General features: G+C 49.1%; 3 protein-coding genes, 2 long non-coding RNA genes and 1 other non-coding gene across 8 annotated transcripts in view; 3 read left to right on the top strand and 3 right to left on the bottom strand.

The window, feature by feature from the left end:
- UTP6 (UTP6 small subunit processome component) overlaps positions 1 to 61 on the top strand; it is a 30,022-nt gene extending 29,961 nt beyond the window's left edge. For both annotated transcript variants that reach the window (XM_047833082.1, XM_047833083.1), the window contains exon 19: positions 1 to 61. This exon is cut by the window's left edge and continues 1,726 nt beyond it. The gene's annotated coding sequence lies outside the window, so the exon portion shown is untranslated.
- Positions 62 to 2,082: 2,021 nt separating this feature from the next.
- COPRS (coordinator of PRMT5 and differentiation stimulator) lies at positions 2,083 to 7,685 on the top strand. Its single transcript, XM_047833084.1, has 4 exons — positions 2,083 to 2,260; positions 4,640 to 4,706; positions 6,352 to 6,573; positions 7,254 to 7,685. Exons 1-4 carry the CDS (start codon positions 2,162 to 2,164, stop codon positions 7,421 to 7,423), a joined length of 558 nt encoding a protein of 185 aa, XP_047689040.1. The 5' UTR covers positions 2,083 to 2,161; the 3' UTR covers positions 7,424 to 7,685.
- A 52,797-nt stretch (positions 7,686 to 60,482) lies between these two features.
- On the top strand, positions 60,483 to 216,997 carry LOC125152073 (uncharacterized). Its single transcript, XR_007147039.1, has 4 exons — positions 60,483 to 60,524; positions 125,459 to 125,562; positions 216,568 to 216,638; positions 216,905 to 216,997. It is a non-coding gene; the product is annotated as an uncharacterized LOC125152073 (long non-coding RNA).
- A 2,089-nt stretch (positions 216,998 to 219,086) lies between these two features.
- On the bottom strand, positions 219,087 to 226,229 carry LOC125152072 (uncharacterized). The gene is made up of 2 exons (XR_007147038.1): positions 222,875 to 226,229; positions 219,087 to 220,419 (listed from the first exon to the last, which is right to left on the bottom strand). It is a non-coding gene; the product is annotated as an uncharacterized LOC125152072 (long non-coding RNA).
- Positions 226,230 to 247,201: 20,972 nt separating this feature from the next.
- Positions 247,202 to 247,273, bottom strand: TRNAT-CGU (transfer RNA threonine (anticodon CGU)). The gene has a single exon. It is a non-coding gene; the product is annotated as a tRNA-Thr (tRNA).
- Positions 247,274 to 263,740: 16,467 nt separating this feature from the next.
- Positions 263,741 to 285,739, bottom strand: part of RAB11FIP4 (RAB11 family interacting protein 4) — a 118,035-nt gene continuing 96,036 nt past the window's right edge. For both annotated transcript variants that reach the window (XM_047833502.1, XM_047833503.1), the window contains 12 exons: positions 275,206 to 275,435; positions 272,952 to 273,146; positions 272,270 to 272,404; positions 271,884 to 271,919; positions 270,594 to 270,693; positions 270,223 to 270,326; positions 268,923 to 269,063; positions 267,427 to 267,508; positions 266,808 to 266,945; positions 266,566 to 266,724; positions 265,384 to 265,527; positions 263,741 to 264,205 (listed from right to left, as the gene is read on the bottom strand). In XM_047833502.1, the coding sequence (XP_047689458.1) occupies positions 264,089 to 264,205; positions 265,384 to 265,527; positions 266,566 to 266,724; positions 266,808 to 266,945; positions 267,427 to 267,508; positions 268,923 to 269,063; positions 270,223 to 270,326; positions 270,594 to 270,693; positions 271,884 to 271,919; positions 272,270 to 272,404; positions 272,952 to 273,146; positions 275,206 to 275,435 (1,581 nt within the window). In that variant the 3' untranslated portion in view covers positions 263,741 to 264,088. The remainder of the gene's footprint in view (positions 264,206 to 265,383; positions 265,528 to 266,565; positions 266,725 to 266,807; positions 266,946 to 267,426; positions 267,509 to 268,922; positions 269,064 to 270,222; positions 270,327 to 270,593; positions 270,694 to 271,883; positions 271,920 to 272,269; positions 272,405 to 272,951; positions 273,147 to 275,205; positions 275,436 to 285,739) is intronic.

Raw genomic sequence — 285,739 nt, 5'->3', positions numbered from 1 at the left:
CTATTTTTTGAACTTTTTTCTTACTAATTTAAAAGAATTTTTAAAATATTAAGAATATTAATTTTTAGTTCGTGTCTCCTTTGTTGCAAGTAATTTGCCCCTAGCTTTTTTTTTTTGTGTGTGTGTGTGTGTGGTGTTTTTTGATGCCCAGAAATGTGTGTGTATGATACCTATTCCTCTTGCCTTAGACAACTCATTTTCTTCCCCCCAACCAGTTAACTAAATTTTCTACAACACCATTTGTGGCTTTATCCTTTATCTCTACTGATTGTGGTACTACTTTTATTATATGTTGAGTTCCTAATGATATGAGAGTCTATTTTAGGGCATTTTTACTTTGAGATTTTGTACTCTAAATGTTGTTTGCTTGTCATTTGTTGTAAAATAAGAACAGTTTCCTCTTTGACCTTTTCATGGAGTCCTGGGAAGTTTAACATTCCCAATCCCGACATGGCATTTTTGTTTCAGGAGGGAGATACATGCTTGTAAGAGATGAGAGTGAGGAGGGTGGTGGTTGGCTCCTTAACGCAAGGCGATGAAGGTGGGTCACCTGGGATCATCCCAACACCTAGGTTTGGGGCTCATTATGCAGGTTGCGAAGGTGCATCTGGCTAGTTCACCTAGACCTGCCATGTGTGGCAATTTACATCTAATGAAATTATTTTCTCATTTACGCTGGCCACATTTCGAGTTCTTGATAGCCACACGTTTACCATAGTGGACAGCACAGATGATAGAGCTTTTATTTCTGCCATTGAAAGTTCTGTGGGAGAGTGGTGACCTGGATCCAATTAGATTTGGGGAAAATGACTCATGGATCAGAACAGCTCACACATTAGTTGGCCACATTCTTTTCCCTGCAGGAAGGTCTACATAGAGGAGAGAAAAAATACTGTGTATCAGCGGTTACCCTAATTTTTTTGTAGTAAAAACTTTTATTTAAATTTTTAAACTTGAGTGTGGTTGAGACAATGTCAACATTAGTTTCATGTGTACAACAAGGATTCGACAACTCCTGCTGTGTGGCTGTGCTCACCACAGCATGGCCACCATCTGTCACCATACAGGTCCACTACAATACCATTGACTGTATTTCCTGTACTGTATCTTTTATGCCCATGACTTACTCATTCCACTACTGGAAGCCTGTATCTGCCACTTCCCTTTGCCCACTTTGCCTCTCCCCCCACCCCCATAATGCTAGTTTTGTTCAAATGTCTTTTATGGTTTATAAACCCATCCTTACAGGGAGATGAAGGAATAAGCTCCCTAATGTCCCGAAAGGTTGTCATAAAGTGGCCTAGTGAGCAGGGAATCCCAGCTTCTAGCTTTTCTATTTCATTCTTAAAATGAGTATCACACCTTGAGCACCGGTATGTTATTAAGAGTTTAGGCAGCGTGGGGAAAGGCAGGGAAGGGTTCCTCCCCAGCTCAGGCCCTGCCGATCTGCTACTGCCCTCAGCTTGTAGAGGGCCAGACTTTGAGCATTAAAAAATTGGAGCCCAGCCAGACTACAGTGACAGCACCAAATGTTTAGGGTTACTGTGACCGTCATACCGTGTCTGGACATCGTTTTCATCATCTGTCCTGGTTTCTAAGAACTGTCATTAACTTAACGTGGAGAATCACTGGGCTGCTGAGCTGTCTCATCCATTTGTGGGTGGGTTATAGCCCAGTTCCAGCCTGAGTTCTACGGAAACCTGTGACAAATGTGGTTGGGTCTAAATTGCATTCAAACTTTTGAGAGCTGAGCTTTGTAGACTAACAGGTAGACTCGGGTAATTGATTAGTCTAACCAGGGATTCGAGATTTGGGGGCTGAGGCACATCATCAGCGTGGTGGGGTAGGGATAACAGCTGGCATTTCAGACCCTGCTAGTCGCCAGCCCTGGGATGTGCACCGGCAGGAGCAGGAGCAGGAGCACGAGGAGCGAGAAGAATCAGAACCCGGGACCCTAGGAAGGGGGCTTGGCTGTCGGGCGCGCCCCGCCCCTCCCGCGCCGCCCCGCCCCTGGCTTCCTCGTGACCCGTGTCCCGCCCCGCTCGGCCGGGAGCACCCCCGGCTGATTGGCCCCTCCGCGGCGTATCCTCCGGCTGGCAGCCAGGCGGGCGCGTCACGTGGCCGAGCAGCGTCCAGGGCGCGGAGGCGCGGGCCGCCAGGCATGGACCATCAGGCCGCCGGAGCCCGGGCGCTGGGGGCCGCCGAGCCGCCTCGGGGGCCGCCGCTGCCGAGCGCACGGGAGGCGCCCCCCAGCCCGGGGGTGAGCGCGGCCGCCGCCTGCGGCGAGGGGCGGGAAGTTTCGGGGCTCGCGGGCCGGGCAGGGCCGGGCGAGGCGGGGCCGGGCGGGGGCCGCGGGGCCGGGCGGGGGGCGCCGTTTGGGCGCGCGTTCGCGCTGGAAACGGCCGGGCCGCGGCGGCGCGCGGCCGCGGGGCGGGGCCGCCGAGGGCGTGAGTGGGCGAGCGGGAGCGGAGGGGAGGCTGGCTGTCCCGGGGGCGCCTCCGCCTACTTGCTAAATGGGAAGCGCTGCCGATGACCGAGAGCTGGGGGCCATTGCCCGGGGCCTGGAGCGAGGCCAGGTGAGGGCGGCGAGGAGCCCGCCGTCCCCGCAGGACCTGTGTCCATGGGTGGGGATGCACAGCTCACCCTGAGCACCACATGATGTCTCATGCGCTCTCCTTTTCTGTTTACTGAAACCAAAGGCCCGGCTTGACGCAGGGTTTCCAGAAACTTGTTTTCATTTGCGCGCCAGACAGCTCCTGGTTTTCCAAAGACCGTTATTACGGGCATCACCTGCCCTTGTTTACAGTCAGTAAGTTCTGCTAGATGGCGAGCTCCGTGAGGGTAGGAATCCCCTGGTTACTGCTGTTAACCCGGCGCCTAGCTTAGGGCCCGCCACGATAGACAGCTATTCATCGGAGGAAGGAATGGAATGCTTGTTTAAGCATCAAAGATGGTACTAAACCAGAGTAAGATATGAAAGATGTAGCGCTAGTGAAAACAACAAAAAACAAAAAACTTCCGCGTGCAGATAGGATGGACTGATTTTGTCAGGACGTAGCAGGAAGGGATGTATGCTTTTTCTCCAAGGTGACAGGGTCGGGGTGGGGGTGCCTGCAGAGGTGTGGAGGTGAGGCAGTACCCGACAAATGGCTGGGAGCTGGGGACGCAGAGCCTCAGGGCCAGGGGAGAGAACGGTGCTCAACAGGTCGACGGGCTGTGATGGGGAGGTGGGAATGCCATGGTCAATTTTATACTCCTGCATGGAGGGCTGTTGAAGATTTTTGAGCAGAGTGGCGATTGATGCTGTCAGCTGGGCAGGGGGCTGTGACAGTGGTCCACCCGAGGGGTCCGACCAGCTGACCTGCAGTAGTGACCCTGGGTTGTCATTGACTACAGAAGAGGGAGTTTATTCCTTAAATCTGGGGATGACGACATCATGAGCTAATTGGGGCAGGTGCCAAGTACAGTTTCGATGTAGGGGCAAAGAAGGTGGATTTAAATTCAACAAATGTTACATTCCTGCTCTGTGCTAGGTGTTTTCATAAGTGTTATCCCCTCATAAGCCCCTTGCAAGGTCAGGACAGTCATCTCTGCTTTCCCCAGAAGGAAACCCAGGTATGGTGGTTGAAGTGACGTATCCAAGGTCACACCCTGAATGAATGGCAAGAGCTGGGATTAAAACCAGGTCTTCGGATGCAGGCTGCGAACATTTCTTGTTCCATTTAAAGTGGTCTTGGAAGGGACAGGATTTCAGGAACTTCTGAGTGATGGGAGCAGAGAAGCATATGGTTGGCTGTGGGGGAAGAAGTATTTCCCTTCAGTGACACTTAGGAACTAAAGCTCTGTTGCCCCCATGTATCAGGAGACAGAAGTTGAAAGAATGTTGAGTTACTGAAAAGGTATAAATGAACATGGAGGTAGCAACTGTGGGGAAACAGCTACCACCCCTAGGGCTGAGGGAACAAAGGAATGAGGTTGGAATGATTACAGTTTACAGGCTCAGGGGCACCTGGGTGGCTCAGTTAACTTAGCATCCGACTCTTGGTTTTGGCTCAGGTCATGCATGATCTCACTGTTCGTGAGTTCTAGCCCCGCGTCAGACTCTGTGCTGACAGTGCATAGCCTGCTTGGGATTCTCTCTGCCCCTCCCCTGCTCGCTCTCTCTGTCTCTCTCAAAATAAATAAGTAAACTTAAAAAAAAAAAAAATTACAGGCCCAGAAGAGAGCCTTAGCAGAGCTGAAATTCCAGTCTCGGAGGAGGAAGCACAGCCCCCAAGTACTGCTGGGGTCTCTGAGCTTGGACGAGGAGGGGTCCTGAGGGCCTGGGAGAGAGAGCCCAGTGATGAGGTTGCCTCTGCAAGTGTTGGCAAAGTGTAGACGGGATTGAGCGGAAGGCGCTGCTGCCGCAAGGGCGGAGTGTCGCTGGGGTGGTGTCTGCAGAAGGAGGAAAGGGCGAAGCCCTTGGCTCCCCAGCCTTGCCACATCTATAGGGCAAAGCAGAGGTGTGGGTCACAGCGTCCCAGCCCCACCCTCACAAAGGTGAGGACGGAGGGGTGGGTTTGGGGCTGCAAGGCAATAGCTTAATACTGGGGACACCCCAGATATCCGAGTCCTGGGTAATTGTTTCTTCTTCCTGCAGGCTGGCTTTGTCCCAGCTGACCACTCCGGTCAGGAGAGAGACACTGAGAAGGCCGTGGATCGGCTAGGCAAGTAGACGGTGGAGACTGGGCTGGATGTGGGGGGAGACCAAGGAATTGAGGAGAGGGACAGTCCCTGTGTCTTCTTTACCTTCTCTTCCTGGCCAGTTCTCTTTGCTGCCTTTTCTGCCTAGTGTTTCCGTGGCATCCTCCTTTGGAAGCCCCGCTGGAGCTTCCTGAAGGGAAGGCCTCACCTTGTGACCAAACCCTTCCCTTCTGTTGAGAAAGACACCACAATCCTGTCTTCATATTCCAAATGAGGAAACCGAGGCTCAGAGTAAAAACGAAAAAAAGATTGTGGTAAAACACAAATATAAAATTTACCACTTAATAATTTTAAAGCGTACAAGCCAGTGGCGTTTCGTACCTTCACAGTTCTGTGCAACCACCACGCTTATTTAGCTCCAGAACATTTTCAGTACTCCAAAAGGTCACCCTGTGACCGATAAGTAGTCCCACCCCATACCCCCTTCCTTGAGTGATTCCGCCCCCCCCCCCCCTCCCTGCGCCAGACCATTAATCTTTCTGTGGATTTACCTGTACTGGACAGGCGAATGTGAGTTGCGTGCAAATGGAAGGGTACGCTACGTAGCCTTTTGTGTCTGGCTTCTTTCACTCAGCATGATATTTTCAAGACTCATGTAGCATGAATCAGTACATTCCTTTTTATGGCTGAACAGTTCCATCATCTGGATATACTACATCTTGGCTGCTTATTCATCAGTTGATAGGCATTTATGAGTTGTTTATACCCTTCGGTGATTGTGAATGATGCTCTTATGAACACTTTTGTACAAGTCTTGCCTAAATACCTGCTTTCGATTCTTTTGGGTATCCGTTCAGGAGTGGAATTGCTGTGCTGTGTGGTGATTTTGTGTTTAAGTTACTGACGAGTCGGTTGAGTACACTTCAGCTCAATCACACAATTCAGAATTGACAGAACTGGGGTTTGGAGCAGGGTAGTTTGGCTCCAGAACCCATGCCCTGACCTATGACTTTTGTGCTTATAGCTGGTATTATTATACACTGTTAATAGCATGGCTGTTTTTAGGCTGATTCTTTTCCCAGCTCTGACCTGGCACCACCATGTACTTGGGGTCCATTATCCTTCCCCAGACTTTTATTCTATTATCTTAATACCTTTTGAAAATATACCTTCCAGCTCTCCCCAATATCAGGAGGAGGAGACGTGGTGGCTGCCTCTGTGGCTGATGGGTTCTGCTCTTCTGCCTGCTTTCCTCCCACTGCCCCTTGTCCTGTGCTCTTTGATGATGAAGAGAGAAATACACGAGTAAAAATTCAAGTTTGTGTTATGAAAGCTTATCATCTGCCAGATGTGCTTTGCCTCAGTTACCTGTAAACTACTTAAATATATAAACTGTGCTTGATTTGCTTGATTCCCTGTGTGCATGATAAGACCTGACAATTAATGTCCTCGTTGAAGGCAAAAGATTTTATTGAAAAGAAATGATCAATCCTACTTCGAAAAATGTAAACAGAACATTTTTTTTTAAGGGCTCAGGTGGCTAAAGAACTCTGTATGCTTGTTTTACTCTTGCCCTCTTAGTATGTCTGCCAAACATTTTCCAAGCACGTGAGTAGTCCCTGTGTAGTTGCTAGTGGTTTTAAAACCTTCCTTCTGTTGATTTCTTAGCCAGTGGAGCACAGAGCATCCCTAATGGTAGTCCTGCCCATGGTGAGGGCACCCACTCGGAAGAGGAAGACTTTGCCGTGGAGGATGAGGATTCTGATGGGGACCTGAATACCTGGGAGCTGTCAGAAGGAGTGTCCGACTGCCCGCCCAAGGAACAGGCTGCTGATCTTTTTAACGAGGACTGGGACTTGGAGTTGAAAGCAGATCAAGGGAATCCGTATGGTAGGTGTGGTGTTTCTAGGGTCCCAGACCAGGTTACCTACCAGGCTACCCCAAAGGCTGACAGTTTGGATGAAGGACCCACATCTGTGAGCTCAGCCTGATAACCTTTTACAGAGCTGAAATTTCTGTGACAGCTTCTCTTTCATGTTGGGGGAAAATTGCAAATTTCACAGTTGACTTTATAATGCATCAGTTTTAACATGAAAGCAATGTTACTCTCTTAGAAATGTCTGTGTGAATCTAGCTGCTGCAGACAGCAGTGCTCTTCTGCGGTTGCTTCCTCTGCACTAAGAACCGTCCTCTGAGAAGCACAGCTTGGGCATGCAATCCTTGAAGGAGGGCTCTGCCTGTGTACTGAAAAAAAATTTTTAATGTTTATTTGTATTAGCGCGAGCGCGTGAGCAGGGAAGGGGCAGAGAGAGACGGAGACAGAATCTGAAGCAGGCTTCAGGCTCCGAGCTATCAGCACAGAGCCCGACATTGGGCTTGAATCAAGCACGAGCCGTAAGATCATGACCTGAGCCGAAGTCAGACGCTTTGGCTGAGCCACCCAGGCACCCCGCATGTGTATTTTTAAACAAAGACATGGCTAGTGTCTGTCCCCTAGACATTTTTTGGCTATGTGTCTCACCTCCCCTTCTCCTTTTAATCTGTTTTTTTTTTTTTTTAATTGCTTGCAGATGCTGATGACATCCAGGGTTGCATTTCTCAGGAGGTCAAACCTTGGGTGTGCTGTGCCCCGCAAGGAGATATGATCTATGACCCCAGTTGGCACCACCCACCTCCGCTGATACCCCACTATTCCAAGATGGTCTTTGAAACAGGACAGTTCGATGATGCTGAAGATTGAGTGTGCAGCTTTTTTGCCTGGGGGGTGGGTGCACCCTCCAGATGAAGGCCTGTCTTCCTTTGAGGTGAGATGTCATATTTGAGGACACATTCCCAGTGATCCCTGAGTCGGGCACACAGACTGGTGTTAAATAAGGTCCCGATGTCCTCCAGTTCTGCTATTGTTGTTGTTGTTTTTATCGAGCTCCTCCTTGGAACGTGTGAGTGTTCGTGTCTGTGTCAGGAGGAGCTGTGTTCTTTATAAATAAAGGTAGAAAAAATTTGATTTGCTTTTGTCTCCCCCCCCCCCCCCCCCTTAATTAGATACTTATAGATAAAGCCTTACTCCTTCAGTTAAAGTTACCTGGCTTACATTTTTAAGGCTTGAGGTACTTGGACCCTTAAAAGTACTCTGTAAAAGAAAATAATGTTTTGGCCAGGGATTGGAATCCAAGAGATGTTGGTGACTTTGTGACTGATTTCTCTTCCTGTTGATGAAAAATTGACCGTTTACTCAGTTAACAAGGGCTTTCTGCAAGTTGGAACACTAAATGGCAAATAAATTAAGCCAGCAATTATATAGCCCTCAATTGGTATGAAAGGATTTTGAACTCTGCTTTCCATTTAATCTTTTACTCTTTATAATTACTTATATGAAGTCACTGTTTTTTTATTTTTTATTTTATTAAAGTTATTTTTATTTTTGAGAGAGAGCGAGTGAGTGAGCGCTAGTGGGGGAGGGACAGACAGAGAGGGAGACACAGAATCTGAAGCAGGCTCCAGGCTCCGAGCTGTCAGTACAGAGCCCAGTTCGGGGCTTGAACTTGTGAACCATGGGATCATGACCTGAGCTGAAGTCGGTTGCTTACCTGACTGAGCCATCCAGGTGCCCCTGAAGTCACTATTTTTTTAATTGCCTAATTTTGTTTTATTTTATTTTTTAAAAAGTTTTATTTATTTAAGTAATCTCTATACCTAACATGGGGCTTGAACTCACGATCCTGAGATGAAGAGTCATGTGCTCTCTGAGTAAGCCAGCCAGGTGCCCCTAAGTTGCTTTATTTTAGACATGAGAAAAAAAAAGACAAAATGTTTGGACTTCTCCAAGATCTCACAGCCAGGAAATGGCAGAACCGTGCCCTAAACCCATACGTGACTTTGGAGTCTGCTTTCCTTGGCTGTTCACCCCTGTGTGAGAACACGCCTAGAGGCGGGATCTGGGAACCATGCGTTGGCAGGTCTGCGATGCACCAGACTAAGTCACCTTTGCCTCTCTGGCAAGCTCAGGGATTGCTTCTTAACCTCCCTGCCTCCCTGCTGAAGCTGATTCAAGAACAAGTTTCAAATCTGAAATCTGAGTCAGCTCCATAGCGGTTAAATGAGCATTTAACCATTTAAATGCTTTTTACCATTTAAATGATTTTTCAGAGGCCCCACAAAGTGTGTGAGCAAGGCAGAACCTGATGAGGGAAAGCAGTGGCTTTCACTGTGAGGGGCCTCATGACCAAAACTGTCCTAGGGAGAAAAAATGTCTCCTCCACTATCCTTGCTGATGGGACAGTCATAGACCCTGTCACTATACTGCTCTGCCTTGTCTCCTCTTCCCAGTGTCAGAGCTGATTAGACCGGCATGAGAACAAGCATTTCTTTATTCTTTTTAAAAAAAATTTTAAAGTTTATTTATTCTGAGAGAGAGAGCACAAGCAGGGGAGGGACAGAGAGAAGGAGAGACAATCCCAAGCAGGCTCTGCGGTGCACGACCTGATGTGGGGCTTGAACTCACGGACTGTGAGATCATGACCTGAGCTGAAACTGAGTTGGACACTTAACCGACTGAGCCACCCAGGTGCCCTGCAATGATTTCTAATCAGTGTCCTAAAATGAATTGTGCTTTTAGGTACTCAAAATGAAAAAAAACAAACCCAACAACAAATATCTATTTTTTTAAATCTCTGCTGAACTGAGAAGTATCAATCTCATAGGGAGAGACTATTAATATTGCTTAGTTTGGCCTTGTACCATGTGCAAGAATCCTTTCTTCTAGTTACTGCCTCAGAAGGGGCCCATCCACTGTTGGCTAGTGGTCTTTGTAAGAAAATTCTCTGTTGTTTTGAGTTGAAATCTACCCCCACATGGTCCTGGTCTGCTCTGTGGTCCTGACTTCCTTTCAAATATAGGAAATTAGCAATCTTTTTTTTTTTTTTTTAAAGTTTATTTTAAGAGAAAGAGAATCCCAAGCAGGCTCTGCACTGTCAGCACAGAGCCTGATGTGGGGCTCGAACCCATGAACCCTGGGATCATGACCTGAGCCAAAATCAAGACTCAGACATTCAACCAACTGAGCCACCCAGGCACCCAGAAATTAGCAATCTTATCCTCTCTCTGGCTTTTTGTTTTCTAGCTAAACTGTCAATAGGCAATTGCATATATGTGTCTGGCATCAGAAGGGACAAGGAGGAGGGCAGAAGGAGAGGGCATGTTGTGGGGATTTTTGAGGTTTTGGAAGGTGTTGCAGCATTGACAGGTTGAGATTGTTCTGTGAGGGTGTGTAGTGAGGAGAGGGCTGAGGACAGAAGCTTGCAGTGCATTTGCAGCGAAAGGCTAGATGGAAGGTCGGACCCAGGGCCAGGCTGTGACAGTGGAGGAAAAAGAGAACCAGGTGAGCATAGGTGTCAGTCAAGCCAAATCTAAGAAGAGAGTTTTGTTTTTTTTAATTTTTATTTAAAAATTTGTTTTTCTTTAACATTTATTTTCAAGAGACAGAGACAGAGTGTGAGTGGGGGAGGGGCAGAGAGAGAGGGAGACACAGAATCTGAAGCAGGGTCCAGGCTCTGAGCTGTGAGCACAGAGCCCAACGCGGGACTTGAACTCATGAACTGTGAGGTCATGACCTGAGCTGAAGTCGGATGCTTAACTGACTGAGCCACCCAGCACCCCTAAGAAGAGAGTTTTAAGGAGGGAATGACCATCTTTTACAGAGAGCAAGTAAGATGAAGGCTAAAAAGGGCATTTTGGGATGTAGGAATTAGAAAGTGTTCATATAATGAGGCGCCTGGGTGGCTCAGTCCATTAAGCATCCAGCTCTTGACTTCGGCTCAGGTCATGATCTCACGGTTCATGAGATGAAGCCACGTGAGCATCGGGCTCCAGGCTAAGAGTGTAGAGCCTGCTTGAGATTCTTGCCCTCCCTCTCTCTCTCTCTCTGCCCCGCCCCTGCTTGCACCCTCTCTCAAAAATAAATAAACATTAAAAAAAAGAAAGTGTTCATATAATGTACTGGCTTGGGGCAGGTGCAGGGGTGGGGGCATGGACATTTCAGGCTAAAATGTTTTGGGGCATGCACGTGGCCACTTGAGCTGTGCCTTTGGCACTGTTGTGTCTCTTGACTGGGGGCAATGGTGACTTCCAGCCAGCTTCTCTCGGGGTGTGTGAGCCAGCCTGGGAAGAGGCAGCGATGGGAGAGACAAGAAGGGAACGGAGAGAAAGAAGCAGAAGGAAGCCAGTGGAGAAATGTAGGTGCCTGAGGGACTGTTCGGAGGAACAAGAGAGAAAACTTGATTCTGACCTTTCTTTCAAACAATGTCATTTACCAAGCAAGGAATCACAACTGACCACAGCAAAAATCTTGAGTGAGGGAAAGGAGAGTAAATACATGTTTATCAAGTGACCAGATGACATTTGTGATATGCCTTTGTTTCTCTCACGCCCTCTCTCCATGTAAGCATGCTGTTCGTTGCCTTAGTGGAGGCATGTGACACGGTCAAAGACAGCCAAGACATTTTTCTGTCTTCTGTTTTACAAAAAGGGGCTTATTTTCTTTCTAAATGTTTCTTTTTCTTTTCTTTTCTCCTCCCTCCCTCCCTCCCTCCCTCCCTCCCTCCCTCCCTCCCTTCCTTCCTTCCTCTCTCCCTCTCTCTTTCTTTCTATTCTTGTAAAGAGGCAACAGGTTTTGGACCAACAGACTATGTGTCTTGAAGAAAGACAGTCCTCAGTCCCTCTCCCCCAAGCCCCCTGGGTTGTGAGAAGAAAAATGCAGAAGACAGATCTGGGAAGGCTAAGAGCAGGTGGCACATGAGCCCTGCTTCCTGGCGTGTCCTGGGAAGTTAGGTCCTCAGAGCTTGACAGCTGTTGGTTCTCGTAGGCAGTCAGGACCATCTTGCAGGAAGGTGCTCAGGCCTCAAGCGTGCAGAGAACCTGATGGACCCAGAGGGGCCGTGGGACAGGGAGAACCTTTGAAGACGGACATGAGCTGACCTTGTGCCCACTGCCCCCACTTGGTACTGCATGAGGATGTAAGGAGAACCGCAGAGGCCCCGGTGGAAGCTCAGGGTTGGAAAGTAAGATGGTCAGAGAGAACGTCAGTTTTGCTTCTCGAACGCTGCAAATGCAAGAGAAGCAATATTAACAGAAACTTACCAGATGAGAACAAGTTATTGCTTGGGCCGGGGGATGTAGGTCATCAGCTCGGCAGAGATGGTGTATGGAAAGTATCATCATGGAGCGGGGGCACCTGGGTGGTTCAGTTGGTTAAACGTCTGACTCTTGATCTCAGCTCAGGTCTTGATCTCAGGGTCATGAGTTCAGGCCCGTCGCTGGGTTCCCTGCTGGGCGTGGAGCCTACTTAAAAGAAAAATTCAAGTATCATGGGTTGATTAATACCAGAGTGCTGGTAATTTTTTGTTTTTATGTTCGGTCTGGATGGAAATCTTTCAATTTTGGCACTGAAGCAGAAGAAACAGAACCATGCCATTCATAATTTCTGTAGGTAATTTTGTGGGGGTTTTTGATGGCTCCAGTGTGTTTCTGTCTGTTATGACTTTCTTCCCTTTGGGAAATTCTGAGGGAAGGCACCCTTTCACTCTAGCCCTAAATTAGTTTGGTGCTGTGCTTAACGTGGGGACAGTTTGGTCATCATGAGACCCCAGGAAGGTATAGCGGGTGAGTGAGTCTTCCCTCACTTTGTTCTCAAATACCTGAGTGGCTGGGTGGGTTGACCGTAAAGGCTGCAGCGACCACTCCTACATATAGAAGTGACTGGCTGGACTGAGCAAAGTTCCACTGCACTGAGGAAATTTGAGACTGCCTTCCAGGAAGACGGAAGCACATTCATTGGCTAAGTAAATACCTTGGTGCTGCACTGCCCTTGGTTTTCCAGAGTTTACCTTCTTGAAACCAATCTTCCATAAGATGGTTGGAATATGGAGAAGGAGAAAACCCCAGACCCTGGCTGTAGCCTGTCTGGATTCTGCCTCCCAGTTCTCCCAGGCAGACTCCCCACGCAAATAACAGAATGCTGGATCCAGAGGACTGTGTCTGTGTGTGTGTGTACACGTGTGTGTGAGCGTGGCAGGCCAGGGAGAAGAAGTTGGAGGGCGTGACAGGAAGGCAAGCAGCGGGGCTGGCTCCAACTTTGTTGACTTAGTGAGTCTGGCCGCAAAGCGAAGGTCTTTGGAAAGAACGGCCTCTCCGCTTCTGGCAGTTTCTACTGAGCTGGTTCCAGGACTGAGCTAGATCCTGCAGGTGTTTATGGGCAGGAGGACAGTTCAGTTGGGTTCCAGGGCACCAAGATTTTCAGAATGCCGCGAGGGTCTGTACTTGACAATGGCCCGTGGAGTAAACATAGTCATGGTTTCTGAAGAAGATCCTTCCCTCCACCTTACAGGGTTTTTTGGTCCTCCCCTTGGAGTCCAGAGAGAGAACGTTCCTCAGGAGGCACGTTTCCAATTCTGACCATTGCAAGGTGCAGTTGCTTTGCCTTAAAAAAAAAAATTTTTTTTTTCTGGTGAGATAATTTTGATTTCAGCAGCAATTTCCTCTGACCACTTCTGAGCTGTTGAATAAACGTGGCAGATAGAGAAGTTAGGGCCGTGTGTTTGGCAACCGCCGGCAGGTACCTGAATTTCTCCTGGCTGCTGCCTGTGGCCTTATTCCGATTCTCCAGCTGGTGGCAGTAGAGACCCATCGGCGCACTGCCTTCTGAGAGATCCACTGGGCGAGGGTCGCTGGAGCTGAAGCTGAGCTGGCTCAGGGCTACTTTCCTGCGAACGGGCTGCCCGAGGGTTAGCAATCCACTTGTGAATCCAGAGGCAGGATTTACTCCTGATTTTAGACGTGACATCTGTCAGGAAAGATTACTGTGAAATCTAAGGGAAGGGTCATCCTCGTTACGTGGCCCCCAACACCTACCCCAGAGTCTGGCGCATGGTGGGTGCTTAGCATATGCTTGCTGACTTCAAGCAAAGTGTGCACATATGCAAAGGAAAGGAAAACACGCTGTGCTGCCTCCCTGTGCCAGATGATATGTTAGCTGGTTTTCCTTATGAAGGAAGGCTTATTAATTCTCATTTTACATGGGGAGGAGTCGAGGCTCAGGGAGGTGAAATAATTGGCCCTTTGGCCTCACAGAGGTAGGATTTGACCCGTTATCTGGGCTTCTATGCTTGCTCTGCCAAGATGGGAAACACTGAGATTTAAGATTTTTAAAAAATGTTTATTTATTTTTGAGAGAGAGAGTGAGAGAGAGAGAGAGAGAGAGAGAGAGAGAGAGAGCGCACGAGTGGGGTAGGGACACAGAGAGAGGGAGACACAGAATCTGAAGCAGGCTCCAGGCTCTGAGCTGCGAGCACAGAGCCCAACGTGGGACTTGAACTCACGAACTGTGAGATCATGACCTGAGCTACAGTGGGATGCTTAGCAGACTGAACCACCTAGGCGCCCCAAGGAAAACATTGAGATATAGCAAAAGTCTAGGACAAATTTTGTTTCAGAAAAAGCAAGGGAATGCAATGCGGGTTTGATCTTTACTCATTGGTTTCTTTTTTTTTTTTCCAGTTTTTTTTTAATGTTTGTTTATTTTTGAGGGAGAGAGACAGAGTACAAGCAGGGGAGGGGCAGAGAGAGAGAGACACAGAATCCCAAGCAGGCTTCGCACTGTCAGCACAGAGCCCGACATGGGACTCGAACCCACAAACTGTGAGATCATGCCCTGAGTTGAAGTTAGATGCTGAGCCGACGGAGCCACCCAGGTTCCCCAATCCGTTTCTTTCAGAGCACCTGCTGTATGCCGTGTGCTGAGGACGGAGGGGTGGGGGACCTGGTTTCTGCTCTTGGGGGGCTCAGAGCCATAGGGCAGGGTGGCAGCATAGGAGGACTGCCCAAGCCCAGCGTGCGGTGGGAACCCAGAAGGGGAGGGCGCTCCAGGTGACCACTCCAAGAAGAGGGCCCCGGGGCTGAGCCCTTGAGGACTTGGCCAGGCAAGTAGTGGGGGGGATTGTCCAGGCAGATGCACTGCGTGTGCTTCGAGAGGACTCGTGTATTTGGAGAGCTGGTGAGGGATGTGGTGATGGTGATGGCAGGTGATGAGAAAAGGGGCCTGAAACCTATGCCAAGGGGCTTGAGAGGTGTGCAGCAGGAATGAGCCACGGGCAGACCCTCATTTTCAGAAGATCCTTCTAGTTCCCGGTGGAGCATGGTGGTGGGGGCCAAGATGGAAGGCAGGGAGCATCTGGGAGCTGCAACCTAGTGAGAGAGGGTGGTGACCTCAAGCAGAGTGATATCTATGGAGACAGAGGGACACTGACAGATCGGAACTGGTTATGGAAGGTAGAGCTGGCAGGAGTGGGGACGGACCGAGGGTGGGAGGAGGGATAGGAAGGAGTCTGGGAGGACCCTGGGGTCCTGGCTTAGGCAACTGGGTGGATGCCGTGGGCTCCTCCGTGTGCGTGATCTTTGCAGCCCCTGGACACTTGCACACCCAATGTTTGTAGAGGAAGGTTCTCTGTGCTCCACGTGTTCAACTTTGTTCTCAGGGTTTGGAGGATACCTCTGGGCGGTGCAGCCCTGTACCTCCAACGTGTGAAGGTCATGCCTCGGAGTACCCTTTGTATTTCCTATGCTTTTCTCTCTCCCAGAGAGAGTCCGTCAGATGCTCAGGAGATGGCACTCTGTCTTTACAGGGTGACTGGGGTGGACGTTCTGGTTACCTTTCCTACATCCATCCCTCCTCCTCTTGAAGACCACCCCTTTCTCCTGCAGCCTGTGGACCTTGGGAAAAGCTACCCCCACCCCTGGACATAGGGGCAGGGCATGGAGTTCAGGCCTAAGTTAACCCTCATCATGGAATCTCTAGTTCCCTGTATTAGTCTCCTAGGCTGCCTAACAGATTGCCATGAATGTGGTGGCTTAAGACAAAAGAAATTTATTTTTTCATGGTTCTAGAGTCCAGAAGTTCAAAGTCAAGTTGTCAGCAGGGCTGTGCTTCCTCCAGAGGCCCTAGGGGAGATTATGTTCTCTGACTCTTTCAGCTTTTGGTGGCTGCCAGAATTCCTTGGCTTGCAGCCACTCACTACAGTCACTGCCTCCTCTTCTTGTGGCCTTCCTCTCCGGGTCTGTCTTCTCTTCTGTCTCTTATAAGGGTGTATGTGTCATTGGATTTAGGGCCCACCCTCTAGTCCCGGGTGATCTCATGGTAAGATCCTTAACTTAATTGCATCTACAAAGACCCTTTTTGCACATAAGGGTCAGAGGTTCACATTCAGAGGTTCCAGGGCTTAGGAGGGAGGCATATCTTTTTCTGGTGGGAGGGGGCTGTCATACAACTCAGTGCAGCCCCTGCGGATGGCAAGACAGAATGAAACTGGGACCATGATGACATCATTGAGCCCCTGTCAACCAGCCCAGAAGCCTGCTTACTTTAGGACTTCCAGTTATGTTATTCAGTAAATCCTCCTTAATGCTTCAAGCCCATCTTTTTTTTTTTTTTTTAAAGTTTATTTATTTTTGAGAGAGAGTACAAACAGGGGAGGGGTAGAGAGAGAAGGAGACAGAGAATCCCAAGCAGGCTCTGTGCTGTCAGCACAGAGCCCGATGTGGGTCTTGAACCCACAAACTGTGAGATCATGACCTGGGCTGAAATCAGGAGTCACATGCTCAATCAACTGAGCCACCCAGGCGCCCCGCTTTAAGCCAGCCTGATAGAACCTTCCCCCATCACTTGCAGCTGAATGTGCCCTGACTCCTTTATGTGCCCATCTGTAGGCCGTTGGGTGTGAGGTCACGGCAGTTGGAAGTCTCCTCTGCTGGGTTCTATTGTTGTCACTCTGTGTGACTTGGGCGAGTCACGGCCCTGCTGACCATCGGTGTGAATATATAAATGGGGCTCATGTCCCTGTAAAAGGCTCTTCAAAATGGAAGCCACTGTGGTTTCTGTTGTTACGGCCTCTGCATTCCAAGAAAGTTGTAATAGAACTGGAAAGGGGCCAGACAGTAGAGTGATGAATGGCTTTTACCACGAGGGCAAGCTCCCCAGTTAGGATTCTTCAGCCTGGAAGAATGAGGGCTGAGGAGGACGTGTAATACCAGTCCTTTATATGATCAGGCATATCGACAAGGTGGAACAGCCTTGTTCATTAAATCCCAGGATGCTTAGAAACCTAGGGTGCCACTCCTAAGAGTTTGAGAAGCTATTTCAGGGTGGACAATAGAAGATGCTGCTTTGCGTGGTAGGGAGGTGAACTTGAGGCTCTCGGGCAGCCGGGTGTGGTGCACCTGCAGTCAGGCCGACCAGGTTTCCACTTCTGGCTCCAGCTATGTGAGCGTGGGCAGTCTGCTCTTCTCCCCGACTGTCAGACTGCTCACTGGTGAACTGGGGGCAATAACCACTGCTCCCCAGCTCTGACACTCATGTGATCAGTTTCCCGCTTGTTCCTGCGGGTGGACTGACTGCAGACCCCCCACTCCCGCACGAGACCTCGGGTCCTCCGCCTCGCTCAGGGTCCACTTGAAGCAATTCTCTCCTACCTTTCCCTCGTTGTCTGCTTCCCCCTTCCTTCTTAGATTATTCTTGTGTGCACAAAAACCATGACTGTCTCAGGGGCGCCTGGGTGGCTCAGTCGGTTGAGTGTGTGACTTCGGCTCAGGTCTTGATCTCACAGTCATGGGTTCGAGCCCTGAGTCGGGTTCTGTGCTGACGGCTCAGAGCCTGGGGCCTGCTTCGGATTCTGTGTCTCCCTCTCTCTCTGCCCCTCCCCTCCTCGTGCTCTGTTTTTCTCTCTCTCTCAAAAATAAACAAACATTAAAAAAAAACAAAACAAACCCACTATGATTGTCTCTCCGATCTGAAAACAACCCTCCCTCCATCCTACTTCCTCTATAGCTCCTGCCCACTTTCTCGGCCCCACTTTGCAGCAAAACTCCTTGAAAGAATTGTCTTTACTTGTCTCTTTGGCTCAATGATTCTTTGCAAGATGGACACACTCATGTCACTACCATACAGGTTTAAAAAAAGGTATATTACCAGCACCCCCGGCATCCTATGCTTCCTCCCACACAGCCCTCTCTATACTCCAAGGTAACCACTATCCTGATTATAACACGACACATTAGTTTTATCTTTTTTTAGTTGATTGTGGTAAAATACATATAACATTTACCATTTTAACCACTTTTTTTGGTGTTTATTTTTGAGAGAGAGAGAGAGAGCACAAGTGGAGGAGGGGCAGACAGAGAGGGGGACAGAGGACTGGAAGTGGGCTCTGTGCCGACAGCAGTGAGCAGCCCAATGTGGGGCTTGAACTCCTGAACCTTGAGATCATGACGTGGGCTGAAGTCAGACGCTCAACTGACTGAGCCACCAAGGTGCCCCAGCTATTTTTTTAAAAGTAATCTCTATGCCTAGTGTGGGGCTTGAACTCACGACCCGAGATCAAGAGTCACATGCTCTTCTGACCGAGCCAGCCAAGTGCCCCCCATTTTAACCACATTAAAGCATGCAATTCAGTGGCATTTAGCACACTCATAATGTTGTGCAGCCATCACCATTACCTAGGTCACTTCAGAAAGGAAACCCCATGACCATTAGCAGTCACGCCCCATCCCCCATTCTCAGCCCCTGGCAACCACTCATCTGCCTTTTGTTTCTATGGACCTGCCTGTTCTGGATATTTCATTATAAATGAAACCACACAATATATGGCCTGTGTACCTGGCTTATTTTACTTAGCGTAATGTTGTCAACGTTATCCATGTTGTAGCAGGTACTGAAATTTAATTCTTTATTATGGCTAAATAGTACTCTATCATATCACTATATACCACATGTCTTCATCCACTCATCTGTTGATGGCCATTTGGGTCGTTTCCACCTCTTGGCTGTCACGAGTGGTGCCGCTGTGGACATTCATGGGCAAGTTTTTGTTTGAATACCTGTTTCATCTGCTTTTGAATAAATTGGCTACCGGCTTTTTATTCTCTCTCTGTCTGACTTTATACTCTGCAAAGATTATATTCTGTGACTGGAGATTCATCCACGTGATTGCATAGCAGTAGCCTGCTTATGTGCATTGCCGGATAATACATCATTATGTGAATATGTCACCATTGAATCCACTGTGGATGGATTTTGTCCAGTTTAGGGTTATTCTGAGGAATGCCGGCTGGCTTTGAGTGTTCTCCTTCACATCTTTAATTGCTATCAGGCACGCACCTAGGGATGGAGTGGCTGGGTCACAGATGACACACACATTTAGCTTTAGCAGGTAACTGACAAAGGGTTCTCCAAGGCGGTTCTGACTTTCACTCCCCTAGGAGTGTTCGAAGGTTCCAGTGGCTCTGCCTTTTCACCAACACTTGACGTCTCCCCTTGAACGTTTAACAGACATCGCAGCCAGCAAGCCCAAACTTAACTTCCTGTTGTCACCTATAAACCTGCCCCCTATTCAGTCAATGGCAGTTTTGTCCTTCCAGTTGCTCAGGCCAGAAAGCTCGGAGTCATTGTGATCTTTCCTTCGTTTGATACGTTACACACAATGTCAGGAACCTATTTGGCTTCCAGGCACATTCGCAATATGACCTCATCTCCTCTCCTGCTATATCATCCTTACTGGAGCCAGCATCATTTTTCATCTAGATTAGTGGGAATACCTTTCAATTTGGTCTTCAAGCTTTCATTCCACATATTCTGAGCACAGGAGCCAGGGTGATCATTTTTTTTTTTTAATTTTTTTTTTCAACGTTTATTTATTTTTGGGACAGAGAGAGACAGAGCATGAACGGGGGAGGGGCAGAGAGAAAGGGAGACACAGAATCCGAAACAGGCTCCAGGCTCTGAGCCATCAGCCCAGAGCCTGACGCGGGGCTCGAACTCACAGACCGCAAGATCGTGACCTGGCTGAAGTCGGACGCTTAACCGACTGCGCCACCCAGGCGCCCCATTTTTTTTTTTTTTTAATGTTTATTTCTGAGACAGAGAGAGACAGAGCATGAGTGGGGGAGGGGCAGAGAGAGAGGGAGACACAGAATCCGAAGCAGGCTCCAGGCTCTGAGGTGTCTGCACAGAGCCCGACGCGGGGCTTGAACTCACAAACTGTGAGATCATGACCTGAGCCGAAGTCGGTTGCTCTACCGACTGAGCCACCCAGGCGCCCCCAAGGTGATCATTTTTTTAAAAAATTGTGGGGGGCGCCTGGGTGGCGCAGTTGGTTAAGCGTCCGACTTCAGCCAGGTCACGATCTCGCGGTCCGTGAGTTCGAGCCCCGCGTCGGGCTCTGGGCTGATGGCTCAGAGCCTGGAGCCTGTTTCCGATTCTGTGTCTCCCTCTCTCTCTGCCCCTCCCCCGTTCATGCTCTGTCTCTCTCTGTCCCAAAAATAAATAAACGTTGAAAAAAAAAATAAATAAATAAAAAATTGTGGTAAAATACACAGAATATAAAATTTACCATTTTAATGCATATGGTGCAGTGGCATTAAATACATTCATATTCTTGTGCAGCCATCACCACAGGGCAATCCTCTTATTTTTTAAGTTTGTTTATCTATCTATCTATCTATCTATCTATCATCTATCTATCTATCTGGAGTACACGAGACTGAGCTGGGGAGGAACAGAGTGGGAGAGAGAGAGAATCCCAAGCGGGCTCTACAACGTCAGCTCAGAGCCCCACGCGGGGCTCAAACTCACCGACCCATGAGTTCATGACCTGAGCCAAAATTAAGTGTTGGATGTTTAACCTACTGAGCCACCCAGGCACCCCAGGGCAATCCATTTTTTTAAAGTTTATTTATTTGTTTATTTTTGAGAGAGAGAACACAAGCAGGGGAGGGGCAGAGAGAGAGGGAGGGAGACAGAATCTGAAGCAGGCTCCAGTTCTGCATTCATTGTCAGCACAGAGCCCGATGCAGGGTTTGAACTCACGAACTGCTAGATCATGACCTAAGCTGAAGTCAGACACTCAACGGACTGAGCCACCCAGGCGCCCCAGGGCAATCCTTCTTAAAAAAAAAATTTTTTTTTGTAACGTTTATTTACTATTGAGAAACAGAGAGAGAGCATGAGTGGGGGAAGGGCAGAAAGAAGGGAAGACACACAATCCAACGCAGGATCCAGGCCCCGAGCTGTCAGCACAGAGCCCGATGTGGGGGCTGAGCCAAAGCCAGCCCCTGACCTGAGCCAAGTCAGATGCTTAACCGACTGAGCCACCCAGGCGCCCCCCCCCAGGGCAATCCTTTTAATGTGTAAGTTAGATCACCTCACTTCTTCGCTCAGACTCTTCCAGAGGCTTGGCATTTCAGAGAGTCCACGGTTTTACAGCGGCACACCAGGCCTTGTCCAACCTGGTCTCCTGTTACTTCTGTGACGTCATCTTCTTCTCCTTCCCCTTGGCTGTCTCCATTCCAGGCCCTGAGGCCTGTTCTTGTTCCTGGAACAAGCCAGGCATGGCCCTGCCTTAGGACCTTTGAATTGGCAATTGCCTCTCCCTGCCTGGAATGCTCTGCCCCTAGACAGTCATATGACTAACTCTCCTGCCCCCTTAAAGCCTTGCTCAGTTGGCTTGAGGAGTTTTGCCCACCGTATGAATTTAAACATGAGAGCTGGCTTGTGGTTAAAGAATTCTTAGGGTAAAATTTTTTTTTTCTTTCCACCCACTTGCAATGTTTACTTAACATGGGCAGTTTTCCTTGCTCCTCTGTGAAGAGTTTTATTTCATGAACTTATTTCTAGCCCACTCCTGTCCTGGAGATAGGGCCCAGCTTCGCAGAAAGTTCTCTGTCAGATTCCCCACCTTGCCGGCGCAAGGCTTTGTCTCCCCTTTCATGTGCCCAACAGGCCTTGAAAACCGAAGCCCAAGGTTGCTTGGCTTTGGCGTGTTTCCTCGGGGAGAAAGCCAGTGTCCACATCCTGTCCGGGTTCCTGCTTTCCCTTCTTTTTTGGCCTCTGACCCTTTTCGCCAGCTCACTTGGTGCCTTTAAAGGAGTGAAACATTTTACCCAGCAGTTTTAACGTTTCAGCAGGAAGTAGTTCAGAGTGTCTAGTCGGCTCTATTGCCAGAAACAGAAGTGCATTAAATGTCAGATGCAGGAAGGCAGCACATTATGGGAGAAAAGCCTGGGGTTCAGGAATCCTGGGTCCTGATCTCAGCCCCGCCTTCAACTAGCTGTGATCTTAGACGAGTCACATGGACCCGGTGGGCCTCAGCTCCTTACTTAGAAAGGCTTGGAAAGGCCCTTTGCAAGGGCTGAGAGGTGGGTGGCCTCATAGATTCTGTGACTCCGTGTTACTGGGAGACTCTCTGTTTTGATGGAGCTCATGAGGGGGCCAGGGGGCAGAAGCTCCCAGTTCGGGTGGCCTTTCTGTGGTCTCTCAGTGGTCTGCCAGGCCCTGGGTCTGGTTTTGAAGAAGAGGTGTCAAATGTAGAATGTCGGTGGTAAGAAATATGAAATGAAGAGCAATTAATCCATTCTTCCTCAAAGATTGGGGAGGAAGATTTAGGAGGGCAGGGGAGAGACCAACTTATAGTCAGGGCCATTGTTTCTGGGTAGGTGGGCAGGACGAGAACGACAAGAACACGGACGTGGTTGGTCTGTGGTTGAGGATCTGCCATTGTGCTGGTAACTTGCCCCCCTGCTGCCCCCACACCCCAGGAATGTCCTGAAAACTGAGGCTTAGGGCCTGGCCCACATCCCCTCCCTGTCTCCCCCCCTTCTGTTTTGACACCTTACATTCAATGTCAGGAAACTTCTTTCTCTCAATCCCTTAGTCCCTTTTATCCTTCCTTTACTATATGTGTGTATATATTAAAAAAAATTTTTTTTTCAATGTTTATTTATTTTTGGGACAGAGAGAGACAGAGCATGAACGGGGGAGGGGCAGAGAGAGAGGGAGACACAGAATCGGAAACAGGCTCCAGGCTCTGAGCCATCAGCCCAGAGCCCGACGCGGGGCTCGAACTCATGGACCGCGAGATCGTGACCTGGCTGAAGTCGGACGCTTAACCGACTGCGCCACCCAGGCGCCCCATTGTGTGTATATATTTTTAAAAAATTTGTGATTTTATATATAATTATATGGATTTACATAGATACACTTATTTATATGTAATTTTAGTTTTTAGAGTTTATTTTTAGATTTTTTTTTTTATTTTCTTTTTTTTTTTTTTTTTTTTTTTTTTTTTTTTTTTTTAAATTTTTTTTTCAACGTTTATTTATTTTTGGGACAGAGAGAGACAGAGCATGAACGGGGGAGGGGCAGAGAGAGAGGGAGACACAGAATCGGAAACAGGCTCCAGGCTCTGAGCCGTCAGCCCAGAGCCTGACGCGGGGCTCGAACTCACGGACCGCGAGATCGTGACCTGGCTGAAGTCGGACGCTTAACCGACTGCGCCACCCAGGCGCCCCATTGTGTGTATATATTTTTAAAAAATTTGTGATTTTATATATAATTATATGGATTTACATAGATACACTTATTTATATGTAATTTTAGTTTTTAGAGTTTATTTTTAGATTTTTTTTTTTAAATTTCTTTTTTTTTTTTAATGTTTATTTTATTTTTGAGAGAGACAGAGAGAGAGTGCAAGCAGGAGAGGGCCAGAGAGAGAAGGAGACACAGAATCTGACACAGGCTCCAGGCTCTGACCTGTCAGCACAGAGCCCGACATGGGGCTCGGATCCACAAACTGTGAGATCATGACCTGAGCTGAAGTCAGACACTTAAACGACTGAGCCACCCAGGCACCCCTATTTTTCGGTTTTCAGAAAAATTGAGAAAATAATTCAGAGTTCCCATCTACCCCACACTTAGTTTCCTTCTTTACTAACGTATTACATTAATATGATACCTTCGTTATAATGAACGAAGCAGTGTTAACACATTATGATTAACTGAAGTCTACGGTTTATGTAGATTTTCTGCAGTTTTGCCCAATGTCTTTTTCTGTTCCAGGATCCCATCCAGGAAACCACATTACATTTACTTGTCAGGTCTTTTTAGGCTCTGCTTGGCTGCTGTTGTGGTGGTGTCTCATTTTTTATTCCGTTTATTTATTTATTTATTTATTTATTTATTTATTTTTTAAATTGCACAAAGGACGCCTGGGTGGCTCAGTCAGGCGTCTGGCTCTTGGTTTCGGCTCAGGTCATGATCTCACGGTTCGTGGTTTGAGCCCTGCATCAGGCTCTGCGCTGACAGTGTGGAGCCTGCTCGTGATTCTCCGTCTCCCTCTCTCTCTCTGCCCTTCTCCGACATGTGCTGTCTCTGTCTCTCTCAAAATAAATAAATAAACTTAAAAACATAAAATAAAATCGCAGCGAGACACAAAACATAAAATACAACCATATTTCAGTGTATGGTTCAGCAGCATTATGTCCATTCACATTGTCATACAGCCTTCACCACTTTGCCATCATCCCAGAAAAACTCCGTACCCGTTAAACAACAACACCCTGTTTTCCCCTCCTCCCAGCCCTTGGTAACCTCAATACTAACTTTCTTTCTTCCTTCCTTCCTTCCTTCCTTCCTTCCTTCCTTCCTTCCTTTTTTATTTATTTATCTTTTAAAGTAATCTCTACACCCGACGTGGGGCTTGAACTCAGGACCCAGAGATCAAGAGTCCCAGGCTTTCCTGACTGAGCCAGCTGGGTGCCCCTGTACTATTTTCTCTATGAATCTGACTATTCTCAGCACCTCGTAGGAGCAGAATCATGCAGCATTTGTCCTTTTGTGCCTTCCTGTTTTTGTTGACCTTGACGTGACAGTTTCACGGGGAACTGGTCAGGTGTTTTTCTCATGATGAGTCTGGGTATTTGAAGTACGTTTATTACTCTGTGCCAAACAAGATGCTGTTGTGTTAAAGATTCAGGGATAAAAGACTAGGGTCTTTCTTAGCTTACGCCTCCTATGGCAAGTGACACTTAATTTCAGAGAAGTTTATTCTTTTTATCTTAGTTTATAATAATAATAATAATAATTATACTTAGGGTTAATTTTGAGAGAGAGAGAGGCAGAGTGCGAGCAGGGGAGGGGCAGAGATAGAGGGAGACACAGAATCTGATGCAGGTTCCAGGCTCTGAGCCGTCAGTACAGAGCCCGACGCGGGGCTCAAACTCACAGACCACGAGATCATGACCTGAGCCGAAGTTGGACACTTAGCTGACTGAGCCGCCCAGGTGCCCCAATCTCAGAGAAGTTTAGTTACTTGCCCAGAGTCCTGCAGTCAACTGGTAGCAAAGATGGCATTTGAACCCAGCCTTCTAACTTCAGACGTGCCCTTTGTCCTCTGCACTCCCTTTCCCTAGGCCAGCCTGCGCCCATACCCTCCCTCCTCTGGGCGTTCACAGTCAGCGGGGCTGGTCAGAGCGGGGCCGGCTGGCCAGTGTGGGGCCACCTCCATTTAACAAGCAACAGCTCACTAATGTGATTTTTCTAGGTTTCCTTTTTATTTATTTATTAAAAAAAATTTTTTTTTCAACGTTTATTTATTTTTGGGACAGAGAGAGACAGAGCATGAACGGGGGAGGGGCAGAGAGAGAGGGAGACACAGAATCGGAAACAGGCTCCAGGCTCTGAGCCATCAGCCCAGAGCCCGACGCGGGGCTCGAACTCATGGACCGCGAGATCGTGACCTGGCTGAAGTCGGACGCTTAACCGACTGTGCCACCCAGGCGCCCCTTGAGGTTTCCTTTTTAAATCTGAAGTATTTTATGTATACACGTGAGCGTATATGTAATGCATGGGGTCAGCTCAAAGAAAAAGAATGAAGATAAATACCCAGTGCCCAGCACTTAACTCAGCAAAGACACTATTCCCAGTACTTTCAAAACGCCCTGTGTGTCCCACATTCCACCCTGTCTACTCAGTACCCTTGCAGGTGACCACCATGAATTTTGTGCTCGTCATTCTCTCACTTGTCTGATTTTACAACTTGAGCCTGCGTCCCTAATCAAGATGTTGTTCAACGGTCTGGAGAGTTTTTTGGACTTCTTCTAAATGAAATCACACCGAATATATTATATGGCGATTTGCTTTATTTTACAATGTGTTTGCAGTGTGCTTATGGGATTCACTTGTTTTCGTGGCTATATAGTATTTCAGTATATGCATAGACTGTATATTTTTAAGTTTATTTATTTATTGGGCGGAGGGAGAGAGAGACAGAGAGAAAACATGAGCCCGGGAGGGGCAGAGAGAGAGGATCCCTAGCAGGCTGTACGCTGCCTGAGCAGAGCCCAATGTGCGACCCGAACTCACAAACCACGAGATCATGACCTGAACCAAAATCAAGAGTCAGACACCTAATCAACTGAGCCCACTCAGGTGCCCCATATATATGTGGGGCCCCAGTGTGGGACTTGAACTCGCGGCTCTGAGATCAAGAGCTGAGCTGAGATCAAGAGTTGGATGTTTGACTAACGGAGCCACCCAGGCTCCCCTAGAGTGTACATATTTTTGGTACATTCTCATGTCCATGGATGTTTGGGTCTTCTGTGGCTTTTGTTTTTATGAGGAGCACTGCTACCAACTTTCTGGGGCCCATGTGGTGGAAGGGCTTCTCTGAGTATGTTATGATGGGCAGAGTCACTGTGCCACAGGATGTGTCCCAGGTAACACCAAGCTGTCTTTCAAAGGCCTGGGTCCAGGGTCACTTGTACCAGCAGTGTTTGAGGGTCCCCAATATTCTATATCCTCAGAGCTCTCTTTGGGGCCGGTCTGTCCACTCAGCTCTGCCCGCAACTCAGATGCCCTCTGACCATTCTCAGGCCTCCCTTGGCTTCTGGCCTGAGTCCCTCTGGTTTGGCCACCCCAAGGCTGACCTGGGCTTCCTGTTCCCTGCGAGAGTTTGAGTCCTATAACGTATTGTTTGCTCAGCCTCTGGGTCCAGGCACAGAGCTCCAGCCTCGTCCTGGATTTCAGGTCCCAGCAGGGCCCTATGGCTCCTGGGGGTCAAGGAGGCGCGAGACCTCACTGTCTTTCGCCAAGCCAGGTGGCGCTGGAATTTTCCACCAGCGTTGTCTCTCCACACACCCGAGAACCAGGAATCCTTAAAGAGAGCTTTATCGGCTTTTCTTCAGGCTTTTTTGGCAGGTTAGCATGAGCACTATCAGTGCTGGCAGGAGGGTGTGACATCTGTGCTGGCCCTAGGCCAGGCCACATGGATGTCTCTGCACAGCCCCGCTCATCCAGCCTGGGGCCTCAGGTGTGTGGGTGTGCACAGAACCGGCCCCCCCTGGCCGGGACAGCCCGGGAACCCACCTCCTACTGCGTTCACCTTCCTGCCAGATGCTTCCTTTTCTTGACAGTGGCTGTGCCGGGGATGGTGCCCCATGTTCCCAGGCTCAGAGTGTCTGCGTTTTCCTTGTCGTGGGAAGGCACAAGAGCATCATGGTTACCAACATAGGCCAACTTGGGTTAGAATCCTTGTTCTGCCACTTACCAACTGTGTGGTATGTTGGTCCCTTAAGCTCCCTTAGCTGCTGTTTCCTCATTAAAAAATTTTTTTTTCAACGTTTATTTATTTTTGGGACAGAGAGAGACAGAGCATGAACAGGGGAGGGGCAGAGAGAGAGGGAGACACAGAATCGGAAACAGGCTCCAGGCTCTGAGCCATCAGCCCAGAGCCCGACGCGGGGCTCGAACTCCCGGACCGCGAGATCGTGACCTGGCTGAAGTCGGACGCTTAACCGACTGCGCCACCCAGGTGCCCCTGTTTCCTCATTTATAAAATGAGAACGCCATCTAGATCTATAGGGTTAATAAATGAAAAAAAAAGTATATAAAGCATTAGCACTCTTGTGGCACACCCTGGACCCCAAGAACTGTTTTGGGTAGTTATTGTGACATGGTGGGAAGCACTGGGTTTTAGGCAAGAAGGACCTGGGTTTGCTCCTGATGCTGTCACCTCTTCGTTGTATCGTTTAGCCTGCGTCTCAGTTGTCCCCATCTGCAAAATGGTAATAAGAATCTCTACTTCACTGGATTAATCGAACTAAAATATGTGATCACCACTTGGCAGAAGGTGGTTGCGTAATAAATATCAGTGACTGTTATTATTACATGAGGTGAAGGGCCTTTGTTTTCACTAATGGGACATAGAGACTCAGTGACAGAAAGAGTAATCATTTCCTGTGGAACAGCCCAGACTTCAAATTTTTAAGTATTTATAAGTATATCATTTTAACAAAGGATACATTATAAGCATTTTGGAAAAGAGAAAAGGAGAAAAATCCCCAGAACTTCCCCAAGATCCTACCACCTAAATGCAAGTATTGTGACCATGTTGATGTACTTCCTTCTGGGGCTTTTTTCATGGGCATTTTATGAAGTGGTTGTAATGATCTGATCTACGCATCTCCATATATGCATGTCTGTATTCTTTTTCTTTCACATGCAAACACTGTAGCATAAACATTTTCCCCTGTTGCCACATGCTCTTCATAATTGTACTTTTTAAATTTTTTTTTTCAACGTTTTTTATTTAGTTTTGGGACAGAGAGAGACAGAGCATGAACGGGGGAGGGGCAGAGAGAGAGAGAGGGAGACACAGAATTGGAAACAGGCTCCAGGCTCTGAGCCATCAGCCCAGAGCCTGACGCGGGGCTCGAACTCACGGACCGCGAGATCGTGACCTGGCTGAAGTCGGAGGCTTAACCGACTGCGCCACCCAGGCGCCCCTAATTGTACTTTTTTAATGGTTGCATTCCAGTCTTTTTTTTTTAAGTTTATTTATTTAAAATTGTTTTTTTAAATGTTCATTTATTTTTGAAGGAGAGAGAGACAGAGTGTGAGTGGGTAGGGGCAGAGAGAGACACACACAGAATCTGAAGCAGGCTCCAGGCTCTGAGCTGTCAGCACAGAGTCCGATGCGGGGCTCAAACTCACAAACCGTGAGATCATGACCTGAGCCAAAGTTGGACGCTCAACCGACAGAGCCACCCAGGTGCCCCTATTTATTTATTATTGAGAGAGAGAGAGAGAGAGAGAGAGAGAGAGAGAGAAGCGCCCTCAGGGAAGGGGCAGAGACAGAGAGGGGGAGAGAGAGAATCCCAAGCAGGCTCCGCACCACCAGTGTGGAGCCCAACACGGGGCTCAAACTCACAAACTGTGAGATCATGACCTGAGCCGAAGTTGGACACTGAACTGATTGGGCCACTCAGGCGCTCCTGCATACCATTCTTAAGTAAGATCTTTTCGCATAAACTATGCTAGTATTTCAGGTTTCTTCCCTAGGATTCCAGAAGTCAAATTACTGGGCCACCTTTTATAGTTGCAAGTTTATATAGCCAAATTGCTTTCCAAAAAGGTGGTATCAGTTTGCAATGCAGTAATGTCTGATAAAGCTCATTCAGCTGCATAGTCATTATATTGGGTATTATAAATACAGTTTCCTTTTGGCTGATTGATGAACTATGTCTTGTCTTTGTCGGCAGCACTTGCCAAGCTGGAGAAAGTAAAAAGGAGAAAAAAATCACAACTTCATTAATGCAGAATCATGGAGTCGACAGGAGTTTGAGTGGTACATTAACTTCTTGTCTCTCTGATTTTACCTTCTGCATTTGGACTGCAAAGATGGGTGGATACTGTATTTTAATTTGACGTAGCTTTTTAAAGTTTATTTTTTCCACTGTAAAGTGAAATGTGATTATTAAAGACATTTTGGAAACTACAGAAAAAGTTAAAAGATAAGTCAGGTTTAGTCCCAACATTAACATTTTGGTACGTTTCCTCATTTTCGTCCAGTCTTTTTTCTCCAAACATTTTTCCTCCTTTTACATAACTGTGAATATACCATATACACAACCTTTAACTTACCTTTCTCACTTAACAGAATGATATAGGTATTTATCTACGTAACTGTAAACATACATAGACATCCTTTTTAGAGCCCATGTATTTTATTTTTGTCTTTTAAAATTATTTTTTATTTTATTATTATTTTTCTAATGTTTATGTTTGAGAGAGAGAGAGAGAGGGAGAGAGAGATAGAGACAGAGCATGAGCTGGGGAGGGGCAGAGAGAGAGAGACACACACACAGAATCTGAAGCAAGCTCCAGGTTCTGAGCTGTCAGCACAGAGCCTGACGCAGGGCTCGAATTCACGAACTGTGAGATCATGACCTGAGCCGAAGTTGGATGCTTAACCGACTGAGCCATCCAGGCACCCCAATTTTTATCTTTTTTTCTTTTAAAGGAAATACACACTCATGATTTTAAAAAATTCACATATTACCCAGTGTACAATGAAAAGTCTCTTTGCCACCCTTAACCTCAGTCATCCTCCCCAGAGGAAATATTGTAATCGCTTGCTTGTGTATCTTGTGAAAGTCTGTGCATATTCAAACAGAAATGAGCTTTTTTCCTAGGCAAATAGTGGAAGACCAGACATACTGTTTTGCATTCTTCATTTTTTTTTTCCTTTCTTGATTTTTTTCACTGACTATATCTTGGCAATCATCCCACAAAAGCACATATGGTTTTGACATGGTCTTTCTTTTTCACAGCTAATAGTATATATATTGCATGGATGTACCATAATGTATTATCCAGTCTCCTACTGAGGATTAGTCCTTTCTTTTGTTCTTATAGACAGTGTTTCAAGCAACGGACTTACTCTTTGTGCACATGTGTCAGTAATATCTGTAGGATAAGTTCCTGGCAGTGAAATTTTGCCAAGTCGGCAGATTTGTTTTAAAATGTACACTTTAAGTTTTGATAGATACTATCCGATTGCCAGTTAAATAACATGTAAAAGTACATGTTTCCCATACCATCACCAACACAGATTGTTAATAATGTCTTTGAGCTCTGACAAACTGAAAATCAGAAATAGTATTTTGATTTTTAAAAAATGTTTGCTTACTTATTTTGAGAGAGGGACAGTGCACGCATGCATATGCATGCACAAGTGGGGGAGGGGCAGAGAGCAGGAGAGAGAGAATCCCAAGCAGGCTTCGGGATGTCAGTGCAGAGCCCCACATGGGGCTCGATTCCGTGAACCAGAGATCATGACCTGAGCTGAAATCAAGAGTCACATGCTTCACTCACTGAGCCACCCAGGCACCCCTAGATGTTATTTTTAATTGCTGAAAAATATCCCGTGGAGAGGATTCACCATAAAGACATCTAAGCATTCCTTCATGTTGCTCCTAAATTTTCACTGTCATAAATAATACCACAGTGAACAACTTTTTTTGTTTGCTTAGAGTGAATTCCTGGAAATGAAATTTGTGGGTCAAAGGGTATTGGCATTTAAAGACATCGCTCCTGGAAAGGCTAGTTTGCCTGCCCCCTAACAATGTATACGTGTGCCAATTCACTTTCCCGTCGCCAGCCTTGGCTTACCATAGTTAAAGGACCTCTCAGGACACAGCTTCTGAAGATGTATTTTGTGCTCTAATCCAGTGTTAGCCTAACTTTAAAGCCGGGACACATTTTTCCCCTTTGTATCATGAAGCAGATCCTTCCTTGTCAAATTGGGGCCCAGCTTTGTTCTGGAAGAACTCAGAGTTCTGCATCCGAGATGTCAGTATCTGTTTTCCCTTCTTTGTAAAACCCCACAGCCAGGCTTGTATGAATCATTGTGGAAGAAAAACATTTCCATTGTTCCAAGAAATGCACAAATGCTTCTGTATTGGATTACCAGTTGGAATAGATTACCTATGGCCCAGAGGGTGCGGGGGAGTACAGGGTGTTGGGCTCTGTCTAGGGAGGTGCTGTTTGATTCACTTTTGCGGGATGCAGCCAAGTCAGTGACCGTGACCCTGGGCAGGCTGTCCTGTGTGCTGGGCTGGTATTGCCTGGAAGACCAGACATTTGCTTTTATCTTTTTAAAAATGTTTACTTATTTATTTATTTTGACAGAGAAAGAGAGTGGGGAAGGGGCAGAGAGAGAGAGAGAGAAAGAATCCCAAGCAGGCTCTGTGCTGACAGCGCAGACTTGGGGCTCGATCTCACAAAGCGTGAGATCATGACCTGAGTTGAAATCAAGAGTCAGACACTTAACCGACTGAGCCACCCAGGTGCCCTGACATTTGCTTTTATCTGCTCAACATCTTTTTCTCTTTTAGGGGCTTCTCTTGTTCTTGCAAACTACAGTATTGTGACCTAGCTCTGGCCTGTTAGAATCTACCTCTTGCACTTGACCCAAGAAGGACCAGTCACAGTCCCTCTCGGATTTTGACACGTGGATGCTAAGAGAAGGAAACTTTGTTTTCCCATGAAGTGTTGTAAGCTAGGATGCTTTAGGCTTAAGGCTGCCGACGGTCCTCTTTCCCTCCATGGGGAAAATGCTGTCTGCGGTACAAGCCTGGGCATATGGAGCTAAGGAAAGACAGGCAAAGATGAGGTGGAGAGGCTGGTGTCTTCACTCCAGCCATTTGAGTGCCTGTCTGCACTGGATATCTTTCCACACCCACGATGAAAAAACTGTAGTTCACCTGGAGAGGCCAGAGAACTTGCACCTGAGAGGTGAGCGCTGAGCGTTCTAGGAAGAGGGAGCTGAGCGTTGGTGCTAGAGGAAAATATCAGTTGTCAGATTCAAATGCCTCAGAAGTTTGAGATGATAGTCAGGGTGGAGCTAGGTAAGAGTTTGTGGATGGGAGTATGAGAAGCAAGTCCGGAAGTGCAAAGCCAGAAAGATGAAAGAATCGATTGCATTCATATGGGCACAAGGTGGCCTTGAGCCACGCTTGCAGTGGGAATGGCGAGGAAGGAAGCCATGATCGTAAGGAGAATTGCAAAGGAGGAATCGGCAGGGCTTGGTGTCTGATTAGCAGACTGGATGAATCCACTCAGGTTGCCATAACAAAATCCTACAGACTGGGCTGCTTAAACCACAAATCCAGCAACAGACGTCCAAGATCAAGGTGCCAGTAGTCTTGGTTCCTGGTAAAGCCTCTCTCCTCCGCTTGAAGATGGTGCCTTCTTGCTATGTGCTCACTTGGCCTTTTCTTTGGGCACGTGTGGAGGCAGAGAGAGAGCCCTGGTGTCTCTTCCTCTTCTTAGAAGGACACCAGTCCTACCAGATCAGGGCCAAACCCTCATTTAACTTTAGTTACCCCTTAAAGGTCCTGTCTCCAGATACAATTACACTGGATGTTAGGGCTTCCACATATGAATTTTGACGGGTGGGGACACAATTCAGTCCAAAACACTAACCAAGTAGAAAGAAGTTTTTGGAGTAGGATAACTAATTTGTCTGGTTTATTCCTTCTTGTGTTTTATTTTATCATTATTATTTTTTAAAGAGTAATCAACCTTAATGTTTGTTTATTTTTGAGAGAGGGAGACAGAGTGCATGCAGGGGAGGGGCAGAGAGAGAGACAAACACACACAGAATCCGAAGCAGGCTCCAGGCTCTGAGCTGTCAGCACAGAACTCGATGTGGGGCTCAAACTCAGGAACCATGAGATCATGACCTGAGCTGAAGTTGGACACTTAACTGACTGAGTCACTCAGGCTCCCCTGTTTCTTGTGCTTTATTTATTTATTTATTTTTGTAAAAATTTTAATGTTTTATTTATTTTTGAGACAGAGACAGAGCATGAGCAGGGCAGGGACAGAAAGAGAGGGAGACACAGAATCCGAAGCAGGCTCCAGGCTCCGAGCGGTCAGCACGGAGCCCGACGCGGGGCTCGAACTCACGAACTGCAAGATCATGACCTGAGCCGAAGTCGGATGCTTAACCAACCAAGCCACTCAGGCGCCCCTCTTTCTTGCGCTTTAAAAAGATATCTGTAATCACAGGCATATGTGATTTAAAAAATTCTGTTCTTTTCACTTACCATAATATCATAACATTTCCCCATATTGCTATGTACTGCTCATAACCATTAAGAAAATGTTTTTTAACACTTATTCATTTTTGAGAGACACAGAGTGACAGAGGGGGTGTGATTGGGGGGAGGGACAGAGAGAGAGAGAGAGAGGGAGACACAGAATCCGAAGCAGGCTCCGGGCTCCGAGCTGTCAGCACAGAGCTCGACGTGAGGCTCGAACCCACAGACTGCGAGATCATGACCTGAGCTGAAGTCAGACACTTACACTTAACCGACTGAGCCACCCAGGCACCCCTGTTCATAACCATTTTTAAAGGCTATCCTGCATTCCTGGTGGTGCGCCATTATTTTTCCTAGTCTTCATCTTAACTAGTTCCCCTTGGCTAGCCAACCAAGGGCAAGCCCTATCTATCTAGACTTTCTTTACTGAGCTCATTGTCTCCATTCCTTTTTCCCTGACGGCCAAGGCCCTGCCTTAAGGCCAAATGACTGCATGCCCGGGGCTTCCTCACTGGTCCGCTGGTTATCCTGCCATTAGTTGTGCCCACTCCACCCACTGAACTCAGAGGACAGAAATGAATCTTAATGCTATGTTTTTAATGTCACTCCTCTACCTTAACATTAACTGGATGATAAAGTCCAAACCCTTTCGCTAGGCGTTAGAAGTCTTGCACAATCTAACATTAACCTAGCTTGGTTACGGCTCACCCACTCTGTTTCTGTGTGATCCCTTTCTAGAGTCTGATAGGCTGTCACTGCCAATCCAACATCTCTTCTCATTCCCAGCTCATTTGCTTTGTTTTGTCTAGATGTCCGTCTTGTTGATCTAGCTTTATTCAGGTTGGTTTATCAAAACATATCTACGTGCACGTTTGACTCTCCCACTAGACCATGACGTCCTCGCAGGTAAGGGTGAGTCTGACCGACTCACTTCTATAATTTCGGTGCTGGCACTCAGCACAGGGTGTAGACCCAGAGACACCCAAGCTGATCCAGACTCAAATCCTGGCTCTGTCGTGTACAAACTGGATGACCCTGGACAAATCACTTCATATCAAGCTTCAGTTTCATCATCTGTAAAACTGGGAAAATAACAGCTCCTAATTCACATGGCTATTGTGTATAATGTGTATTTTAGATGGTTGTATATAAAAGTCACCTCACAGGGACTTTTATCAATGCTCAGTAAATCTTACTGGTGTTCATGCCGATGCTGATTAGCACTTTGGAAGTGTTTGTTGAGTGAATGTCAGATTTTGCTCAAGCATGGGCAGAAAGGAACAATTGTTTCTCTTTCTCGTGATCCCCAGACTTCTCTCTAGAACTTCCTGGCAAACATGACCATCGTCCAGACCTGACTCAACAGAGTAAGGAGCCTCAAATACTTAGGTTCCTCACTTAGCAGCATGAATTGGTTTGCCCACAGGGCCTCCCCCTACACCCAGCCCCCCCACCTCCCCAACCCCTGCCAGCTTCTTCTCAGGAACCATCTTCATGGGGCGTGACTGACCTTTCCAAGTAGGACTCATCTGGACTGGTGCCCTCCACGAAAGTCCGCAGGAGCCAGAGATGGGTTCCCTGACCACAGCCAGGACCTCTGCGTTGCCCCTCATCAGGCCTGCCCCCTAACGTCCGCGGGGCCCATGTCGAGAACACAGGAGGCCCACAGATGACAATATGTCCAAATATTTAGAAGTTATGCATCAAATTAACAAAACGTTAAATGTGTTTTATCCTCCTACCTTGACACATGTACCCTCATGATGACAAGATTAAAAAATATGTGTACAGCTATGTAATTCCTATTACTGAAACTGGTAAAACAGCTACTGTGACCGAATTTAACCGTAATTGTTTTTGTCTGGGTGCTCCGTAGATAGGCTAGCGATATTTGAATGAATATAATAAAATCCTTAAAAATCAAAATTGTTTTGGGGCGCCTGGGTGGCTCAGTCAGTTACGTGTCTGAATCTGGATTTCGGCTCAGGTCATGATCTCACAGTTCGTGGGCTCGAGTCTTAAGTCAGGCTGCATGCTGACAGCATGGAGCCTGCTTGGGATTCTCTCTCCCTCTCTCTCTGCCCCTCCCCCACTTGTACACAGTCACATGCTCACACACTACTCACTCTTTCTCTCAAAATAAACTTAAAAAAATTAAAATTGTTTTTATGTGTGTTTTCAAAGAGTTAATTTTGAACATTTAGCAGAAACATATATTAAAATGAAAAGGTATCCATGAAACCCCCCCGTTTTTTAGATCTTCTATAATGTGTTTTAAAAGGGTTTATGATTTTCTCTATAAAGCACTTACATAGCTTTTATTAGATTTATTCATTGCAGTTAATATTTTTGGCATGGTTATCTTTTTAAAAATTACTTTTTTATTTGTTGCTGATTGTAGAAATTCATTGATTTTTGTATATTGATTTTTTTGTTGTTGTTCAGCAGCCTTGCTAAACTCTCTAACTACAGCTAGTAATTTCTCTATAGATTTTTGTGTTTTCCATGTAGTGGTTAATATATATGAATAATGAGTGTTTCATTTCTTCTTTTCAGTCTTCTGCTTTTTCTTCTCTTCCTCCAGTACAATGTTGAATGAAAATATAAGCAGTTACTCTTTTTTTGGTCTCAAAGGGAAAAATGTTCGACGTTTCACCATTACATGGGATTTTTGCTGTAAGTTTTCTGTAGATATACTGTAAGAGGTTAAGGAAATTCTGCTTCTAGCTTTGTAAGGATTTATTTTTGACCCTTTGACCAGGACCGTTATTTGGTCATGAATGGATATTTAAAAAATCTTTTTAATGTTTATTTATTTTTGAGAGGGAGAGAGAGAGAGATAGAGACAGAGTGCAGGCGAGGGAGGGGCAGACAGAGAGGGAGACACAGGCTCTGAAGCAGGCTCCAGGCTCTGAGCTGTCAGTACAGAGCCCAACGTGGGTCTCGAATTCATGAACATGAGATCGTGACCTGAGCTGAAGTAAGAGGCTTAACTACTGAGACACCCAGGCGTCCCATGAATGGATATTTAAATTTATCAAAAATGTTTTAATTTACTGAGATGATCATTTTTTCTCCTTTAATCTGTGTGAATTATGGGTTTGATTTTCTCACATTAAAACTGCCTTGTATTCCTGCAACAAGCACAACTTGGCCATGACTGTTTTATACTTTGCCAGAATTAGTTTGCTACTTTTTATTTTTATCATTTAATTAATTAATTATTTCTTCCACGTCTTTTTTAAATTTAAAATTTTTCCTTTTTCTTTTTCTTTTCTTTTTTTTTTTTAGAGAGAGAGAGTGTGACATGGGGAGGGGGCAGAGGGAGAGAGAGAATCTAAAACAGGCTCCATGCTCAGCGTAGGGTGCCCTCCTTAATCTCCATCAGCTGTTTAACCCATCCGGTCCCCACCTCCCCTCCAGCATCTCTCAGTTTTCTCTCTAGAGTTAAGAGTCTGTTTTATGGTTTACCTCTCTCTTCCCCACCCCCCCGTCCCCACCCATGTTCCACTGTTTTGTTTCTTAAATTCCCTATATGAGTAAAATCATATGGGATTTGTCTTTCTCTGAATGACTTATTTTGCTTAGCATAATACATTCAAGCTCCATCCACGTCGTTGCAAATGGCAAGATTTCATTCTTTTTGATGGTTGAGTGATATTCCATTATATATATACACACACACACACACACACACACACACACACCACATCTTCTTTATCTATTTTTCAGTTGATGGACATTTGAGCTGATTCCATAATTTGGCTATTGTTGATAATGTTGCAATATTATAGCAATAAACATGGGGGTGCATGTATCCCTTTGAATCAGCATTTTTTAAATGTTTATTTATTTTGAGAGAGAAAGAGTGAGAGACAGCACGAACAGGGGAGGGGAAGAGAGAGAGAGAGAGAGAGAGAGAGAGAGAGAGAGAGAGAGAAAGAGAGGATCCCAAGCAGGCTCCGCACTGTCATCAAAGAGGCCAACTCGGGCTTGAACTCACAAACTGTGAGATCATGACCTGAGCTGAAATCAGGAGTTGGACGCTTAACCAACTGAGCCACCCAGGCAGCCCTGAATCAGTATTTTTGTATCCTTTGAGTAAATACCTAGTAGTACAATTGCTCAATGGTAAGGTAATTCTATTTTTAACTTTCTGAGGAACCTCCATACTATTTTCCATTGTAGCTGCACCAGTTTGCATTCCCACCAACAATGTTAGAGGGTTCCCCTTTCTCTGCATCCTCGCCAACACTGTTGTTTCCTGTGTCATTAATTTTAGCCATTCTGACAGGTGTGAGGTGCTCTCATTGTGGGTTTTTTTTTAAATTTTTTTAACATTTATTTATTTTTGAGAGAGAGACAGAGTGTGAATGGGGTCGGGGCAGAGAGAGAGGGGGAGACACAGAATCTGAAGCAGGCTCCAGGCTCTGAGCTGTCAGCACAGAGCCCGACATGGGGCTCGAACTCACAAACTGAGATCATGACCTGAACTGAAGCCAGTTGCTTAACCGACTGAACTACCCAGGTGCCCCTCATTGTGGTTTTGATTTGTATTTCCCTGATGATGAGTGATGTTGAGTATTTTTTCATGTGTCTGTTAGCCATCTGATGTCTTCTTTGGAAAAGTATCTATTTGTGTCTCCTACCCATTACTGGATTATTTGTTTTTTGGGTGTTGAGATTTATAAGTTCTTTATATATTTTGGATACTAATTTTTTGTCATGTATGTCATTTGCAAACATCCCAAGCAGGCTCCATATCAAAGGTCGCCTTTTAATTTTGTTGATTGTTTCCTTCACTGTGCAGAAGCTTTTTATCTTAATGAAGTCCCAGTAGTTTATTATTGCTTTTGTTTCCCTTGCCTTAGGAGATGTATCTAGTAAGAATTTGCTACAGCTGATGTCAAAGATGCCTGTGTTCTCTTCTAGGATTTTGATGATTTCCTGTCTCACATTTAGGTCTTTCATTCATTTTGAATTTATTTTTGTGTATGGTGTAGGAAAATGGTCGAGTTTTCTTCTTTTGCGTGTTGCTGTCCAGTTTTCCCAACACCAGTTGTTGAAGAGACTTTTTTTTTTGTCCATTGGATATTCTTTCCTGCTTTGTCGAAGATTAGTTGACCATAGAGTTGTGGGTCCTGCTAACTCTTAAAAAAGCGTTTTGCAACTATATCCATCAGTGAAATTGTCTCATAATTTTTCTTTTGTGCACTGTCCTTGTCAGTTAGGCATTAATTTTATGCTAACCTGAATTATATGCTAACATGAATGGGGGGGTGTTTCTTCCTTTATTATAATTTGAAAGGGTTTGTATGATAGTGGAGTTAATTGTTCTTGAATGATTGGTAGAAGTTACTAGTAAACTGGTGTTTTCCTTGTGGCAAAAATTTTAACTGCTGAGTCCATTTTCTTAATGGTTATAGGACTATTCAGGCTTTTAATTTCTTCTTGAGTCTGCTTATTTTTCTGGGAATTTGTCCATGGTTTCTAAGTTTTCAAATTTATTAACATAAAATGGTTTATAATATTCTCTATTTTTCCAACCTATACTATGCCTTCTGTTATTCTTTTTCTAGGTCAATGTTGCCAAAGGTTTGTTAGTATTATCAATCTGTTAAAAGAACCAAATATTGGTTTTGTGTATATGCCTTTATTTTCTATTTCATTATTCTGTGCTCTTATTTAAAAAAATTTTTTTAATGTTTATTTATATTTGGGAGAGAAAGAGACAGAGCATAAGTAGGGAAGGGGCAGAGAGATGGAGACAGGCTCCAGGCTCTAAGGTGCGAGCTGTCAGCACAGAGCCTGACGCGGGGCTCGAAGTCACAAACTGTGAGATTGTGACCTGAGCCGAAGTTGAACGCTTAACTGACTGAGCCACCCAGGCGCCCCACCGTGCTCTTATTTTTATTACTTTCTTTTAAAAATTATTTTCTGGGGCGCCTGGGTGGCTCAGTCGGTTAAGCGTCCGACTTTGGCTCAGGTCATGATCTCGCGATCCCTAAGTTTAAGCCCCGTGTCGGGCTCTGTGCTGACAGCTCAGAGCCTGGAGCCTGTTTCAGATTCTGTGTCTCTCTCTCTCTCTGACCCTCCCCCGTTCATGCTCTGTCTCTCTCTGTCTCAAAAATAAATAAACATTAAAAAAAATTAAAAATAAATAAATAAATAAATAAAAATTATTTTCTCCTTTACAACTTTCTTTGGGTTTGTTCTGCTAGTTTTTTATGTGTGTGTGTGTGTGTGTGTGTGTGTGTGTTACTTAATACGTAATAAAAATATATAAAAGTATATATTTCCAATTAGCACTGTAATGCTTTAGGTAAACTCTCGTATTTTGACATATAGTACTGTTATTGTTTAAAAATAGAATATTTAAAAATTTCCACGGATTTATTATTTAACCTATGACTTTAAAAAATGTGGTTAATTTGTGCACACATTTTTCCTATTTTTCTGCTTGTAATTGACTTCAAATTTAATTATATTGTGACCAGAGAAAGTGGTCTATAGGATACCAATCTTCTGATATTGTTGAGACCTAATGTAATCAAATTTCTTAAATGTCCCATGTATTTCTGGAGAGAAAAAGCATATTCTAAAATAATTGGGGTCGGTGATATGTAACTTTAAAAATGTAAATATCTTCAGGGCACCTGGGTGCTCAGTTGGTTGAGCATGTGACTTCAGCTCGGGTCATGACCTCACAGTTCACGTGGTTGAGCCTGGCATCTGGCTCGCTGCTGTCAGTACAGAACCCACTTCAGATCCCCTGTGCCCCTCTGTCTCTGCCCCTCTCCCACTCACACGTGCTCACTCTCTATCTCAAAAATGAAGAAACATTAAAGAAAAAAAACCGTAAGCATCTTATATTTAAGAAGATTTCCAAACTATTTTCCAAAGTGGTTGTACCATTTTTCATTGTCATCGTCATCGTCTGTGAGTTTCAGTTGCTCCCACTTCCTCGTCAACACTTGGGACACTTGCATTTTAGCCATTCCAGTGATGTGCCCTTGTACCTAATTGTGGTTTTGATTTGAACTTCCCTAATGGCCAATGATGTTTAGTATCTTTTCATGTGCTTACTTGCCGTCTGTATATTTTCTTTGGTGAAGTGTCTTTTCAAGTCTTTTGACCGTTTTCCAACTGAGTTGTTGGTGTTCTTGTTATTGAGTTATAAGAGTTCTTTATATATTCTGTGTATAAATTCAAGATATATATCCTGCATAGAATACATTCCTATTATATATATTATTTATATATTCTCAACACAAGAACTTTGTCAAATATATATGTATTTAAATATAAAAAAATTTTTTTAAAGATTTTATTTTTAAGTAATCTCTACACCCAACATGGGGCCCAAACCCATACCCCTGAAATCAAGATTCACATGCTCTGCCAGCTGAGTCAGCCAGGTGCCCCTCAAATATATATTTTTTGCAAATATTTTCTCCCAGTCTTGCTACCACTGTGGCCATGTGGCTAGTTCTCATCAATGACATGTGGGTGGAAGTGATGTGCACTACTCATGGGTCAACTTTTTATTTAATGTTTATTCATTTTGAAGGTGGGAGAGGCAGAGAAAGAGAATCCCAAGCAGGCTCTGCAAGACCCAAACTCATGAACTGTGAGATCAAGAATTGGATGCTTAACCAACTAAGCCACCCAGGTGTCCCTCGTGGGTCAACTTTTAAGAAGCAGTGGAGCTTCTCTGCTTTTTTTTGTTATCTTTCCATTGGCTTTAAAGAAGTCCCAGGGGAATGTAGAGCCACAGGACAGAAGAAGCTTGGGTCTCAGAGTCACCGACACGGAGAAAAGCTGCCTGTCCACTAGAACACTGAAATTAACTAGTGAGAAATAAATTTCTATCCTGTTTTGCCACTGACATTCTTTTTTTTTTAAATTTTTTTTAATGTTTAATTTTTGAGAGAGAGAGAGAGAGAGAGACAGAGCACGAGTGGGGGAGGGGCAGAGAGAGAGGGAGACACAGAATCACAAGCAGGCTCCAGGCTCTGAGCTGTCAGCACAGAGCCCGACACAGGGTTCGAACCCACGAACCGCGAGATCATGACCTCAGCCGAAGTCTGGCACTTAACCAACTGAGTCACCCAGGTGCCCCTGACATTCTTTTTAAAAAATGTTTGTTTGTTTATTTGTTTGTTTATTTTTATTTCTGAGAGAGAGAGAGTACAAGCAGAGAGGTGCAGAGAGAGAGAGAGAGAGAGAGAGAGAGACAGAAGATCTGAAGCAGGCTCTGCACTGATAGCAGAGAGCCTGATGTGGGGTTCGAACTCACAAACCTTGAGATCATGACCTGAGCTGAAGTCAGACACCCTCAACCCACTGAGCCACCCAGGTGCCCAGCCACTGAAGTTCTCAAGTTCATATGTTATAGTAACTAGTGTTCTCCTAAGTCATATAATACACTGGCCTTCTTTGATATGGATGGTTGGAGACTGAAAATGCATTAAAAATTTTTTTTTAATGTTTATTTATTTTTGAGACAGAGACAGAGCGTGAACAGGGGAGGGGCAGAGAGAGAGGGAGACAACAGAATCTGAAACAGGCTCCAGGCTCTGAGCTGTCAGCACAGACAACATGGGGCTTGAACCCACGAACTGTGAGATCATGACCTGAGGGAAATCAGACACTTAACCGACTGAGCCACTCAGGCGCCCCTGAAAATACATTTCTAATGAGAATGACATAGGAGACTCCTCTTCAACAAATTAAAAAAAATTTTTTTAAATGTTTATTTATTTTTGAGACAATGCGAGAGACAGAGTGCAAGCAGCAGAGGGGCAGAGGGAGACAGAATCTGAAGCAGGCTCTAGGCTCTGAGCTGTCAGCACAGAGTCCGATGCGGGGCTTGAACTCACGAACCGTGAGATCATGACCTGAGCCGAAATCAGACACTTAACTGACTGAGCCACTCAGGCGCCCTCTTCAACAAATTTTTGTGTAAAGAGGCCATCTGAAGCTATTTCTAAAATCTGTTCTTTTTTTTTTTTTTGAGAGAGAGGAGAAGGCAAAGGGGAGAGAGAGAGAGAGAAAGAGAGGGGGGAGAGAGAGAGAGAGAGAGAGAGAGAGAGAGAGAGAGAGAATCTTAAGTAGGCTCCATGCTTGGTGCAGAGCCTGAGGTAGGGCTCGATCTTATAACCCTGGGATCATGACCTGAGCCAAAATCAAGAGTCCGATGCTCAACCAACTGAGCCACACAAGCACCCCAGAATCTGTTCTTTTAACTAGGTCAGTTTATTGTTAAGGAATGACTGATAATCTGGCGTGGGAAATATGTAAACCTTTTAAGTCTTTCTTTTTTTTTTTTCCTTAATTGTTTTTAACATTTATTTCTTTTTTGAGAGACAGAGACAGAGCATGAGCTGGGAGGGGACAGAGAGAGATGGGGGAGTCACAGATTCTGAAGCAGGCTCTAGGCTCTGAGCTGTCAGCACAGAGCCCGATGCGGGGCTCGAACCCACGAACTGTGAGATCGTGACCTGAGCGGAAGTCAGCCGCCTAACCGACTGAGCCACTCAGACGCCCCTTATTAAGTCTTTCAAGTGTTTCTTCATACTGTTAAGATAAGTTGGTGTGTTATTTGCTAGAGTTCACGACCAGATCCACCAGTGGAAAAGTTTTTAGTATTTGTTGGTCAGATCAATGGAGTTGCTTCTGGGGCATTAGGAGGGCTGGGTGTGATATAGCCTGCTTGTAGTGAGATAACCCCTTTACATGGATTCTTTCTCAGTCCTCAGAGCACCATCAGGAGGTAGGGAATATCATTCCCATTTTAGAGCTAAGGCAATTGAAGCTTGCAGGAAGGAAATCACTTGCTTAAGGTTGCATAAAGCCTCAACTCTGGGCGTGACCAGCCCCAGACTTGTACTCTGCTGTCCTGGTGGGAATCAAACTCATTTTCCCCAAGCACTTAGTCCTGGGTTCCCCGCAGTGGTCTCAGCCATCAGCCAGGTTGTTATGTCCACAGCCTGGGGCTGCCTCAACAACCAGTTCCTTTTTCTTTTTCAGACTTTGACCCAAAACAGAGATGTAAGTGACAGAACTCAGCACGGGGAGGACATGTGTGCATGTGCGTGTATGCCCCTGTGTGCCAATGACCTCGCACTGGCATAAAGGAAACATTGGCAGCCATGAGCTTCTTTCTTCCTGCTCTCCTTCTCCTCTACCAACCATCCCGTGGCCCTACCTTCCCATACACCAAAGGTATGGGTGCTTCCCACCCTGGAGGAAGCCAGGCTGAGTGACCCAAGAGAAATCACAGTCTCCTTCTTGAGCCTGTGTATCGCCAAGGAAGTTTTCTTGGGACCTGTCTTCAGAGCCCATAGTGTCCACACGCTATGGCTACAATTAACTTTTCAAAAAATCCTGCCAAAAAAAAAAAAAAAAAAAAAAAAAAGAAATGGAGTTATGTGGGGTTTTTCCTCCAAAATTTTCTGTAGTGTGGTTTCCTTATTTTTATAGTTAAAAGTAATAAAAAAAATGCAATGAATTGCACAAGCTGTATGTTCCTTCTCTGTGTGAGAAATAACCTACCAGTAGTTCAGCTTTGCTTCCTGCAAAGCAGTAATGCTGTTGTGCCAAGGAGGCTTTTAAACATTTAAATTTTTCATTGTGGTAAAATATACAAAACATAAAATTTACCATTTTAGCATTAAAAAAATTTTTTTTAATGTTTATTTTTGAGAGACAGAGTGTGAGGGGGAGAGGGGCAAAGAGGGAAACACAGAATTTGAAGCAGGCTCCAGGCTCCGAGCTGTCAGCACAGAGCCAGATGCGGGGCTCGAACCCAGGAACAGTGAGATCATGACCTGGGCCGAAGTCAGACACTTAACCGACTGAGCCACCAAGGTGCCCCCATTTTAACATTTTTATTTTTTGTTAAAAAAATTGTTTTTAACGTTTATTTATTATTGAGAGACAGAGAGAGACCAAGCATGAGCATGGGAGGGGCAGAGAGAGGAGGAGACACAGAATCAGAAGCAGACTCCAGGCTCTGAGCTGTCAGCACAGAGCCCGACGCCGGGCTCGAACTCATAAACTGCGTGATCATGAGCGGGGCTGAAGTCGGACGCTTAACCAACTGAGCCACCCAGGCGCCCCTAACATTTTTAAGTATACATTTCAATGGCACTAAGTGCATTCACACTGATGTGCAATTATCACCAGCATCCTTCTTCGGAAACTTATCATCCCAAACTGAAGCCCTGGACCCATTCAACACTAAGTCTCCCCTCCTTCCTCCCCCAGCCCTTGGTAACCTCTGTTCTGTGTTCTGTCTCTATGGATTTGACTACTCTAGGTACTTTAGGTAAGTGGAATCATACAGTATGTCCCCTTTTGTGTCTGGTTCATTTCACTTAGCGTAACGTCCTCAAGGTTCTTAACAGTGTAAGTGTGTCGCCATTTCCTTCCTTTTTATTGCTGAATAATATTCCATCTACATATGTACCACATTTTGTTTACCCATTCATCTGTTGATGGGGATATGGGCTGCTTCCACTTTTGGCGGCTATGAACACGGCTGTGCTGTGCATGGGTGTGCAGATAACGGTTTCAGTCTCTGCTTTCGCAATCAAGGAGGTTTTCAGGGCTCATTTTTGGGACTTTCCTAGGACCTAATTTTTAATTTCTTCAACTATAGCCAAACTTCGTCCTTTGAATGTGGATGTTTAGAAACTTCTGGCAGTTTTGGGGAGGCATCAAAATCGATCGGTTTCTTATCCTCTGTAGGCATGGTGTGCGAGGGCTTACGTATACTACATCATCTAATAAAACAATGCTGAGAAATAAGGACATGTGTCTTCCTTTCTGGATCAGGGAACTGGAGCAGAGGGGGTGGGGGAAGGGTCTGCCCAGTGTACAGAGTAGAAGTCACAGGGCCAGGGGTCAAGCTCAGATCTGTCTGAGCTCAAAGCCTGTGCTTGGTCTCTTACCGTGTTCTCTTACTTTGAAGCTGTCGTTGGGCTACCAAATTGGGGAATACCATTTTGGATCAAAAGGTGTGATTATGGATATTGATTTAAAAATATTCACTATAGGGGCGCCTGGGTGGTTCTGCTGGTTGAGTGTCCGACTTTGCCTCAGGTCATGATCACACAGTTCTGTTCTCTCCTCTGTCTCTCCTCTGTTCATACTCTCTGTTTCTCTCTGAAAATACATACATAAAACAGTAAAAACTATTCATTATAAAGGTTTTCCAATCAAAAGTAAAATGGCACTAATAGTTGGAATATAGAGAAACACAGAAAGAAAAAGTTTACCCATGGTTCTACCATTGATTGTCAATCAATTGTGTCTCCCTATAGAATGTTTTACTGTGGGACGCCTGGGTGGCTCAGTTGGTTAAGCGTCTGACTTTGGCTCAGGTCAGGATCTCACGGTTCATGAGTTCGAGCCCCGCATCTGGCTCTGTGCTGACGGCTCAGAGCCGGGACCCTGCTTTGGGTTCTGTGTCTCCCTCTCTCTGCCCCTCCCTTGCTTGTGCTCTCTTTCTCTCTCAATAATAAATAAACATTAAACAAGTTTAATTGCATTTTCCCTACAGTTCAGCTGGGCAGGGTGTTCACTTGATCACCCGAGGCCAAAAAGAGACAAGTGGTTAGTAACCTTAAGGAATATATCTTTTCATTTAGAAAGGGGTGCCTGGCTGGCTCAGTCTGTGAAGCGTGAGACTTGATCTCAGGGTTGTGAGTTTGAGCCCCACACTGGGTGTAGAGATTACTGAAAAATAAAATCTTAAAAATAAAAAAAAGAAGAAAGGTTTGCATCCTCAGGATCTGGGAGGGGGCATGGCAGCCACGGAGGAGCTTTGCTTGAATCCCGCTTTAAGAAAGGATAAGATTAGCAGTAGCCTCCAGCAGCAGCATTGAGCCAGCTTCCTGCTCTTCCCAGGCAGCTCCCAGGCCAACGATAGCAGGATGGGGACACCAGCACCCGCTATTTCCTGATAAGAGATTCCTCCAATGGGCAACATGGCTTCAGTAGCCACCAGATTGCCAAGACTTTGCATGATGTGCACAGTGGCCTGAGATCCTCCTTGCCGTATTTCTCTCCCTCCTCTCTTTCCTTTCACAGGATCGGGTCTGCGTGACGCTCTGAAGGCTTTTCCTGCCCAGTCCCACCTCCTCTCCGTTTATCTTTCTTAGTTACTGCTCTCCCACAGCCTATCACTCCTAACTCCTGCATCTACTTCCCAGAGGACCCAGATCAATGCAGGTGGTGACCGTTGAGAAGCTCTGTGCATGCCTCTCAGCTTTTATTTAGTCCTTGAAAAGCTAAGCTTAAGACTTCTCTGTCGAGTAGTGTTCAACATACCACCAATCTTGGACTTAATACAGAACATAAAAGTATTTATAAGAATTGTGTTTTCTGAGTATTTTCCTGAATCAAATAACCTATCTTGATATATGTATATTTCAAGTAGGCTCCACACCCAGCCTGGATCCAGACACAGGGCTTGAACTCATGACCCTGAGCTGAGATCAACAGTCGGGTGCTTAATGGACTGAGCCACCCAGCCGCCCCTGTCTTAATATTTTACAAAGTGTAAAATAGTAGAATAGCACGTAAGAACTGTGAGAAGCCACAGAAGAAAAACGAATGTAAGCCTGGAGACAAGAGAGAATTCAATATGGAAACCCAACTCCACGATCAGAAAGACGGACAGATGACACTGAAAACAGAGGGGAATTATTGGAAACGAGACGGCTGCTCTCTAGAAGTACCGGTTGTGAGTGATCAGCAGAATCTGATTAACGTGGAAGAACATAACATAGTCAAGATGTGTTACGGCGGCGTGTCTCGAAAGGCAAGCTAGAGTGAATTAAGCGCTAAACACATAAAACAAATATATGAAACCAGCTGTACCTGCTGTAACTCACACCACTGCAGGAGAAGTTAAGAGCTGCTAATAAAATAATAACGCATTTTATTTATCTGCCTTCGTGTTTGGAAATGCAACAGAATGTTTCCAGGAGGCCATGCATCTCGCCTCCCACGGTCAGGAAAGCCAGTCCATAGCTGTAGTGTACCTTCCTTTCCTCGTAGCCCCGAGGGCAGCTCTTGCCATAAAGGCGGTGTCTCAGGCTGATGGAAGGATTTCCATCCTGACTGCATGTTTGAGGTCCCGCCTGTGGTGTCTGCAGCTGCCTGTGGGGAAGCAGGGGCTCTGTCCTGGTCCTGTCATGAGTGCCCAGGTCTTGCATCTAGAGCCATAGAGAGCGCAGCCCTGGGCAATCTCCTCGTTGGTCATTTACTTCCCTGTGGCAAAATTGCCCACTCATGCTCCGCCCTCCACCTCCCCCCGAGCTGGCCCTAGAACTTCATCTTTGCCTAGCTTGGGGGTTCTCAGCCTGGCTCCCCGTTGTCCACCTGACCACTTCCCGCAGAACCTCTAGGGGCGGGACCAGGTGGCAGTTTTTCCAAAATTTCCCAGGTGATAACAATGGGCAGCCAAGGGGTGCCTGGGCAGCTCAGTTAGTTAAGCATTTGACTCTTGATTTTGGCTCACGTCATCATCTCAAGGCCGTGAGATTGAGCCCCACGTCAGGCGCCGCACTGAGCAGGGAGCCTGCTTGGGATTCTCTCCCTCCCTCTCTCTGACCTTCCCCTGGTCGCACTCACTCAGTCTCTCTCTCTCACTCTCTCTCAAAAGAAATAAATAAACTTCAAACAAAGGGAACAGCCAAGGCTGAGAATCACTGGCTAAGCTAAACCGATTTCCCTGATGGAAGGATAAAGGAAAGGTGTTCTTGTCACAAACTTTACACCAGGTCTATTTCACTGGCCCCATCGCTGCCCTAGAGGACAGAGCTGGCTCCCTCTTTCTCACTGTGGCCCATTCTTCAGTGCCCACCATAGTCCTTTACACGGAGTAGATGCAGTCTTCTCCTCAGTGAAATAAAACTGAATTTTTTACGTAGGGCCCTTAGATTTAGTCCTCCCCACACTCCCATCTAGCACTCAAATGAGCCAGATGCATGGAATTTGGGGGTAAAAACTCCAGGATCAAGATCTGTTTTGATAGCAAAGGGACATATAACCCCGGCCATGTTCCTTAACGCCTATGACGCCATTTTCCATCTGAAAATGGGAATAGTACTTTTTGTTCATTGATCCTCCTTGGTTGGGAGACCAGTGCCGAGCAGAGACTTGGCATGTATCATTTCCAGTCCTCTCAACAGCTCTGTTTGGTAGCTCTTTTTGTTACCTTTTTATTGGTGGGGAAATAGACTCAGGGAACTCAGCTCACTTGTTAGGGTCCCACAGGGAGTTACTGTCTGAACAGGGTTGTGCGTCTGCTCTTGGTGATAAAGGGGCTAGGCTTTGACAACAAACTGGGTTCAAATCCCCGGGCCACCTCTTGCTAGCCGGGTCATTTGCGGCATAGAATCTATCCTCGTCAATTTTCAATTTGAATTATAACCCTAAGAATTCTCTGTTCCACTCCCTAACCCTGTTTTGGGCAGAGTCCGGCCAGGCAGAAGTAGGGGCCGAGAGAATAGCGTAGACAGCCGTCTGTGACGGCTGCCTGATCCCAAAGTAGGGGAGAACTTCTACCATTTTTCAGCTGAGGGCTTCTTGCAGGCAGAGGCCAGGGAGGAGAACATGTGAAACCATTTGGATGAACGGCACACACTTGACTAGTCACACAGTCAGCGGCCGAAACAGCAGGTACGGGCCGACCCCACCCATTCCCTTGAGTGATCAGGTTCAAGTTAATCCTTTATTAATCAGGTGATGTCTCCTACCACCTTGGCTTATATCTCAACTCCTCCCCAGAAGACTCCCTAAGGCGGGGCCAGCTGGACTCTATGTGGCTCCATCGGGAACAACTCTTTACTTGATTAGCACGTGATTTTCCTCATCATAAATGTGTCATACCATACAGTGGGAGGGACCTGTTGCCAAGGATCCTGGATGTGGGGTATATGCCGTTTTAGTCTTCGCTCGCCCGACCCTATTTGGTTACATTTCCCCTGTGTTCCAGACTCTTCCAGGCTGCCCACGTTCATGGTCACAAATGCATAAACACACAGACATTTCTCTCTTCTTATTTCCTCTGTTTCTCTACAGCTTCTCTGGATCTTTACCCTGAATTTGTTGACTTCACTTCCTATCTCTGTTGACTTATCCCGATATCCTCCTCTCCACTACAATAAATGACTCCCGCTGAGCAATACAGTCACCAACTCCCGCCTCCTGGGTTATTATGAGGAGTAATTGAGATAAGGTGTGTAAGCACCAGGCACACTGTAGACACTTAACACAAATTAGTTATAATCACGTAAACAACAGTCCTCCTGTGTAGCGTGAGCTGTGGTAGCAGGAAGTACAAAGTACACTCAAAATGCCCAGGAAAATGCGAAGTGTTCAACAGTGACCGGTTACCACCCCCGTGGGTCCGGGAGTCCAGCACCCCCACCTAATTCCTTTATTTACTTCCTCACCAAACATTTATGACGTTGGCGGTGGCCATTTGTCACATTCACAGCTGCCTGATGTCTTTAGTAAGGTTTTGTAAAAAAAATTCTCAACTTTTCTTGGGGTAAATGAAAAGTTTTTTTAAATTGGGGTAAAATGCACATCACATCAACTTTACCATCTTAACCATTTGTAACTGCACAGCTCAGTGGCGTTAATTATGCTTCACGTTGTTGTATGGCCGTCACCACCATCCATCCACAACTGTTTTCATCTTGCAATGTGCAGTGTCTTTTATTTATTTGTTTATTTTAATGTTTATTTATATTTGAGAGAGAGAGAGAGAGTGAGCAGGAGAGGGGCAGAGAGAGAGACACAGAATCCGAAGCAGGCTCTAGGCTCTGAGCTGTCAGCACAGAGCCCGACCCGGGGCTCGAACTCACAGACCGCGAGATCATGACCTGAGCCGAAGTCAGAAGCTCAACCGTCTGAGCCACCCAGGCGCCCCTGCACAGTGTCCTTTTGAATTGCCTTTCTGTATCTGGGGAGGGGCCTCTTCTGTCTTCCCAGTGAGGAAGTCGGAACTCACGTTCCTGCCTGCCTTGGGACTGGGACAGGCCTATGACCAGGCTCCACCGACCAGAATGCACCCGTGCAGACCTTGATTCAGTCAGGAGCCACAGGAAGAAAGAGGCTGTGGGTGAAGCCGCCATGTTTGCTGAGCTGCATGGCAACAGAGGGGTCTAGCTTTTTGTGGGGGTGGTTCTGATGGCGGTGGTGGTTTCCAGAGGTCGCAAGGTCAAGTTCCTGAGGGAGAAGTGAAAACAGCACTGGCTGTAGCCGTGATTGCAGTCGGGCGGCACTGGCGACGGTTTCCTCATTGGGCCACGAGTTTGGATGTTACTTCTGGACTCTTCATCTCAAGTCTACTTTTGAATGAATTTTTTTTTTCTTTTTCTTTTGTTTAACCAGCCGGGCACTAGAACTGAGCGTAGAGCATGGTGGGACCAAGGTTGCCTGAATTCTTTTTGCTTTTGGATGCTGCTGGCAAAGCCACCTTGCTCTTGGGCTCCGTTCTGGCGAGCTGGTCGGCCCCCAGCTCCTTCCTTGTCCCTCCCTGACTTCAGGCCAGGCAGGGAGGGCTCTGGGTTGCAATAGCTCTTCCTTATGCTTAGGGTCCCAGGGAGAGAAATCATTTCAGCAACTAGTCACTGCCAGGAAAGGAAGGCCCTGGTGGTTCGGCTGTGTCCTGAGGTTTGCTCTTGATTAGTTTTCTTCTTCATCGCAAAATGTTTGCCTGGACCCAAGCTCACCATGGACCGTTCCCCTTTCTTTTCTGCTAATTTTTTCTGCTGGCTTTTCAACACTATTTCTCTGGGAGGCAAATTCTGTCGGAGGCATCGTGGAGGGTGGGGGGCGGGCCACCTCTTTCTGTCAGGAAGTCCGGAGATAACCACCACCCAAGAAGCCCTAGGACTCCTGTCTGACCTGTGACGGACGACCTGGCACCCTGGTGCCTCTCTGAAGGATGGCACTTGCCTTCCGCTGTCCTGCATTGCATGATTATTGAGGCCCTTCTCCGTGCCGGGGTCATTCTGAGGGAACACGCATGAGTAAGAGGTTCGGCCTTCAGGAACTTGCAGCCCAGTGGGAGTGAGCAAACACGTCCAAGCCTCAGCCGGTAGCTACTGAACTAGATTGTCATTTACCATCCGTATTATGGTCACTTAAGCTTTGTGTTCCCTGTCTCCTCCTCTCTATTTTTTGGGACTCTCCGTGTGTGGGGGTGCCTCTGGGCTCAACTGTTCTGTCCTGCTTGTCACTTGCCACCCCAGCCATCCTAGACAGGACATGGGTCGGTGGACATGTCACAGAGCCTGGCAATCTTCTGCTCAGTTGGTCTATCCTCTACTCCTGTGGATTTATGGGGATGAATTTCTTTCCCTTTTAGGCGAATGCCTGCAGCCCTATCTTTATCTTGTGGAATGACCTCTTCCCAGCATGACTGACGGTGGGGATGTCTACTCCTTTTAGGAGAAGAGCGTTTCTGCATTGAGAGCACAACATGACTGTACCTCACAACCCAGTCAGTCAGCCTCAGTCTTAAGTGTCATCATGAGCGGAATATTAACAGTCCTGCCCAGGTCCTTTTTTTTTTTTTTAAGTTTATTATTTATTTTGAGGGAGAAAGAGAGAGAGAGAGAAGAAGCAGAGAAGGGGCAGAGAGAGAGAGAGAGAGAGAGAGAGAGAGAGAGAAAGAGAGAATCCTGAGCAGGCTCCACACTGTCAGCGCAGAGCCCGACTTGGGGCTCGAACCCACGAACTTCGAGATCATGACCCGAGTCAACGTCAAGAGTCAGATGCTTAACCGACTGAGCCACCCAGGCACCTGCAGCCTGGGTCCTTTTTTATCATCTCTTCTCCAGCTCTAGGGGGAGATCAGGCCTGCCTCAGTTTCTCACCCCCTGTGAGTGTCACCTGTATAAGGCTGTACATCTTCCCAAGCATAAGAAATGTTTTTCTGGCACAGGGCAGTCCAGATCCATGCCCAGGGGAAGAAGCATTTCCCTGACGGACATGCAGCGTGCAGGGTACTCCTCTGCTTTTCCAGCATCTCACAGACTCATTTGGCTCCTGGGAGCCACGAGCCATGGCTGTCCCAACTCTCTCCGTATCTACAGGAGAATTTGCTTTACGTCCTCATAACCACGAGACACACGGAGTGGATTTGTCCTAAAATAAAAGGCTATATTGTCCAGACAAACTTTTTGGAAGCTTTGAAAGTGTAGGCTCCCTCCTACTCTGCCAGCGTCTGCCTTTCCCAACAAGGTCTCAAGCATCTTGGGATTTGGGGGTCGGCATTTAATCTCAGAGTGTCCTCTGTTTCCTCTCTGTTATGGGTTGAATTGTGTCACCCCAGATTCCTATGTTGAAGCCCCAACTCCCAGTACCTCACAACGTGACTGTGTTTTGGAGATAGGTAGGGTCTTTAAAGAGGTGATTAAGTTAAAATGAAGTAAGTAAGGTGTGCCTAATCCCATATGACTGGGGTCCTTATAAAAAGAGGAGATTGGTTGGGGCGCCTGGGTGGCGCAGTCGGTTAAGCGTCTGACTTCAGCCAGGTCACCATCTCGCGGTCCGTGAGTTCGAGCCCCGCGTCAGGCTCAGGGCTGATGGCTCAGAGCCTGGAGCCTGTTTTGGATTCTGTGTCTCCCTCTCTCTCTGCCCCTCCCCCGTTCATGCTCTGTCTCTCTCTGTCCCAAAAATAAATAAACGTTGAAAAAAAAAATTAAAAAAAAAAAAAAAAAGAGGAGATTGGGACACAGACATGCACAGAGAGGAGGCTACAGGGAGAATGATAGGTACAGGGAGAGGACAGCCACCCACCAGCCAAGGAGAGAAGCCACAGAAGCAACCAGTCCTGCCATCGCCTTATCTTGGGCTTCTAGCCTCCAGAAAAGCGAGAAAACAAATTTCTGTTGTTTAGGCCGCCCAGTCTGTGGTGCTGCGTTATCACAGCCAGAGCTGACTAATACATCCCCTTTGGCAGTCTTTGCAGGAAGCCTTTCCTTTTTAAAAAATGTTTTATTATTACTTTTGAAAGTTTTTTTAAATGTTTATTTTAGAGCGCTAGTGGGGGAGGGGGAGAGAGAGAAGGAGACAGAATCCAAAGCAGGCTCCAGGCTCTGAGCTGTCAGCACAGAGCCTGATACGGGCCTCGAACTCACGAACTGCAAGATCATGACCTGAGCCGAAGTCGGACACTTAACCGACGGAGCCTCCCAGGCGCCCCGGTCTTTCCTTTCCTCCTACCGTGCAAGTCTGAGGGCCTGCCGCATACTCCCCCGCAGATGGGGCCTGAGGACTGGTTTGGGGGTCTGGAGGGGAGCATGCCATATCTGTACCCATTCTCTGCCTGGGAGGGTATCTTTTCAAGTGTGTATCTTCAGGAGGGACATGGAGGGGCCCTGAAGACAGAAGGGGACGCCATTCCAGCTGCCCTGAAAATTACTTCCACTCTGGCTGTGGATGAGACGAGGACACATCTCCTTCCCATCTGCAAATCAGATACCCGAAGCTGCCCTGTCCAGTATATGGCCCACGTGCCTGTTGAGCCCTTGAAATGTGGCTTCTCTGAATTGAGATGTGCCTTATGTACACACTTAAAGACTTAGTTGAACAAAAAAAGCAAAAATTTCCTACTAACTTTGATATAGGTTGCATACTGAGATACCGTGTTTTGGATAGATTGGGGTATATATAGCTATAAAATCAATCTCGCTTCTTTTCACTTTTTAACGGGGCTGCTAGAAAATTTAAGATCACAGAGGAGGCTTGCATCGTGTCTCTGGTGGATGGCCCTGATCTAAAGAGGGCACGGGCCCCGCCACCCGGTCACTAGGCAGCTGTCCCGTGTTTTCACAAGCGGTAACGACATACGTAGGGTGTAGAGTGAGGATTAGACTCGGCCCCTGCCCTTGAGGGGAATCTCAGTCTCTAGCCCCTGATGCAGGAATGTGCTGGTGGATGCCCGGCTTGGGTCTTATCCTCACTTAACGATGACCCCAACCTCTGTCCTTTACACCTTTGTCCTTTCACGCTGCTGTGATCTTTAGCTACTCTCCGACCTCTGACCCCCGCTCCAGGGCTGGTCACTGCCCTTGCCCCTTTCTCCCTTGGCTTAGGGAGTCTAAGAACAGACTTCTGGTTCCTTCTCCCCAGGCTCCCCTGGGCCCAGAGTCACCCACCATACTCCACCTCTGCTAGAGTTCACCGAGGCCACCCAGGTCACCCGGTGCTCACTGAGTGTTCAGGATACAACCCTTGGGAGAGAGGCCCAGGAAAAGAAGCCTGTGATCTATTTTGAGCTCCTGCCATGAACACACCAATGCAGGGTCCAGCCTCCCCAACGAGCCTCTATTTAGGCACCTCCTGACTTTGCCTACAAAACTCTGCCAAGCTGCTGTTGAACACAGACAACTCAGCTTTCATGTGATGCATTTCTGAGGCCCAGGGGAAATGTTGCAAGTAGTGGCAATGTGTGAATTGAGGAAATTGAATTCATGAAGAAGTATAAATCTAGAAAATGTAGAAACAACAGATAAAGGGAAGTTAGCCTCTTCTGGCGGCCACTCTGGGGAACCATGAAGATGAGGGAGGCCTGAGGTCTCTCCAGACTCCTGTCCATGGCTCTCCAACACCCGTCACTCGGCTCTTAGGCTCTGGGTCATGCTCTCTTTCACCTCTAGACCTTCCTAAACGGGGCTTCCTGTTGCTGCTTCCATACCTTTGCTCACACTGTTCCCTCTTCCCGGGATGCTTTGCTGTCCTATGTCTGCTCATTCAAATATACAAGTCCTCCCTTTCAGCCTGAGCTCAAATACTGTTTCTCCTTGAAGGAATCCCTGATAATAACCAGAAATGATGTGTCCCTTTTGGGGACACCTTGTCTCTGCTTACCTCTATAGTAGGTAATGCAGGTAACATATCATGGTGGTTACTCTCCACCTCTCCTCTTAGACTGGGGGGCTCTTGGGATAGGGTTGCATTTTATTCCTTTCTGTGTCTCCTTTTAGGGCTAAGCACAGTGTTTGGTCCTGATACCCACATTTTCATTGTAAATATTTACCTCTATCAGAGCACCTCTTGCCCTGTATATCTGTACATGATTTTGTGCCCAGATAAACTATAACCCCCATTGCATGCCTACCAGGTACAAGCTTCTGGGGGTCGCAGAGATAAACCAGCCACAGACCTAGTCCTCCAGCAGAGCTCAGACAGTTGGTGCTGACAATAATTGCTAGCATTATTGTAAATGGGCCAGTAGATGTGTGTTCCGGGGATGGTGGGGAGGGAACAAAGGGCAGAGGTCAGCAGGTCAGCAGGATTCACTCAGAGCAGGTCTTTTTTTTTTTTTTTTTAAGTGCATTTATTTTGAGAGAGATAGAGAGTGAGTAGGGGAAGAGCAGACAGACAGGGGGAACAGAGGATCTGAAGCGGGCTCCACACTGACAGCAGCAAGCCCGATGCGGGGCTCGAACTCCCAAGCAAGATGACCTGAACTGAAGTCAGATGCTCAACTGACAGAGCCATCCGGGCGCTTGCCTGCCTTTTTAAAGTTTATTTATTTATTCTGAGAGAGAGACATAGGGCGAGCTGGGGAGAGGGAGACAGAGAATCCCAAGCAGGTTTCACAGTGTCAGTCCAGAGTGTGATTCAGGGCTTGAACCCAGGAACCACAAAATCATGACGTGAGCTGAAATCCAGAGTCCGATGACTAACTGACTAAGCCACCCAGGCGTCCCAACTCAGAGCAGGTCTTGAAGGATAAAGAGAGTAGTGGGAGGCTTGGGGTCTTGGGGGAGAAACTGGAGATGGTCTTCTGGGTGAGAAGGATCTGCCCCCGTAGATGGAAAAACGGTGGAGGCTTATATCTCGATCTTAGCAATCTTTGTTGTAGAGCAGATGTGTAGAAAAGGTTTATTGGCTGACTGACTGAACTCAGATCCCTTTGACAGTGGGAAACCATAACGACTCATTTATCTCTTCTTTAATTTTAGGTGGCTTCTCAGGGTTTAGTTTTTCCATATACGCCTGATCCCAGAATCAGCTGGCTTGCTTGTTATACACGATTCTTGGGTTCCTCTCCTAGCGATTCACGTTCATTGCATCTAGAATGGGATCTGGAATCCGTTTCACGTGTCCTAGGAAATCCTTGTGATCCAGCAAGTTTAAAGCCTGCAACCAGCAGGGCGTTATTTGTTAAAAATAGGTGCTTGTTAAAAGGGCGTCATCCTGGAGCCAGCCCAGACCAGTTGTGGACTCCTTGGGGCAGGATCTGGTATGTTTCACAAACCCCCCCCCCCATCACCCCCTGCCCCGCCCCCATGCATCTCACTCTTGCACAAGTTGGAGGAAGCCTCGCTTTCACCCAGTGGGTCTCAGTCCTGGCTGCTCCTTAGAATCACCTGGGAGCGTTAAAATGCTCTGGGACGGGACCCCACTCTTTGTTTTCCTTAAAGGCACCCCAGATGGTTCTGGTAATTACTTTGGGCTGAGAACTGCTGTGAGGACCTCCAACTATGGCCCTTCTGCCACCTGGCAGGTATGCTAGCCCAGTGCGGGGAAGGTGGTGGGGGTGGGGTGGGTGGGGTTCAGAGCCCTTCCGGTCACATCATCAGTTTCTCATCAGTTTCCGGTACATCAGCGTTTCTCACTTCTAGCTGTGCATTGGAGTCGCCCAGCGGGGTGGCGGTGGGGCTTTTAAACTCCCCGTGACCAGGCCCCCACCCAAGATCAGTGAAGTCGGAACCCATACAGGGTAAGGGGGTGGAGAGGCTGGGCCTGGATACTTAAAGCTTCATAGTTGTTTCTAGTGGGTGGCCGGGGGTGAGGCCCCTGCAACGTGACCGCCCGCGGGCAGGGGAGTGAGCAGTGCCAAAGCAGGCACACACCTCCAGTGACACGTGGAAGGACAGCCTTTCTCACAGCCTCAGCTCTGAGAGTCAGGATTTCCTCTACCTGCCAGATCCAGTAAACCTGTGCTTCTACTTTTACAAACGGCTGCAGGAGCCCTCCTTGCCAGAGGCTCTCTCCAGGCCATCATTTTATTATTTATTCGGGATTTTTCGTAACTGGTCCATCAGCTCAACAGAAAACTTTAATGATCGTGCATCTCTTTGGCTTTGTTGCCATCATTTCTGGGGGAGCAATTACCTCGCGTCTTGTTCTTCTTCTGAGTGCCACCTCCTTCCAGTTGGTTTAGGGGGACAATTATTCTGTCGCTTCCTGCATGCTAATGCTGTCTCTGCCTGGGATTTTCCCTTTTTTCTTTTTTGTTGAGAGCGCGTGAGAGAGAGCACGCGTGTGCAAAAGCACTCGGTGTGCACGCGCACACACACACAAATCGGGAGGGGCAGAGAGAGAGAGAGAGAGAGAGAGAGAGAGAGAGAATCTCAAGCAGGCTCCATACTGAACACAGAGCCCTACATGGGCTCATGATCCTGGGATCATGACCTGAGCCAAAATCAAGAGTCATTCACTCAACCAACTAAGCCACCTGGGCGGCCCTGCCTGGGATTTTTCTATCTCGGAGAGAATGTCCAATTTAGAAATTCACTCCTCCATGAATTTGTTAATTCAGTGAATTTCTGTTGAGCACTTTCTACGTGCTGGGCCCTGTGAGCTGACATTTGCCCTGGGTTTTGAAGAATAAATAGAAGCCATGCTGAAAAGGGAACATAACCCTTAGGGTAGTCATCAGCCTTGCCAGCTGATAGAATCACTTGAGGGAGCCCAGGCTATATTCCAGACCATCAAATTAGAACATCTGGGGGTAACGCGTCGGGCTCTGGGCTGATGGCTCAGAGCCTGGAGCCTGTTTCCGATTCTGTGTCTCCCTCTCTCTCTGCCCCTCCCCCGTTCGTGCTCTGTCTCTCTCTGTCCCCAAAATAAATAAAAACATTGAAAAAAAAAAAAAAAGAAAAGAACATCTGGGGGTAAGACCCAGGCATTGGTATTTTTTAGAACTCCCCAGAAGATTCCAGAGTATAGCCAAGGTTAGAAACCATGTTTTATGGGAATGAAGGAGGAGGCCGCCTTAAAATTCTTCTTAAAGAAAGTTGAAAAAAAAAAAAAAGTTAACATAGACTGAAGGTAACCTTCCAAAGGCTGTCAGTCCATTAACTTCTCTCGAGTCCTTCTCAAGTGTTCCAGAGAAATGGAAGAATGGGGGCGCCTGGGTGGCTCATTTGGTTAGGCATCTGACTCTTTAAACGCTTATTATTATTATTTTTAGTGTTTACTTATTCTTGAGAGAGAGACAGAGTGTGAGTGGGGGAGGGTCAGAGAGCGGGAGACACAGAATCCGAAGAGGTTCCAGGCTCTGAGCTGTCAGCACAGAGCCCGACGCAGGGCTCGAACTCACAAACTGTGAGATCACGATCTGAGCTGAAGTCGGACGCCTAACCGACTGAGCCACCCAGGCACCTCTAGGCATCTGAATCTTGATCCCCACTTGGGTCATGATCTCAGAGTTTGCTTGGGATTCTCTCTCTCTGTCTCTTTGCTCCTCCCTCATGCAGGCATGTTCTCTCTCTCTCTCTCTCTCTCTCAAAATAAATAAATAAAAACTTAAAAAAATGAAAGAATGGGGGCTTTGGAGGGAGACAGATCATGTGCTGACTGCTGTAAGATAGCTGTGTGACTGTTGTCCATTTATCAAGGTGGTTGATAATTGGAGAAGGATTTATTGAGCGCCTACTACGTGCTAGGTGCTGGGAGCCCAGCAGGGAATAAAGTCAAGTCTTTCTCTCAGGAAACTCCCTGGGGAAGATGGACAGACACACATTAAAAAAAAAAAATAATTTGTCACATTAGCTATCATATAGTATATACAGTGTAGTCATGACTTCAGGAGCAGATTCCTGTGATTCATTACTTACATACAACACCCAGTGCTCATCCCAACAAATGCCCTCCTCCATGCCCGTCTCCCATTTTTCTCACCCCCACGACATGACACTCTACATGGAAAACCCAAAAGACTCCACCGAAAAACTGCTAGAACTGGTACGTGAATTCAGCAAAGTCGCAGGATATAGAATCAACGTACAGAAATCAGTTGCATTTCTATACACCGATAATGAAGCAACAGAAAAAGATGCCAAGGAATTGATCCCATTTACAATTGCACCCCAAACCATAAAATACCTAGGAATAAATCTAACCAAAGAGGTGAAAAATCTATACATTGAAAACTATAGAAAGCTTATGAAAGAAATTGAAGAAGACACAAAAAAATGGAAAATGATTCCATGCTCCTGGATAGGAAGAACAAATATTGTTAAAATGTCGATACTACCCAAAGCGATCTACATATTCAACGCAGTCCCAATCAAAATAGCACCAGCATTCTTCTCAGAACTAGAAGAAACAATCCTAAAATTTGTATGGAGCCACCAAAGACCCCCAATAGCCAAAGTAATGTTGCAAAAGAAAACCAGGGGTGCCTGGGTGGCTCAGTCGGTTGGGCGTCCAACTTCGGCTCATGGCATGATCTCGCGGTTTGTGCGTTCGAGCCCCATGTCGGGCTCTGTGCTGACAGCTCAGAGCCTGGAGCCTGCTTCGGATTCTGTGTCTCCCTCTCTTTCTGCCCCTCACTGCTCACGATCTGTGTCTTTCTGTCTCTCGATAATAAATAAATGTTAAAAAAAATTAAAAAAAAAAAAAGGAAAAGAAAACCAAAGCTGGAGGCATCACCATCCTGGACTTTATAGCCTGTACTACAAAGCTGTAATCATCAAGACAGTCTGGTACTGGCACAAAAACAGACACATAGACCAATGGAATAGCATAGAGACCCCAGAAAGGGACCCACAAACGTATGGCGAACTCATCTTCGGCAAAGCAAGAAAGAGTATCCGATGGAAAAAAGACAGTCTCTTCAGACACACATTTTTAATGCATTGGCAGGAACTAGGGGAGCCCCCAGGAGGGGTAGTCTTGTGGGGCCAGGGGAAGTTTCCCAGAGGAAGTAGCCGTAAGGAGATAGCCAGAAGAATTAGTCAGACAAAGGGGAGGAGGGGTGGAAATGTAAGTAGAGGAAACCGGGTGTGCCAAGGCCAGGGGCAAGAGTGAGTACATTCAGGGGACTGGCTGGAGGGTGAAGTGTGGTGTGGGAGGCGGATAAGGGAGAAGAGGAAAGGACGGGCAGGAGCCACATCCCAAGAAGCTTCATTGGGTGAAGTATGGAGGAGCTGTGCGCCCTGATGGCCGTGAGCGGCTACCGAAGGGTTTGCCTATCAGTTGTGTTCGCACAGTGTGATGAGTTTGCAGGAAGGAGCGTTGCAGGAATCTTCACGAGAATGGTCTGAGCTCATGTAGGGCCAACGAGGATGAGAGGGGCAGGTGGAGTCAAGAGATATTTGACATCTTTGGAGGTTTTTCCTTGTACAGCTCTCTCTGGCACTCTGTCCTGTGAAGTCTAGCTACTGTGGTCTCTTCAACTCAGGGAGGCTGCCTGGCCCTGCCCAGTCCCCCTCTGGCCCTCTGGCCTGGACACGGCTCCTCGGGGAACATTGTCCTTTGTTACTGACGTCCAGTATCTTGGAACGCTCGTGTTTTGGTTGTTTTAGGGGGAAAGTAAATCCTGTCTCTGTTTCGCTCTCTTGACTGGAGGTAAAATTCCTGTTTCATTTTTTATCCGAGAATTATTTAAAAAAAAAAAAAAAGTTGAAAGATTTCTGGATGAAATTTTGTTTTCTGTTGTTAATGTCAATTTTAATTGCTATTATTCTTATTACTGTGACAGAAAATGTTTTCTGTTCTATTGCTACTTTTTCAGATTTAAAAAGATGTAATTTCAGGCTTACTATGTGGTCAATTTTCTGATTTGAATTAAAAAAAAATTTTTTTTAACGTTTATTTATTTTTGAGACAGAGAGAGACAGAGCATGAACAGGGGAGGGTCAGAGAGAGGGAGACACAGAATCTGAAACAGGCTCCAGGCTCTGAGCTGTCAGCACAGAGCCCGACGCAGGGCTCAAACTCACGGACCGCGAGATCCTGACCTGAGCCGAAGTCGGCCGCTCAACCGACTGAGCCACCCAGGCGCCCCGAATGACACAGGTTTGAACGGCATGAGTCCGCTTGTATGCAGATTCTTTCCGATACAGTACAGTACTGTAAATGTATTATCTCCTCCTTATGATTTTTCTTAAACATTTAATTAAAAAAAATGAGTATACTTGACATAGAATGTTACATTAGTTTCAGGTGTACAACACACTGATTCAACAAATCTATACATTATACTCGGTTCACCACAAGTGTATCATTGCAATATCATTGACTATATTCCTTACGCTGTGCCTTTTACTCCCACGGCTTATTCCATACCTGGAAGCCTGTATTTCCCACTCCCCTCCCCCCCATTTCGCCCCTCGGCCTCCCTCCCTCTGGCAACCCTCAGTTTGTTCAATAATGACCTTTTAAAAAAGATGTTTATTTATTTTTGAGAGAGAGAGAGAGCAGGGGAGCGGCAGAGAGAGAGGGAGACCCAGAATCTGGAGCAGGCTCCGGGTTCTGAGTTGTCAGCACAGAGTGTGGGGCTCGAACCTGTGAACTGCAAGATTGTGACTTGAGCTGAAGTCGTATGCTTAACCGACTGAGCCACCCAGGCGCCCCTAGATGCTCATGTTTCTAATTGTCTTATAATTTTAATGATTTTTTTAAAAGAAAAAATTTGCTTTAAAACATTGAAAGGATTCCTTTTTCTGTCTCCAAACTGTCACACCCATCTAGAGACTAGTTCAAGTTTAGCTTACAGAACATTGAGGCGTTCCAAATGTGCTTCAGGTCACTCGATTTGGAAGTTTCTCTGGTGATGGTGCAGGAAACCAGTTGTGCTGGTTGGTCCCGTCTTGTGCCAAAGAGTTCAAATGTGTCTGGTGAACTGGTGGAAGGTCTCTGGGGAGAGAATTCATCTGAAGGAAGCATCAGGAACCAGCCCTGACAGCTTAATGTGGTCATGATACTCCTTGGGGGGGGAGGGGGGGCACAGCAATTTTGAGTGCTGTGTGGCTACTGTCCCTCAGATTTGGCTCCTGGCTCACTCTTGATTTGAATGAAAACTGGGATGGCAGATTCCTTTCCAAATTCTTAAAAAAAATTTTTTTTTTAAATATTTTATTTATTTTTGAGACAGAGAGAGACAGTGTGTGCATGGGGGAGGGACAGACAGAGAGGGAGACAGAATCCAAAGCAGGCTCCAGGCTCTGAGCTGTCGGCGCGATGCAGGGCTCGAACCCACGAACCGTGAGATCACGACCTGAGCCAAAGTCTGACGCTTAACTGATGGAGCCACCCAGCGCCCCGTCCCCCCAGATTCTGTAAGACGTTTGGGGACTCATCAGAGTTGGTACCCCTGTAGCAGAGTGTGACGCTGAGTGGGGTGGGGAGAGCTGGGCACTCTCTGCCAGCCCCTTGGCTAGAACTGGGTGAGCAGGGCAGGGGAGGGGGCTGGGTTCGGTAAGTGCAGTGTTATCCCAGGGGACCCTCCAACTGGGGGAGGGGAGAAGCCCTCACACACCAACCAGACCCTCATCCCACTTGTAACTGAGCCCATCTGGGACGGCCCCCTGGGACTTAAGCTCCTTGATGGGGGCAGAGAAGCTCAGAACCTAACTTGCTTTATTCTCGAGGAGACCCTCAGAGAAAGTTATCATCCCACCTTCCATGGGAGAGAACAGAGGTCCAATAGAAGGAAGAGTCAGCAAGAGTTTCTCTCCATGCAAAGCCATGGTCCTCTCACTCCCACACTGCCTCCCACACAAAAGGGAATTCGGGGGGAAGGCTGACGGCTAATTCTGAGTCAGGGACCTGCCAGGGACTGCACAGGTGTTGCTCATCTTAACCTCTGCAGACACCTATGAAGGAACTGTCGTGGGCTGAATGTTTGTGTCCCCCCCACCCACCGCCGTTCATAGGTGGAAATCCTAACCCCATTGTGATGGGCTTAGGAGGTGGGGCCCTTGAGAGGTGATATTAAGTCATGAGGGTAGAGCCCTCATGAAAAGGATTAGTGTCCTTATTAAAAAGACCCTAGGGGGGTGCCTGGGTGGCTCAGTCCGTTAAGCATCCGACTTCAGCTCAGGTCACAATCTCGAGGTCCGTGAGTTCGAGCCCTGCATTGGGCTCTGGGCTGATGGCTCAGAGCCTGGAGCCTGCTTCCGATTCTGTCTCCCTCTCTCTCTGCCCCTCCCTGTTCATGCTTTGTCTCTCTCTGTCTCAAAAATAAATAAAGGTTAAAAAAAAATTAAAAAAAAAAAAGACCCTAGGGAGCTCCCTCACCCCTCGCACCCCTTCCACCCTTTGAGGACACAGTAGGAAGTTGCCAGGAAGATCTGCACCTTGATCTTGAACTTCCCAGCTTGCAGAACTGTGAGAGAGAAATTTTGGTTTTTCAAGCCACTTACTTAGTTTACGGCATTTTTGTTATAGCAGCCTGAAGGGACTAAGGGAAGTAACCTGTAACCTTATTCTACAGATAGGGAAACAGGCTCAGTTTTTGCTGACCCCAAAGCCTGCAGTGTGGGTCACAGTTTTTCATCGAGGGGCCCTTGGGTGGCTCAGTCAGTTAAGCCTCCGGCTCAGGCTCAGGTCATGATCCCACAGTTCATGAGTTCAAGCCCCACATCAGGCTCACTGCTGTAAGCGCAGAGCCTGCTTCGGATCCTCTGTCCCCCTCCCTCTCTGCCCCTCCCCTGCTCACACGTGCATGTGCTCTCTCTCTCTCTCTCTCTCTCTCAAAAATAAAATACAGAGTAAAAAAAAATTTTTTTTCACTGCAAAAAACTTGGATGTGATTCATGGTTCAGGAGAAGAAGTGTCTTTGGATTTTCCTTTCAGGGTCAGAGAATCGGTTTGGTTCTTTCTCATTTAGGGTTCAGAATTTCGTTTGAATCCTTGGCCCTGGGAACCTCTGGTCCTTCATAAGTCTTAAGTTCAAAGGCAAAAAGGGGGTGTGGGGCACTTGGGCCTCTGGAGGCAGTAAGCTTTTGGTCTGGCCGTGGCTCTGGGAGGGTGATGGCTGGCGTCCACTGAGCTGGCTGATGGCTGTGGGGTGTGAAAGCTGAGCTAATGACTAAAAGTGGATGTGGGAAAATAAAAATGAATTTTGCTTGGACTCATTTTTATCAGGCAGCTTCTCGTTCAGGGTGATGTTTCGCAGACACAGGCAGGCGGGGCCCCAGCTAGTGCGGGGCAGTGGCAGACAGCTGTGCCTTCTCTGCTTTTTCCAGTCGAGGGCGAGGGCTGTGCCAGGAGGCGCTTCTCAGCCAGGCCCCCTTCGGCACCTCCACGGGTCTGACTCAGAAGGTGGGGCGAGATGCCAGAGGCCTGGCACCTTTTGCACAGGCCTGGGCAAAACATGTGAGGCCAAGTGTTTATAGCAGTGTGAACCTGGAAATGACCCAAATGCCTAGTAGTCAGAGGGGTGAGGGAAGACAAAAGTATTCTAGCACCTACTATGTGGTCTTACCGTGCGTGACTGTGCTGATCTCTACTTCGTGGATGAAAACCATGGTTGGGCTGGGGGCTGGGGGAGCATCGCCAAAAAGAGATCGAGAACTCTAGTCTAGGGCAGCTAAGAAGGCATCCCCGTGCGCCAGTCTCTTGTGCTGAGAAATTTACAAAGGGCATTCCATTTAACTTTCAACAACCTCTGGAGAAGTAGATATTAGCACCTACATTTTAGTAGAAACGGGGGCTCAAAGATAAATGATTTTCGGGGCGCCTGGGTGGCTCCGTCGGTCAAGCGCCGGACTTCGGCTCAGGTCATGATCTCACGGTTCGTGAGTTCTAGCCCCGCGTCGGGCTCTGTGCTGACGGATTCTGTGTCTCCGTCTCTCTCTGTTCCTCCCCCCACTCTGTGTGTGTGTCTCTCTCTCTCAAAAATAAACATTAAAAAAAAAAAGATTAAGTGATTATTTACTTATTTATTTTTACCATGCTTCAATAGTCAATACGTTCACAGTAACATAGCAGGAAACCGTTTACGATGGGTGATTTTCTTAAGGCCACAATGTATGTGAACCGGCAGAGCCAGGATTCGAACCTAAATTTTGTAAAGCTCCTCAGCCTGGACTCCGTGCAAGACCGCACGGGTTCATATCCCGGCCTTTCTACTTACTGGCTCTGCGTACCAGGGAAATCACTAAGTCTCTTTCATCCTTAATAAAATGGGGGAGTGGGTGACAATTCCTGCCTCTCTGGGCTGTGGGGAGAACAAAAGGAGTTAAAACAAGTAAACCACCCTGGGATTGACGCACTCAATAAATGTTGGTTCCTGTTATTGTTGTCATTACTGCTTACGTCTCTCAGACACTTTCGTGGCCCTAGGGATCATCTTTACATTGATGGAAACAGACCAGTACCGAAGGTTTCCTTGACTTGAAATCCTGGAGCCAATTTGATAAAAATAGCTTTTGCATATCCCAAACCTGGAGAAATAGCTAGACTATGCCCCCTTCCCCAGGCCAGTGGAGATTCTGTGTATCCAGGCCAGTGGGGCAGTGAGACGAGGGTGCTTGATGATAAGGGGATTGGGTCAGAGGCCTCACGCTGTCTCTGGAAGAAATGAAAGGGAAGTTGAGTTTGAAGGGACCTGGTGGGTCCTGAGAGGGAGCTCTGCTGTGGTTGAAAATCGTGTCAAATTTTCGTTTATCCTTTGGCTTATGCTCTTTAGGGTTGGTTTGACGAGGTTCTCCTTAGAGGCAGGGAATGGATGGAACGTTCGAGCCTGATGGACTTTCTCCTCCATTTCCCTAGTGCTTTGAAATATTAACCCATTTCATGCTATAGTGGGTTCCGAAGGCGGGTCACCGACTCCGGTATTGTGGAGGGGAGGGGCCCACTCGTGTGTCCACAGCCTGACCCTCGTCGAAGGCTGTGACCCTGAGTGTAAAACCCCGAATCTTCCAACCCAGTCAAGGAGTCCCCGCCTCCTCCAACTCCTCTAAAATTTCCCCGGTGACAGAAAATTAGGATCTGTGTAGACACTATCCGTGTGCACCAACGTCCAATTTTCCTCCCCTCTGGGTGCCCAGAGGGTTGTATTTCAGTTGGGTGGGGCTCTGGCCAGCGGGCTGTGAGAGGAAAGCATGTGTGTAACTTGTGGGCTGAAGTACTGGGGAGCAGGCAAACCACCCTTCAGCTCCTTTCCTGGGAGAGACAACTGAGGAGACTGTGTGTTACCCAGGGGGCAGCTCTAGGATGGAGAGGCCTCCTCCCACCCCATCCCCGAGTGCCTGAGCTGGGCAGAGCGCCGCCGTGCCCCCAGCTCTCCCAGGACGGGCGCACGAGCCACAAAGGAATTTGGGTGAAGCCACCGAGACTTGGGGGCATCCACAGCTTAATCTAGCTAACCTCACACTTTCTGGGGTCTCTCCCTAAGAGCACAGCCTGAAGTGTGTCCACTGAGCCCTGCCCACACATACCTCTCCAAGGGGTGGCAAAAGCCGGGGCACATGTGCGTTTGGCTGGGCTCAATGCATCTGGGTTTCTGCTCTGTGCTTCTGCCACATGTCAAATCTGGTGTGTGCCCTTGCCTTTTGCTCACTAGGGAAGCAATGATGTTACCTTTCTTTGTTTCCTTAAAAAGTTTTTTTAGGGGCGCCTCGGTGGCTCAGTCGGTTAAGCTGCCAACTTCGGCTCAGGTCACGATCTTGCGGTCCGTGAGTTTGAGCCCCGCGTCGGGCTCTGTGCCGACCGCTCAGAGCCTGGAGCCTGTTTCGGATTCTGTGTCTCCCTCTCTCTCTGACCCTTCCCCATTCATGCTCTGTCTCTCTCTGTCTCAAAAATAAATAAACGTTAAAAAAAAATTAAAAAAAAAGTTTTTTAAAAAACATTTTTATTTATTTTTGAGAGACAGAGGGAGGCAGAGCATGGGCGGGGGAGGGGCAGAGAGAGAGAGAGACACAGAATCCGAAGCAGGCTCCAGGCTCTGAGCCATCAGCGCAGAGCCCGACGCGGGGCTCGAACTTATCAACTGTGAGATCATGACCTGAGCCGAATTTGGATGGTCAACCGACTGAGCCACCCAGGCGCCCCATCTTTGTTTTCCTTTTTAAAATTAATTTTTATCGGGGCAAAACGAGTACCTGATTGAAAAATTAAAATAAGACAGTATTACACCCTTTACCTCTGAAGCCACCTTCCTAGAGTCAAACTGTTTAAGCTCTTCAAACCTTCCTTTTGTGTTTTCTATCATATTTCTAAATAACCTGTTCATAATGCTATTTCTTGATTAACATTTTTTTTTATGTTATCTACTGACCCCCTGCTAAAAAGAATGTCACTTTTTCCCCAGCCCTGGAAACTCCCCATGCATTCACTTCTGCTCTCTTCAGGCTACTAATGTAGTTATATTATGACTTTTGATTGAACCAACATCCAGTGTTTGCCTATATATGACTATGTAAATATTGTCCATGGCAGGATCACAGGAGGTAAAATGATGATTTTTTTTTTTAATTTTCTTTCCTTCGGGTTTTTATTTAAATTCCAGTTAGTTAACATACAGTGCAATATTAGTTTCAGGTGTAGAATTTAGCGATTCAACTCTTGCATCAACACTTGAACGAGACAGAGACAACGTGAGTGGGGAGGAGCAGAGAGAGAGGGAGAGAGAGAGAATCTCAAGCAGACTCTGCATTGTTGGTACACAGTCCGATGCAGGGCTTGATCTCAGGAACTGTGAGATCATGACCTGAGCCAAAACCAAGAGTCGGACGCTTAACCGACTCAGCCACTCAGGCACCCCAGTTTGCCTCTCTTTTTTCCCCCCATGTTCATTTGTTTTGTTTCTTAAATACCACACATGAGTGAAATCTTAGCTCTAGCTCCCAGCCATGTCATTGTAAATGGCAAGACTTCATTCTTTTTGATGGCTGAGTAATATTCCATCACACACACACACACACACACACACACACACACACACACCCCCCACATCTTCTTTATTCATCAGTCAATGAACATTTGGGCTGTTTTCATAATTTAGCTACTGTTGATAATGCTGCTAGAAACATTGGAGTGCATGTATCCCTTTGAATCAGTATTTTTGTACCCTTTGGTGAATACCTAGTAGTGCAATTGCTGGATGGTAGAGTAGTTCTGCTTTTAACTTTTTGAGGAACCTCCACACTGGTTTTCCAGAGTGACCGCACCAGTTGGCATTCCCAAGAGTGTAAGAAGGTTCCCCTTTCTTTGCATCCTCACCACACCTGTTGTCTCCTGTGTTGCTAATTTTAGCCATTCTGACCGGTGTGAGGTGATCTCTCACTGTGGTTTTGATTTGTATTTCCCTGATGATGAGTGATACCGATCATCTTTCCATGTGTCTGTTAGCCCTCTGGTGTCTTCTTTGGAAAAGCGTCTATTCATGTCTTCTGCCCATTTTTTAACTGGATTATTTGCAATGATTACATTTTACTTCTTACACAACATGGTAGAAACAACGTTGTGTTCACCCTACTGTTTTCCATTCTGGGGAACAAAGGAGTTTACGTTTCCCAGCCTCCTTTGCAGTTCAACTGAGACCATGTGACCACATTCTGGCCAACAAAAATGCAAGAGGACAGGATATGGCCCTTTCAGGCCGACGCAGCCCAAAGCCTTCTGCACACTGTGGCTCTCCCCCTCCAGGAGGCTTGGGGGGGGGGAGGGGAAGGACTCCAAGGGTGGACTTGCAAGATGGAAGCAGCCTGGGCTCCGGAGTCACCTCTTGGAGGGGAGCCAACAACCAGCGTCAGCCACTGGGATTTCAAGACCTGTCTGTTGTGGCAGCTACCATGAATACCTAATACTTTCAGCCTTTAAGAAGTATTCTCTAGTTTGCTTATTATACTTCTTATTTATTTATTTATTAAAAAAAATTTTTTTTTCAACGTTTTATTTTATTTTTGGGACAGAGAGAGACAGAGCATGAACGGGGGAGGGGCAGAGAGAGAGGGACACACAGAATCGGAAACAGGCTCCAGGCTCCGAGCCATCAGCCCAGAGCCCGACGCGGGGCTCGAACTCACAGACCTCACAGACCGCGAGATCGTGACCTGGCTGAAGTCGGACGCTTAACTGACTGCGCCACCCAGGCGCCCCGCTTATTATACTTCTAATCATCCTAATTCATCCCCATACTCTCCCACAGAATTATAGACCTCCTCTCAGTAAGGCCAAACACCCAGCTTCTTCAGTTGTGCCCCCAGCCCTATGCCCCTGACTAATCCTCATGCCTGCTGACGGGACCTCAGGTTTTTCTCAGCCTGATGGGGATGTGGAAGGATGGTTGGAGAGGAAATAGCGGTCTTACTTAATGGTTAAGAGGTCAAGCTCTTCAGGTTTAGTGGCCCTGTGACTTTGGGCAATTTCCCTAACCTCTCTAAGACTTATCACCTTCATCTGAAAAATGGAGAGTAACCTCAACTTCATAGGACTTTTGCAAGGGCTAAATGAGATGATACTTGTAAAGGGCTCTCAGCACAATTTCTGGCAGAGAAGGTATGCTGATAAAAGCCAGTGACGATTATTATTAAGATGAAAAAAGATGCTCTGAGGAATGACTGGCCTTCCCAAGCGCCAGTAATTCAACCTGCAAGTGAGTTCTTCATGGTCCCACCTATAGGCAACTGCTCCCCAATTCTAGAGAGCAACCAGGGAGGGACAAAGAGGGAGAGGTCTGTCCCAGGGTGTGACAGCAGGAGCCTCCCCAGGGACTGGGGCCACATGCTGGCCATCTTCCTTGATCTTCTCAGCATGAGCTGAGCTGAGACTCCCTGAAGGTCCTTGGGTACCCCCACTTCCCTACTCTCTCCCACCCCCTTGGGTTAGGAAATGTGCTGCTTGGTCTCCTTCCTTCCCTCAGGGTGGAGATGGCTGCTAAATAATTCACTGCAAATGTTTATTGAGTGCCTACTGCATGCCAGGCATTGGGCTGGGCAATGGATTATAAGAGTGAACAAACAGACTGCCATTAAAGAGTTTCTAATTAAGTGGGAGAGACAGATGGTGAATAAATGTACAAATATACACTGGAGGCAGGGCTAGAAAGGAATACCATGGAGTCCTGGGAGGGAATATTTAGGGTGAGCCACTTCACATAGGGTAGTCAGGGAGGTCGCTGGGAGGTGACGGACACCAGGAGGTGACAAATACCTAGAATGACCAGGCAACTGGGGAAGAGCATGTACCAAGGTATCGAGGAGGGAGAGCCCTTGGCTTGTTGATACCCCTTGTTGGCAGAGGCCCAAGGGACAGTAAAATTCTATGATCAGCAGGGAGGCTCATAGAGAGCCTAGTAGACCACAATAAGGGGTTAGGGTTTTAGTCAAGTGGCAAACAGAGAAGCCCTGACTGGTTTAGCGCAGGGGACCGACATGATCAGATTTGTGTTTTATCAACGTTTATTTATTTTTTGGACAGAGAGAGACAGAGCATGAACGGGGGAAGGGCAGAGAGAGAGGGAGACACAGAATCGGAAACAGGCTCCAGGCTCTGAGCCATCAGCCCAGAGCCCGACGCGGGGCTCGAACTCACGGACCGCAAGATCGTGACCTGAGCTGAAGTCGGACGCTTAACCGACTGCGCCACCCAGGCGCCCCAGATTTGTGTTTTAAAAAGGTCGCTTTACTTTGGCTACCAAACACTTCCTCTGTGCCTCAATTATCATGGGAGCCCAAGGTCGGAGAAGCAGAGAGGGGAAGGGAAGGAAGGACCACGAGGCCTTAGCAACTTGACTGTGGCCAATTGATTTTAGTTGCCACATCTTTTGTTCTCATCCTTGGGTGTCACCATGGCAACATAACTGGACAAACGTTTCAGGCTTTAAAAAAAAAAAAGTCTGTCTGTCTATGTGTCCAAGCGAAGGCAAATATAGAGGTCTTCCCCGTGAAACCTCTTCTCCCCACACACCTGGAGACCTTCCTGGATTTGAAGCTTAGCCGGTTTCTATTTACAGGGGGAACTGTGTTGTATGACAGCAAGTAATAATTAGCCTTGAAACTCCTTTCTCACTTAACGCCCTGGAGAATGTCTGTGTCAGACTGAGCCAAACTGCACATGGCACTTGGATAAACACGGCCAGAAGTACAAAATCAAAGGCCTCTTTTGTGGCTCACCTGGGCCTACTTGTCTTGCATTAGAGTAGCACTCAAAGATCGTCAGGAAGAAACCTTCAGAGTCCACTGCTCAGCCCGCGCAGGGTTAATGTTCCCTCCTCGACACTCATTGGACATACCTCCGTGATGACATTTATATGCTTTATTCATTTGCTGGGTCATTCCCCAGCCATTAAACACCCTGCCCTTCGCATATTGGCCTGGGCACGGGGACAGAGTGTTCAACAAGTCAAGGCCCTGAGCACATGGGCTTATATCATAATAAGGGAAGACGGACAATAGTCCAGTAAACAGAAGGCTGAGAAAGATCACTGCAGTCACAGGTTCTCGAAGTAGAGATTAGACAGTAGTGGTACCTCGGAGGTGGGAGGGGTGTTCTTCTCTAGTCCGGTTAACAGCGAAGGCCTCTTGCTATTTCTTGGATATGCCACCTTCATTCTCTCGTTGGGGCCTTTTGACTCACTGTTGCCCTTGTCTGGAAAGTTCTCCCTGCCTTTCCCATGGCTGCCTCCTTTGGATCATTTAGGAGTCAGCTCAAAAGTCACCTTTTCAGAGAGGGCCCCTTTGACCACCTTAACCAAAGTAACTTTTATTTATTCCTTTGATTGTCTATGTTCTGCCTCGGTCCACTGGAAATACAGGCTCTTTGGAGGACAGGAGCTTTGATTTGTGGGCTGTTGGTTTCAGCTATGGCTTACTCAGGAAAACAGGGGCCGTGCTCTAGATTCCACATGTGAAGGGTTTTAATTCATGGGATTAGAGGCTCACACCACTGTAGGGAGGCCCATAGGGTGTCAAGACCATGGAGGCATTGGTGGTCTCAGCTTGCCACAGGAAAGTGGGTGGTTCTCAAGAGCTCACCTAGAGCCCACCGTGAATTTCGAGAAATGTTGGAATTGGTTGTCAAGTATCTCAATCTGTTGTGACAAGGAAAGTAATCAAAAACAATTTTTTTAAATATTTATTTTTGAGAGAGGGGGTGGGGTAGGGGCAGAGATGGGGCTGGGACAGAGGATCCGAAGCGGGCTCTCTGTTCTCAACGTGGAGCTTGAACTCATGAACTGTGAGATCGTGACCTGAGCCGAAGTCGGATGCTCAACCGACTGAGCGACCCAGGCACCCCGGAAAATTAAGAGCCTGCCCAGAAGCTGCTGTGAATCTTAAAGAACTTTCCAGAAAGCAGCTGCTGGCTAGCTCACCTACCTACAAGTAATTTGCAGGCATTTATCCGGAAGTTGCTGTAAACGTGATGTCCCCCATCTGCCTGCAAGCACTCCAGAGGCAAATGTCTTCTCTTTTGACTTCCAAATCTCCTCTGCATACCTCTCATTGATAGTATCTAAGCCAGAAACATAGAGGGGAGGAGATGCTGGGAGATAAGGTCCTGGCTTTCCCTCTGTAGAGGAGACTATAAGGGGGTGGCCATGATACCAGATTGAAAAGACACAACATGATGTGCTCCTTTATCACCTGCGTCTAGAACAACGCTTGACACATAGCAGGGGCTCAGGTCATAGTTGAATGATCGAAAGACTATGTGCCTGGTCCTTGGTGGGGCAAGATTGAAACTCTCAGCTCTCTGACTCCAAAGCCCATGCAATCCTGTTCAAACACCAGCTGACTAAGTAAGCTACGACTTTGACCCAGGGATTGCTGGGTCAACTGGGATTGCTGACCATTGAGTCCCAGACAGGGTGTGCGCCACAAATATGCTAACAGAGCTATGCGTCTTAGGGAGCAGGAGCAGTGAGGGAGGCTGGAGAGCCCAGGGAGTTTTTGATCTATAGAGAGCAGGCTGACTCCACCACCAGTTCTGTGTGATCAATCCTCGAAAACTTCCTGGAGGTGATGACATTGTAGATTGCATTGGATGGAGAGACAGAAATACTGATGTTAAAAAAAAAAACTTTCCTACTGTACTATTTAAATGCATGTGAAATTTGCACGCTCTCCTGTAAGAGAGAGGGTTGCTTTAATACCAGAACAAGGCCTTTCTGCCCCATTTTGGAGTAACACTGATGCTCCGGGCGACGTGCAGGTTTGGAGTGAGAGCTGCAAGTATATCAGAACCCAGGAGTGGCTACTGTGGGGCCCAGGGCAAAATGAAAATGTGCTCAAAAATCGGAATTTTAAGATAGTCCCCGCGGACCGTTCAACCAACGGTGGGGCCCTTCTGAGCACAGGCCCTGTGTGACCCGTAACAAATTACCACAAACCATGTGGCTTACAATGATTCAACTTTGTTTTCTCATAGTTCTTGAGGCTAGAACCCTGAAACTGCGTCTCTCTCTCTCTCTCTCTCTTTCTGGGCTGGAATCAAGTTCTGGGCAGGACCGCACTCCCTCCTGGGGCTGGAGGGGAGAATCGTTTCTTGCCCCTTCCAGTTTGTGGAGCACCCCCCCCCCCCCCCCCCCCCCCCCCCGTGCGCCTTGGCTCGGGCCCCTTCCTCCATCATCTCACTTCCTGTTTCTGTTGTCACACCTCCTACTGCCTCTGTCGTCAAATCTGCTGCCACTGTGGTATAGGAAGATTGCATTTAGGACCCACCCCGGATAATCCGGGACATTCTCTAAATTCTTAATCATATCTGCCAACTCCCTTTCTCCCTAGAAGGTAATATTCACAGGTTCTGGGATTAGGACCTGAATGTCTTTCTGCTGACCATACATGCCCTTGCAGCCGGCCCTGTCAGGCTCATAGCTGGACCCTCTGGTTTGAAAGAGGCAGGTCGTGAGGCTCACAGCAGAAGGTGAGTGGCCTGCAGGTAGTGTCCCACAGAAGTGTGAGGAAGTTGGGGGAAATGCTGTCCCTTCGGGAAACACCAAGCCTGGAGCCTCCATACTGGTCCCGGGAGGAGGGGGCTGTGTCCGGTGGCCACGGGGGTCCAGAGATTCATGGTACTTGGGTTGCCCCAGATTAGGCTGCCAGCAAATAAAAGTATAAGACACCCAGATATTTTATCTGGCTGCCCCTGTCCCTGATTCTTGCTGCCACACCGTGCTGCCTTCCTCCAAGGGCTCTGCTCAGACTTAGCCTTCTGGGCCTTGCTGAGATCCTCGTCAGGATCTCAGGCCAGGTTAACACAAGCTGGTACGGAGGGTTCAAAGGCAGTCGGACACAGAGCTCCAAGGTGGCTCAGGAAGAGGCCTGGGGTTGCTGATCTTAAGTGAGAGAGCACTTCCTTACAGGGAGGGCAGAGCATTTCCCAGGTGATTGCTAACTGTCCTTTACCTTCACGTAGATGGGCTGTCCCCCGGCCCTGCGTCCTCGTGTGGTCCTTCGAGGGACACAGGCGACTCGTAAGTGCAGGATGCAGGGCTCATGGAGTAAACACCATGTGTCACTTCCTCTGCAAACATCGCACATCTGAGAAACTAATTTCCTTCTGCAGACACATCTTTCCCAGCTGTGCAGGCCCTCTGTGGGCTGGGGTCGGACTTAATAAAATAGAAGTGGTCAGGGCAGCTGGCTTTCAGTGGACTGAATGCCCCCAATATCGCACTTCACAGTCAGAACGTCCCTGTGCTTCCGGAGGATATGGATTTGAGGGCATGTCCAAGTTTACTTCCCTGAGAAGGAACGCAGAGAAACAGACCTAGAATAGTGATTGTAAGAAGCATCGCTATTTTTTTTTTAAAGTGTTTATTTAGTTTGAGAGAGCAAGAGTGTGGCGGGGGGAGGGGCAGCAAGAGAGACAGAGAATCCTGAGCAGGCTCCGCTCTGTCAGCACAAAGCCGGAAGCAGGGCTTGAACTTACAAAATGTGAGATCATGACCTGAGCCAAGATCAAGAGTTGGAGGCTTAACCGACTGAGCTACGCAGACACCTCAAGAAGCATCACCATTTTGGGGCACCTGGGTGGCTCAGTCGGTTAAGCATCCGACTTTGGCTCAGATCATGATCTCTCTCACGGTTCGTGGGTTCAAGCCCCGTCTCGGGCTCTGTGCTGACAGCTCAGAGCCTGGAGCCTGCTTGGGATTCTGCGTCTCCCTCTCTCTCTCTACCCCTCCCCTGCTCGTTCTCTGTCTCTCAAAAGTAAATAACTTGTTAAAAATATATTTAAAAAAAAAAGAAGCATTGCTATTTTATGTACCGACAGAAAAGATAAAATGCTGCCAGCTGTATTATACTAGTATTTGTAAGGTGCACAGTTTCAGGATGGTTAAACTGCGAAAAGTCGGGAATCTTAGAATCAGTGAGATAAGGTATTAGGTTTCTCGTCTGCTCCATACTGGTGAAATGGAGCCATGGAATAGATAATCATCATAACAATCACAGTGATGTATTTATTAATTCTTTATAATGTAACAGTAACTTGACTTGAGCCATGTAGCATCACCCTTCTCCTTAACATTTAAGAAAAACTGGTCCCAAGTCAAGTGCATGGACCATCGGAGATCTAGTGAGGCTCTACTCCCACGTCTGGGGATTGCTCGGGCTCCAGTTTCCTACTTCTTCTGAATTCTCCTCCTGTCCCCACCATGCAGATAATTTTTACTTCTTTTTTTTTTTAAGTTTTTTTTTTTTTTAAACTAATCTCTGCACCCAATGTGGGGCTTGAGCTTACAACTCTGAGCTCAAGAGTCTCATGCCCCACCAATTGCACTAGACAGGTGCCCCATTTTTACTTCTTTATTTTATTTATTTATTTATTTATTTATTTATTTATTTATTTAAAGTGTTTTATTTTCATTTTTTAACATTTATTTATTTTTGAGAGACAGAGCAGGAGCAGGGGAGGGGCAGAGAGAGGAGGGGACACAGAATCTGAAGGAGGCTCCAGGCTCTGAGCTGTCAGCACAGAGCCCGATGTGGGGCTCAGACTCGTGAACCATGAGACCATGATCTGAGCCAAAGTCGGACGTTCAACCAACTGAGCCACCCAGGTGCCCCCATTTTTACTTCTTTAAAAAAAATGTGGTAAAATACACAGAAAGTTTACCATTCTAACCATTTTATTTTTTTAAGTAGGCTCCACGCCACACTTGAACTCACGACCCTGAGATCAAGAGTCACATGCTCTGCAGATTGAGCCATCCAGATGCCCCCCCCCATTTTATTATTTTATTTTTAAAAAAATATATTTATTTATTTATTTTGAGAGGGAGAGAGAGAGCATGAGTGGGCAGGGGCAGAGAAAAGGAGCGGGAGGGAGAGAGAATACCAAGCAGGCTCCACACTGTCAATGTAGAGCCCGATATGGGGTTTGATCTCACAAACCATGAGATCAGGACCTGAGCTGAAATCAAGAGTCAGACACTTAACAGACTGACCCACCCAGATGCCCCCATTTATAATTATCTATTATTATTATTTTTAATTCTTCCAAGTTTTTTTTTTTGAAGTTTATTTATTTTGAGAGAAAGAGAGAGAGCACGTGGGCTCATGAGGAGGGTTGGGGCAGAGAGAGAGGGAGAAAGGGAGAGAACATCTCAAGCGGGGCTTGAACTCATAAACTGGGACATCGTGACCTGAGCAGAAACCAACTAATTCTTCCAAGTTTTAATTTAAATTCAAGTTAGTTAAGATATAGTGAAGATTGGTTTCAGGTGTAGGATTTAGTGATTTATCACTTATATACAACACCCAGTGCTCATCATAACAAGTGCCCTCCTTAATGCCCATCCTCTATTTAGCCCATCCCCTCCCCCAGCAACCCTCAGTTTGTTCTCTGTCATGAAGAGTCTCTTCTAGTTTGCCTCCCTCTCTGTTGTTATCTTATTTTAGTTTTCCTTCCCTTCCCCTATGTTCATCTGTTTTGTTTCTTAAATTCCACGTACGAATGAAATCATATGGTATGTGTCTTTCTCTGACCGACTTATTTCACTTAGCATAATAAACTCTAGCTCCATCCACGTCGTTGCCCTCTAACCATTTTAAATTCGATGGTGTCCAGTATATTTCCACTGAATTCTTGCTTCCCCTGCATCTTTCCTCCTGTGCATGATTTCTTTTCTCTGCCCTGTGTGGAGTCTACAGAAGAACCCAGGCACATTCCCCTTGATTCTCCAACCAGCTGCAAACACAGGCTGTTGAGTGTAGCCGATGTTTGCTGAACTTCTGAAGGAGTCAGAGGGGTATAGCCCGCCCAGCATCACCTCTAATGCCCTGTCTTCTTCCAGCCTCTGGGAGACACTGGCTGTCTAGCCTCGAGTCTGCTCCTGAGGGGTTCCAGAACTTTCTCTTCTCTTCTTCTCAGGTCTTCCTGCCAGCTCCTCGTTGGGTGGCCACACTCTCAACTTTATCATACAGAGCTATTTTCCTCTCTCTTCTCCACTAGTTCACTCCTACTATCCTGGACTTTTCACCATTAGCAGGTATTTTCTCCACAAAGACCACCTTGCCCCAAGAGTGATTATCGTGCCATTTCCTCCATCAGAGAGAAGCCTGCCCTTCTGTCAGAGATTTGTCATCTGGCTGCTGTAGACTTGGCTAGTCTGTCGTCTCTAGTCTCAGAGCTCACGTTATGCAGCCAGTGTCAGATGTGTGGAAAGCCAAGTGGCAAGCAGTAACTGCCATGCTCCAATCAGGGGGAGCTCCGAACCTTCCAGAGCAGAGAGGAGGAGTCCTAACTCATTCAAGGCCTCATGCTGCAGGTTGATGTGGCCGAGTTCCCGTTCTTCCATCTGGTGCTTTCTCCCTAATTTCCCTCTGGGAATCACACCTCTCCTGCTTCACCCCGTTTTGTTTGGTTTGTGCTGACCCCATCCCCAGGCTTCAAGAATTTCTGGGTTCAGGGACAGGCATGGGACCCAATCCAGGCCACTGAAAAACCCTGGGCCTTGTCTGGAGCTATTGGCTCAGAGATGCTCTTACTTGCTGGGGCTGCTCACTGATAGGATGTGAGCCTGGAGACGCCGGGGGTAGTCTGGTCACCCCAAGAAGCCATCCTACTGGGGAACAAGGGAAAGTTGGAGGAAACCAGCACCAAAAGTAGGAGACTGATGACCAGATACCAGGCCTAAAGCAGCTTGAGTTAGGCTTCTGTGGATTACCACTCTAAGAGCCCTGCCTAACAGGGAGTTATGGAAGGCCGCAAAGAGGAGGTGACAACTGACTAGGGTCTTGAAGGTTAAGCAGAAGTTTGCAGGCAGAGAAGCTGAGAAGCACGTTCTGGGCAGAAAGGGCAGCACATGTGCAGGTGAGAAGGTGAACGTGGTGGGAAGAAACGAGGCAGGAGACTGGCGATGTGGGTGGCAGCTGGATGACGGAAGGCTGCCGTACTGGGATTTTTCTCCTGCGAGTTATGATTCCCCATACTGCAGATGAAGGAACGGGGCACTAGTGAGGTGTTGGGCCGAAGGTTTACATTTTAGTGTCCCCGCCAAGAGTGCCACACAGGCCGTGAGGCTGAGCCCCTCCGGGGATGCAGAGGAAAGGTTTGCCTAGGCAGCCACGGGGCCAATAGGTATGGCAATGAAGGGACAAGGAGCCAACTTTGGCTGGGAACATACTCAGCCCCTGGTCCCCTCCTGCGTCCTTCCAGCCTAGTTTTTTGAGAGCATGGAGGGTGAGAAATTCAGGTGAGTGGGGTTAGCTTGGGTGGGGGAGGTTCTCTACTGGGCTGCACCTTGCAATCACCTGGGATACTTCCAAAGCTCTAGCTATCCAGGCCAGCACAGACCAATTCAATTAGCATTTTGAGGGAAGGGCCCTGTCCTGGTTCAAAGCCTCTGCAGGTGATTTTAATGGACACCAGTATTAAGAGCCATCGGCTTAGGGCAGTGGTTCCCAATCCCCGGGTGAGCTTGTTAAACTACAGTTTGCTGGGCCTCATCCCGCACTTTTGGACCAATTAGAGTCTGGGGGAGGAGTCTGAGAATTTGCATTCCAAGAAGAGGCCAGGTGCTGGTACTGCTCCCGAACACACCCTGGGAATCACTGGCTTAGTCCAAGTCTCCTTAGAAGCCACTTTGAGTGAGTGCAGGTTCCAGGTCCCTTTCAGACTTGGATTCGGGACGCGTGGCTCTGGCCTCTGGTTCTGGCTCTGCCACTCTCTGACCCTGGATTGGTCACATCCTTCTCCGAGCATTGGACAAACATATCGCTCAAGCGCCTCTTAAGCTCTAAGAACCTTTGTTGAGCCTGTGGTCCTCAGACACTTCAGTCTGGGTAAGATGCGGGGACCTGGAGTGGTTTGGGGATTGGTGGGGGGTGGGGGGGTGCTGGCAGCCTGGGTCTCTTCTGAGGTGGGTCAGGTTGGGCCGGAGACCAGTGGGCACTGAGGGACGAACAAGGCAAGCCCTGTAACCCTCTGAGTGCTTTGCTGGAGGAGGAAAAGAGGAGGGATGGATGTTCCCAGAGATCCATGGCTGAGTGGTGCCAGTTTTCCATCAGAGGAAAGAAAGTTGAGAGAGTAGGGGAGAGAACGAATACTTGAGCTTTGTTTGTGGGCTGGGCCCTGTGCCTGCGTAATCCTCCAGCTGCTTTGTGGTGTATCCTCCCCGCTTTGCACGCTGGGGCTTGGAGAGGCTCAGCCAACTACCGAGCCACATGGCTAGTTTGCAGAGGATCTAGATTTTGAACCCGGGGCTCTGTGAGTCTGCAAACACCTGCTCCTCCGACTGGCCTGGCATCCTGGGTGGCGGCCTATTCCATTTGGGCAGGCCTCACCGTGGCGGAAGCCACTCCATAAGTGAGGGTCCCCGTCCTTGTGCCCTTACCTGGAAGTGCTAAGGAACCTGGGCCAAGTCCCTCCTTCTCTCTGGGCCACTGTAATGGGGTTCTCCGGAGAAATAGAACCAATGTGTGTGTGTGTGTGTGTGTGTGTGTGTGTGCATGCATGTGTGTGCGGACAGGGAATGAGATTTATTGTGAAGAATTGGCTCCTGTGACTATGGAGGCTGGCAGGTCCCAGGACCTGTGGGGTGAGTTGGCAAGCTAGAGACCAGAAGAGTTGATGCTATGGTTCCAGGCTGAGCCCGAAGGCTGGGTAACCAGGAGAGCCCATGCTGTCGTTTCATTCAGAAAGCCAGCAGGCTCGAGACCCAGGGGAGTGCCGACGTTTCAGTTTGACTCCGAAGGCAGGAAAAAGCCAATGTCCCGGTTCGATGGCAGAATTCCCTCTTCTTCCTGGGGGGTCAGCCTTTTGGTTCTATTCCGACCTTCAAGTGACTGGGTGAGACCCACTCACACTGGGGAGGATAATCTGTTTTACTCAGTCTAAAATGCAGCTCTCCTTCAAAACCACCCTCACAGAAGCACCCAGAATGTTTGACCAAGATGTGGGCATCCCATGGTCCAATCAAGTCGACACCTGAAAGTAACCATCACAGCCACTTAGCAATAAGCAGAGGGGGTCATTCAGCCAGTGGCCGGTCGGTGTCCAGGCTGAGGGGTGTGTATGAATCTCCTAACCTCTTGAGGTCTGCATACAAAGGTCCTGGGAGACTCACAGGAAGCTGTTTTTCCACCGCTGTAAGCTGGTCCCTTTCAGGCATTGTCTGGAAGGTGACCTCGGCTGTCCAGTGTCTTGTGTGTGTGTGTGTGTGGGGTGGGGATTAATGACCCTTCCGTCTACTTCTGTGTAAGGTGTCCCAACTTGCCCACCCCTCCCAGCCGTCCCGCACCCTTAGGTTCTGACATCATCTTGCTTCCACCATCTTTCAGTGGCTTTTCCGCTGATCCGTAAGCAACACCTTGACATTCAAGCTTTGTTAAGGAAAAAAAAACCCTTTTGTCAAAGCAGACTTGTGTGTCTTTTATGGTCGTTCCCACACTGTCTCTCACTGGGTTTGATATAATTTGGTGTTTTCAGAGTTGAGTCGGTGAGGAGGATGGGTGGAAGGTGCTGAGAAAGCCCCATGGGAGATGAGTTTTGAAAGGCCGGGGGCTGCCTGGGAGAGGTCGGTTAAGTGTCTGACCTCGTCTCAGGTCATGATCTTGTGGTTCGTGGGTTCAAGCCCCGCGTTGGGCTCTGGGCTGACAGCTCAGAGACTGGAACCTGCTTCGGATTCTGTGTCTCTCTCTCTGCCCCTCCCCCACTCATGCTCTGTCTTTCTCTCTCTCAAAAATAAATAAACATTAAAAAAAATTAAAAGCAAGGAAAGGGGTGCCTGGGTGGGTCAGTGGGTTGAGCTCCCGACTCTTGATTTTGGCCTAGTGGGTTCGATCGAGCCCCCTGTCGGGCTCTGTGCTGGAGGCATGGAGCCTGCTTGAGATTCTCTTTCTCTGTCCCTCCCTGGCTCGTGTTGCACACACATGCTCTCTCTCAAAATAAATAAACTTAAAAACCATTAAAAGCAGGAAAAATGTAGGAAGTAACAATATATGAAGATATTATTGTGCAGAGTTATTGGCATACCTGGTGTTTGAAGAAGTGAGGCACTGGGGGCACTCCACAGAGGCATCAGTGTGCCTGGCTGAGGAGGTGGGGCATGTGTAGGGCCGTGGGCACAAATGGCAGCTGGTGTGGTTGGGAGACTGGTTATGTTGGGCAAATAAGTTGAGTCTAATGGGAACCCAGTTTCTTCCTGTTAGAGATGTGATTTGTGAACATGGGAAGGGAAGGCTAGAAAGATCCCTGAGTGCTAGACAGGTATGACCTCCTTGACCTACGTGTACTTACACACATTAAAACCATGATTTTAATGTATATATGCAGACATATGTAAATATATAGTGATAGGGTTTGTATGTCTATTTACAGAGGGCCTAGAAGCGATGACATTCTAGCAGCGATGAACGCACCAAGGTACCGGGTCTTGGCTTCCAAAGACTGTTCTCCACTAAAGTGAGTCAGGTCTTCTTGGAGAAAGTGCTACTTCTAGAAATGCAGCAGAGAAAGGACGAGTCTGAAACATCTTGTGCCAGGAAATCTGGTAGAGTTCAGTCAGAAAGTATGGTAGGGATCAAAGAATGAGGAGGACATACGAGAGGGATCAGCAGGAAGGGGCTCTTATCCATCAGATCTGTGGGTAATTTGTGCATCAATATTAATAATGAGAGTATGGAATAAAACTCGTTGCATAAAGCAGGAATGTGTGAGTCCACGTTGATATACAAATAATAAAGAAGGGAAAGCTATTTCTTGCAAGAGATCACCAATTAATATGTGTAGACATTTTGGAAACGAGGTAAGTCAAAAGGACGCAACGTTCTAGTCGTGGTTGACTCAGGCTGGAGTTGTCAATGATGCTATGATTGGCAGGTGGATGAGGAACAGGCTATCAGTGTCCCCAGAAAATATTTATCAGTTACAAAGGCCAAAATGGTGACTGTCTGGGAGAAAAACTGGACAGACACCAACTCGATCAGGTGATCAAAATGAGCCCTACCAGGGGTGCCTGGGTTAAGCGTCTGACTTCGGCCAGGTCATGATCTCGCGGTTCGTGTGTTCCAGCCCCGAGTCGGGCTCTGTGCCGACAGCTCAGAGCCTGGCGCCTGCTTCCGATTCTGTGTCTCCCTCTCTGCCCCTCCCCGGCTCGTGCTCTGTCTCTCTTGCTCTCAAAAATAAATAATAAAAAAGAAATTAAAAAACAATTAACCCTACCAGCACCGGATAAGTGGTCATTGTGGGTCCAAGAATGCCTGGCCTGAGGAAACAGTAGGCCTCGGGGTGAGGGTTGCCCTAGAAAACGAAAGGCTTGGGGGCACCTGGGTGGCTCAGTCGGTTGAGCGTCCGACTTCAGCTCAGGTCACGATCTCGCGGTCCGTGAGTTCAAGCCCCGCGTCGGGCTCTGGTCTGATGGCTCAGAGCCTGGAGCCTGCTTCTGATTCTGTGTCTCCCTCTCTCTCTGCCCCTCCCCCGTTCATGCTGTGTCTCTCTCTGTCTCAAAAATAAATAAACGTTAAAAAAAAATTAATAAAAAAAAAAAGAAAACGAAAGGCTTGTACTCTTTTTTTTTTTTTTTTTTGCGTAGCTGTTGAGGAAAGACTTGACATGGGAGAAAATGTTGCAGTGTGAAGGAGCCTGGAGAGCCATGACTAAATGCCACGTGTGTCCCTAGATTGGACCAGAAGGGACAAGGACATTGTTGGTGGGGACACTTGGTGAAACTTGAACGGGGCGTGCGCTGATGGTGATGTGCGTCAGTGTTGACTTCCTGATTCGCACGGTTATGTGGTGGTTCTGTTAGACTGTCCTCGTTTTCAGGAAAGACCCCCTGGAGGACTGAGGGGTCCTGGGATATCTTATCTGCAGCTTGCTCTCCAACGGTTCAGAAGAAGACCAATGATTGTACATGATGTGTGTGGAGAGGGTGAGTGTGCGATGTGACGAAACCGAGGTGGCAGAATGTTAACGGTGGGGAACTCGGGTAAGAGGAGGATGTTCTGCGTATTTTTCTTGTAACTTCCCTGTCAATCCTTTCAAAATGATTCTTTAAAAGATTAAAGAACCCCACTCCTAGCGTGGCCAACTCACAGGGAACTGTAAAACATTTTAGAGCATTTCTCTCCAGCTTTTTTAATGTGAATTTTTATGTAGTTAAAATCGTGTTCTATATACAATTTTATATCCTACTGTATCACTTAAAATGGTAACATAAACATTTCCCTGTGTGTTATTATAAACGCTCCATAAACATTGTTTTTAATGGCCGCATTATACCCCCACTGAGAGGTTGTATCAAAACTAACCGTTCTAACTATGGTCGAGCAGTATTCAGGTTATTTCCTTAAAAAAAAAAAAAAATTACAGGGGCGCCTGGATGACTCCGTTGGTTAAACGTCCAACTTTGGCTCAGGTCACGATCTCGCGGTTTGTGAGTTCAAGCCCCACATTGGGCTCTGTGCTGACAGCTCGGAGCCTGGAGCCTGCTTCCGATTCTGTGTCTCCCTCTCTCTCTGTCCCTCCCCTGCTTGCGATCTGTCTCTGTCTCTCAAAAATAAACATTAAAAATTCTTCACTCTGTTGTTAGGTGAGGAGTGATGATTTATTGTCTTATTGTGTATTCCCTTCATTTCTAGAGATGTCGAAAATTTTACTAGTAGTTTGTTAAACCAAGTTGTGGTTCTTCCTTGATGTCACCATGCTTTTCTTTGGCTCATTGAGGCTGGAAGCGTCTCCAAGGACTGGGGCCAAGCGACCTTTGTGTCTCAAGTCCTCCGCTTATGACCGGCAGCCCCTGGTGTTCATGTCTGGCTTTTCTGGAACAATCTGACCTCAAAGTTGCTCATGTGCTGGTTGATTTTTCTTCTCACCGGGGACTCTTTGGGGAGCCACAGTTATCTGGCTTAGCCTGGGCCACTTTCCCATTAAGTCCTTCTGGTTGGTTCTAACTCCCTGGCTTGTGAGCCACTGTGACCCACTTTGATCGGGTTAGATGTTTTCCCTCTTTTGTCATTTTTGAAAAACAGGATTTTTGATTTTTCCCCCTCTGATTATTAAAGGCAATATATAATGCATAATCACTATAAAAGATGTAAAAAAGACCATGTCCTCCGTAGTCCTATAATCCAGATTTATCTGGTGTTAATATGGGGAATATTTTCTTCCAGATATTTTCCATGTACATGGGTATAGATTAATTCTTACAACAAATGGGCTCATCTAATGCTTGATTAAAAACATCTTCTTAAAGTTTGTTTTTAAAAGTTAGCAGTACATCTTAAGATTTATATACACACTTTGTATTCAGCCCTCTTTTGGGTTAACACAAATGTTAACTTGTCCAAACATCAACCTCCTTTCACTCCTATGTTAAAAACAAATTTCTGCTTGTGATGCACCACTTTTCAGAACCACAGTGAAGACATGTACGTGCGCATGTGTGATTAAGAAAATATCGCTTAACAAATAATACCCTGGGCCCCAAAAGACACATTCTGAAAAGGTAAGAAGTTGGGGGGAACCCTAGTTCATATCTGCTCCTTAAGACCTTTAAGAATCAGCCACAATCCCCACTAGGCCTTATTGGTTACCAATTCACTTCACTAAGCACTGCATATGGCTTGAGCAATCCTTTTCATTTGTAAACATTTTCTTTTTTTTGCTCAGATCGTAAGTTTTAATTAATTTTAACATGGCAACATTCACAACCTACCACTGACATCATGGACTTTCCAATGTGTTCGAGATTACAGATTGGAAGTGGAATGAAACCGTGTTTCCAGCTGACAAGTGGCTCCACAGGGCATGGGGTGTTTCACAGTAAGCTTGCAATCCCCAAACCAGGGAACTGTAGTGGACAGAGACAACCAGGGAATATTTATCTGCGTACAGGCTGAAATCTGTACTTAAGTAGATGATGATCTGAAGGAGTACACATTGTAACTGGCAAGAATGTTTTCTCGGACTCACAGTAGTATTCTAGTCACCGTCTGATGAAAAAGGAAAGTACGGAGTGGCCTCATTCATATAGGAAAGTAGCCTTTTTCTTAAATTTTAAAATTATTTTTTTTTTATTTTAGAGAGGGAGTGTGTGAGCTGGGGAGAGGGGCAGAGAGAGACAGGTGGGGAGGGAGAGAGAGAGAGAATGAATGAGAATGAATGTTAAGCAGGCCCCATCCTTAGCATGGAGCTCAATGCGGGGCTCAATCCCATGACCCTGGAGATCATGACCTGAGCCAAAATGAAGAGTCGGACGCTCAACTGATTGAACCACCCAGGCGCCCCAATATAGGAAGTCATCCTAACGGCCAGTACCAAGGTAGCAAACTGAGCCCGAGAAATTAGGATTCCTATCAATAACCTGTAACGGTGACATTAAGAATAAAAGTTCCATGTGTGAAGGCTTTGGAGAACTGGATCTCCAAAACCTAAGAACTGAAATCCAAATTACTATAAACAGATACAATAATTTTGACACATGGAAGCTTTGGGGTTTTAGAGAAATTCGGGTAATAATTTAAACAAGCTCTTATGGAAACCGGAGAAAGAAAAAAAAAAACCCGTAAAGACAATAACTTGAGAAAATAAACCTGCAGTCGTGATGAAATCGAACACCTAAATATTCCAAGATCCCTGAAATAGGATATAAGGGATATGTTTATCAAAAGGTAAACAGTGAAGAATGCTAGGGAAATACATAAAGAGTCCATACCATAGCTTTATGTTTTTGGATTTAGTCTGATAGTCGTTCCCCCTTGTTCCGTGTGTGAAGATATTTCGTCTTTTCCCCAAGTCTCCTCCAGCAGGCAGACGGCTACCCTCTGGGGTCTGGTTTGTTTGTGGTAACTGGTCCAGCAGAGAGCAGTTCCGCGAAGGATGAGCGGGCATGTTTTACACTTAAATTTCAGCTCCAGTACATCTGCTACAGCCCTGCTTCATCTGATTTTCTGTCACCTGCCTTCTCCAGTGTTTCCTCCTTGGCTGATTGTTGTCCTTCTGCCTTATTTGGTTTTCCAGCTTCCAATGCTCTACCTTCTGATTCCTCGTGTTTCACCAAAACGCCGTGGAAATGAGCTCTGGGTCTTTTGCACAACAGTGGGCTGACCCTGGGCTGTGTCTTACCTTCAGGGCTTTCCTCCACATACTTCCTCGGTGTGGCCGCCTCCAGATCGAAGGGGTCAGTCGGACGGCCACTGCCCAAGGTCACCCCGGGGACTTCCGCTTAGCTTGTGCTCAGCCATCCTGGCCGGGCCAGCGGGACCGCTGGGCTCATTTTGTAGCTTGGGTGTTCGTGTGGGTTTTGACTCAGAAAAACGTCTTGTTCCATCCCCTGGCAGTGAAGGTGGTGGAAGCCAATGTTTGTGGAGTGCCACGCATTCTGCCAAGTGGCCCGGATGCCAGGTTTCAAGCACTCTTACGCAGTAGGTGCTATGCCTCTCCCCTTCCAGACTGAGAAACTGAGTCACAGAGGAGTTGATTTCTCCAGTGTAATACCTTAATAAGTGACGGAGCTGGGGCTTGAGCCCAGATCTGACTGCACTCATAACCACTCAGATGTGGCCTTTCTTCCTGCCTATGGCCAATAGCAGCATTTTGGTGTGTGCCTTTTCGGGCTGCCTGTGCACAATCTCGCACACATGCTCACGCATTCTCTCTCTCACACACACGCTCTCTGTCTCTCACACACACCCCCTCTCTGTATCTCTCCCCATCTGTCTCCATCTCTGTCACTCACACAGAGGCATGTGCATTTTTATCCTACTGGAATATTATATATGTTGTCTCATCGCCTTTTCCCCACTAACTCACTTTAAGAAGGGGCCTTTAAGAAGGCCTTATATCTCAAGCCCATCTGGGCAGGGTCCCCCAGGCCTCTCTCCACCACCCCCCGCCCCCTCCAGTGCAGCTTAGAGCATGAGCCACAACGGAAAGGTCTAGACAACACCTGCATGGTGACCCTGCAGGCCACAGGCTGGGTGTTCTGTGTGTCCCCAGATCTTGGTTTTGGGAGCCTCGGAGTGGCTCTGGGGACCCATACACTGATTAAGGCTCAAATGGTGGCAAGAGATGGGCAATTTCTGGTGGCCGAGGGGCCCGCTCTCCTATGCCACTTCTCTCCAGCTTCTTCAACTCCACAGGAAGGCTTCTGACCTTGGCTTCGTGACTTTTTGTTTTTCCTTTCCATAGAATTTGTTCTTACAGTATTTTCTTGGAAGAAAATAAAAATCATTGTAGAAATGAGAAAAGCAAAGAAGAAGAAATCCCAGAAGCACCCATGCCCCCCCAACAGCTGCCAACAAGTGATTTCTGACGGCAACTTCCCAGTCCAGAGAGAGGTTGTCCTGTAATTTGCTTGAAATACCAACAATGGGGAAATGGCTATTAGTTCTATCATTATATATAATGCTCTCTGTGCACAGGGATTTTAATGGCTATTCAGATTGTTACATATATTCTTAGAAGTGGAATTCTTAGAAGAGGTTTCTTCTCAGAAGTAGAAGTACTGGGTCAAGGTTTTTGAAACGTTTGACCAAACGGAAGAAGACTTGTACCAATGTGTGCTCCCACCAGAGGTAAAAGGAACAATCGCGACTCCCTGATGAGTCAGGTGACACTGGGCCCTGTGGAGTTAGTAGGTTTCTTTGTGTGTGTGTGTGTGTTTCTGTTGGATTTTTTTTTAAGTTTACATCAAATAAGTTAGCATATAGTGCAGCAATGATTTCAGGAGTAGATTCCTTAATGCCCCTTACCCATTTAGCCCACCCCCCCTCCCACAACCCCCTCCAGTAACCCTCAGTTTGTTCTCCATATTTGAGTCTCTTCTGTTTTGTCCCCCTCCCTGTTTTTACATTATTTTTGCTTCCCTTCCCTTATGTTCACCTGTTTTGTCTCTTAAATTCCTCATGAGTGAAGTCGTATTATATATGTCTTTCTCTGACTAATTTCGTTTATCATAATACCCTCTAGTTCCATCCACGCAGTTGCAAATGGCAAGATTTCATTCTTTTCAATTGCCAAGTGATACTCTTTTGTATATATATACCACATCTTCTTTATCCATTTATCCATCGATGGACATTTGGGCTCTTTTCGTACTTTGGCTATTGTTGATAGTGCTGCTATAAACATGGGGGTGCATGTGTCCCTTTGAAACAGTATACCTGTATCCCTTGGATAAATACCTAGTAGTGCAATTGCTGGGTTGTAAGGTAGTTCTATTTTTAATTTTTTGAAGAACCTCCTTACTGTTTTCCAGAGAGGCTGCACCAGTTTGCATTCCCACCAGCGGTGCAAAAGAGATCCTCTTTCTCCGCATCCTCGCCAACTGTTGTTTTCCGAGTTGTTAATGTTAGCCATTCTGACAGATGTGAGGTGGTATCTCATTGTGGTTTTGATTTGGATTTCCCTGATGATGAGTGATGTTGAGCATGCTTTCATGCGTCAGTTGGCCACCTGGATGCCTTCTTTGGAGAAGTGTCTATTCATGTCTTTTGTCCATTTCTTCACTGGATTATTTGTTTTTTGGGTGTTGAGTTTGATAAGTTCTTTATAGATTTTGGATACTAACCCTCTATCTGATATGTCATTTGCAAATATCTTCTCCCATTCTGTCGGTTGCCTTTTAGTTTCCCTGATTGTTTCCTTCGCTGTGCAGAAGCTTTTTATTTTGATGAGGTCCCAGTAGTTCATTTTTGCTTTTGTTTCCCTTGCCTCCAGAGACGTGTTGAGTAAGAAGTTGCTGCGGCCAAGATCAAGGTTTTTGCCTGCTTTCTCCTCTAGGATTTTGATGGCTTCCTGTGTTATATTAACGTCTGTCTTCCATTTTGAGTTTCTTTTTGTGTATTGGTGTAAGAAAGTGGTCTAGGTTCATTCTTCTGCATGTCGCTGTCCAGTTTTCCCCACACCACTTGCTGAAGAGACTGTCTTTATTCCATTGGATATTCTTTCCTGCTTTGTCAAAGATTAGTTGGCCATACGTTTGTGGGTCCATTTCTGGGTTATCTATTCTGTTCCATTGATCTGAGGGTCTGTTTTTGTGCCATGGAATTCGTAAGTTTCTTGTCACCGAAACCATTCAAGCAGAGGTTATTAGACTGATTCTCAGTGGGGGCATTGTCATCCCTTTATGGGTCATTTTGGAAGTGTGGGAGGATTAATTTTGGTTGTCCTAATGATTTGGGGATAAAGCATTTCCATTTATAGGGCAAACCCTACAGTGTGTGGGACAGATCCATGCAATAAGAACCTTTCTTGCCTCTTCCCAAATTTTGAATATCCTGTAAGGAATTCATGTAGGTGAAAACAAAACAAAAACTCGAGTCTGGAATCTAAAGCTGTTTTACATACAAATGTGATATTTTGTTTTGTTTTGTTTTACATTTTTAAAATACAAACTTGGCGCCTGGCTGGCTCAGTCGGTTAAATGTCTGACTTCAGCTCAGGTCACGATCTCATGGTCCGTGAGTTCGAGCCCTGCATCGGGTTCTGTGCTGACAGCTCAGAGCCTGGAGCCTGCCTCTGATTCTGTGTCTCTCTCTCTCTCTCTACTTCTACCCACCCCTCCCCACACACGCTCTGTTTCTCTCTCTCTCAAAAAAAAAAACAAAAAACCCACTAAAATTAAAAAAAAAAATACAAACTTAATTTTTTAGTACCCAGAATATATAAAGAACTTATAAACCTCAACACCCAGGAGCGCTTGGCCACCTCAGTCAGTGGGGTAAGTTTGAGCCCCACATTGGGTGTAGAGATCACTTAAACATCTTAACAACTAAATAAAACCCCACACCCCAAACACAAATAATCCAGTTAAACATAGGCAGAAGGCATGGATGGACATTTCTCCAAAGAAGACCTTCAGATGGCCAACAGACACATGAAAAGGTATTCATCATTGCTCACCATCAGGGAACTGCAAATCAAAAAACTACCATGAGGGCGCCTGGGTGGCGCAGTCGGTTAAGCGTCCGACTTCAGCCAGGTCACGATCTCGCGGTCCGTGAGTTCGAGCCCCGCGTCAGGCTCTGGGCTGATGGCTCGGAGCCTGGAGCCTGTTTCCAATTCTGTGTCTCCCTCTCTCTCTCTGCCCCTCCCCCGTTCATGCTCTGTCTCTCTCTGTCCCAAAAATAAATAAATGTTGAAAAAAAAAATTAAAAAAAAAAAAAACTACCATGAGCTATCACCTCATACCTGTCAGCATGGCTAAAATGAACAACAGGCGTTGGCGAGGACGTGCAGAAAAAGGAGCCCTCCTGCACTGTTGGTGGGAGTGCAACTGGTACAGCCACTGTGGAAAACAGTATAGACGTTCTTCGAACAGATAAAAATAGAACTATCCCATGATCCAACAATCCCACTGCTGGGTACTTACCCAGAGAATGCCAAAACACTCGTTCAAAGGGATGCGTGCACCCCTGGGTTTATTGCAGCATTATTTACAATAGCCAAGGTATAGAAGCAGCCCAAGTGCCCACTGATAGATGAATGGATAAGGATGCCAGTATATTGATCTGTACACGCACACAATGGAGTCTTATTCAGCCATAAAAAGAATGAAATCTTGGCATTTGCAACGACATGGATGGAACTAGGGAGTATTACGCTAAGTGAAATAAGCCAGAGAGAGACAAGAACCATATGATTTCACTCGTACGTGGTATCTAAGAAACAAAACAAGGGGAGAAAAGACACAAATCAAGACACAGCCTCTTAATTATAGAGAACGAACGGATGGTTACCCGAGCGGGGGTGGGGATGGGCTGGGTTACATAGCGATGGAGATTAAGGAGGGTACTTGTGGTGGTGAGCACCAGGTGATGTATGGAATTGTCGAATCACTATATCGTACACCTGAAACGATCACCGCACTGTATGTGACCTGGAATTAAAAACTTAAAAAAATACAGACTTAATTTTTCAGAAGTGTAAGTGGTGGGCAAAACAAGAAAGATGATACCTGGTGTTGTTTGCAGTTTGAACAGGAGTGGACCATCATTTTTGAAACTCACAGACATGGTGGCGATGATGCTTCTAATTTTGGGGTTGCCGACACCCCAAAAGTGTAACTGCCCGTATTGGTAGCTGTTGACTCCTGGTGCAATACACGATACACACATAATAGGTACATTTACTTGTATTCTGAATGTCAAGTGCTAAGTTGAATCCCATGCAATTTTCATAGATGAGAAACAGTTCTATAGCTGCAATTTCATATGGTTCAACTTAGTATATTTTTAATTAAAAAGAATTTTTTTGTGCCTATTTATTTTTGAGAGACAGACTGTGAGCGGGAGAGGGGCAGAGAGAGAGGGAGACACAGAATCGGAAGCAGGCTCCAGGCTCTGAGCTGTCAGCACAGAACCGGAGGTGGGGTTCGAACTCAAGAACTGTGAGATCATGACCTGAGCTGAAGTCAGACGTTTAACCGACTGAGCCACCCAGGCGCCCCTCATCTTAGTAGTGAAGAGTGTCTAATTTCCAACCTTACTCCCTCCTTAGTTTATGTAAGCCTCTCTCTATCGCGTGCCCAAGCCTTCACATGTTGAAATGTTATTTTATTACTGTCCTTTTATTTTTTGTTTCAGTGGCAAACACAGCATTCGGTTCTCTTGAGTTGCGTGTAAATGGATCGCTTTGTCACAAGGTTTCATTTTAGCAAGGTAAAGGAGGTATTAAAAATGTGTATAAAAAGGGAGTGTGGGGTCCGATAAAGCTGAGAAATACCAGGTTAGACATTTGCCTTCTAAATTTTTTTTAATGTTTATTTTTGAAAGAGTGAGAGACAGAACATGAGCAGGGGGAGGGGCACAGAGAGAGTGAGACACAGAATCCGAAGCAGGCTCCGGGCTCTGAGCCGTCAGCACAGAGCCCGACGTGGGGCTCAAACTCACGAACCATGAGATCATGATCTGAGTTGAAGTTGGACGTTTAACTGACAGAGCCACCCAGGCACCCCTAGGCATTTGCCTTCTGAAGGCAGGACCCGTAACCTCCTACTCCATATACGTGCCCTGCTGGAGAACTTCAACACTGCAGCTAACCATGTTCTTTTACGGTGGGCCGGTCTGCGCCCCATGGAGTTCTTTACATAGGTCTGAGTGCGGAGTTGGGGGGGGACCCACAAGCATCTCCTGGGGCCCTTACGCGAGACCCCTCCTTTCTTCCCCCTCATAGCAACTTTGTGAGGAAGGGGGGACTAGCCAGACCTTGCAGACTGAGGAAACCAAGGCTCAGAGTGATTCAGATGCTTGCTCAAGATGAGAGAGTAAATAGCAGAGCAGGGATCTGCACTAACTTCTATGGAAGTTAGCGTAGTAGCATGCCCAGGTGAAATACAAGATGCTCAGCAGAGTTCAAATTTCAGATCAACAATGAATCTTACTATGACAGTGTAAGTATGCCCCCAAATTATTGCCTGGGACATACTTTTTTTTTTTTTGCCTGGGACATACTTACACTAAAGGATGATTTCTTCTTGATGTAAGTTGCAGAATTAACACAATTTAGTTGTCCACAATTATTGTTAAATCTGGTAATCTCACTATGCTCTGTGCTCTTTATGTTCTATGCCCTGCCATTTTCCTTCCTTTTCTGTCTCAGAATGTTGATCCCTAGATTTTTATTCTGAAAATGTCTCTCGAGCTTCAATGTGACCCCAGGGGAGGCAGCCGGACGTTAGAGCCCTTTACTGGGGTTTGTGGGGGCCTGGCCCTGATTGTGGAAGAGATACATCTTTCTCATCTCTGAACTGGAGAGTTGAAATACACCATCTCAAGGGTCACAGAATATTTCCTGGGCCCTTGGTCTGCATCGATGAACAAAGCTGACCAAGTTCCCTTTACTTGGGGAGCTAACATTGTGACGGGGGAGAGACCAACAATAAATGACACATAGTAAACACTATACTTGTTCTGCACCTCGTGTGGGTCAGGCCCGGAGCTGGGGACTTTACAAGCATAGGTTCCTCCGGTGAACTTTTGCACCTGTCCTACCTGACATCCAGGGTTTGGCGTGGTGCTGGCTCACTGTGGTTAGTAGGGGCAGGTCCAGGTTTTGTGGGGCTGGGGGCCCTCTTTAAGAAAAGTCTATAATAGATCCTTCCCGGGATCTCAGAAGGAGCCTGTGCCAGAGAGAGGCTGTGAAACTTTATCTCTGACAGCTTCACTGTAAATATGGCTCATTAATGATTATCGAATCAACAAACAGCCTTGTAAGGCAGTTTCCCCATGTACAACTGTGGATATTGAGGTTGAAAGAGGGGAAGGGACCTACCCAAATTTAGGCAATGTTGATGTGGTTCAGTAGGAAGAGAATGTGAGCAGCCCCTATGTTTTCATCGAGTCGCCCTTGTGTTGATTTCCTGGGTAACTTTGGCCAAACGTCTTAACCAATCTGTAGCTTTTTATTCTTTTTAAGTTTATTTATTTATTTTGAGAGAGAGAGAGAGAGAGAGAGAGAGAGAGAGAGAGAAAGCACGAGCCAAGGAGAGGCAGAGAGAGAGAATCCCAAACAGTCTCTGAGCTGTCAGCACAGAGCCCGACACGGGGCTCAAACCCATGAAACGTGAGATCATGACCTGAGCCGAAGTTGGACACTTAACCGACTGAGCCACCCAGACACCCCCACTTCCCTGAACATTTGTATTCTCCTCAGTAAAATGGAGAAAAGAATACTGCTTGGGGTGGCTGGAGATGAGCACTTAATGCTCATTTGGCATAAGGCACTCTCCCTACGCCTCCCAAGGGAAAGCCTCACATGGTCCTCAAGCGCCCAGGGCTTTGGCACCCACTCTAAGGACTGATGGGGTGGGATTGGCACAGGCAGGCAAGAAACCGCATGCGTTTGGAATGACTGTTTCACTGCCTTTTTTGCAGGATGTGGCCGTGGGCTTCCTTTTCTCCCCCCCCCGCCCCCCGCCGGCCCCGCCAAGCCCCGCTTGGTATGGGGGAGGGGGAAGGGCAGCAAAACTGTTTCTGCCAATGTGGGCTGTGTGTATCCCGCCTATATATAGAAAAACCTGGGAAAAATACCATGAACAGTGTTTGGGAGTCACACACAGGAGGAAACTGGAAGGGGAAAGAAAAGGGAACCACCTGCCATGTGTGAGCCCCTGCCACTCGCCAGGGTTTTGTGTACGTCGCATAACATTTTACACACACACACACACACACACACACACACACACACACACTTTGTGGTGTCCTGGGTACCACCATGGTCAGCCTGTTCTCCATATCAACTCTTTTAATCCTTACAGCCACCCAATGAGGTCCTAACTCCCCATTTCATAGATGAGAAAAACCGAGGCCCAGAGAAGTTAACTTATTCAAGCTCACACATCCAATAAATGACGGGGAAACAGGATTTGAGCCCAGGTAGTCCGGCTCCAGAGTCCGCCTGGGGTGACCCCTGTGGAGCGGCTCCCACCGTATGCCCCTTTGACAGACGAAGAAACTGAGGCTTGGTGGAGGCCAAGCCGAGATCACGCAGTGAGCAGCGAAGCCCGAATTCAAACCCGGGGCCATCTGACCCCAAAGCCCACGTGTTTCCTGTTGCAGCAGGCTGCCTCCCAACCCGGTGTCATATTTGAACCCGTGTCCCTCTGCTCTTGTGGGATATCTGGGAAGCAGTTCCTGAGATGCTCAGAGTTGAAATTCTGGTCTCACCTTGACCCTGGTCCTCACTACCTTCATCCCAGCTTGCTGTGGTTTCCATCTGCATAGACATCCGACCCGGCAGTGTCAGAGGCAGAATGGCCCTCAGGCCATGTCCATGGGGACATTCTGAGGGCGGGGGGGGGGGGGGGGAGGGAGGGGAGGGGGGTGTTAGCTGTAAGAGGTCCCACCACCTCCTGCCGTCCTGTCTCTTAGAGCCATGTCCCCTTTGCTGCCATCTCCTCTGTCTAGCCTGGTGGAGGTGCTTGGTGACACTGTGCATGAGTGGTGGGCACTGGGTCTTTCGGAGGTGTCCTATCTGTGAGAGTGTTTGAATGGCCATTGCCCTGGAGGCTGCAGACCTGGATGTGAGTCCCTGTCTGCCGCGGTCTGGTCTGGTGACCCAGGACAAGGTACTTTCTGAACCTCAGTTTGATAGCAACAGTTCCTACTTTATACCCTTCTCCTCCTCCCAGGGCCTGAGGGACATTCTGGCCTCCTCCTCCTCCTCCTCCTCCTTTTTAAAAATTGTGGCAATTTTTGCAGAACACGAGGCACACCATTTTAACCACGGAAAAAAATACAGTTCAGTGGCGTTAAGTACATTCATGTGATTACGCACCCATCGCCACTATCCGTTTCCAGAACTTTTTCATCCTCTCACACGGACACTGTATCCGTTTCACAATGCCTCTCCACTCCCCCAGCCCTTGGTCACCCCTGTTCTATTGTCTGTCCTGATGAATTTGCCTAGTTTAGGCACCAGATGTTGGTGGAATTTCACAATATTTATCGTGTGGTATATGGCTTCTTTCACTTAGCATGTCTTTCAAGTTCATCCCCGTCATGACATGGATCAGAATCGCCTTCCTTTTAAAGGCTGAATGATAGTCCATGGTACGTCTATACCATTTTATTCATCCATTGGTCTGTTGAACCCCTGAAGGGCGGCAGCGAGGTCTTCCCTTTGGGCTTGGCTCGCTTCTGCTTTTTGGTCATTGTGGACAATGCTGCCATCAACATGGGCGTGCAGTACGCGTTCTAGACCCTGTGTTCAATTCTTCTGGATACGTATGCACAAGTGGGATTGCTGGGTCATATGGTAACTCTGTGTTTAATTTTCTGACACTTACCCCCTCACATGCGCATGTGCATACACACACACACACGCACACGCACATGCACACACACACACCCCTACCCAGCTCTTGCCATTTGACCTTCCTGCTAGGAAGTCCTCTAGGCGTGTTATTTCTTATTGACCTGGTTCGGCTTTGGTAAGTGGCAATCTAGGAAGTTTGGAGACCTGCCTTCCTCCCCCCAGGCCACAGCTTGGGCCAAAGCGGGTCAGCGATTCCCTGACCTGGAGCCCGTCTCGTTGGGACTGCTAAGCCAGTGGCTGTCAGTGTAGCCACATGGGTCCCAGGGAGGCTTCTCTTGGAGGGTGGGGAAGCAGGACTTGGTCTGACTGAGCGAGCTGGCTGCCTGGGACTCGGGGCGATCTGTGGACAGCAGGACATCTCCCAGCAGACCCTGCTTCAGCCTGGCAGGGTCACTCAGCGGGCATCACCTCCGCCCACCAGTTAGACTCCAAGGTGATTCTTCCATGGCACAGCTTGCTGTCTGGGAAGAAACGTGGCCTTGGGAGTCAGATACCCCACGTTGAATCCCTACTCTGCCACGTCCGTGTGCCACCCCTCCACAAGCTACTCAACCTCCCTGCACCTCAGCGTCCACATCTATCAAGTGGGAATAGCGGTCGTCCTTACCTCAATGGGGCGTTGTGCACCTTTAGGGCGATGATGCATGTGGAGCACTGGGCCCCCCTGAAGGGCCGCAAGTATCCTCCTTGGTGATAGCTCAGGAAGCTGGCAGGGACTGATGCAGGCCAAAGACCGCGGCCAAGTTCTATTCGCGGTTCTCAGCCCCTCTCATCCTGGGCCTGATCTTTCGAGCTCTGGCATGGCTCCTTAGGGTATTTTTGCAAGAAATTTTCTGGGAGACTGACAGGTGCGTCGCCCTCAGAACACTCTGCATGGCTTAACCCAGGTCTGACGGCTGCCGTGGTGGCTGGGCGGGCCTCTCTGGGCCTCCGGAAGGCCCCGCTGCTCCCCGTCGGGTGTTTTCCAGCCTTCAAGGCTTGCTCAAACCTGGCTCACCTCGCTGTTTTGCAGCCTGATTCGGGTTTCTGCAGCAACCCCCTCCAGGCCTGCTCCCGGCCCTCAGCTGTGCTTCCAAACTCAGTGACTTTCTGAGAAAGAAGGGTTTGTCTGTAATGATAATAAGACCAACATTTGCTCACAACAGGCAGCTAGGAAATAGCTGAAAAGCGCATGGGGGCAAGTGAAACATTATCCAGAATCCCTGTAGCCCAGGGAGGACTGGTAAGGCGGCTTTGGTTGATTTTGTTCAGCCCTCTTTTCGTCTTGTGTATCCACATATTGAAACCCTTCACTGAAATAGCAAATACGGGCACTCGTTGGCCTGCTTTCCCATTTTATTACTGGTTCTTTGAAAACCTGTGACAACGACTGTTCGGTAGATACTAATAATGGCTAACGTGTTTGAGTATTTAAGATGCGAGGCCTTGGGGTAAATGCTTGCTTCTTGGCTCCATCCTTTGTTTAGCTGGCCTTCTGTACAAATAGTGCTGCGCTGAACATTTTGGCACACAATTTCTGCCTTTCTGATCATTTCTTTAGCTCAGGAGTTGGCAGACTTTTTGTAAAGGGCTAGATACTATTTTATGTTTAGTGGGCCATATGGTCTCTGTCACAACGACTCAACTCTGCACTGTAGCACAGAAGAAGCCACGAACTCTGTAAACCCACGAGCGTGGATGTGGTCAATAAAACTTTATTTACAAAAGCAGGTGGCCGGTTGGATTTGGTCCATGGGCCATAGTTTGCCCACCCTGCTTTAGCCCAGAATCAGGCAAGGATTGGCAAGTTTTTCAATCAAAGGCAGATAGAAAATATATTTAGTTGTGCCTGATGTGGTCTCTGTCTCTGCTATTCCTTTTCCCCTTCTCTCCATCTCCCCCTTCTCCCCCTCTCCCCTCTCCTCTCCCCCTTCTTTCCCTCTCCTTCTCTCCCCCCTCCATCTCTCCTTCTGCTTCCTTCCCCCTCCCCCTCTCTCCCCCTCCCCTCTTTTCTCTCTTCTCCCCCCCATCTCCCCTCCCCTTCTCTTCCTTCCTTCCTCCTCCTTTTTCTTCCTTCTTATTCTCTTTCCAACCTTTTAAGAATGTAAAAATTATTCTTAGCTTGTAGACCATACAAAAACAAACTTTTGTTGACCCCTGGATTAGATAAATAGAAGTTAAATTCCTGATTCAGACAGTATGAGCACTTAAAAATCTCTTGATGAATGTGGCCTGATTGCTTTCCAGGATCATGATGGTGCCAATTTACAGCCCCAGTGGCAATGCAGGGAAGTGTCCAACCTCCCCTCCCCTCCCTGCATCAGGAAGTTTCTTTTACTCAATCTTTGCTAACTCAATAGATGAGAATATCACATTTGAATTCACATTGTTTTGACTCCTAGTAGGTTGAGCATTATTCCTTTTAATTAACCATTTGTATTTCCCTTTGTGAGTTCCATGTCCCCTTTGAAACTTCCCCTTTTGGTTTTGTGAAGAGCAGTTCTTCTGCTTTGCTCCCAGCCACCTGATACCCCATCCAGAGGTGAGGGTTGCTATGGAAAAATGTGAGTATAAATGCTTTCAGCTAAAACTCACAGAAAATCTGATCACCAGTAGTTTAAGCCAGTGGTTCTTGAATTTTAAGCACATAGCAGCATCACCTAGGGGGCTTGGTAAAAGTCACTTGGTGGGGCGCCTGGGTGGCTCAGTCGGTTGGGCGTCCGACTTTAGCTCCGGTCATGATCACACCGCTTGTGAGTTCCAGCCCCGCGTTGGGTTCTATGCTGACAGCTTGGAGCTGGGAGCCTGCTTTGGATTCTGTGTCTCCCTCTCTCTCTGCCCCTCCCCTGCTTGTGCTCTGTCTCTCAAAAATAAAGAAACATTAAAAAAATTAAAAAAAAAGCTAACTTGGTAAAACTATAGGCCCCCCCATAGCATTTCGGGTTCTATAGATGTGAGGTGGGGCCTGAGAATGTGCATTTCTAACACATTCCCGATGGTACTGATGCTGCTGGCCTGGGGGACGTACTTTGAGAACCACCACCTTGAACAACTGAGACGTTAAATTACCTCATGGAACAAAAATTCCAGAAGACGGTGGTCGGTTTGGTTTAACAACTCAATGATATCAGGGTCTAGCCCACGTCTTTCCCGTCTGTTGGCCTTTTTCTTCCGGATTGCTACATGGCTGCCAGGTAATTCTTTCTTACGCCAGGATTCCAAGCAGGAAGAAAGGGGAAGGAGAAAGGGGCAGGAAGAAAGGGGAAGTGTTGGGCACATTGCTGCTTTGACCAAAGTTTGTGAGCAAACATCTAATGAGAAGAGAGGGTAGATTTGGCGTAGGAGATGGCCTCTGTCTTGAGAGCTTTCCTGCATGGGGTGGAACAGTGAATGGTGTCAGGCCCTCGGACCCTCAGCTGCGGGCCCTGTGACCCGTGCTCTGTCAGGATGTCTTAAGGACCCAGAGTCAGGTTAGCTTGGCCTCTAGGCTGGATCTGATTTTGGCTTCACTGAAGTAATTGGATTTCTGCCTTGTGTCTGATAAAAAAGGCTGGACTAGTCCCCAGTTCTGGTATTTGGATGCTTTCTTGCCCGAATTCCTTGCTGACTAACTGGCCTGGATCTAAGTTGGGGACCTGCTTGCTTCTGCCAGTCTCCTCAGGAGTCCTATCCCCCCAGTTCCAGACTCACTACCCGTGGACAATTATCTCAAGTACCACTTGCCTGGATTCCCAGAGACCTCCCTCAGCCGGGCGGCCGCACCCTTCCAAAAAAGTGGACCCAAGCTTGGATCAGCCGGCTGCTACATTTTTGCCTGTTGACTCAGCTTTCTCTTATCGTTGATAGCTGGTGTTTGAATTACTTCCAGCCTTCCTTGGAGGGCCAGGGCTGGCTCAACCTGCACCATCTAGAGTGGGGACTGGGAGCAGGAAGTTTCCACCTCAGACAATAGACAATACCAAAGACCCAGAGGAGCGCGCTCAGGCAGTGTGTGTAAGAAAAATGCCAAGGTCCCAGTGCAGGGGACGATGAGGTAACTCCAGAGGGGTCCTAAGTGGCTTACCTGTTAGAACCCAAACTGGTCTAAACAAAAAAGCTAACTGGGAAGTCCAGGGGTAAGGCTGGCTTCAAGCGTGGCTCATTGCATGGGTTCACATGGTGTTTCTAGAATCCAGCTGTTCCCATCTTTATAGTTTGGTTTCCTCTGGGTTTACTTCTTCAGCTGGCGCAGCCTTCATGGTGACAGGATGGCTGCCAGCAGCTCTGGGGGCTATCTCCTTTCCACTTTCTTCCTAGAGGAGAAAGAGAAAAATCCACGTTCTTTTTTTTTTTTTTAATTTTTTTTTTACGTTTATTTATTTTTGAGACAGAGAGAGACAGAGCATGAACGGGGGAGGGGCAGAGAGAGAGGGAGACACAGAATCGGAAGCAGGCTCCAGGCTCCGAGCCATCAGCCCAGAGCCCGACGTGGGGCTTGAACTCACAGACCGCGAGATCATGACCCGGGCTGAAGTCGGACGCTCAACCGACTGAGCCACCCAGGCGCCCCGAAAAATCCACGTTCTTGATAGCACCAACAAAAGTCCCAGAACTGAGCTTTGTTAGCCTTGATTGACCTGATTTGGGTCATTGTCCTTCCCTGAAAGCAGCCGTTGAGGTCAGGGATATGTGATGTACTGATTGGTTAATGTTGGGTCAACAGTATTCAACCCTAGAATTGGGGGTACAATCGATCCCATCCAAACTGTGTGGCTGAAATAGAGCAAGAGTGCTCTCTGAGGGTATTCAGGGGCGCTGCTGGGGGGGAGAAGAAGGGGTGGGGAAGTCATTCACAGATGTTTATGTAACTGGGGGTTGAACTTGGTGTTCACTGCTAGAGGCTTAAGTGATGCCAGGGTCTTAAAACTAGGAGAAAGCATGCAGGGATCAAGGGACGGAGAGGAAGGGGTGCTCGGCCTCCAGGGGTGTGATGTGTGACTGGGTCAGGCTGGCTGAAAGGGCCGGGAACAGGCGGGTGTGCTGGCTGTGGGGTTCTCTCCTCCCGCGGCTGTTCCAGCCGTTGGCAGATCCAGTTCTGGGTCAGCCAGTTCCCTATCTGGGCACCTCCCAGCCTGCCCACCTCGCCGTGGTTAAGTCTTCCAGGCCCTGGGTGAGATTGACACCTTCCCATTCTGAAGAACACGCGAGTCAGTCAAGCAGTGTGCTTTTCCTTTTGGCATAAAACAAACAAAACAAACAAACAAAAAACCAAAAAAACAAAAACAAAAACCACCCCTCAAAACCCCAAAACCGAAAAACCACAAAAACACAAAAACAAACAAACAAACAAAAAACTGTTTACGACCTCTGTTGCCAGTCGGGACAATGCCTCCTTCAAAAAGTCCTTTGGGCTTACTTCTCTTGTTATTCTCTGTAACTCAAATGTAATTTGTCCGCCCCATGTGATATATTTCAGCTTGAGTTTAGTCCCAGAAAAAAGTTTGTGGCCATAGATGCGTTCGAATGCTTCGTATCATCAGAAGACAAAACTGATATAAAACCAGTGTGTTTTTCCCTATGAGGCCAAAGAGAGTGTCCACGTTATAAATTGGTGTTCCTCAGGTGCCTGCTGGTATCTCCTTTCTTTGTGCCCTTTATGGTTTTCGTTCCTTTTTGTCCCTAATTATCACGGTCCCCATTGTGTTTAGTCTTGGGAGCCTCCTAAGCCCTTTTGGAACCAATCAGAGAAAATTCAAGGGACGTAAATAACATGTGATTTGTTTTCCCTTATGTATTGGTTTTCTCAGCATGGAAGAGAAAAATTCAGACATAAACTTTGTCTGATTAAGATCAAATGAGGTTCTCGTATTTGTTCTTTTTTCTCTTTGCTCCCCCTCCTGTCTTCTTCCCTCACTCCTTCCCTCTCTCTCCTCCTTCCATTGTGAAAGAGTGTTTGATCCTTTTTCTGAAGGGGTAGGAGAAATGTTGGAGCTCAGAAGTGGCTGGTGGAACATGCTTGCTTCTCAACTTCCTCTGGGGTGGAAATTCATTTAAAACTTGCAGTTTCCAAAGTGGCTGCCAAAGCCACAGCACTGGGGGGGGGGGGGGGGGGGGAGGGGCACTCAGAATCTCAGAGGACAGGCTGGAGCCAGGAAGTGGGGGTGGGGAGTGGGCATGCCTTGCAAAGCCCATCCCTTGAAAATATCCTCAAGGCACAAAAGGGAGTGTTAATCTGAATTGATGAGAGTTCAGATCCCCGACTGCAGCCTTGAGTGGGTCTTAACACTCTCTTCTGTCACTTCTCTGTTACACCCATGGAAGCTTCCTATTTCCTTCTTCATTAAACTCAACCTCCTCTTTCTGACTTGCAGAACTCCCTGTAATGCAGGGTGAACCCTGCTGAGAATACCTTCATCACGACCCTACCCAGCTCTTACCTTTGGTGGTTCTCTTACCTACCCCCCAACCCCGCACTCCCTCTCTCTCTCTCTCTCTGTTTCATTAGATCTGAATTTGAAGTCCCCATTGCTTGATATATCTATGGATACATGTAGCCATTCTGACCCTCAGGTTATCTTTAGGCAATGGAACCGGGGGATATTTACTGAATTCTGGGGGCCCTGCCTGCATCCGTTGCCATCCATATTATCTCTTTGTTGGGCATATCCTAATTTTTCTCTGGGGAAACTTTTTGGCCCACGGACCTCTGGATGGAGTTGGTTCTGGTCTCGGCTTCAAGAGTAGAACCCGTGATCCAGTCTGAAGCTAAACGATGCATTACAAGCCTCTCTGCCCCCTGATTGCTTCAGGGATGGGCAGGTGGCCTAAGCTGGTCCGACCAGAACGGATCTCAGGACTTCAGGACTTCTGCTGGGAATGCTGGGACACAGATGGTTACTCTTTTCCACTGAATGTGAATCTGGAAGGATGTGGTTGCAGTTGCCTGAGCTCGAGGGTCAGGCCTGAAAGTGAACCACCCTGAGGGGGTAGAGCTGAGCTGGGAAGAAGGAAAATTGTTTAGTGTTGGTGTGGAGGACCTTTTCCCCTGCCTGGAATGACCACCTTCCTTCTCTCTGCTGTCTGTCCAAATCCTTCCTGACCTGTCCTCCCTCCCTCCTTCCCCCTCCTCCCCCACTCTTTTGATTAAAAAAAAAATAATTGTGATAAAATACACATAACATAATTGCCACCTTAACCAAATTAAATGTACGGTTCAGCAATTATACTACTAGGTATTTACCCAAAAAATAGAAAAACACTAATTCAAATGGATACATGCAACCCTGATGTTTATAGCAGCATTATCTACAATAGTCTAATTGTGGAAACAGCCCAAGTATCCATCAACTGATGAATGAATAAAGATGTGTGATGTGTGCGTGCACACACACACACACACACACACACACACACACACACTGGAATATTACTCGGCCATAAAAAAGAATGAAATCTTGCCATTTTCAATGACATGGTTGGAGCTAGAGAGTATTATGCTAGGCAAAATAAGTCAGAGAAAGACAAATACCATATGATTTCACTCATATGTGTAATCTAAGAAACAAGACAAAGGAGCAAAGGAAAAAAAAAGAGACAAACCAAGGAACAGACTCTTAACTATAGAGAACAAGCTGATGGTTACCAGAGGGGAGGTGGGTGGGGGGATGGGTGAAATAGATGATGGGGATTAAGGAGCACGCTTATCGTGATGAGCACCGGGTGATGTGTGGAAGTGTTGAATCACTATGTTGTATACCAGAAACTAATATTACATGGTGTGTTAACTAATGGGAATTTAAATAAAAATTTAAGCCTCTTTGGGGACCCTGATCACTGACACCAGGGATGCCACACAACTCAGATCCTGGTTATATGTGGGCTTCTGTGATTTCGAGTAGACTTGTTAGGTCTCTTCATGTCTGAATAGAGAGTTTCCTTGAGGTTATGCCTCCACGAACCCCTGGTGAAACTGGCATGGGGCTAAGCACCCCAGACGGGCAAGATCACTTCCTGTTTGGTGTCTTTATGACTATTCTTTGCAGAGGTTTTGTTTCTTTTCTTTTTTTGAGAGAGAGAGACAGAGACAGGGGTGGGGACGAGCAGAGAGAGACAGGGAGAGAGAATCCTAGGCAGGCTATGCACTGTCAGCACAGAGCCCCAGATGGGGCTAGGACTCATGAATTGTGAGATCATGACCCAAGCCAAAACCAGGAGTCGGACACTTAACCAACTGAGCCACGCAGGCAGCCCAAGAGGTTTTGTTTCTGAAGCATTGTCTAGCACACAGGAGGCAGGCAGGGCCATGAAAATAACGTGGGCTTTGGATTTCGATCCTGTGCTGTCCTGTATAGCTGTGTGACCTTGGATAAGCCACCCAAGTTCTCTCACCTTCTGTTTTGTCGCCTCCGATAAGAGGCTATGCTACTTCCCATACAGGCTTCTATTTATTAAATAACTGGTGCACAGGTGCTAGGGATATGGGAGTTCCCTGCCCTGCCTTCCCAATGCTGGTGGAGGCAGGGGTCGTGCAAGTGAGATACAGAGATAATTGAGAGACTGACACATTGAGTTTGGGGAGATTTGGAGATAATTGGCATTCCTAGACAATCCCCAAGCTTGTTTCAGTCAATAGTACCAACCCAGGGCCCTCCCTACCAAACAGGACCCAAGCCGCTAGCAAATGACTAAATAATTCAGCCAAATTTTATTTTGACATGACAGCTGACATGTCACAATCCACTTCACAACCCACCTGGAATATCACCTCCTTCAGGAAGCCTTCCTTTATCTCACAGCACTTGGACACATCTTCAGGTTAGTTTGATTGGTTTATTTCCTTGATAGCCAGCACACTATAGACTTTTAAATGTTTGTTGAATGAATGAATGAATGAATGAATGAATGAATGAATCTTAATCTAATCTGGGAGGCTAAAGAAACAGCCTGCAAGACTACAGTAGGAGAGAGACCCACAAGGGAGCCCAGAGAGTCCACAGCAGTCTCCCTGGTTCCATGAAGGGTAACCTGATCTCTCCATTTACGCTCCAGCTCCCAAGGTGGCATAGCATGACCAGTGAGCACTTGGGCTTGAATGTGGATCCGAGTTCAGTTTCTGAATCTGCCCCCTACCTGCCGAATGCCTTTAAGCAAATTACTCGCCCTCACCGAGCCACCACCACCAGCATGCGGCCCAGTTGGCTTTCCCTTATGGCTTTGTTCGGATGATCTCCTCAGAGCCCCCACCTGCCCTGCAGGCCCCTCTGGGGCCGGCCTCCTCTTTCCGGGCTGCCTGCCATTTACACATCTGAGAAATATGCAACCAGTGGAAACACACATCCTCCAGATCGGCCTGCTCCTCACGCAGGGGATTAAAATCTGTCTCATCTTCCCAGTTTGGAATGCTGAGTGTTTGGTCAAGGATTCAGCTCCCCCTTTTTATGAGGCTTGCAGAGAACCCAAATTAAACCCTGATTTGTTTTGAAAGATCAGAATTCTTAATCTTTCAGCATTTGGCTCGTTTCCTTACAGGCTTAGAAAGCAACATTAACCAGATTCTATTTCTCTGATACTCTGCTTTTTCTCTAGCTGGTGTTGGAGGGGGCAACAGATCTCCAGAGAGTGCCACTCATCTTGTACTGCTTTAGTTTACCAGGTGACATTGGCCAAACCTCCCTATTTCTCTGGCCTCCGTGCTGTCATCTGTAGAATGAGGGGGCTGAGCATCAAGGCTTTTAAAATGCCTGTATTTCAGACCGAGGCTCAGAGAGGGCAAGGGACTTACCGAAGGACACACGGCTATTGAAGGGGCTGAACCAGCTCAGTGATTCTGGTTCCTGGGAGAATGCTTTACCTTCCTAGAAGCCTCATTTTCTCCAAGAAGGAAATATGGGGCCACCAATATTATAGTGTATTGTATACAGGATTTCTGTATAATTTTCAAGCCTTCCTCCATCACGGGTAGAGTTCAGTGGACTTGAAGATGAGGTCTGTGTCTTCTGGGTCATTAAAAAAGAGAAAGGAAATACAGAAATAGGGAAACCAGGGTGTGTTGACATAATTCTGTGCTTCACCGTTGCATGAACCAAAAAGAAAAATGTTCAATCCAAACCCAAATGGTGTGAAAACCAGCAGCTCTCATGACATTTCTCCCAGCCTCCAGAATGACCAAGTGTTCCAGTTTGCCCCAGGCTGGAGGGTTTCTGAGATAGGAGATGTTCAGTGCTAAATCCTGGAAAGTCCCAGGGAAACCAGGATGAATGGGTTACTCTGAGGGCTAGCTCGTAAGCAAAGGGAGCTCTGGCTGGTCTGAGAATGGGCTCTGCCACTTACATGCCAGCTTACATGCAGCTTTGAAAAGGCTCAGGCCTCCACGCCTCAGTGTTCCTGCCAGGCAACTGGGTTTAAGTGAGATAATTCGTTCAAAATGCCTTCTTCAGGGGCGCCTGGCTGGCTCAGTCGGTTGAGCGTCCAACTTCGGCTCAGGTCATGATCTCGAGGTCTGTGAGTTCGAGCCCTGCGTCGGGCTCTGTGCTGACAGCTCAGAGCCTGGAGCCTGCTTCGGATTCTGTGTCTTCCTCTTTCTCTGCCCCTCCCCTGCTCATGCTCTGTCTCTCTCTCTCTCTCTCTCTCTCTGTCAAAAATAAATAAACATTAAAGAATTTTTTTTAAATGCCTTCTTCAATAACTGGTGCAGAGTAATCGTCCAATGAATGCCACCTCTCTTCCTTCTGGGGGAGAAAGAAAACACAGGTTTTTCTTTCCTTTTTTCCTTCTTCTTGGTAATCATTGTGTGTGTGTTTTTTAAGCGTTATTGAGGTGTAGTTAACAAATAAGTTGTAAGATATTTAAAGTGTACATTGTGGCGATTTAATTACTATACATTGTGAAAGACTCTCGTCATTTATTAACACATCCATTACTTCACTTGTTATTTTTTTTTATGAGAAAGTTTTTTTCTCTTTTAAATTCTCAGCATGTGGAAGAAGAGGTACAGGCGATGTGTTTGAGGAAGGATTTTATAAAATCATGCAGTATTTCCCTTGGGATTGAGCATGTTTGCGTAAATTACCGCGTCTTATTGGGCAAAGCAACCATATTGTCTCTTCTTTCTCTGTTAAGACTTTTAGGGAGGTCCCATGGACCAGTTTTGGGGTGTGGGAGACAGCAGTGGGGCCGAACCCCAAGCAGTCTGGCTGGTATCATGAAAGGAGGAGGGTCGTTTTGGCCTGAGACCTAGTGTAAAATCCTAGGTCTGCTGCAGTCTGGCTCCACTCCTCTCCTCACTTGTGATGGGTGAATGACTGTCCATTCTTGGCCAGGTTTTCATGTGGTCTATGTAGGAGTCGATGCTTGGTATCTCCAGGGAACTCAATGAATATTTTAGTCCTGCCTATTTGGGTTCCTGTCTCAGAGCCCTCCGAGGATCTCAAGGTCTTTTCAATGACATTCAAGTCTGGGTTAAAACATGTTTTGGAGAGTGTGCGTTGGCTGGGATGGGAAGCCAGCTCTCTTGATAAGGAACAGATGATTTCCCCTTGGACACCTGGAAATGAATTAACATCATACCCCCTGAAACAGGCCCCAAGTAACCCTTCAGGGGTTCCCCTTCAGGGAAGAGAGAGGCTGTGCTCAGTATACTGATGAGATTTTCTGACCAATTTAAAGCAAATTTGAAAACCTTTTGAAGGAAGCCTTCCCAAAACATATCCCACCCTTTCCTGCCTTAGCAAACAGAGCATAGGAGACCCTTTGCCACACACCAGGATCAGTGTTAAGGTTCATCCATTATTGCCCTCTGGTGCTGCCGTTGCTGTGCCTTGATATAAAAGCTGCATCCAAATCCAGGGCCGGTGGCTGGGAAGCAAACCAAATCTCCCCACCTCCCTACATAGACCAGAGAGGGACAGTCTGGCTACCAGCAGTGTCTTTAGTCATTGTGGTTATTATAGGTTTACTTTAGGAAATTCAGTTACTCTACCTGGTTCTCTTCCAGATCTGCCTCTGTCACTGTTTATAATGTCCAGTTTTGGGCCAGTTTTTTCAAGTTTGGCTTTTACCCCTTTGAACCTAGTGGGCACAGATGTTTTATGGTGCTGTCTGATAATGCCAGCATCCAGATTTGATGTGTATCTCTTGTCTGTTTTTTTTTTCCTGCTGGTTTTTCCTCATGGTGTCTCGTCCCTTGTGTACTTGGTTATCTTTGAGTGTAGGATACTGTGTCTGAAGGATGATTAGTAAGAATAGTTTGAGGCCTTGTCTAATGCTATCTTCCTCTAAAGAGGATTTAAAAATTTTCTAGCAGGTGCCTGGGGCCTCTGAACCTAAGAAAACTCTGATCTAAGTTTGGGACTGGGATTCCTGGGCTCCTCAAAGGTCTTGAAGCAGGTGGTGGTTCTTGCAAGAGCTGCTTTACCGCTGGTCCACCCTTAATCAGGGGCTGTAGCTCTGTGGACTTTGTGATTTTTTTTCTTCCTACATCCCCCACCCCTGCCCCTGTACTTCCTAAAATTTCTATATAATGATCGTAGAATATTTATTTATTTATTTATTTATTTATTTATATATTGCGTTGACATGTAATATTACATTAGTTTCTGATGTACAGCATAATGGTTGGATAATTCTATGCCCACCGCAAATGTAGCTACCATCTGTCACCATACATCGCTATTACGACACCACTGACTATATTCCCTATGCTGTAGACTTTATCCCTGTGACTTACTCACTCTGTAACTGGAAGCCCGGACCTCCCACTCTCTGTCACCCGTTTTGTTTTGTTTTTGTTTTTTCCCCTTCCCACCACCCTCTCCCTTCTGACAACCAACAGTTTATTCTGTGTATTTATGGGTCTGCTTCTGCTGTTTGTTTGTTCGTTCATTTTACTTTTTAAATTTCACATAGAAGTGAAATCATGTAGTGCTTGTCTTTCTCTGACCTACTTCATTTAGTATCATACCCTCTCGGTTCATCCGGTGTTGTCTCCAATGGCAGGAGCTCATTTCTTTTTTTCTGGCTGAGTAATATTCCATTGTACATGTGTACCACATCTTCTTTATCCATTCACCTATCGACGGACACTTGGGTTGCTTTCATACCTTGGCCATTGTAAATTACACGGCAATGAACATAGGGATGCATATATCTTTTTAAATTAGTGCTTTCATTTTCTTTGGGTAAATACATAGAATATCATCTTTTTTTTTTTTTTCTTCAACGTTTATTTATTTCTGGGACAGAGAGAGACAGAGCATGAACGGGGGAGGGGCAGAGAGAGAGGGAGACACAGAATCGGAAACAGGCTCCAGGCTCTGAGCCATCAGCCCAGAGCCCGACGCGGGGCTCGAACTCACGGACCGCAAGATCGTGACCTGGCTGAAGTCGGACGCTTAACCGACTGCGCCACCCAGGCGCCCCAGAATATCATCTTTAAATTAGAACAAATAATCATGCAAACAAAACAATACAAATGAGAGATCATTCAGTCTCTGGATTTCTCCATGTCACAAGTGTCCAATGACAAGGTTGTCCCAGTTAGCCGAGTGTCAGCAGATAACGTGGTAGATTAGCTTGCCAGAAGAATGCAAAGATGCTAAGGGAAGCCCAAATGTGCTTGAACCCGGAACAGGAAGCACAGAGGCCACAGCTCCTCCTCCCGCTTGGTGACCTCAAGGCCTCCGCCAAATTACCTCTCCAAGGGGCATAAGTCTGTGCCCCTCTGCTCCCCACCAATCCCACCGGTTTTGATCTCCTTATATTAATGAGAACTGGATAATATGCAGTACTTTGCACTCTAATTTACTCGATCATTCTCCTGTTAGGCTTGTTCACCTTTTCCCATCATCACAAAATAGAAGGAACATCTTTGCGCCTGCCTCCTTGCCAACATTTTGATTTATTTCCCTGGGGGTAGATTCCTACCAACGGATCAAAAGATACAGACGTTGGTCAGGTTTTTGAATTTTTTAAAAAATGTTTATTTTGAGAGAGAGAGAGTGTGAGCAGGGGAGGGGAAGAGAGAGGGGAGGACACAGGATCTGAAGTAGGCTCTGTGCCGTGCGGGGCTCGAATCCACAAACCGGGAGATCAATCCACAAACCTGAGCCAAAGTCGGACACTTAACCGACTGAGCCACCCAGGTGCCCTATTTGTCAGGGTTTTGATATCTATTGCCAAATTACTTTCTAGAAAGTATATTCTAATTAATATGCCCACCAGAAGCATACAAGAGAGGCTTCTCTATTCTTTGCCACCACCAGGCATATACTTAAAATGAAAGGTTTTGGCTAAGTTGGGAAGTGAAAAATGGCACCCCCTTGTTCTTTAATCTGCATTTTGTGCTCGTCTTAAAATGCAGATCCCCTCTTGGTAAAACTGCTTCTAATACCGTTAGCACCTCTTTGATAGAAGCAGCCTTTAAGATGGGGGCAGTTAGGGGCACCCGGGTGGCTCAGTCGGTTAAGCTTCCGACTTCTGCTCAGGTCATGAATTCGTGGTTTGTGAGTTTGAGCCCCGTGTCCGGGCTTTGTGCTGACCCCTCGGAGCCTGGAGCCTGCTTCGGATTCTGTGTCTCCCTCTCTCTCTCTGCCCCTTCCCTGCTCATGCTCTGTCTCTCTCTGTCTCTCAATAATAAATAAACTTTAATTTTTTTTTTAAATGGGGGCAATCACTCCAGTGTCTGAGAGCTTTCTCTTTTTAGCATTTATTGAAAACTACGTACGTTGCATAATGCACTACATCAGGGTACTCTCTACTGAGTCGTTCCCAGTGTCTCGCTTTGGTACCGGCTCTTTTTCCTCTAGGAGCAAGGCAAGGCGAGTGCACTTGAAGCCGCTAGGGTGATATATATATATTAGGTGGGAAAAGGCAGAATACAGAGCTGTATAAAGTGATTCCATTATGTTTTTTAAAAGTCATATATATGTTTTATTTTATTTTTAAAGGATTTATTTACTTATTTATTTTTATTAAATTTTTTTTTTAACATTTATTCATTTTTGAGAGAGAGAGATGGAGCTCAAGCAGGGGTGGGCAGAGAGAGAAGGAGACAGAATCCAAAGCAGGCTCCAGGTTCTAAGCTGTCAGCACAGAGCCTGACATGGGGCTGGAACCCATGAACCGTGAGATCATGACCTGAGCCAAAGTCGGATGCTTAACCTACTGAGCCACCTGGGTGCCCCCAAAGTCATATATACATTTTAAAAGGCATCTGGGAGGACATGGCCCAACCCATGACAGTGGTTTTCTCCGTAGATTAGTGTTCTCTGGGAATTTGACACTTTTACCGTATAGACTTTGTAAGTTTTTAAAAAATGAACAAGTGTTACTTCTGTAATCAGATAAAATAATACAATATTTCTATATTGAAGGTCACTTTTTTGGAAAAAAATGAGCCTGCTTTAGCAACTGGTTATGGATGAAAAAAAAATGCCATCCTATCTCTCCTGTGTTTTCCTTCTCCCTCTCCCTTGATAAATAAATACATATTGCTTATAGAACATTTGCTTTTATATTTTAAAATGTAATATTTTGGGGGCACCTGGGTGGCTCAGTCAGTTAAGTGTCTGACTCTTGATTTCAGCTCAGGTCATGATCTCATGGGTTTGAGCCCCATGTCGGGCTCTGAGCCCCGACGGCACCCAGAGCCTGCTTGGGATGCTCTGTCTCCCTCTTTCCCTGCCCCTCCCAGGCTCGTGCTTTCTCTGTGTCTCTCAGAATAATTTGTAAAAAGTAATACTTTGTTATATTTATATATTTTAATATATTAATTGTATATTTTAATGTTAATGTTAATAAATTATTAAGATACATACTGAATATATCTATATAGTTTTTAAAAAATGTAAGTCTCTCTAGAAAAAGACCCCTTGGCGCATTGATGCTTCTGCTCTGTGTCCCTCCAGGGGGATGACAATGGCAGCTGTCAAGACAAGTTCCCCAAGGGCAGATCAGAGCTATGGCATATGTCCAATTTGTGTCTGGTCCTGAAAATAGTTGTAAATGAGATTGGACGAGAGAGCCACTGTAAACGGAAGGTCAGTAACCTCTCATGACAACTTTGTGAGGCCCGTGTTCCTGACCCGGTATTTTGAGAAGCTGAGTCTCCATAGGACGGATTAATGAGGTCAGCAGGGCACAGAAGCAAGCTGTGGGATTTAGGATCCGGATCCAGGCATGCCTGGCTCCAAAGGCTTCCAGCTGGACGACTCCACACGGTGACTCTGAAGTGAGAGGTTCTAGACCCTTCTCCCTGCAACCACCACTCATGAAGAGGTGAAGCCTGGTCCTAGCAGGGATCCTTTGGGTGATGAAACCTGGACACGCATTCTGGTCATTTCATGTACTGGAGGGGGCGCTGTGGGATACACATGCAGGGGCCTGTGAGGTCCCCACACCTAGGTCTCAGAGAGAGCAGCGCTACAGGGGTTTCCTAATCAAGGTGGCTCTAGGAATTCAGCTGTAGGATTTCCTGGGACCAATGCCACCAGCTATTCGTCGTGAGCCTGCTCATCCATATGCTGCTATTAGGGGCCTCTTGCCCCTATTTCAATGGGTCTAAAAGCATGGTCACTGAGTCACGTGCATCAGACTCCCTTGGGGTGCTAGTTTAAACCAGATTCCTGGCCGTTCCTCTGAATCAGATTTTCTAGGGCGGTGTGATGGTTAATGTTGTCAACCTGACTAGGCCACTAGATGCCCACGTATCTGGTTAAATTTTATTTCTGGGTGTGTCTGTGAGGGTGTTTCTGGAAGAGATTGGCATTTGAATTGGTAAACTGAGTAAAGCAGATGGCTGTCCCCAGTGTGAGTGGGCCTTACCCAATCTGTTCAGGGTCTAAATAGAACAGAAAAGTGGAAGATGGTTGAACTTGCTCTCTGGGTGACTCACTGAGCTGAAATATCCATCTTTTCCTGCCCTCAGTGCTCCTAGTTTCCAGACCTTAAGATTCAGCCTGGAATCTACACCATGGGTCTCCAGCCTTTGAAATATTCCAATGACTTTCCGGGTCTGCGGCTTGGGAATTCCCAGCCTCCCATAGTCATGAGACAATACCTTGTCATAAATCACACACACACACACACACACACACACACACACACACACACACTATTGGTTCTGTTTCTCTGAAGAACCCTGACTAATACTAATACAGATTTTGGGACTGGTTCTCAAAGAACAGAATTTTGAGGATGAATTTTCTGAATTGGTTCTGGGGATTCCAGAAGTGGGTCTCTGATCTGCTTAGATTTAAGGACGCTAATGACTCTATTTCAAGTAGTAAAGAGAGCACTGATAATCCATGGAATGACCTGGCAATAGAGCTATGCAAAATATCCACACTAGATAGTCCCAATCAACCTCTAATAAGTAGCAAGGAGCTGGGTAAATGTGATACTTTGGAACTTTTTTGGAAAATGAATGAATGAAATAATGTTGGTTTGTTGCTCCTAATGTTGCTGGACAAAGTGAAAACAGAACAAGCTCAGGAATTCAAAGTTCTAGCTCAAACTCAGTATACATGACCTGACGGCTTCTATCTGTGCCCTGATGAGAGCTTATCTCCAGTAGTGACAGGGCTGAGAGTGCTGAAAATCAGATGAAGAATCTCATCCTCTGACTGGCTCAATTACAATGCTAACTAAGCTCCCAGCCTCACAAGGGTCTGTTAAAGTGGGGGCATTGATTGGGAAAGAATGGGTTCTTGCAAATTAAGATGGGGATATATGGGAAGACTCCAATGAAGCTGGGGACATTGAACGCCCAAAATCTTCTATGGCAGTCAGAGAGGTCTCCCCATCCCCAGTGGTAGCAGCCACCCGTCCACCCCTTTTGAGGAGATTAACCCTGCATTGCCAGAGGAAACTGTAATGGCCTCTTCTGAGGCAGTTGCCATGAAAGACAATGCTGGTTCTCCTCAGGACCCACCCTGACCAGCCCCCTTTGCTTCTAGACCTATAACTAGACTCAAGTTCCAACAGGTGCCTAAAGGTGAGGTACAAAGTATAACCTATGAGGGAGTGTGCTACATTCCAAAAGATACTTGCGTTTTCTGTGCCATTGGACCATGGCAAATGAAGGTAATACTTGTTAAAAAGTGGCAAGGAACTTGGCTGAATTGTGCACACGGTCTACCATTGTGCGGAAGGTAGAACCTGTGAGCGATGAGATTGGGTGCTGCGCTGAGGAGATGTCTGAGCAAAGTGTTCAAGGAGAAGCCCAGTTCCTCCTCACTGCTTATAGTAAAATGCAAGAGAGAAATGAGTTGAAGATGGAATTGTTTAGGCAAAAAGGAACGAGAGCTTAAAGATCTGGAAAATTCCCAGCCTGTCTATGTTACAAAAAATGATAAAGTATGTTTGGAAGAGAGCACTAAGGGCGGGGTAGAACAACCACTTGATAAAGAGATTAGTGTGAGTGTGAACCACGGATTTAATCAGCCATCTCAGCAGAACCAGGAATAGAGATGGGATTACACCAGCAGAAACACTCCCAGTCGGGACCAAAGAAAACATAACACAGGAGGGGATAAAGGAAGGCTTTCAATGTGTTCTATCCTCTATAAATAGGGAAGAAGGACCCTGAGGTGATTGTGAGATCATCGGGGGGCCTCCAGCTAGGTTTCAAAGGGGCAGATGACCTCCGACAGGAGCTGTTGAGGGCAGAGCCACCGTGCGGAGCCCTGGGGATTCTTCACCTCAGTCTTTCTGGAGATTTTTGTTCAGATTTCAGAGAGGGAGTCTGATCGGCCCAGCTCACATCTCAGCCCCAGGCCACGTAGCTTGCCAGTCTGTGGACGCACTGACCTGAGTCACGTGCCACTCTCTTGACCAATTAGCTGCAGGTTGGGGCAGGGTGTGGTCACATGGCATAAAACTTGCTGCCTATTGGGGCAGGCACTGTGATTGACATCTGGATGTCAGCCTATAGACTTTATGTGTATAAGAAACATAACTTTATTTTTCACCTGCGTGACATAATGGTGCTGGTATAGTACAGTAGGGGGGCGGCGGATTCCAGATTCCAAATGTGGGGTGGGGAACTGAGGAAGGGGGAAGCTGAGAGGGAAATCAGAGGCTTGACTGTTCTGGGTGCAGGTCGGTTGGGCCATGTCTCCCTTAGTCCAGCCCTGCCCAGCCAACTCCCTCAGCTGATTCCACTTCCCCAAGTGGGTAGAAGTTCTTGAGGGCAGTTTTAAGGCAAGTCAAATGGTGCTTTGTCCTGGCCCCAGAATTTCCCTTGAATAAATTTTCACCCTCTCAGCGCCCTGCCTGAAGAGCTGTGGCGCGGGCCAGCCTGTCCTGGGCTGCCCTCGTGCCTACAGCCTACTCTCCTGACAGGTGCTCTCTGGCAGCTGTTCTGGAAAAGAACAAAGAAGTTCCGGAAAGCCCCTGAGAGTCCAGGCTGGGATCGGCACCCCCAGGCTTCAGAGCCCCAGCTCCCACCTCTTGCTCTGGAGTCGGGCTGCTTCGAATTGATTGCTGGCTGACCGGGAGAGCCAGAGGCAGCCTGGGAAAGTGAGAAAGACTCTGGTTTGGCGTTAGAAACTATAGGTTAGAGGCCTGGCTCTCTAGCTGTGCTAGAGATTAATTCCTAGCCGTGCTGGGTAGCGGGAGGTGACTTTGGATGCCTTGCATTAGTTTGGGCTTCATTCTTCACCCTTTGCCTAGGTCAGGGCACCCTTAATAAGCCCCCAGCCACCCCCAGAGGGCCCATGCTTCACCTCCTGCCAGCAGCAGCAGCAGCAGCGGCAGCAGGAAGTCCAGAAGTCCAGTCCATCCCTGTGAAGTCTTCTGTCCCTGTCCTGTTACATGCCCAGGAGGCTGCTGGTGTTGAGGGATCTCTAAGGGACAGCCATGCTGGCACGCATGCAGCGTGGATAGAATGCTGCTATCTTGTGAGAGAGGAGCTCAGACTCTAAGGATGAGAGATAGGAATATAAACTGAGTCTAGATCCTTGGTGAAAGCTGAACACAGCTGACACTATTTATCTCTGGACATTTTATGTGAGAAAAATGGCCCTGTATGTGTTGAAGCCCCACGTTAACGAGCTATGTGCTGAGCCAATTGGATGGGTACGGGTACTTCCCTCCCTAGTAATGGGGGCAGGTTGGGTCAGGACCCTTCTGATACTTGTTTTCCCGTAGACCTAGAACCTTGGCCTCCACCTCGTCCCAGGAGACCATACTACTCAGGGGTGGGGAAGCTTTTTATAAGCCTCTTGCTGCCTTGGATCATGATGGAAGGGAATAGGCAAAGGCCAACTGGGAAAGTGGGAAAGGTACTGGTTGTAGTCAGAAGGTCTGGGATTCACCCTTGGCTCTGCTAATTCCTGCCTCTGGTCAACCCTGGCTCTGCGCTTAGGGCAGGGTAGACTCAGCAGGTGAGCTCAAGGGCCCCAGCTGTGTGGAGGGCGGCCAGGGGCATGGAAAGGTCAGAGACCAATTGGGGCAGAATTTGAAAGGGCTGTTGTTTGTCATAACCTTTGTATCAAAGAAGGCTTCCAGGAGGAGTGGGCCTTGGTCAAGGCCTTGAAGGATACATCTAATTTGCTTGGGGAGGAGAGCACAGCTGCACAGAGGACAAGTCTTTCGGTGGAATATCTTGCTTTGGCTTCTGTGAGTTCTGGCTCGTAACTACTTCCTCTGCATTGGCCTATCTCCCGGCCAGGCCAGATAGCCTGTGAGCTCCAGGAAGGAAAAGATGCCGCCGTTGTCTCTGCAGCCTAGTGCCAACGGGCATTTGCCCCATCCTTGCTGGGGAAGAGGAAGAGGGGTGGGAGTGGGTGTCTCCAGGCCAGGGGGAGGCAGTGAGCTGATGGGTCTGAGGATGCAGCCCATGCAGAGGTGTCTGGGAGGACAGGTTGGACAGGGTGGTCTTCAAACCTTGTTTCCTGATGACATTTCAGGGCAATTCCAGGGTAATGTCTTTTCCCTGAGAAGTCTCAAGTATTTTCTTTTCCTTTTGGTATTGGCATCGACACGCGGGAGCAGGCCTCCCACTGACCACAAGCACCCTACCCTTGGCCTTGACCTTGAGAAATTTGGACTGAATGAGCTGAGCTCATAATGCTTCCCATTTCCCAGGAGCCCATGTCCTCTCCCTGGCTTACAGAAACGCGTTAAGCTTGCTCCTTGACCGCTGGGACTCTGAGGGGGCACACGTGCTGGAGCTAGATGCAGGAGGCCTGGGTTCCTGTCCTGACTCTGCCAACTGACCGAGTGGCTTCGGGCTGGTCCCTGCCTTTTTTGGGGCCCAGTTTCCCTACTGGGGCTGGATGATGTTCCAGCTCTAACATTCTGACTATTATGCCCTGGTGATTCCTGCTGAACATAGGCTTAAGTGCCATATAAACCCTATGTGGAAGGGGCTATCATTGTCCTATTTTACCGATGACGAAAGAGAAACAAACATGGTTAGTCAGCTCCCGGCTGTCTATGCGCAAAAGGGCCCACCATATTTGTAAACTGAATTAAATATCCCCCGATGGTTTGCTAGGGTGGATGGCTTTATGCAGGGATAAAGGAATAAAGGTCTGACTTCTCTAAGAAGCAAGGTGGTGGAAGGAGGAGGAGTTCAAAGGAGGGAGGGGCCCTGAGATGGCAGCCAGGAGGGGGATGCAGACAGTGAGGGGAGTTCTGAAATTGCTGGGCCACTGGTGTCAGGGCCTTCCTCCCACCCCGGGCCCCTGGCGAGCACCAGCTCAGGTTTGAGTTATCCTCCGGGCTCGCTTCAGTTGCCCCAGGCTCTGCTGGGCAAACCGCTAGAGTCTGAAATCAGACGTGAAGACTGATTTTGGGTCTAGCTTGTGGGTGAACTGTAATTATGTCCATTACCTGTCTTGAATGATTCACAGATGGCAAGAGCTTACGTAGGAGCAATGTTCCTCTTAATTTTTTTTTGTTTTAATTTACATTTTCCGGTGACTCATTGGAGTTGAGAGTACAGTCTCATTGACTGGAAAATAAAATATAGGGAAAGAAAAAAAAAAAAAAAAGAAGGAAAATGTCATCAGGTCTCTTGGAGACAAATAGAATTGTCCACATCATGTCCAGGTGATTCTGGGCTCGGGTCCTATGGGCTCAAGCCTACCACCTGTTCTTTGAATAGTGAATAGACTCTCCTCCTTCCTGGAAGTGGGAGACAGCCCTGTGGCCCCAGGAAGACAGTGGAGATACAACCGGTGCTGGAGAGTTTGTGCTTTGGGCTAGAAGGGTCTGGGTTCAAATCCCTGGTCTGACAGTAATGCCCGCTGGGTGACCCTGAGCAATTTCTTGAACCTCTCCAACATCAGTTTTCTCATCTGAAAATTGGGGGGAACAAAAAGATGCCAGCCTCACAAGTTGCTAGGATTTCACGAGGTTGTGTGTATGAAGCCCTTGGCGCAAGGTAAGAATAACAACAAGTATTTGCCAGGGGTTATAATGCACTGAGTCCTTTACACTTGGTACCTTAGTCCTTACAACGGTCTGATGGATGAGTGGTCATCCTCAGTTTACGGGTAAGGAAACGGAGCTCAGAGAGCTTAAATGACCTCCGAGGCCACTCAGCTAGTCAGTGGCAGATCTTGGGGAACTGGGGTACAGGTTGAGCTGACTTCAAAGCCCCTGTAGGGGTCAACCCCCTAACCCTCTTGCTCCCATAGGAGATAGGCTTGTCCTTCCTGTTCCTTAAAGCAAACTTCCTTGACTTTGAGCCCCCTGTCTTCTCTGCTCCTGGTACTAGCCCCACCAGCCTTTTGGGCACTGCCATCTCCGGGTCATCTGTGGCCCTTTTTTTGCCTGGACGACAGTCTCTCATGTCACACGTGGTGGCATCATCCAAGCAGTGGCCAGGACCCAGGTCTATATTTGTTCGCTGTAGACCTTTTCTTTCTCATCTCCCCCTGGTTTCACACCGAGTTCTTGCTACATACCCCCTCCCTACATGTAGCCAATTTCACCCACAGATAAGTGGTCTCTTCCCTGCCTATTCCAGGCATGTCATTCCCTATGGAACCTTCCATGGCTCCCCACGCCTGTCATGCTTGGCACCGACTCCCGAGCCCGGCACAGACTCCCTGTATCAGGCTAGGCCAGTCCTTCCCTCTCTCTGGCCCCAGTTTCCCCAGTTGTGGAATGGGACTGCCAGGGTGACCTCCCTTTCATGTTCATCAAAGCTGAGCTCCCACAGGGGAGGAGAGGCCCAGGTCTTGGCTGTGCTGCCTTCCTCCTCTGTCCTGGTGCTCCCTGGGGCACAGTGCAGGCAGGTTGGGTGACGTTTGAGGCCCTTCTGGGGGCTGCATGCTTGGGCCCTGAAGCCTCCCCTGGGTGTCCTGAGACGTGAGTGGCTGCTGGGTCTCTGGTCCCTGCTGACTGGGGTGTCTGAGGAGCTGGTGGCTCGGGACCTCCCTCCCCTCCCCTGTCCCCCTTGGCGGAGTGTCAGCGGGCAAGCCAACAGCCTGTGCGAGCCCCAGCCTCTCGGTCATCCTATCAAGATCAGGGCTGTTCGCTCTCAGAGACTGCCACCCGTTCTTCCCTCCTCCTGCCTGGACTTCGCCTGCACTGACGGGAGGGACAGGTCTCTCCACCGGCTCATCCAGCTCCTGTTGGCCACTTTCTGGTGACCTCTGGCTGGTGGGCTTTCGGGGGGCGACTCCCTCCCTTCTGCTTACCTAGAGGAGATCTAGAATATCTGCTCCAGAGTTGAGCCAGGCTCCGTGGGCCCTAGACCTCATGCCAGAAGAGGAGGGCGGGGCGAGACCCAAGTGAAGCCAGAAGCTCCAGGACTTGAGTCCTTCCAAAAGCAAGTTTTGCTCTGAAGGCCATAGTGGGGGGGGGGGGGGGCATGGGATGCGGGAGGACCCCGGGGGGGTTGATGCCAGGTCGGCAATGTGGCTGCTTTTTGATTCTGTCCAACAGACAAGAAGTACAATGGGATGAACAGCCCAGGTGACCCCTATACTGAGGACAGGGGAGCCTGGGGGGTTGAGTCTGTCCACCAAGCAGTTACCGTGTCTGAGCACTGCAGGTGCTGAGGACAAAGGAGGTGGCATCTCTCCTTGGCAAGGACTTCACAGTCCTATTGTGGAAACAGATAACGGTAATCCCATGATTTGTGGTTTATTGGGGAATGTCCATTCATGGGTGTCTAAACAGGAAACGTTTTTATTTTTTCACGTTGTTTTCCATTATGCTAGGTTGACCCCCACCCCCACCCCCTTTCCTGTCCCTTGACATTTGGGTGGATTTCATAGCTTCCTGGTCCTTTTTGGGCGGGGGGAGGTGGTAGTTTATGACAGCTGGGCAGACCCGGGCCTCCTCTTCTGGGTGCAGAGATGCTCTAGGTTCTTAGTGCCTTTAGTGCGAAACTGTGGGCCTTAGCTCAGTTTTGGGACCCGACCTGTGATAAGGTGAAGCGAAGAGGAGAGACACCCCCAGCTTGGCCAAAGAGGTCAGGAAAGGCTTCCGGGCAACGCTTTCTGCCAAGAAGGGCTGGACTCAGATTCCCTCAGGGGACAGTGCTTGATTTCCATGATGATCTCCCTCGCTACAAGTTTCTGAAGAGTTCTGAGGACGTGTTTCAGAGTCATTGTGAATTTGAGGGCAGGACACCTCTGTGTCCCCAGTACCCGCCAGGCGATGGGTAAATGAATGAATGAATGAGTTGATGCCCGCTGAGGAATTTTGTCCTCTTGTGTCTTGATTGATGGGCTATCTTGGGACCTTAGAAAAGTTTGAATGCTTTGGAAGCATCGCTAGAAGGCTAGCCGGCTCAGGTCAGTCCGGGGACTGGCAGACTGTGATCTGGGCTCTGCTCAGCCACGCAGGAGGCTTGTCTCTGGCCAGTCTCCATCATGCTCTTCCTCTTGGCTCAGCTGAAACCCTCTTCTCCAGTGCCTGCTTCCTCTTCAATGACAGCCCCCCAAAGTTCTCCCTCTGCACCCCCCTTAGAAGCCAGCTCTCAATTCACGCAGCGCCTTTGACTCCCTCCAAGGTTATGCCTACTGGACCGTGCCTTTTCCGATGATATTCTGATCACTGGTCTATTTATAACAATGACTCACCCACCACCTAAACTCCTGCAGGAAGAGTTGGGCTTAGAAGCCAACTCCCCTGGAATGCAAAACAACTTGCGCTTGTAAATGATCACCATCTCATTTCCCTGAGATTATGCATCCTTGGCCTCCTCTTGACCCTGTGGCCAGATCACTTAGCCACCCCCCCACCCCCATGCCGCCCGGTGCCACCATCCCCTCTTGTTTATCGAGAATCCCGTCGACCCCACGACCTGCACGGCCGGGCAAGTTCCTCTTCCTCATTAACCTTGAGACCGAGACTTCCTCGCTGTGCAGATGGGAAGGTTCTGCTGGATGATTTCCCTTTGTTTTCATGTTGTTTGCTTGTGAATGAGCTCAAGTCGGATGGGGGCAGGGAGTGGGTGCATCTGGAAGAGAGCCCTGAGCACCCCCACTGTTGGCCTGCGGCTGCCGTCTCCAGCTTCTCTCTTAGGACCCGGCGTCACCAGTGCGGTACCCACAGAAGTCCCGTGTGCACTGCTGTCCTCCGTGCACTGGGCACTGACTCTAGAGCGACAGCGGGGGCGGGGGGGCAGGTACTGCAACGAATCCCACCTCTTCTCTCGCAGCCTCTCACCATCTCCCTGCAGGTGTCTGTGGCAGGTGGGTCTGCTCCCTCCTGTGGGAGTCGGGCTTGAATGACTCATGTAGACAGGCATTTGCAGTCAGGCTGGGGAGATGGGATGGCCCCCTACCCTGGTTTGTCAGCAGACCCCCCTGTTCCCTTCTCCATAAAGAAAATACAGTTGGGGCCCTCAGTAGGGGCCCTTGGCTTCCTGTCCATTCCCTCCCTGTAAGCTTCCCACGTCCCCAGGTCTCCTGGCCTGACCTCCGGTCCCCCCATGCCATGGCCCCTGCTCTGGAATACCCCCGCCCCCCATCACGGTTCCACAACTGTCACTCAGTCCAGAACTCAGCCTCTGCTGTCCCTGTCTCACCTGCCTCTCCACAGGCTCTAGCCTTTTCCGTCCCAGACTCCACACTTCACTGGACCCCCAGCGTCCCCTCCAGCTGGCCCTTCTCTCCACTGGCTGCCTCCACTTTCCCCGCCCCTCGCCCTCCCCATCCCCCCTGCCCGCGTTCCCTCTGGGTCACGGCCACGGCCACGCCTGTCCTCACACATCTCATTCCACAGGGACAGTCCTCCTCTCCTGCCTGAGGTGTCCCCGCCCATCTTCTAAGTCCCAGGCTTCTTCGTAGCTTCTGACATCCTAGAGTTCCATCCTCCCTGGCTTCTGACATGCCACCCCGTCCTCAGACAGCCCTGGCCTCGTTCCCTTCTCTTCATGCATTCAGGCTGCTGTCACCTCCCCCTTATGTCACTGCCACAGCCACCAGCTGGTTGCTGCCTGCAGGGGGCGGGGAGGGGGGCTTCAGTCCATTGGTGATGCCCCTCTCCTCCCCTCCCCACATCCCCACTTGGCTCGGCATACAAGGCCCCAAGACCCATGCTTACCTTCCCTTGGCTTTATCTCCTGCCACATTTTCTTTCTTTTTTTTTTTTTTTTTTAAATTTTTAAAGTTTCTGTATTTTGAGAGAGAGAGAGAGAGAGAGAGAATCCCAAACAGGCCCTGTGCTGACAGCAGGGCTCGATCCCACAAACCATGAGATCAGAAATCAAGAGTGGGATGCTCAGCTGACTGAGCCACCCAGGTGCCCGCACATTATCATACCGCCACCCCAAGCCCTGTTTTCCAGCCATCCGGAGCTGGTCAGCCCTCCCAGATTCACTTCCTCACATCTCTGCCTCGCACACGATGTTCCTATGGCACGGGAGTATCTCACCGCCTTCTGCCTTTGGCTAAATCCTAGCCCCCATCGGAATTCCACCAGCCTGTCCCCTCTGGCGGGGAAGGCTTCTGGGACCAGCCCTTCCCCTCCCAGCTGGGTTAGTGTCTTCCTTGGGGTTCACCCCCCACACTGACCCGTGGCTGTCTGCGCGTCTGCCTCCCTGGCCCCCACTTCCACTCCAACGACCAACCTGACACTGCGGTCTGGGTCAAATCCCTTTATCTCACACTCCCTTGGAGTGATTCCCCACTTCGCTTAGTGGTTCTGTATCCACCAAGGAAGGCATCATCCCAGGCATCAACTGGTAGAATCTGATTAGTTCCTGTTTCCTCCGCTGACTGGAAGCTATGCAGGAAGAGAGATATCCTTATTGTTAAGTAGGGATATTGTCTATCTTCTTAAAGAGGATGACTATTAAATATTCTGAGAGACTAATGAACACCTGTGTACCCAATCCCCAATTTGTCCAATCTCACCACCTGCCATATTTGCTGAGGTTTTTTTTTTTTTTACTTATTTTTTAAGTGTTTATTTTTTTCATTTTTTCATTTTTTTTTACACTTCATTTATCTTCGAGAGAGAGAGAGAGAGACAGAGCACAAGTGGAGGAAGGGCAGAGAGAGACACACACACACAGAATCTGAAGCAGGCTCCAAGCTCTGAGCTGTCCGCGCAGAGCCCGATGCGGGGCTCAAACTCACAAAGTGTGAGATCATGACCTGAGCCAAAGTCAGACGCTTAACCGACTGAGCCACCCAGGAGTCCCAATGTTTGTTTATTTTTTGAGAGAGAGGCAGAGTGTGAGCAGGACAGGGGAAGAGAGACAGAGGGAGACACAGAATGTGAAGCAGGCTCTGAGCTGTCAGCACGGAGCCCCACGCGGGGCTCAAACCCACAAACTGTGAGATCATGCCCTGAGCCACCCAGGTGCCCCTTTTTAGTTTAATTATTTTTTGACACAGAAAGAGAGAGAGAGAGAGAGAGAGAGAGAGAGAGAGAGAGAATCCCAAGCAGGCTCCCCGTTGTCAGTGCAGAGCCCGACATGGGGCTCGAACTCACAAACCCTGAAATCATGACCCGAGCCAAAATTAAGAGTTGGATGCTTAACCAACTCAGCCACCCAGGCACCCCAGGTGCTTTTATAAAGATAAGACGATAAACATGCCTGAAGGCCTCTAAGTTTTGATGCTTGATATAAAAACTTGCTTTTACTAAATATTTAAATATCAAGTGGATGCAAATATTTATAAACTATAGGTCATGTCTAAGGACTAATGAAACAGTGAACACCTGTGTACCCACCACCCAATTTAGGAAAAAATATAACTGTTATTTTAAAGTCTCTCAGAAGCCCTCCTCATCCATTCGCTTTCCTCCCTCAGTGGTAGCACGTTACCCTGAATTGTGTGCATGTGTGATTTTCTCACTCTTCTTTGTATACATACCAAATGTATTTGTTTCCCTAAACATGAAGTTGTTTGGTTTTGCTGTTTTTAAAAACTTCATTATTTTTTTTTAATGTCTATTTTTGAGAGAGAAAGTGAGAGTGGGGGAGGGGCAGAGAGAGAGGGAGACACAGAATCCGAAGCAGGCTCAGGGCTCCGAGCCGTCAGCACAGAGCCCGACGTGGGGCTTGAACCCATGAATCGTGAGCTCGTGACCTGAGTTGAAGTCGGATGCTCAATGGACTGAGCCACCCAGGCGCCCCTAAAAACTTTATATAAATGAAAAAAGGTAGTTTGTGTTCCTCTGTGATGTTTTTTTTTTGCTTAGTTATTATTACCGTTTATTATTTTTGCTTAGTTATTATTACCGTATATTACCGTTTCATTCCGACATTGTATGCGGCCTGAAATTCATTCATTTTCACTAATAGCTGTTATTCTGTTGGGTGGACGCATTATACTCTATCTGTTCTCCTGTTGATAGATATGACCGACATTTAGTTTGCTTTGCTCACCTGCCTGCCTCTCTTTCTCCTTTTTATCCCCATTACAAACAGTGTTGAAGTGAGGATTCCCTTCCATCCACACATGAGGAATGCAAACACTCCCCTAAGCTGAAGACCACCAGGAGCACACCTGCACAGGATCCATGGGTCACAAGGTATGTGCATCTGCCCTTTTCCCAGATGTTGCTGATCTGCGTCCCACAGAAGGGCTTCTACATGTTAGGGATTCCACAGTGTCACCAGTGCTGAGGATCCTCAGACTTTGAAAACTCTGCCTCCAGTAGGTATGACTATCTAGTCATTTTCCTGACCACTGATGGAGTTGAGCCTATTTTCAAATGTTTTCTCTTCTGTGAATTGCCTGTTCATACCTTTTGCCTCGTCTATTTGGTGGTTTTTCGCCAAGAATTGATTTGCAGTGTTTTTTTGTTTTTTGTTTTGCTTTGTTTTAATAGATTTGAACATGAATCTCTTGGCAGGCTGTAGTTTGTCTTTTTTTGGGGGGGGAATGGGGCTTGGGAATTTTTTTTTTTAAATACAGTGAAATATACAAATCTTAATTGCTACAGTTTGATTTTTGCTTTTTTTCTTATTTTTAAAACTTTTAATTCCAGTATAATTAACATGCAGTGGTTTTGGGTGCACAATATAGTGTCTCAACGATTCTATACATTACTTGATGCTTATCCAGATAAGTGCACTCTTAATCCTCTTTACCTGTTTCACCCATCCCTGTATCCATCTCCCGTCAGGTAGCCATCAGTTCTCTATTTTTAAGAGTCTTTTTTGGTCTCTTCTTTCCTTTGTTTGTTTGCTTTCTTTTTTAATTTCCATGTAGGAGCAATTTCATATGGTATTTGTCCTTCTCTGACTGACTTATTTTGCTTAGCGTTATACTCTCTAGATCCATCCGTGTTGTTGCAAATAACAAGATTTCACTCTTTTTATGGCTGAGTAATATTCCATTGTATAGATACCACATCCTCCTTATCCATTCATCTATCAGTGGGCACTTGGGCTACTTCCATAATTTGGTTATTGTAAATAATACTGCAATAAACATAAGGATGCATATATCCCCTTGTATTAGTGTTTCTGTAGTCTTTCGGTAAATACACAGTGGTACAATTACTAGATCATATGGTAATTTTCTTTTTAACTTTTTGAGGAAACCTCCTATTGTTTTCCACACTGGCTATCCCAGTTTGCACCCCTCACCAGCAATGTACTTTTTCACCACATCTTTATCAACACTTGTTGTTTCTTGTGTTTTTGATTCTGACAGGTGTGAGCTGAGCTCTCATTGTGGTTTTGATTTGCATATCCTGATGATGAGTGACTTGATCACCTTTTCATGTGTCTGTTGGCCATCTGTATGTCTTCTTTGGAGAAAAGTCTGTTCAGGCCTTCTGCCCATCCTTAAATTGGATTATTTGGTTTTGGGCTGTTGAGTTGTATAAGTGTTTTATATCTTTTAGATACTAAGCCTTTATCCATTATGTCATTTGCAAATATCTTCTCCCATTCAGTACGTTGCCTTTTGGTTTTGTTGATAGTTTTATTTGTCGTTCAGAAGCTTTTTATTTTGATGTGGTCCCAATAGTTTGTTTTTGCTTCTATTTCCCTTGCCTAAGGAGACATAGCTAGAAAAATGTTGCTATGGCCGATGTTAGAGAAATTACCGTCTATGCTCTCTCCTAGGATTTTTAGGTTTCAGGTCTCACATTTAGAACTTTAATCCATTTGGAGTTTATTTTTATGTATGGTGTAAGAAAGTGGTTCAATTACATTCTCTGGAATATTGTTATTCAGTTTTCCCAGCCACATTTATTGAAGAGACTTTTTTGCATATTCTTGCCTCCTTTGTCCAAGATTAATTGACCATGTAATTGTGGGTTTATTTCTGAGCTCTCTATTTTGTTCTGAGCTGTGTGTCTATTTTTGTGCCAATACCACGCTGTTTTGATTACTACAGGCTTGTAGTATATCACAAAATCTGGGATTGTGATACCTCCAGCTTTGTTCTTCTTTTTCTTCTTTTTCTTCTCTTCCTTTTTTTGAGGGGAGGGGTTTGATTCTTTTAGTAACTGGAATCGTGCTATATGTATTGTCCTTTGATGTGTTTGTGGGAGAAATTCCCAGCCCAGCACACTCCTTTTATTCATTGCATAGTCCACAGAATTAGTATTGTCATTTGGTTGCTTCATTCTGCTGTTATAATTATGCCCACTTTGTGTACAAATTTGAGTACAGGGGCTGAAATTGGAGGGGGAGAGTCTCAGTTTGAGCCCCTGTTGATCTGGGGTGAAAGTGTATTGACTTGGCATTGAGCAGATAATGCACACTGACCTGGGCACGAGGGAGGCTGGGCTGTGGATTGGTTTCAATTAGCAACAATCGTGCCTTGGATAAACCTCATTGGCTGTGATACTGCCACTGAACAAAGCTTAAGCTGTGGATTTGGAACCAACAGGCCAATGACACCATGTGTTATGGGGAAGTGGCTGGTTTTGCTCCTGATTTAGTGGTCACGAATTCCTTTAATTTTTGTTTGGGAAACTCTCTATCTCTCCTATTCTGAATGATAGCTTTGCTGGATAGAGAAGTCTTGGTTGCAGATTTTTTTCTTTTCAGGACTTTGAATATATCATGCCACTCCCTTCTGGCCTGCAAAGTTTCTACTGAAATGTTAGCTGATAGCCTTATGGGGTTTCCTTTGTATGTAACTGCTTTCTTTTCTCTTGCTGCTTTTAAACTTCTCTCTTTATCACTACTTTTGCCATTTTAATTACTATGTGTCTTGGTGTCCTTGAGTTGATTTTGTTGGGGGATCTCCATGCCTCCTGGATATGGATTTTTGTTTCCTTTCCCAGATATGGGACATTTTCAACTATTATTTCTTCAAATAATTTTTCTGCCTCTGTTTCTCTCTCTTCTCCTTCGGGGAGCCCTATAATGTGAATGTTATTATGCTTGATGGAGTTGCTGAGTTCCCTAAGTCTAGTCTCATTTTGCATATGTTTTTTCCTCTCTCACTGGTTCAGCTTGATTACTTTCCATTACTCTGAACTCCAGGTTGCTGATCCATTCTTCTGTTTCCTCTTGTCTGCTATTTATTGCCTCTAGTGTATTTTTATTTTCTTTAATTTTTTTTTTCTTTTAGAGAAAGAGCATGCAAGCTAGGGAGATGGGCAGAGGGAGAAAGAAAGAGAATCTTAAACAGGCTCCACACTGAGCATGGAGTCTGATGCAGAGCTCAATCCCACAACACTGGGATGATGACCTGAGCCAAAAACAAGAGTTGGACCCTCAAATGACTGAGCCACCCAGGCACGCCTCCTCTAGTGTATTTTAAATTTACTGTGGTGTTCATCTCTGATGGGTTCTTTTTTATCTCTTTGTTAAGGGTCTCACTGAGGTCCTCCACTCTTTTCTCAAGTCCAGGGAGTATTTTTATGATTATTACTTTAAGTTCTCTATCAGGCATAATACTCCTCTCCATTTTGCTTAGGTCTCTTGCTGTGATTTTGTTGTGTTCTTTCATTTGGGACATATTCCCTTGTCTCCTCATTTTGTTTAACTCTGTGTCTGTTTCTGTGTGTTAGGAAAATCAGCTGTCTCCTGCTCTTGAAAGTAGTGGACTTACGAAGAAGGGGTCCCATAGAGCCCTGCAGTGCAATGTCTCCTTTTCCCCAGAAAATGGTGCTTCAGGGATGTCTCCTATTTGTGTTGCATGCACCCTAGTGTTGTGGCTCAGTTGTGTTTGCCTTTAGTCCAACTGTCTGCAGCAGCTTTCTTTGCCTGTTGTGGGCAGGGTCTGACCCCTGGGTGGCTGGTGGGCCAGTCTGTGGTCGCTTTGGGCTTGAGTTGAGTCAGGCCAGGCATTTGCCACAGATGAAAGAGCACCAAACTGCAGGGCACTTTCCCTATGTTGCCCCTGAGAAGCTTTTGGTGGTGGGCAGGTCCTTCAGTCAGACGAGCTGTCTGCCTCCAGCCCACTGTCGGGGCCACAGTTGGACTGGTGTGTGTGGTTATCTTCCCCTTTCCCTGGGGGAAGGAATCACTTTCGAGTGGTCCTGGCCCCTGTCTGGACTGCTCGCACCCTGCCAGGCCTGTGATACTGCTTTGGATGGGCTCTGGCCAAGAGCATATTTGCGGGAGTGGATCCACGATGTGCACGGGGGCTGGAAGGGCAGGGTTAGCGAAGTTTGTGCACTGTTGGTCCCCTGCAAGAGGGACCCTGCAACTCAGGGACTGAGATGGGCCAATTCAGAGGGGTGGGGTGGAAACACAGCTGAAGGGGGTGACAGGGGTGGGGTGGGGGGTTAGGGAGCAGTGAAAGGACATTAGATAGCTGCATCGGTTCCCACAGGTGGCCATATGTCTAGGCTGGGGGGCAGGGGAGAGAAATGGAGCTTGCCAACTGTTTTGTTCCTGGAGGAGCCCCCCGTGACTCTCTGTCCCTTCAGGATACACTCTGAGATGAGTTAACAACTTTTCCACCCTGTGCCCCAGGCTTTTTTTCAAACCACTGGTTCTCTGCGTATCTCCACCAGCTATTTGTCATGCTGTCTCTTCAAGGGCGGGGACTCAGCTTCCTTTTGCCCACCTGGTCTCCGCAAACCAACCCACTGATTTTTAAAATTCCAGGTTTTAAGGGCCGTTGGTTGTAAGAACTCACACAATTTGGCCCCTCTGTTTTCAAAGCCTAATGTTATGGGGATTCATCTTCCCCATATGGGCTTCCTGATGTGAGGGTCTGTTTCTCTCCCCTCTTGGCCCATACCACTCCCTTTCTCCCCCGATGCCCCACAAGTCCATTTAGCCCTTCTTCCCCTCTCCCACGTGGCCTCTTCTGTATGTTTAGCTGTGGAGAGTCTGTTCTGCCAGCCTTTGGGTCATTTTCTGGGTTATTTATGCTGATGTGGGTGTTATGTCGGTGTATCCATGGGATGAGGTGAACACAAGGTCTTCCTACTCCACCATCTTTCCAGCAGTCCGTTCTTTTTCAGAGTTGCTTTGGCCACTCCGGGTCTTCTGTGGTTCTGTACAAATGTTAGGATCGTTTGTTCTAGTTCTGTGAAAAGTGCTGTTGGTTATTGTGGTAGGGATTACATTAAATCTGTAGATCATTTTGGGTAGTATGTAGTATTATTCTCCATTATTATTCATTATTGATTATTGATTATTGATTATTATTCATTATCATCTCCATTATTCAACATTGTTCTCCCAATCCATGAGCATGCAATACCTTTCCATTTGTTTGTGTCTTCTTCAACTTCTTTCATCGGTGTGTTGAAGTTTTCAGAGTACAGGTCCTTCACCTCCTTGGTTAAGTTTATGCCTCGGTATTTTTGGTGCAGTTGTAAATGGGACAGTTGGATAGATTTTAACAAATGCGTATAGCCATGTAACCCACTCCTCTATCATGTTATAGGGCATTTCTTTCTCCCCGGTAAGATCCTCTGTGCTCCTTCTGAGGCAACCGCTGTTTGGACTCATTTTACCATATATTGATTTTGCCTGATTTAGAGCTTAATATAAATGAAATCGTATAGCGTGCCTGGCTTCTTAGCATTATGTGCGTAAGATTCATCCATGTTGCATAGGTTTCTTTTTTTTTTAATCGCTGAATAGATTTCCAGTGTATGAATGTACCAGCATCCCGTTGATGGACACTGAGTGGTTTCTATTTTGGGCTACTACAAATAAAATGGCTATCAACATTCTTGTACCTTTTGGTGCACACACGTGTTCGTTTCTCTTGGGTAAATACCTCAGAGTGGAATTGCTGGAGCCGCAAGGAAGGTGTGTGCTTGGCTTTATAAGAAATACTGTGTTTCATCTTTTAACTCTGTTAAGGGCATTATCTGTCTTCAGATTTAATAATCTCTTTCTTTATGGTTTATGCTTGCTTTAAGAAATCTTTTTCTGAGGTCATGCAGATTTCCTTCATTTCCCTTCTGAAAGTTTTAAACTTGGCATTTCACATTAGGATGTGTAATTCACTTGGAATGGATTTTGATCTACTGGGTGAGATAGGATCTATTCCCCACCCCTCCCCGTTTCCCATTTGGGTAACTGATATTGCCAATACCGCTATTGACTAGACCATCATCTTCTTGCCCCATTGTAATGCTTTGTCATATATCAGGTTTCTACATGGACCTAGACTTGTTTCAGGGCTCCATTCTGTGTCATTGGTTTATTTTATTTTATTTGTTAATTTAAATTTTCTTTAGTTAACGTAGAGTACAATATTGGTTTCAGGAGTGGATTCAGTGATTCATCGCTTACCTATAACACCTGGTTTGTTTTTCTATCCCTACACCAATACCGTACTGTACTAATTACGATAATTCATAAGATGTCTTTCTGTCTGGTAGGACAAGTCGTCCTACTTTGTTCTCCAAAGTCCACTTGTTTATTTATGGCTCTTGTTCTTCTGCATAAACTTGAGGATCAGTTTGTCAGGTTGTACATATTTTTTACTTTTCATTTTGATTTTGTCTTTGATGCATTTGTTAGCTAGAACTATCTTTTTGCATTTCCCAAACATACTGGACTTGGAAGGCTATATTGTGTCCCTGATTTTGAATTTAACTGAGTTGTGATAAGAGAATGTAGTCTGTATACTAGATTCTTGATTTGATTTGTAGTATAGTATGTGATCAATGTTGAAAATCTTCACAGAAGCTTTAATAATGTGTATTCTCTAGGTGTTGGTTATAGAATTCTACTTATGTCGTTAAACTCATTGCGTTGTTAAAATCTTCTAAAACCTAGTAGTTTTTTCTCTTTGATATTTCAATTTCCGAGAGATGAGTTAAACTCTATGATTATAGACTTAACATTTTTTTTAAGTGTTTGTTTGTTTTTGCCAGAGAGAGGGACAGCATGAGCAGGGAAGGGGCAGAGAGAGAGGGAGACACAGAATCTGAAGCAGGCTCCAGGCTCCAAGCTGTCAGCACAGAGCCCAACGTGAGGCTTGAACTCCTGAACCTGGAGATCATGACCTGAGCTGAAGTCAGATGCTTAACTGACTGAGCCAGGCGCCCCTATGATTATAGGCTTTAAATTTCTTCTTATAAGTCTGTCAAATTTTGCCGTATAGATTCTGAGACTATATTACCTAGATGCATAGTCATTCAGAAATCTACCTTTCTTTTTTTTTTAAAGGTTCATAACTTTCTGTTTTTATTTTTTTTTAAGTTTTAAAAAATATTTATTTATTTTTGGGAAACAGAGGGACAGAGTGTAAGCAGGGAGGGACAGAGAAAGAGGGGGACACAGAATCTGAAGCAGGATCCAGGCTCTGAGCTGTCAGCACAGAGCCTGACACACAGGGCTTGAACCCATGAAGTGCAGGATCATGACCTGGGCTGAAGTCTGACACTTAACCAGCTGAGCCACCCAGACACCCCTGTTTTTATTTAAGTTTATTCATTTATTTTGAGAGAGAGTGGAAGGGGCAGAGAGAGAGGGAGAGAGAGAATCCCAAGCACTGTCAGTGCAGAGCCCATTGGGGGACTCAAACTCATGAACTGTGAGATCATGATCTGAGCCAAAACCACTTAAGCTAGACACTTAACTGACCGAGCCACCCAGGTGCCCCAGTCTTCTACCTTTCTGATGAAAGTTTTCTTTAATTGTTATAGAGTGACTGTCTTTTTTTTCTAATACAGTAAAACCTTGGTTTGTGAGCATAATTTGTTCTGGAACCATGCTTGTAATCCAAAGCACTTGTATATCAAAGTGAATTTCAAGAACCATTGGCTCAGTTGTGACCGTGTGATGTTCATTGTCACATACTACTTGTATTGCAAGATATCTCTTGTTCATCAAGTTAAAATGTATTAGAAATGTTGGGGCACCTGTTGTTTGAGCATCCGACTTGGGCTCAGGTCATGATCTTGTGGCTTGTGAGTTCGAGTCCTGTGTCGGGCTCTGTGCTGACAGCTTAGAGCCTGGAGCCTGCTTCAGATTCTGTGTCCCTCTCTGGCTCTGTCCCTCCCTCACTCATGCTCTGTCTCTCTCCAGAATAAACAAATTACAAAAAAAATTTATTAGGAATGTTTGCTCATCTTGCGGAACACTCACAGAACAAGTTACTCACAGTCCAAGGTTTCATTGTAATGCTTTGACCTTAAAGTATAGCTTATCAGCTGTTGGTTGACTACACCAGTTTTCTTTTGATTAACATCTGCCTAGTTCATTGCTTATCATTTAAAAAAAATTTCCAACTTTTCTGAGTCCTTGTGTTTTACGTGTCTGTTGTAAACAGCACATTTCCAGCTTCTGTTCTCATTCTAATCAGAGAATCTCTATCTCCCGAGTGAATAATCTAGTATTTTATTATTAATTAATTAACTCATTCATTCATTCACTTATTCATTTATGAGAGAGAGGGTGCAGGCAGGGGAGGGGCAGAGGGAGAGAATCTTAAGCAGGCTCCACGCTCAGTGCAGAGCCTAATGTAGGGCTGGATCCCATGAACCCGGGATCATGACCTGAGCTGAAATCAAGAGTTGGCCACTCAACTGACGGAGCCACCCAGGCACCCCAATAATCTAGTATTTGAAAACGTACTGTGATTACTGATATTTTTGTATTGATTTTCTTACTTTGGTTAACGTGTATGATAGATAGGCTTATTTGTATCATTTTATTTTGTCCCCTCTAGGTTCTCGGCTTTTCCTTTTGTTTTTTTCTACCTCCTGTCTCAGTTGGATCCCTAGTTTTTGTTTTTTGTTTTTTCATATTTTTCTTTACTAGTTTGGAAGTTATGCATTCTGTTTTTTTGGAGGTTATACTCAAAGTTTTACCTGACCTAACAGGGTAACATTCAATATCTCTGTATTCTTCCCAAACAGTGTTAAGTACCATTTGACTCTTTAACTGTGATCATCACTTCTGTCCCAGCTTATTTACTATTTTCTAGTTTTTTGGTGATACCTTATTTTATTATCCTTACGTTTTTCATTACCATAATTAATGTTGTTTGCCACAGTTTATTTGGATTTATCTGCAACTTTACTGATCCGTTTGCTCACCACTGTTTATTGCCTTCTTGCTACCATGGGTATATTAGGTAAGCTCTCTTAGTCTTACTTTGAGCCAAAGTAGTTTTTCCCCCACCCCCTCTAACATCTAGCTGGGTATAGAATTCCAGGTTGACCTTTATTTTCTCTGAGTAATTTGAAGATATTTCCCATTGTCTCCTGGTGTCTATTGTTGCCGGTGGAAAGTCTGTTGCCAGTTAATTGTGTTTTCTTTTTAAGCAAAATGGTTGAGTTTCTCCAGGATGAGGATATGTTTTGGTTTGCCCTCACCAGTCCTGGTTAATACCTGTTACCCGCGCATAATTATTAATAGTGCCACCAAAGGTATCCTTGTTAGAATGATAAATGATGTGGTCCCCTAATTATAATGAATATAGGTATGTTTTCACTTTCACTTACCTTTCTAAGGATTCATGGTGCTTCCTGTATCTGAAGATTCATCAATTCTAAGAATGTTTCACCATTTTCTGTTTTTAAAATTTTTTTTGTGATGTTTGTTTGTTTTTGGGAGAGAGAGAGAGAGAGAGAGAGAGAGAGAGAGAGAGAAAGAGAGACAGAGTGTGAGTGGGGAGGGGCAGAGAGAGCAAGGGAGACATGGAATCCGAAGCAGGCTCCAGGCTCTGAGCTGTCAGCACAGAGCCTGATGCGGGGCCCCAACTCATGAACCACGAGATCATGACCTGAGCTGAAATCAGACGCTTAACAAACTGGGCCACCAGGTGCCCCTACCATTTTCTCTTTTCAAAAAGCACATGAAAAACCTTTAAATTAAAATTATATCTTAAGAGATAAGTTAATAAATACACTGTTAAGTTAATATGTCCTTTTTCTTCTCAAATTGTTTGATCTGTCAGAACCCTTTAAAGCTATCATAGCTGTTAATATAACATACCAGATACTATGTGTAATGGACCATTTTTGTGGCCTCAGTTCTGTTACTTCAACTCTCTGTGTGTTTGCTTTTATTGTGCAATCATACATAAAATAGTATACAAAACACTTATTAAAGAATGCTGTATCCAGCACTCAGGATGACACTTAGAACATTAATACCTAATATGCTCCCTCTGTGCCTCTCCTCACGTGCATTCTGCCCTGCTCCCCACATAATCACTATTCTGAATTTTATGTTGCTTGTTCCTTTGCTCGTCTGTATAGTTTTCCCCCATGTATGTGTATTTTAAAGAATTTATTATTTCGGGGCACCTGGGTGGTTCAGTCGGTTAAGCGTCTGACTTGGGCTCAGGTCATGATCTCACGTGGGTTTGAGCCCCCCGTTGGGCTCTGTGCTGACAGCTTAGAGCCTGGAGCCTGCTTTGGATTCTGTGTCTCCCTCTCTCTCTGCTTCTCCCCCACTCACCCTCTGTGTCCCTCCCTCCCTCTGTCTCAAAAATCAACAACAAAAAACTCAAAGGGTATACAAATGGAATCATACTGTACATAGCCTTCTGTGATTTGTTTTTTTCCCTTCAAGTGTGTTTTTGAAGTTAATTCACATTGCTAAGCAGCACTGGAGTTCACCCACTTCCCTAGAGTATAGTCAAACAGTGGACTCATTGTTTGAATATATCCCAATATATAAACCTAATCTCATTATGGACACTTGTGATGTTTTCAGTGGTTGGTGATTATATACCTATCATTGAGTCTTTGGGACTTCTGGGTCCTAGGGTTCATAGGGCATGTTCAATTTACTATTACCCAACAATTAGTGGTGGTACCAACACTTACATTCCTACTTTCAATATATAAGTTCTGTTTGCTTCACATAATCACAAATAGTTGGTATTGTCAGTGCTTTAACTTCTGCCTAACGGGTGAGTGTGGAATGGTGTGGCATTTCGCGTGCGTGTGTGTGTGTGTGTGTGCGTGTGTGTGCGTGCGTTTAAACTTTTAATGTTGGCAGTCTGATTTTATTTTTTTTAACATTTATTTATTTTGAGAGAGAGTGTGAGCGGGGGAAGGGCAGAGAGAGAGGGAGAGAAAGACTCCCAAGTAGGCTCCATGCAGCACAGAACCCGAGGTAGAGCTGCATCTCACAAATGAGAGATCATGACCTGACCCCATATCAAGAGTCAGATGCTTAACCGACTGAGTCACCCAGGCTCCACAATTTCATCTTATTTTATTTTTTAAGTAGGTTTCATACCCAGTGCAGAGTCCACTGTGGGGCTTGAACTCACGACCCCGAGATCAAGGGTTGGGTGCTTAACCGACAGAGCCACCCAGGCGCCCCGGCATTCTGATTTTAATTTGCATTTCCTTTACTCTCAATTATGTTGGGCATGTTCTCAAATTTATTATGCATTTGTCTTTTCAGTAGAATTCCTGTTTTTGCCTTTCATCTATTTGCTTTGGGGTTATTTTTTTTCCTTATTAATTTATAAACATTCTTTACATGTTCTGGAAGTGACTCTTGTGTAACATGTATTACAGTTGTCCTCTCCAAGTTTGTGGCTTGTTTTTTCTCATTCTTCACGAAGTCTCTGGAAAGCCATAGGTTCTTAATTTATCTGCTTTGGTGGTGGTTGTTGCTTAAGGTGGTTGTACCTTAAGAAGTCCCCCTCTGCTCTGAGGACCTAGAATGATTAGCCTATATTGTGTCTTACTTTTTATTATAGTGTTATCTTTCACATTTGTGTTTAAATCTACCTTGGATTGATCTTTACTTAGGACAAGGAGGAGGAGTTAACTTTAATTTTGTTTCCATATGGGGAACCAATTGTGGTAGTCTTACTTGTTCTGTTCCATCCTTTGTGTTTTGTTTTGTTTACTAATCTATAATGTCTGTTTTGCCATAAATCCGGCTTCCATATATAAGGGTCTCTGTACGCTGTTCTATTTGTCGATTCCTGTACCAATACCAGACGATTTTGATTAGTCTAGCTTTACCTTGATATCTGGTGGACAAATCCTCCCTTCTTGTTCCTCAAGCATGATAGCTTTCCATAGGTCTGATAGTCTTCTGGACAGATTTGAGAATCACTTTGTCAGTTTCCATGAAATATCCTCTTTATGGTGACCTTGGTTCAATGTCATCAACGTCCCATCAAATGGCCTGGTTTGTCCCTCTGGAAAATAGTGCTGTATTCAGGGCTTAGTGTTAGTCTTTGCGGTTGGAGACTGGACACTTAGCGGGGGCTTAGCCAGATTGGCTTTGGTGAGTAGGGGTGCCTGTTACCCGTGCACAGGCTCCAACTCATCCACCATGGCTGTTTGGTCGATGAGAACCTTGAGCAAGGACAGACGTGGCTGGAGGGAAGGCTGACATCCACAGAATGGATGGTCTTCCCCACTGGTTGTTGGAACCCTCCTCTGCTGAGCAACCCCACACCAACATGCTCATTTGGAAAGCTCTACCCTTACACCTTTGACATCTTTCTCACCAGCTTTCCAATCTCATTTTTCCCAAGTCCTTGCCCATCCAGCCAAACTATTAGCCTCTGCCTATGAATCTGTGTAATAGAATAGCTATACCTCCGGTCTGGTGTGGGTAGGACAGGTGGGAGAGGCTAGAAGAAGCCACAGATGGTGGGACAATATGAGAAACCTCCATGTCTTACCACTATGACCATCAAGTGAGTTTGTGGAAAGCCCGTGAACCGCTACATCTGCACAGCCTCAAAGCGGTAGCTTATGGAGAAATTCTGAAGCCGTATCTGACTGCCACGGCCTTCTGGAAAAACATTGCTATTATTTCACCTTCTCTTCCATCTTCCAAGCTTGTTCACGTTTCTCTCACTGGCAAGCTCTAACCTGGGGCCATACAGGGAAAAGTAATTCTCCGACATAAAAGAAGTGATGGTGTCTGTAGACTGACAGTTGGCCATCCAGCCCAAAGGTGTACGTTTACGTCGTTTTCAGTCATTACCATGTATGGATAGGTAGGTAGGGTATTGTTAGCCATCCTGGGTTTGGAATGACTTCCAGGAATACCATTACTGTCAACTGTTTGGTTCGCCTGGGATTGAGACCTAATGTGCAGAGGGAATATGATGATAACAAGACTTACGATGGTCAGCCTTGGAAGTATATAATATGGATATTGAAGAAGAAATAAGGTTTGAAATGTATGATGCCAGAAGCTGGTCTATTCAAAAGTAAGAGACACGTCTGACAGTTAATATTAAAAAGGTCATCTCACCGATGTTTAAAATAATCAATTTCTCAGGACGCCTGAGTGGCTCGGTTGGTTGAGCGTCCAACTTTGGCTCAGGTCATGATCTCGTGGTTCCATGAGTTTGAGCCTCACATTGGGCTCTGTGCTGACAGCTCAGAGTCTGGAGCCTGCTTCGGATTCTGTGTCTCCCTCTCTCTCTCTCTGCCCCTCCCCCACTCACGCTCTGTCTCTCTCTCTCAAAAACAAATAAAAACATTAAAAAAATTTTTAACAGGGCGCCTGGGTGGCTCAGTCGGTTAAGCGTCCGACTGCAGCTCAGGTCACGATCTCGCAGTCTGTGAGTTCAAACCCCGCGTCGGGCTCTGGGCTGATGGCTCAGAGCCTGGAGCCTGCTTCCGATTCTGTGTCTCCCTCTCTCTTTGCCCCTCCCCCATTCATGCTCTGTCTCTCTCTGTCTCAAAAATAAATAAAAACATTTAAAAAAATTAAAAAAATTTTTAACAATAAAAAATATGAAAAAATAAAAAGAATTAAAAAATCATTTTATTTTTGTTTCTCCTTTGATCAGTCTCAAAATGACACTACAACTTACAACAACACTATACTTTATAAAGCACAAATATTGCATAAGAAGCAATAACGTAAATTATTAACAAAGCTGTCTGCACACCGGTCTTCCTTCAGCTGCGTTTAATCTGCTGTTTAAACATCCATTGGGTTTAAACAAATTTTTTTTATGTTTATTTATTTTTAAGAGTGAGAGAGACAGAGCGTGAGCAGGGGAGGGGCAGAGAGAGAAGGAGACACAGAATTTGAGGCAGGCTCCAAGCTCCCAGCTGTCAGTACAAAGCCCAATGCAGGGCTCAAACTCACGAACCGTGAGATCGTGACCTGAGCCGAAGCTGGACGCGCAACTGAATGAGCCACCCAGGCGTCCCTCCATTGGGTTTTTAATTACAGCGACTCTCTAAATTTTTCTAATAGTTCAAGTTGGGTATTTTCCGAATACACTTGTTTTAGAAAACATCGTTTTCTTCTTTAAAATGCCTTTTATGTTGTTAATTATTTAAGACGTACACATTTTGGTGTTCGCTTCAGCAGTCTATGTACTAAAATTGGAACACAAAAATGACATACAAATTCATGAAGTGTTCCAATTTAAAGAAGATATGTTTATTTTGGAGTTGATATGCTATTTGTTCTAATGGTCGGGTGGAATAAACCCTATTGCTTATTTTGTCAGATTCTTGCTCTTATAACTTCGGATGATGGGCTCAGTCTGTGGAAATCACGGGAAGCCGTGGCTGACGGGGAGCTCTCTAGAATCCTAGGAGTATCACTGTCCTGAAAATGTTACTATCTTATTGGTTACTTTACCAGTTTGGGAGTTTCTGGGGTGCAGGTAGAGGGCTCCCCTGCTTACAGCTAGAGCATTAACTCAAAAGCTTTTTCCTTTGCTACTTAGTCCCGGCTCAACTTCTGGCTGTTGAGGACCTCCTTACCTACTTGAGAACCTAGTTCTGCTTTTAGAAAGATGTCTCTTGGGGGGCGCGTGGGTGGCTCAGTCGGTTAAGCATCTGACTTCAGCTCAGGTCATGATCTTGCGGTTCGGTTCGTGAGTTTGAGCCCCGCATTGGGCTCTGTGCTGACAGCTCGGAGCCTGGAGCCTGCTTCGGACTCTGTGTCTCCCTCTCTCTGCTCCTCCCCTGCTCCTGTGCACTCTCTCTCTTTCTCTCTCTCTCAAACATTAAAAAAAATTAAAAAGATGCCTCTTATATTTTATCCAGAATTTCCTGGTATTTATTAGTGAGGGGGTGGTGTTTCAGACTGTCTAGTAAGTCATCTATCTAAAACCATAAGCCTTACTATGTATTTTTATTAACCGCCCTGTCCCTTTTGCTACTCCTAATGCCTGGGGGAAAAGATGTTACATAAATGTTTTCTTCTTTCGTTCTGTCTTTGATCCTTGTGGCCTGCCCTCGGTGCCCAGCACAGAGCCTGGCCCACAGCAGACCCTCAGGAAATGTGTGTGAAATTAATTGGAAGCATAGGTTTTACGGATGACGACTTGGAGATCGGAGAGGTGAAGCGACTTACACGTCTCTGCAAATCGTGCGCTGGTGAAGGTGATTTCTAGCTGGTATCATTCGTTCATGCATTTACGTTTTCCACAAAATAACCCATCCCTGCAGCTCTAAGAAGACATAACAAGTCCCCCTGGTCCTGTCCTCTGGATCTTATTTTATTGGTGGGTGTGGTCCTGCCCTCCCATTCGTTTCTCCAGGATTCAGGACCTCAATATCTCAGCCTAAGAGCTACAAGTCTGGGGATCCCAGAAGGGTTCTTGCTGGTGGCGGAGATTGTGAGGGAGGAAGAAGGGGGGCTGGAGAGACAGGGCAGCCAGCAAGGAAAAGGGAAAAGCCTCGTGTGTTTCTGAGTCACCTCGCCTGGGGATATATGCCATTGTTGATTTCTATTCTCTCTCTCTTTTCCCCTTCCTGGTTAAATTTGAACTCGTGGTAAGAGGCCAGATGCTTTAGCTAAAAATGCCTTGCTTGATTTTTTCTTAATATCAAGTGAATACAAACCTTGCCCTAAGGTAGGGGTGTTGTAGAGAGAGCCCTCAGCTGGGAGTCAGGGGCCCTCTGTTCCCAGGTGACCACCACCCCTGTGTGACCTTGGGCAACTCACTTGCCCTCTTTGAACTCAGTTTTAGCATCTGAAACTTGGGAGGTTGACCTTTAAGGGTCTCTGGTTGTGACGAGAGGTTATAAAATCAAGCAAGGACATAGGACTAGAAACCCTGGTCTGTGCCTTAGTGGCATTCTCTGCTCAGGCCCCATAATGCAAATATGGGGGTAGGGGAGGCTTGACATTATTGGCAAGAGTTTAGGGTCAAGGACCCTATACTCTAGTATGCAGGTGACATCTTGTGGAGACCTCGAACAGAACCGAGGTTGTGTAGTAAGGAAGAAGTAGAGGTGTGGATTCCTAGCGATGCCCCAAATAAGAGAAATAGCGAAACAGGTGCCTTTTACAGACTACTATGCGATCATTACAAATGACATTTTCATAGACTTTCTAATGACACGGCAAACTGCGGATGCCATGATGGTAAGCGAGCCTGCGGAACACATATTTGTAGTCTAGAATAAATGAAGCTAGGTAAAAATTAAGCACAGCAGAGAAGGCTGGAGGCGGAACGGGGGGAGGGGGTGATGTTTCTCCCTGGGGAGGCAGTTTTCGCCGCGCTCACTGCAGTCTTTTGCATTTCCTGTAGTGAGCTTATATCACTCTTACAATGGCAAACGAACGGTCTTAAGAGAATAGTTTATTTTTTTAATGTGTATTTATTGTTGAGAGAGAGACAGAGAACAAGTGGGAGAGGGGCAGAGAGAGAAGGAGAAACAGAATCTGAAGCAGGCTCCGGGCTCTGAGCCGTCAGCACAGAGCCCGACGCGGGGCTCGAACCCACGAACCGTGCGGGGCTGGAACGCAGGGACTGTGAGATCGTGACCTGAGCTGAAGTTGGACCCTTACCCGACAGAGCCACCCAGGCACCCCTTCAAAGAATGTTTTAAAGAGTATTCCTTTCTGTGCTGCAGGGAGAAGGGAGACCTGGTTGACCCCATGTCCACATCTGGGCCCCCCAGGGACATGGACGGGCTGGAAGGCATCCAGCGGGGGATGTGGGGGGTGATGTGGGAGCTGCACAGCTGACTGGGAGCCGCCGCCACAGAGGCCCCGCAGCTCAGAAAAATAAGGGCGGGGTCACGGTCATGCCCTGCAAGGGTCCCAGAGAAAAGAGAGTAGGGGAACTGCGGCCGTGCTGCTGGGGGGGAGCCACGTGCCTGCAGGGACCCAGCTTGCGGCTGGATGGAGGGAAGAATAGGCAGCCTGGTGAACTGTCCAAGCTTAGAAGCGATAGCCTGGGGGGCGGTGAGCCCTTCATCATCGGGAGGGTTTGACCGGGACTCCGCGGTGAGCTTCCCCGCGGCACTGCAGGGCTGGAGGAGAGGAGCTCAGCGTTCCCCTCCTGCCTGTGAAGGGAGAAGGAAAAAGTGGGAAGTAGCCCATGGGCAGACGGGATCCACGATTTATCAGCGATCCATCGCGGGTAAGTTGGGAAACCTCTTTGTGCCTCAGTCTTCTCATCTGCCAAATGGACGCGAGAGCAGGGTAGCCGTGATGAGTAAAGGCGACAGCACGGGAGGAACTTGGTGCAAGAGCTCCAGCAAGGAGATCGGTGGCAATGGGTGATTCGTCGAGGCACCAGAGAGGCGGGCTTCCCGCCGCGCTTCCTCGCGCATCAGCCGCGTCTCCCCTGGGATCAGCAGCTGTTGGTCAAAAGTCACATTCTGTATGCGGCAGAACGCGGTTGATCCCCGATTGTTTTGGACAGAGTCAACATTCCTCCCCCTCCCCCTCCCGCCTCTGAGCCCTGTCCCAGGTCCACATTCTCCAGGCAGGCTGCTCCCTTAGCTCGGTCTCCGTGGCCTCCCTGCCGGAGTCGGTGCCCAGAATGTAACGCCGAAGCCCGTCTCCAGCCAGGAGCTGGGTGCCCAGGAATTCCGGCCCCGCAGGCCAGGTCCCTCTGCCAGCACATCTGTTTCGAATCAGCGCGGTGTGGCGCATTCTTTCTGCCCAGCGTGCAGGCCCGGAGCCTGGGGACAGTGCTAATTGATGGCTAAATGGATCTTGTCATTTCCAAAAGAGGCGTCCAGACCTGCCCTTTGCTCTGCCTCTGCTCCCCAAGGGCCAAAGAGCTTCAGATTTAACTCGTCCGCTGCCTTTGGAGCAAGGAGACCACGGTTTTGAACCTCAACTGTGGGGATTCACCAGGAGTCTTAGAGTCACGGGCACCAGGGCAGGGAAGATGGCATTCATGGTCAGGGCCAACGGTGGATGCCCCGACGGCAGAGAGCAAACAGCCCTCTTTCCCTGGCCGTAAGCCCCTCTAGTCCCAGCGTCCCTGCTTCAAGGGCCCGGGGTCCCCCAGCACTTCCCAGAGAATGAGTCACCATCCGTGTCCTTGCCTGGCTCCCCAGGTCGAAGGCAGGGATTGTGATCTTTCTGTCTGTAAGTCTCTGCCTGGAACAGGACCTGCTCATAGTAGGTGGTCAGTACGTGAACAGAGCAGGAATGACTCAGCCCGGACTTTCCCTCTGATCTCATTCTTCTTGGTCTCTTGGCAGAGTTGATCAGCGAGAACGAGATTAAAACGCGCTCCCAGCAGAGCACTTTAGCACTCTGATACTTTGGCCCCCAACAGAATCCCCGAGCTTCAGTTCGCATATCTGGCAAATGGGGATGGTTCCCTGTGTGTCCACCCCGGGCTGGTTCCAGTGGATTCTGGACTCCATTCTCTTCCAGAAGCTTCTTTACTGGCCCACATGGCCAAAAGGGCTTACAACAGAATTGGGGTACAGAGAAGTTCTTTCAGCCTATAAAACTATGTGTGAGCACTCAAAGGAAGTCTTGGTTTAGACCAAATGACCCATATGGGCAGAAACCAGAAGAAAGGGATGTATTGAGCTCAGTGTGACCTGGATCCCCGGTTCCCACCACCTCAGCCACCTCTCCTCTGCCCTTCTCCCCTGCATCCTTTAAGATTTGGGCTAAGAAATCAAAGAGGGGCACCTGGGTGGCTCAGCTGGTTGAGCGTCTGACTTTGGCTCAGGTCATTTGAATTTGAGCCCCACACCAGGCTCTCTGTTGTCAGTGCAGAGCCTGCTTCAGATCCTCTGTTCCCCTCTCTCTCTATCCCTCTCCCACTCTTGCTCTCACTCTCAGAAATAAATTAAAAAAAAAATTTTTTTTAATTAAAGAAAAAAATGAAATCAAAGAAAACTACATTCAACTCCTAGCTGTGTGACTTTGGGGAAGGACTACATCCTTCCTAGCTGTGTGACTTTGGGGGAAATTATTTAACCTCTCTGATCTTCCCATGTCTAAGATGGGTACATTAACACATCTTATAGGATTGTTGAGAAGAATTATTGAAATAATGAAGAAAAATATGCAGCTGCTCCGGTAAACGTTAGCTACTCCGGTGGGGCCGGAAGAAGCGTCCCCATCAACGGCTCAGACCTCTGCCATCTGATCCCCTACAGACTGCTTTCACGATGGCCTCCTGGCTTCCTGACCGCACCGTGTTTCTTTCTCAGTCTGGAATCAACAGAGTTTACAGGCACAGGAAAGCAGGATCCCTGCCCGTAAGAGCTTCTTGTCTGACAATACTCTCTAACTGCCCCTGAGGACTGATAGGGACTTCATGCCGTGCTTAGAGCTTCTGCTGCTGCTGCTTCTTCTTCTTCTTCTTCTTCTTCTTCTTCTTCTTTTAGTGTTTATTTATTTTTGAGACAGAAAGAGACAGAGCATGAGCAGGGAAGAGGCAGAGAGAGAGAAAGGGAGACACGGAATCCGAAGCAGGCTCCAGGCTCCGAGCTCCGAGCCATCAGCACAGAGCCATCAGCACAGAGCCCGATGCAGGACTCAAACCCATGAACCGAGAGATCATGACCTGAGCCGAAGTCAGAGGCTTAACCGACTGAGCCACCCAGGCGCCCCTGTGCTTTAGTGCTTCTATGTGTTATCCTGTTTGGCACTTGCAGAAGGTGCTGGATGGGCCAGGGCTCAGATCCCAGCCCTACCACATCAGACGCTGGAGGTTGGCAACAAGTGTTCCCTGGGTCCTTTCAACGGTGAGGAAGGAGCCTAAAGGTAGGACCAGGAAAGGCTGTCTTTGCCAGGCCTGCGGATGGGGTGGGGGTGGGCCTGCCCATCAGCTGTAGAGCCCCAGGCTCCGGGGCAGACACAGAGAGAAACAGTTGGGGATTCCAAGTTGCAACATTAGCATCCAATCTGCTTTGCCACTTACTTGCTGGTGACCCTGGCAAATGACTTTACCTCTCGGAGTCACAAGTTTCAGTGAGGCCCAGTATGTAAGAGCGCTTAGTAAATAGGATGCTTGGCAAAATTAAAGCACCGTTAGGGACATTATCCAGTTGGATCCTGGCAGAGAAGTGACTTGCTGAGTTTCAGCTGAGCCAGAAATCCCACTGGATCTTCTGACATCAGTGGGGGCACCACTCACTTAGTCCCTCCAGGTTGAAGGTGCACCTGCTCCTGCCCGGATTTTCCTGTTTGCTATTGAAGTTGCTTTCTGCAGTGATCCTGGCGATAGTATGACCATGTCCATTTTATGAATGAGAAAATCAAGACGTGGAGAGGTTAAGCGACGCGCTCAGGAACACATAGGCAGTAGCGGAAACCGGGTTCTGTCCCAGAGCTGTGTTCCTCCCACCAGAGGACACTGCCGCTTGGTCCCCACATTCACCTGCCACGAGCTGATCTGTGGTTTGGATTCCTGACCGTACCTGCCTCCCAGGAGCTGTATTAACTGTCTCAGGCCAGGTATTCGTCACCCATCTTACACAATCAATATCCGTAAACAAATTAGTGTTTTGTGACAACCTATTTCCCAGAACGTGGTTGTCCCCAGGGGGAAAGTAAATGAGAGACATTTTAGAACGAGAGAGACTGACTTGTGGGATATCCTTGGAACTTTCCAGGGTCCTCAGTGCCCTGCCTGTAAAAATCACATCAGGCATGATTTATTGGGCATCTCACCCCCTGTGCTAAGTGACTTTGAATGAATTGTCTCATTTAATGCTGACATCGGCCCCATGTGGCAGATGCTATTTTTACCCTCAAGTTATATAAAGAAACTGAGGCCCAAGGGTGCATAGCTCCTAAGCAGGATTTGAACCCAGGCAGTTTGGTTCCACAGCCTGAGCATTTAAGTCCGTATCACAGGGTGGGAGGCTCAGAGGATCTCAGAGGCGCCTTACGACTCTGTGATTGGCTGGGCCGCCTCTCCCTTTCTCTGACTCCAGCTGGCCTTCTTCTCTAGTTCTGGAACCTTCCTTCCCTCTCTGCTTGGTGACCCTGCTGGAGTTGCTGGCAGAGCCCAGGTGGCCACATCTATGCCTGGTCTGTGCCCAAGTCCCCCTCAGTGCCCCGTGCCTCCTCCCTGGCAGTCGAAGGCGGAGTTGGCTGGGAGTTTATGTTAACATTTCAAAGATTTATTCTGCTCTCCGAGACTTCTCTTCCTTTGCCTTGCACTGTTTATTGAACTAGTTCATAGGATACTGTTAAAGACTAAAACAAAAGTCAATAGAAAAATATTTATGGGAGCTGTTGGGACCACTGCCATGTAATGATGTTTGAAAATGGTTCTCTGAGATTCAGTGTGTTTCAGAATGCTGGGGGAGCAGGGACTCACTTCTTGGCTAACTTCTGCAGTTTTACACCCTGCTTCCTAAGGATTCAATCTGCTTATTCTTCCCTCTTCTGGAGAGCTGTTGGTTTTGTGAGGCTGGGCCTCCCCTGGGCGAGGTGGCTTGGGGGCGGTCCCAAAGTCCTTCTGTAACTTGTTCCTACATGCTCCGTATTTAGCATAAAGTCCCTGTCATTTTTGGCATGTGGGTGATTCTCGCCAGCTTCCAACGTAGATGTGATAAGATTTTCCTTTACTAGGCACTTCTGTCATAAGCTGTGGAAAGGGATTGAAAGCCTGTCCCTCAACAGCTCTCTTCCCCAGACTCTGACCGGCTCCTATTCTTTTCCTCTAAGAGGCCCATGGGGTCTGGGAAGGTGCAGAGGACGAGCTGGCGGGCCAGGGCCAGAACTGGGGGTTCCAAGCGGGCAAGGGCTGAAGCTGGCGCTGGGGCGTGTGGGGTGGGGCCCAGGGCAGGCGTGGGCCACAGGCGGGAGCACAGCATCCGGCCTGAGTTGGGCATGGAGGTGAGAGAGGGGAAAGGGAGGACCGCACAGCTGGGATCACGGCCGTGGGTGGTGTTATGAAGTCCACAGCCAGGGGCAGGAGTGACATCCCAATGCCAGGCAGGTGTGCGAGCCCTGTGCTTGGACTTTGGGCAGCCTTTCCTGGCCGAGGAGAGATGGTTGCTTCATACGCTCCTCCCCCAAAGGGGGCAAAGGCCTTGTCGTGCTGGTCGACTAGAAACCCGGGTGGAAGGAAGCGTGTGGTATAGAGGCAGAAAGAAGTCCGTACAGTCTCAGGATGGGTTAACAGACAAGGAGCTGCTAGGTCAAAGGAGGGGACAGAACCACTCTACCCTGATTTGTCACAGTATTGCATTTAGTTCTGAACAACACATTGTTTAAAATGTTTATTTTTGAGAGAGAGAGAGAGAGAGAGACAGAGAGAGAGAGAGAATCGGAAGCAGGCTCCAGGTTCTGAGGTGTCAGCACAGAACCCAACACAGGGCTCGAACTCTCGAACTGCGAGATCATGACCTGAGCTGAAGTCAGACGCTTAACCGACTGAGCCACCCAGGCACCACCCCCCGCCCCTGAACAATATATTTTTAATATTAAATTAAAATTAAATCGTAATTTTAGGGTAAGAATTACATACCCATGGTTTATGTACAAGAATAAAAAATATAAAGAGATAGTTTCCCCATGCCAAACTCGCATTCCCCTCTATGACTGTTGTTTGTTTCCTGAATATTATTCTCTGGATTTATTTTATTTTATTTTTTTAATTTTTTTTCAACGTTTATTTTTTTGGGGGGGGGACAGAGAGAGACAGAGCATGAATGGGGGAGGGGCAGAGAGAGAGGGAGACACAGAATCGGAAACAGGCTCCAGGCTCCGAGCCATCAGCCCAGAGCCCGACGCGGGGCTCGAACTCCCGGACCGCGAGATGGTGACCTGGCTGAAGTCGGACGCTTAACCGACTGCGCCACCCAGGCGCCCCACTCTGGATTTATTTTAAGCGTACATAAGTGTCTCTAAATGTATCTTTAAAATTTTTCCTCCCTGTATACACCAAAGGTGAAATTCTGTCTGCACTGTCCTGCAACTTGCTTTTTTCTCCTTTTTACCACTGGGCCGTGTATCTTAATATCGTCATCCCCAATGTCAGCTAACATGTTGCATCTGTGACCAGAAGTGTGATGAGTCCCCTCCTTGCAGTGTCTTAATCCCCATTGAATCCTTTCAGCAATCTTACATGGGAGGTACTGTTTTTATCCCTATTTTATGGCTAAGCAAGCTAAAATGGAAAGTTAAAGCATTTACCTGAGGTTTCTTAGCAGGTGGATAGCAGAACCAGGGTTTGAACCTGGGAAGCTGGACTCCAAAGCACGCCTCGTTACCCACTACCCCCGAGCCCTGACAAACGTGTGACTGACCCTATCCTGAGGGCCAGGTCTGTCCTTAACATCTTAAGGGCCCAGAGCAAAAGCGCAAGTAGACATTAATTGTGTCATACATCAAAATAGTTAAAGATTATTATGCAATAGTGGGGTATTTATAAATTACTTATGTAATATGAATAGCTAATTCAAGTATAAATCAAGTTAACTGTCATATAAAATATCCTCCTATCACTCAAGTGTACCCTCATAACAATAAGTGCAAAACGTAATTGACAAAAATCAATAGAAGGCAGGCAATTTTTGATGATTCAGTATCAATGCTCTGTTGATGGGCCAGCGATATTTAGATGAGTGATAAAATAAAACCATGCATCACTCACTAGTTATGTATCTATTTCATACCATTTGTTTCTTGTCTTTTTGGCAAAATTTAGCTGGTGATGAGTGTTTTTCAAAAAAATTTGTGTTCTATTGATAGCGGTGATGTTATTTAAAAAAATGTAGCTGTATTGGGGCGCCTGGATGGCTAGTCATTTGAGTGCCTTGCTATTGATTTCTGCTCAGGTCATGATCTCAGGGTTGTGGGATCAAACCTCGCGTCGGGCTCCATGCTAAGCATCGAACCTGCTTAAGATTCTCTCTCTCTCCCCTGGTTGCTCTCCCTCTCTTCAAAAAAAAAAGTAGTTGTATTAAAAACGTATGATGTTGAAATGTATTTTCATAGAATGAGTTTATTAAGGGAAGTGTAAACATTTTTTTAATGAAAAACATTTTATTTTTAAAAAGTTTTTTTCTTCTAAATCAGGGGTCAACAAACTAAGACTCCTGGCTGGATTGCCTATTTTAAAAAATTTCTTTTTAACATTTATTTATTTATGAGAGACAGAGAGAGACAAAGCACGAGCAGAGGAGGGACAGAAAGTGGGAGACACAGAATCCGAAGCAGGCTCCAGGCCCTGAACTGTCAGCACAGAGCCCAACACGGGACTCAAACCCATGAACCGTGAGATCGTGACCCGAGCTGAAGTCAGACGCTTAACCGATGGAACCACCCAGGCACCCCTGGATTGTCTATTTTTGAAACGCAATTAATCTACGTATTGTCTGATGCTGCTTTTTGCTCTGACACCATAGTTGAGTAGTTATAACGGAAACCAAATAGCCCAAGAAGTCAAAAATTTTTACTCTCTGGCCCTTTGAGACAATGCTTGCCCACCTGTGTTCTGAATCATGCAAAATTATTAAAAACAAAGTCGCAGCAACAATATTACAATATAGAAATGTATCAAAGTAGCACAGTGCATATCTTAGATTTACATAACCCGTTAGGTGTCAGATTCATCCAATAAAAAAATTAAAGGTGAAGTGCAAATTAAAACCTCAAAATATTCAATGCAATTATTTACATAAAGCTGAAACTTTGTATTTTTTTAATTAAAATTGTTAAATATTTATATTAAAAACTTTTTGCAGGGATGCCTGGGTGGCTCAGTCAGTTACGTGTCCGACTTGATTTCTGCTCAGGTCATGATGTCACAGCTTGTGAGGTCAAGCCCTGCGTAGCAGGCAGAGGCAGGGCTCTGTGCTGACAGTGAGGAAACTGCTGGGGATTCTTTTCTCTCTCTCTCTCTCTCTCTCTCTCTCTCTCTCTCAAAATAACTAAATAAACTTAAAAAAATAGTTAAAAAAATAAAACCTTTTTGCAATTCTGAAGTTCAATGTCTATGTAACTGACAATATGAGAAATTGGCATCATGTTTCATGTATAATATATCTGGACCTGAAATATACAAATTTAAGATTAATACAAATCGTTCATTGCAAAGTTTCTCAGGCACTTGTGGACAACTCTTGGAAATACCATAGTCATTCACAAATAGCTCTTTAGCCACTAATAGGAACACAGGAGCAAGAAAACCACTCCGTCCTCCTGGAAAATGATGCCTGGAGCTCAAGGATGCATTCCTGCCATCTGAGAGGAAAGATTCCATGAGTTACTTGATTTGTCTTCTACCCAAGTAGCTCTGTTCCTCAATTCCTCTCTGTGCAGTGTGCAACCTTGGCAGTGCCCAGGGCGGGGTGGGCATTACATGGAGAGGACTCTTGACTTGATGCAAGTCAGGGGGTCTGCCTGACACTAGATTGGGCAGCTGGCAGAGGAGGTGGGCAGGGATGCCCCTGGAGGTGCCCGGTCACGGGTTCACGGTGCTAGAGGATTCCTGCATCGGCTGGGGGAGCTGAGCTGGAGCAAGTTTCTTTAATTCTGATCCTCCCAAGGAATCCTCATTTGGATCTCTAGAATATCAGCCCTCCCGGCACATCCCAAGAGTTTGATCGTCCTGATAGTAGTCTGTGTGCAATAATCTCTCTGTGGTTTCAATTTGCATTTTCCTATTACTAATGAAATTGAGCAACTTTCATATGTTATTAGCCATTTGGATTTCTTCTTTTACGAAACGCCTAGAAAGCTTGTTGCCAATTTTCTACTGGGCTGTTATTTATATAGCTTTTTATGGGAATCTTTTTTTATTGTGTTATAAAATGCACATTATAAAATGTACCCTCTTAACCATTTTGAAGCGTGCAGTTCAATGGTATTGAATATATCACATTGCTGTGCAGCCAGCACTATCCGCCCCTGTAACTCTTTTCATCTTGTAAATCTGAATCTCTATACCTGTTAAACAATAACTTCCCGGTCTCTGCTCTCCCCAGCCCCTGGCAACCACTGTTATTAATATAGTTTTGACATCGGCTCTTTGGTTCTATGAATTTGCAATTTCTTCTCTTGCTCTGTGAATTGTCTTTCTTCTCGAAGACACAAGTTCTTAATTTTAAAGTAGTTGAGATTATTAACGTTGCCTTTTGGAATTTGTGCTTTTTGTGAGTGTTTAAGATTTTTTTCCCTATGCTGACATCTGGAAGATATTGTCCTATATTATTTCCTAACGGTTGTTGTCTCTGACCTTGAGGTTTCTACTCCATCTGGAATTGACTTTTTTTGTATGGTGTGAGATAGGGGTCCGGTTTTCACCCTCCCACCCTCACAGAAGAATGCCCAGCTGTCCCAGCCATTTATTGCAAAGTCTGCCCCTTTTCTCCTACTCAGCAGCCTATCTCAAGTGTCCCTATAAGCACGAGCCCATTTCTGAGCTCTCTCTTCTGTTCCATTGATGTATCCCTAAGCCAGTACTGCACTGTTTTAGTTCCTATAGATTTACAATAATGTTTATATTTTCTCAACCAAATTCTCTCACGTTGTGGGGAAAGTGTTAGGAGTGTCTTGATCATTCTTGGTCTTTTGCATTTCCAAGTAAAGTTTAGCATTAGCTCATCAAATTCCACAAAGGGAAAAAAGGGACTGGGGTGTTTTTTTTTTGGGGGGGGGGGGCGAGGATTGCACTGAATCTATAAATCCAGTTGGGGAGACTGTTGAGTTTCCAGCCCACTGACATGATATGTTTCTGCTTTTACTGAAGTCCTTTAACCTACAGCTTTACTGAAGTATGATCGACATGTAATCTGTACATATTTCAAGCGTGCAGTTAGCTAAGTTTTGACATCTGTATATACCCATGAAATCAACACTACAAACAAGATAATGAACAAATCCAACCACCCAGAAGAGTTCTTCCTTCCCGCTGGTACTCCTTGCTTTCCAGTCCTTCCCACCCTCCCCTCCACAATGTTGAGCTGCTTTTCATGAGCTTATTTTCCGTTTGTATATTTTCTTTGGTGAAATGTCTGTTCCTATCTTTTGCTCATTTTAACTGGGTTGTTTTCTTGTTATTGAGTTTTAAGAATTCTTCATATTCTGGGTACAACTCCTTTATCAGATTTTTGCTCTATAAATTTCTTTTCCTGCAGTCCACGGTTTGGCTTTCTATTCTCTTATGAGTATCTCTTGAAGAGCAGAAGTTTCTATTTTGACGAAGTCCCATGTGTCAGTTTGTCCCTTTATGGATTGTGCTTTTGTGGTCATCGCTAGGAAAGCTTTGACCCAAGTTTGCAAAGACTTTCTCCTATGTTTTGGTCTTGTAGTTTTAGGATTTACACTTAGGTCTGTGATCTGTTTTGAATTAACTTTTGTTCATGATGCAAGGTATGGATCAAACATGATATATTTCTGCTTTTATTGAAGCCTTGTAAAAAATATCTCTCAATATAGATTTATAATTATAGCACAAAGAGACTGCATACCTTTTGTTGTTTTATTCTCAGTAATTTACTATTTCTTTGATGCTCTTGTAAATAGCGTTTTAAAAAAACATTCGTCTGCGGGGCGCCTGGGTGGCTCAGCTGATTAAAGCATCTGACTTCAGCTCAGGTCATCATCTCGCCGTTTGTGAGTTCAAGCCCCACGTCAGGCTCTGTGCTGACAGGTCGGAGCCTGGAGCCTGCTTGGGAGTCTGTGTCTCCCTCTCTCTCTCTGCCCCTCCCCCGCTCACGCTCTGTTGAAAACTAAATAAACATTAAAAAAAATTTTTTTTTTAATCTTCTTTTTGTCTTTGGGGTCCTGAGGTGACACCCAATGTGTCTGAGTGTGGATTCCTTCTTAACTTCCGTGCTTGGGATGAACTGGGATCACCAGATCTGAGCATTGACGATTTACAACAGGTTGGGAACTTTCCCCGTCTGCATTTCTTAGGATATGACCTCTGCCCCTGCATTACTGTCCTGAGGCTGCCATAACCAATCACCACCAAGTTGGTGGCTTAAAACAACAGACATTTTTCTCTCTCCGTTTTGGAGGCCAGATGTCAAGGTGTCAGCAGGCCCTGCTCCCTCTGGGGACTTGTAGGTGGCGTGTTTTCTTGGTGTGTGTGGGGGGGTGTAGGGGTGTTTCCTCCATGCTGCTCTTTTTCCTGAGAATTTATCTGTGGTGATTCTCTGAGGCCTGGATTAAGGGTCTTTCCAGAGGCAATGTGCCCTCCAGAAAGGAGGGGCTGCCAAACGGGGACACTTTCAGCAAAAGTCTCTGCTTGAGGTTGCATTTTTGTGGGTTTTGATCTCACGGGTACATGAATCCAGACCTGTGTGTGGGCCCCGCTCATGGTTATGAGTCTTCAGGGGACTTCCCGCTCTTACCTCTGCTCAGTGCCAAGGTGTCCAACAGCACAGCATTTGTCTCGTTCACCCTTTCCGCTGGCTCTCAGCTTTATGTGGGGTGACCTAGGAGATCTCCCACCTGGGTGGCCCTGGGCTTTGCCTCCTGTCCCCCATGCCCATGCAGTTGGCAGAGTGCAAGTCGCGGTCACCACCGCTCAGCAGAGACCCTCAGCTAACTTTGATGCTTTCTTTTCTATTGGGATTCCTGCTGATGTTCTCGCTGGGGTCTGTGGGTTCCTTGCTGTCATGTTTTAAGTGACGGCCCCCCAACTTAGCATGTCACGACTAGAAACCAGAAGTCGCAGGGAGAGAATTTTCCACATCTGTCTTGAGTGCCCCCACCTCAGACCCAGTTCCTTGATCACGTAGGGGGTCTAGGCTTGAGCCCCCACCCCCAACCCCACCTGTCCGCCCGTGGAGGCTGGGCTCCGGCCTCTGCTGCCTGTCCCCAGTCCCCAGCACTCAAGCACCTTGCAGTTTCTGTCCCTGCTCGCTGCCGCGGGGTTTCCACTCTTGAACTGGAGAGATGACTGCAAGTGACTGTCTCTCCTGAGAGCTCTGTCCCTCTGCACCCTTTGCAAGGCTGCAAGGTAGAACAGCCACTTTGGTTCTCCATTCTCTGCTCCCGCGGTCCCCTCCCTCCTTCTGCTAGCAGGTGGGGGACAAGCTGGCTCCAGCAGAGAGTGCATCAGGCACCCTCTACGTCCTGTAGTGTAGGAGTTCACAGCACGAGGGGACTCAAGGCAGCCCAGTTTGCCCTCACGGACGCCATTCTCCCCGGGTGTGGGAGAAGAGGTCAACAGCCCTCTGGGTACCGGAATCGCACGCGGCCAAGGTGAGTATGCTAACGGAAGGGAACGTGCTCACCTTCCGTGTTCACCACGGGCGATGCACCTGCCGCTTGACCAGCGAGCAGGCGAGGCTGAAGCTGCTTGGAGAGGGCTTAGGAAGCTGAGCTCAGCCCTAGAACCCGGGACAGAATGAAGTCAGTCCTTCAACACCCACCCATGGGAAAGTCAACCCCATCTCTTCCTTGGCGCGGAATACATCTTAGCCAGCTTTCTCTTCTAAACGTGTGTTTCGTTGTACGTCCTTTATGTAATTACTTAATACCTGAAGACAAATCCAAATACTACAAATAAATATCCCCTTAACCACTCCTCCAACTGTACTTCCCTCTCCAGAGATAACAGGGGTTCTATGATCAGTTGGATGTATATCTACCCAAATCCTTTTCGTAAAAAATTTTTTAACGTTTTATTTATTTTTGAGAGAGAGAGACAGAGCATGAGCAGGGGAGGGGCAGAGAAAGAGGGAGACACAGAATCCCAAGCAGGCTCCAGGCTCTGAGCTGTCAGCACAGAGCCTGATGTGGGGCTTGAACCAACAAACCGTGAGATCATGATCGAAACCAAAGTCGGATGCTTAACCGACTGAGCCACCCAGGCGCCCCCTTTTTCTATGACTTTATATACATGAATATGTACATATAATTGCCTTGTCTAATTGGTTAAGTATAAATGATCTACTGTACATATTGTTTTGCAGTCTGCCTTGAAAAAAAAATCAGGGGCGCCTGGGTGGCTCAGTTAAGCGTCTGACTTTGGCTCAGGTCATGATCTCACAGTTCATGAGTTGGAGGCCCATGTTGGGCTCTGTGCTGAAAGCCTGGAACCTGCTTCAGCTTCTGTTATCTCCCCCTCCCCCCCCCCGCCCCTACCTCGCTTTCACTCCGTCTCTCTCTTTCTCTCAAAAATAAGTAAACATTAAAAATGTTTTTTTTAAATCAGTGTGATTATCCTCATTCTTCCTTTAAATTGAGGTCAAGTTGACATATATCATTACATTAGTTTACAACATAATTTGATATTTGCACCTATTGTGAAATGATTACCCCGGTACGTCTAGTTAACATCTGTCAGCACACACAGTTACAAAACTCTTCTGTGTGTGATGAGAACTTTTAAGATCTACTCTCTTAGCAACTTTCAAATATGCAATACGGTGTTATTAACTCTAGTCACCACGCCCTACATTACATCCCCAAGACTTATTCCTTGTAGAGCTGGAAACTGATACCTTTTGACCCCCTTCGGCCGTTTCGTCCACCCCCACCCCCACCCCCATGCCTTTGGCAACCACCAATCGGTTCTCTGTATCTAGGAGTGAGCTTGTTTGTTTGTTTGTTTTTAGATTCTCCATACAAATGAGATCATATGGTATTTGTCTTCCTCTTTTATTCACTTAGCATAATGTCCTCAAGTCCCATCGTGTTGTCACAAATGACAAGATTTCCTTTTTTGTGGCCAAATAATATTCCATTGTGTATAAGCTACTACGTTTTCTTCATCCATCCATCCATTTTGCTGAGCAGTTAGGTTGTTTCCCATGTCTTGGCTGTTGTAAATAATGCTGAAATGAACATGGGGGTGAGTATATCTGTTCGGGTTAAAGTTTTTGTTTCCTTCTGATAAATACCCAGACGTGAAATTCCTGGATCACATGGTAGCTCTCTTTTCTTGAAGTTTTTGAGGATCATACTGTCCTCACTTAAAAAGTTTTTTGGGGGCGCCTGGGTGGCTCAGTCGGTTAAGCAGCTGACTTCAGTTCAGGTCATGATCTCATAGTCCGTGAGTTCGAGCCCCGCGTCGGGCTCTGTGCTGACAGCTCAGAGCCTGGAGCCTGTTTCACATTCTGTGTCTCCCTCTCTCTGACCCTCCCCCGTTCATCCTCTGTCTCTCTCTGTCTCAAAAATAAATACACGTTAAAAAAAAAAGTTTTTTTTATGTCTATTTTTGAGACAGGGGGGAGAGAGAGAGAGAGGGAGAGAGAGAATGAGTGGGGGTGGGGCAGAGAGCGAGGGAGACAGAGGATCCAAAGCAGGCTCTGTACTGACAGCAGAGAGCCTGACGCGGGGCTTGAACTCACGAACCACGAGATCATGGCCTGAGCCAAAGTCAGATGCTTAACCGACTGAGCCACCCAGGCGCCCCCGTCCTCGTTCCTTTTTAATGCTGCAACAAATTTTATGGAATAGGTGAAGCCATTCGAGTCCATTTAATGGTTCCGCTGCTGACGGGCAGGTAGGCTGTTTCCAGCGCTGCCCGATGACCAAGAATGCTACAGCGAGCATCACTGGGTGCAGCTTTTCGAGTTGGTGAAACTGCCTTCTACCCCCGACTTGCTCCCCTTCCTTTACTGGCGGTGAGGCTGGTCACAAATGCTTTGGTGCTTCCTTTGTAGATTGCAGTTCTGGTCGATTCTGGGCTTCGAAATCTCCCAGTTTATAAAAAGTCAATTAAGTAAAGCTTGGGAGCCCTCTGTCAGGGGACAGGCTCCAGAGCCTTGCTCCTGACCCCCCTCTCTGGCTGGATTCCTGAGGACGTCAGGCCTTTTGTGGGGTCCGGTGGAGGGACCACGGTAGCAGAGCTGAGCTCTGTGACTTAGGCCAGCCTATGACTGGGACTCCCTCCTGGGTGTAGCTCGCATGATCATACTCCTAGCAGATACCTGCTTTTCTGCGTGGTCTGATAAATTTCCGTTTCTCACATTCAAGTAAGCTGGAATTGTCCCTTGTGTTTTTAGCAGTGGGGTGGGGGTGGGGGGATTGGCTCAGGGTGTCGGGGGTGAGGGAAAGGGGAGGGTCAGTCAGACGTGATCCCTCAGCAGCTGAGCGGGGACTGACAGGGAGACTCCTATTCTTTTGGAAAGAACTGTCTACACATCAAGTAATTTGGACCGTCAGGAAGTCCCTGAAGGGTGGCAGTGCCTTCCAGGTGCTGTCAGCTAGGGTGGGTTGCCCCCATGCATTCTCTGCAAGGGGACGCCCCCTCTGACACGTCTGGTGTCCCAGGGTCTGCTTCGGTGGAAAAAGCATTGAACTTAGAGTCTGGAGGTGTGGGCCCGAGTCTGTGGGACCCTGAGTAACTTCCTCCACCCCTCCAAGCCTCAGTTTCCACATCTGTAAAATGGGTAGAGTTCTGCCCTTCTTCCAGAGGGTTGCTGGGAGGGTCCAATGAGATCACTTGTGTTGAAAAAAATTTTTCTTTAAACTAGGAGAGTGTCAGTGTGTCATGTAACGGAAGCAGAGTCGAATTCATTTGTAACTCAGCCAACGTGAGGTAATGCTGGATGGATGGGATGGGAGTGCCAGGGACTGGTGAGAAATACAGAAGAAGGAGCAGCTGCGAGGGAGGGAAGGGCCCGGGGTCCACAGCTTGGGTGAAAGCCCTGGGTTTGTCCTGCTCTCCCTTTGTTCTAATTCAAAGCTGGCCATGCAGCCTCTGGTTGCTACTTTGTTTTCCTACTGACCTTGGTCCGGGCCAGGGGACAGGAGCTGCCTCCTCCTGTGTTGTTCCTTGTTCATCTTAACTCTTCGCGGGGGTGGGGAAGGGATGGGGGGGGGGGGTGCGTGTCTCACTGACCTCTTCGCCCATGAGAAAACAGAGGCTCCGAGATGCTAGGGGGCTTGCTCAGGGTCGCTGTCTGCTGGGAAGCGGGGAATCCAGGGTCTGTGCGACCCCTGCGTGCAGCACACCCCACTTTCAGCAGCACGCCCTGGGCCCCCCGCACGAGTGTCCTTGACCCTGGAAAGGCACGCCAGCATCATAGGCTCCTGAGTGGGCAGTGGGGTCTTCACTCCGGGGACTTGGGCCTCCCTCCCCTCCTTCCGACCTGAGCCCCACCCCCCTCCATCCTCCTAGTGGCTTGAGGAAAACCAAGCTCTCGAACCACCCAGACCTGGAACTGGTGTGACCCAGCAGCCCCAAAGGAGAGGGCCCCTCGGTTCCATCTGTCACCCACAGACATTGCTTCGCATGGCTGGGCTTTCTTAACAGCTATGAATCCTGCCAGCTGATGGGGCTGGGAGGCCTGCCAACTTGGCTGGGGCTGGAGGGTGAGCAGCAGCCAAGCCCCCTGCGGGGGTTTGTGTCGTCGCCCTACACGTCGGGTAGCCCACTGTCCCCATCTTCCCAGGAAAATCCGGACGGTCCCACTTGCGAGCCCAAAGCACAGTCTTGGCATTCATGGATTCATGGAGATGGTGGACAGGCCGAGGGGTGGCCCCGTGGGCCCATCCTCTGACCTGGACACTTGGCAGGAATGGGCACCTGTCACTCAGCTTGCGCCAAGGACCCATTCCTGGGCTCAGAACATGCAGCCATCAGGGGATTGGGGCCCGGTTCGCACCCGTGTAGCGGGGGCCGCGGGGCTTACTGTTTTAGGGAAAAGTAGGGCTGGGTTCTTTAGCTGTTTTTCCGCTTCTCAGTGACTATTCACCGTACCTCGTTGGCCAGTGCTCTGACCACTTCTGTCTGGCCCTCCGGCCAGTTTTCTCCTTTGCTGCCAAGAGGTCACCTCTGGCTCTGGCTCACAAGAGAAGGGTGCCTCATGGCGAGCGTGCGCCCTGGGCTTGAGGAACCAGCATGGTCTTGGCCCTGCCCCCTCAGCCTCTGACAGTCGGGAGGTCAATTCATGGGGTAGTGAGGGTCACAGCAAGAAACCGCCAGTGGAAGAAGTCACTCCTACTGGCCTCTGCTGGTGGTCCAGAGCCCGGACCTTGAAGGGACGATGATGAGAGATTTGGTCTCTGGAGATGCACAGCCTGGGTCTGACTCAGGAGGTTCTGATGAAATACCCAGACAGCTGTTAAGGCGGGAAGAATAATGGCCCCCAAAGATGTCTGCATCTTGTTCCCCAGAATCTGTGAATATGTAACTTTACTTGGTAAAAGGTTGATACAGTTAAGGATTTGGACATGGGGAGATTATCCTGGATTATCTGGGCGGGCTCAGTGTAACCACAAGGGTCCTTGCAAGGATGCAGAAGGTCAGAAAGAGGAGAAGCCCGTGGGACGATAGAAGCAAACACTGGAGCGGTGCAGCCACAGCCGAGGCGTGCCAGAAGCTTCTAGAAGCTGGGAGAGTTACAGAACAGATTCTCCCCTGGAGCCTCCCAGAAGGAACCAGCCCCGCCAACATCTTGAGTTCCCTAAAAGTCCTTTCAAATTCTGATCTCCAGAAGCATAAGAGAATACATCTGTGTTGTTTTCAGCCACTAAGTTTGGGGCCATTTGTTATCGCAGCAAAAGGAAGCTCATACAGGGTGCTCCGAGCGGCTGGGTCACTGCCGATCAAGGTCTGAGAAGGCCTCCCTTTGCCCAGGGACACGGGGTGTGGGGGCGCAGTATCTGGCATGCACACAGCACACTCCGGGCCTCATTCCCATCCCACTGCAGAGGGAACAGGTTGGTGCCCTAAAAGAGAGCCTCTCTGACTTTTGTTCTATATCCTTGCTGCTCAGAGTTGGCTCACAGACCAGCAGCACCAACACCACCTGGGAGGTGGAACTGAAGATTCTCTGGCTCCAGTCCAGACACAGATGAGTCAGAAGCCACATTTTCACAAGATCTCCAAGTGATGTGCACACACACGAAAGCTGAAGAAAAACACCAGCTCTCAGACCTTGCTGGATTCTCGGCACCTTGCGAGGAGGCAGGTTACGGCCACGGCCACCGTCAGGCAGAGGAAACAGAGGGGCTGAGGTGCCCATGGCTAGCGAGTGGCAGGCCCAGGCCTCAAACACTGTCACGTCTGACTCCAGAACTGGTGTCCTTGCCAACATCCAGGAAGGTGTGAGGTCGAAATGGTCTAGGGGCTTCGTCCCTGACCACCCCCCCCCCCCCCCCCCCGCTTCCTGCCCCTTCCTGATCATGCCTATCTCCTGCCACTGCTTTCTCTACTCACCTTTCTTCCCTCCCTCCTTCCACACTCACTCAGCACCCCTCTGAGCCGGGCTCTGGTCTATAGGGGAACCCCGCCCCCGCCCTCCCGCTCTTGAAGTTCACACCCTAGCGAACCTCACACCTGACTGAGCATCACAAGCAGCTGGGGCATCTACTTAAATTGCTGGCACCTGGCTCCATCCCAGACTCCCTGAGTCAAACTCTCAGGCGGTGGGAGGCGGGCCCGAATATTCTGAGATCATTCCTGAGGTGATGCGGATACAGCAGATCCACAGATGAGGGCTGAGAGCCACACCTGTCTTGGAGGAAGTATTAGGCAGTATTAAGAAGTATTAGGCACATTGGTGTACAAGGAATTGCGCCCTGGTGAACGGAGCAGGGATGGTCTGTTGCTAAGAAACAGGACTTCACAGAGGAGATGACTGGAATGGGTTTTGAGGGATGTGTAGGAGTTTTCCAGGAGGACAGCGTTTGGACGGGACTAGGAAAGGTGTTTGAGGTAAAGGAAATGGTTTTTGCAAAGGTGTTGAGGCAAAACATGGTGACATATTCAGGAGACTAAATGATTTAGTGTGGCCGAAGGGGCAAGCAGAGGTAGGGCTGGGGAAGTTTACCAGAGCCAGGCCACCATGCCTGGAGCACGGTCTGGTTTTGATCCTGCAGAGGTGAGGTGTCCAGACTGAGAGATTCTCTCCAGGGAGCACCTCCTTTTCCTCTGGGCCGGTAGGGCTTCCCTGCTGTACGAGCTCTGCCGCTTTTCTATGCCTAGTATCGGGCTTTCTTTCCCTCTGGTCCCCGCCCTCTGCTGACAGCACTAGCCTCTCCACCTGGGGTAGCCCTGACCTGTCCATTCCTCTTATCGGCCCAACGTCACATGGTTGTAAAAGTCTGTCCTCGCTGCCACTCTCCATTCTCACAGTCATGGAGCTGGTGTACCCACTTGACAGATGGGAAAACTGAGGCCCAGAAAGGGAAAGTGACTAAACCGGCTCCCTGAGAAGGCCCGCTTAGGGTTGGCGAACAGTGACCTTATGTGCTTGACGTTGTAACACCGGCCTCCTGTGTCTGTGCCAAAGGAATGAAGGGGGACGCATCCTGAGGCATTCGAGGGGTGGGACGGGTGGGGGCTTTCACCTCCCCACATCCCACAGGTTGCATGCGACTTCTTGGTCCGCGGGTGGGGGGCACCCGCTCCCAGCTGGGACCACCCGGAGGGCTGAGCCCACCTCATTCAGGGGTCATGCCACTTTGAACATGAAATAGTAGCTGTGTGAGGCGTGCGGGAGGCCTGGAGCGTCTGGGGACGGTCTGCCAAGGGGCAGCTAACTGGGTCCTCGGAAGCCTGAGAGCCAACAGTGCCGACCTTCGCCAGGGAAGTCTGACCTCAGCCGTGGTCTCTCAGTGCCCCCTCTCCTGGCAGCTCGATGACCCCATTCCTCTTTACCTTTCCTCAGAGGACCTTTTTGGCCCCGTGACCACTTTCAGTTGCTCTGTGCCCTTTCCCCACGCTTTTACAAATGTCACGACCCCAAAGGGACCTCGTGCTCGGCCAGCATCCAAGACCAGAGCGGGCGGAGCCAGGGAAGGTGATCCAATCCCGAGCCCACCGAATAGCAAGATGTTTCCCGAGGGGGTGGGCTCACCGACCCCATGATGGTTAATACACAGAACCTACAAGGCTCAGGTTCGAATCCCAGCCCTGCCTCTAAGCTGTGGTACCTGGGATTGACCACAGACCTCTCTGAACCTCCATTTAAATAAAAAAAAATTTTTTTCTGATGTTTATTTATTTTTGACACACAGAGAGAGACAGAACATGAGTGGGGAGGGGCAGAGAGAGGGAGACACAGAATCTGAAGCAGGCTCCAGGCTCTGAGCTGTCAGCACAGAGCCCGACGCGGGGTCGAACTCGTGGACTGTGAGATCATGACCTGAGCCGAAGTCACACACTTAACCAACTGAGCCACCAGGTGCACCTGAACCTTCATTTTTGACTCTCTTTCAAATGGGGCCAACCCCACCACCCGCTCCCCTGGAGGAGGCTGTGTTCTCCCTATGTTCATCTGCCTATAAATAAGCATGGGCTCCTTCCCTCCCTGTCTTCTACAGAATGACACTCACCTAAGGCCAACTGCTTTCTTCTACAGTGGGAGAACTCCTAAGATTCTGGTTTTTGGGGTGCCTGGGGGCGCTCAGTAGGTTCAGTGTCCAACTTCAGCTCAGGTCATGATCTTGCAGTCCATGAGTTCGAGCCCCACGTTGGGCTCTGTGCTGACAGCTCAGAGCCTTGAATCCTGGAGCTTCGGATTCTGTGTCTCCCTCTCTCTCTGCCCCTCCCCTGCTCATGCTCTGTCTCTCTCCCAAAAATAAAGAAGCATTAAAAAAAAATGTAAGACTCCAGTTTTTGGTGACATAATGCCCAGTATTGTTACTTAGATAAATTCACATAACCATGGTCGGCCCCTTCTTCTCTGAGCTTCTGTTTGCTCATCTGTAACCTGGATGTTTGCTCCTAAGTCAAACCTATGTTTGCTCGTAGTCACCCTGGAAATGGCTGAGGTTTTGTAAGATCAGGGCACGATGTAGCTGACTGACAGCCGTCATAGCTTATGTGACCCCGCTTCCAGGCCATGATGGTTCACCCTGGCCAGTTGCAGCCCTTCCCTGGAAACTATTGAGCTGTGTCTAGGCAGGAGTCCTGCCTTATTATGTGGGCAAAACTGTCAAAGTGAGAGTCTGGAAGCCACTAGGGGCCATTTTCCTCTACCGTGTGGGAAATGGGTCTGTGGTACGAACCAGATCCACAGGCTGAGAAGCAGAGAGAGATCCTGAATGCACTGGAGTCCTGGTTCCAGTCATATGTGAGGCAAGGTCTCCCTGCTTTCTTACCCTTTGCAGTTTTTCTGAAACTTTCCAGAATGATTTCACCCTTTTGCCTAATCTAGTTCACATTGTGGTTTTTGTCTCTGACTTAATCAGGTTTGTGTTATCTTGCCTATTTTCGAGGGAGGAAACTAAGGCCCCAAGAAACTCAGAGAAACTGAGGCTTGCCCCAAGTCCCTCAGGGAGTGAATGAGGAGCTGGAATTGGGACTGAGGACCACTGTAGCCCAAAGCCCGGGGCCTCCCCTCTGTCCCACACTGTCTCTTGTAAGCCAGGCTCCCTGGAGAAGCACCTTTGTTTCTCTCCGTATCAGCAGAAGCCTGTCAGGAAAACAGAAATCACACAGGATTTCAACAGAGGAAATTTAATATAAGGATTGGGTTACGCAGAGCGGGGAAAGAAGCAAGAGAATACTGAGGAAAACCCAGAGAAAATAACTAGAAAAGAGCTCTCACCTGGAAGGCGGGGGGACACCAGGGGAAAAAGATGGAGTGTTAGACTCTAGATGGCCAGAGGGGTCTCTGGGGCTCAGACGCTGAAGAGGGGTGTCTCCCAGCCTGCAGGTGCTGCCCAGCGGGCACTATAGGGCTGGTTCTGGGGCGTTGGGCCCCGAGTCCAGATTTTATGGCTCTACCTAGGTAGGCCGCATGAATGGAAGGAAGGGACAGGCTTCCCACCGTGTAGGAAGCCGGTTCAGGGGGTGCTGGAGGGACACCCTTGCCCTGCCCCAGCTCCCTCCCTGCGAATTCTGACCTGCTTTGTCCAGGTCTTCTTTAGAGGCGCCCGGACAGCTGGCAAGGTGATGTCCATGGAGGATTAGCCACTTCCTAACTGCAGGACGCTGGCAAGCCACTTGCACTTCTCCTAAAATATGAACACCGTGCAACCTTATGGGTCCGTTAACCAGGACTTCTCCATTCTTTGGGACGTAGAATTGCATCATATCTATGACTACTGACCCCACCATTTACAATTATAATTGTATATTTTTATTCTTTGTATATTTTTATTTATTTATTGTGTACTTATTTTTTTATTTGAGAGAGAGAGAGAGAGAGAGAGAGAGAGAGAGAGAGAGCATGTGCAGGGTAGAGGGGCAGAGGAAGAGAGAATCCCAAGCAGGCTCCACACTCGGCGTGGAGCCTAATGTGGGGCTTGATCCCATGACCCTGGGATCATGACCTGAGCCGAGATCGAGAATCAGATGTTCAATCAATTGAGCCACCCAAGTGCCCCTATCATTGTTGCTTTAAACGGTCACACGCACTTTTAAAAAGGGGGGAGGGGCACCTGGGTGGCTCAGTCGGTTAAGCGTCCGACTTTGGCTCAGATCATGATCTGTGGTTTGTGCGTTCGAGCCCCGCGATGGGTTCTGTGCTGACCGCTCAGAGCCTGGAGCCTGCTTCCGATTCTGTCTGTCTGTCTCTCTCTCTCTCTCTGTCTCTGCGCCTCCCCCACTCACACTCTGTCTCTGTCTCTCTGTCTCTCTCAAAAATAAACATTTTAAAAAATGGAGGGGGGAACAGTCTTTTCTATTTATACATAATTTGCCATTTCTCACATTCTTTCTTCCTTCCTAATAATCTGGGTTTCCCTTTGGTGTCCTGTCCCTTCTACCTGAAGAAGTAAGTGCCTTTAGAACTTCTGTTGGGGGGCGCCTGGGTGGCGCAGTTGGTTAAGCATCCGACTTCAGCCAGGTCACGATCTCGCGGTCCGTGAGTTCGAGCCCCACGTCAGGCTCTGGGCTGATGGCTCGGAGCCTGGAGCCTGTTTCCAATTCTGTGTCTCCCTCTCTCTCTGCCCCTCCCCCGTTCATGCTCTGTCTCTCTCTGTCCCAAAAATAAATAAACGTTGGAAAAAAAAAAAAAAAAGAACTTCTGTTGGGCAGGTCTACTGGTGAAGAATTTTCTTGGTTTTCATTTACTGGGAAATGTCTTTGTCTTTCAATTTTGAAAGATAATTTTCATGGACATAAAATTCTGAGTTTACAGGTTATTTTCCCCCCAGTACTTATTTTTTAAATAATTTTTTTAATGTTTGTTTATTTTTGAGAGAGACAGAGTGCAAGTGGGGGAGGGGCAGAGAGAGAGGGAGACACAGAACCCAAAGGAGGCTCCAGGCTCTGAGCCGTCAGCACAGAGCCCGACGTGGGGCTCAAACTCAAACCGTGAGATCATGACCGGAGCCGAAGTTGGGTGCGTAACTGACTGAGCCACCCAGGGAACCCTCCCCCAGTACCTTAAAGTCCTGGTGTCTTCTGATCTCCATTCTTTCTGATGAGAAGTCTGTGATATTTATATCGGACTTCCTCTGTGTGAAATTAATTATTTTTGCTCTGTTTGTGGTCAAAATGTTCTCTTTGTGTTTGGCTTTTCATAGTTTGATTATATGTCTAGGTGTGTATTGTGTACTTACTCTGCTTGGGGTTCACAAAGATTTTTGGATAAGTAAGTTTATGTCTTTCACCAAAACTTGGAGAAATTTCACCCACAATTTCCTCAAATGTTTGTTTGTTTATTTATTTATTTATTTATTTATTTATTTATTTATTTATTTATTTATGTTTCATTCTCTCTCTCTCTCTCTTTTCCTTCTTGGACTAAAATTATACAAATGTTAGACCTTTTGCTATCCTCCCTACAAGTCCCTAAGGCTCTATTCTCCTTTCCTTGGTCTATTTCGTTCCTCATGTTGGATACTTTCTATTGATCTGTTTCTGGGTTCACTGATTTGCTTCTGTCCTCTCCAGTATGCTGGTAAGCAGACTCCTGGTGTTTGCCTATATCTGGTTACTGTCCAGTGTTTTGTTTTGCAACTTTGTGTCCAGGGTTCATAGTTGTTATTTGTGGTCTAGTGGGAACTTCTCTGCCATTACTGGAAATAGAATCCTGGGAGTTACTCCTGAGTGACACTTTTCCTCATCTAGAAAGTTACAGTGATGGGGCGCCTGGGTGGCGCAGTTGGTTAAGTGTCCGACTTCAGCCAGGTCACGATCTTGCGGTCCGTGAGTTCGAGCCCCGCGTCAGGCTCTGGGCTGATGGCTCGGAGCCTGGAGCCTGTTTCCGATTCTGTGTCTCCCTCTCTCTCTGCCCCTCCCCCGTTCATGCTCTGTCTCTCTCTGTCCCAAAAAAAAAAAAACAAAAAACGTTGAAAAAAAATTAAAAAAAAAAAAAAGTTATGAAACTGACCTCATGGCTTATATCTGCAAAATATCTTGTCTTGGATTCAGTACACAGTAGGTTCATTACCCACCCCACGTCTCTTCCTCGTCAGCTGAGCCTTGATTCTATTCCCACCCTTCCTCAGCCACCATAGAAAGCAAGGGCACGTCCTCTGGGGGATGAGACTTGGCCCACCCGAGGCTCTTCAAACCAAGGCAAGGAAGGAGTGTCTAAGGCTTGGGATCAAGTTCCAGGATGTGTTGTGACTCCTTTATCATCAAACCCTGGAAATACACTCTGGGTGGTTTCTGGAAGGTCTAGTCCAGGAACCAAGGCTTTTTCAAGACTGAGTCCGGGATAAAGTCTCCTGTGGCATCGGAAAATGGGCCAGAGATGCTAGACTGTGCCGATGGCCATGGGGTGGTCTTAGGTGAGGAAGGTGACCTCTGGGACTCAATGCCTTATGTAAAAAGAAGAACCTCTTCCTGTGATTAAAAAAAAAAAAAAAAAAAGATGGTCATAAAAGTGCTTTGCAGACAGTAAAACACCCAGAGTTTGGGATGTATTACTCGTGTTTTCCCTGGGTGACTGTCACTTTGTGAGTAGTAAATAACATTTTTCTCGAGGGGCTTTCGGTACCAATGTCATTCAAAGGTTTTGATGATGTTTACTTACATCCTTGTTTCTGCCTGGGAGTCGAGCGGGACTCAGTCACCCCTCCCCTCTGACCCCTGAGGTCTGGTGCCTGAGCAGACTTGGGTCGGTCTGCCTCTTTTTTCCGTTTTGATGAATTCCCTCTTTGGGCAGAGACCTGGGCAGCTCTGTCCCACCAACTATCAGATATGTCCAGGCAGGCCTGCACTGCAGCAGGGGCACAGCCCAGGCTGAAGCTGGGGCCACACCTGTCCCCTCCCCTAGAATGAGAAGGAGGAGTGACAGCCTCTTGGCCTGACCCAGCCCTTGAGCCCAGCACTCACTCGTGAGCCTGGTCCGTATGAAAGCCATGACCTTGAAGATCTAGGTGAACCTAGAGATCTAGGTGAACCATTATAAATAACACTGCCATGAGCAACTTTTGTGTTCACAAATTTTTCTGGATTTCATTTTTTTTTTTTCTTAACAAGAGATCCTGAAGTGCAGGATTAGCGAGTTGAAAACTAGGAACATTTTTTAGGCTCTTTGTAGACATCACAGTTGCTTTGCCCCAATTGTGCAATTTACGCCCCTGCCTGCAATGCTTGGGTGCCCGGTCCCCCACCTCATGACGGGTGGTGAGCACTATAACTTTTTCAAGGTGTCACTTTGATAGGAAATGGTATCTCATTGTCATTTATATAGCGATCCTAGCAAATCCTCATCTCCCCTGATTGGATTGTATGCCCCTCACCCTTTTTGGCATGTGACTGTCAGTTGAGATGATCCTCCCGATGGCCAGGGAGATGCTCCCGGGGGAGGCCTGTGTCTGGCCAAGTGGGCAGGTTGGAGGTCCCCACAGTTTCTCCCCTGGCTTCCATCGTGGTGTTGAAGAAGGGAAGGGCATTGCACAGTTCCCATAATTTTATTCTTTTATGTTTCTTTTTCCCTTCTCTCATTTCTAGCTTAAATTTTCTTAAAAAAATTTTTTTAATGTTTATTTATTTTTGGAGAGAGAGAGACATAGACTGTGAGCAGGGAGGGGCAGAAAGAGAGGGAGACACAGAACCCAAAGCAAGCTCCAGGCTCCGAGCTGTCAGCACAGAGCCCAACACAGGGCTTGAACTCACGAACTGTGAGATCACGACCTGAGCCAAAGTCGGACGCTTCGCTGATTGAGCCCCCCAGGCGCCTCTCCAGCTTAAAGTTTCTACCTGCATTATGGGTACAAGTCAGTAAAGAGAAGAGCTATCTGACTTGGTAAGGCTTAGCTTAAACTTTGGAAAGACATTTCAGGCAATCTGAGTAAAAGTCCTAAAGTTCTAAAATAGTACAGGAATGCTCTTGGTGAATAATCGGTCCCTTAAGTGATTTTAAGAGAAAAGATTCTGTCAAGCATTCAATCCCAGTGTCTCACCTGTTCCTTTAGAATGCCTTAAATTGACACATACGTTTTTTGTTACTGTAAACAGGACAGATCTCTACTTTGTAGCGTGTTTTTCAACTTAGCATTATTACCGTATAAGAACCTGATAACAGCAATAATAGAACAGCATCCAAAAGTCATTCTCACATACAACATCTCAGGGCCACCCTGGGCAGAGGGTGGTTCAGACGTCATTACCCTGAATATACTGATAGGGAAACTGAGAACAGAGAGCCTTAGAGACTTGGCCAGAGACCCCCAGGTAGGAAGAGTTAGTTAGAGTCGAAACTTGGGCCCTGGTTTTCTCCTTCTGAGTTCGGTGGTTTTTTGGAACCTACTAAACCAAGACGCGTTCACCTCGTCTGGTTAGGCATTGATCTGTCAATCTGTAAGAAGATGTGGAAACACAGTCCCCTCTGGAGGCAGAGGAGGGCCTAGGTGACCTTTAAGAGATGGGGTCAAGTTAGATCCCTGGAGGAGTCTTGAGTCTTCAGACCTGAAGATCTCTCCCCTTGGTTGGCCCACTCGAAGCAGGCAGAGGGTCCTAATCTCCGTGTCTCCCTCTGCTTCTGTCTGGCCCTTCTTCCTACAGTCGCATCTTTAGCATCACTACTTAGCTTCATTAGTCGAGAAACATTTGAGCGCTAAGTGCCAGGCCTTCTTCAAGACACTGGGGATATGAAAAAGAATAAGGCAGAAGCCTTAAGTCTAGGATCTCAGATTGGAGGAGGCAGACTAAGTCAGGGTTTTCTTTGCATCGTGAGTAACCAAAAGCTCACGTCACACTGGATTGAAACAAGGGGAAATTGCAAGGGTCGGGCCAGCTGGAGGTATAGAGTGACCCAGGGCTCAAGTTCTCTGTCTACCTTAACTCTCATACTCTGTAAGGGATCCATTTATAGGCAGTAGGCGGAGGAGGGAGGGAAGGGCATTCCAGATTGGAGAACTGCAAGGCAAGGAGGCCAGTGTGGCTGGAGTGCAGAGCACAGTGTGGTGAGAAGCAAGAGAGGTGGAAAGATCACATGGGGCGTGTGCCCTCTCTGGTGGGAGAGTGCCATCAGCTTTGCATGTTTAAAAGATCAATGGCTGGGACACCTGGGTGGCTTGGTCGGTTGAGTGTCCGGCTCTTGATTTCAGCTCAGGTCATGATCCCGGGGTTGTGAGATTGAGCCCCCCATCAAGCTCTGTGCTCAGTGTGGAGCCTGCTTAAGATTCTGTCTCTCTCTCTCTCTCTCTCTCTCTCTCCCTCTCCCTCCCTCCGCTCCTCTTCCCCTGCTCATGTGCTCTCTCTAAAATAAAAAATACAAATAATAAAAATAGATCAATGGCTCTAGAGGGCATATAGAGTGGAGAGATCCCAGTGGATGTGGGGAGGCCATTGCAGAGCCCAAGGCAAGTGATGATGGTGTCGTGACTCGGTGATTGCCAGGGGAGAGGGAGAGAAGCAGGACTTGAGAGATACTAAAGAAGTAAAAACAAGGCGCGATGATTGGCTGGATGTTGTAGGTGAAGGGAAGGTGACGGCAGTGACTCCAACATTTCTTGTTTGCTTAATTGGTGCCTTTCACTGAGCTAGGGACGTTGGGAGGAGAACCAGACTGTTGGAGGAAGAGTTTGGTTCTTCACATAATGGTTATGCGGCACCCGTGAAACATCCAACTGGAGATGTTGAATTTTTCCCTTGCCTCCCACCTTCCCTCCCTCCCTCCCCCGCCCCTCCCCTCTCTCCCCCGCCCCTCTCCTCTCTCCCTCCCCTCCCCTCTGCTCAACGTGGCCCAACATGGCCACTCTAGCCCTTTCCAGCTCCAGTACCCAGCAATGAATGACTGACTCTCTAAATCCAAATTTTCGAGAGATTGAATCTATTGGTCGTTGGCCAGCCCATAGATCGGCTCCCCTTGGGTCAGGTGACTGGCTCTCATCCAAACAGAGATGGCTGGGCAGGAGTGGTGAATCACGTGGTACAAACATGGCTGCCTAGGGCTGCCTGCCACGTCAGCAGATGCTAAGGAACGGGTGTTAACAGACAGAGAGGCACTCCCAGATATACTGACCACATCTTTTTAAATTTTTATTTATTTATTTAAAATCGTGTTATTTATTTTGAGAGAGAGAGCAAGCGAGAGAGAGCGGAGGGAGGTGCAGAGAGAGAGGAGGAGAGAGAGTCCCAAGCCAGCGCAGAGCCCGACGTGGGGCTCGAACTCACAAACTGCGAGATCATGACCTGAGCTGAAAAGTTGGACGCTTAACCGACTGAACCGCCCAGGCGCCCCTGACCACGTCTTTAAAATGAGTTGTCAACTAGGTGGTCAGTACGGTACCTTTACCTCTGAAAGGTTTGTGTGCCTACTTCTGTTGGTGAACAAAAAGGAGTGAGGGTCAGAAAGGACCGAGCTCCATCTGGGTGCCAGGCGCTGAGAAATGTTTCCATCCTCGCTTCCCCATGAGCCTGGCACAGGGCAGGTCATCTGGCTTTCGCAGGGGAGTGACCCCAGTTGTCAGCTCCTAAGGGGACCCACTGGCTTCCACCCTTGGGAGGACAACAAAGGGAAAGCCCATTCCTGGGCAGCAAAGCTAACCTGTGGTTTTCCCCAGTGACGGAGCCTAGGGATAATGCCACCCCGGGCCTGTGCCGCGCACCGCTGGGCTTTGTCATTTCTGGATCCCTCCTCACTCATCGCTCCGAACTTGGAGAGACTTGGAGTCATGGGCTGCCAGGCTCCTCTGTGCTTGCCACCTGCAGAATGAGTCCAGTGAGGGGGCTTTCCAGGGCCCATCCTTGTGGCTCGAGAATCTCAGTACCGGGACAGCCTGACTGCCAGGCCTCTGTGTCACAGCGTCTGTCATCCTGGGACGGAGCCCCTGGGCACTCCAGTCATCAGGCCTGGACAGCCGTCCTTGCCTCATTCTTACCCAGACCGCTGCTCCTCCGAGGTGAGACCTGCTTACCTGGGTGCTCTCCTTTACTGACTTCTGAGTAAGGACAGCCGCCCAACCTCCATGCTAACATTTGCTGTGTTTCTGCCTTTTCCTCCTGTGATACCGCGATTTGTAACATATATTTGGTCTTTGTCTTCATTTCCGGGCACCGTGCTCCTAGGACACTTGGAATTTCCTAAGGGATGGCAGGGGTGGTAAAGGTGTCTTTTGTTATGTTAAATGAGGTGCCTTTAGGAGCTAATCTAAGCATGGGGGCCAGTGGCCGGGAGAACCCATCCGTGTGATCAGAGGTTTGGAACTTTCAGTCCCACCTCCCTGACCTCCAGAGGTGGGAGAGGGGCTGGAGGTTGGATCAGTCTCCAATGGCCAGTGATTTCGTCAGTCATGCCTGTGTAATGAAACTTCCGTGGAAACCCCCAAGGACAGGGTTCGGAGAGCTTCTGGGTGGGTGAGTACATGGGGATTTGGGGGAGAGTAGTGTGCTCAGAGAGGGCACGGAAGCTCCAAGACCTTCCCCAGACCTTGCCCTGTGCATCTCTCCCCCCTGGCTGTTCCTGAGTTATAGCCTTTCCTAATAAAAAAGTAGCAAAGAGGGTTGTTAGAACCTCCAATCTACAGTCGGCGGGGGCGGGGGTGCTGAGCTCTTTACCTGGGGAATCTGACTCTATCTCCAAGTAGATAGTATCAGAATTGAGTTGAATTGGAGGATGTTTAGCTGGTGTTGGAGCATTGCTTGATGGGGTGGGGAAACACCCCTCCCTCGCCACCTCCCCATCCCCCCCACCCCCCATACTGGAATTTGTACTAGAATTGTCTCGGCTTCCTCTACTGTCTGCCTACCTGCCAATCAGCTAGATTCATAGGGTCCTCATCTGGAAGATGCGCATCATGATGATGATGATCCCTCCCACGCAGAGACAGTGGGACCCAAAAAACCACTAAGCCAACAGTCCTCAAAGTGTGGTGCCCAGACCGGCAGCATCCGTATCACCTGGGTTAGAAATGCACATCCTTGGCTCCACCCGAGTCAGAAAGTGGCAGTTGGTGTTTCGACCAGCCTTCCAGATGATTCTGATGCACGTTCAAGCTTAAGAAGCACTAGGCTAAACTACCTGCACCGGCTCCCCTCCCCCACCCACACGCCCCACCAAATCAGGGCTTGCTTCCTTTGGACTGTGTAGACTTCTCAGTTTCATCACCCCAAAGGTCCCATGAACCCTTATCCTTTCTCCGTTTCCAGAAGACCATGGGTTGTCTCTGTCCTCCTTAGCAGCTCAGAAAACCCCAGCTCCTGCAGGCTGACTGGGACAATGACTTGGGACGGTCGGTTTCCAAAGCTGGGGGGGGAGACCTCCAGGACAACCAGCCTGTCCCAAGCAAAGCTTCTCAGTGGAAGGCAATGGCAACTTAGAAAAAATTCTTTCCACCTCCCCAGTTTACAGAAGTTAGGTCTCAGAGAGCCAAGAGTGTCTTGCTGAAACCACACAGCAGAGTGCAAAGCTGGCCCCACGACCAGGTCTGCTGGCTGCTACGCATGGCGTCCTTTTCACGACATGAGGGCTTCTGGAATTTTGACAGGCATGCAGATCCCTGCGGAGCTTGCTAGAATGCAGATTCTGATTCTGGGGCTTCGGAGGTGGGGCCCGAGACCGTATTCTAACAGGCTCCCAGGTGACGTGATGCCACCCCTTCAAGACCATACTTTGAGTGGTGACGTTCGACCCGACTCTGTTCACCACACGTCCATCCTCCCAGATTGATGTGTCAGAAACTCCCAGCCTAGGGGAGTCAGCTCTTGCAGAATAGAAACAATCCCTTATTCGTGGCGGAGTAACAGAGAACAAAAGTCATGAACAGAAAGCAGTCGAGTCGGTGAGGTTCGATGAACTGCAAAATCTCATTGTCTGTTTCCCCAAGTTCCACTTGTAGCCAGCGCTGCTAGAAAAATCTGTTGGTGCTGGGCCTCTTCCTGAGTCAGAGTCGGCTGCCACCCCTCCCTACCCCCGCTCCCCACAGCCCCCCACCCCGAGACGGGTCTCCAGGGTGCAGCACCACGGGAAGCTCTCACCATGGCAACAGACAGTCCCTGTGCCAAACACATTCATTAAAAGAGCTGGAAAGAACAGCCAAACTCTTCCTGACCTGACCTTTTCTGGGGGAACTCAGCCCACTGGGAAAGTCTCCCCATCCCGAAGCCCCAAGCAAAGAGCTCTGTGCCTCTCATGGAATCTTAGCGAGAGACAGAATTTCGAGGCCGAACTTGAGCTGCTCGTTTTCCAGATAATGCCAGAGAGGGCACAGAACTCACCCAAGGCCACATGGCCCATTTCAGGAGTGAGGACCTGGCCTCTGGGCCGCCAACACAGGCTCTGTCCCACTGAGGGAAGTTCTCTGGAGGGCAGTGCCATGGACTGAATTGTGGCCCCTTCATATGTTGAAGTGTTGACCCCCAAGAGGACTGTTTTTGGAGATGGGGTCTTTAGGAGGTAATTAAGGCTAAATAACGTCCTAAGGTTGGGGCTCTTATCTGATAGGACTGCGGCCCTATAAGAAGAGGATTGAAAGATCTCACTTTCAATTTTTTTTAAATGTTTATTTTTGAGAGACAGGGCATAAGTGGAGGAGGGGCAGAGAGGGAGACACAGGGTCTGAAGCAGGCTCCAGGCTCTGAGCTGTCAGCATGGAGCCCAACATGGGGCTCGAACCCATGAACCGTGAGATCATGACCTGAGCCAGAGTCGGACCCTTAACTGATTGAGCCACCCAGATGCCTTAAGAGATCTCTATTTATTTCTTTTCTTATGTGAGGCCACAGTCAGAAGGCCACCGGGTACAAGCCAGGAAGAGAGCCCTCACCAGAATTCAACCATGGTCTTGGGCTCCTAGCCTCCAGACTCTGAGTAAATATATTTCTGTTGCTCTGGCCACCCAGTCTGTGGTATTTGGCCATGGCCGCCTGGCCCGAGACCACCCGCGAGTCTGTCACATTCTCATTCCGTGTTGCTAGCGGAAACTAGATGTCCCCACGTGGTGCTTGGAGAACTCTTATAAACAATACCTTTTCCCTGGACTGCTGGGAAGTGACTTGGCTTTCTCGACCCTCACGAATGCATCTGTTTGGTTGACTGTGTGTGTTAGGCTGGCCTGGGCAGTAAAAGCAGGTTGTGCTGGGTGTGGATGAGAGCACGGCTCTGGGCTCTGAGGGGGCAACAGGGAGAGGATGAGAGCCTCAGGCCTGCCTCTCCTCCAGCACCTGTGGCCAGTCCTCCTAACTGGTCCACTTCCACCTTCCCCTCCCACAGGCCCCGTGCTCCAGCCTGGCTGAAAACCCCATGGTGTCCCCAGTGTGCCATGCTGTTCCTTCCCCCCCATGCCTTCACACGCGCTGTCTACACCACCCGGAACACTCCTTCCTCTTTTGTTCCCCTGGCAAGCCCTCGAGATCCCACCCGGTGATCTCCTCTTCCACGAAGCCTCCTGCACCAACCCCCCATGACTCCCATTCACTCATAAACACACACACACAACAACTATATACATGTAGACATGTGCACACACACACACACATACTAGGTTCTAGGCTGCAAACAATGGAAACCAACGCTAGTCAATTTCAACAGAAAAGGACTTTAGTGAAAGGATATTGGGTCACCTCCAGACGACCCAGAATTGGGAAACCAGGCTCCAGGCTATGCGGCCACCAACAGTGCCCTGCGGTACCCTCAGCACCAGGTGTGGGACGCCACGGGCACAGGGGCGATGGCATCACCAACTGGGCCAGCACCGGCCCCTGGACGATGTCCCGGCACTGCTGTTGTCTCCACCAGCAGGGATGCTTCAGGTTGTGTCTCAGAAACCTCCCTTCCCTGTGGCACCACTAGCTCGGATTCAGACCCCTGGCCACTGGATCCGGTTGGCAGAGCCTGGGTCACGTGTCATACCCTGGCCCCGGGGTGGGAGGGGGGCTCCTTGCTTCACCAAGAGCCGTGAGGAGGGATTCCCCAGATTACAGAAGGGGATTTAGATGCTGGGCCAAAATCAGAGCAGGCATCTCCTAGATGGAGAATACGTATTTGGGGAGTTTTTGAAATTCTCGCTATTCAGGGTAGTTATGTTCTGTAGAGTGTCGATAAACACTGGATTCGCGAATACCGAGCCATTGTTCTTTTTTTTTTTTTTTCAACGTTTATTTATTTTTGGGACAGAGAGAGACAGAGCATGAACGGGGGAGGGGCAGAGAGAGAGGGAGACACAGTATCGGAAACAGGCTCCAGGCTCTGAGCCATCAGCCCAGAGCCCGACGCGGGGCTCGAACTCACCGACCGCGAGATCGTGACCTGGCTGAAGTCGGACGCTTAACCGACTGCGCCACCCAGGCACCCCCCCCCCCCACCCCGAGCCATTGTTCTTATGGGGAATGCAGGCTTAAGTTCCTGGAAGCCTCCGATCACGTTTTTGTTAAAAGATCAATACATACGTGTGTGGCAGTCACCTTATTAAATACATATTGTTAATTCACTGACATGGAACTCACAGCCAACAGCACCACTGACTGATGCCTGAAGCTTCTCTCACGCATGTGTTTTCTCTGCAACGCACATCCAGCCTCCTCGTACTTGGGAACACTGCGTGCACTTCGGCACCATACTTGGGGGCTGCTTTAAATAGTGAAATTGTCGCAAAAAGCACGAAAATACAGAAAGCACGTCCCTGAATAGAGACGAAAAAGATACTTGTTCCCAGTGTAAGAGCTGAGACAAGAGGGCAGAAGCATCACCTTGTTTAATTCAGCCGGGAGTGTGTGCACGGTATCGCTCGAACTTTTTGCCTTTCTCGGCATGTCCATCCGTGAGTGACTGATAGCGAGCATCGATTGGGGGGCTCTGAACAAATTTTAGCTAATGGGCAAATTTGAAAATACGGAATCTGTGAATAATGATGAGATATACATATATATATCTTTTTTGCGTGTGTGGCATAACTAAGGAAAAAAAAAAGCCTCTGGTTGAAGGAAGTGAGATTATTGAACACATGTGCTATTCCAAACTCCCCAAGAGTGACTGGAAGCCAGTGAGCTGTCTCCCCCCAGGGACTGACCAGGAATGGATTGGAAGGCGTTGCTCACCTCCTGGACCATCATGTTAGGGTTCCGGGCCAGAGGGGTGCGGTGAGCGTAGAGCGGAGGGTGTGCTGGCTCGGGAGTTTGTGAAAGTATTTCCAGCTATATATATAAAAAATATTAAAAAAAATTTTTTTTAGATCTTTATTTATTTTTGAGAGAGAGAGAGCGTGAGCAGGGGAGGGGCAGAGAGAGAGGGAGACGCGGAATCCGAAGCAGGCTCCAGGCTCCGAGCTGTTAGCACAGAGCCTGACACGGGGCTCGAACCCACAAACCGCGAGATCATGACCTGAGCTGAAGTCGGACGCCCAATCGACTGAACCACCCAGGCACCCCCCAAAACATTTTTATATATAAATTCATATATATGTATGTATATATATATATATGAGTTCATATATATATATGAATTTTTTAATACATAAAATTTTTCCATATGTATTTCCACACCTATACATCTTGTTGCGGTGAGGTTTCTCACCTGTTGAGGATGTCCCCGTTTCAGGGGACAGTAGATATCTGCTGCAACAACAGTCACTGTGCAACCTCGTCCGGTTAGATTTTTACCTGAACCTATAACAAGGTAATAAGCTTAAGAGAAGGCGTGGTAGAGAGCAAGTTTTTCTCAATTTTTCTGGCATAGGAAGCATCTAGCATGGAGGACCCGTGATTGCTTTCTCTGGGGGCAGGTAGACTCGGGGCCTCACTGTTCTGGGGCAGAGGGCAGACAGAATGCAGATAATATTAGCTGTTCTGGTTCCAAGGGATTTTGTTAAACAAAAGGATAAGAATGCACAGGAAGAGGGGCACCTAGGTGGCTCAGTTGGCTGAGCGCTGACTTTGGCTCGGGTCACGATCTCACAGTCCGTGGGTTCGAGCCCCACATCGGGCTCTGCGCTGACAGCTCAGAGCCTGGAGCCTGCTTCGGATTCTGTGTCTCATTCTCTCTCTGCCCCTCCCCTGCTTGTGCTCTGTTTCGGTCTCTCAAAAATGGATAAACATTAAAAAAATTAAAAAAAAAAAAAAAAAAAAGAATGCACAAGTAGGTATGGGGACCCTGAGAACCCCCAGCTAGTGGCCATGTGGCCACCATTTAAGTGGGATGCAGTATCTTTGGTAAGTCTGAGCTGGTCTGGATCCCTAGAGAGCTCATAAGACATGCACATCAGTTGCAAAGAAAGAAGTGAAATTTCCTTCATAAACCTGAGGGTAGTGTGAATATGTGTTCGGTCCTGTTACACATCAATCCCACAAACATTTAAATATTTGAGCACCTACTATGCGCCCAGCCCTGTGCTAGATGCTGTAGATGCATCAGGAATGTGGCAAGTGGTGGAGGTGAGATTTGAGTCTTGTTCTTAAAGGAACCTTCCGCCGCCGGCACAGCCAGAAGGTGGTGGCCAAGTTGAGGAGAAGGGAGACGAAGCCTGACTTTTTGGCCATTCACTCTGGGGGCAGCTCTGTACTGGCATTGTGGGTCTATGACAAAGAGCACAACTGTCTGTCTCGTAGAAGTTCATGGTTCTAGGAGGGCAGCATGGATGAGCAAAGGGCCCAGGTAAATATTTGAAAGCGTAGGAAGTCTGCAGACCACAGAGCGTGGGATCCTGGGATTTTAGGGGACAAAATGCCCACCGGCAACTGGGGATCAGGCAGGGTGTGGGTCAGACAGACTTCCTGGAAGAAGAGATCTCGGGATGGCCTATGGGGCTCAACTCCTGGGAAGTAGTGAGTGGTCAGGACAGCACGGTAGGGTGAAGCCACATCAATCAAAGCTGTCCGAGTTTTGGGTGCAGCCTTTAAGAGGGCAGGAGGCAGAGATACTTCTGGTTTTAAATCCCCTTTGGAGGGAGTGGCTTTTATCTGGGGAGTCCCCACCCATGGCCTCTGGGCAAGAAGGAACTCAAAGATTGGCAGGACCTTTGGGCCACCAGTTCAGCGGGGCTGGACTATGTTTTCCAAGGTGTGTTAGCCAACTGGCTTAGGGATGTGTTTCTAATTAAGTGAATTGGAGGGAAAAAAAAATCCTCTTTCCTGGTTGCAGATGTATGGACCCTCCCTTACAAATGCCGTTTGCTCCTATCAGCCTCGGGGTCTCCAGCTCTGCTTGCCAGGGGCCTGCACTTGTGGACCAAAGCAATCTGTTTGCACAGCACTTTGGCCTGCTTGCCAGCCTTGATGGGCATGAGGAGGGGGTGGCGGGAAGGTGATGGCGTCCAGAGGACAGATCCTTGCTTTGCCAAGGGGTCTCCTGTCCTCAGGGACGGAAAACACACACACAGAAGGAGAGAAATGACAAAGTGAGGGGGGAGAAAAAGCCCCGAATTTTTGTATAACTAAGAAAAAAAAAAGCCTCTGGTTGAAGGAAGTGAGATTATTGAACACATGTGCAATTCCAAACTCCCCGAGAGTGACTGGAAGCCAGTGAGCTGTCTCCCCCCAGGGACTGACCAGGAATGGATTGGAAGGCGTTGCTCACCTCCTGGACCATCATGTTAGGGTTCCGGGCCAGAGGGGTGCGGTGCGCATAGAGCAGAGGGTGTGCCGGCTCGGGAGTTGGCGAAAATGTTTCCAGCCATTAGCTCATTTGATTGTCACAACAGCTCCTGGGAGGTAGGAAGGTCAGCAAGAGTTATTCTGTTTATGTGGTAATTAAACGTATATTCAAAGAGGTGAGATGACCCACTTGAAGTGTAGCCGTGGCCTGCAGCCCAGGGTTTTCTGATGCATCTACCCACTGTTGGTAGGAAGGGAGGGCAGTGAACACCCCCGGGGTCTCTGGATATACTATGTGATTTCATCGTGACCGCGATGATTCTTATTTACAGGAACAGACCCGGAGGGGTGAGGCGTCATGCCCTAGGAGCCTGTGCTAAGTGCATCCCTACAAGCTGGCATGTCCTAAGGAGGCCACGGAGTGGATATGACCATCAGCCCTCTCTGTGCAGGCCCAAGGAGCCTAGAGCATGTGGGCTGGGGGCAGGGGAGGGCAGGTTATTGGGCCTGGAGTCAGGCCTGTCTGACCGCGAATGTCCTATCACTCTGCCCTGAAGTTTCTGTAGTGTCACCCTGGGTTGTGGCACCCCCTTTCTGGCACCTCAACCCTCCATAGGATTCCATTGGCCAAGTCCCACTGAGCTGGGCTCTAGAACTTATAAGATGGTGGCAGTCTGTCTGCCCCAGCGGCTGCCGTGCCTGGCCTGTGTCCTTAGGTCTCAGCCAGGCTGGGCAAGACCCATGGACGCCATACTGTGCACCCTAATCACATAGCTGCCCAGAGGTGATTTTTTTTTTTTTTTAATTAAAAAGAAAAGTCCATGAAAGTAGCAAAGTCATACTGAGCCCCTATTGGACACCTGTCTTTGATCCTTGCCTTCAAGGAGTTTAGAGTCTCCCGACTGGAATGCTTGCTTAGGGGACAGTTTGAAATGCCTGGGGCATCTGGGTTGTCCCAGTGACTGGGGGTACCGAGGGGCCGGGGCCAGGGATGTTCAGTATCCCATAGTACACAGGACAGTCCTTCGCAACAAGGACCCAGTCTGCCTAAATGCCGACAGCGCCCTCGCTGAGAAACACTGGCGGGAGACGGGTCTGGGCTTCCAGGTCCAATCATGGAGGTTTGGCCTTTCCCACCATTCTGCAGGTTCAGACCCTGAGGCTCAGGGAGGTTAAGCTGCTAGAAGCAAATCTGGTCAAACCAGACTACGGAGCCCACATTCTTTCCACGGCCTTCAAGGCTGCCTCTCCCATGCCTTCAGGTAACATGGGGCATGACTGGGCTGATCTCTTAAGAGGCAAACACAGGCCAGTGGCCTTGAAAAACTTGGGAATACTCTGGGATGATGGTCCAGGAGGGGCAGGATATGCTGGGTGTAGCTGTGGGGAAGAGTAGAGGGAGGGACAGAAAGTGGGAAATGGGTCTCTTTCGACATTTTCTGTGTTTCTTTTTTTTTTTTTTAACGTTTATTCATTTCTGATAGAGTATGAGTGGGGGAGGGGCAGAGCGAGGGAGACACAGAATGGGAAGCAGGCTCCAGGCCAAGCTCCAGCTCGGAAGCTGTCAGCACAGAGCCCGATGCACGACTTGAACCCACAGACCTCGAGATCATGACCTGAGCTGAAGTCGGATGCTTAACCGACTGAGCCACCCAAGTGCCCCGTTTTTCCTGTGTCCCTTAATTCAGCAGCTGGCAGCGTCTTGATAGAGGCTCGCTGGGGCAGGTGAGGATCCTAGCCCCCCCCCCCCCCCCCCCAAGCATTAGCCCATCTCTGAAAGAATGAAAGGATCAGAATTCCTTCCTAGCTGATCCCTCCCCTAGTGGACCTTGGACCATCACAGCCTGCTAGTCCTGGTTCCAACATGTCAGGTGACCAGGAGGGTGTGCAGGGAAGGGAGGGGAGGGAGGAAGGACACCCTTACCATGCAGTCCCTGCTCCGCTGAACTGTCCTGTCCTGGGAGGAGGCTCCTCGGTGCCCTTCAGACATCAGTTCCTCCTTGGGTGTCCTGGCTACCCCAGGGGCCTAAATATGAACAATCTGTAAACGTTCTTAGGTTTAAGACCTTGAACATGATCATCTGTCCTTGCTTTTCCAGGAATTGATCATCTAGTGTAGGAGGCATATTTTAAAATGAACAATAATAATAGAATACACAAAAAAGCAGTAATTATGAAAAACAGTGAGAATTTAGATTTCTGGGTTATTGGGTAGGACCTCTGTACAGGAACTCCTACGGACAAAATTAATGACAATCAATACAGTACTGATAATTATTCTTTTAACGATGGGGCTACTGAGAGTTTACCCTTGGGAAAAATCTTACAGTTTTTCTATACATATTTAAACAAACATTGGGTCAACATTTTAGAACTGGTTCTTTTCACTTGTCAATAGATCACGGTCTTTGTCCCCACAGTATGTGTTGATTTACAACACCATTTTAAATGGCTGGAGAAGGAACACGTAAGAAATAATTTGGGGGCGCCTGCGTGGGTCAGTGGATTTAAGCGTCTGACTTCGGCTCAGGTCGTGATCTCAAGGTTCATGGGTTCAAACCCCACGTCCAGCTATCTATTGTCAGTGTGGGAGCCTGCTTTATATCCTCTGTCTCCCTCTCTGCCTCCCCCCTGCTCTTGTGTACTATCTCTCTCAAAAAATAAAATAGAATAAAGAAAATTTATTTTAGGGGCACCTGGATGGCTCAGTCAGTTAAGCATCTGACTTCAGCTCACATCATGATCTTGTGGTTTGTGGGTTCGAGCTCCGTGTCGGGCTCTGTGCTGACAGCTCAGAGCCTGGAGCCTGCTTTGGATTCTGTGTCTCCCTCTCTCTCTGCCCCTCTCCCGCTCATGTTCTGTCTCTGTCTCTCTCTCTCTCAATAATAAATAGGGGCGCCTGGGTGGCTCAGTTGGTTGAGCATCCAACCTCAGCTCAGGTCGTGTCTCACAGTTCATGGGTTCGAGCCCCATGTCGGGCTCTGTGCTGACAACTCAGAGCCTGGAGCCTGCTTTGGATTCTGTGTCTCCCTCTCTCTCTCTATCCCTCCCCCACTCATGCTCTGTCTCACTCTGTCTCTCAAAAATAAACATTAAAAAAAATTTTTTTAAATAATAAACATTAAAAATTTTTAACTAAAAAAAGGATTTTTATTCATCTCCTATTGTTAGATACCTCAGTTTCTGTGTTGTGATTATGGCTCAGGACAACTTCTAGTTTTACATAGAAAAACCTATCAGGATGCTTCTTTGCATTTACTTTCTTTGACATCAAGCTTAGAAAGCCATTCCCTATCCAGGGATGTATTAATTTAACAAATGTTTATAAAGTGCCACCCAGGTGCCAGGTTTTTTTTCTAGGTACTTGGGACCGATCAGCGAACAAAGCAGATAAAATTCCCAGTTCTCCTGGAGCTCACAGTTGTGTGTGTGTGTGTGGGGGGGGGGGGATGGTAGGTAATAAGCAATAAACCTAATGAATGAATTATGTGTTAGAAAGAAGTGAATGCTATTGAAAAAAAAAAAAAGAAAGTAGAGCAGGGTAAGGAGGACGCACAGTGCTGGGCAGGGTCAGGGAGTCCCGTGTTTTAGGATTTTTAAATCAGGGTGGAAGCTGAAAGGCATCCGTAGAACCAGCCCTATAACCACCGGACTCCTAGTCTCTTACTTAGTACATCAGTCAGGCCTCCTGCCGTTTCAGGAATGGATCATAGTTTCTTTGGTTGAGTTCTGGAGGAAGCGGTTGGCTAACATTGAGGCCACACTGTGAGAAATAGATCTGTCTTTAATGTTTTTATTTATTTTTGGGACAGAGAGAGACAGAGCATGAACGGGGGAGGGGCAGAGAGAGAGGGAGACACAGAATCGGAAACAGGCTCCAGGCTCTGAGCCATCAGCCCAGAGCCTGATGCGGGGCTCGAACTCACGGACCGCGAGATCGTGACCTGGCTGAAGTCGGACGCTTAACCGACTGCGCCACCCAGGCGCCCCGATAGATTTGTCTTTAAATGTAGGGCTCGTGAGGGGCGCCTGGGTGGCTCTGTCGGCTAAGCATCTGACTTTGGCTCAGGTCATGATCTCACGGTCTGCGAGTTCAAGCCCTGCGTTCGGCTCTGTGCTGACAGCTCAGAGCCCGGAGCCTGCTTCGGATTCTGTGTCTCCCTCTCTCTCTGCCCCTCCCCGGCTCGTGCTCTGTCTCTCTCTCTCTCAAAAATAAATAAACATTACAAAAAAAATAAATATAGGGATCACGAAAGGATGGGCAAAATGGGAAATACCAGCTTCCGGTTACGGAATGAATAAGTCACAGGGATAAAAGGTCCAGCATAGGGAATGCAGTCAATGGTATTGTGATAGTGATGTGTGGTGACAGGTGGTAGTTATACTTGTGAGCATAGCACAATGTGTAGTTGTCGAACCACTATGTCATGCTCCTGAAATGAATGTAACATTGTGTGTTGACTGTGAAATCAATCAACGAACAGAGTTTGTAGGAGCCGCACGCAGCACAAGATGCTGGCTCCGTGCCAGTCAGTCCTGGCCCCACGCTCCCAATGGTTCACCGAGTGAAAGGGGAATCAAAACGCCCCACACTGCTTAAAAGGGTCTCCATACCTACATCATCTTCTAGATCGTTATTCATGTTTCACATTTAATTCAGTCTGTTACGAATTCATTTCAGAGCACGACACCATGGCCAGGTCCCAACTTACCTTTTTTTCCCCCAGATGTTAACAGAATTGAATAAGTTTTTTCTCCCTATTGATTTTAAGCATCACACTATTGATGTTCTTTTTTGTTTGCTTCTTATTTTGAGAGAAAGAGAGAGCACCAGCAGGGGAGAAACGGAGGGAGGGGGAGAATCCCAAGCGGGCTCTGCACTGTCAGAGCAGAGCCTGGTGTGGGGCTCAAACTCACGAACCGTGAGATCATGACCTGAGCCGGAATTAAGAGTTGGATACTTGACCGACTGAGCCACCCAGGCACCCCCACATTATTGATGTTCTGAATTGAATATTTAAAGCACACCACTAAATACCTGCTTCAAAGCATGACACTCATTCTTTCATCGCTGGAAGGTGACACTGACTCCTTCATCTGTCCTCTCTGCAGCTCTCCTCGATTTCATATGGTTTTACTATTAACCGGTCTCACATCCTTCTGTTTGCCTACAAAGATACTCTGGCTAACTTGCAAATTCTCCCCTGAAATTACTGTATTGTATTGTGACAGTATTATACTCTACCGACAATAAACACAGTGTTTAATATTTACTGGGTACTTTCTCCACACCCAGCTCTTTCCTAAGTCCTTCGTATGTAACCTAATTTAAATCTCAACACAAGTCTCTGAACTGTTATTTTACAGTTAGGGAAACTGAGGCCAGAAAGGCCACATAGCTAACTCAAGGGCGCATAAGGTGACTGAGTCTGGATTCGAGCCCCGGCGGTTTGTTAACCCACCACGTGTGGCTTCGCTGGGAGAGCGGAAGTTTGGGCGAACAGGGAGACACAGGGCTGTATCGAGAAAACGCTCGTATTCCTATGTTTGCCATGCTGGCTAAGTGCTTCTTTCGTCCAGTGTCTCTGCTAGACCCTGACTTACAAAGCCAGCAATAAAGTCGATTGGCCTCTCGGGCCAGATGGGCTCTGTGAAAGCAGGCACTTCCTGGCATGTCAGCCCGAGGACAGCCAGGGGTGAACTTGCTCGCGTGAATTTACACTCCAAGCGCGTCATCAGTAGCTCTGGGGGAAATGCCAGTGCCACCTTGGCCGTGAGCGCATCGCGTTGGCTGTGGTCCTTGGTACCATCCACTTGTCTGGGTGCTGGTCTGTCAGCCTCCTGGCTTCTGAAGCGGATTTCGTCCTGAACGCCCTTGCCTGTCCAGAGCACAGGCACACACATCAGCAGGGCCCCCCCTCTCTGCAGACCATTGTGTCACCACCTGATGACCGCGTTTTATTTCTTCCTTCTCCGTCTGTATACTTTGTTTCCTTTTCTTGTCTGGGTTGTGCTAGCAGGGACTTCCTACACAGTGTTGATAAGGAGCGGCGAGAAGGGACATCCTTGCCTCGTACCTGGTCTTAGGGAGAAAGCTTGGAGTTTCTCACCATTAAGTGTGATGTTAGCTATAGGTTTTTTTTTTTTTAATTTTTAATTTTTCTTATTACACTTATTTATTGTAGAGAGACAAGGAGACAGAGCACGAGTGGGGTGGGGGGGTGAGGGGGCCAGAGAGAGAATGAGACAGAATCCGAAGCAGGCTCCAGGCTCCGAGCTGTCAGCACAGAGCCCGACGTGGGGCTTGAACTCACCAGCTGTGAGATCATGACCTGAGCCTCATCAGCCGACCGAGCCACCCCGGTGCTCCTTTTAATTATTTTTATAAAGTTTATTTGTTTTGAGAGAGATAGAGACAGAGCAAGTCGGGGAGGGGCAGAGAGAGAAGAGACATAGCATCCCGAGCAGGCCCTACACTGTCAGCACGGAGCCCGATGAGGGGCTCAAATTCACACAACTGTGAACTGACTGAGCCACCCAGGTGCCCCGACAACGCGATTTTAAAAAGCAGTGGTAGTCCACTTATATGCTTACACTGGCAAATATTTAAACCCGTTTCTGTTTTTGAGTTTATACGTTGTTTTTTGTTTATGGTGTTTTTTGAGGTATTAGAGGCGAATTAAGGCAACGCTAAGTAAAGGCCGATTTACGTCATTTGGGAACCTTACATCCAAGAGGGCTGGGAAAGAGGAGAACCGGAAGTAGAGAGGAGCAGAGGCACTGGAGACGGGGGAGGGCAGGCAATCCCTGGTGGGGGGGGGGGGGTGTGGCATCAGGAGATATCGCCCTCCCCTGGCATCCACGTCCCTCACTCTTTATCCCCAGCCCTGGGCTCATCTGGTCCATGGCCCCTGGAACCAATGGGGGGTTGGGGGGGGTGGAAACTGTAGGCTTTCAGGTGCCAAAGTGCTGGATCCCTGCCCAGCTGCTGGCACTTCTCCTTGCCTGGATCAGCTTACACGGCCACACGAGAGGGCTGCAGACCGTCTGTGGAGGTCAGGAGCTCGGGACACCCCACGCTTTTCATCTTCCCAACACACAGCAGTCTCGCGCGTCCCACTTTGAGATTTGTACTGTCACTCCGGCATGACACCTTCGGTGCCAAGACGTGGCCCGCCGTGCTCCCTCCTCCTGCCGCAGCGGGCTGCCCCTCAGCCCAGGTCCCAGAGGAGAAGGCAGGGCAGACGGTCCTGCGGACACGCCGCGGACTTACAGCATGGGTGGGAAATGAGCCTTGTCGCCGCAGCCGCTGATTCGGGATTACGCTGTTAGCGTTGCACGACCTAGCCCGTCCACACTGATACGGTGTCTTCCCGGTCAAATTTTAGGACACCAAAGCAGGATAACTTTCCATTTGCAAGTAGCTTCCCCATTCTTCTAGAGAATTCTGAACTATGTCAAATGTATACAAGTCTCAATCTGCACCCCACACGCGCGGCGTTTGACATGTTCAATCTGATGTCGTAAATGTGTGACACGAAACCGTCTGGGTGACTTGTTTTTGCTGGTTCACTGGAGGCTCCGAGGGAGCCACCTGCCTCCAGAAATGTCCACAGACGACCTGTTTATACCTTGCTTTGGATTTGGGGCAGGAACACTCATTGACTAGACCCTCCATCCATGAAGCCAGCATTATATCTCCTTGTCTTCCGTCCTCTGCCTCCTCTCCAGTCCTCCGATTCCTCACTATGTTGACTAGTCCGTGATCACAACGGCAAGTTTTTGGTTTCCGCATTCATCCTGGGCTTTAATTCCATCTTGGGGATATCTGTTCTATCGTTGAACAAGCTGATCGTTGATCAGCTTGAAGATCATTCTCCCGGATGAAGACAGAAGCAAAATAAAAACCGAGTGGTTCTGCTCTGTCTCCGTCATCTGTCTGCATGACATCAAAGTCCCTGGGCTCTGGCCTCACCTTGGCTTTCTTTCTTTCCCTCCTCTGAATAGACCTTAAAAAATCCTTTTGCGTTTTCTTGAGCGTATTTCCCAAGTGTCAGCTCATTCTAGATAATTTACCTTTCCTAACGCTGCTTGTTCCAGGATATTCCCTTAAAAGTTACTTTACTAAATTAAACTCATGCTAAAATAACCACAGATATGCAAGACTAAAATTGCTCCTAATTACGTAACCTAATCAAACCAAGGATTTTCTAATTCTTTGTGCATATTGTATTTTAAAATATTGCCAGCACTATTATCTACGGTAAACATTTCAAATTTTCTGAAATATATCATAGAGACACAAAGTGGAAAAAACTAACCTCTGTATCTCAGTGGACTGTCCTAAAGCAAACACCAGGATACCCCAGGTCAAGAAAGGAAATAGATGATTCTAGCACTCCAGAAGCCTCCTTCATACCTCCTCCCAGATTACCACCTTTCCCTCTCCATGTAACGAACAATCTTGATAGGAACGTCTTCCTTCTCTTTTTGGCTTTGCCCACTACCCACATGCCCTTCAGCTCTAGTTCCGTGGTGCCTGTTTTTTGAACCTTATGTAAATGGAACTACAAGCATGTGCTCCTTTGTGCTGGCTTTTTTTTTTTTTTAAGTTTATTCATTTATGAACGACAGAGAAAGAGCACAAGCAGAGGGGAGGTGGAGAGAGGGGGGGACACAGAATCCGAAGCAGGCTCCAGGCTCCGAGCCGTCAGCACAGAGCCCAACACGGGGCTCGAACTCACAAATCGCAAGACCATGACCTGAGCCGACATCGGACGCATAACCAACTGAGCCACCCAGGTGCCCCGTGCTGGCTTATTTTGTTCAATATCGTGAATAATGCTCAATATTCAATATTTGTGGGATTCATCCGTGTTCCAGGCCGTGGCTGCAGTCCACTCATTGTCTAAGCATGCTAAACATATTTCTCCGTTTCATGTTTGATGGTCGTTTGGATCGCTTTTACTTTTTGGCTTTTGCCAATGATGCCACGATGAACATTCTGATCGTGTTTCTCGGTACATACGTGCACCCATTTCTATTGGGCATATACCTAGGGATGAACTTGGGTCAGAGGCTGTGTGGGAGGGTGTGCTGTTTAGTAGATAATGCCAAAGCGTTTTCAAAGTGATCATCTCAATTTGCACTCCTGTCCACAGCGCCTGGGATATAGACCATTGCCCTATATCCTTGCTAACACTTGTTATTATCACTGTTTAACTGTAGCCATTCCTGTGGGTGTGGAGTGGTATTGTGTTATGTTGTATTTTGCATTTCCCTGATTAATGATCCAGTTGGACATCTTTTCATTTGTTTATTAGCCATTGGAGATCTCTTCTGTAAAGTGCTTTTTCAAATCCCTGGCCCCAGTTTTTTTTTTGGTTGTTTGTCTTTCTTTTTGATTTAAAAACAGAGTATCACTGTGAGTTTGTTGTGGTGATTTGTGTTGCAAATATCTTCTCCCACCCGTGGCTTGTTCTTTCATTCTCTTGATGTCCTTTGATGGTCAAAAGTTCTTAATTTTAGGGGCACCTGGGTGGCTCAGTCAGTTGAGTCTCTGACTCCAGCTCAGTTCATGATCTCACTGTTGTGGGTTTGAGCCCCGCATCAGGCCCTGGGCTGACAGCTTGGAACCTGGAGCCTGCTTTGGATTCTGTGTCTCCCTCTCTCTCTGCTCCTCCCCTGCACTCGCTTGCTCTCAAAAATAAATAAACAAAAATTTTTTAAAAGTTCTTAATTTTAATGTAGTCAAATTTAGCAGTTGATTCCTTCATGACTGTTCTTGAAGAACGTTACCTGTATCCTCTAGAAGCATTCCCTCCTTCTTTCCTTCCTCTTGCCTTTCATGCGTGTCTCCTGTTTTTCACTTACCATGGGATTACATGGTATGGATTCTTGCTTCGAAAAATATATATAATTATGTGGTCCAACACCCTTTATTGAAAAGGCTGGCGTTTCCCTACTTCTCTGCAGGGTCATCTCTGCCATAAATCCCATGGGTTTATACATCAGGGTTTGTTTCTGAGCTTTTTATTCTGTTCCACTGGTGAATTTGTCCTTACAGCACACTGTGAAATGCTGTATCTTTTAGATGATAATTGTTGGTGTTAGATAGAAAAAGTCCTCCCGTGTTGTTCTTCTCATTCGAGAGTGGCATGGCTATTCTTAATCCTTTGCGTTTCCATGTGCAGTTTTGAATCAGCTTGTCAAGTTTTGCAAAAAAAAGTTGGGATTTTGACTGAGATCGCATTGAATTTATAGAATAATTTGGGTACAGTAGACATCTTTCCGATGTTGAGTCTTCCAGTTCATGAACATGGTATAGTCCTCTATTTTGATCTTTGCTATTTCTCGTACTATTTGGAGATTTCCTTTGTAACATGTTTTATTAGATTCCTTCTTAGGTTTATTTTATGCTATTGAAACGGGCATATTTTTTTATTTCATTGTATTTGGTTTTTTCCTGATATATAGAAATACAGTTAATTCTTGTGTATTGGCCTAGTTTCTAATGTATCGCTAAATTTATTCATAAATTCTCAAATGTATCTGTAACTTTTTTAGATTTTCTACACATCATAAATTACATGCAAATAATGACCGTTGTATTTCTTTTCAATCCTTTCTTGTCTTACTACACTAGGCTAATACAATGATGAATAACACTGGTGGTAACAAACATCCTTATTTTCTTCCTGGTTTCAAAGGGGAATGTTTCAACATTTCACCATTACGTATCAAGATTATGATCGTTTTGGTTTTTGTTTTTTTTTTTTTCAAGATCCCTTCTCATGTTTTAAGGAAGTTCCTTTCCATTCTTAGTTTGCTAAGAATCATGAATGGATCTTAAATTTTATCAAAATATTTTTCTGTATCTATTAAAATAATATTATAGTTTTTATCCTTTATTCTGTCAATGTAATAAATTGCATTGTTTGATTTTCAAATGTTGACCCCACTTTACATTTATAGAATAAACCCAACTTGATCTATTCATAAGTAGGCTTGGAAATATTTTTGTTTAGAACGTTTACACTTCATTCATGCGTGAGACTGACCTATAATTTTTTTCTGTAAATGTTCTGGCTAGATTTTATTGTCAAAGTCTTCCTGGCTTCACAAAATAAGTAGGGGAATAATATCTCTTATTCACTAGAAGAGTTTGCAAGATTGGAATTATTTCTTCCTTAGATGTTTGGCAGAATTTGCCAGTACATCTATCTGGAACTGCAGTTTTCTTTGTGAGAATATTTTAAATTATGGATTGAATATGTCTCAAGAATACTGTTTTTCTGTTTTCTCGTGTCACTTTCTGTAAGTCACATTTTACAAGAAATTTGTCTATTTCATCCAATGTTTAACATTTATTGGTGCACAGTTTTCACAGTATCTTCTTGTCTTTCCAGTCTGTGTGGAATCTAAGGTAAGATTCCCATTTTCACTGCTGACATTCATTATGTATGCCTTTTCCATCTCTCCTGTCATTCTTGCTTACGGTTTACCAGTTGCTTTCACTCTTTCAGACACAACTATTCATTTTGTTTGATACTCTTTATTTTTTCAAATGTTTATTTATTTTTGAGAGAGAGAAGGAGAGAGAGAGAGAGAGAGAGAGAGAGAGAGAGAGAGACTCCCAAGCAGGCTCTGTGCTGTCACCAAGAGGTCAACACGGGGCTCAAACTCACCAACCATGAGGTCATGACCCGAGCCAAGATCAAGAGCTTAACCAACTGAGCCACCCAGGTGCCCTTGTTTGATACTCTTTGTGTGTCTGTTTTATAAACTTCATTTATAATCTCTGCCCTTGAATATTTTCTTCCTTCTATTTTCTTTGAGCTTAATTTGTTCTTTGGTCAACATTTTGAAGTGAAAACTTGGTTTTTTGGCTTTTCAGTCTTTCTTCTTTTCTAATGTATGTGGTTATAATTCTCTAAGCACATCCTTAGGTATATCCCACAACTGTCAATACACAGTATTTTTGTATTATTCAGTTAAAAATATTTTTAAATTTCCATTATGATTTCTTTTTTTTTTAATGCATGGGTTATTTAGAAATATATTTCCTTTTTTTTTTTTAACTTATTTTTATTTATTTTTGAGAAAGAGATAGAGAGCAAGCAGGGCAGAGGCAGAGAGAGGGAGACAGAATCCCAAGTAGGCTCTGTGCTGTCAGCCCATAGCCCAGTGCGGGGCTTGAACTCACGAACCATGAGATCATGACCTGAGCCAAAACCAAGAATCAGACACTAAACTTACTGAGCCACACAGGCGCCCCTTTAGAAGTATATTTCTTGACTTCCAAACATATTAGGATTCTTCTGGTTGTCTGTTTATGCTGATTTCAGTTTAATTACATTAGGATCATGGAAGAAATACCCCCTGTATAATTTCAGCTTTTCAAAGGTTTTAAAATTTGCTTTGTGGACCAGTGTATTTATAAGGTATGCTTACAAAGAGCATATGTTATGCAGCTGTTGGGTGCAGTGTTTTATATATTGCCATTAGGTCAGTTTTACTGATCATATTATTCAAATCTTTATCTGATTAAAAAATCAGTATCTGGGGGTTGTGTTTTAAAATCTTCCTCTTTGTGGAATTTTCTATTTCTCTTTAATTTTTGCTTTTCGTATACTTAAAGCTGTATTATTAGGTTAATACAAATTTGGAGTTATTATATCTTCTTAGTGAATTGCACCTCTTATTGTTACAAAATTCCCTATTTATCTCTAGCAATTCTCTTATCTTAAAGTCTACATTGAAAGATATTAATATAGCACCACCAGCTTTTTGGGGGGTTAGTATTTCTTGGAATAACTTTTCCCCGTATTTTACTTTCCACCTGTCTGTATCTTTGTTTATTCGATGTACTTCCTATAAACAACAGACAGTTGTGTTTTTTAATCTAACCTAATAGTAATTGGAGCACTTACTATATTTATAGTTTTTGTAATTACTGATACATTTGCTTTTAAGCTATCATCTTACTAAGTGTTTTCTATCTGTTCCTCCTGTTCCATGTTCTTACCTCTCCTTCATTGACCGCTTTTGGATTAAGAATTTTCCTGGGGCGCCTGGGTGGCTCAGTCAGTTAAGCCTCCAACTGCAACTCAGGTCATGATCTCATGGTTTGTGAGTTTGAGCCCCATGTCGGACTCTGTGCTGACAGCTCAGAGCCTGGAGCCTGCTTTGGATTCTGTACCTCCTTCTCTCTCTGCCCCTCCCCCACTCGTGCTCTGTCTGTCTCTCAAAAATAAATGAATGTAAAAAAAAAAGGAAAAAAGAAAAAAAGAATTTTCCTATCATCCACCCCCCCCCCATTAACTCAGAAGTTATATACCCTTTTACAATTATCTGATAGGTTATGCTAAAGATAAAAAACAATATGCATCCTTGATTTATCTAAATCCTTTATTAATTAGCACTTTGTATTTGCTTCCAAGACAATATGAGGACTTTAGAACACTTTTACTCTATTTATCCTGGTCTGTTTTATATGCTAATTGTCATCAGATGTTTTAATTTTCTCCATAAATACACACCCCACCCCAAGTAACTAATAGTAATGGTCTGCTATGGACCCTTCTTCATCTTTCTCCATGCTCTTATAACATGAACACAAAACTGAGGTTGAAGTTGATACATTTTTGCTGAAACTTGCCTTATGTAAATATCATCTCTGTGGTTTTTTTTTTCAACGTTTTTTTTTTTTTTTGGGTTGGGGGGACAGAGAGAGACAGAGCATGAACGGGGGAGGGGCAGAGAGAGAGGGAGACACAGAATCGGAAACAGGCTCCAGGCTCCGAGCCATCAGCCCAGAGCCTGACTCGGGGCCTGAACTCACGGACCGCGAGATCGTGACCTGGCTGAAGTCGGAAGCTTAACCGACTGCGCCACCCAGGCGCCCCTCATCTCTGTGATTTAAAGTCAACAGAGGGGGGCGCCTCGGTGGCTCAGTCGGTTAAGCGGCTGACTTCGACTCCAGTCATGGTCTCACGGTTTGTGGGTTCGAGCCCCACGTCGGGCTCTGTGCTGACAGTTCAGAGCCTGGAGGAGCCTCTTTGAATTCTGTGTCTCCCTCTCTCTCTGCCCCTGCCCTGCTTGCACTCTGCACTCTGTCTCTCAAAAAGTGAATAAACATTAAAAAATAAAAAGTAAAGTCAACAGAGGCAGGTCTAATTCACCTTTTATATAGTTACTATTCTCCCATATTATGGCTCTACCATGGTTCATCCAATAAAAAATATATTTTTAGTTTTTGTCATTACAAGCATTGTTATAACAAGTAACAAATAACACATTTGTTATAACATTGTTTTAATAAATATAACAAATAACTTTATACACACACGCCTTTATATGGTGGTGGTTTTATTTCTATAGGACAGATACCTGGATAAGAGATTGCTGGGTTATAGGCTAAGTGTATTGTTTTTTCTTTTTCTAAAAAAAAATACACACACACACACACACACACACACACACACATATATATCAGAAAGAAAAGACCCCTTTAAAATTTTTTAACATTTATTTATTATTAAGAGACAGACAGAGACAGAGTTCACATGGGGGAGGGGCAGAGAGAGAGGGAGACACAGACTCTGAAGCAGGCTCCAGCCTCCGAGCAGTCAGCACAGAGCCTGACGCGGGGCTTGAACCCACAAACCACGAGATCATGACCTGAGCCGAAGTTGGACACCTAACTGAATGAGCCACCCAGGTGCCCCAGAAAAGACCCCTTTTAAAATAACAAAATAAAATATCTGGGGCTAAACTTGACCCTTATGAGGAAGTTTTTAAATTGTAAAACACTATGAAGGATAATAGAAATTATGACATATTCTTTCTTGAAAATTTGAAATATAGTTGACATACAATAGTTAGTTCTAGTTGTACAGCATCATGATTTGACAGTCGTATACTTTACAAATACTCACTACAGTAATGTAGTTACCATGTCACCACCTCAAGTAATTATAATATTATTGATAATTACTGATAATTATTGATAATATTCTCTGCTGTACTCTCCATCTCTATGACTTACTTATTTTATAACTGGAAGTTTGTACCTCTTAATCCCCTCTGGCAACCACTGGTTTGTCCTCTGCATTTATGAGTCTGTTTCTTTCTTTGTTGTTTGTTCGCTTTGTTTCATTTTTTTAGATTCCACGTATAAATGAAGTCATGTGGTATTTGTTTTTCTCTGACTTATTTCACTTAGCATCATACTCTCTAGGTCTGTCCATGTCACAAATGGCAAGATTTTTTTTTTTTTTGAAAGAGAAAGAGGGTACAAGTGAGCAAGGGGTAGACAGAGAGAGAGAGAGAGAGAGAGAATCCCACGCAGGCTCAGCACTGTCAGTGTGGAGCCTGAGGCAGGGCTCGAGCTCCCCTGACGTGAGGCTCGAACTCACAAGCTGTGAGATCATGACCTGAGCTGAAGTTGGATGCTTAACTGACAGAGCCACCCAGGAGCCCCAAGATTTTGTTATTTTTTTTATGGCTGAGTAATACTCGTGTGTGTGTGTGTGTGTGTGTGTGTGTGTGTGTGTGTGTGTCTTCTTTATCATTCACTTATCAACAGACACTCAGGTTGCTTCCATATCTTGGCTATCGTAAACATGCTGCAATAAATAGAGGGGGGCATATATCTTTTCAAATTAGCGTCTTTGTCTTCTTTGGGTAAATACCCAGTAGTGGAATTCCTGGATCATACGGTACTTCTATTTTTAATTTTTTGAGGAGCCTCCACACTGTTTTCCACTGTGGCTGCACCAGTTTACATTCCCACCGAAAGTGCATAAGTGTTCCCTTTTCTCCACATCCTCACCAACACTTGTTTTTTCTTGTCTTTTTGGTATTGGCCATTCCAACTGGTATAAGGTGATTGTGGTTTTCATTTGCATTTCCCTGATGATGAGTGATGTTGAGCATCTTTTCATGTGCCCATCTGAATATGCCATCTGCATATCTTCTTTGGAAAAATGTCTATTTAGGTTCTCTAACCATTTTTATTTGGATTATTTGTGGGGGTCTCTGTGGGTTTTTTTTTGTTTTGTTTTGTTTTTTGGTGTTGAGTTGTATAAGTTCCTTATATACTTTGGATATTAACCCCTTATAGGACATGTCATTTGTAACTATCTTCTTCCACTCAGCTTACCTTTTGCTTTGTTGATGATTTCCTTCACTGTGCAAAAGCTTTTTATTTTGATGTAGTCCCAATTGTTTACTTTTGTTTTTGTTTCCCTTGCCTAGGGAGACGTATCCAGGAAAACTCTGCTAAGGTTGATGCCCGAGAGAGTACTGCCTATGTTTTCTGTTAGGAGTTTATGGTTTCAAGTTTTATATTTAGGTCTTTCATACATTTTGAGTTTATTTTTGTATATGGTGTAAGAAATTGGTCTAGTTGTTTCTTTTGCATATAGCCGTCCAGTTTTTCCAATACCATTTGTTGAAGAGACTTTTTCCCATTGTATATTTTTGCCCACTTTATTGTAGATTAATTGACCATATAAGCGTGGGTTTATTTCTAGGCTCTCGATTCTATTCCATTGATCTATGAGTCTATTTTGGTGCCAGTATCATACTGTTTTGATTACCATAGCTTTGTAGTAAATCTTGAAATCTGGGATTTTGATATCTCTAGCTTTGTTCCTCTTTCTCAAGAGTGCTTTGGCTATTTCGGGTCTCTTTTTATGTTTATTTCTTTATTTTTGAGATAGAGTGTGAGTGGGGGAGGGACAGAGAGAGAGGGAGACACAGAATCCGAAGCAGGCTCCAGGCTCTGAGCTGTCAGCACAGAGCCCGACGCGGGGCTCGAACTCACGAACCGGGAGATCATGACCTGAGCCAAAGTCAGACGCTTAACTCACTGAGCCACCCAGGCGCCCCTATCTGGGGTCTTTTGAAGACTTTCTGTTTGGTTCCGTGAAAAATACTATTGGTATTTTGATAAGGATTGCATTGAATCCTTAGATTCTACCAATCTGTAGATTGCTTTGGGTGGTGTGGACATTTTAACAATAATAACTCTTCTAATTCATGAGCATGGTATATCTTTCCATTTACTTATGTTGTCTTCAGTTTCTTTCATCAGTGCCTTATAGTTCCCAGGGTATAGGTTTGTCACCTCTTTGGTTAAATTTATTCCTAAGCATTTTATTCTTTTTGTTGCAATTAGAAATGAGATTATTTTCTTCATTTCCCTTTATGCTCTGCTTTTAGTAGTATATAGAAATGCAACAGCGTTCTGTATGTTGATCTTGAATTAAGCAAATTTACTGAATTCATTTCTTCGTTTTAATAGTTTTGGGTTCCCCCCCTCCTTTTTTTTCCATAAGATTTACCAGAAGTCTTCCAAACTCTACCCGATTTACTTCTATGTCAGTTATAGTCACATATACCTAGCTGCAAGGGAGGCTGGAAAATAGTCTTGTATTCCAGGCAGCAATATGCTCAACTAAGAAACTAAGTAGGAAGGGGTGATAGGATGATGCTGTGGGTACCCAGTAGACCCTGCTGCACTGGGAGTTGGCAACTTAGGGCTCTGAACTCTTCTCTATTAACCAGAGGAGTGTACTTTTTAAATCTGCTTAAAAAGTTGGCTTCACTGTAAGATTTGAGCGCAAGAACTCTATATTTGGAAAAGAAGAATCATCATCAAAACCACTGGGCCCAAGCAAGTGTCCCCTGCTTATAGAGTAAGTGACCAGCAAGAATATAGGGCAGCCAGGGTACCTTCCGACTTCCTTGTGGGCCTGCAGCTGGGGCCAAGGAATAGGCAGGGCCCGGACTCCTGGCTTCTGTCTCCTCGAGAACATATGGTGAGAAAGGAGGCAAAAACATACAGTGGGAAAAAGACAGTCTCTTCAATACCTGGTGTTGGGAAAACTGGACAGCTACGTGCAAGGGAATGAAGCCTCACTACTTTCTTAGGCCAGATGCACACACCCTCCCTCCTTTCTTGGCTAAATGGCTGCATACGAAACACACGTTTCTCTATCCCACTTTTTTCGCTTAACCTTGTATCTGGGAGATCACCCCAAAGCAGTATGTCTCAACAGTCCTCACTCCTTTTAGCAGCTGCCTAGAACCCCGTTGTATAGCCGGACCATAATTTATTCACCCAGGCCCCAAACGGTGGACATTTGGGTTGTTTCCGGTCTTTTACAACTATATATTTTTTTTTCAACATTTATTTATTTTTGGGACAGAGAGAGACAGAGCATGAACGGGGGAGGGGCAGAGAGAGAGGGAGACACAGAATCGGAAACAGGCTCCAGGCTCCGAGCCATCAGCCCAGAGCCCGACGCGGGGCTCGAACTCACGGACCGCGAGATCGTGACCTGGCTGAAGTCGGACGCTTAACCGACTGCGCCACCCAGGTGCCCCAAAATTTTTTTTTTAATAAAAAATAAAAATAAATAAAATGTGGTGGATGCCTGAAAAGGAGGGACAAATGTGCCTGGTTATCAACTGCTTCTCTAGAGACAGAGTATTTGAGGAGAGCACTTAAAATTTTTAGTTCTATGATAAATGACTCAGCTTCCTTCACCAGGCTTTGAGAGAGAGAGAGGTGTCTGCCACCAAAGAGGAGGCAAAAGGGAGGGACAGAAAGTATCACCTGCCACAGCTTGGCACAGTCTACACACAGCTCTTTGAGGTGGGTATTATTACCTCCTTTTCACAGGGGAAGGAATGGAGACTCAGAGGGTTAAATGTGCTGCCCAGACTCACACAGATGGCAAATAGCAGAGGTTGCTTAAATCTGGCCTCTGCAACACAAAGGCCTGTGTTTTATTGAGTGCATTCACTTCCTCTCCAGTAAAAGAGATCCAGACTATGCACAGGAAATCTTCCAAGATTGCTGCATTCAGGGATCACCCCCACCCCCAGCACTTTCTTTGGAAACCTTTCAGTAGCCTGCCTCCGGGCCCACCCACTTCCTGGTTCATCTACACTCTCCCCCTCCCATTCCCCAGATGTCACTAGCCCCGTGGCCATTATCAGTTGGGTTGTGTTCAGCTGCAAATAACAGAGACCTCAACCCAATTTGGCCTAGACCGTTGGATGCATTTCTTGTTTCATAAAACTCTGAGGTAGGATGGGCTCCAGTGACTTGGTGTCAGAAGGTTTACCTTTTCTTTTTTCCCTTGTCCTTCTTCTCTACCTTCCATTGAATCGACCTTACTGTCACCCTCTCTACCCTTCATGGTTGCAAGATGGCTGCCGATGACTTCCAGATTCTACGTGTTCAGGAGAGAGAGGAGGTGTCTTCCAGAGTGCTCTAGAAAGAGCTGAGAAACTAACACTTGTCTGCGGCCTCAGATGGACTCAAATGCCCACTTCTGAACCAGTTACATGACCAGAGGATGGGGTGTATTGTTGGTTTAGACTTTAGCTGTACATCCCACTCCTAGCACAGGGGTAGAGTTATTCCCCCAAGCACATTAGGAGATATGGACACAGCAACATAAATTCGAGTAGCTAGCATGAAAAATGGGTATGGATATTGGACAGTCAACCCCCATGTCTACCAACAAATTCATACCTCCATTTTGACCTCCAGGTTCCAAATTACTAAATCCAGTGGCCTACTCAGTATCTCCACTTGGATGTCTGATATTGCCCTCAAGGATAACATGGCCAAAATAGATCTCATGATTCACTTCCCTGCCCATCTGTTCCTCCCTCAGTCTTCTCCATCTCAGTAAATGGCACCAATCATTCACCCAGTTCCTTAAGCCAAAAATTAATTGAGCTCTTACCCCCCTACCCTTCACACACCCAGCTCTAGCCACACCGGCATTCTTTTGGTTCCTAGAATTCTTCCCACCTCCGGACCTTTGCACTTGCTGTTCCCTCTGCCTGATATGCTCTAGATTCAGAAGTTCACATGGCAAGCTGTTGCCTTTATTCAAATATCACCTTTCCTGGCCACTGTATCCAAACTAGGCACCCAATCTGTCCCCCCGCCATTACTGTCCGTCACATCACTCTGTTTTGGTTTCTTCTTAGAACTCACCACTGTGTGAAATGATCTTGTTCATTCATTTTGTTTTCTCCTTTATTGTCTGTCCCCCGTCTACAATGAAAGATCCACGCCAGCAAAGACCTTTGTCTCTCTGTCTTGTTCACTTCTATGTCCAGTGGATCTACGCAAATATCTATCTGTGTGATATCTATGTGAACACCTATGTGAATGCTGTTCCCTGGAGTTGTGTGACACAGAAGCACCGACTGTATCCCAGAACCCAGCACGTGTCTGGTGCATGGCAATTCTCAGTAAGAGTAGGTCAGTAAGTGGATGAATGCACAAGCGGATGACTAGAGGGTTGGGTGGAGGGACGGGTGGATGGGTAGATGGATGGATGGGGTGAATGGGGTGCGTAAGTAGAAAGTAGAAAGACTATGTGGTTAGCAGGCTCTGGTTGGGGCAGAGATGTTTTTTGGGATCCAGAACCCCGTCGCTTCTCGGCCTTTTGGCTAAAGGTCAAGTGTGGAATCCAGAACCCTTTATATTGTCTTCCCTCTACGAGTTCACTTCTCTCAGTCATGTTGCAAAAAGAAAAGTTCTAGCTTCGAAACCCCTAGCGGGTTCAATGATCCACTACTGTAATCCCAAGTGATTCCCCATTCAAGAGTGCATTCAGACCCAGACACCCCACCTCGCCCTGCCCTGGCCCAGGCAGGCGGCTTGCTGTTCATGACTCTGCCTTGAAAAGTGTTGAAGAAATAGCATCCTCGGACTAGAATAATAACTGCTGCTATAGTAACTAGCATCTGGATAGCGCTTCACAGGTTGCAAGGTCTATGTGCATAGGTTATCTAAACTCTTCATCATAACTAATCTGGTGCCATTATCATTATGTCACTGAAGCTTGGAGGGGACCTAGTCCGGGCACAGCGAGCCCTGAGACAGGGGTGAGCACCCTCTCTGTGCACCGGTGGCAGACATCATTAATCAAGGCATTCTTTCCTGTTCAGCCCAGTTCCAGACCCAGAATCTTCAAGATTGGGACTCGCTGCTGGGACCCTGTCGGCCACTTCCAATTAGACTGATGTACGGAACAGAAAGCGTTCTCTCACTGGGCCAGTCCGGGCCCCTCATTTTGTATTTGTGGCAACTGGCAACTGGAGATGCTACCCAAAGAGTTGGTGGCAAAGCCAGTGCTAGAACCCTGGTCTCTTGGTCCACATGTTGGAAAGGCCTTCCCAGTGGCCCCTATACATGGTTCTCAAGACAACTGGGATTTTGATTTAACTGGGTGTCAGACTTTTAAAGGTCTGCAGGAGGGGCACCTGGATGGCTCAGTCGGTTGAGCGTCCAACGTCAGCTCAGGTCATGATCTCACCATTCATGGGTTCAAGCCCCATGTCAGGCTCTGTGCTGACAGCTTGGAGCCTGGAGCCTACTTCGGATTCTGTGTCTCCCTCTCTCTCTCTGCTCCCCCCCACCAAATAAATAAACATTAAAAAAAATTTTAAGTGTGTATATATATATATATATATATATATATATATATATATATCTCCATCCCCAGGAGGCTGTCACTTTCAGCCAAGGTTGAAAACCACAGGCATTTCTCCCTCTATAATAGTATATTTATTATTTTCCTGATGTTACGAATTACCTGGGGCCAATTGTTACATGTATAATGTACATTTGTAAATATATAGATCTCTCCCCGGGAGAATGGGATTCAAGAGGTCTGTCCTAGGGCTCAGGAACCTGCATTTCCGTAAGCATCCCAGGTGATTCTGATTATCCAGGAAGTTGGGCCATACGGCTCTGAACAGGCTCAGCGAAGATTCTCTCCGGAAAGCCCGAGAATGAGACCACGTAGCTATGGAGCGTCAGGAGGCAAAGAGTGATCCGGGCTTTGTCTCTTTAAATAGTCGCAAAGACTTCTGTCCATTTACCAAGCATTTGCCTTTCTTTTTCAGTTTCCAAGTCTAGGTTATTACGTAATCCATCTCAAGAATTTATAAGAATAATATCACCCTCATGCCTGGTTTATGTAGAAAAAGAGACAGATAAAGTAGAACACAGAGGTAAGGATGAAATGAAAATTATTTGTCTATTTTAGACAAGCAATTTTCTGTAATGTTCTGTTCTCTTGTGTGGTTGTCCTTCTGAGAGCTCAAGGGCCTTTTAAGGTGGAGCAAATCTGGGGGTTGTTCTTGAGGGAGACTGGCTGGAAATGTGGAGAGGGATCGCCAGGAGCAGGGCCCAGGAGGATCCAAGTGTCCAGTGCTAACGTGTGGGCCCGAGGCGGGTGGGACAAAACCCAAGGGGTGAGAGGTCTGACCCCGAGCCAGGTTCCTGCCCGCCCCCCCCACTCCCCAGGAAAATAATGCAAAGTACAGTTTGCAGATGGGTGAACTGAGATTCAGAGAAATTACACTGTCCACTGTCTCTGGCTTCCTCTGGGACCTTCTCACTCTAGAAGGGGAGAGGCAGCATTGAATCCAATGTTCACTCCTACTAGGAAGATCCGGGCACACTGGAACATCAGGATGAGAATAGCCTTGGCATTTTAAAAATGGAAACTAGAGTTATTTATTTTTTCGATCATACATATTAATGGGGAGACGTAGCCTGGAGAATTACAAATAGCAGATTTACCACCTATAAACTTCTTTGTCCTCGAGCTCACGCTAAACTGGGTGGCAAATCCAGAGCAGGAAAGAAATGGGTCTGGAATTAAGAGCAGGCCACAAATATGCACCAAGAGCCTTAAAAATGTGCACACCCTCCCATCCAGCGATTTCACCTCTAGGAATTCATCCTCCCAAAATAGCTGAAAAAGTGGGCCAAGAATCATTTACAAAGCAACATTGTTTACAGTTCTGAAAAATCGGGAACAACCTAACTGGCCAACAATGGACCTAATACAATATAGGACATTCACACAGGCAAATACCACATGCACATGAAAAGCCGCGATGTAGACGTGTGTCTGTTGACACAGAAAGCAGTGTATCATGTATTTGCCGAGTGAGAAAAAAGCCTGTGTGTGAGCTGCACGGATGATATGATCGCGGTTGTGTTAAAATGAACAAATAATAGTCCAGTAGCGATAAGTGTGATACGTCTGTATCAGATATACACGAAAATGTCAGCAACGGATTATTGGATTGTTATCTCTATGTAGCGGGATTAGAGGTCACTTTTATTCGCTTCCTTTTTCCCCATTTATCCCAACAGGCTGAATATACCTTGCTCTATTTCCCCCCTGTTTCATTGAGATATAATTGGCATAGAGCACTGTATAAGTTGAAGGCATACGGCATAATGACTTGACCTGCATACATTGTGAAGTGATTGCCACAATAAGTTTGGTTAACATCCCTCATCTCATATGACACAAAAAGAAAAAAAGAGAAACTGTTTTGTTTTGTTTTGTTCTGTTTCTGTGTGATGAGAACTCTTAGGAGCGACTCTCTTAACTTTGGGATACACCGTGCGTCAGTGTTAGGGGTAGTCACCTTGCCCACCTTCGTCCAATCCCCCTCCCCCACCCCTGCCTCTGGCCACCAGAAGTCTGATCTCTTTCTCTAGGAGTTTGATGTTTGTTTGTGGGTTGTGTTTTGGTTTTTAAAGATTCCACGTATAAGTGAGATCATACGGTGTTGGCCTTTCTCTGTCTGACTTACTCATTTAGCATAATACCCTCAGGGTACATCCGTCCGTGTTGTTGCAAATGGCAGGATTTCCTTTTTCATGGTCGAATAATATTCCATTGTGTGTGTTTCTTTATCCATTCACTATCTGTTCATTCCTCGCTGGACACCTCGGTTGTTCTGTCCTTTTGTTTTGTTTTGTTTTGTTTTGTTTTGTTTTGTTGCTGAACTGTTTTCAGGGAACTTCTGCCCCTTGCATAACTAAATGAAAGTTGTAAAAGTCTTTGAAAGGAAAGATCCTGCATAATCGACCCTTGTCAGTGGTTTCTCCAGAAAGAAGCTGCTGGACTGGGCCACAGGGAGGGGGATAACTAATGCCACCAGTGAAAAGGAGCTAGGGAACAGACCTGGAGGCAGGAAGGGACTGGGGACATCAATATCGGGGGTCCAGACCCCGAGCAGGGAGGTATGGGAGCTTATAAGCAACCATGAACCCAGTTCATAGATACACCCAGCTTACAAGCTAAATGGGTAGGTTATGTCATGCCCTTGAACCTGGTCCCTGGCTGGTTCACGGCATGTGGAGCCAGCAGAGGCAGCTGGCTTCGAGTCACCAAGGGTGTGGCGGTGGCCCAGGAGAAGGGGCAGAGGAGGACAGGCAGGGTGGTCGAGGAGGAATGTATGTGAATGGCCATCTGTCCTCAGTCCTGCGTCATCAGTGTCCTTTTGGTGCTGTAACAAACTACCATAAACGTCACAGCTTATGACATTACACATTTTTCTCGCACAGTCTGGGGGTCAGAAGTCCTAAAATCTCATTTTTGGCACAGCTGCGTTTCTTCTGGCAGCTCTGGGAAGAATTTTTGCCTCTTGCAGCTTTCAGAGGCTTGCCCGCATGTCTTGGCTCACGGCCCCTTCCTTGAATCCCTCTGACCTCAGCCTTGTCCCCGCTGCTTCTGGCATTGCATCGTATTCTCTGACTCTGACCCGTCTGTCCCCTCCTACAGGGGCCCTTGTGACTGCATTGGGCTCACCTGGATAATCCAAGATCATCATCTTCCCAAATCAGGATCCCTAATCACACCCGCAAAGTCTCTTTTGCCATGTAAGGTATCATTCCCAGGTTCTAGGGGGTAGGGTGTGGCCATCTTTCGGGGGTCACCAAGTAACCCCGGAGGACAGGCGGGACACCTCCTCGGGAGCTCCCAGAAAGCACCGCTGGGAGAAGTTGGGGCTTGGATTTAGTAGCTTTGGGCATTAATATGAAGCAGTTATTCAAACTCACAAGTTAGTGAAGTTTAGGGACACTGAGGGTTCAATACGAATGGGGGACCTGGGGCCCGGGGGAACTGACGATCTCTCTGTCCAAAGTCACAGGGCTACAGTTCTCCAGCTTTTCTCCATGCTGTCTGTTTTACTCAACTGACATTAGAAAAAGGAAGTATTGCCAAGTGTTTGTTGTGAGCTGTCTGCGTAGACTTGCATTGCCGGCCCCCCACTGGAAAGTTGTCCCCTCACTGGGGCTTTCCACGAAGGGATAGTGGAGAGGGGACAGGTGCTCCCAGCACTGCCTCAGCAAATGACAGCTCACAGTCAGTTCTCCCGAGGCTGTCTGGCCACCGTCTGTCATCCGTAGGCTCTTTCCACCGGGAGGAAGCCTCGGACTGGATTGTGGGGTGTGTTCCAGGGACCAAGGCAAAGCACTTGGGACCCACCCCGGCAAGAAGACACTTCTCTCTCTGACCCTCTGGAGAGAGCCCACATGCGTGCATGCCTGGTTGGGGAGTGTTGAGGCGAAGGCCAGACCACGTGCTTTGGTTTTTTTCTTTCTTTCCTATTCTTAAAGTCCGACAGTGCTCAGTGGATCTGTCAGAAAGAAGCACGGACATCAGAACACCTGGGTTTTAGTCTTGACCCTGCTTCTCTCTCTCTCTCTCTCTCTCAGTATCTGATACATCGTTTCACTTCTCAGGGCCTCAGTTTATGCACCTGTAGAATCCAGGGTCAGACTGGCTGATCTCCAAGGCGTCTTCTAGAATTCGTCCTGCTTATGCTGGGAGACTTCTGACTGCCTCCCCGCGGGCCTCCCCACTTCCTTCCTGTGCTCTGAGGCCTCAAGCCCACCCGGCCGCTCCGATCAAATCCCCCAACCACGCTTGCTCCTGCTCTCTCCCCGTGGCTAGCCCATCGCCTGGCCTTCAGCAGGCCCTGAGCTCCATGAACATGTAGGGAGTGACTCAAAGGAAGAGGCCTAGGCCAAGGGGCCAGCGACATACACTGTGTGCACAGGGAGGGGAAACCCCTCCGCTCCGGCTCCCCCCCCCACCCCTGCAGAATCCCAGGAAACCGGTTGTTAAGGAGCCAGCAGCCAGCTACTAAGTTAGATAATGAGTACTTGGGTTTTTCCACGCCTGTTTACCTTGTGTTAAGTACACGAAAATGATGTCATTTCTGCACCCATCCAGCTGGCGCCGCTGACGGGGTCTCTCTGGGCCTCCTCAGGGGCTCCTCCTCTCCCGCCTCTGGTCACCCCAACCTTCACCAGTGTGCGCCGGGCCTGGGGGAGGCAGGTCAACACCACATCATAGCTCTCTCCCAGGACTCCCCTCTCCCCTTCCCCCCATGGCTAGAGGGACCTTTCTAAGCAGCACCCTGCCTGAAACGGGCTCCAGTTTTTGTGTTCAGAAGGAGGCTCAGCCTGACCCAGGCCCTAGAGATCAGCCTCCCACCACTGCCTACCTCACCCCAGGACTCCACGCCTCAGTCCTTCTCCCACATTCTTGAACGTTTACCTCCCTTCCGCAAGGTTTCACCCCCTTTTTCCTTTACAAGAACTCCTCCTCAGCCCCTCAGGGAGCCTCTCAGAACCAACCCTCCCCGCTCCACCCCAGCCCTGTTCCCTCCTATGTGCCCTCACTGTGTCCTGCTTGGAAGAGAAAAGTCTGTGACCTTTGGAGACTGTCAGAGGCTGCAACATTTGCAAGACTCAGAAGAGCCCCTGAGGCTTGTTGATCACCTTAGGAGGCCAGGTGCCTGGGGTAGAAGGAAGGGCGAGGAGGGGCACCTGGGTGGCTAGGTCAGGTGAGCGTCCGACTTCGGCTCAGGTCACGATCTCGTGGTTTGTGGGTTTGAGCCCCGCGTCGGGCTCTGTGCTGACAGCTCGGAGCCTGAAGCCTGCTTCCGATTCTTGTCTCCTTTTCTCTGGCCCTCCCCCACTTATGCTCTGTGTCTCTCTGTCTATCCAAAATAAATAAATGTAAAAAAAAAAAAAACCATTTAAAAAGAAGGAAGGGCGAGGAGCCTCCGTTAGAAGGGTCCCTCGTTCAGGAAATGGGTTCCCACAAGGACATGGGGACGAAGGGCCTGGAGCCTGCAGCCTGGCTCCCACTCCTGCAGCCCCTCGGGAAGCAGGGGCCCTTCTGGTTTTGTGAGGATCTGCCCAGGGCACAGACCCCACCCGGCGGGGCCCACGGGAGGGCCGCTAGAGCAGAGGCAGAGTCTGAGGGTGGGAGAGCCTCGGAGGACCCTTGAGGGCAACAGGCTCTCCTGAGCAACCTCTCGCTCCAGGTTCCAAGCTGGGGGCTGCAGTTCCGGGGGGAGGGAGACTCTTTCCTCACCTCGCCCAGTGCAGGAGACAGACAAACACGTAACACGAGAACCTTCCAATTTGATGAGACATACATGCGCAGCCGAGGACAAAGTCAACCAGGTGGTTGGGCGCTCCATAAAGAGATGGGGACAGATAACAGGCAGGGTCATCGCATTCACTCCTCACGGCACCCCTACGACCAGGGTAATGTAGCTCCCATTAACACACTTGTACACGTAGTGCACACTCGTGCACATGCCCAAAGCCAGGCAAGTCCTTAACCACGCTGAACCTCGGTTTTGACTTCTGCAAAATGGGCTTATTAACACTTACGTATCAAGACAGGGCCCGGCTCCTAGTAGGTAGCAAATCTCAGCTTCCTTAAGAACAAGGAGCCATCTTGGCCGTGGGGCAAGATGGTAGGTGGGATCAGGGGTCTTTGACAGATGAAGCAAGTTGGGACCCCAACACGGGAAGTGGAGGGTAAGTTCTCTGGGGCCGAACTTCAAGATGCCTGGCCTCTGGGTTCCACCTTCACTTGACCCCTTTCCAGCTCCCCCCCTGCTTTCAAGGCCATGACAGGCCAAGCCACCCAGGTGCCATCACCTCTGGGTTGCTCACTTCACGGATCACGCAGGCTCTGTGGTCAATGTCCTGGCCTGCCCTAGCCTTGACTGTTCTGGAGTGGGAGAGCTAGTCCAGTTCGCTCCTAGTCAGGAACCCCCTGAGGCAGGTGGAGGGGGCGGCGAGGCCTGGCTTCATCCTGGTCCTGGACCCATGGCTTCTAGTCAACGCACCCCCCCACCCCCACCCCCAGCAGCAGAGGCTGCTTCTTCCCGCCAGGCTGGGCCAGCAGTTGCGCTGCCTATAAATAGAAGAGTGAGATTCCTCGCGGCCCAGTGAATGGCGCTGACATCCTGCCTCTGCCTGACTGAGCCCTGAGTCACAGGCCCCCACCGGAGGCCCGCCCAGGCGACCAGGCCCACACCACTGACATGGCCTCAGAGGAAGCGGGGAGAGCTTCTGGGGAGGCTGAAAGGGGCTTACAGACATGCAGCTGGCGTTTCCTCCCCGTGAGGCCGGCTAGGGCTCACGAGTGAGTGTGCACGCGCGGGTGCCAGGGAGAGGTGCCCGCGGCTCCTCTGCACCCCATTCCCGACGCATGATGGGAGGGGGATTCCCGGGGAGCCTCATCTGTGCCCCTTGTGCTCTGCTTGGCTCATTCCAAAGCCAAAACCAAACCCACAGAGATGGCCACACCCACACGAGCTCAGAAAATGGACGGGAAGGCTGGAAACCAGGCCTGGGCATGGGCAAGGACAGGGACGGCTCCAGAGAGCCGAGTTGGCAGGAAGGGCAGGAGGCGACAGGGGGTCGCCAACCTTCCGTCACTCCACCTGAGGCAGAAGGAGATTCTGACCGGCCGCGCTGGGGTCCCGTGTCCACCCTGTGGCCGGGGTGGGGCGGAGGGAGCTTGGTAGGCTCTGTCCAGTGGGGAAGACGTAATCCCCCCCAAAGCCTGCTGGGAAGGAGAGTGCTTTCGGTGGCCCAAGCCCGGCACATGTCCCCTGTAAATAAGCTGGAGCGCCACCTGCTCTGAGAGGTCAGCCCCAACCACCCCATCCAGAGGGCTCTCCCCACTCAGCCCTTGGCATTCTCCGTCTCCAGTTATCTCCAGAGCCCTGGTCTAATTTGTGGAATGTGTTTGGCTTTGCTTTCTTCTTTTCTCTCCCCTCCACTGGATCCCCTAGATTACATGCTCCGTGAGGACAAGGGCCAGGATGAAGGAATGAGCAGCCCGTGTGTACGCTTGGGGGTACGCACACACGCGCTCACACGGTTGTTCGCGCTCACCTGCACACGTATTCACACACTCACGCTCTTTTTTTTCATTAAAAAAATTTTTTTAAAAATGTTTTATTTATATTTGAGAGAGAGACAGAGCACGAGTAGGGAAGGGTCAGAGAGAGACGGAGACACAGAATCTGAAACAGGCTCCAGGCTCCGAGCTGTCAGCATAGAGCCCAACGCGGGGCTCAAACTCACGGACTGTGAGATCATGACCTGAGCCGAAGTCGGACGCTTAACCAACCAAGCCACCCAGGCGCCCCTGCCAAGTGACATTTAAGTGGCATTTAAGGGGCAGGGGGCTGAGAATCCTAACTGGGAAGGATTGTCCATCCCAAAGGTCAATAGCAGCCCACTGAGAAACGCTGAGCCGCCTTCTGTTGGACGGGGAACCCAAGGCTCAGGGAGGGAAAAGCATCTTGTCAAGGTCACGTAGCACTTCGGGGCACCAAGGTGGTCCATGCACGCTCCCACAGGGGAACACTCCTGGGTGGTGGGCCTGAGGGTCCTCTGCGCCCGGCCCTGGCCACACCACCAGTACCAGGGCCATTGTGGGACATGTGGCTGGGAATGCCCTCGAAGTTCCCACCAGCTGCTGCCCCTTCTCCTGCCCCGTGCTGGTGGCCAGATGGCTTGACGTGGCTGAGGATGTGCCTGGAATGTGGAGCCAGCGTCCCCCAGGAAGGGGAGAGCTGGGCTTGTGGACTGGGGCCAGAGTTCTACAATGACCGCGTCCAGCTCCGTGAACTCATCTAATCACTGAGAAAGCCACACTTGAGACTGGCGTCTGGGCACCAGTGACCACAACACTGCAGGGCCCAGCCTGGCCACGGTGGTGGGGAGGGAGTCGCAAGACCTGGTGTCCCCCTGGGGCGCCTGGGTGGCTCCGTCGGTTAAGTGTCCGACTTCAGCTCAGGTCACGATCTCACGGTCTGTGAGTTCGAGCCCCACATCAGGCTCTGTGCTGACAGCTCAGAGCCCGGAGCCTGCTTCGGATTCTGTGTCTCCCTCTCTCTCTGACCCTCCCCTGTTCATGCTCTGTCTCTCTCTGTCTCAAAAATAAATAAACATTAAAAAAAAATTTTAAAAAGAAAGATTAAAGACCTGGTGTCCCCTAAATCAGCCCCCCAACCGTCCTCCAAAAAAGTGGGGTTATTCTTCCTCTCTCCCACTCAGTCTGGCCACCATGGACCCTTCCTATGGGCTGAAGGAACTTTTTTTAAAAACTAAAAGTTATTCATTAAACCAGAAGTAACAATATAACAAATTGTCACATTCCTATCACTGGGCTCTGGCATCCAGGGATCCACGGCCCATCCTGCCCCATCCAGACCCTCCCCCCAGTCCACACCCCTCCTCCAGCATTATTTTGATGCAGATGCGAAACATAACATCATTTCGCCCATGAATACGTCAGCGTATGTCTCTAAAAGGACTCTTCCTTACAAGCTAAACCATAACCAGAAGACCACTATTACACCAAAAATATTAATAATTCTCAGTGTTGTCTTTTTCTTTTTGATTTTTTTAAGTGTTTATTTATTTTGAGAGAGAGCACGCGCGTGTGGGGAGGGGCAGAGAGAGAGGGAGACACGGAATCCCAAGTGGGCTCCGGGCTCTGAGCTGTCGGCACAGAGCCCGATGCGGGGCTCGAACCCACGAACTGTGAGATCATGACCTGAGCCGAAGTCGGACGCTTAGCCGACGGAGCCACCCAGGCGTCCCCCCCCCCAATATTAATAATTCTTAACGTTATCAAAGACCCAGTCAGTGTTCAAATGTCCAGTTGTTACATGATCGTTCTTTTTTCCTAATTGCTTTTTTTTATAGTGTCAATTTTGATCCAGACGAGGTCTACACATTGTAACTGGTGGGTAAATCTTTGGAGTTTCTTTGGGTCTAGAGTTTTGTTTTGCTTTTACGTATTCACTGGAAGGAAGGAGTTGTTTGTCTTGTGACGTTTTGCTCATTGCTGCCCTGCGGTGTAGTTGAATGTGTTCCTCTATCCTGTGCCTGTGACTTGGCAGTTAGAAGCAGAGGTTTGATCACATTCAAGTTTGTGGTGTTTTGTTTTTTTGTTTTTTGCTTTTGGCAAGACTGCACCATTAGATGGTGTTGAGGTCTTCTGTCAGGAGGAACATGGTGTCTTTTCCTCTTTTTGTTGTATTGTTAGCAGCCGTTCAAGCAATTAATTTGTTAGGGACTGCAAAAGTGGTATTATGTTTTGTATTTCATTCCTCCTGCATTTATTAGCTGGAATCTGTCTTTAGAAGAAGCGTACTCTTTCCTATTATTTGATTCTATGTGAAAGAGACTTTTAATTTTTTTTTTTTAACGTTTTATTTATTTTTGAGACAGAGAGAGACAGAGCATGAATGGGGGACGGGCAGAGAGAGAGGGAGACACAGAATCGGAAACAGGCTCCAGGCTCCGAGCCATCAGCCCAGAGCCTGACGCGGGGCTCGAACTCACGGACCGCGAGATCGTGACCTGGCTGAAGTCGGACGCTTAACCGACTGCGCCACCCAGGCGCCCCATGAAAGAGACTTTTAAAAAGGGAGTCTCCATTCCCTCAGTGGGGCCTGGGGTAGGTGGTCCAGAGAGGGCAAGTGCCTCCCTCAAGGACACACAGCAAATTGGGAGCAAGGCCTGGAAACTGAAACCCGGGTGCTGTACCATATGCAGCACTGCTCTGGGGGCGGATGAAGGAGCAGAGAGGGCTGGGGGCTGGGAGTCAGAGGCTGCAATTTGAACCTGGGACCTGCCATTTATAAGCAGTGGGACCTTGGGCAGACCTTTCAGCCTTGATACTTCTCTGTAATGTGGGGATAACCCCACCTCCCTCATGCAGCCCAAGTTTGCCAAACTTTCAGCTCTCTGGAAGGAGCTTGGAGATGCCCATCCTGATCTCACAAGGTGGGCCACATTCACCAGCCATGCTCAGGTCCACGGCCTCTCACTTTAGCTTCCTGGGGCCGCTTCAGGACCTGCCTAAGGACCCTGCCCTGCCTCCCCACCGGAGGAGGCTTTCCCAGGAGGCTCAGGCCTCTATCAGCCAGGAGCTCAGCACTGGCCCCAGAATTGTGGAGATTATGAATTTCCCCTTCTGGGCACAGGTCCAGGGTGACTGCTCAGGTCACAGGCCTGCGAAGCCAGCCCTGGACGAGCTCTGTCTCCCTGACCCATGGATAGATCTCATCCAGTTCAACCAAATTTGAGTAAGCTGGGCCCTCTTGGCCATCACCAACCCCAGTGCAGTGAGCTTCAGCTAAGAGGAGGGGGTAAACAGTAAACAGGATTTAACGATTATAGTCATGTAAATGCAGTTTCGTGGCTTTCAATCCTTTGAGTCACCAGGTGGACAAAGCCGTGAAAACTATCCACTTTGGTTGAGAAGGAGGTAGGAGGGTAAGCGAACTAAGGCTATAGCTATAGGCTATAAAAAAGGCTATAAAAAATAGCCAGACATGGAAAAGCGAACTCCACCAAACTGGGAGCTGGGAGTTCCCCCAAACTCCACCACACTGGGAGCTCTGGAGTCTGACGCTTACAGTTCACGATCCAAGGGGAAAACTCAGAATATTCCAGGGAAGGACTCTGATTGGATCAGGTGTCCGCTTCTTGGGCCAATCCAAGACGTGCTGAACTGTGATTGGCTTCACCAGGGTCACGTGCCCCCCTGGTTGCCAGGACTGCTGAAATACCCCAGGGCCAGGTAGAGCCGTGGAGGAGAGGTTCTCCAGGAAAGGGTGGGGCTTAGCGGAAGAAAGGGAGAAAGGATGCTGGGGGACCAAGCCAACAGGTAACCCATGATGCTGAGATTCCCATGGGCCAGCCCAGTACAGGGTACAAGGTGTGGAAGGCGCGGAGTTGACTGCAACATGTCACTCCTACTGGGAGTCAGGATGGGAGATGCAGATAAGGAAACCAATAGCTGTTACCCCCAGGGAGAGCGTGGAAAAGCCACGATGCTAATTACACAAGGATCTGTGGGAACCAGCTGACAACCTGCACTGCCATGGGGCATCCAGAAGTCTTATCAATGCCAAAGGCCCCCCCAGGGACTCCCAGCTACAGCGCAGTGACTTGGGTCCGGATCCTATTTCTGCCCAGGGAAGAATCTTCCCCTCTCTGAGCCTGTTTCTCCACCAGTAGAATGGGATGATTATTCCAATGTAGCTATTAGATTGGTTTGGGAGGCCGGAGTACAGAACTTGGCACATAGTAGGCAACTCTCTATCTTCCCAGAGTCCCAGGGCCACCTACCTACATTGCCAGCTTTTAAAAGATAAACTGATTAGTTCCAGCTTAGCTTAAAACCAGAAGATACTCTTTAGAGTTGTTTCATGATCTGGTCTGCAGAATACCAGTTAATTATCCAAATGCCAACACTTACGTAATTGTCCCCAAATTGTCAATGTATATCCCCACTAAAACAGAAGCTCCCTGAAGGCAGACAAAGCATTATCCATTTTTGCATCTCTCTGGCACCTAGCATAATGGACACTTCCCCCGCACCCCAGTTTTATTGAGGGATAATTAGCGCACAACACTCTAAAATTTTTTTCGATGTTTATTTTTGAGAGAGAGAGAGAGAGAGACAGACAGTGTGCGAGCAGGAGAGACAGAGAGCGCCGCAGACACAGAATTTGAAGCAGACTCCAAGCTCTGAGCCGTCAGCACAGAGCCCGATGCGGGGCTCGAACTTCTATGGATTCTGTGTCTCCCTCTCTCTCTGCCCCTCCCCCACTTGCTCTCTGTCTCTGTCTCTCTTGAAAATAAACATTAAAAGATTGTTTTTTTAATATGAAATTTATTGTCTAATTGGCTTCCATACAACACCCAGGGCTCCTCCCAACAGGTGCCCTCCTCAGTGCCCATCACCCACCTTCCCCTCCTCCCCACCCCCCATCAACCCTCAGTTTATTCTCAGTTTTTAAGAGTCTCTTATGGTTTGCCTCCCTCCCTCCCTTTTTTTTTTTCCTTCCCCTCCTCCGTGGTCTTCTGTTAAATTTCTCAGGATCCACAGAAGGATGAAAACATATGGTATCTGTCTTTCTCTGCCTGACTTATTTCACTTAGCATCACACTCTCCAGTTCCAACCACATTGCTACAAAAAGGCCCTATTTCATTCTTTCTCATTGCCACGTAGTATTCCATAAAAAATCGTTTTAAACAAAAACCAATAATAAAAAAATAAATAAGAGCTTGAGGTGTATAGGCATATATTGTAAAATTATTACCACAGTAAGCTTAGTGTACATACATCATCTCCTGCAGAGACGAAAAGAAAAAAAGAGAAAAAACATGTTGTTTTTTTTCTCCTTGTGATGACAAGAACTCGTAGGACCTACTCTTTTAACTTTCAGATACACCAGACCGCAGTGTGAACTATCGTCATGTACATTACATCCCCAGTACTTACTCATCTTATTGCCGGAAGTGTGTACCTTTCCTTTTGAACACCTTCATCCCCTCCCCCATGCCCTCCCCCATCTCTGGTAACCACAGATCGGATCTCTTTTTCTATTAGTTTGTTTTTTTTAGGTTCTACATATAAGTGAAATCATACAGTATTTGTCTTTCTCTGACTTGTTTCACTTATTATAATGCCTTCAATGTCCGTCCACGTTGTCACAGACGGCAAGATTTCCTTCTTTTTTATGGCTGATAATCCGGGTGTGTGTGTGTGTGTGTGCATGTCTGTGTATCAAATTTTCTTTATCATCAGTCGACACTTAGATTATGTCCATGTCTTGGCTATTTTAAACAATGCTGCTATGGACATAGGGGGTGCATATATGCCTTTGACATAGTGTTTTCATTTTCTTCTGATATATTCCTGAAAATGGAATGGCTGGAGCATTTTTAAATTTGGGGGGCGTGTAGACTTAAAATTTTAAATTTAGGGTGGCTCAGTCGGTTGGGCGTCTGACTTCAGCTCAGGTCATGGTCTTAACGGTCCAGGAGTTGGATCCCGCGTCGGGCTCTGTGCTGACAGCCAGGAGCCTGGAGCCTGCTTCAGATTCTGTGTCTCCCTCTCTCTCTGCCCCTCCCCCACTCGTGCTCTGTCTCTCAAAAATAAACATTTAGAAAAAAGTTTTAAAAATGTATTATTGAAGTATAGTTGACATATTTGACATTATATTAGTTTCAGGTGTGGCATAGTGATTCAACATTCTATACGTTACTCGAAGCTTCACCATGATAAGTAGAGTCACCACCTGTCACCATGCAACATTATTACACTATCATTGACTCTATTTCCTACGCTGTATTTTCATCTCTATGGTTTATTGATCTCATAACTAGTTTATACCTCTTGATCCCCTTCACCTCCTTCACCCAGCCCCACTTCCCTTCTGGCAACCACCGGTTTGTTTTCTGTATTTAAGAGTCTGATTGTTTTTTGGTTGGTTTGTTCATTTGCTTTTAGATTTGACCTCTAAGTGAAGTCATATGATACTTGTCTTTGTCTGACTTATTTCACTTAGCATAACACCCTCTAGGGTCCGTCCATGTTGTCACAAGTGACAAGATTTCATTCTTGTTTATGGGCAATACTCCATTGTATACATACACACCACATCTTCTTTATCCATTCATCTATTGATGGACACTTAAGTCGCTTCCGTATCTTGGCTATTGTAAATAATGCTGCAAGAAACACAGGGGTGCGTGTAGCTTTTCGAACTATTTTTGTTTTCTTTGGGTGAATGCCCAGTAGTGGAATTACTGCATCATATGCGATTTCTCTTTTTAATTTTTTGAGAAGCCTCCATTCTGTTCTCCTTAGTGACTGCATCCGTTCACAATTCCCCTTTCCCCACATCCTCACTGGCATCGATCATCTCTTGTCTTCTGGATACTCGCCATTGTGACAGGTGCGAGGTGTTCTCTCATTGTGGTTTTGACTTGGGTTTCCCTGATGATGAGTGATGTTGGGCACCTTTTCATGTACCTGTTGACCATTTGCACATCTTCTCTGGAAAAATGTCTCTTCAGGCCCTTTGCCCATTTTTAAATTAAACTACTTGCTTTTTTCACTACTGAGTTGCATGCATTCTTTATATATGTTGGATATTAACTCCTTATCAGATAGGTTGTGTGAATGTTTTTTCCCATTCTGTAGGGTGTCTTTCGGTGTTGTCGATAATTTCTTTTGCGCAGAAGCTTTTCGTTTGATGTACTCCTTCTTGTTTTTTCTTTTGTTGCTTGCGCTTTAGGTGTTACATCCAAGAAATTATTGCCAAGACCTATATCAAGGAGCTTTTCCCTATGTTTTCTTCTGGGTGTTTTAGGGCTTCTGGCCTTAGAGTGAAGTCTTTAAACCATGTGAGTTACTGGTTGTAACTGTTTGTGAGCCCCCGATAGGGGCTCGATCTCACAACCGTGAGATTATGACCTAAGCAGAAATCAAGAGTCTGACTCTTGGCCGACTGAGCCACCCAGGCGTCCCGTATAACGATCACTTTTAATAAAGGGTTTTAAAAACACTCTCTGAACAGATATGGGGGTGAATGAGGTCTGTGGAAACAACAGACCAGTTTGCCAAGATGGTCTGGAGGACACCCGGGTGGGTTTGCACATGAGCCAAGGACAAGCAACGAGGGCAAATGTGTTCCTGGCGTGGGAGCTGGAAGGCAGGGCACAATGGAGGCGGTAGGGGGCGATAAGCCTACTTCACTTTTCATTCAGCAGATGTCCCTTAGCCCACCTACCCTGCAGCACCCACCAGTTCCCTGAGACACGAATCCCACCCCCCTCGGGAAGCTGAGATCCAGGGTATAATGTACGCAGGGCAGCAGTATCCCCCCGAGGGAACCTGGCCCAGGCATCCCCATGGCTGCACCTGCCTGATAATGTGTTTATAATAATAATAATATTAATTGCAATAACAGCAGCAGTTATACAGAGAACCTACTGGATTAGTCAAGACCACTTCAGTTTTAAGCAATAGAAAACCCAAACTGGCTTATGTAAATAAAAAAAAATTTGGTTTGTGTGTTCATTCCTAAAAATAGCAGGGGTTATGGCATGACTGGATCCAGGAGCTCCAAAGACATCATCAGCATTCTGTGTCCTGCTCCACCTCCTGGCTCCGCTGTCTTCTGACATCATTCTTAAGTAGTAAAAATGGCCTCTCGCAGCTCCAAGCTAATGATCTCAGCAAAGAGCAAGCACCTCTTTCCTTACTGTTCCAGAAACTTCAGGACACTGTTACAAGGACCAGTCCAACTTGGGTCTCATGCCCAGGCATGAGCCAATATTTGAGGTCAGTATTGGGAGGTGCTGATTGGGCTGGGTCCGGTGACAGGCTTGGGAATAGGGTGGGGGATAGCCCTATTTACTCAGTAGGGACTGAGAACGGAGGAGGGGGGTTTTCAAGAGAGAGCGGGGCCGTAACTGGAAGAGGCGACGTTGAACTGGGCTGCTCAACAATGGCGTCTACACCTACGATGTGCCAGGCACAAAACTAAGGGTCAGTTAAACCTCTCAACGGTCCTATGTGGTGAGACCATTCTTGTTCCCATTTCACAGATGGGGAAGGTGGTCAGAGAGGCCAAGTACCTTGCCAGTATCACATACGAGCAAGTGGGGGAATCAAGGAACATGAACTCTTCGCTACCGGACGGAGGTTAGTGGGGGAGACCACAGGCTATGAACTTCACGGGGGAGGTCAGAGAAGATGCGACTGATTAAACCCAGTGAACAGGTGTGTGCGGGGGAGTTAAGGGGGAATGAGCTGATGAACTTGGCACTGTCCTTGTCCCCTACCTGTTTTCCGTCTTCAGGGCAATGACGTAATGCCTCTTTCTCTTGTTCAGCGTTCACTGAAGCAGTTGTAGTGCAGACCCAGGAGCCAGACTGTGTTCCCCAGAAAACGGAGCACTGATAACTTAGAGGTAGAACTTCAAGGTAGAGAGAGGGGAGGTAGAGAAGTTTGGGAAGAAATGTGAGGTGATGTGTAACCACACGGTCGCTGCTTTGTAACAGACCACACAAGGAAAACGTGCCTCCAGTGGTCCAAGGGAAGGAGGGGAGGCACTTATGCCCCCGTCGCACGTCCTGTGGCTCAAAGTATGGGAACTGACTCCCTGTGTGCTTAAGGGTTGCATTGGTGGCCCCTTCGGTGGCCATTCGGGAGCCAGACCCTTTACCCTGGGATGTGGCCTGGGAGGGGTCAGCTTCAGTTGTGGCACAGCCATGGTAGAAACAGAGCAAGCAGCCAGGAGTCTGGTGCACAGGAGGCAGATAGAATCTTCAGGGGCACACAGGATACAGGCGAGGCACCCACATTCCAGGTGTGATACAGCTGCAGCTCTGTGCCTCAGTTTCCCTCACAGTAAAGTGAGGACAACAGTTCCTCCCCTAGGGTTGTTGAGAGGATATGAGATCATGCGTGTAAAACACTTAGCAGTGGCTGTCCCTGCCTCCCTGGAGGTGAACTGGACTGGCCATTCGTTGACTGCCTGGAGAACTTGGGAGAAGCTTTGCTGAAGGGTGAGGTCCTGGCTCAGCTGTATTAGCCAGGACTCCCAGTGCAGGTGGCTCCGCTGAAGGAGAGGAAGGCCCAAAGATGCATCTGGCTTCCAGACAGCTGGACCAGGGATGACCCTGAGTCTGGATCTAGGGAGTTGACCCCTGTTGCATTCACAACAGGCACTTGACCTCCAAGGGCTGACCTCAGTAGAAGACCAGAAGGCAGCGCTTGGGCGGGAGCACCTGTGAGAGGAGAGGCTGGACTAAGGGCTTACCCACTTGTCATCCTCCGACTTCTGAGACGGCTCCGTGATTGGTCCCGAGCCCGAAAAATCAGGTCTCCAGTTTGGGCCAGAGCAATTTCAACTGTAAATCTTCATACAAGCTTGCTCAGTGACTGTCAGCTCATATAGTTCTGGATGCATCTTTATGTTTGGGGAAGCAGAGTCTGGCTTCCTGAATGCAGTCTGTTTATGAGATACAATCTCTAACGGTGGAATCCACAGGGGGAAAAAAACAAGGGCCACACAAAGGTGAGGAACACGGCTATAACTCATCTTGACCGTCCCTCCTGGCCACGACGTTCTTGAGCACAAGAGTCCACGAGCTCCCAACCCAAGCAGTCCAAGGTCATTTATTAAGGAACACCCAGATACCTGTGCTACGTAACTGCCCTACTCGTGTTCCCCGTGCAAGCCGCAGGACCCACCAGCTGTGTGACCTTGGGTAAGTCATTCTACCTCTCTGACCCTTAGTCTTCTCCGCTGTAAAATGAGACTGATGTCTGGGCACAAAAATGGAAACATAGGCACACACCAAGACTTGCGTTCAATGTCCAAACAGCTTATTAAAAAAAAAAAAATTAAGTTTATTTATTTTGAGAAAGAGCCTGAGAAGGGGAGGGGCAGAGAGAGAGAGAATCCGAAGCAGGCTCTGCTCTGTTGGCACAGAGCTCAACACGGGGCTTGGAACCCACAAACCGTTGAGTTCATACCCGAGCAGAGATTGAGATGCTTCACTGACGGAGCCACCCAGGCGCCCCGATGTTCAGAACAGCTTTATTCGTGATAGTCAAAATCTGGAAATAGCTTAAATGTCCATCATCGGATAAACGGCTAAGCCAACTGTGGCACATCCATACGGTGGAATTCTTCCCAGAAATAAGGAATAAACTACTTAGGCACACAACATGGGTGCGTCTCAAAGACCTGCTGAATAAAAGAAGCCAGACACAGAAGAGTAAACACTAAATGATAATATTTATATGAAGTTCTAGAAAGGCAAAATCTCTACAACAAAGGCAGGTCAGTGGTTGTTCAGGGTAAAGGACTATAAAGGGGAATAAGAGAACTTGAAATGTTCTACATCTCGACTGCAGTGGTAGTTACCAGGGTGTACACATTTGATAAAATTTAGGACTTGAGCACTTCGAATGGGTAGATTTTATTGCATGCAAAGTATACCTCAGAGTTGATTTTTTTTTTTCTTAATGAAACCAAAGAAAAACACTGTTTTATTAGGCTCCTTTCTATGACAGAAACCCCACTTAGGATAATTTTAGCACAGAAGAAATGCATTGGCTCATATAATCGGGTTAATCCAGGAGTAGAGTTAGCTTCAGGCATGGCTCAATCCAGGGGCTTATGGATATCTGCACAGCATATTCTCTCCATCTCTGAGCTTTTTCTTCTTTGTTGGCTTTGACCTCAAGCAGAGAACAGGATGGCCGCCAGCAGTTCCATCAGCCTGGCAAATCCCACAAAAAAGCAAATGCCTCTTTCCCCGTAGCTGCTGCAAAACCACCAAGGGGGAGTCTCCGTGTGTGTCCGGGGATCCATGCTTGCCTCTAAAGTCGAGGTCGGGGAGAAGTGGTCTTCTGAGGAGGCATTACCCAAAGTAAGGGCCGTGGACTCTGGGTAGGGACAGCTGACAGACGGCCATTACATTTCTCCATATACCCAAGGGGTGGTGTTATCACCCCTTCCTACCTCCAGACACCTCTGCAGTGGCCGGGCCTCAGGAACAGGGCCCAAACTCATTCAAGGCTCAAGTGTGCTTTGCTTCGACGTCACGGGCCTGCCTGTTAGTTAGATACAAGAGTCCAAACAGAAAGTGAGCACTAATCTCTTCCCCACCAGCCAAGGCAAACAGAAGGCCCTTCCTGCCTGTGCTGGGCTGTCTGCACCCAAGGAGGCTGGCGGGGGGGAGGGAGGAGCTCGGCCGCAGCTACTCTGGCCCGGGCCCAGAGGGAACGCCTTGGAGTTGACGGCGTCTGGACTTGCAGGACGAGCATCGAGGAGGGGAAGGAGTCCTCCCTGGGCTCTGGGTCTCGGCGGGCCCGGCCAGAGAGGAATGCAGCGTCTCAAGCCAGAACCACGATCCCTATGGGGTCCGGCCAGGGCAGGACAGCCAGAGAGGAAGCGGAAGGAAAGGTCACCTTTGTAGAGATAAGGACGGAAGGCACCCTCCGACACACTGAGACCCAGACCTCACTTCTGGAGCAGTGCACCTACATTAAGTGAGCATCTTCTCTGTGCCAGACATCTCCCAGGGTTCTCTGTGGAAGTGTCCTCCTGGAAGGGGAGAGAAGGGGGTAACGACGACTTCATTTTTGCATTCGGAAGCCTTGTATTCAGACACATTTCTAAAGGGCACTCTTATGCCCATCAAACAAATGAGGTAACAGACTCAGAGATGGGGGGCTTTACCCAAGGCTCCCAGCTAAGTGCCCCTGATCAGACTCCTGGGCCAAGGCTTATCCTTCCCCTCTCCCCAGCTCCAGGAGCTCAAAGCTCTTGCCTCTGCCTGGCTGTGAGTTGAACTGAGGTTATTTCTGACCCAGGTAAGCCAAGGCAGCTTCGGGCTACCTCCCAACCCGGCCCCCAGGGAGTACGGGCAAGAAAAGCCTGAGCTGAGGTCCACCGCCCTGTTTCCCACCAAGGTGCTGGCTGAGTCTGCCTGCCCAACCATCCTGTTTTCTGGGAAGCAGGTTAAATGGACGGCCTTGCCAAGAGCGTATACTCTGCCGCGGAATAGCTGGTGGCGGGCAGGGGGAGAGACAGACCGAGGGAGAGAGAGCCAAGGCCAACAAGGGAAGGTGTGGCCAAGGCTCAGGCCCTCAGTGCCCGAGAAAGCCCGTGGGCCTGGCCCAGCTAGGCTCTGGGAAAGCAGTGTTCTCAGTTCCTGGCTCCACCCCTCATGTTGGAGGCAGGCTGGCCGTCCGGCTCTGCAGGCTGGTCTAGGAACAGCTGACGGCTTCCAGGAGCTCGCCATGCGCCTGCCCGTGAGTCCCCTGCACTGGCAGCCTGCCCAGGTGGCCCTCAGGCCAGGCTCCTGGAGTCTAGCTCTGTAGGGAAAGGAGGAGAGGCAGGGACAGGCTTCCGGAGACGTAGGCACCTCCGGAGGGGGTCCTGACCCTGAGGGCTGCCAGCTCAGGGCAGGGCCCAGATGAGCAAGCCCCCTGCAGGCTGTGTGCCTTCCTAGATACCTCTGTCCAGGCCGGGAGCAGGGAACCAGGGGCCTCAGCCACCCGCCAGCTGTCACCTAGGCCACACGGCTGATGTGTTCTGAAAATGAGGTTAAATCTTGCCCTGCCCAGGGCTGGGATCCTAGGCCAACGGAGGGCTGAATTGGGGCGGCTGTGGGTCCAGGCTGGCTGGGAGCACTCACATCCGGGAGACCAGCCTCTCTGTGGTGCAGATACCCACCATGCTCCGTGAGACAGCAGCACCCACCCACTCACCTCCCGGGACTGGATGACCAAAGCGTTATGATACGCTTGTTAAAACCATATACTAATTATAAATACTTATTACCGAAAGAGCACTGGCAGCGGGAGTCCAAGGCTGCAGCCCCGAACCCCAGCGCTGCCCTATCCTTGGCTGTGTCTCCCGGCGAGTCTCCTGATCACTTTTGCCTCACTCCATCCATAGAATGAGGATCAAAAGAGGGCTCTGAGCGGCAGAGAAAATAACGGAAGTGAAATTCTGCCAACTGCAAATGGTCACATCTCCTCGATCAGGCTCTGAAGGCCGGGCTGCCAGAATCTCTTCCATCTCTAGCTCGTGGGTGCGTGGCCGGAGAGTTCTCTGGATGCTTAACAGAATCACCCGAGGAAGAGAAGACCAAGAGACCAGTCCCTGGGTGCTCCCCTATCCCCGGCCACCCAGATCCAACTGGCCTTGCTGGGGAGCAAGCAGGCCCTGATGTGTTTGTAACGCTCCCCAGATTCCGAGCGCGACCAGAGTCTAGAAGCCGTGCGGCAGCCCACTTAGAGATCAGTGAGGACAAAGCCTGCGTTTCCAGCCTCCTCACCAACTCCATCCATCTCGGTTTAGAAGAGAGACCTAGTGTGGCTCCAGTACCCGCCACTGACATCTCCGGGCTTCCTGGCTGTGGGCGAGCTCCTGCCCGTCCCACTTGGCAAGAAGAAAAGAGAGACTCTAGCTCCCAAGAGCACAGGGCCATTGCTCAAACGGGTTGCGAGCCTCACGCCTTTTAAAAAACCCCAATCCCGCTAACTGGGTGGGGGGTATACGCACATGGGGGAAAAACGCTGGAAGGATCTGTTTATTAGCAGACGTTCTGTCTAGGTATGGGCGTTTCTGTGAGCCTTTTCATCCTCCTGTATTTTGAAATGCTCTATGGTGGAAGGCAGTTCTATTACAGTTGGGGGGGAAAACAGTATTCAGTTTTATTTTTCATGTTTTTCCTTTTGTACAAAATTGACTTTTTTTTTTTTTTTTTTTTTTTTTTTTTAATTTTGCAAGCTTCTGGGGTAAGGAACAAGGAACACACTCAGGAACAAGGAGTTTGGGCGGGGGGTGGGGGTGGCAGGGCAAAGGGGCCTCAGGGCCAGAGAGCTGATTTAGAGGTAGCAAATGCTTAGCTATAAGGAATAATGTATCATCCCGTGTCCACGGTAGGTGGTGAGAATCTCATTTCTTGAAAGACCCATCCACCTCTTACCAAGAAGGGATAAACATCACTCTATGCCCCCCCCCCCCCCCACCTCATATTAACCTTTACCTTGAAGTTGTCCCTTCTCCTGGGCAGATCTTAATGCGGACGCTCCTGAGCAGACCCAGCCCTTTGAAAACGGTCTCTGGCAGAGCTGGTATGGAGGCATGGCTGGGATGACCAGAGCCCGGGAGTAAGGGGCCCGAAGGAGGAAGGCTGGCCGGAAGGATGATCACGTGGTCAGGGTCCTGCAAACAGCCATCTTCTCCAGTGATGAGGGCTTGTAAGTCTGTACCTAGAAACCTAAGAAATACCTAGAGGGTTCATTTCCCTTGCTGACGCATGAGGTTGATGAGTCCTGGGGTGGACAAGAGGGTCCTGCTTGCTGCCTGTCCACCTATGGGCAGGACTTAGCTGTGGGGGGAAGGTTCTGGTGCTTTGGGATCTGGTAACAGTTTTGCAAATTGGCATTCCTGGGTTGAGCCGGACATGTCACAAATTGGTATTTCTTCTTGACCATCCCCCAGCATGCAACCCCTAAACCCACCCAAGACAAGGCCTCGGCTCAGCCAAAATACCTGTGGGGTGGGCTGGTAAAGGTGGGGACAGGGCCACCTGCTGAGAAGCGGGGAGCCGCCGGAGGTGAAACAGGGATAGAGAACATCCAGCCAAGAAAAAGCAAGCTCCGGGGGCAAGGCAGGGATTGGTTGGGCGGGGGGGGGGGGAGGACTTGAATCCACTGGGAGGGTATTTTCAAAATGGCCAGGTAATGCTCCCAGGGAGTTCGCTGAGGCTCCCTCGGTTTTAAAGCATAGCTCAGGGGCGCCTGGGTGGCTCAGCCGGTTAAGCGTCTGCCTCTTGATTTCGGCTCTGGTCATGATCTCATGGTTCGGTTCGTGAGTCAGGCTTTGAGCTGACAGCACAGAGCCTGCCTGGGAGTCTCTCTCTCTCTGCCCGCACCCCCCCCCCCCCAACTGGTGCACACGTACTCTCTCTCTCAAGATAAATAAAACACAGTACAAGTTCCTGCCCAGGTGCCTTCTCCCCTCCTGCCCCTAAACAGTTCTAACTTCTCAGGAAAGGTGGGCATCCCACAAGCCCCACACTGCTGCTCGCCCCTAAGACACCCCTCCTTGGGCCCTGCACCTGCAGCTGGGGTCCTCTGAACCCTTACTGCACACAAACTGGGGAGACCCTATATTCTTCTGAGTTCCAATCTGGGCAGGACTATCTCAATGCCCAGCCCTCCCCAATCCTCCACCAAAAAAAAAAAAAAAAAAGGAAAAATATATGTAAATCAATGCATCGGCCCAACAGCATTGTTTTAATGATTCGCTCTCAAGAGGATGGGGGAGGACATCCCAATCTGACCCCGGGAAGCCCTTCCTGTCCCGGAGCGGCCAGGTGGGTAAGGGGTGGCTTGGCAGCTGCTTGCCCGATGCACACTGCAAGAACAATAAGGATTTTTAGGGGCATTATGACTGAGTCAGAAAACACAGCTGCCCCTGAAAGTCCCTCATTTTTCTTGCTGTCCTTGAACTCTCTCCAGGTAAGTCGGCAGTCAACCCGCCCAGCCCAGGGGAGCCGAGGTGGAGTGGAGGGTCCCCTCACCCGACACTGGCCCACATCCCAGGGGGCCCTGAACGCTCTGTGGCGGGTAGGGCGGCCACCAGCACAATTTCTCCAGTGCCTGGCCTGGCCGGTGGCCAGCCTCACTGGCCCCATGGCACACCCAGGAATGACCAGCCTTTGCTGCACCCAGAGCCAACTCTCACCCAAGTGCTTTCTGCCCAGGGAGGGCCGTGGACCGGAATGGAAAGGAATAAGTGGAGGAGGGCAGTCCCAAGAGCTGGGGAACGCAGGAAGACCCGGGAGAAGGGTCATCTGGCCCGTGTCTTCACATGGGAGGCGCGGACGCCCACCTTGCAGAGAGACTGAGCTCCTGAGAAACTGAGTGGCAGTCACGGGCCTCAAGCGGCATGTGAAAACAAGACAGTCGGCTCCAGGCTTCCTCAGAGGCCAGGCCGGGACCAGGTGGGGTGGAGACCGGGGCTGGGGGTGTCAGGAAAGCTGGGGGGAGAGCTGCTCGGCTCTGGAAGCCCTCTTGAAGAACAACTGGAAAGATTCAAGACTCTAACGGGAAGCAGGAACTGAGCTCTGGTTGTTTCCCGCCGGCAGTCACGGCTTTGGTTACCCTGTCTCTAAAATGGGCCCAAAAGGAACAAAGCTTCCGGCAGCTCTCCCCTTTCAGAAAATAGAGAATTTCTGCTCTCTTGCATAAGAGGCAAGGGACATGAAAAGCCGGCGGACACGGACCCTCTGTCCATGGCAGGAGGCGTGAGGGTGAACCCTGAGACCCAGCACGCCGTGGGGGGGCTGCCGTGTGAACGGGGACCTCAGTCCAGCGTTCCCCGTGCCCATCCTGCCCACTTCATCAGAGGTGAGCTCTACAAGAGACAACAGCGTCAGTTGGGCCTAAGTAGGAACACAGGTCCCCAACCCCCTACAGAAACAGCCTGCGGTGGGCAAAGATGGCTGGGGTGTCCCAGATGGTTTTCAGATTCGAATCAACCCCCTGACAGGCTCCGTGGGGAAGTGCAGGCTGGAGGAAACGGGGTGGGGTGAGGGGATGGTCAGAAAGTGGCCAAGAAGGAAGAGGGTGGTGACCAATTTTTTTTTTTTTTTCTTACGGGAGGATGAAAGGGGCTTCCAGAATCAGAGCCTCGTTTACAGTCCTTCTCTACAGACCAGGCTGGACAGGCCTCCAGGGCAGCAGAGGCTCCCCCCCCCCAACCCCCGACCCTGGACCTTTGACTCCTGTGAACTTCATGGTCCAGAATGCCGCCCATCTGTGGAATGCCACCCATTGGTGGCTCACTTGTGCCCTGAAGCCAGGCCATTCCACCGAGGGCCCCAGCTCAGCTGGAACCTGCCCAGCTGGCCACTGGGAGCTTGCCCCACCCAGCCTGACCTGCACCCACCCCTTGGGGGCCTGTCACCAGTCACGCCGTGCCTACGCGACAGGCAGCCTCTCAGAGTATAGGTGGCCCCGCCACCACGAGAGCCTAACTCACGGAAGACAGCCCCGTCTCTTCACTTGGAGAATGAAAGTTCCGAACTTCACTTGGAGCGTATATCACTCGGTGAACTTCACTCCGAGCTTCACTTGGAGCGTATATCACCCTCTCCAAGTAGTTTTCCCCTTCCCCACAGACCCCAGGCCCCCTGGAAGTCGCCAGAGACAGCGAGAATCCCTTTCCCTCTCGGAAGAACGGCTGGAAAGTGTTGGAGGGTGGGGGTCGGTCCAGGGTCAGGCGGCAAGTCCTTGTTCAGGCTGAGGCACCATGCGCCCAGAAACCCAGCTGCCTGGCTATAGCCTCACCCTCTCCCAGCTATGTTATGACAATGGTACCCTCACCGGCCGCCTTCTGCCCTAACCAAGATCACGGCCATACACCGCCCCCCCCACCCCTGCAAAACCCAAGCTGTCCCCACACGCTAGGAACAAGGCCCTCTGAACCGTTCAACAGCACGACTGCATCGTGCTTCACCCACTAAGAAGCCCCAACCCTGTTTGTATGAGCTGGTCCTGCTCACACGGGGGGACTGGGGTGCCTTGGCCCCAGTCCAGTGGAGTAGAGTAAGGGGGTGAGACCCAGCACCTTTGATAAGCTATGTAACCCTCGGCATCAGTCAGCTCCTCTGCAAGATCAAGGTGACCACCTGGTTCACGGGATTAAAGACGTTCATTCCTCTCAAAGGCTGAGGACTATACCCCGCGCAGAGCATTTGAGCGGAGGGAGTTATTGTTACCCATTCCCCGCTGTGTTCTCAAGACTCAGCTCACCTCTTCTGGGTGACCCTTCTGGCCCCTGGCCCCTTCTTTCTCCCTGCTGCCCCCGACTCCACACTTGTGAAGCTGCTTCACCTACTGGCCTCCCAGCAGCATGGTCCTGAAACCACGTACACCCAGTCACACGCATGGATTACCAATGCTGGCTCCAGGGCCCCAGTCTGCATTGTATGACAGGCTCCTTGTTCAATGCTCGGGGACACCCAAGTTTAAGAAGCACCGCTCGAGGCCGTCTACTCACCACGGGACAGGCGGCGTCTGGCCCCGCTGTTCAAGAATGAGGGGAGGTTGGGGCCCCAGGTAGTGGCTAGAGGACCCCCCCCCCCCAACCCCCACCTGCCCTGCCAGGTGTGTGAAAATGACCCACTTGGGCGTGGCTAGCAGCAGAGCGCATCCATTCCTGGGCCTCGGGCCTTCCCTGAGCCTGGCCTGTGCTGATCGCATGTTGATGACCAGGAGCCTGGCCGCCCCCCCTTGGGGGGTGAAAAGCCATCAGGGCCTCCAGAGGAGCTGCAGAGTGAGGAGGCTCCACTTTGAATTTGAAGTCCCTAAAATAGCCAGCAACCCACAAAACCACGGTGGAAGGAAAAGAAAGCCAACCAGAGTTATCAGCCCTTGTTTGGAATTTGCTTTAGAAAGAAAAGAATGTGCCAGTCCCACCCAACGAGGGAAGGAAGTGGTCAGGCAGAGGGCAAGAGTCCCAAGATGTGTTGGGGGAACCCCTCCTCCAGAGAAGCTACTGGGCAGACAGGGATGCCGGGGCCTGCGGCAGGGGCTGGCTGGGATGGTCTGGCCCCGGGGCCTGGAGAGGCCAAGCATGCTTGAGTCAGGGGCCTGAAGAGGGCGCTGGGTAGGGCAGGAAGAGGGATGCTGGTGCTCCCAGCACCCAACTCAGGGGAGTGGGCTCCGTGAGGCCTCCTTCCAACACCTACCCAGTCAGCCCCAGGACAGTTGCTCTGGAGGTGGGAGCCCGAGGGCACAGCTGGACTGCAGCCTTTAAGGCAGCAGAAAGCCTTCCTGGACTCGCTGGCCCCACCCACCCTCACCGGCTGTTCACAGGCTGGGATGAACAAAGCCAGGAGACCTGAAACTCAGCCATCAGAGTCCCCAGGTTTACGATAACCGACATCTCTGGGCCAGAAATTCTTTTGCTAAGAACACCTCAGCTCCTAAATGCTTACACTCACCCCTTCAGCTCCCCCCCCATGCCCAACAAACTCTCCAGCCCTGCCTGGCCTGATGCCGACTGGCCGGCATGCCTTGGGGTTGGCTCAGCCCCCCCCCCCCCCAACACTCATCAGTGGGTGGAGACCCAAGTGCCCCTGGGCAAGGCTGGCCCAGAGCCTGAAAGCATCTGTCCACACAAATACCCACTCCCGCTAATGAGGCTGGTCCAGGGAGGCAGCGCCCTCCTTTCCTCCACAGTTCCAGACCATCTGGAGGAGCCAAAGCTGGGCGTGGGTTCTGCCATCAGAGTCACAAATTTTATCTCTTAAGGGAGACTCCACAGGGGAGGAAAACAAGACAAGGAGAGAAGGCATACAGACGGCTCAGCTAACAGTAGGGGAAAGAAGAATCTATGTTGGGGCGCCTGGGTGGCTCAGTAGGTTAAGCGTCTGACTCTGGCTCTGGTCATGATCTCATGGTTCGTGGGTTCAAGCCCTGCGGCGGGCTCTGTGCTGACAGCTCGGAGCCTGAAGCCTGCTTTGGATTCTGTGTCTCCCTCTCTCTGCCCCTCCCCTGCTTGCACTCTGTCTCCCTCTCAAAAATAACAAACATTAAAACATCAATCAATCAAAAATAAAAAGGTAATGAGGTATACATACCACATGTTTTGCAACACCCCTAATTAAACACATTCCTATCACGCAGTGAAACCCATTGGATATTCACACTCCCCAAGAGAAATAGACTCTAATGGTCTCCCCTCAGTTTGGGTCAGGTTTTCCCATGAAATGAGTTATACCAACAAACTTTTGGTTTTCAGTTTTTTGTTTTTTTTGGGGGGGGGGGAGTTCAGAATTTGGGGCAAGGACTGTGGGCCGGCACCAGTAACAGCCACAGAGTACAAAAGCTGGGTCCCAGCTCCATTCCCTGGTCTTGGCTGCAGGTCCCCATCCCTGCAGACGGCCCCTTGGCCACAGGGCACAAAGCAAGCACACTCAAGGCATGCAGAAAATACGAACTGAATGAACTATCACCAGAGTTTTTTCCCCCAAAGAACAGCCACTAACATCATTGCCGACAAATGTAAAACAGTGGTACTTAAACCCTGCCTTCATCTACCTGTTCCAGTGGCAGGAGCAGAGAGAAGCTGACACAGATGAACAATTTTTCCAACTTCATTGATCCGAGTCAAGGAAAATAAAACTGTTGTCTGTGCACTGTCGCTGCCTGATGGGCAGGTTCACAAGGTGTTTTGCATGGAGCAAGTGAGGGGGTGGTAGCCAAAACTGAAAACACATGATTTCTTTCCTCTTTGTGTGCTTGCTCAGAACCTCCCTGCAGCCCAAGTTCCATTTGGAAATCTAAAATAATTTATCTCATCTCTAAAATAATAATTTTCCACTTGGAAATCTAAAATAATGTAACAGCTAATTAGAAAAATGCACTAATTGGGTTATCTGGTTTCAGATGTTCTAATTACACTCCTTTGGAGAAGCAAAAGCAAATATTATTTGTATGTATATGTAATTTAACAGCACTTCTTCCAAAGAGTGTAAAACATCCAGAAAGTTTAAAATACCAAAAACCCGCAAACATTATGAAAGAATATCTCCAGACACATTACGTATAAACAGTGGAATCATCTACAAAAACGCAGTGCTTCTGCATTAAAGGGTGATATCTGAAAAATATTTCAGCAATAAGTCCCATCAGCTGTCCTGATGGGGAATTAAGTGGGGGAATTAAATGGATCCCTTTAATACAACAGGGTTTCAGCATCCTGAAATGTCATACCCTCTTGTTTCTTCATAGAGCACTCCTACAAATGACTCCCAGAAATTTCCCCATGGCCTGAGATTTCTACACCCCATATTGGGAAAGAGGTTCTGGACTCCACTCATGAGCTCTGCCTAACCCGGCACTGGCAGATTTCTAGAAGGGATTTTACTCCGATTGGGAAATGTGTTTAGCCCGACAAAATGTCTGGGGTAAGAAGGTAAGAGGGGACGCTTGTGTAGATGGGGGTGTGCACGCTAGAGGGCCAGGGGAAGGGCATCCCTCCCGGAGCCCACGGCCTGGAAGGCGTGGCCAGCGACGGTGGGCGGAGCCACGCAAGACGTTCCAGCCAACCAAAGCTGCCTGAGACCTCCAGGACTATATTTAGTCACGGCTGACTGCCCTCACGGGGAGGGGCTTGGGGAGGCAGAGAACTGCCACCTGTGTGCACCAGCGCCCGCAGCCCTGCCACCGTGGTGCAGACGTGCTGGGGCACCACGACTCCTGCTGGAGGGGACACAGGCATCCTCTCTGGTATTTCCTCCAGCCCTCGGCAGGACACGCGCTACCCATCTGATAAATACCGTTTGTCCGACAAGGAGGGGACCGTGCTGCGGACGCATGCCCTGGCCACAGGCAGGGCTGCGGAGGGCACCAGGCGTCGGCACTGACAGGGGCCGCTCAAGTTAGTTTCACTTTCTAGTTTTTATCCCGGGCCACCTCTCACCCTGATGCAAGAAAATACACTCTTTTTTTGCCACGGGAGAAAAATCCTCAAAAATGTTCCTTGTCGTTTTCTTTTCTTCTCTCTCTCTCTCTCTCTCTCTCTCTCTCTCTTTTTTTTTTTTTTTTTTTTTCCGAGGACACGGTTTTCCTCTGAAGACCCGGTAACAGGCTTTGGTGAAAACCCCAACTACGTAACTTCGGTCCCCCGGGCTGTTTAGCTCTAATATGATTACACATCTAAATGCAATAAACGGGGCAAAGTGGTATTATTTTTCTGGGAAAAACCAACATCATAAAAGGGTCTTTATTGAATCAAGGACCCGAGAACTGTTCTCTTGCCTAATTATGGCTCCCAAGTGAATGAGGCTGGGTTTCCAGGCAGGAGTCCTCAAAACTCCCCAGCCCAAAGGGCAATGGGGTATTTGTCACGACTTGTCTAATTACAACAAAATCCACCAAAAGGACGAAAGGGAGGATGCCAAGGTAGGTTGGCAGTAGCCCCTTCCCCGACTGGGGCGCTGGAAACAGGCCGAGCTGGTTCTCCAACCTATTTCTATTTTAAGGAGCAGCCCCCCCCCCCCCCCAGCCTCATCCCTTACATTCAAGTCAGGGTCCTGGACCCTGCCCCTTTCCACTGTCAATGCTTAAGTGGTTTTCCAGCATCCAGCACTGCCCTCTCTATCCCCATCTATATAGAAAAGGCCCATTGTCGAAACGCGATATTTTGCCAGATGGTTTAACGTTCAGTGATTTGGCCAAGGTTAGTGTGCGCCCAGACCTGAGTGACAATGAATGCTTGCTATCACCAGACACAGAAGGAGAAGGAGAGGCAGGGGGAGAGGGAAAAAGACTCAGGCCAAGGGAGGGTGAACCCTCCACACTACGCGGCTGGGAACAAGTGGTCTGGTTGAATTTTCCCAGATACACAGTGGTCTGGCCAGGCAAGTTGGAGACTAACATTTTGCTCATATGCAAGTCCTGGTTCCAAGTATCTGTTTAATCGCCCTCAAAGTTCCAACAGCAAAAAAAAAGACATTTTTTTTCATGTTCTTAAACCCACAACATCAAGCTCTACAGGAAGGGATTCAAGAGAATGTTGTCCTCACTCTCCCACTGACCTGTTCCCTCACATAAGCTGGAGCACAGTGATTGCATGAACCCACCCCTGGTAGAGTCTGGGACTTCTCCCTACACCCCCTCCACAAGGGTGTACCCAGCATATCTCCCTCAAGAAGCCAGCCCCCCCCCGTCCCCCAGCCCTACACACAAAGTACAGCAAGGACTTAACTTTCCTCCCAGTATTTTCTCCCCAGATATTAAGCCAACAAGTAGCTTGCCAGCCTCAGGTCATCTTTCCTTGACCTCACCGGGGTTTCTTCACTGGCCCTACAGGCCCTGGGTTGAACTATGGTGTCACTTGAGAACAACTCCCTGTTGCCACGCACCCGGCCTTTCACACAGGTATTCTCTTGTGATCCTCTGATCCTACAAAGTAGGTGTGTATCCTCACATCCAGGAAAACTGAGTCCCAAGAAGGCACGTCACTGCTCCAAGGTCACGCAGCTAGTCCACAGGAGAGCCTGGTTTCCAACCTTCCCTTTCCCCAATGCCTGCCTTCAGCAGGAATGGATTTTGTCCTCCACCAATCTCCAGGAAAGCCAGGTGCCAACAGCATATGAGCAGTAACTCTACTCGTTTTCAGGAGAGTGGAGGAGATCTACCTTACACAGTACATGGAGAAAGAGAAAATTGAAGACCAGAATGAAAGTCTCAGTCATTAAGAAGGAGAGGCTAGTTTTTCCCTTGAACCCCACACACCCGAGGGCAGAAATCCAGTGAGAGGAAGTGAGTTTCATGAGAATGAACCACAAAGTCTTCACAGACTGATCCAAATTTCCCAGCTGCACATCTCCGAGTCTTTTCCCCACCCCTCCCAACCAGAGGCCCAGGTTCCAATCTTGTGCCCTCCTCTGTTCCTCCCGGCCCAGAATCGTAGAAGCAATGTTAAGACTACAAGGGGTGTATGCTGTATTCAGTCCAATCCCCACTTGACAGAGAAGGGGGCTCTCAGGCCCAGAGTGGCAGAGCAGAGATTAAAATCAGGCGATGGTTCTTTCCACACAGCACCTCCTCTCCAGTTCTCCTGGACAGCAAACACAAGGGGTCTGGCTACAGGGCGATTTCAAAATTCCCCAGATTTCAAAATTCCCCAGACCGTGCCAAAGGGAGGAGGGAGCAGCGCAGTGGGTGAGAAGTCACCTGCTCTGTGTCCGTCTGCAAGCCCAGCCCACTGCCCACGGCCAGTTGGGACTCCTAAAGACTCTAAAGCGCTGAGAAAGATCACCGTCTCTCTCAATCACTGGTTTGAAATTCAAAATAAAAACATCACTGAGCCATAAAAAAAAAAAAAAAAAGTATAAGGAAGTCCAACGACTTTCTGATTTTTATTTCCTGGCTGAATACGCGGCAGCATTTTTTGGAACATCAACTTATTTCCTTCCACCCCCACCCCCACTTTGATTTTGTACCCTGCTTGACTGGTCCCGCTAGAGTTGCTCTTAGCATGCCCGCTGGGTCAATGAATGGGCATTGCCAAGCTGTGGCAATTCACCTTTCGTGGGGACCTTTCACGAAGTGGCTGGGTGTATGGCTGAGCAGATGTTCGAGGTGGCCACATGTGCACATCCGGGGTACTTTAAGTACTCTGTGCTGGCTAATCCAGCCCCATCCACCGCCTGTTCCACAGCTCTCCGTTGCCGGCTCCCAACCTGGGAAGCCCTACTGCACCAGGAAGTGGCCATCAGATGCTGGGGGAGCCCCTCCCCTCCGAGCCTCAGCCACAAGAGGACTCCCGACACCCCTCGGCTGCTCTCAGAACCGGAGTACAAATCACAGTGGGCAGCCGAGGGATCGTGCACGTCTCACGGCCGTAACCCTCGCCCAGCCCAGTCCCAGGCACACGGTCAGTAGACAAGAAAGGCTGAGACAGGGGAAGAGGTTCCCAGACCTCATCCCCACCTTATGATCACTAAGCTGCTGTTCCCAGGAGGTTAATTAAGTAACTTGCCCCAGGCTACACGGCAGACACCGTACAAGACCTTCCAACCCACGAGACCACAAGCCTGAGGTCTCAAGTCACTCCGCTTGCACCTTCTCACCCAACGCGTATACTCACGTAGATTCCAAATACGAGAGCCGAGGAGACGAGGACCAGTCAAAGGTCCACTGGTGTTATGCCAGGCAACGAATCTACATTCTTCCTATCAGCCTCGCCCCAACGCTACATCGTAGTATCGAGCTTCCTTCACGAGGGGAAGAAACGGGCACAGAGCAGTTACTTGTCAAAGGCCGCTCAGCTGGCAAGTGGCAGTCAGGATTCCAAGTCAAGCCCCTCGGGACCCAGGGTCCATCATCATGGCCCTCACGCTAGGCCGCTTCAAGAAAAACTCTTCCTGGAACCCAGACTGCCCCTTGCTTCCGGGACACCTCTTTCACGGACCTGTCACAGAGCAGGAGTGCTGTTCTTTTGTGGAGAAGAATGAAGACAGGCCAAACAGTCACCATCGTGCTCAGAGAGCCGCAAACTGGCCTGGAAGGAAAATCCACCCCGTGCTAGAGTGAGGGCCACACACAGCGCGAAGCAGGAGACAGAACGCTGACCTCCACTAACGGTTCCAAAAGCTGGGCTTTGGGCAAAGGTGCACCGAAGGAGACCTGGGCCGCCCCCAGGCACGGCCACCTGTTGAACCCCAGAGGTATTTCTAAGTATCAGAACTCCCAGAGTTGCTAGGACATTGGGAGCCGAGATGAGAGGGGTGGCTTCTCCGAACACCTCCCTTGCCAATCCAATCCGGCTAAACAAAAATGGATCTCCCATCTTTCATAGGTTGGGATTTAGTTTGTCTTAAAAAAAAAAAAAAAAAAAAAAAAAAAAAGCGCCACAAGGGCAAGGTTATTCACCAGGCTGCAATCTACTTAAGAGTTGAGGGAATCCGGGTTTCCTCCCAGTAGGCAAGACCAGGAGTCCAGCTGGATTTTAAGTCTTCCATGGGTCTCCCTGGGGGTCTGGTTGAAACCCTTCCCTGCAGCCAGCTTCCCGAAGCCGGCCCCAGGGCACAAGGGCCTGCCCCGGAAGCCGCTTTCCCGACCAAGTGAGGTACCGGGCTTACAGGGATGGAGGGGGTGGGGGGAGGGGCAGAGGAGGCGCCAGTTTCAGGAAAACTAGGAGAATTCAAAAGGGGGACAGCGAAATCAAAAGGCTCTCAACCGAAGCACAATTGCTAAATACGACGGCTTAAATCAAAGCACAAATCAGCTGCTGGAGGCCAGGCCAGGCCAGCCCACTGGGTAGCTGATTCAGTCACATTTTGCAAAGGAAAAATCCCAAGGAAAAACGTAATCACTCACTTCCCCCGAAGAAATGAAGCACTAGGGCATTTCCTAAAAATCCCTAAAACCCCGGGTCAGCCCTGGAGAATGGGGCATAGCCCGAGGGAGAATTGCCAGCCACCTGAACCAGGCCAGGGAGGCCACGGACACCGACCGACGACTCCTTATGCCCGTGTTCCCAGGATTTATGTCCCTGATTCCCGTGTCTGTCCCCTCTGGGGAGGGTGCAAATCAGCCAACTCTGCCAGCTTTTCCGCATCTCATCGCTCCAGCCCAGTTCTGCGCATGTTTTATGACCACATAACATTCTGGAGATTTCCACTTCATTTACTTTAAGATACGCATCCCCAGGGCCGGGAGAGGCATTGGTTCAAAGGGAGAAATCTGTTTTCCCAACTTGGTTCAGTACTCCAAAGAGAGCACTTTTCCCTTAAACAGGGCAAGGCCTCCAGTCCAAGCTCCCACCATCCCGCTCCGAAACAATGTTGCCTCAAAACTGAGAGTTTGCACCTTGCACCTTTAGATAAGTGACCAACAGACTTCTTCCCATAATTGTGGCATCTGCACGTAACACTGACTACAGCCTGCAGGACAAAGCTCCCCCTGAGAAGTGCAGGCCAGCTGCAGTGCTAGGCTTTGTCCACCGCTGGACCCACAGGCCCAGCCTTGCCTCAGTGACCCCACAGCACATGGGGCTCCCCTCCGCATACCTCACCCCTCTGTTCAGGCCCCCGCATGGCCACCCAAACAGGGACAGAGGCCACGCTGGGTTCCCGCAGAGCCAACTCTACACTAAGCCCACAGAAGCCTGTGGAGAAACCTTCCAGATGGGGTCTCTGCACAACTTCCAGAGAGGGGCCAACCCGGCTGGGCTGCTTTCTCCCTCACCCTCCTCCCTGCTTCTAGAAAACTCTCCAGTTTTCCAAAGCCAGGTGGAAGGAGGCCCAAGGTGCCCTGTTTTGTCAACTTGCCCTTCACACAGTTCAGGTCACCTGGCGGCGTGTGTTCCCAAATGTTTTTCCAAGGCCCCTACGGCCAAGATAGCCCAAACACAATACAAACAAAAACAAACAAAGTTCCAACACCCAGCAAACCTGAAGTCTTGGGGGCTGGTGGAGCTTTTCTTTTGGGGGGCTAGAAGCAAAGCGGGTAGAGGGTTTAAGGGAGCCTCAGCATAAAACTTGAGGACTCAGAGCCATCAACATTACCTTGCACAGATCAAGGAACAAAAGGACACTCCCACAAAGATGTACCTTTAAAGAAAGGGTGGTGGAAGGGAGGGGCAGGGGCGTCCCCCTCCACAGAGGCTAAACCTCCACATCCAGGGCCATCTCCCAGGGGGCAACTCTAGAAATCGGGTGATCCTCCCCACTTCCAAGCTCAAGGCAGCCGCCCTGGAAAGCGGGTCAGGGCAAGCCCTGGTGGGCTGTCTCTCCCCCCGCCACCCCCTCCCCCCACTCCACTCCACGTCCGCCCTGGCGGGAACCGGCTCCACCCGAAGAACACGGACCTGACACCGATTGCACATAGTGACCGACTTAAAGTTCTGAGCACGTTCCCACCGTTCCTGCGAAGCACAGGGATCCCTCGAATCCGCCCACAGAGCCCGCGCCGTGGGCCCCTCACTGCCCCCTCTCCAGTGTGGCCCCCGGGAGGTGGCCCCTGGCAGGAGTTCACACTCCCGCCTGAGCGCTGAGCTCCTGCCGAGCCGGCCTGGAGCTCGGAGAAGCTGCCGGTCCTGGGGGCCGAGGACTGGGACTTTGTAGGCCAGTTGAACCGACACCCTCATCTCGCCCGCAAAGACCCAGCCCTCAGCTCCCGCGCGTCTCCGAGGTCGGGGTGCGGGCGCGTCCCCGACGGGCTTCTTCGGGCGGGATCCCACCGCCGCTTTCCAAGGCGCTCTGCTCAGCCGACGCTCCGGGTTTTCCCCAAGCGGTGTCCGCCTAAGAAGGCACCCGCCCCGCCCGACCTCGGCCCGAGGGCTCCGAGACCGGCCCACGAAGGGTTACACGACGTTCGGTGCCGCGGCCTCCAGGCCACCGGGCGCAGGCCGAGGGACAGTGCTGGGCGTGGGGGAGGTGTAGGGACCCAGCCGTCCCCGACCCCGCAACGCCAGTCGAGAGCGCGAGAGTTACACGCTGAGAAACTTCGCCACGATCCCACGCCGCGCCCGCGAGGCCCAGCTCCGCGCCGCCTCGGTTACCTGCGCTCAGATCTGCGGGGCGCAGGGCCGGGGCCGAGCCCCAGGCGGGGCGCCTCCCACCGCAGGCCGCGCCCTCCCGCACCGCCGAACCCGCTCCGCCGCTGCCGCCGCCACCGCCGCCGCCGCCGCCGCCGCCGGGGGTCGGGGAAGTAGCTGCGAGCCGGGCCCCACGCCCCGACGTCCCGGAGCCCTGCGCGCGCGCCGGACCGGGCGCCGCGGCCTCGCTCAACCTGCCCGGACCTGGGGGCCGCCGCCGCCCCCTCCCCAAGGGAGCGCGAGCCCGGCGCTGCGGGGGAGAGGAGCGGGGCGGCGAGACCCCTCGAAAGTTGGGGGAGTTCCGCTCGCTCGCGCGGCCCTAGCTAGCTCCACGTGCTGGTGACACATCAGGAAGGCTGCGCGCCCCGCGGCTCCGGGCGGGCGGACGCGGCCAGCGCCCGCCCGCACCGCCTCCCGGAGCCGAGCGGACGGCGCCCCGCCCCGGTCCGCCCTCCGCCCGCCCCTCGGCGGCACCGCCCCCGGCCGCGGCGCCCGCTCCGGGCTGCGGCACCCGCGGGAAGACACCCGGGCGGGGGTGGGAGGGTGGCCTGGGCGCCCCTCTGCCCGGCTGCCGGAGCCGCCCCGGGGATCGAGCCCGGACGCTAGCGGCCCGACAGTTTCGAGTGCCTTCCTCCCAGTCACGCAGCCCTTCCCGCCCCCGAGCTCCAGTAATTTTCCCTTTTCCTCTTCTGGCCGGTCAGAGCGGCTGCCGGCGCGTCCTCCCGCGAAGGCCGGCGCGGAGAGCCCCCTGCCGGCCACGCTGCTGCGGTGGAGCTCTCCTGCGGCCGGCCTCAACCTCCCCATTTGGAACCCGGAGCCCGCCTGGCGTTTCCTTCGGGCTTTGGTGGTCAACCAACGAGATGATAATACATGTAAAGCGCCAAGCGGGGTTACCAGCAGCGTGCTTTGTTGATATGTGAATGGGTTTTCTGGCCTCTTCCTACCCCCTTCCAGTTGCCTGCAAACAACCTCTTTGGCTGTGCTTTCTGAAAACCTGAGCTCCTTTAGGGGGACTGTGGGGAGGAAGGGTGGTAGAGAAAAGCTGAGAAGCCAAGAGAGAACTTTCCCAGGATTGGAAAAGGGTTGCAAGTCAGAGGAATCCCCTTCGTGGGGACCTGCTGCCCCACTCTCTCTAGAAGTCAGGACATCGGGAAGTACAACTGAGCGTCTCATCTGAGCATTCTGGAGCATCCACGGGCCTCTGCCAAGATGCCCATCCTCAAGATGGCCAGGATTCCTGGGAACATGGAGGAGAGAGTAAGAGGGAATGATGGAGAAGCCCAAATAACCACTGAGATTGAGCGCCCCTCCCCCTCCTCAGATGGAACCTCGCAGTCTGATTTAAAGAAAATAATGAGAAATACCTGTCTACGGCCTGATACAGCTATTGGCTGTGTTCCTGTCTTCTCTTTCCTGTCCTCACCAACCCAAAATATACCTTAAAAGTGGAAGTGGAAGTTGAGTGGTTTATCTGCTCAATTTGCCAGCTCCCACCCCCTCCCCCACCTTGAGGCCAGAAAGATTCCAGGGCAGGACAGACAGATTGCAAGAGCAGGTGCTCCCAGGAAAGAGTCACTCTGGGAAGGATGGAGGGCAGATGGCAGCCAGGCACAGGCAGAGGCGCTCTGTGCCGGGTCAGGATGAGCCACTGGCCCCAAGGGTCTGCAATTCCCCATTTTGTGGGAGCCCAGGATTAGAAGAGAAGAAAGAGGAAAATGCCCTGACATTGCTGGTGATGCTGCCCGAGCTAGAGGGGGCCTGGGGTTCGTGCGCTTTCTCTTCCCCTTTTATTGCTTTCTCTAAATCTGACAAACCCTTGGGTCTCAGAGCCTGGAGGAGCTGGTGCCCTGGGGGGATGAAAGGGCAGGGATGGAGTGCGTTTACCCCAGCGCTGATCCCAGAGACGCCTGCAGAAGATTAAGATTTGCTCTCGGAGTTTGAAATCTCCCTGCTACCCCCTGACCACATCAAAGCACATGGCCGTGGGGGGCACCTAATCCCATCAATGGAATCAAAGCTGGACTAGAAAGGAAATTCTGCCAAGTTGGTGCCGGGGACAAAGCTCACAAGACAAAGTTAAGATACCGGGCCCTGGCCTCCTCCACTGGGGGTTACATCCCCAAAAAGATCCTGAGCCAGTCCACAAGCAGACAGGGGCTGTCCTTTGCTTCTTGAGGAGGCCACTGTGGGAAGGTCAACACCCAAAACTAGGGAAGCCGTGCAGTGTGGGGCAGGGCAGAAAGGGACCCTGAGAGGGGCTGGGACTGGTCTGAGTCTCAGTTTCTCCAGCCTTACTTCGAGAAAGCGCTTTCATCTTGAGGCTCTTTAACCAGTGTCCCCCAGCACAGTGCTCACGTGTGAGATGGCTTTAGGTTGAAAACAAACAAAAAACGTGGTGTGTATTTTTCAATGTCAGTGTCATAAGTACTGTTGTCACGGTTAGGCAAAAAATGGTTAAAGTGAGCCCACTCACAGCCAGGTATTCAGTCTATACTAGTATGAGTGGTATTCTGATATGACAAAAATGGGGACAGTGGCATGCAAATCAGTAAGTCAGAAAAACACCCCTTCCGGAAGTCCCGGCTTTACAGAGACACTGCCTCAAGGCAGTGGCTTTCAAACGTGCAGTCATGCCTCAAGGTAGGAAATATCTACATATGTATATAAAACGTCTCGTGAAGCAATTCATACCTACTCAAAACAATTTTACGTGGTCCTATTCTGTTCCCTTAAAAAAAAAAAAAAATGCTGCTCTCAAGCTGTTAAAATTTATTTCATTATCCACTCATGGTTATCTCCTACAACTTGAAAAATACCACCAGGGCGCCTGGCTGGGGCTCAGTCAACAGAGCATGCAACTCTTGATCTCAGAGTGGTGGGTTCGGCGCCCCATGTTGGGTGTAGAGATTGGGTGTAAAAGTAAAATCTTATTTAGGGGCACGTGGGTGGCTCAGCTGGTTAAGCATCTGACCCCTGGTTTCTGCTCAGGTTCGTGGGTTCGGGGCCCGCGTAGGGCTCCATACTGACAGCACAGAGCCTACTTGGGATTCTTGGGATTCTGTCTCCCTCTCTCTCTCTCTGCCCCTCCCCCACTTGTTCTCTCCCTCTCTCTCTCTCTCTCTTAAATTTAAAAAAAATTTCTAAATACGTAAAATCTTATTAAAAAAAAAAAAAGAGGGGCGCCTGGGTGGCGCAGTCGGTTAAGCGTCCGACTTCAGCCAGGTCACGATCTCGCGGTCCGTGAGTTCGAGCCCCGCGTTGGGCTCTGGGCTGATGGCTCAGAGCCTGGAGCCTGTTTCCGATTCTGTGTCTCCCTCTCTCTCTGCCCCTCCCCCGTTCATGCTCTGTCTCTCTCTGTCCCAAAAATAAATAAACGTTGAAAAAAAAAATTATAAAAAAAAAAAAAAAAGAAAGAAAGAAGAAAATACCAGCTTAGAGAACGTGCCAAGATGAGATAGCTCTCAGGGAGAAATTTCTAGGCGCCAACACCCTGTGCTTCTCCACACATTCTCACACTGACCTTCGGACACAGGTGTTATTATTACCCACATTTTATAGGTGAAATCACTCTAGTAAATGCAGGCCTTAGACCCACCCCTTTCCACCGAGTGCCTCCCCTGTCTAGTGCATCTTCCAACGGCCTGCTCCCGGGAAGTAGCTCAGAGAAGCCCAGCATCCAGGGCCACTCATGCCACCTTCTCGTAATGGAGCCTGCCTCTCCAACCTGCCCTGCTGCTTCTGCCCTTTTTGCAACCCCCCCACCCCCGCCCGCCAACAAATGACCCCTAGGAGTCAGGCTCTTTAGCAAGCAGGCCTTAGAGCCCTTGAGGGGGGTGGAGAGGGGAGGGCAGGGTGTGACACGAACAGTCTTAATGTCCCAGATACTCTGACATCCATCTCTGTCACTGGGAGGGATCAGCCTGCCTTGGGAACAAAATCCCATAGAGCTGGAGACACTGACTTTGTTCTCTTGCTCCCGCCATTCTAGATTCTTCCCTAGGTCTTCCACGGCAGCCCTGTTTTCAACTGCAGCCCCCTTTCCTGTCACACCTCGTCCCCCAACCTAGCTTTTTTCCCCTTCCCATAGCTCTTCTCCCCTCTATGTGCCACATATCTTACTCATCTGAGTGTATTCTGTCCCCCTGCTGATCTTTGCCTCCAACTCCCAGAATGTAAGCTCCGCAGGGGTAGGAGTTTCTGTCTCTTTCATACGTTACTGTGTCCCAGTGCCTGGCACATAACGCACACTCAGTAAATATTTGCTGAATGCCTTTCAGTCCCGCCTACACTGCCCTGAGAACCCGGCTTTGCTATTTGGGGCTTGACGGCCCCAAACCCTCCTGGGGGCCCCCTAGGGCCGAGCCACACAGAGGCACTCCCCCAACACTTCCTGATTTCACCAGTTTCCTCTCAGGGGGTGAACACATCCCCCAAGGGCAGGAGGGCTGACATCTACCTTGGCCTCCAATAACCAAACTGTTCAAGGTATTCAAAATCAACATCATGTCTTGGTACCGATTCTCTGCTACACATGAACTCCTGCCATGTATCCAGCAACACACAAAGTGCTGTGAAGTGGCAAGGCAGGGCAATAAAACCCCATTTTGCGGACACAGGAACTGGGCTTGCAGGGATGGAAGGATTTACCCAAGGTCACCCTGTGCTGCTGCGTTCTTTCCACTTCACTCCCCCCCTCTGGACCATCCAGCCTATCAGATGCAAGGTCTACAGTGCCGACCGTGCTGGCTTCTTTTCGGTCTCCCGCCATCCGTCAGAAAGAGTTCAGACACAAGACACAGGATATTTTGTTCGGATGGCAATCTACGTGCATTTTGTTTCCTGGCCCAGGTGGCTTGGACAGAGGAAAGAACCCCAGAGCTCAGGGAAGAGACAGGCTGGGCATAAGATCTGTGCTGCAGAAAAGCCACACCGGGGATCACCGGTCTTGTCAGCTTTTGGGGCCTTTTTCACCTCCTCACACCTGTGCAACCTTCAATCAGTTCTTCTCTGTCCCTGGGCCTCTGTTTCATCACTGACCAAACTGGAACGTAATTTTCTCTGTGGTTTCTCCCAGCTTCACTATTCCTTAACTGTAGGAAGAGAAGTTACTGACTTTTTGTTTTGTTTCGTTTTTTTTTAAACTGTTGCTTACCTTATCTATCTAGGTCACTTGAGAAGACAGGACGCTTGCCCACAAGCAGCAGCAGACGGGTAAATCCCCCAGAAAGGAGTCAATTCTTTGCAGGTGTAATAATATGTCAGCAATGCTAAGGCAGTGCTTCAAGCTGGGTTCAGTTTTCCTGCGTGATGGAGGTTAGGGAAGAGGCAGGCGGTCTGATACTCTGCTTAGGTTGCACCCTCTGAACTTGACCTAAGGAGTGAGGCCGACAGTGGGGGAAGTTAGGTCACACAGGGAGCCCTACTGGCCCAGAGTCCCAGCCCTGTCACCCAGGGCTCTCTGAAAGGCTTTCAACGGGCAGGGTAAGTGCCTGGACGATGTTAGAGTCCTTGGTCCAGAGGAGCTAGTAGTCAGGTCTCCTGGGGATTTGACATACCGTTGGCAATTTGTGTCTACGTTCCTCCCCTGCCTCTACAGCCTGAGTAGTCTGGTCAAGCCCGTGATTTTTGTCCCTATATGTTTTTCCTATTGATCGGGGTGAATATTGGACAAGTAAAGTACCCGTCTGGCTCACAGGCTGGCAAAGAGATGGACCATCTCCTGGGTACGTGTCAAGCAATAATGAACACGACATTTCCAAACAGCTTCATGCTGATTATGTGGAAGAGCTTAATCCATATGATAAAGGAAGAGCTTTCTGGATGACCTTGAACAAATCACTCCCCTTTCTTTACCCGTTTCTGTGGCTATAAAACCAGGATCGAATGGTCATTTTCATTCCCATCGGTCCGTGATTCTGAATTGTAACTTTTGTCACCAAGAATGGGGTGGCAGCTTTCGTGCTTATTAATAACCAAATACTCACTCTGGGGGCGCCTGTCCCCCAGTCGGTTAAATGTCCAACTTCAGCTCAGGTCATGATCTCGCAGTTCACAGATTGGAGCCCCGCGTGGGGCTCTGGGCTGACGGCTCGGAGCCTGGAGCCTGTTTCAGATTCCGTGTCTCCCTCTCTCTCTGCCCCTCCCCTGCTGGCGCTCTGTCTCTCTCTCTCAAAAACAAACATTTAAAAAAAAAAAAACATACTCACTCTGGCTTTGTTTCTTAATTTGAAATTCCATTTTATGTGCAAGGTTAGAAGGGCCATGGGGAAAAGAAAAGTACCTTATCCCCTGCCTGGTTAGCTTCAAGCTGGACATGGTATCTGAGTGTCAAAGATGATTGAGGGGCACCGGGCTCCATGGGTTAAGGGTCCAACTCATGATTTCAGCTCAGGTCATGACCTCATGGTTCACGAGTTCGAGCCCCGCATCGGGCTCTGCGCTGACAGTGTGGAGCCTGCTTAAGATTCTCCCTCTTTCTCTGCCTCTCCCCCCCACTCACACTCTCTGTTTCTCTAAAAATAGATAAAGACTTGGGGGGGGGGGGGAAGATGACTAAATGAGTGCAGAAGTACGCAAGATATTGTGGTGCTCTGGCGAAATCCTCTCCATCCTCCAGCGCCCAGCAAATGACCTCACCTCTCCAGAGAAGACTTCCCCAACCCTCCAAATAGGGACCTCTCTGATACCAGGCCTCTATCTCTGGACCAGGTGCTGAAAACCCAGACAAGAGTGAGACACTGTCTCAGCCCTAAGGGGCCCCCCAGCCACAGGGTGAGACACACAGAGAGGCCTCAGACAAGAAGCCGAGTCATTTACTACCCTGGGGGAATCAGAGGTTCCTCAGAGAAGATGATACTAGAATCTTGCCAAAGATATCGAACCTGACTCTGATCCCGTGTCTGGACATAGCTGCTAATTTGCAAAACATACCAAGGACCAGGAGCTTGTTTAACTACATTGGGAGTTTGCAGTTAGCAAAGTCCAGACTATAGGAAACCCTACAGGTCAAGTTGGCCAGCTTCCTCAACTGACACACTGCAAGGAAATGAAGGAAGATAATCCTAGTGATTGAAAAAAAAAAAAAAAAAAACAGCTTAAAAGATATATCAGTTTTAAAAATGAACAAAGGGGCACCTGGGTGGCTTAGCTGGTTAAGCGTCTGACTTCAGCTCAGGTCGTGATCAGTTCACAAGTTCGAGCCCCACATCAGGCTCTGTGCTGATAGTTCAGAGCCTGGAACTGCTTCAGATTCTGTGTCTCCTGCTCTCTCTCTCTCAAAAATAAACGTTAAGAAAATTAAAAGTAAGCATTAAAAAAATAAAAGTGAAGAAAGTTAAACTATAGGGTATAAAGATGCATGAGTAGCTGGTAAGTAAAAATGCAAGTAAGGGGTGGGGCTCCTGGGTGGCTCAGCTGGTTAAGCATCTGACTCTTAGTTTCAGCTCAGGTCATGATCTCGCAGGTTCGTGGGATCAAGCCCTGCATCAGGCTCCGCGCTGACAGTGACAAGGCTGACAAGTGACAAGGCAGAGCCCGCTTTGGATCCTCTGTCTCCACCCCTCCCCCACCTGTGCATGCGTGCTCTCTCTCAAAATAAACAAACATTAAAACATTAAAAAAAAAAATGCAAGGGGTGCCTGGGTGGCTCAGCTGGTTAAGCATCCAACTTTGGCTCCTGTCATGATCCCACAAGCTTGTGGGTTTGAGGTCCCGCATCGGGCTCTGTGCCTGGAGCCTGCTTCAGATTCTCTCTCTCTCTCCCTCTCTCTGCCTTTCCCCAGCTCATGCTCTCGCTCTCTCTCAAAAATAAACAAGCACGAAAAAAGTTTTAAAAAAAAATCCAAGTAAATGGTAACTATAGGAGTAGCGACTAGTCTGGCTGTGGGAGGCCCTACTGAGAAGGGGACACATAAAACAGGTTTCTGGGGGGTCTGGCCAAGTTCTCTGACCTGAGTAGTATTCTGCGTATAATTTGTTAAGACATTGACCTGATTCGTGTGGCTTTCGAATCTGTGTTTGATTGTACAAGGAAAGATTTAAAAATACATCTCTCTAGGCTGGGATATTGGATTCAAACGGACAGCAGGAGGCAAAACAGATCTACTTGCCAAATTCTGCTTTTAAGTTAAATAATATTCATGTACAGGAAGGAAGAGGCCTGACCTAACGTGGTTTATATTTTTAAAAATATCCTGGAGGTTTTAGCTGCCCGCAAATGGTCATCTGCCTACGTGGCTCTCAAACTGGAGTGCGAGAGGCCCTGTCTTCTGATCTAGACCCTGGCAGGGAGCATATGGCAAGAGGTCTGAGTGGGGAGGGGAAACTGGCAGTCAATGAAGCTATCTCTGGAGTAGGAGCTTCAGTGCTACACGTCACAATTAAAGAAGGAGACAGACAGACTAAAGTGTATCAGGAATGGGAGCCTTTGTAGCTCATCTGGGAGGACTGACTGCCACCTTTTGGATGGGGGAGCCAGGGTCATACAGATCTCATCATGAGGGCATGATGACCAGGCCCCACTGTGGAAGGGACTATTATTTTTCACCACCTTGGCAGTCATGAGAAAGATGGGCGGGACAGCTTCAGGCCCCCTGGCTTCTCCAAAGGTCTGGGCTCTGAGGCAGAAACAGAATTTCAGGCCACAGGGTATTTAGGAAACATCTCGTTCAACTTTTGAATTTTGCAACAAGTTGAAGTCCAGGGCATGTGAGTGATTTAATAGAGGTCATGCCATAAACTCAACATAGGTATCCCTTCCTGCCTGTGCCCTCACCCTTTAAGCCAATGACCTACCTCCAGCCCCACCAAGGTGAGTGTAGATACCCACGGGCCTTCAAGGTAACTGTAAGACCTCTGCTCCCGTGCTCGTCCCAGTACGTGGGTCTGACCCTTTACCTTTGGGGGCCCACGTTTCCTCCAACATCTGTATGTTGACCTCTTCTGTACCTTGACTCTCTTTTATTGATTTTAATGATTCATTGTCCCCACCTCTATACAGGTGAAATTCTCTGCTCCAGCTTCTACAGGAGACCCAATGCCTCACTGTGGAGTTCCTTCTCATCAGGAATCCAGTTTAAGGCATAAGAATCATTGCACGATCCAGTAGTTCAGGACCTTTCCTCTTCCTATTTCTGAATATCTAGAATCTGTCTCAATTTGCATTTACTGACAATTCTACGACAACACTGAATCCCTAGCTCAGCATTCCCTTCAAAAGCCAAGAACATTTTTTCCGTTTATTGGAATCTTAGGGAAAAGATCAATATATTTCCCTGTTCCCAGGGCCGCACATCCTGTCTTCTGATAACCCTAGACATCCCCTCAGAGACTCTGACATTCAGTCCACCTGAAGCTCCCCATGTCCCCATGGTCAACTGTGTGACAGGGGCCTCTGGAAAGGTAATGTGATTTGGGGTCACATTAAGAGAAGCATGGGATGTGGAACGAGGGAGGCCTAAGCTCCATTCATGAAACTATCTCTGGAGTAGTATTTTCATTGCTGAGGATTACAAATTAAAGGAGACAGGCTGAGTGATTCAGAAATTAGAGGCACTCAACATCATGTCATATTAAATTGGGCTGTTTATCCTAGAGATGACTTGGGGAGTGTCATAACTGGCTAGGGGGCCGGAATGAACGGATCACACAGACAGGCACCAGACTCAAACTGTCAGTTCCCAAGAGCTGGGAAAGGACTAAGTGCCCACCAGTTGAGCGATGTGGCTGGCTTCCTCAACAAGAACGCAGACGGTAAGCACAGGTGGATAACTCACCTTTCAAGGAACAAACAGAAACCAGAAAACACCGGTCCAGAAATTCCAAAGTCCTCTCTGGAAAGTTCTCCCACCCTTAAGACACGCAAAGCCAAGCGACGCTAGAGCCCCTTCCCCTGCTGGCGACGTCAATGCCTCGCGTGGGCTCTCCACCTGGGGCCTCGGTGTCCCCACCGGTATCACAGGGGCCCCATAAAGGTCCGGCCGGCGTAGGATGGCAAGGGGAGCGGGGCCCCGTAGAGACGAACGCCGGTGCCACTAGCGCAGCGCTGCGCGACAGGGACGGAGCGCGTCCACACCAGCGGTCCCGCGAGCCCCAGCGAACTGGCTGGGCCTGCGCGGCACAGCCTGGGGGGAGGGGCAGGCTGGAGAACCCCCGGACGGAATCTGAAAAGTAAAAAATGCCACGCAGCTAAGGGACGGCGCACGTGGGGACAACAGACCCCCATCGCCAAGCCCCAACCTCAAGCCCCAGGCACGGACGGGGTTCGAACCCGCGATCTTCGGTTTACGAGACCGACGCCTTACCACTTGGCCACCGCGCCTGACAGCCGAGCGAGCGGTGGAAGCTCTCAGTGGAGGGTAGGCGGCGCAGGCGCAGGAAGCGCATGGCCCCGCCTCCGGCCCCGCCCCCGGCCTCCCGCCCGCCCCTGCAGACCCAGCTCTGTCAGCCGCTCGGTCGGGCCGGGCCTGGCGCCGGAGTCCTGCCTGCGGCGGGACCCGAACTAGCGGCGCTCTGGCCCGGCCCCGCCCTCCTCCCCGGGAAAGCCGGGAGGAGGCCCGCCGGGGATTAGCGAGAGGCTTCGGCGGGACCGGGAGCCCAGACGGAGAAAAACCACGGCCGATGCTTGCTACGACGCGAGCGGAAGCGGATACCGCGGCCGCGAGCGCCCAGCTGTGTGACCTTGGCCGGGTCTTTTCCGTCGGGTCGGCAGGTTGCGTTGGCAGCTACGGGGCTTCGGGCCGAGCATACCGGGAGCCGAAGGGGCAAGAAGGGCAGTGCAGGCGTGGACGGTCCTGGCTTTGGAAAAACATGTAGGGAGCCGGGTGGGGGGATGAGGGCCAGGCTTCTGGGGAGCGGGGAGGTGACTTTCCTTCGCTAACCCCGCAGGAGCGGCAGTCTGGGTAAGGAAAACCTTCCTCGGCTGGTTCATGCTCCGCCCTTGCCCTTCAAACCCTGGCACGGGAGACTCCTGATAAATATCTGTTTAGACAAGATGGCCTTGCCCGGGAGGAACCGACGTGGGCGCACAAGAAGATGCCCCCAGGGATGTTCGTGGCGACAGTGCTAGTGGGAGTGAACCTGGGAGGCGACCTGGATGAAGCTGATAGTCTGTCCATGCCAGGGAACAGGGGGTCGCTATTAAAAAGGAATGATCTAGAGTCAAAGGAAGGATTGTCGGCATAGGTAGTGCGCAAAACCACATGTGATTTTAGAAAGCAGGATATCGGACAATGAAACCATTTATTAAAGGGAAAGACGTACAAAGCAGGTAAAAGTATAAAGTAGTAAAATAAAAGGAGAGGAGGAGACTGGCTGGAGATAGGGGACAAAAGGAACTTTGTTGGTAATGTTTGTGGTCTATTCTCTGAAAGAGGCAAAAAGCTAAAATGGTGGGAATATGAGTGCTTATTATGATCCTTGATACTTTTTTGTAGATCTTGTATTTTGTTTAAAAAGTTTTTTTTTAAAGGCAGTTACGCCCCTCCGTCCGACTTTGGTGTGGCCACAGCGTCTGTTTCAGGAGAGGTGGGTGGGGGTGGGGGGTGGAAGAGCCCTCCTCCTGGGGGCAGGACATGGCCAACTGCAGCCAACTCCAGGCCTCCTGCAGGCCAGCGCCGGGCGAGGGCGGGTGGGGGGCGGGGGGGCGGGGAGACACAAATCAGACCAATGGCACCATTGCTCACCCTTCCACCGCCACTCCAAAGTCATTCTTGCTTATTTATAGAACTTTTTAAAAAGTATACAGCGTGGAGATTTAGGGAAACCCAGGAAAGCGATTTTCGTGTGTGCTAAAACACACACACACACACAAAACCACACACACAGTTTTATCTTGACCGTCTAAAAGTGTGGTGTCTACCCTGTGGACATTATTGTGCAACAAATGGAACTTCTGTTGAAACTATACCCACCCAACAGTAAGTAACTCCCCTTCCCAACCGCTTCCCAGCCCCTGGCAACTACTATTCTACTTTCTGCGTTTCAGAGTTTGACTGCCCAAGGTACCTTATAGGTGGAGTCCTACAGTAAGTAGTTGCCTTCTTGTTACTGGCTTATTTCACTTAGCGTAATGTGCCCGAGGTTCATCCGTGTGGTCGCAGGACACGATCTCCTTTTTTTAAAGCTCAACGATAGTTCCCTGTGTTTTGTAAATCCATTCGTTCCTCGATGAACATTTAGGTGACTTTGACCCCTTTGCTGTTGGGAGTTGTGCTGCGGTGACATGGGTATGCGATTATGAGATCCTGTCTTCAGTGCTTTGGGATCTATAGCCCAGAAGTGGCATTGCCAGATTCTATGGTAATTCCGTTTTTAATTTTTTCAAGGAAATGCCGTACCGTTTTCCATAGTGGCTACACCATGTTACATCCCCACTACCAGTGCACAGGCGTTCAAATTTCTTCACATCTGTGCCAATACATTTTTTTTTATAGTGACCATCCTAATGGGCATCAGGTAGTATCTCATTGTGGTCGGATTGGCATTTTCCTGATTGTGATGTTGAGCATATTTTCCTATGCTCGCCGGCCATTTGTAGCTCTTCTTTGAAGAAATGTCTATTCAAGTCCTTTGCCAATTTTTTATTCTGGTTATTTTTTTTTTTATTGTTGGGTTATAGGAGTTCTTTTTATATCCTAGATGTTAATCTCTTATTCGATTATTGGCTAATATTTTCTCCCTTTCTGTAGGTTGATTTTTCATTCGTCTTGATTGCTTCCTTTACAGTACAGAAGTCTTAAGTTTGATGTCATCAGTTCCATTTGTCTGTTTTTGTTCTTGTTGCCTGGGATTTTGGTCTCATGTGAGAAATCATTGCCAAATCCAACGTCATGAAAGTTTCCCCCTATTTTCTTTTTTTCTAAGAGCTATATCAATTCAGGTCTTATGTTTAGGTCTTCATTCCATGTTGAGCTCATTTTTGTATGGGGTATAAGGTAGGTATCCAACTTCATTTTTTTGCTTTTGGCTCTCCAGCTTTCCCAACACCCATTTGTTGAAGAAGCAGGCAAGTTTTTAAGAGCACGAACAGGAGAATTCAAAGGACCTGTGGTCTCCCCACCGGAGAGAAACACAAGTACCTACATTCTTGTGTGTGAAACACACTGTAATGTATTTATCTTCGGACACAGGTTTTTTTCCCCTCACATTCCAACAAATTAAAAATCAGGACGACAACTGATTAGTTGGAGTCTTATCAGCCTTTTCCCCCTTTAATGGCACCTAAAAGAATAGCTTTTTAAACTTGTGAGTTTGAGGAAATCGAGTATATGAAACACAGGAGGGTCAGATGCATATTTTCAGATATGTATATTTCATGGTGTCCAGATTTTTCTCACTTACCATTGTGGGATGAACATTGCCCATGTCCTTCTAAATGGATCATTTCATCGATTGTAACAGGTACCGCTCTGGTGCGGGATGTTGATAGTGGGGCAAGCTGTGCGTGGGGAGGGGCAATATGGAACTCTCAATTTGGCTACTGACCTAAAACTGCTCTAAGGAGTGTATTTTATAAAAGCACCTGAAAAGAAAATTCTTCGCTCTCCGACCCTCTGCTGTGACTCACAGCCAACCCTAGGCTGCACTGGGTTGCTCCTTGGTGGGGTCACGGTGGGTCTGTCCAGGTGCACTTCTCAGCTGGTAGGCCTGGGAGCCAGGTCTTGTCTCCTTGAGTAAGCAGCCGTAAGTATGTGATCAGACTTCTGTTTTCTAAACGTCTGTGCCATTTTTAGGACCTTTTTGCATTGGCAAAGATGCTATGAAACTTCACCGAAGTGTGAGAGCTGGCTCCAGAACACAGAACCCGGGGGCAGAAATCGGGCCATACCCACTTCCGTATACCACAGTAGTAAGAGGTTCCCATCATCGATTCCTTCAACAAATCCTCACTGAGCACCTACAAGGTGCTAGACTCAGTGCTGGAGCTATAGCAATGAACTAAGCAGCACAGATCCCTGCCCTAATGGAGCATCCATTCTTAAATAAGCAAAACATAGTATATCAGCTGGTGAAAAGCACTAGGGGGAAACATCAAGCGGGGAAGAAGGATAGGAAATTCCAGAGGGGGGAGGAAGGGTTGTCATTTTATTTTTTATTTTTTTTTATTGAAGAACATTTTTTAATGTCTATTCATTTTTGAGAGAGAGAGAGAGGACGAGGGGGAGGGAGGGAGAGAGATGGAATGCAAGAGAGGGAGGGGCAGAGAGAGAGGGAGACACAAAATCCAAAGTAGGCTCAAGGCTCTGAGCTGTCACCCCAGAGCCCAGTGCGGGGCTCGAACTCATGAACCACGAGACTATGACCTGAGCCCAAGTTGGACATCTTAACTGACTGAGCCACCCAGATGCCCCTATTTTTTTTTTTTTTTAAGTTTATTTCGAGAGAGACGGAGACAGGGTGAGTGGGGGAGGGGCAGAGCGAGAGGGAGACCGAGAATCCCAAGCAGGCTCTGCACTGCGGAGATCTCTATGAGGGGCTCAAACTCGCAAAACTGAGTCATGACCTGAGTGGAAACCAAGAGTCCAACGCTTAACTGACGGAGCCACCCAGGCTCCCCTGGTTGTAATTTTAAATAGGCGTGGCAGACTAAATTCAGGCTCACATTCGTTGCTGCTTTCCCATTCGCAGGCAGAGTCTATGCCCTCCTCTTTGGACATGGGCTTGACCAGTGGAATGTGGCAAAAGTGATGTGTAAAATCCCAAGCCTGGGTCCCAAGAGACCTTGCAGCTTCTGCCCGGGAGATATCTCAGAGCCCTGTCCCGAGACCCCCATGTAAGGAAGGCAGTCTGGCTAACGGAGGGTGAGAGGCCAGGAGAGTCTCCCAGCCGAAAGCCGGCACCACCTGCTAGACACATCAGTGTGGCCGTCTCAGACCTTCCAGCCCAGCAGACCCCTCGTGACTGAGCCACACCCAGCAGAGGACCTGCCACCCTAGCCACAAAATGGTGAAAGTAATGAATGGTTCCTGTTACAAGCCACTACATTTTGTGTGTGTGTGGGGGGGGGGGGGGGGTTGTTACACAGCAGTAGTTCGTTGATACGGCAGGTTACATGTAGCACACTCTTTGGTGCTAGGTTTACGGGCTGGTGGTTATCTGCATGGAGGAGTTAAAGCTTCGGTGATGCTGGGGGCGCCTGGGTGGCTCAGTCGGTTGAGTGTCTGACTTTGGTTCAGGTCGTGATCTCACAGTTGATGGGTTTGAGCCCCGCATTGGGCTCGGTGCTGACAGCTTACAGCCTGGAGCCTGCTTCAGATTCTGTGTCTCCCTCTCTCTCTACCCCTTCCCCGCTCCTGCTCGCTCTCTCTCGCTCTCGCTCTCTCAAAAATAAACATTAAAAAACCAAAAACTTCCATGATGTTGAATGAATATGGGAGGGGTCATGCCCAGTGTCCCCTCAGTGGTTATTTAATCTTGTTTCCTCATCTCCAAAATAGCAGGGTTAGTTAGCTGTTAGCCACAGTCCTGCGTTAATTAAATTTTGAACACCTTCTTCATTATTCACTGCTAAAGTTAGCAGGGGGCTGAAACGCTATTTGACCTTTTTTCCTTGGGCACAGTAGCAACCTGACACTTTCCCCTTTGGTCGGGTTTCATGGTCCCTTTGCCAGCCCGAAAGCTCTAAATTAAGGCTGCTGTTAATAGGAAAAAGTCAGCGCAACTTGAAACCTTTTTAGAGAGAAGGCCGCACCTGTAGACATGTAAATTAAGGCTGCTTTTCGTATTTAGGATTAATGCGCTTTGGTCGTCTCTCTCTCTCTTTCCCTTCTTGGTGGTTAGTTCAATTACTTTTCCCGGACTCCTCCACCTGCTGGCGGAGCATTCCCTCTTAACAAGATGTTTCAAGGTGGCTTGGACTTTAAAGGAGCGAGGAGGGCCCCCAGGCGGATCATGAGCTGAATACCATCAGGTCACCCCAGAAGCCCCAAAATGAGGCAGGAGCCTTAGGGAGCACAATCGCTATGCAGCTACAGCCCTTGGGACTCATTCTTTCCTGAACGTGATCCTGCTGTCATAGTCACTCAGGATTCTCCATGGGGCTCCTGCACAGTAAGAGAACTACCTGGGTGAGGTCAGGGGACTGATGGACCCAATTATTCCCCAAGATGCTTGGGAGGGTTCCTTTTGGGAAAGATGGGTTTTTGTGAGGGGAGGCCTGACAGAGAGCAAACTCCTGAACACCCGCTGTTTCATGCGTCTATTGCTATGTAACCAAACGCCTCAAAGCCTAGACCCTTTTTGTGGTTCTGGGGGTTGGCCAATTCTGCCCTATCTGTTGTCGGCAAGGGTGTTGGACTGGCTGGAAGGCTCACCATGACCTCACTCATATGGCTGGCACTGAGCTGGTGCTGTTGGGCTGGGACCTCAGTTTACCTCAGTTTACCACGTGGCTGCTTGGGGTTCCTCAGAGCATGGCAGCTGCCCTCCAAGAGGGTGCGTATCAAGAGGAAGGAAACGGAAGTTTCCTTGCCGCCTCTTAGGGCCAGAGCCGAGAAGTCCCAGGATTATCACTTCTGCTACAAATGACGCACCTTTCCATGTATTGATCAGGGTAGTCACGTGGCCAGCCCAAAGGTGGGGGAGGGGAGGGAAATTCCACCTCTCTCAGTAGGGGAGACGCCTGCACACAGGGAGGGAATAAATCAATGGTGACTATCTTTGGAGACTCCCCCCCCCCCCCATCATTCACTAACTGTGACTTAAAGGGGCTCAGATTTCAGCACCTTTGCTCTCTGCATTTGGGCCTTTCAGGAGCTCCACCATTTAAAACATGGTCTTAGTTTTTGTTTTAAATCTTACAATTTATTTATTTGGAGAGAGAGCATGGTGGGAGAGGGGTAGAGAGGGAGAGAGAATCCCCAGTGGGCTCAGCACCAGCAGCGGGGAGCCTGATGTGGGGATTGAACTCATGAACCGTGAGATCATGACCTGAGCCAAAACCAAGAGGAGGACACTTTACCGACTGAGCCACCCAGGCGCCCCTCCACCATTTTTTTTTTTTTTTTGTTTAAGCCCAGAGGCCACACCAACGTCCTGCCCAAATCAGAACAATATCAGAGCTTGGAGTGAAAGCCAGGGTCCAGCTAGGGGTGGCAGGAGAGTGAGGGGAACTTCCTGCAGCCCCAACCCAACCACTTGGTTTTGTTCCTGGAAGGACTGGTTTGAAGCTGGCTCCGGACTTCCTGGGCCCTAGAGGCCACAACCTCCCCCCCAGGACACTTGTGGCAGTAGTGACCCCTCAGCCCGCCAGCCAAGCTGAGCCGCAGTGAAGCCACCATCCTTCGGTGTCCCACCTCCACACGCTTGTTCCCGCGGTGCCCTTTACAGCCCCTCTGCTCCTGGAGCGCAGGCTCAGGCTCCAGGGCTCCGTACATGTCCTTTCCCCCTTGAAGCCTTGCCAGCCGGAAGTGACTCCTCCCTGCTCTGAACAACCCTCTCCTCCGGGTCCCGCTCTGGGATGACTCTTCCCCTTACCAGCTGCCTGGACGTGAACCCTGGGTGACTTACGGCTAGTTACCTGTGGCGGCCCAGTTTCCTCATCTGTGAGATGGAGATAATGCTGCCCCCCTCCCCTCCATGGTTGTGAGGATTAAATGGCCCGGTGTTGGGGCGCCTGGGTGGCGCAGTCGGTTAGGCGTCCGACTTCAGCCAGGTCACGATCTCGCGGTCCGGGAGTTCGAGCCCCGCGTCAGGCTCTGGGCTGATGGCTCAGAGCCTGGAGCCTGTTTCCAATTCTGTGTCTCCCTCTCTCTCTGCCCCTCCCCCGTTCATGCTCTGTCTCTCTCTGTCCCAAAAAAATAAATAAACGTTGAAAAAAAAAAAAAAAAAAATAAATGGCCCGGTGCACACGAAGCACACAAAACACTGCCTGGCACACAGGAAGCCCTAAGCGCACGCAAGCTAACGGCAACTACCTCGCGTTACCTCCCGAGAACCACGCACTGCATCAGGCACGGAGTAAGGGGAGGGGAATGACGCCAGATCCCGGTCCCCAGGGCTGGAAGATCAGAGGGCCGCCTCCGAGGAGAGCCCGCCTTGTCCCGCGGCGAGCGCCCCCTGCTGGCCACAGGGCTCTGGGCCGCCTGTAGTGTGACGGGTGCTGCACTTGCTGCGGGGGTGGGGGTGGGGGGCGCGCAGAAAGTGACTTTACCCACCTTTGCATGTAGCTGAGACATTTTCTGGAGACCCTCCCAGCAAGGCTGTGAGAAGCCTGGCTGCCTTGCCCAAACCACCACTGACATCTGGCAATTCTAACTCCTCATCTTACTCCGCAAATAGCGAACAACCCGGGTCTTACCTGAGTCCCAGGCTGCCTTCCTCTCTCACTTCCTCTGTCAGGTTGCGGCCTGGTCCCGCCGCCGCTCTCTGAAACTCGGCCCCGAGCAGGCCACTCCTTGGCTTAAGATCCTGCTGCTTGTTCTCTAAAGGCCTCTCCACCTGCTGTTCCCTCCCAACGATCTCTGGGGGGGATTACATAGCAGTGACCCTCACACCTGCGAACATGCTGGAATCACCTGGGGGACTTTGGAAAAACCCTGGCGTCCAGCCCACCCCTTACCTCCTGAATCCACACCGCTGGGCTGGGTCCTTTATCCGTGGGGTTTTAAACTCCCTCGGGCTATTCAAACACGCAGCCAGGATTGAGAACCTCCCATTTGAACATTCTGGAGGCACCCTGTGCCGTGAGGGTGAGGAGCAGATCTGTTTTGCTCAGCGTCAAAGCCCCGCACCTGGCTCTACACCGAGCATTAGGAAGCGATGAAACAATTGCTTAATGGTGAACGAGATCCACCCTGGGCCCACCAGCCTCCGAGTGGACTCACCTGTCTCACCTCCCAACCAGAGTCCCTGAAAGGGCTGTGCTTTCTGCCGGTCTCCCCCGTATGTGGTTCCTGATCCTACAGCCCTTCAGGGTTCCTCTGAAATACGCCTTCCTCAGAGAAGCTGCCCCTGATCCCCAGCTGATCCCAATCCCCTTGTCCCCGGCTCCTGCAGCCCCCTGGACCTTTCCCTGGCTCCCCTGCCCGCAGGAGGACATAAGCCTCTGCTGTCTCTTCCGTGCCAACCTCCAGTGCCCAACACAGAGGGTGGCACATACAATGTGCTCAAGTCAGTTGGTTGGGGGATTTCAGACCCAGATTTTTTTTACCTACTCAGGAGACTTTGACCTGGGCCCGGACCACTCTAAAAGGCTCTAAATGTAAGGGCCTAGTGAGTTTGGGATCGGACAATGAAGCCGTTGCGGGAACCGTGGCCTCCAGGGGGCGTAGGGTTGGTGATGTCTGAAATAGCCAAGCTCTTCATCCGGGACAGGTGAGCAGGGAATTTACGTGCGCAGAGGGCACAGCCTGTCCACACAGCAGTGCTGGCTCTCACCTCTCTCCAGAATAGCAAACTGAGTTGAATTGTGTCCCCCTGAAATGTTGAATTCCTAAGCCCTGGTATTTGTGAACTGGGCGTTATTTGGAAATAGGGTGTTTGCAGATATAAGCAAGTTTAAAATGAGGTCATCCTGGGATAGGGTGGGCCCTAATCCAATGTCCGGTGTCCTTCTAACAGTGAAATCTGGACAGAGATACACAGAGGGAAGATGGCCATGTGTGGACAAAGGCACAAGCGGGCTAACAGCTTCTGGAAAGGCCAGCAGTTCCTTCTGGATAGCTGGGTAGGAAAGGCAGAACCAGTGTCAAATTTCAGACATGCAATTACTAATTTTTTAAGTATTGCACAGAACATATTTAAACCGAAGGATCGCTGACCTGAAATTCGAATTTAATTGGGCATCCTGTATTTTTATGTGCAGATCTGGCAACTCAAGTAGGGCAGTTTGAAAGAGGCACATTAGGAGGATGGAGGGAACAGAGATCCAGGACAATAGATTCCCAGTGTTGGGAGGGGACATCCCCCCCCCAGCCCAGGAAACCAGGTAAATCTACTGAGTGGGGGGCCGCCTACAGGCAGACCCACGCCACAAGGGCCTGTGGGGGGGAGGTGGAGGGACCTGGTCCTGCCTGTCCTGAGGGTCTGGGCCAACAGGGAGAGCAGCCTCCGCTCCAGGGGCTGGGCCTGGGCAACCTGGGAATCCCTTCGACACCTGGAGTGCCACAGTAAGAGGAAGGGGCAGACCAGGAGACGGCAGAAATCTGGGGGTCTGGGCCGCTCAACCTGCAGCCACCTTGATGCTTTACAGCTTTGGCAGCACTGGTGCGGGCACGTCGGTCTGAAACGATGCTTGAGGGGAGGACTTGGGCCTGTGACCCAGAGGAATCGCAGCGGTGGACAGGGAGGAAGATGGCCCTGGGGCCCCATTAGAGTGGCCAGAGCAAGCGGAGACCCCTGGGAGGCCCCGGCTGGGAAAGGGAACACGGCTGCAGCAAAGACCAGGTTGTTGAGCATCACAGCCCCGCGGCTGGAACGGTGGTGTTCCAGGGGCTTCTGGGAGCCACACCTCTCCCGGGGACAGCAGGCCAAAACGAGGGTCTCTGCCCTGCCCCTGGAGGACGGCGCCAGCCCCCCTGGTATGCAGGGTGGGGCCTGCTCTTCCTAAAGGACACTGTCTGTCCCCTGGAGCCCCAGAACCAGACCTCCCATCTTCCACCCTCCCTCCCCCAACCACAGAAACTCACCGTCAAGTCAGGCAAGAAAAGCAAACTGTTTATTTACACCTTGGTCTGTACATTAGAGTTCCTGAAGGAGCCTGCCTCTGACAGCCTGCTCCTTTTTGGCTAGAAGCAGGTAGGACGTGGAGAGCTTGGGGCCCTGGGACGCAGCCTTGGGCCTCACCCCTCTCCCCGCCTTGGGGCCTGGAGGTGGTCTCACCCCAGCTCCAGAGATAAGCCTGCTTCCAGAGGGAGGCTCCTGGGGCGAGACCCAAGGGGAATCCCAGAGTCAAAGCCGTCTAACAAACCCCTGGGCACGAGGCCATACGTGTAGCTTCTTCCATCTGGGCCCCCGGAGGCCCAGCCAAGAAAGCAGGAAGGGCCAGGACGGAGGGAGCCAGCAGGCCGTGAGCGAGTGAGTCCGGTCAGCAGTCGGGGAATTAATGGCACTCGGGTCTGAGCACCTCGGGCAGATGAGGAAGAGCTCGGCAGTTAATGGCAGGCCGGGGCAGCAGCGAGGAGCCTCTTCTGCCCACTTGGGAGTTCCAAAGCTGTTCGAGACACCAGATGGTGGTGGTCTTGAACCCAGCCCAGTGCCAAGCACCGGGAGCCACACACAGCTGGAGCTTCCTCTGGGGGCCAGGGGTGCTGCCGCAGACCCATGACGTCCCTGCGGGGGCCCTGGGCCGAACCCCACAGTTAGAAAGGTGCGCTCTTTCTATAAATACTGACACCAATACGGGAAGACGTTTGTGGGAGAAGGTGCTTTACACAAAGTGACCCTTTTCTGGTGTGCAAGGCTTCTAAACTAGCTGCAGGCTGGACGAGGGACTGCGAGCCCTCCGAGCTTAAGACCATAATGAAAAGAGTTCTGTACAAAGTTACCAAATCTGCACGGCTGAGCGAGCAACCTGGAGGCGCGTGTGGAAGAACGTGCTGGGAGGCCTGGCCTGGGAGCAGACCCCGTGGACGCCAAGTGGGACGCTATGTACACATTTACAGGGCTCGGGAAGGACCAGGGTAAACACGAGGATGTAGAAAAGGGGCAGTGAGGACATGGCAAATCCTGTACAGTGGTGACAGGGAAGAAAAAAGGCACAAGGACAGCGACCCCAAACCATGCAGACAAAACACAGCCTGTGCAGCACAGCAAAGCAGAGGGTCCCGGTAGGAGGTGCGGTCCCCCGGGGCAACAGCACTTAACTCCCGCCATTCTCAGCCACCCTCCTGCGGTGGCTGCGGGGGCAGATGGCGGGTTACAGTCACAAGGAAGGAGGAGGAGCCTACAAGGTCGGAGCACCAAAGTCAGACCGCTTCGCCAGGGTCTATGCTTTCAGAAACCAACCTTTCCAGAAAGCAGCCTATGTTCTCAGGTGGGCGGCACAAGGGCCTTAGAGCTGTGCTGCCACGCAGCTCGGGCTGGCCCGCGGTGCCAGCCTCTCCTGCTCCCTGACCTTTTGCGCACAGATTCAGAGCAGGACGGAGGACCTGAAGGTCCCTAAGGTCAACAGAAGGAACTTGCCTGAAGTCACCAGGGGGTACTTGGCCCTTCTGGCCTGAGGCCCCTCAGCAGATGGGCCTTGGTCTCCACCAGCCTGAAGCGTCGCCCTAGAGGGACTGACCTCCGTCCCCAAGGAGGACCGGCCAGGGAGGATGCCAGCACTGAAGCCCTCAGCCCCAAACCCTCCTCAGCCCTTTCAAAGAGTCGCTGTGGTCGTGCCAGGCGAACAGTCATTTTCTTGGCGTGGCGACCGTTCCCAAACGTCCCCTGCTAAATTTGCTAATGCATTAAACACACGTGCCCACAGCACAAAAAGCGGCCTTAGCTTCGCCCTCAGCCACCAGTCCCCACTGGCCGCTGCAGTTTCTGCCGGCCATTAAGTCCCTCGGTGGAACAAAAGCGCCCGCACTGTGCCCTCCTGGCCACCGGGACCTGGCTGGGTCAGGAATCAGATGATCCAGCAGACCAGCGCCTGGAGCCTCCTGGACGTGGGCCGGGGTGTGCTGGTTTGGGTGCTGAAAGTGGAGACGCTGGGGTGACCCTCATCCACCCAGCCTGAAAACAGGTCAGAGGCAAAACCCACAAAGCCAGTGTCCCCTCCTGCTCAGCTGTGCAAATAGGAGGCTGCCTTCCGGGGGACAGCCCCTCCCCGGCCCTTGACTCTGTTCTACCCCAACTCCAGAATGGGCCCGCGCCTGACCCCACGGGCACCCGACAGAGACTTGCCCGCTCAGGTGTGCTAACCCCCAGGGTGACGAGAACAGCTGGGCACACCAGTTCCTGAAGGCACCTGGCCTCCCATCCTGGGGCGAGGGATCTCCTGGCTTCTCACCATCCACCAAAGCCACTGACACCCTAATGTTAACGGCAGCACCTGGATTAACAAACCTGACGACCAACTCTACCCGTTTCCTCTACCCTTGGCTAGCAACCCTCTAGGGCAGGGGTCTCAACCTGGGGCTACCCACCGGTGTCACCTGGGGAGCTCTTTCAACATTTGCGTGCCCGGGGCCACACCTACACCAATTACACTGGAATCTGGGGGCAGAGATGGGAGGAGGGGCAGGGTTCAGCTCAGGCGGAAGTTTTTCTATCTCCCTAGGTGATTTCAATGCACAACCCAAGTTGAAAACCACTGTTTCAGGTCCAAGTGCTTTCGGAGATTCTTGAGCTCTGTGTTTGTAACAGGTCAGAAACAAAGTCAAGGTAAAGGAATTTCCCTCTGGCCATTCTTAGAGAATCTACAAATTAAAAAGTGTGTGTGTGTGTGTGTGTCTCTCTCTCTCTCTCTCTCTCTCCAGGTGCCTGGGTGGCTCAGTCGGTTGAAGGTCAGACTCTTGATTTCAGCTCAGGTCACGAGCCATGCGATCGAGCCCCGAGTCGGGCTGTATGCTGAGTGTAGAGCCTGCTTAAGATTCTCTCGTTCTCTCCCTCTGCCCCTCTCCCCTGCTCTAATAAAAAACATAATAATTTGTGTAACTTGGCCAATTCAAAGTTAAAAAAATTTTTTTTCTACTAGAACTTTATTTCTTATACTTCCCCACAGAATAAGGCCTAGCTAAGCCAGAGAGTACCTCCTTTTCCATTAGATACTGTATATAACCCTCACTTGCTGATTCGGCAAATTTTGTCTGGTTTCCAACTGAATGTAAGGATAGCCAACTGCCGAGTAAAACGCGAATCTGTTGCAGAAACCCCTCTCCACGCCCCCGCAACCCCTCCAAACTTTGGACAAGTTACTACTAATCCCTACTTGGTAAGGTGGCCGGGTTCAGCGAAAACAAAAAACAAAACCCACATAGGGGCACCCAGTTAAATTACAATCAGCTGGGGAGTTGTTCAAATATTCCGATGCCTCGGCGGCCACGCTCCACACCAACGAGGTGAGAACCCCTGTGGATTCCACCCAGTTATCAGAATTTTAAAACTCTCTCCATTTTAAGTATGTTCCAGGCATTGCAGGGAACATACTTCTCCTACGAGTTCTGTTTTGTTTGCCTGAAATGCACACTGGGCTGGGCACCGTGCATGCTACCTAGCAGCCCCCCGTAGGGAGAGAGAGAAGAATGTAACGCTCTACCAGACCACACACAAAGTAGGGGGAAACACTGGAAGGGGGCAGGGTCTGCCCCGCCGGTGCCTCGCAGGGCCCATGGGGCTGGGACCCTTGGGACATGTGCCCCCCTCAGGCGAGCTTTCAAGCAGGGAAGAGCAGTTAAAGACGCTACATGATCGTTGAGAGCCAATTAGACGGTCTGGGTTTTATGAGACGTACTCCTGGCTGAAGATGGTTGGATTTAACTCGAGACCTGGGTTACGTGGAGTTTAGTCTCATTTTAAAGTCCGCCCTTTTTCCAGAGACCCCAGGCACAGCACCAGGTCCCTTGGGGCCTTTCAGACGCGGCGTCCTCAGGGAGGCCGCTCCCATGGCGCCCCCTTCAGGGAGGAGGTGGCAGAATGTTGCTGGCAGACCGCTTTTTCCGCCCCTTTACACCAAGGCAGAAATTCCTTCCCGCCTAGTGACCGTGTGACTGTGTAACCCAGGCCTCTGGGCCCTTCTTTGGAATTCCAGATCAAAGCAGCTAAAGAGCATATAAAGTTTTACATATAAAATGCTCATCCCTGGGGCGAGTCTCCCACAGCCCAGGACCTTGGTCTGGCTGGCCTCTGTAGGACTCCTCCTGGTGTCAAATCCAGACCAAAGCCAAGTCCTGATACGTCTTCTTTCCTTTCCCTTAATTAGGGGCCATTAGCAAATTCTCAAGAGACTCACTCCTCATGCCTTCTTTCCACTGCTGCTGCTTCTCAGACCCCTGGAGGAGCCCAAGGAGACCAGCACCCTCGGGGGTCGAGAGACTCCCTGCCCTAGTCTTCCTGCGGTGGGTGACCCCCAAAGGCCTGGATCAGACCAACGCAGCCCCGTTATCTGCAGCATGAAACAAACCCCACACGTATGCTTCAAAAGAAATCACAAAATCCAACAGAAGCAAAAGTTGACTGGAATGGAATGAAGATGGGTGGTGGCCACAGCCCTGCCTTCGTGAACAGGGAACATACATACCCAAGTCCCCGATCCCCTCTTCACCCTCTCCTGCCCCCGCTTCTCTGCATACACCCCTTCTTGCCCCTCCCCAACGTGCCTCAACTTTCCTTCTTACACTAGAATTGCTGAAGAAAACAAACTGCAGGGGAAAAAAACCCAAGAGCATACATGTTTATGTGTGTGTGGATTAACGAAACGAATCACAAGCCATATAAAACTGAGACAAACTGGAAAACGCAAAGTACCAGCTGCCTACAACAAAAGATCACGTTAAAAATCCAGAGAGGGGCGCCTGGGTGGCGCAGTCGGTTGAGCGTCCGACTTCAGCCAGGTCACGATCTCGCGGTCCGGGAGTTCGAGCCCCGCGTCGGGCTCTGGGCCGATGGCTCGGAGCCTGGAGCCTGTTTCCGATTCTGTGTCTCCCTCTCTCTCTGCCCCTCCCCCGTTCATGCTCTGTCTCTCTCTGTCCCCAAAATAAATAAAAACGTTGGGGAAAAAAAATTAAAAAAAAAAAAAATCCAGAGAGAGAGAGAAAAAAAAATCCAGAGAGAGAATTTCCACCATGTGTCACAAGGACGGAGGCCGAAGGTTTCCCTGCCATCTCCCCACCCGTGTCTCTCACCAGCACACCTCTCCTGGCTGAGAACTGAATAGGAGAGTTTCCAAAGGGCGGGACGCGGGGGCCTCGCTACCCAGCTGAGTCAAGCCCAGAGCTCAGAATCCCCAACTCCAAACCTGAGGCCTGCCATCACCGGGTTGTGTGGAGAACAGGAGCAGGTAAGCAAGGCCCACTCCCCGCCTGCGGACTGTCCATCCATGCTTCTCGGGAAATGCAGCCCACGGGGAGGGAACAGACTGGAATGGGACCACGCTCCTCCCTGGAACTAAGGTCTTTGTCACCCAATGCCAACACGTGCCTTAGACACCCCTGGCCCCCACTCCCCACCCCCTTTTATTCCCTTCATTTTACACTCAAGTTAAATACCGCTCATTTTTCATGGTCTTAACAATAAAACAGAAAGAGGGGCGCCTGGGTGGCTCAGTCAGTTGAGCGTCCAACTCTTGATTTCAGCTCAGGTCACGATCCCTGGGTTGTGGGATTGAGCCTGGCCTCGGGCTCCATGCTGAGTGTGGAGCCTGCTTAAGATTCATTCTCTCTCTCTCTCTCTCTCTCTCCGCCCCCACCCCACCCTCCACCCTGCGCCTCTCCCCGACTCGCACTCTCTCTCTCTAATAAAAAGCAAAAAACAACCAAGCCAGAAAGGAAGAGGCAGGAGGCAGGCAGGGATGGGGAAGTGTACAGGAAACCCCCAAAATACCAAGAGCTTCTCAAACGAAGGCTGCCCCATGCCAGCTCTCCTGCAAGCCTGAGTCCTCGGGACACCCCATGCACAGGCATCACAGGGGCTGCTGGCCAGGGAGGGGCTCTGGGAGGGTCCCTTCCTCCTCTCTGAGCCTGAGCACCTAGGCTTGAAAGGTGGCCAAAGAGGCTGGGGAGGATGTGGCCGTTAGGCATTCGAACCCCTGGGAAAGACCATAATTTTGCTCCCACTCCCAGAGGGAACAGAGGTGGGGTGAAAAGAGCCTGTCTCACTAGAGCATCTTTAAATCCTTATCCCCAGAGGTAGAATCATTTTCATCCAGTACCTGAAACACAGTCTTCCAGTTCTTGTTATTACAGTAACTCCTGATAGCAGACCTTGCCCCTCCCACCCTCCAGGACCATCCGCTCTTGCAAGGGGACTGCAAAGTGCACGGGCAGTAACTGTGCAGATGACACTCACAGCCCCACGCTCACCCCTTGCTGTGTGAGCGGCTTCCCCACATACGCATCAGTACACAGGACATGGTGGCCAGAGATGTTTACAGTGTGTGTGTGTGTGTGTGTGTGTGTGGCCTGGCTTGGGCCGCATCCTCAAGTGGGGTCTGCGCCTTGGTCCCAGGGTCCAGGGCTGGGAGGGTCCCGAGGCCGCTCTGCAGCCAGCCCTCGTCTCAGTGTTTGATCTCAAGGATGGAGGGGTTGTGGTCCAGGATGGCAAGGATAATCTTGTCCATGTACTGCCTCAGCCGGAAGTTGATCTCCTCCTGCTCCTTCAGGGCTTCCATGAGCTGGGGGGAACGGGAGAGGCAGGTCAGAGGCCGGGCCCGGGCTGGAGTGCAGGTGGAACCCGGATCCCCAGCTTGTGGTGAGCCAGGGCCCGGCACAGAGGGGCTCGGGACACCTGGGCAAGGCAGGCCCCCAGACCAACCTCAGCACTTGGGTGCCAGAAACCAGCCAGAGCAGTGACAGCTCACAGTAAGGTGTGTGAGATATGCTGATGCCCAGGCCCCTCCCCCAGGGATTCTGATCCAACTGGTCTGTGGAGGGACCCAAGTATGAGCAACCGCTCGGTACAGGCTGAAAACACTGGCTAAAGGCATTTGCAATCAAGAATGACATCCAGAGTCCCAGGGCCCTAAGACTTGTAAGGCTTCTAGCTGTTTCCTCTACCTGAAACGGTCCCCTCATCACCCCGACCCTGCCATTGCCCCTGTGCAGGTCCATTCCCGATGTGTCCTTTAGGTCACTGAAATGCCACCTCTGCCCCCAGACTGGAGGCTAGTAACCAGCTCACCTGGGAGTCCCCCGAGGCTAGGGGTCAGCACTTAGCTCTGTGTCCTAAGCACAGGATAAAGGGTTCAGTGACTGTCTTATGATTCATGTTCACATGTAACCAGGGTATTTTGGAGGCCTGATCTTTTAGAAGCACACCCTGGTGTGGGGTGGTGGGGCAGAACGGACGTTGGTTCTGGAGACCTGGGTCCTTCTCCCTCCACAAGTTGGGTGATCTTGTGTCCTAGCCTCCCAATCTGTAACATGGAAATGTCCAGGAAGCCTTTGAGTTGTCAGAAGATGAAGACACACTACACTCAGGTGCTCAAGAAACGCTAGGGTCTTTCCCCTCTTGGCTTGAGGCAGAGGGGTTCTAGCTTCTCCTGCACTACGGGCTGACAGAGACATGTTGATCAGCCGGCCATTTTGGCATGTTTCTGGTAGAGCAAAGACTCAAACTCCACTCGGTTCCCAGAGCTTCCTCCCCAGCACACGCAGGAAGTCAGAACTGCTCTAACTCCCCTCACCGCTCTGCACGGTCACTCAGGTGGCTGCAGACGGGGACCCTCACAGGCCCTGGTCTGCTTCCCCTGCTCGGGGTAGCCTGGGACTTCTCATCACAGCACACGGGTGCGGGACAGGACTTGCAGAGGAGCGGCCGAGGCTCCCAAGCGAGAATGAGAGGGCACATTACCTCATCGCGAGAGGCCGTGTCTATTTCTGCGGCCAGAGACTGGGCTTTGGTCTGGGTGGCAAAGAGGTTCTTTGCTTCATAGAGGCTGAGGCTCAAGATCTGTCCATTCAAGTCGTCATTCTGGTCCCGCAGCTTATGATTCTCCTGTGGAGTGGGACAAAGGCAACGTCAGCTCCCAGAAGCATCCAGAACCCAGCAGAACCCATTTCTTTGCATTCACGGTCTCCTGACTGCCACCGGGACCCTCCTCTCGGGTGTGTGTCAGGCCAGCTCAAAGATACCCATAGGTGATGTGGCCTCTGCCAGGCTTCGGGGGAAGAGCTGGGTCCTGGGAGGTCACGGGGTCCTGAGGAAGAGTTATGGGCCCACTGAGGGGAACGAAGTTTCCAGATAAGGGCAGGGCTCCTGGCCACGCTTTCCTCCCTGGGGTGAGTGAGCCAGAAGAGGAGCTCCTGATACTTTGGGGTCTCCGGGCTGCAAGGCTGGATCCAGTCTCCTCCTGTAGCGAGGTTCAGGAATCCTGCTCTGTGGGAACTCTTCCTGAGTACAGGTGGCCTCACAGGGCCCTACCCAGACCCCACGTGCCAGTACCACGTGCTAGCTTTTGCCTAAAGTCTCCTAACTAACCGCACACCTGGGACTTGGTGCCCTCATGCAGGAGAAAGGGCTGGGGTTTTCGGATCGCTGTGGGATGCTGGTGAAGCCAGCAGGAGTAGACTTTCTAGAGCAGTTTCCCACCCCCGAATGTCGGGCTGGGCTGAACAGGGGGCTTCACTCACCATCACACCCTCCCTTGGTCCCTGCCCCTCCTGATCCCACTTCCCCCAACTCCCCCATCATGGGAGTGCTCCCGGGAACCATTTGAAATGGAACCTTGGGATCCGGGTCTGCTTCTGGGAGGACCCAACACAGCAGCCCCTCATCCATGGCTGGATAGTCTCCTCCTCCACTCCATCGGCAAGGACAGCAGAGTGGGGTCTGCTTCTTTGTGTGGACTCCAAGGAGAGACCCCGGGATCCGCATCAAGTGTGGGCTAGAGGTGAGCTGCCTTGCCTGAGCTGTGGGGTGGGGACGGGCAGCCCCACCGGGCAGGGACGTTGAGAGGAGCAGACAGGAAGGGGTGTGGGAAGGTGCCGCTGCAGCTTGGGGCCCCATGCGGGAGACCCGTCCGGCGGGGCCCACCTGCTTGAGCCGCTTGACCTCATGCTCCAGCTCCACCTCGCGGGCCCTGGCGTTGAACTCGCCCAGGCCAGAGGACGAGCTGCGTCCCCGGCCTGGCCGCTCACAGTCCAGCTTGTACATCTGCAGGTGCTCTAGTTCCTTCCGCAAGTCCTCGATGAGCTGCGTGGGGGAGGGGCTGGTTGGCGGGAGCGCGGCCACGGGAGGGAGCCCCGGTGCCCGGTGCCCTCCGGCCTGGGACCCACCTCCTGCGTCGCCTCCCGTTCCTTTTGGAACTCAAGGCGGTTCTGCCGCAGCTTGTCCGTCACGCGCTTGTACAGGTCCGTCTCATCTTTGAGCCGCAGGCTGGTGTCCTCCAGCCGGTCACACATGCGCTGCCGCTCCTGGATCGGGGGACTGGGTCAGGGAGGACGGTGCCCAGAGAGGCTCGCTACACCCCAGGGACGTCGGGGGGCTCCGGGTCAGCCACCTGGACAGGCGGGCAGTCCGACCAGCCCCCCTGAACACAGCCCTCGAGTCACGGCTTAAAGAAACAGCCGGGTCCCTTAGGATTCTAGAAACACAGGCCTCTGAAGCCCTTCGATGGTGCCAGATGAAACCTGAATCAAAGGTGCGGCCAAACAAAAGCTAACCTCCTTCTCTCTTTTTTATTATTACTTCCCCCCATTATATAAAAAATTATATTCGCTGTAAAAAAAGTTTGGAAAATCAGAAACATAGCAAGACAAATTACTATTCGTATTTTATTTTGTTGTTGTTGTTGTTGGAGCAAACTAGCAACTAGAGGCCTTTGTGGCCAACACCGCCTCTGTGGCTTCAGCTCAAGATCGGAATCTGAGGGACACTCCTAGGCCTGCTGCTCACCTCATCCAGCTTCTCTGTTTGTGACTTGAGCCGGGTCACTGTTGTTCTGAGCTCAGTGTTTTCCTCCTCTAATTGCTGCACCCTGGGAAAAGGAGAAAGACAAGTATGTCAGAAACGGAGGTTATCTTACAACGGATGGACAGTCTACAGCGATTCTCTGCTTCCTGGAAGAGGGAAGATACCAGAAAGCAAGAGAGAGAGAGAGAGAATATGACTAGTTGTTCCAGATGGGTAATACAGCTTCGAGCTTCCTGTCATCCAAGGCAAACTGGGAAGGACACCGAATTACCATCCTTCTGTTTGTGATAAAAGGAAACACTCATTTGTGAATAAGAACATAGGATTCTTTTTCACATGCGTCCTTACAGCCTGAAACAACACGGAGGACGTTTTTCTGCTAAACAAAGAGAAGGTCCTCCTGTGGCTGGTGGTGGCAGGTCCCTCCCGCTTGGAAAGCAATGATAGCGTTTGCTTTTCTTTCTCCCCCCAGCGTCTCTCCCAGGCTCTTCGCTCGGCCCTCCCCGCAGCTGCCTGTGACATCCACAGGTCATCGTCCTCTGTGTTAGTGTCCAGAGGGGGCTGTCCTAACAGGATCCCATGAGGAGACACAGCCCAGGTACCCAGGTCGTTTTAAATGACCTGAGAAGAGGGCAGGTGAGTTGGGCTGTCAGTGGCACCGGAACAGCACAGGGTCATTTCTGCCACCGATTCCTGCCGAACATTCCCTCTCCTTCACACTTGTTACTTCCTTCCTAGAGTGATGGCTCCACTGCTCTCTCTGCCAGGGGCCTAGGTAGCTTCCCAGTGGCCTCCCTGGCCTGGGTCATTAGGGAGGGCAGCCCTGGGACACCACAGTCTTCACCTGTGTGTACTGTTCTGATGTGCAGCAACCCACCTGCCTTCACGGTCATTCTGTGGGGCTGGGAGGGAGGACTGACAGATGGGGAAACTGAGGCCCAGAAAATGACACAGGATGTCCAGAGTCCTGGAGCTAAAGGGTAAGCAACCCAGATTCCCGGGTCAATACTCCTCTCCCTACCGGCCTCAGGTTCCAGCAGCTATATCTGCGGCCCAGAAGCCCAAAAGAAACCGGGCCCTGCTTTTCCATTTACGTTGGCCCCAGGGGCCCAGGGTCGGTGCACCCAGGTGTTCAAGGTCAAGGAGACTCTGACAGCAGGGGGAGCTCCTAGCCCGGACATTAGACCCAACCCAGGAATAGGGGCAAGACCACAGTTTTTTAACCTATCCTCTTGTTGACAGACTTGTGAGCTGTCTCCAGTTGTACCTAGTAGAAATAATGCTACCAGAAGGTTCTTTTATATACTTCCCAGCAAGCATGTCCAGGTGTTCAGGTATCAAGAGGAGAACTGTTACAACAGGGGGCTTTTCTTCAGGCTGTTTTCCGATCCATACCACGGGGACGGTGCCTGTCCCACGGGCCTGGACCGGGAGTGGACGGCACCTCCGAGGCGGCCCCGTCCCCAGCAGGCGCCCACCTGGTGTTGAGCAGCTCGATCTCCGTGCTCTTCTCTCTCTCCAGCTTGCCGTAGGCCTCGCGGTGCCGCCGCGTCTCCTCCTCCAGGGCCTGCTCGGCCATGGTCTCCTGATCTTTCACCATCTCCTCCAGCTCGTGCACCCTGAGGAGACAGAGGGGCGCGCGCCCCAGTCCAGGGCCAGCTCTCTTGGTGTCTTCCCACCCCGGCCCCGCCCCTGGCTACGGGAGGCCCCGAGACCCTGGCTCCGTCGTAGCCCTGCTGCGGGAAGTGGCGATGTGTTTGCCAGACCTGTGGGTCAGCAGCTTCCCTGACGGATGAATGCGGATGCCACAGCACGTAAGGAGACGCACGCCACGGGGAGAGGGTAGGGAGGGGGTGCCTGGCGGTCGGCCCAGAGGGGAGCGAGGCTGCACAGAGAAGGTGGCATTCCCAGCCAGGCACGGGGAGGGACGGCAGGCCTCCGCACGGCTGCGTGAAGCAGCCCTCGGGCCTTGGCTTCTCTTCCCGCTCTCCTCCTCCCTGGTCCCTATCCCTCTGACCAGTAATTCAGCTACTGGGCACCTTGACTCCAAAACCACGCATGTCCTTGGATAGGGGCCCCGAACATTCAAGACCCAGGAAGGGGCCAGGTCCCACCGGGCACGCTCTAACCCCACCACTGGCAGCCTAGCTGGCCTATCAGTCTGGGCACATTTCACTGGGAACAGTCCCTCCAGGAGGCTACCCTTCTGGGGTGTTCCAGAACCCATCTTTGGGCCCTACGAGGTTAAGGGCCAGACCCTGGGCGGGGATCAGTTTACCAAATCTCATGCCACCCCGTGAGGACAACTACATGCTACATGCACTACCTCACTGCAGTCAGGGTCAGCGGGCCCCCATCGGGAGGAGGGGCAGTGATGCCCGGACCCTTCCGCTAGCAGCATGTGCGAGCCCGACTCAACACCAGTGCCTCTCTCTGCGGAGCTTGTCCCCAGAAACGGGGTGGGGGGCGGGGGGGTGTCAGACTCTCATCAGTGTAGGACAGAGAAATACGGGAGTGGATCCCAACTCCTGCCTTACACCCACCCTGGGGCTGCAGACATGGGGGTCAAGGTCAAGCTCCAGCCTGTTTCTGAGTCCCCAGAGACCAGTCCTCCTGTGCGTCCTGCATGGGCACAGCCATGTAGCAAGGGGCTGACACATCACAGCCTCTCGGAGAGGAAGGACAAGATGTGCAGTTCACCTCCCCCAGCTTTTCTCAGGGCCCTCCCCAAGCCCGTTCCCGAGTCACGGCCGGGGCCCCAGCCCCCCAGCCCCCGACCTGTGCACGAGCTGTGTGTTCTCCTGCTTCAGCTTGCTCTTCAGGTCCCCATTGGTCAGACTGTCATTCTCCAGTTCTGTCACTTTTTTTTCCAGGAAGCTCACCTGCAAGAGGGAGGCAGAGGTGGGGGTGGAGGAAACCTCGGAGTCCACAGGACCGAGAAGCTAGAGACTGTGGGACAGAAGCCATGTTTGGTGAGCGTGAGGGTCCCCAAGCGTACGTGTCCGCATTATCGGGGCCACCTACCCCCAACTCCTGGGCAAGGACAGGGTCTCTGTCTCCCGAGTCCCCAGATAGCTGCTGGGGGGCTCCCCACGACCCCCGAGGAGCACGCACACATTAAGCCTGTCCTCCACCCACTCAGGACCCACCTTCTCCGTGATGTCGTTGTCACAGGAGTCAATGCTGTCTCGGAACAGGTCCTCAGTGCTACCATCACTGCTACTGAAGTTGCTGCTGTGCATGAGCTGCCTGCGGGGGACGGGGGGAGGGGGGAGGTAGCTGCAGAGGCCGGCCCTCCAGGGCCTGGGGTCCACACTGGGCTATGGGCTGAGAGCACCCAGTATCTTGGGGAGAAGGCCAGGGACCCCTCCAAGGAGGCTGTCCTCACCCAGTCAAGGGAGAAGAGTTGCCTGACCTCTGAACTCAAGAGGTCACCCAGCTCAGAGGCCAGCGGAGGGGCCGCTACACCCCTCCAGAGTCCCTGGCAATCCATCACGGCTCTGGCCTGCTGCCTCAGCACCCTTTTCATGCCGGTGTTCGAGCCAGTAACTACCCAGTGACCAGAGTGGGCACATGAGCCCCTGACCACCTCCCTCCAGCTGCAAAACCAGCCACTGCAGGTAGACTGGCTCCACGGTCCTGGCAGAGGGTCCTGGCCTCCTGAGGCCACCCAGCAAGACTCAATTCCTCCACCAAACCGGCTCCCGATGCATCTCTGGGACCCTGGCAATGGGAAGGAGACCCACCCAGACTGTGCGGGGCAGGGGGTTGGGTGGGTCTGCAAATGGGTAAAGACTTGCCGGAGGCAAACCCAGCTACCACGGTGAGGCTCCCCCTTCCCGCTCCCTGCCGGGCAGCAGCCAGGTCTCTATCCAGGGCCTGTCCCGTCCCACTCCTGCTCTCGAGCCAGAGTCTGGGCGCTTGCTGGCAGCTCCCAGGGCCCTGGGAGTGGACCTGGGCCAGTGTGCACGAGAACCTGGATCCCGAGATCCAGAGCGGGAGCCTGGAAGTCCCAGGAAGTTAGCTGGGAGGATTTAACCCGGAGCAAAGTGACCAGCTCCAACAGGGCACACTCGTGCCCAGTCTCGGTCAGCGGGATCCCCAGGATCTGCTGGCACAGCTGCCGGCTCCAGGGTGCGGGGCAGGGCACCAACAGCCGTGAGACGCACCGGGTCTCTCAGGGCCTCCCTGGTGCACCTGCCTGGAGCGGAAACAGCTAAGGGTTTGGAGAGGCCGACTGCTCCACTGCCACAAGGGACAAGGGCGGCCCCTCCCTGTCAGAAGTAGAGGTCTGGTTGCTCTGCCTGCACTCCTGGGGGTCTCTGTTTCCCTCTGTGCATCGGGCACGCGCAGGGCACTGGGCACTGGCTGGGTCTGGGCTGCCCAAATGGAAAGGGAGACAGTATTCCACCCCTCCTCCCAAGGTGGGGGGGTCTTACCGTCCAAAGGCCGTGCTAGAGATCTTCCGGTTAGGGCTGCAGGGGTGGGGGTGCAGTAGGGAGAGGGAGAGAGAAAACAGTCATTGAACAGAGGGGGCTCTAGTCCACTCCTTACTCTGCCTTGGCTGCAAGATACCAGTAGGTGCACTACAGGGCTTTGTCCCGCCCGCTGCAGGAAATTCACTAATCAGCTCGGTCCTCAGCAGAAGCACCCTGAGTTTCCTCTTGCAGAAAAACGCAAGCCCCCTAAGATCAATCCCACCCTGACAGGGCCCTCACTTGCCAAGACAGAGTGGGGCCGCCTTGCCTGCCGCTTCCCCCTCTGGACCCACCCCCCACCCCCAGCCCTGGCCGCCCATCCCTCTGCTGGGTCCCGGGGGCCTCACCTGTTGGCCTTCAGGTTTTTCAGTCGGGCTTCCAGGTCATTCAGCAGGTTGATCTTCTTACAGCACTGAGAGCAGTAAACATCCAGCAATTCGCTGTTGTAGGCGTGCCGCATTTTCCTGGGTGTCTGCCCCGCACTGATTCGGGAGACAGAAATCAACCTCTGCTGTCCAATCTGGTGCCCTACCCCATCCTTACTTGACTGGGTTCCCCAATGCCGGGGAACCTTTTGTGTGTGCGCTTAGGGGCAGAGGGAGTGGAAATACAGCAACAGATCCTCCCTCCCTCGATACTCTCAGAGGAAAGGCCAATGAACAGTACCCATTTCACAGACAAGGCGATGGAGAGCTAACGTCGGAGTGAGTAATGACTAGGTGTGGGGGAAGGTATCACAGTAGGTCACCTAGAAGGACCCTTCGACACCGAGGTTCTAGGAAGCAAGACAGCACACACCCCTGAGTCTGCAGCCTCCCAGGTGGGCTAATTCTGTTTCTTCCCCAAGCCAGAAGGAGGCGGGAGGAATTCTAGAACCTCCAATCAGGGTGCAAAGGCAGCACCCCCAAGCTCCAGGAGCAGACCCCAGGGAGCTTAGGACTCTGCCCTCTGACCCGCCCTGGGATGAGGTTTGGTTGGTCCGGCCGCTTTTCCCGGGCCCCAAATTGCCATTCCAGACCACAGGGCCACCTGGAAGACACTGAAGATCCCAGGTCCGAGTAAACGTTGGTCCTGGTCTCGTCATCGGGGCAGGGGCTGCTGGGGGCACAGTCCACGTCGTCCCCCTCTCCATAGTCTTCAAACTGCTCCTCGTTGCTGATAAGCGAGGTGGTGGAGTGTGTGGAGAGGTCCGACGTGGTCATGGATGGGGCGTGGCCCAGGGACCTGGGTGTTACAGAAGGGCTGTCTGTGCCGGGGAAACCAACCAGCCTTCCTGGAGGTCAACTGGTGCCACAGAGATCAGAAGCCCGAGTGTGTGCTTTCTGACCTGGCAAGTGCACTCTGGGGACCGCATCCTAAGGGAAGTGTCTCACCACAGAAACAGTTTCTGCACAAGAGATGCGCAAACCGATGCTTCTCTACAGCAACAAAACATTGCTTACAACTGAATGGTTTCCCTACATCAAATGAGAATAAGTTCTAGTAAGTCATAGTATATGGGGCCTCCTGGGTGGCTTAGTCGGTTAAGCGTCCCACTTTGGCTCGGGTCACGATCTCACGGTTTGGGAATTTGAGCCCTGCGAGCCTGCTTCAGGTTCTGTGTCTCCCTCTCTCTCTGCTCCTTCCCTGTGCATGCTCTGTCTCTGTCTCTCAAAAAATAAACAAGTGTTAAAAAAAATTTTTTTTAAGTTATAGTAGACGTATAATGTAAAATTATATATTCTATATTGCTAATATTAGCTAATTAAATGATTAAGTTACAGTTGTAAAATTATAATATATATTAGTAAATATCAAATTATGGGTTATCTAATTGTTGAAAGGTCTGCAAAAAATACTAGCAATAATATGGGAAAAGCTAATATAAAGTCGGATATAAAATTTAAATACAGAAAGGAAAGGTTGATACAAAATAAGGAAAAGTAGGACATAAAAGTATTTACATGGTAACAGAGCTTGGGTTTGGGTGGTGGGACTCTAAGTGAGTTACTCACCCCCCCCCCCCCCCCGCCATTCTTCCTTTCCTACCTTTTCCAAGCTCTGTTTAATTGGCTTGCATTCTAGTAAGAAATGGAAGTTTTTTGTTTTTGTTTTTTTTTAAATTTTTAACATTTATTTATTTTTGAGACAGAGAGAGACAGAGCATGGACGGGGGAGGGGCAGAGAGAGAGGGAGACACAGAATTGGAAGCATGCTCCAGGCTCTGAGCCATCAGCCCAGAGCCCGACGCGGGGCTCGAACTCACGGACCGCGAGATCGTGACCTGAGCCGAAGTCGGCCGCTGAACCGACTGAGCCACCCAGGTGCCCCTGGAAGTTTTCAAATAAGTAACAACGAGCTACTAGATGAGGCGCTTCTCCCAGTTTAGAGAAGGGGCTCGCTGCAGAGAACATGGGTCGGAGACCCTAGGCCTCTCATGGGTGACCCACGGTGTGGCCTGTGACAGTGTCCAGGGCTGGCTGAGCCCTGTCCACAACCTGAGAACAGAGCACTGCTTGTCACCTGCCGAAACAGGTCTTCCCGTCAGTGGTTGTGAGGTCAGGTTTACGTATCGCTACTCAGAAATGAGGGTTTCTCTGACGTACTGAGCCTCTGAGCTCAAAACTGGGCAACTTGAACTGGGGACGAGAAGCAGGGAAGTGGGTAAGGCCGTAATTCTCCCACCGTGCCCTTGAGCAGTCCTGGTCTCTATCTGAGAATCACAGTGTTGACGACAGGGCACTAACGAGCAAGTCTGCTGGTACCAAGTCTGCTGGTACCGCCACCCTGTTGTTGTTGAACTCACTGATCTGCCCTCAGGCTCCTCAGCACCTTGGGATGGATTCATCACATTCCAGCTCTTTCTCCTATACATTTTATTAAAACCCTCAGCGTCCCCTGCCGGCCACCTCCTGGCGACTGGTCCCAAAGAACAATGTGTACGATCAAGTGGCAAATGGTCAGCCAAAAGGACAACGGGTCTGTGGTCCGTGACCAGCTGTCCTTGGTGGCTGGTCACAGTACGGCTGTCACACTGCTCCCAGGAAGCAAAATGGATGAACTACTCCAAAGACCCCACCGAGAACAGCCTGACTCCCAGAGCCACTGGAGCCTGAGAAGCTCTGCGCTGCGAAAATGTATGGGAAATTGCTTTTTTTTTTTTTTGAAGGTCAAAAATGATTAAGAATTGACAATTTCATATGGTTCAACCGATACTAGAACCCCTCTCCTCCCTCTCCAAATCTCTGGGTTGGCCATGACCACCACCTTCCTGTATGTGGCGCTCCAGACAGTTTTAACTCACTTGTCCTCCGGCAGGAACAGGCCCCCGAGCCCTCCGTCCTTCTCCTCGGCAGGACTCCCAACCGACCCCTCCAGGCTCTGCATGCTCTCCATGGGGCTGTCCATGTCTGACTCCGGGGGGCCCTCGGGTGGGGCCAGCGTCATAGCCTCCTCCTCGTCCTCGGGAAAGAAGCTGGGGTCCCTGGGGAGGAGCTCGCCATCAGCAAAGGTAGGGCCTGGCACCTCGCTGCCCTGGGAAAGAGAGAGGACAAAGTGAGTGAGGCTGGCTCCCCGGGGGGCTCAGTGTGCCTCATCAGACCGCGAGGATGTCGGCAGGGCCAGGGATGGCAGGGACTGGGACACAGGCAGGTCCAGACCTCAGGACCTTGAGAATAAGAATACCCGGCAGGTGATTCATCTTGGGCCTCTCACAGCAGCTGCCTCATGAGAGCCCAGTGAGGAGCCAGCACCACCGGGGACAGCCATCCGTGGAGAAGAGCCACAGCTGGGCTGGCTACGTTGCTCAGGACACCTGGACAGCTTGCTCGTCGGGGTCCCCATCACAGCCTGCACAAGGAGCCAGATGGCTTCGTGACTGAGTTAAGGGCACAGCCACAATGAACGGCTACCAAGAACGACGACCCCGACCTAGCGGAGTTTGATGCAGCGGGATAGAGGGATATCCACGCACCACGGAACCTGCCCTCCAGGACTCTGGGCACGTCAGATCACCTCCATGAACCTCGCTTCTCTCGGTAAACTGAGAATGACCGTGGAATCCTACAGGATCACTGTGTCACGGGGCAGGACCTCAACATGGCACCAGCCGGGGAAGGACAGCGTGCCTTGGCCCTGCCACGGCCGTGCTGAGGAGCAAGGACACAGAGCCCTTCAGTTCCGAGCAGGGGTGGGTCCCCGGTGCCTAGCACACCGCCCAGCACCACGCCAGCACGAGATAAAGACCCGCCTGAACTTTTGCCAAAATCACCTTCTAGGTTTTGAGCTCTGGCTCCGGTCTGAGAGGCAGCGCTCCGCAAACCACCCTCGGGGCTGCTGCCTCTGAGGGGGCACTGCTTCCACCTGCTCCTGTCTGAGAGGTCAAACTGCTCCCAAGGATCTTCCGCGTGGCCCGTGTTGAAGGTGCTCCCTGCGGCCCCGGGACTGCAGCCAGGGGAACAGTAACAGAGGCTGTGAAAAGCCCCCAGGCACCTCAGACAAGACAGGATTGGGGACATCCAGGCTTAGCCTGACGCATGGGGAAGGTGAGGCTCAGTGAGCGAGGCGGCTGCCCTGGAGCTTCCCCGCTGCAGGAGGCCCCGCTGTGACCCGAAGCCAGGCTCCTGACATGCCACGTCAGGGCCCTCAGCCACCCCTCGCTACACGCGCTCTCTCAACACGCCAGCCTTGTAAAATCAGCTGCCTCCCCACGCTGACACCTTTTCACTGTTTGCCCAAGGCAAGTTACGATTTCTAGAACCTCAAAACCATTTCTAGTAGCTTTCTTCTAAATTCAAGTAACATAAAGACAAGCTCTCAGAAAAGCTATACCCTGGTTGGTCTGGGACAGTACTGGTTTGGCATCTGTCCTGGACAAAAGGGGCCGTGTCACCCCTGCTACTCCCCTGGGAACATCCTGACCCTGCTCCCATTCCTCTGGGCCCTCTGGGGAAGGGCTAGGTATAGCACCGGGCCTGGGAGGGGTGCCCCTGGAAGTGGGGACAGCCTGCTCTGATCCCGAACACCTCAGGAAGAGAGGCAAAGCGGAAGCAGGTGCTAGAAGGTGTAATCTCTTACTGGCTTGGAGACTAGGCAGTATGCCCTCCTCAAGAAGCTGGATCTGGGGATTTACCCAAAACCAGGGGTTTCTGGAGAGATCGGAGAGACCGGAGGCTGGGAAAACACGCCCTAGGCAGCTGCTTTGGCAGGGCAGGTCGGTATCACCAGTGTCCCCTTCCGCGTCCCCACCCCGTCTCTAGCTGGGACTGGATGCAGCTGGCCCCTGGCTGGAAGTGGGAGCCGGGAGGCACCCAGCCTGCCTGTGGGGCCCCTCTCCAGTGGCAGCAGCAGGCCCTAAAGTCACCCCTTCCTCTGTAGGAAGTCGGCCCAGGCTGAATTCAACAGCTGGTGAAAAGGACCGACAGCGGGAGAGGGCATCCCCGCCTCAGAGGGGCCTCCGGTGCCCACCGTCCACACTTCCAGAAGGCGGCGCGGCAGCGCCTGGACACGATGACGTTGTTTGGTCCTGCCCGTCACCCACCCGGCCCTCGGGGGATGCTCCCTCCAAGCCACACACATCACTACTCCATTCTCCTGGCGGCTAGTGCATGGAGGGCACGGGCCCGAGAGGCCCCACTCCACACTCCCTGTAAGAAGGGACCCTATGGTAGTAACCATGGCGATGCGAGCACCTGAACCCCCAACAGGCAGCACCGCAGCGAGCACATGGCAGGCGATTAGCAACTATTTGTGTAAACGAACTGCCCTGCAGAACGGTGAGCTGGGGAGAGCCCACCCATGGCGACCTCGAGGCGTGGGTGCCCATCCGACTTGGCCACTGGCCGGCCGTGTGACCCTGGAGAAGTTGTTCGACTTCTGAGCCTCATCTACAGACGGGTAGAAATGCCTGCCCGGCAGGATCGCCATAGAGAACGCAGAACGATGCCTCATACCTCACGGGCGCCGGGATCGTGGCAAAGAAGAGAGCGGGCAGAGTGGCGCTGGGAACGAGCTCTGGAGGTGGACCGACTGGGTTCAAACCTCGGCTCCACCACTAAGTTCTGCAACCTTAGGTTTACTTCTCGGTGCCTCGGTTTCCTCGTCTACTGACGGAGTTCACGATGATCAGGAAATGAGTTAGGACGTGTGCTCGGCACACACGGAAGATGGTCAACAAATCTGAGCTATTCTGGTTGAGAGGAGACAAGCAGGGGTGCCCCTGTTGGCCCGTGCAGCCCCGGGAGCCTATCGCTTTGACCCCCAGGGGCACACTGAGTGGAGGCAGGCTGGGTTCGGCTTCTGGAAGCCTGAGCTGCAGGTGCCTCTTTCTTTCTGCGCCCTCCCTCCCACCCCCAGGGCCATCTTCTGTGTATGCTCTTGGAAGGTCTCTCTGCACATTAATTACATGCTTTAACACGCGTTAGGATGAGACACTGCGCAGGCGAGGGAGTCCAGGAGGCTGGGGCACATCCACCCCCAGCCCCGGCAGTGGCTCTGCTCGCCAGGCAGTAACTTAGAGCCAAAGAACAGCTCCGCGGGGACAGGGCTGGGTAAAAATAGCTTGAGCGGGCACCTCCCAGCTTCCCTCGCAGCCAGGCACCAGCGGGCACACGTGGAACCCCACTGCAGGAAGGCACTGGGCGGGGGGTGGACACAAACCAAGCCTCGTGCAGTGGGCCTGGGCCGGGGATGAAATCCCTCCTCATAATCCCAGCCAGCCCATGGCCCGGGAAGTGACAGGCCTGCTCGAGCTCTCGCTGGGCCCCACAGGCAAAAGATTAAGGAGCCAACTTGTAGATGCCGATGCCCCCAGGTCCGGAGGGAAGGGGTGGGCTTACCTGGACTGGGATCCCCTACCCCCCACTGCGGCTCAGCCACCCATCAGGCATGGCAGCAGCAGAGATTAGTAAGCAATCCAGGCTGTGCCCACCTCCTGCCTGTGGCTGCCAACGCCCGCACTGAAGCCAGGCCTGGCTCTGCCGGAGGGAGGCCGGTGCTCATCAGCGGCTGATAAGATTCTGGCTCAACAAAGGGTTACTCAGATGCCAGTCAAGGGGCAAGGGTGGGAATAAAGGGGGAGGGGAGCATCCACGCAGCAAGGCTGGTGCCTAAGCCTCAACTTCTGAACAGAAATAACGGCTCAGATACGAGGCCCCAGCTCATCCCCAACAAGGTCAAGGGCAGGCATGGGGGCACCAGGCCACCAAGCTATTAGAGTTCATTTATCGCCCTTCTTGGCCAGCCCTGGGGACTGACTGCATACTGTCTGATAAAAGCTCTGTAGCCCAAGCTGCCCACACAGGTGGGGGAGGCCAAAGCCAAGAAGACAGGATAGACCGTCATGTCCCCATTCCCAGGGGCCAGATCAGAGAGTGGCCAGGAACCATCCCTCTGTAGTGGTGGCAGCCAAGGCAGCTTTCAGGCTCTCTCCTCCCGGCCAGGGGCCCCTGGATCCACCTCCGGAACCCTCCTACCACCAGCAGCTCCAGACCAGCTCTCAACTGGGCTGGCCACTCCTGGCACAGGAGTCTTCAGGGGCAGATCTCAGCGTAGACCTTCCAAAAACTACTTTAACCTCACACGGACCTGCAGATCCAAGAAGGGGACAAGAGTGACATCTGGGGCTTCCTCGGGAGCTCATCTGTCTCAAGTGGGAAATGCCAAGAGGGTCTGATTCTCACATCGGCCCCTCGAGGGAGGGTCTAGTCACCCAGCTTTACGGATAGAGAGACTGGGGCTCTCACGCAGACTTGGTTCAGTCCCGGATCTGACCCCCCACTGGCTGTGGAACCTCAGGCTGGTACTGAGAAGAGAAAGAGAAAGTCATGCCCATGTTTCTCAAGAACTCACATGCCATTTGCATGAAGCAAAGGCAGTCAGATAGGGAGTTCTCTACTGCACACGCCAAAACAGCAGAAGGGGCATGGAAGCCCATGTGGCCCTCTTTTCCATTTAAAAAAAAAATGTTTTATTTATTTTTGAGAGAGAGAGAGAGTGCGCGTGCACACACGAGTGGGGAGGGGCAGAGAGAGAGAGGGAAACACAGAATCGGAAGCAGGCTCCAGGCCCTGAGCTGTCAGCACAGAGCCCGACGCGGGGCTCGAACTCACAGATCATGAGATGGTGACCTGAGCCGAAGTCGGACGCTTAACCGACTGAGCCACCCAGGCGCCCCTCTTTTTGATGTTTTTAATTTTAACCCTTGAGCTGTCTCTCTTCCCAATCTCACACCTTCTCCCCACAACCAACGCTACTGCTAAGGTACTGTCACAGGAGTGCAAGAGAAAGAGAGGGCATGAGGTAGCTCCCAGAAAAATTCAGAAGCAAGGAGGTCTGATAGCCCCCTGGCAGCTAGATTAAGACCAGGGGTAAGCAAATTTCCTGCAGGGTGGCCAAGCAGAGGGATTGAGCATTAAGGGATCTGGTGTTGCCCCAGGAAGGGGCCAGGAAGGAGGGTCTAAAGCAGACCCTGGCAGCGTCCATCCAGGCACCGGCCAGGGTGTTTGCTCTCCTGGCCCGCATGTCCAGCCTGTCCCAAGAGCTGTGGGGTCCAACATAGCTGGCACCAGAGCTTGAGATCATTCAACGTCCATTCAGACCTTCTAACCAGCTCCCCGTGTCCAAGCTCACCCACCACCCTTCTGATCATAGCAAACATCCAGGAGCCTGCCGAGCACGGGGAGAGGACTGCCCAAGTTCACTGCCAGAGCGCACTTCTCACTATAAATGAAGCAGCTGGCGTTCTGGCTCTGCGTGTCCACCTAGGGACAATCTGTGGGCACGGGTGGCACTTGAGTCCCAGCGGTGAGGGAAGGGCCAACGAGATCTGATTTTCAGGCCTGTTTAGGCTCTGCGCCAGACTGGGGACCCTGCTGGAAAGGCTCCTCACAGTGAGGTGATGCACTCCACCAGAGACACTCCAAGCCCTCTTTCCCCACCCTGCCAATAACATGTTGGAGCATGTCAAATGTTAGCGGTTAAAGAATAAAAACGTATTACTACAAAATCTAATGGAGAAAAAAATGTTATAAAAAAAAATGCTGGGGGCATCTGGGTGGCTCAGTCAACTGAGCATCCGACTTTGGCTCAGGTCATGATCTCACAGGGGTTCACGAGCTCAAGCCCCACTTCGGTCTCTCTGCTGTCAGCGTGCAGCCTGCTTTGCATCCTCTGTCTCCCTCTCTCTCTCTCTCTGTCCCTCCCCCACTTGCCCTCTGTCTGTCTCTCAAAAATAAATAAACATACAAAAAAAAAAAAAAAAGAAAGCTTAAGTCATCTGAAAGGAAGGAAAAAAAGGAGGAAAAGAGACCAAAGCTGTTAACCATAGCGATGCATTAAATGAAAATGGGATAAAGCATACTATTAAAAGACAAATACTGCCAGACTCGATAAAGACAACAGCTATGTGCCATTCACAAGACACAAATTTAAACATCAGAACGCAGGTCAAAAGTAAAAGAAGGAAGGGGCGTCTGGGTGGTTCCGTCCCCGGAGCGTGCGACTCTTGATCTCGGGGTCGTGAGTTCCAGCCCCACGTTGGGTGTAGAGCTTACTTTTAAATAAATAAATAAATGAATAAAGCTGGAGATTTTAATTCATCTCTCTTGGTAACTGATGGAGGAGGCAAACAAAACAACGAGAAGGGAGACAGAAGATCTGAACCACACCAACTAGACCTGACGCAAACAGCACACCGTACCCAACAACTGCAGAACCAAAACCACTAGGTCGAAGGTTGATGAGGAATGGGACGCTTGCACAGCACCGAAGAGTCACCCACCAGATTACTACCAAACACCGCTCCCCTCCCCATCATCTCTGTCATGGAGAAAGTAGGCTATTGTCACTTTAACGCAGGGATCAAAGCTCGCATCACTAATTGGGAACACTCAGACGCTGGCCTCCTGATGCGATACAAGAGGAAGGAGGCAGCCTCACCGCGCACGTAGTCTTAACAAAACACTCCATTTTAATCGGGCCTGAAGATCTAACCTTTACTAAACAGGAAGATGTAGGATAGAGGAACAAGTTACACAGCACTACAGAGAAAAACAGCAGGCAGACAGGATGTGGCAACTTCTACAAGACAGCTAGCTGTCCTGATCGTCTCAAAAAGAGAACGTCCTAAAGAAGAGAACAGGGATTTTCTGAGATCAGTGGTACTTAGGCTTTGATGTACATCAGAATTGTGTGTACTTGTGGGGGCGGGGGGGGCGTTATGGTGGTGATGAATTGCTAACTTGGGCTGAATCAGAGTTTCTCATTCAGTAGGCCTGGGTCTGCATTTCCATAGACTGAAACAGGTTTTTGTAAAAAGTGCATTTCTAACATGTTCTCGGGTGATGCTGCTGGTCCCAGGACCACCCCGAGAGGACCACTGTTTTAGATTTATCAAGAGACAGAAAAACTAAATGCTAGCCTTGATTAGATCCCAGTTCAAACAAGCAAACACCCACCTAGCTACAAAGGACCTACTGGGGTCAAAACGGAAGCTAGGGTAGGGACTGCATGTTGGGTGATATTCGGGAATCATGCTTGCTAATTATGCTTGCTAAGGAGAAATACCCCTGCGTTTTGATAACGCGTTGCCTAATTTCCTTTCAAGTGGTTTGGGGGGGGGGCGGGGAAGTTACACACAGGGATAAAGCAAATGTGGTGGCAGCACTGGTGAGTAACTGGGGCGTGCAAATCCTCACTGGGACGGTCTTCCTTCCCGTCCTGCTCCATGATGCTCCGTCCTGCTTGCAGGGGCTGACTGGGGCACCGTGGAGGTCCTCTTGCGTGGCCGATGGAGTCACGGCCGTTGGAGGGGCCGTAAGGTGGGCTCTGGAACCTTGGGGGCTGAGAGGGGGTGCCGGGGACCCCTGCAGAAGGCTGCTTCAGGCAAGACCTTGGGGAGTTATGCAGGTTTGGAGGCCCCACCCTCAATGGCTTCCCATAATCAGTTCTCACAGGTCTTATTTTTTTCAGGAGGTCGGCAGAAAGAAACGTACATAAAACACGAAAGACAGTTGCCCCAGACTTGCTGAACTGGTTAAGGAAAAGTGTAAAATCTGTGACACAGTTAGCTATTTAAAAGGAAAATGAAAAAGTGAAGCCATAAAGAATGCTGTATCCTAGAGGCAGAGGCAGCAGCAATAGGGAGCCCGGTGAACCGACAGAACCTCAAGGGTCAAAACCCCACGAGAATAAGAACTGGAAGAGGAACAGTCTGGGTTCCAAATGATCAGATCAGGAGGCAACGGTGGCTCAGGCTCTAGAACGTAAACCAGGAGTCAGAACACTGGAACCTTTTCTGAATACGGCACTTGGCCAAGAGCCACCCCGACAGGCCCATCGGCAACAGTGGGCCTTTGCCCACAGGCAGAGCTGCCTCCCATCCCCTCCACGCAGGGCTCTCTCCCCGCATGCCAGGCTCTGCTCACACTCCTCTCCCTCCTCCCCCTGCAGGACGGTTCCAGAGAACCTTTCTGTTATGGGCTGAACTGTGTCCCATCACCCCCCAAATTCACATGGTGTAGTCCCAACCCCAGTACCTTAGAGTGTGGCTGCATTTGGACAGAGGATCTTTAAAAAGGTAATTATGGGGCACCTGCGTGGCTCAGTTGGTTAAGCATCTGACTTTGGCTCAGGTCACGATCTCTTGGTTCGTGGGTTCGAGCCCCGCATCGGGCTCCGTGCCGACAGCTCAGAGCCTGGAGCCTGCTTCGGATTCTGTGTCTCCCTCTCTCTCTGCTCCTCCCCCACTCATGCTCTGTCTCTCTCTTGCTCTCTCTCAAAAATAAACATTAAAAAAAATTAAAAAGGTAATTATATTAAAATGAGGTCATAAGGGAGGGTCCTAATTCAATCTGACCGGTGTCCTTAGGAGGAGGAGGAGGAGGAAGACATTAGGACACACGGACACCCATGCCCACAGGGACCACGTGAAGACACAGGGAGAAGACAGTCACCTGCAAGCCAAGGAGAGAGGCCTCAGAAGAAACCAGGCCTGCCGACACCTTGGTCTCGAACTTGAACATTAGCCTCCAGAACTGTGAGAAAATTAATTTCAGCTGTCTACGCCAGCCAGTCTATGGCACTTTGTTGTTCTGGCGGCCCTGGCAGACGAACGCCCCTTCCTTCCCCGCTCGGAAGCCTGCACGGAAACCCCCCAGCTCCACCTGGGTTTGTCAGCCCCCTTCCCACCCTGACAATAATGGCAAAGTCCTTCTCGGTCAATTCAGCTCAACCTCTACAGAGACCTACTGGGCGTCTAGAACCTCAACAAGAGACTTGGGGTCTCTGCTCAAAAGAAATGTTAGCAGTATCTCAAAATGATGGTGAAAGAGAAGCCATTTCTAAAGAGACAAGATTTTGCTGACGCCGAAGTTTGGTGGATCTAGAATTATCAGGATGATGTTTTGTAAACATCATAAGCGTGTGTGTGTGTGTGTGTGTGTGTGTGTGTGTGTGTATACATACATATATATGTATATATGTATAAAACAGTCTAAGTAAATTATTTGTTTCTTGTGTTCTCTGAATAGTAATATTTCAATTTTAAAGGAAAGCGTATGTGCAATCCAGCCAGAGACATTTGAAACTGCTAAGGCAATTTTTGTTTACTCAGAACTGTATTTAGTGTGTTATAGTACAAATGTAAAGGTTATTTTACCTAAAAAAGTGAATGGTTAACAAGAGAAGAGATCAGCAGTTAGCCCTGGAACCACGGGCGCGTGCCAGTGTCTGATCCTGGGGCAGGCCACCTCTGTGGCCAGGAGCACCCACTAACTGAGCAAGGTATTACCAGTTTCTCCATGCCAGACAGTATTTCTGGTTACTTGAAACTCAGAGCAGACTCCTTCCCCTCAACTGTGGTTGGTTTGGGAAGGGGGGCCTCTACCACTCCTGGGACACGTGGGCACCTTGGCTCTGACACCAGCCTCCCTCAGGCCTGGTCAGGACTGGAGCTCCCCTCCCACTTTGAGGCTGGCCGTCCAGGGTCAGGGATGGCGACCGAGAGGCCAGGCGGACACTGCGGCTGAATCTGGCTAAGTGACCCATCTCCAAGCAAAAACCACAGGGGAGGTGGCCCCAGGGTGAACTGCTCCCGGAGGGACCAGGCCCTTGATGGGATGTGACCGTCCTAACAGAGCCCTGGGTCCCAGATCTGAGTGCCCAGTGAACGTACCTCCTGAACAAAAAGGATTCAGGGGCCACCTGGTCTACCTCCGCCCCCAAACAGAGCTGACAGTCTTGATTTTCAAGCGAGAACGTGGGCTTCAGAGGCAAACTGTTGGGGATTAGGAAAACAAAACTTAATTGCTTCCACATCTGGAAACCAAATCCGGCAGGCAGCCCCAAGAATTCCAGGCACGTCAGCTGATGGAGAAGCTGCAGGTCAAGGGAGGGGCTTTCTGTGAGCGGAGTCCCCCCACACGCACCTACCCGAATCCACAAGACAGGTCCACGTCATGTGGCCAGGTGGGAGAAAGGAAAGGAAGGGGCCACACAGGAGCACCTACCAGGCGGCATCTACTGTGTGCTATACTGAGGTGGTCTCATTTTCTTCCCCCCAAAATCTCTGCAAGTAAACACGGTCTCCTCCTTACAGGTAAGGACCCGGGGTCCAGAGAGTTGAATTGACCTTCCCCCAAAGTTAGGCTGCCATTTTTCTCTCCAGTCCTGTTGTCACGCAGGATAGAGCCACGTGAACCCGAAACAGGAACCCCCTGACATCAATCACCCCATCTAAGTTCTCAGAAAAGACTTCCCAAGCCCCCCCCCCCCCCCCCGGGAAGCGTCAGCTCCCACCCAGCCACCGGCCCTACTGCTCAGGAAGCCACAGCCAGGTGTCG

Source organism: Prionailurus viverrinus, chromosome E1 (assembly GCF_022837055.1).
Source record: "Prionailurus viverrinus isolate Anna chromosome E1, UM_Priviv_1.0, whole genome shotgun sequence".
NCBI lineage: Eukaryota > Metazoa > Chordata > Mammalia > Carnivora > Felidae > Prionailurus > Prionailurus viverrinus.
The sequence above is the reverse complement of the archived record's forward strand: the minus strand, read 5'-3'. Positions and strand labels throughout refer to the sequence as shown.

Bases quoted from the DNA above. Each gene is read 5' to 3' on its own strand.
- COPRS (XM_047833084.1), top strand. From the start codon at position 2,162: ATGGACCATCAGGCCGCCGGAGCCCGGGCGCTGGGGGCCGCCGAGCCG. The intron at 2,261-4,639 runs GTGAGCGCGGCC...TTCTTCCTGCAG, and splicing joins AGGCGCCCCCCAGCCCGGGG to GCTGGCTTTGTCCCAGCTGA. The intron at 4,707-6,351 runs GCAAGTAGACGG...TTGATTTCTTAG, and splicing joins GAAGGCCGTGGATCGGCTAG to CCAGTGGAGCACAGAGCATC.